The sequence below is a fragment of the Sorex araneus genome, chromosome 1 (genome assembly GCF_027595985.1).
Source record: "Sorex araneus isolate mSorAra2 chromosome 1, mSorAra2.pri, whole genome shotgun sequence".
Classification (NCBI taxonomy): domain Eukaryota; kingdom Metazoa; phylum Chordata; class Mammalia; order Eulipotyphla; family Soricidae; genus Sorex; species Sorex araneus.
In genome coordinates, this window is record NC_073302.1 from 164,577,547 (window position 1) to 164,865,904 (window position 288,358).

A 288,358-nucleotide genomic window follows, 5' to 3' on the forward strand; every position below is an offset into this window, starting at 1 on the left:
TGGCTTAGGCTGCACCTTCCCAAGCATCTGGGAGAGCAGGACTAATGTGCCACCAAGAAGTTCTGATCATGACATATTATATGGGGGGATAGATAAAACTTTGTCTTAAGATTTCACTTGAAGATGTTGGTTTGCTTACAGTTATCTTTTATAAGATTCTTTAAAGATTTTTTTTAAATGTATAGGCAGTTCTGGCTGGGGCTGTACTATAATTAACACAGAGGTTCAAGGTGCACTTGGAAATCATGTGAACGTCAGTGTCAAAACGATCTTTCCCTGGAAAAATAATGGGAGCTGCTGCTGAAGAAACATAATTTTATCGGTGTTGGGTCTACTCAGTTCTTTGTAAGTGTAATTTTTCAGCTGAAATCGTCAATCCGAATGAAGGAGTCCGCCCGCACCAATAAATAACCATTTGAACTCTCTGCCCCTGGCTACTCTTCACAGTTACTGATAAGTCTCACGCTCCTGCTCTTCCTCTTCATAGCATCTTTGATGATGGGAAATGCTCTCTTTAGAGGAAATGCAGAGATTCCAATTTAGATTTGGATGGAGTTCGTGACTTAAAATTTGTTCTCTATTATTCAAAATTAAGCCCACTCCCCCAAATGGAACACTCGACTCCATAAGGCTCCAACTTTTCCTTAGATCTCTGCAGATTCAAACCAGCCCTTAGCCGCTGTTGCATTCCAGAAAAGCAACTATTTATCATCCACAAATACACCAACTGGTTGGAGAGAAGACGCCAGCCACTACCCCCAAACTTGCTTTCCTGCCTGCCTAATAAAATGGAGGCTGACGCCCCTCTGTGCACTCCCTTCTACCGCCTACCAAAATTGCTAATCTCTGCATTTTGAATTGAACGAGAGCAGGGCACATTTGGTATTTCCGAACGGATACAGCAAGGACAATCTTGGGTTGATTTTTAGGCACTTTGCGACCGCCCAAGAGGTTCGAAGTCGAAGCTCCTGGGATGAAGGCGGGGCTCCCCGTCGCCTGCGAAGGTATTTTACCTAGACTCGCCTGCCTTTGCATAGAAATTCACACCCAGTCACAGTCGCGGGGGCAACCGTAGGATAAGAAAAGACAGACACCTAGGGTGGAAACCCACAGTTTCTAACAGATGGGGCTTTGACCAGAAAATAGAGAAGATGTGGCACCCCCCTCGACGCCCCCGACACAGGGCTTTCAGGCCACCTGAACTGCCACAAATCGTCTCCCCAGAGCGGGTGGGTAGGAGTGGCCGCCGCCTGACGCTCGCCCCCAAAGCCTGGGGTCCCGGGCCTGCCTCAGGCCCCTCTGTGGGAGCGCTTTGACCTGGGTAGTTACTCCAACCGGGTCCCGGCCTGCAAAAACACACCTGCTGCCGGGGATCAAATACACCTGACACCAGATGTAGTCAACAGAAAAGGGGGGAGGGGGAAGGGGGGGGAAAAACCCAACCTCCTTAATTCCGTTTGGTAAGAGCCGGGGCTGCCAACTCCATTACATAATGCCCGCTCAAGCTGACACCTGTGCCGGCGCGGCACTTGGATCGGGTTCTGCAGGCGGTGCGGGCCGGGAACGTTGGCTCGGCGCGCCCGGGCCGGAGGCCAAGGGGAAGAGCAACGAAGTTTGCACCGCAGGGCGGCGCCTCTTTCCTGGGGGTCGGGGGAGGTGGGGCTGGAGCTCCGAGGGGACGCTTCAAGGGCGGCCCCCCAGTACTTTAGCACCGCGGGGGGGAAAAATCAAGACCGCGATTTTGAGGTCCTATGCTTTCTCCGGACTTTGGACTCCGACTCCTGGTGTGGGCTCCCTGGGGCGCCCCCTCCTGCCGCCTCTGGGCGGGGTACTCACCAACCTAGGGGCCCCGGGAGCCCAGCTCCCTCCCGGCGCACGCCCCTCGGCACTCCGCGTGCCACTTTGGAGCGTGGTGGCCCGATGGGCTGTCCCTCCCCCACCACTCAGGTCCCCAGGTGAACGGTGGCAGTCACCGGTTAGTAGCAAGTCGACGCCAGAGTAGCTCCAAGCCGCAAAGAGGGCGCGGCTGATAGCTTTTACCTATTTACCGAGCAGTAGGAAAACGGTAGGAAACGCGCTTAGCCCGTTCCTTCCATGACCCCAATGTGCATTTCTTGGGGGTAAGCACCAAGGGCTTCCCAGAGGGGAAAATCCCAGAGTCGGACAAATGCTAGGGTATCCATCCCGTTCCCCAAACGTCAGCTCCCGGCTAACGCGAAAGAAAGACATCAGACGGTGCCAGCGCCCCTGTCAGAACCCGAATTCAAGATTTTGCAAGATTTTTCTCCCGAAGAATTACCGGCTCTTGAGGTGACCTTTCCAACTACTAGGCCACCGAGTCAAAGGCAACTGTCACCGCGGTATACAAATACCATGAACTTGGCAGGGCTACTGGAGTCACCCTGGGCTTCGTTTCATCTGGTTATTGGGGACTTAGTTGAGGCCTTGGGGACATGACTCAGTGCCCCCAGTTCGTAGTGGAAAATGTAATTTTGGAGGGGAAGTGGAGAAACTGGGTTAAAAAAAAAAAGCAACAACTAAACAACCCTAGACTCAAGCTCTGTGTGCGTCTTTAAAAGCAAAAACAAAACAGAAAGCACCGGCACTCCGCGAGAGGCAGGTAGCTTCGGCGGGCGCCCGCAGACTCCCCCTTCCTGCGGGTCAAAAGCAAGGTCGACCTCCCCCCCCCCCCCGCACCCCTCCCCGCTCACTCTTCCACCACCGGTGGCCCGCATCAAAGAGCTCGAGAAGCGCCGTTTCTATTAGTTTCCTCTCCGGATTTCCAAGAGCTTTGGACATTGCTTGTCCTCCCCAAATCCATCTCCCTTTCCATTCGAGTGCGCCTAGGAAGGTGTGGGACCTGGGCTCCCTCCCCTGTGGCGACCGACTGGGACAACTGTGCCCGGAGGACATCGAGAGGGGCTGCAGGGACCGGAACGCGCGCTGCCCGGCCTCTGAAAGCCGCAGTGCCAGGCCCGACCCGCCGAACCTGCGCTCGCCGAGTCGGTTCTCTGCACCGAAACTTCGCCAGCCCCATAGAACAAAAGTTACAGCGCGAAGGCACTTTACCTGGCCCCGGGTTACTCAGGCGCCTGTCTCCCACTTTGGAAATGCTGGAAGTGTTGGGTTTGGGGAGGTTTGCTTTGGCTGGGTTTGGGTTGCCTATATAAACCCTGCTGGAGTACTGTACCGAGGAACGCGCCTTGATGGACTCGGGTGTTAATTAACGCGCGGCTAATTTGAGCTCCCGGAGCCGGAGGCTGCGGGCCGCGCGACGAGCCGCGAGGGGCCAGTGACCTCTAGTGGACGCAGGGGGATATGCAGCGCGGGCGAGCGAGCGGGCCGGACCCCGGAGCCCAGGGAATTTCTGCCTGAACTCGCTCCCTTCCACCCCACGACAGGGCTGGACACGCGCCCCGGTGTCGAGGGGGAAAGAGTTCTCAGCAGGGGAGACCGAGCAAGGACCTGAGCTCTTCTCATGATTATGAAACTTAAAACCCAGGCAGGTTTAAAAATAAAGTCGTTATTTACCATTCTTTTCTGGGAGGCAGGGAGAGCCCGTGGGAAGAGTTTGAGAAGTGAACACGAGTTTCAGAACCTAGAGAAAAGAGGGAGGCTCTCACAACTTTGCAGCCAGACAAGCAGCAGAGTCTGAGTGTACTTCTGTGAACAGAGGCCATCAGTATCCTCAAGACCGACTTTTGCTTTAAAGAATGAAAAAGTAGAGACACTTGGTTGGCTCAAGAGAAAAGTGGAGAGGACAAATGATACGTTCTACAGTCTAGATGCCTTTGAATTTGCACCCCTCGGACAAAGAAGAGGACAATCAGAAAAATACTAATAACAGTAACACAGAAGAGCCATTTCACATGATAAAAATAAAGTAAAAGTCTAGGAAGAAAGAATGACCTTTTGAAAAAAAGCATTCGTTTTAGCAGTCAACTGAACTAGAGATCAAGTGATCAAGTTGTGGAAAATATTGTCCTCCAGGTACCGCGTGCGTCGAAAAGCCACACGTTGATCACGGTAATACTGACTAGATATCCGTGGTCTACATAGAATTCTCCCTGTTCTGTACCCCGCATCAAAGGCAGAAATTGCCGAGGTCCCCATAAAAGCCTACGACCCCAGGACCTGCCGCTCTAGAGCTCTGGATTCAACTGTCTGGTTGGGTCTGAGCTAACGTGGCGTCCCGCAGTCCAGGCCCTGTGCTCGAGGATTTCGAATTCTGTTTCCCTCCCAAGTCTAAACTCCAGTTACAATTTGCCCAGAGCGGGTCCGTGGATGGGGACCCGTCCCGCTGGAGTCCCGTGGGGGGGGGGGGCGGGTAGTCGGCCTGCGCATCGCGGACCCCGCTCCCTTGGTTCTGGGCTGTTCAGAGAGTACTTGGGTCCGTCCTTCGAGGCTTAGGGAAGATCAGGGGAACCCCAGGCAATGCCATTCTTTAAACCGCGAACGACACCTCCAAGGGCTGTGAATCGGCGTGTGAAGCGCGGTGGAGGGTTTGCGCCCGCACGCACCCCTAAAAGTGCAACTGGGACCCGCTGTCGGGACACTCAGCGCCTCGAAGGGACCGTGAGAGCTGAGGTTCAGTCACCCTGGTGGGCCAAAGAAAGTTGGGGCTGGGGGTGGGAAGGAACCAAGAGCCCAACCGGGAGTTGGGTGAGGAAGTAGGACTGTGGGTCTTTTTTTTTCTTCTGCCGATCTCTTCTTCCCTTTGCACCTTTGTGAGTGTTTCTGTAAGTCAGGCTATAAATCAGCAGGCCGCGGAAAGGGCCAGAAGTTGCTCGGCTCGGTGGTGGCCGGGTCAGCGCGTGGGCGCTGAGATCTGGGGCCTCAGTTGGGCCGAGAGAGGGAACTCCTGTTCCCCTTTCTCAGGGTCAGAAACATTGAGGGGCCCACGGTAATCGGTCCCTAGACGTTTGAGCCGCCCAGACTGGGAAGTTAGTCCCTGGGCGCGGTTAGCTGCAGAGCCAGACTCGGATCGCCCGCCGGCGCCACCGGTAGCCCAAAGCCCCGGCAAGGAGCGGTGGCAGTGAACTCATGTCCCCGCGCCCCCGCCCCCCGCCCCTCTCCCGGGAAGATTCCACCCAGCCTTATTCCATTGCACACCAAGGAGGAAGGCTCGAGAACAGCTTAAGTGAAATTCGAGCATTTTAAAGTCTCGACTAGAAAATAGATGTCACCCACAACACAAACAGAAAACAATCCCTTTTAATGGAAAAACGTGCCCTTATTAAAGCGTCGGGGAAAGGATCGCTCAGTCAAGTAAACCAGGAAACAAAAAATACTCGTCAACTTTAAAAAACCCAGACGTGACTGCAAAGCCTCTGGGCACCGATATTGGATGTTTTCCTCTACTTTCCGCCACCACATAGGACGAGTTCCCTAGAAGCCCTGGGCAGAAAGTCCCACCAACTGCGGGATGCGACAAACAAAACCCCCAAACCTAGCAGCGACTAATCAGCTCTGCGTTTCTGTCCTCCCCTCTACAACCCCCCCCCCTCGCCCCCATCCCTTGGTTTAACACGAATGTCCCTAACAAATGGGGCAGATCACTCCTGACACCACTTGGGGCGCACAGAGCGGAGCTATCTAAAGCCCATGGCACACCTGGACCCAGAGGTGGGGGAGACTGCGCAGGTGGCCACTGGCTCCAAAGCGGCGTCCCCGCTGCGTTGGCCCTTTGTAGTCTCAGGGACTTACCTTGGAGTTCCGCGCCCTCTCTTGGTACCCTGTCGTCAGAGGCAAAACGAGAATTGTCATTGTAACTGGCTCTTACCTGAGCCCACCAGGCCCCAGTGACCCGTTCTCAGGCCCAAGGACGCCACTTGTACCCAAGCTGATGGCGCATTTTCTCGCCAACTTCAAGGGAATGCTGCAGAGGCACAAAACCACGCTTTTCTTTTTAGTGTCAAGACACAGGGGTTGGGGGTGCTCCTTTAGGTCCTGGCGCTCCCGACCACAAATCCCAGGCCCCAGCGAGCCTCCACCCGTGTAAGAAGAACAAGGTTTATTTATGTCCTGATTTACAGTACTCAGCTGCCTGCCACTGCTGGTAAAGAACTCTGCCTGTTTTCCAGTGGTTTAGCTTCCCGATTCTTCACCCAGTTAGAGATTTAGGAAAAGCCTGGACTTGACTAGTTGGCCCCAGGAGCCTCTGAGAACCTGGCCAGTGAGTGGTCCCCTCCTGCTCCTTCCCTTTTCTCTTGCTGGTCCAAAGACAGGGCAATCCCTGCCTCCCCAGACCCAGGCTCGTCCAGTTCCTTTGGGAAAACTGCATTAGAACTTAAAACAAAGAATAAAAGAATAAAAGCCTGGAATCCCGAGGGAGAGGTGATGTGTAGCCCTGGAGATGGTTTCACATGCTCAGGGCACCCAGGCCTGGTAAAGGCGGGACCCAGGACCCACCTGGTGCCCGGCGCACACAGACTCAGCAAGAGAGTGTCGAAGGCTCTCGCACCCCACCCGGCTCCCCACCCAGGCTATTACAGTTCTTTGGGAGCCAAAGTGTTGGATATTCTGCCTGGAGGGTTTTAGAAAGTATATTTGGGTTATTAAAGCTACCATATACACAAAAGCTCATGGAGGAAAAAGAAAAAACCTCCCTCTATTCCTTTTATCCCATTTTCTCCAAATTGCAAGATTTTAGCGCCTCGCCCACAAGGTATGGGACCAAAGGTCCGAACGCATTTTTTTTTTCTACTTATTTTATCTTTTAAGCCTCATTTCAGTTGAAATGAGGGTGATGATCCTTTGAGCGACACTAAGGAGAGGATTTTGAGGGTTTTCGGTACAGTTGGAGGAAGTCTTGGAAATCGAGGAGCCCAAATATAGGTTCCTGGTCTGAAACTTTAGAATGAGAAGGGAGCAACCTCCGCAACTCTGCGGAGCCGCCCCAGGAATTTCTGGGAGCATTTCAGCTGTATTCTGGCGCTGACACCGCGAACGGACCCTTCAACGCTACGTTTCTGCTCAGTACTTTAATCCAGCCCATCCCAGGGGAGGGAGGCTCAAGTAGAAGCTCCGGAGCAGAACTCTCTACCTTGAGGTTCCAGTACACCGTTAGCAGGCCTGGGTGGTGTTCGGGCTGAGCCTTTGCAAACAGAAACGGACTTCCGAGCTTGGGCGGGGCACTGAGGACCTGATACTCTTCCCACCAAGGACCCCTAGATGCAGAGAAGGGTGGGGCGGATCTGCAGCCAAGTGCGCGGTCCAAAGGAACGTCCGTGCACCCCGCCGCTAGACTCCCGGGCGAGTGAAAAATCTTGCTTCAGTTTCCCCAGTTTCCTTGGATGAACTTTCAGAAAACTTTCGAGAGAGAGAGAGAGAGAGAGAGAGAGAGAGAGAGAGAGAGAGAGAGAGAGAGAGAGAGAGAGAGAGAGAGAGAGAGAGAGAGAGAGAGAGAGAGAGAGAGAGAGTGTGTGTGTGTGTGTGTGTGTGTGTGTGTGTGTGTGTGTGTGATACACTGCGGTGCGCCTCCGAAGCCGGGCTCCCCCAGGCAAAGGATGCGCTCCTGTTTTCTCAACATCTCACCAGCCCCAAGACATCTTAAATTTTGAAAAGTGGTTCCTGCCACCCCGTTTATCTCTTGTTCGGCTGACCATTCTTTCGCTGTCTTTAAGTCTCCTTCCCTTCAAAGAAACACCAAATTTTTGCGTTACTACTGATGGAATTTCTGCTGATAGAAAAGCATTTAACTGGACTTAGTTTGTACTTGCGTTGATTGAAAAAAAAAACTCAAAGCACCTAGAAGTGTGATCAAAAAGTGTGTTCGCTGTTTATTTAATAAATTTGAGGCATTAGGAATAGAGCAAACGCTTCATATAAAGAATAAAAGAATATTATTCTCGCAGAGTCTCACAGGACTCTGTAAGCTTTAGTCTTCTCTCCCTCCCCCTTTTCTTTCCAGTATGAAAACTGGTGCAGAGACCTTAAAGAACGGTCCCAAAGGTGCAGGTCTAGTTAGTGCCAGAATCAGAACTCATCTACTACTTTCCGGCTTGGAAACTCAGCAGAGATGAGCAGGACTTTTGTGAGATCATATTCTCCCCCCAGTACTCTTCAGGACCCACCAGTCTAGGGTCATGATTGTCCAATATAAGGAAAAGTTTTGGTTTGAGGCAGAAATGGAAGAGGTGGGGAGTCAAGGAGAGGTTCAGTACTCAAAGCTGAATTCAGCTCCCTACCCTATTCAATACTCTTCATAGGGGCTGAGTTCAATCCTCTGTAATGCTCTTTTTGACATTCTCTACCTCTTCCTCATATCCTCATTAATTATCTAAGAAACTTAAATGTTTTGCCACTCTCCTTGGTGTTTTATTCTTAAAATTTGAGGTTAGGATTGTGAAAGAGGTAGTAGAATGATATAAAGAGGGAAATGAAATGCCAGCAATGAAGATTATAAAGGGTGCGCTAGTTTCTCACCAGTCATTGGAAACAATGATATTCAGAGAAAATTAAAAAAATAGTTTAATAAAATTTCATGATTAAAATACTTTAAATTTATTGGTTATATTAGGAGAGTATATTAAAAGATTTTCTATTTTTTTATTTATTGTATTTTATACTTAATTTATCTGGTATAAATTATCTATCTGAGATAAAACTATAAGAGATTCATCCTCTATACATTATGGTATATGATGATAAAGTAAGAGAATTTTTTTTTTTTTGCTTTTTGGGTCCCACCCAGTGATGTACTAGAATTTTTTTTTTTTGCTTTTTGGGTCCCACCCAGCGATGTACTCAGGAATCACCCCTGGCAGTGCTCAGGGGACCATATGGGATGCTGGGAATTGAACCCAGGTTGGCCAGTGCAAGGCATTTGCCCTACCCGCTGTGCTATTGCTCCAGCCCCAGTAAGAGAAAATTTTAAATAAATGTTTTAAAATACGTATGCAAAACATTCTCCTGGGAGGTTATGTACATATTTGAATAGAGTCACTTCCTACAGTATACTTAGATTATTTTTTGTTGTTTTTCTCTCCATGCTCCTTTTACTTCTTCATATTTTTCTTTTTTCTTCCTTTTTCCTTGTTCTCCTTTTATTTTCCATCCTTTTTGTCCATGAACTCTATTTCTAAAACATACCAAAAAATGAATCTTATTAGTTTATTTTGCCTTGCAAATGACATTTTTGAAAAACTAAGTAACAAACTTTTAATGCCATTTCAAACTGTTATAGATATGTGCAACCCTAAAGACAGTCTAGTAAAACTGGTTTTAAGATCTTGCACTACATTTACAACATATTTACTGTTAGGTTACTATTAAATTAAAATAGATAAGTCCATGATACAAAAATTACATCTTAGAGCTACCACTGTGTTTTATTTAGCATTACAACCACTTTTAAAATTAAGAAAAACATAAAGTATGGTAAAACAATGAGGAGTAAAACAACACTACACACACACTGAAATTCAACATAATCCTGGGGAAGGAGGAAATGTTTAATTGGTTTTTGTCTCACAAATTCTAATTGTCCAGTCCCGGTCCCGTGGGACTAAGTTATTCCAGGGTCTGAAGAGGCGCTACCTGAAATAGCAAGGGCGAGAAAGAAGAGGGAGACCAAGCAAGAAACTGTTGTCAAGTTCTCGTTTATTGAAGGCAGAAGCACAAAATATATAGGCTGTATGGCAGGCTGGAACAGGGGTCCAGAGGGGGTCACGAGGGGTATTTGCGTAAGGGGACATGACGGGCCGGAGCATGATTTGTCTGTGCTTTTTTGTCCTCAGTACAGGATGTCTGTCTCTGTAACAGTTCAGCTATTATCTTGTGACGCATATATTTTCATAGCATCCTGGTGGCTAATCTTTGTTTAGGGAACGGCCAAGTTCTCTTTTCCAAGGTTTCGGCCCCCAACATCTCCCCCTGTGTTTTTATATATGAAAAATTGAGGGCTAATGAGAGCCACATGGGTTGGTGAGGCGCCGTGTCTTAGGCTATGTAACGTGCCTCCAGACCCGAGGGGGCAAGGGTTCTGTCTTGGGCTATGTGAGGAGATTCTTACTCTTGCCATCACTGTGCTTCCAAATGTGGCACTTGGTTATTTCTCTGCCAGCTGCCCCTGAGGTGAAGCTAAGGGGAGGTTGCACAGAGTAAACACTTACTGAAAATGTGATGGGGACCCAAGAGGTAAGGCCTCACACTACTATATAGTTTTTATATGTATGTATATATTTACATCACGGCAGAGCCTGGCAAGCTACCCGAGGCATATTTGATATGCCAAAAACAGTAACAAGTCACAAGTCTCACAATGGAGATGTTACTGGTGCCCACTCAAGCAAATCAATGAACAATAGGAACACAGTGCTATATATATATATATGTGTATGTATATATGTGTGTGTGTATATATATATATATACACACACACATATATAGTTTTGGGGACTTCACCCAGCAATGCTCAGGGCTTACTCCTGGTTCTGTGCTGAGGGATCACACTTGGTGGTGCTTAGGGGACTATATGGGGTGCTGGAGATGAAACCCCAGTCAGCCTGGTGCAAGGCACGTGCCCTGCCCACTGTACTTTCTCTCTGGTCCTCCATACTCATGTTTTAAAAAACAAAAGGTGTAATATCCTAAAAGAGTATTACAGTTGTTTATACTTGTGTGTTAGGGGCTTCCATTTTCTTTCACCAGGATTGAACTTTAAGAGACCAGAGACTTTGTTTTTCTTATTTTCCACATGACAGTTGCTCATATTCTATCATTAACCATTCTTCACAAGGGTATGCACAACAAAATGTCTGTTTTAATTTGCTTTTTAAATAGCACAATCGATTTCCTTACCAAACAGCATAAATGGCTTGGGGGAAGACAGAACTTGATTTAGAAATAAATGAAGAGGAGTAACAACTTGAAAGAATACATGCCAGTTTTCTAGAAGTTACCTAGAAGGCAGCAATCGTGTTGCATAAGGAATATACAAATATCAAGTATATATTAACCACTGAGTACTTGCATTCATGTATTCATTTGTCAAGCATTAACATAGTGGACAGTCGATGATTAGTATACTTCACACACATAAACAAATTATATGGTTCCTTCCTTAAGAGATTAGAGCTGCGCTAGATAGATAATCAACATCCTTTTGAGCAAATCCATGGAATCAGGGAACTTAACTGCAATGCATCCTATCCTTTCTCCATTTGCTCTCAGCCCTTCCCTTCTTTAAACATAGAATATACATACACTTAGTATGTACATGTGGTCCCAGATGCAAGGGTGCCTACATTATACAACTGGTTCCTGAGGTTCTTTATCATTGGTAGAAAAGTAACTCATACTGTTTCATAATTACATATAAAAGTGTTCTATCATATTCCTACTAATGATGTTTCTGTTCTCTCTAATTAGAAAGTAAAGAGGGCTGAAGAGATAGCAAAGCAGGTCAGGTCCTTACCTTGCATACAGTCATCCCGGGTTGGTTCCCCAGCCCCTGAGTGTAGAGCTAAGACTAGGCTCTATGCATCAAAGAGTGTGAGCCCAACCACCCCCACCTCAGCCTACGGGGGAAAAAAAGAAAAGGAAGTACAGGAAAAATCTCCTATTGTGGCTTTCCAAACCACAGAGGTGAAAGTAAAATTATTTTAAAGCCAGTATCCTTGAAATCACACAACCTGGAAAACTTGCTTACTCTTATTTGCAAGCTTTGAGAACTTAACATTTGACAACAAATGTTTTTTCTTTAAGATCATGTCAGCGTAATTTCAAGGATATTGCTAAAATCAAGGAGGTTTCCGTGATGCATTTAATGTTGGTTTGGTTTTTGTTTTCTTTTGTGTGCGTGTGTGTGTTGTGGGGTGGTGGTCACATCAAGGGTTTTTCCTGGCTCTGCTCTTAGGAATCACTTCACTCCTGGCAGTGCTCGGAGGACCATATAGGATCCCAGGGTTTGAACACAGGTCAGCCACATGCAAGGCATATGCCCTCCCCGCTGTATTATCATCGCGGCTTGCCTTTAACATTTGGAGGGAGGTTATTTCTTTTTCCCTTTCCCCCATTCTCTTCCTTTCTTCTTTTATTTTTGTATTCCCTTTCCTATCTTATAGTCTTTTTGGTCTTCCTCCTCCCTTTCTTCTTCATTCATTCTCTCACTTTCCTGGAGATTCAGAGAAACAAGAAAGGTTGCAAAGAGTAACTTCACTAAAATAAACAGATCTTACCACAAATCAGACAAATACAAAGGAAAATGCTACCTAGACTTTTCTCTAATTTCTCTGTAGTAAAGACATATCAAAGAATATTGCTATTTTTAAATTTATTTTTATTTTAGGCAGCAACTAAAGAGAAGTAATAACTAATACTTTCCAAGTTGATTTGTGCCCTCTCAATTAAGAATATAATATGTACCATCGTTAAGGTATGAAAACTTCGTGTTCAAGTTATTTTAAAAATAATAACTTTGAATTTTGGCTTAGTTCCCTTAGACTACTAGAACTAAAATAACATGGTAACATTTTTCTAAGTTTGGATTCCAGAAAGTTCAAGACCAAGTCAGATTCCATCCTCAGAACCAGAATCTTCAAACGGGCCCTTGAGCAGCGGTCAGAACTACCTCCAAGAAGCAAGACAGAAGTAGGTGTAAGCACCACAAATTATGGTTCCCCAAAAGCACACACGCGCACACACACACACACACAAACACACACATATTACCCATAATTGCAACAGCATACAACAGCACTTTTTTAAAAATTTCAGAAGTGAGTTAATAGAAAACAGAATGAAATCTTTCTAAGCTTTGTGGTCCATATTTAGAAATGTATTTAGAAATGTATCTAATTTGCCAATCAAAACATTCCTTTGTATATTTTTCAAAACCTCCCATATTATCTATACGAGTCTTTGTAAGTATCTGAAAACTTGGAAGTGAGAGGTCAATTGTTTTACTCGAATGTTGAAAGTATGCAAAATGAGCAAACCCGGGTAGAAGTAGGGTTGGGGAGGAGGAGGAGCAAAGAGAGCTAAAGAGGTTCAAGCTGTTGAACAGGCCAAATGCAGCCGAGAAGGAACGGCTTGAGGGGAAGCATCCTTCAAGCCTGTCTCAGTCAGCTCTCTCCTCTTGGCCTAACGAGGGAACCAGTTAGTGACAACAGCAGGGTCTGGCCTAAGCCTTGCTACTTGAATTATTCATTAGTCAGACATAAATTACCATTTAGAGGCAGGTGACACACATGTTTTCTCGAACAATTATTATCACTAATCATCATTTTCCACAGTAATTTGTATGCTCTCATTATTAGTCCTTGATTTCTATGTAAATTCTTTTCATAAAACTGCCACAAGATGGAAGTTTTTTTCATTGGCTCTCTTTACCTCTTGATGTGTTTCTTGGCATTTCTGCACTCCTCATCTGGCACTTGATGGTTGGGTTTTCAGATTAGGCTGACTGTTGACATGCCCAGATAAAACATTCTTTCAATGAGCATATTGCATTTGTACGGGAGGCCACCTTCTTTCACCTTCTGCCATATTGTACCCATATTTTTTTTATATCCGATTGTCCAAACATTGACTCTCACATTTTCCCCTTTTTGATTTTCATTGTGCACCATATTTGACACTAAAACTACTTTTACTAGTTGTCCATGCCCTGTCACAAAGACCGAAACTGACGCAGGCTTTGCCTAAAACAGTTGCCTTGAATCAGTACATTTGCCATACGGATTTTCCCCTTCAAATCCTGTAGAATATCTTGGATATGTCCCTGATTCTTCTTTATTATAGTTGTATGAGTTCTGGGATCCCACTATTTAAAGACAGTGACCATTCTTTGTAACATTTATTTTACAGCACCAAAACTGAATTTTAAAGGGAACTTCACAAAGAGTTCTTGGTGTTAGCTAGTTCACGGTAGCACGAGTTCCTGTCTGAGAATGATGAAGATTTTCTGGAAGCTGCATTAGCTTGTAAAACTACCCAAATCTAATATAATACCTCACATTCTTACCTTTACAATGTGCCTCGTTACGGTGTTGCTTGAATGGGCAGGCACCTTAGAAAGGGTCAATAATTCAACTCCCAGCTTTTCCAGATTGAAAGTTTGAGACTCAGACCACCACATTCAGTTCTTAGCTTCCTGATTTAACAGACTTGTGGCAAAAATTTTAATTCCCTGTGCCTCAAATTCTTCCAAATGTAAATGAGGTTATTGATTATGCCTACTTTAAAAAGTCATTGCGAAGACAGTCAAGCCTGAGCACCTTGAGCACAGCCTGCTGTGCCCCCCCCCCCCGCCCGAACTAAACAAAACTAAAAAAGGTCATCGTGAGGATTTTAATGAGTTAATATATGTTAAGTACTTAGTGTCTAGAATACAGTAAGCACTTATTTAATGTCAATGATCATTATTATTGCTATTATCATTTTTATGGTGGTATGCATTCATTTTGTTTGAATAATGGAGAGTAAGATGAACACAGGTCCTTAGGTTTCTTCAGCCCCCACTCCACCCCATTCCAGCCTAATCCCAAAGGTCAGATAAGAATGGCCTGAAGTACAAGGATATCTTCTGGAAGGCACATCTCTTTAGTGATCTCCAAGTGGAAATATTGGGTGATCCTAAATTGCTTCCAAGGGCTTGTGTCCAGCTCTTCACAAACATTTTGCACAAGTGTTCTGCCTAAGCTTTGCCATGATTCATTTGCTAATAAAGACTCATAGGAAGTGGAATTCTAGTGAAAAGGTTAATGACATTTCGTGGAGCCTGAGAGATAGTACAGCAGGCAGGGGCACTTGTCTTGCAGGTGGCCAACCTGGTTTGATCCTCAACACCCCCAGTGGGTCCCCCAAGTTGTGCCAGGAGTAGTCCTTGAGTACAAACCCATGAGGAAGCCTTAAGCACTGCCAGGTGTGGTCTCCCAAACCAAAAAAAAAAAAAGAAAAAAAACTGTGGCAAGATTAGTGATCCAAGACTGTGAATGAGGGTTTTAACTTCCAGACTTATCCAAACAGTTCGCTGTATCAACACACACACACACACACACACACACACACACACACACACACACACTTCAGAAACAGGCAGAGAAAAAGACAGGGTAACATTCCACATTGTTATGATGCTTCCAGAAACACGAAGCCCAGGGACTCAATATTACACCAGCACAGAGCCGTGTCACGATATCCAGCCTGCCCCTCCTCCTTTTGACATTTCTGAAGAAGAAAGGAGTCCCTGCTGTTCATCCAGGCGCTGAATGAGAGGAGCAGGCACTAGGTGTGCCCAAAGGGATTCACACTGCAAGCTGGGTTAAAATAACTTCTCTGTCTCCACTTGGCAAATTAATTTTTTCTCTGTAAAATAAACACGGCAGAAAAACATGTCATTCCAGGAATGCAGTGTTTCACAAACCCCTAAATCATTGCCATTGCAATTTAAAATTCAATTCTAGCATGCTGAATTGAAAAGCACGGGAGAAAAAAACTCCAAAAGCATAAAACTCACAAAATTTAAACATAAGGAAGCAATAGCAATGCAGTCATTGCTATGTAGATGGGACTACAGATAATATTTTTCTAGGTATCTTTATTTTGGGGAAAACAAGGTATCTGAGAAAGCCTTCTTATTTGTAGTGATTATGCTTCTTTTATTAACTTTTGTGTCTATTAATTTATCTAGCTTTAGATTCCACCCCCTGATGCCAGTGGCTATTACTGGCATGGAGCTCAGAGGTCATAGCTTGATGGTCGATGACGGGCCATGGTAGTGCTTGATGGACTATTCATGGCAGGGCATTAAACCTGGGGGTCCCATTTGCCAAGCATGTACACTATCCCTTTGAGCCATCTCCCTTGTCCTTCTTGTCTGTTCAATGTTTATATAACTCTACTTACCTATTTTATTAAGGTAATGTTGAGTTATAAAATCATGAGTGTCAAATGTGCATCGTTATCCATCCGTACTACATATCAACATCAACATACAGACTGCATTAAGTTCACCAGTAAAAATCCAAATACTTTACTTGGAGGCTGACTTTGATGCTCTTGCTTATAATACAATTATGTTGTTCTATTAACACCACCATGCAAACCACTTTATTTAGCTGACAGAAGGTGGGAATAAATGAGCCAAGATGTCTGACTGAAATCCTGTCCAGTAGGCACAGGTTGTTTGGCTCTATGCCAGACAACAGATGAAGTTTCTAACTCTGTGACATTCGAGTTTCAGAATGCCTTGACAACAAGAGATACGCATTAGAAAAATTATTTTATTTTCCAAAGCACCTAAAGTATTTACTTCCTGAAGGGATAAACAAAACAAATCATCAGACATCTCTTGTCGTATCCTTACTCCAGACACAAGTCCAGACACAAGAACAGAGCCTTCTCTCTTGCTCCATCATTACCTTCTTCGATTGAGAAAAATATTGGAGAACTTTTATTTCAACATTCTTTTCTATAAGAATTTGCATCTGAGAATTTTGAGAAATTTACACTGAATTTATCCTTAGGTTGGATAAATTCAGTGTAAATCCTATTTACTGGATATATGTGTAATACAGAAATTATTCCCAAACCCTTAACATTTACCATTATAGGATACTGATCTCTAAGTGAAAAATGCAAATAAATAGGTAAGATGTTTAATTTATTCTTCCTCCTGTTATTTATTTTGGGGTGTTATTCAGCACTTCCTCCTGGCTCCACACTCAGTGTTCACTCCTGCTGGGGTTTGGGGACCATCTGGGGTGCTGGGGATTGAGTCTGGGTTGGCAGCACGCAAGACAAGTGTCCAACCTGCTGCACCATCATTCCAGTCCCCAGACCCATCCTATTGTTCTTTAACTTCACATTTCCATGGATGACTGCATAAAAGAAATCATCTAGACAGTATCAGGTCTTACAATTTAAGACTATTAAAGTTTCTTATTTGCTTTAACTACTTTAAAAATATTAAAAACCATCTTAATTCTTGTTTCTTTCTTTTTGTAGATACAAATTCTTGCTTGTATGACAGTCCCATTAATAAATTACTGGAATTCTATAAGAAAAGTTCTCTAAGGGATCTGGGTAAAAGAAGATGTAGCATACTGGTGACTGGATTTGCAAGAAGAGAACACACCCTAATACCTTAATATTTTGGGTTATATGCAAAGTTTCAGTAATTAGCAGCAATGACTATGAAATTGTTCCTTATTACAAGTGGAGGAAACCAAGAAACTCTTAAGTAGCTATGTTTAATAAAGTTTCCTTAGAGATTATGCATAGAGCCAGAGAATGATAGTACAGCAAGTAAGTCCTTGCATCTAACTGACTCAGATTAGATTCCAGGTACAACATAAGAACTCCAAGCCCTACCCAAAGTGATCCCTGAACATAAAGCAAGGAGTAACCCCTGAGCACTGCTGCTTATGGCCAATAAATAAAGAATTATGCATAAACTATGCATAATTTAAATAGGAATTTGCTACTCAAATAAGAGATATGATATAAATCTAATTTAAAAATCTAATGAGTCGGGGCTGGAGCAATAGCACAGCGGGTAAGGTGTTTGTCTTGCAAGCGGCAGACCCAGGTTCGATTCTCAGAATCCCATACCATCCCCCAAGCACCGCCAGAAGTAATTCCTGAGTGCATGAGCCAGGAGTAACCCCTCTGCCTCTCCGGGTGTGACCCAAAAAGTAAAAAAAAAAAAATCTAATGAATCTATAAGATTACAGAACTTCAAAGACAATAGGAAAAAGGAGTTAAATTTCTCCTTTAGAATTCTGATGTTTTGAAGTACTGTCCATATTGTTTTCCAGAAAGGCTTGACCAGTCGGCATTCCCACAAACAGTGAAAGAGTGTCCCTTTACCCCCACATCCACGCCAGCATTGGTTGCTTTTATTCTTTTGAATGTGTGCCAGTCTCTGTGGTGTGAGATGATATTTCATTGTTTTTTTTTTTTTGTTTGTTTGTTTGTTTTTTTGCTTTTTGGGTCAGACCCGGCGATGCACAGGGGTCACTCCTGGCTCTGCACTCAGGAATTACCCCGGTGGTGCTCAGGAGACCATATGGGATGCTGGGAATCGAACCTAGGTTGGTCGCATCCAAGGCAAACGCCCTACCCGCTATGCTATCACTCCAGCCTCCTCATTGTTTTGATTTGCATCTCCCTGATGACTGGCGATGTGGAGCATTTTTTCAAGTGCCTTTTGGCCATTTGCATTTCTTTTTTGAGGAAACATCTGTTCATTTTTTCTCCCCATTTTTTGATGGGGTTGGAGGTTTCTTTCTTGTACAATTCTACTATTGTCTTGTATATCCTAGATATTAATCCCTTATCATATGGTTATTGGGTAAATATTCTTTCCCATTCTGTGGGCTCTTCCTGTATTTTGGTCACTGTTTCTTTTGAAGTGCAGAAGCTTCTTAGTTTGACGTAGTCCCATTTGTTTGTTTGCTTCCAATTGCATGGCCAGTGCTGTTTGATCCTTAAAGATGCTTCAAGATCATGGAGAGTTCTGCCTACATTTCCTCTATGTACCGTATAGATTCATGTCTGATGTTGAGGTCTTTAATCCATTTTGATCTGACTTTTGTGCCAGGCATTAGAGAGAGGTCAGAGTTTATTCTTTTGCAAGTGGCTATCCAGTTTTCCCAGCACCACTCTTTGAAGAAGCTTTCCTTGTTCCACTTCACATTTCTTGCTCCTTTATTAAAGATTAAGTGGCCATTTATTTGGGGGTCTGTGACAGGATATTCAATTCTGTTCCATTGGCATGGTTGTGGGGAAAAAGGGATGCTCTTTCACTGTTGGTGGGAAACAACTGTCCAGCCTTTCTGGAAAACAATATGGACAGTCCTTAAAAAACTAGAAATTGAGCTTCCATATGACCCCACAATACCACTTCTGGGGATATATCCTGAGGATGCAAAAAAGCACAGTAGAAATGACATCTGTACCTATATGTTCATTGCAGCATTGTTCACAATAGCCAAAATCTGGAAACAACCCGAGTGCCCTAGAACACATAACTGGTTAAAGAAACCTTGGTACATCTACACAATGGAATACTATGCAGCTGTTAGAAGAGATGAAGTCATGAAATTTTCTTATAAATGGATAGACATAGAGAGTATCATGCTAAGTGAAATGAGTGAGGAAGAGAGGGACAGACATAGAAGGACTGCACTCATTTGTGGAGTATAGAATAACTCCACATGTCACATGAGGCTGACACCCAAGGACAGTAGATACAAGGGCCAAAAGGATTGCCCCATAGCTGAAGCCTGCTTCATGAGCTGAGGGGAGAAGGCAGATAGAATAGAGAAGGGATCACTAAGAAAATGATGGCTGGAGGAATCAGTCGGGATGGGAGATGCATGCTGAAAGTAGATAATGGACCAAACATGATGACCTCTCAGTGTCTGTGTTGTAAGCCATAATACCCAAAAGTAGAGAGAGAGTATGGGGAATATTGTCTGCCATGGAGGTAGGGGAAGGGTGGGAAAGGGGGGGGTATACCGGGGATATTGGTGGTGGGGAATGTGCACTGGTGGAGGGATGGGTGTTTGATCATTGTGAGATTGTAACCCAAACATGAAAGCTTTTAACTATCTCACAGTGGTTCAATAAAATTTAAATAAATAAATAAATAAATAAATAAATAAAATTCTGATGTAGGACAGGGATGTGGTTGGGGGTGGCAGAGCACTTTCCTTGTACATGCAAAGCCATGGCTGACAGTGGCCCTTGGTGTCCTGAGCATTTCCGGGTGTGCTTGCCGCATCAAGAGCAACAACAACAAAATCAGGTGAAGTTCACTTTCATTTATGTGCACAAAAGTACCTCTTTATTTGAAATCATAAGCTTTAAACATAAAATTAAAATTTGTCATTGTGCTTGTCTTTGGTTGCACTTAAGTTTTCATGTTTCTTATCTTTTCTGAGGGGTGGGGGAGTCACATCTCACATTGTTCAGAACCCCCCACCTTGTTATTCAAACCTGGAGACTCCACAGGCAAAGCATGAAGCAACACCCCAAACCCTTGTCATTCAAGGACTTTGTTCAAATCCAGAAAATAAATAATTTCTTTGAAATGATTAATTTTTAAATGTTAAAAAAAACCCCAAATAACAGATGTCCTTAGAACTACCACCTGTATTGGAAAGATCTTAGTTTTTGCTTAATCTTTATTATTTTAGAAAAAAATTATAAATCAACTCTCTCTCCACCTTTAAATTCTTCCCACCTCTATTTCCAGGGTTAATCTCTAATAGAAGTTAGTGTTTCCTTTATACATCTTGAAACTATTTCACTACATGCTTAAATATGCCTAAAGCCATCATTTCTCCAAAACATATTGTGTTTTTTTCCATGCTGATATATGCAAAGTAATTGTCCATTAGTAGAGACAGCAAAAAAAAAAGTTATTTATTTAAGAAGTAGTATTAGGAATTAAAATAATCTGTAAACATCAGCATAGTAATCTTTTTTTTTTTTTTAATGTGAAGAGGGCCTTAGAGTCACACCCAGGCAGTGCTCAAGGACTTCTCGAAGCCCTTGAGAGTAGCTGTCTCTGTGCTTGGAATTTCCCCTGTTCATGCATGGTGGGCCACACAGTGCTGGGAATTAAACTGTGATTGGGCATAGGTAAAGTAATAGTTTTAAACACTCTACTCTTTCTTTCTGGCTTCTATTAAGCTTGTCATCTGTTTGTTTTAGGACCATACCCAGCTGTGCTCAGGGCTTGCTTCTGAACTAAGGGAGCACTCCTGGAGGGACTCAGGAGACTATGTGTGGTGCTGGAAATTGAAGCAGGTAGGCTGTATGTAAGGCAAGCTACTTACCCTATTAAGCTACTTTTAAACAATATAAAAAGACCCACAGTTATGAGATACTTTTTGTTACTCATATATTCACTTGCTAACATATCTTTATTAAAGGTTGACTCTGTGTTAGATGCCACTCATGAAACTTTGGGGCTAAACAGATAGGACAGGGCCTAAATGCTAGCTTTGCACACAGCCAAACCCCAGTCTCAATTTTGAACCCTACCAGAATGATTCCTAAGCACAGAGCCAAGAGTAAGCCCTGAGCACTGCAGAGTATCCCAGAAATGAACACGTAAACAAGAAATTTAGGATGTTACAGTGAACTAAACTAATGAAGAACTGTTCGTACTAGGCTGCCTCCAGCAGCATGGACTAGCCTTTTCTTTAGCATAAAGAAGTATCATTCCCAGTAAAGATTAGAGGGGCATGATCATCATCATCATCATCATCATCATCATCATCATCATCATCATCATCATCATCATCTTGGCCAACATCCAGAGACTATAAAACCAAGCTCCTGGAAGAGAGCAATGCAGAGTCTCTTGCCCCCTTGCTTGACTGTTTTCACCGGGGTCCCTCGGAGGGGGACAGATTGAGTTTCCCTCCCGATCCCGAGCAGAGCCCTAGCAGTTGAAGACCTCTGGAACCCAGCCACAGCCATGCTCAAGGCCACTCTCCACATGTTCGGATGAGCCTCATGCATGAAAGAACCAGCAGAGGAACCCAGGTGTGTGGGACCCGGGGCCGAGATCTCCAAGGCTGCTTAGATCGGGACTGGGCCTCTTCCACCCAGATTCCCCGTTTTCCAGTAGCTAGGCAGTCACACACGCAGAAACTGCCCCCCGGCACCATGTAATGACATCAATGGCCAACATCCAGAGACTATAAAACCAAGCTCCCGGAACATCTGATAGCTTACTTCTTCTCTTGGAGAACCTGGCAAGCTACTGAGAGTTTACTGCCTGTACAGGGAAGAGCCTGGCAAGCTCCTTGTGGCGTATTCATATGCTAAATACAGTAAAACAATGATGGGTCTCATTACCCTGACCCTGAAGAGCCTCTAACAGCGGCACCATTGGGAAGGAGGAGTAAAGAGAGGCTACTAAAATCTCAGGGCTAGGAAGAATGGAGATGTTACTGGGCCTGCTCGAGCAAATCGATGATCAATGGGATGACAGTGATACCTTATATATAACTTCCCTTTCTTGATCCAGAGTCAGCCAAATGTAATGAATACTTTCTGTGAGCAGTTCCATTCAGTGAATCCTGCCTATGTGTGTGCCGGCAGGAGATAAAGGAGGTGGACACAGAAGTATTTGGTGTTAACTTTTTTCTTTTTCTTTGATTTTTGGGTCACACCCGGCGATGCACAGGGGTCACTCCTTGCTCTGCACTCAGAAATTACCCCGGAGGTGCTCAGGGGACCATATGGGATGCTAGGAATTGAACCTGGGTCAGCTGCATGCAAGGCAAACGCCCTACTTGCTGTGCTATCGTTCCAGCCTCTTGGTGTTAATTTTTGAGGAGGGCTGTTTCAGGACTCTGCAACACCAACACTCTGTGAATTTTGGGTGCACTGAATAACCACTTAATTCCTGATCTTTGTTGCTTTGGAGTGACTTTTGAGAAAAAAAGGCATATATTTTGGTTTATTTTTTTGGGGATTTTGGGCCACATCTGGCAGTTCTCAGGGCTTACTCCTGTCTCTGTGCTCAGGAATCATAACTGGCAGGGTTCTGGAGAATATGTGTGGTGCCAGGGATCAAACCCAGGTTTAATGCATCCAAAGCAAGTGCCTTACCCACAATACTATCCCTCCGGCCTAAAAGGCATTTGTTTTAGACTGTAGATGGTCTAGAAAGCGGGGAAACATGACACAGTTTGGCTTCCAGGGCCACAATAGTGTGACACAGTTAGATGGTCAGCCTGGAATAGCAACACCATAACCTGAAAAAGTGTCAACAGTGGAAAAATATCAGTGATAGTCTCAAAAGCGGGTCCCAGATCTAACGTAGTTAGTTCCCCATGACCAGAAAAGGACATTTCCTTTTGGAGCAAAGTGGTTTCTTTCAGTGAAAGAAACAGACCCATTTTTGCTAGCAGATGCTATTTGATATCTGCACCAAAAATACATTCTTTTATAACTTGTGCATAGTTCATGATGGCTTTTTTTTTTTTGACATATGTTACAGAATGGATTCAGGTGACAATAGCAACTACCTGGAGAGTACAGGCTTGATCAATGAATTGACTCCAGTTAGGCTCAGTAGAAAATGCTTTCTCCTAGAGGTAGCATCTTGTTCTGAATGACACAGACTATTTGATCAGCCCCTACGATTTGTTCCCTTAGTATGCTGCCCCAGAGAGGACCGACTCTACAGTGTGTGGTCTTCCAAATGTCAGATCAATTGTCTAGGCTTTAGACTATGAACCAAGAGTCAGAAAAACAACATAGCATGCCTGGTTCTTAGAAGTATTGCATAAGGCAAGAGTAAAGGCTTTCAGTTTAGCTCATGGTAGTGACTGGTACTTGCTACCCTTCCCTTCTTCTGCCTCTCAGGCTGGACAAAGCTGCCTTCTAGTGGATACTTCCAGCCTTTGCCTTGGCTGGTTCATCTGGAAGGCAGAGGTCTTCCTTGAGGTATAGAATTTGCATTATGTGGCAAATGAAACAGTTAAAGGGGAGAATGAGGAGATCTCCGAAAAGGAGCTGCCAGAAATTTTGCAAAAGCCAAAGTAGGGACTCTTGAATACAACAGTTATAACATTTCTATTTGACTAATGATCACACACACACACACACAAACACACATTCTCTCTTTTTTTTAGCTCATATATCTCTTCTTGATGTCTTTAATTTTTTTTTTATTTTATTGAATCACCGTGAGATAGTTACAAGCTTTCATGTTTGGGTTACAATCTCGCAATGGTCAAACACCCATCTCTCCACCAGTGCATATTCCCCACCACCAATATCCCAGGTATACCTCCCCTTTTCCACCCTCCCCCTACCTCTAAGGCAGACAATATTCCCCATATCTCTCTCTCTACTTTTGGGCATTATAGCTTGCAACACAGACACTGAGAGGTCATCATGTTTGATCCATTATCTACTTTCAGCATGCATCTCCCATCCCGACTGTTTCCTCCAGTCATCATTTTCTTAGTGATCCCTTCTCTATTCCATCTGCCTTCTCCCCTCTACTCATGAAGCAGTCTTCCAGCTATGGGGCAATCCCCCTGGCCCTTGTATCTACTGTCCTTGTCTGTCAGCCCCACACACGTTCTCTTATACCTACTCACATTTAAATATCTGTTGGTCATTCTTAACCATGTTAACCGTCAGATTAGTGTTGATGCACCTCAGAGTTGTGACGGCAGGCCTGACTCAGGCATCCATGGTCAGGCATTCAGTTTCAAAAAGAGTGGATTGAGGAGCTGGAGTGATAGCATAGCGGGTAGGGCGTTTGCCTTGCACGTGGCCAACCCGGGTTCGAATCCCAGCATCCCATATGGTCCCCTGAGTACCACCAGGAGTAATACCTGAGTGCAGAGCCAGGAGTAACCCCTGTGCATCGCCGGGTGTGACCCAAAAAGCAAAAAAAACCAGAGTGGATTGAAAGGTTAATGACTTCCTTTAGATCCCAAGTATAGTGTTTGCTGACTGTGGAGGTGATGGTGTTGTTCAGGCAAACAACCTGTTTGAGTCCTGACAACCATTATGTCTCTATTGAAAACTGTGATTTTTTTCTTCTCTTGGGACTTTATTGTTCTTGACACTCCCGCCCCTCCTCTTCCTCCTCTCTCCCCCAAGTACACACACATACTGTCTCTAATCCATTGGAGAGCAAAACACAGGTGCAGCACATGGGTCCACTATGTATCAGAGGTGTAAGACTAGACCCCCAATACATGGTCATTTTAGCTTCGTGTACCCATTGCAAACCTCATCTGAAGTCTAGTAACTGAACTCAGATACATCTTCCAATATAAATAAATGAACGTGACATACATATATATGTTAGGGTTAGACTTTTGCTCTGCTGTGAGCGCAGTGCGGCCAGTGGGGCTGCCTGTTTTGTTCTCCTTGACTCAGGGTTGCTGAATTGGCACCAGTGTTGCTTTTGTGTCTGTGCACCATTTGCATCTGGAAAATGCCTGTGTCAAGGGCTCTTTTTACCCTGCCCCTGTGCACAGAACTATAGTCTTGCAAATAATGTAACATCCAGGGGCTGGAGTTATAGCACAGCGGGTAGGGCGTTTGCCTTGCATGCAGCTGACCTGGGTTCGAATCCCAGCATCCCATATGGTCCCTTGAGCACCGCCAGGGATAATTCCTGAGTGCATGAGCCAGGAATGACTCCTGTGTGTTGCCAGGTGTGACCCAAAAAGCAAAAATATAATATAATATAATATAATATAATATAATATAATAATAATAATAATAATAATAATAATAATAATGTAACATCTAGTATGGAAAAATCCACAAAGGACTACCTCCCAACAAAATTTTTTCCGAAAAGCTTAATTTTCCAGTATTTCTGAAAATATTTAAAACTAATTTGCTGGTTTTTTTTTGGGGAGGCCACTTTCAGTTGTGCACTGGAGTTACTGCTGGCTCTGTGCTTGGGGTCACTCCTGGGGGTGCTTAGGGGACTTTGCCGGGCTGGACATCAAATCCAAATCTTTGGCATTCTAAGCAAGATCTTTGAGGTATCTCTTGGGTCCCTAAAACTACTTTTTAAATAAATAATGAATTTGTATTTAGGAATGCTTTTAATATTTAGTTCATTGCTTCTACGGGTAAGGGGAATATTTACTACACTCAGAAACTTCTGGCACACTTTTGTTTTTTTGTGTTTTTTTTTGGGTTACACCCGGCGATGCACAGGGTTACTCCTGGCTCTCCACTCAGGAATTACCCCTGGTGGTGCTCAGGGGACCATATGAGATGCTGGGATTAGAACCTGGGTCGGCCACGTTCAAGGCAAATGCCCTACCCGCTGTGCTATCGCTCCAGCCCCCTGGCAAACTTTTATCTCAGCTGGAGATACATTTTTTTTTAAGTTTTATTGAATCACCATGTGGGGGGTTACATAGTTCTCAGGATTATGTCAGTTATACAATACTCAAACACCCTTCCCTTCACCAGTGCCCATATTCCATCACCAACCACCCCAGTATACCTACTGCCCCCTCCCACCGCCCCAGTCCCTGCCCTTGTAAGTGATAAGTTTCACTTCATTTATGCTTTATCTTGATTACATTCCATGTTTCAACACATAACTCACTACTGTTGCTGGGGTTTCCCCCCAAAAAGAAAAAGACAGTCCTATTGCCAAGGAAGTATTTGATAGTTCTCCATTGCTGAGAATGTAGAGATATTAAGTCCCGCTGTTTGTTACATAACTTTTCTTTTTTCCCCCCTTGCCCCGCGCCACCGAGTTCACGCCGGTTTAGTAATCGCCACGCTGCCTGACAAAGGGAAAAAGACCAAAAAAGATGGTTATTTCCCATCATCAGCCGGTGTGGGGCTCTGGCTTAGTTGATAGTCTAGTAGAATGTCTGCAAGCAGTTTCTGGAACCAAAAGTAGTGCGCTGGCATCGGCTCCGGCTCGAGATTCCACCAGCGTCCCACTGTTCCATGTACATAATTTTCCCCTTATATCCCATTCCCACGCCACCAGGTCTGTGTTTGCTTAATGGACATCATACTATGGTTAATGCCATGCCGCGTTTCTTCCCAAGAAAGAAGGATATTTCTTCTCAGCCGGCGTGGGGATATGGCTTAGTTCAGTCTAGAGAGATGGTTACCACTTTGATTGCCTTCAATATTTCAGTGAAAGACTTTCTATTCTTGTTAGGATCTCCCCCCAGAGTCCGACCTGTTAAAAAGGAACCATTACATATTGCTGATGCTTAGATGACATTAGGTCGCGCGGTTTCTGTATAAAGTCCAGGGAAAGTACAACCAGAAATAACATCACTACAAACTTTCACCCTTTTATGGTGCTCATAAGATGGAGAAACCTAGAGAGAGCTGGCTTGGCGTCTCCATTTTGTGCTCAGAAAGCCCCAGAACCTGTGCTGTGCTCAGGAGGAAGGGGTTGAGAGAGAGGTTAAAAAAATTGGGGAATGCCTGGCTTCCACTGTCGCAGCCTGGCGTGGGGTCTCCGTTCCCATGCCGGAATTAGTTCAGTGGGCTGCTTGGAGTCCAAGGGCGCTCTTTTGGGCTCTTCTATCATGCTCGATCAGCAGCGGCGCCAAAAGGGTGGAGATATATTTTTATTTTGTTAAGAGGCTATGAGTTTGAGCCTCTTAGCCTTATATTGCATTAAAGTAGTCAATTAAAGACTGATGACATATGTGATAGAAAATATATAACTATATGTGAATACTTTATAGTTATATGTATAACTATATATAAACATTATATATAGTTATATTTATATGTGTATATATGCAGAATACATATACATTTTCATATCTTTATATCTTTAAATTAGCTATAATTTCTATTTACAGAAACACAAACAAACCTGGAGAAATTAAAATGTTTCCGCATAGATTGTAGTTAGCTAAAGGGGCCATTCAAACACAGATATTTTAGCATCAAAGTTTTTGAGCCAGAGAGACAGTGCAGGGGTTAATGCACTTGCCTGGCCTGCAGCTGACCCAGATTCAGTCCTTAGTACTGTATTTGGTACCGCAAGCACCACCCTTGGTCACTCCTGAGCACAGAGCTAGGAATATTCCCTGAGCACTACAGTGTGAGACTCAAAAAGCAAACAAAGAGCGTTTGTCATCTTTTAACTTATGCTGCTGTCTTACCCTGTCTTATCGTGTTTCTAGCACCTTTAAGGCAATTGTAAAGACTTAAGATATTTAATACACAATAACTTACATAATTTTATATAAATCCTAGAAATTTAAAATATTGTAATATAATACAATAGGACAAGATAAAGACAGGAGACTAATTTAGTCTGTGTAATAGTTTAAAATAAAGTGACTATTGGTGGTTTTTAATTTCTGCAGGAGATTTGCTTGCTCCCCTTTTCACATTTGTGCTTGCTTGCTTCTTTCTCTTTCTTTCTCCTTCTTTCCTCCCTTCCTCCCTCCCTCCCTCCCTCCCTTCCATCCTTCCTTCCTTCCTTCCTTCCTTCCTTCCTTCCTTCCTTCCTTCCTTCCTTCCTTCCTTCCTTCCTTCCTTCCTTCCTTCCTTCCTTCCTTCCTTCCTTCCTTCCTTCCTTCCTTCCTTCCTTCCTCTTTCTTTCTCTCTTTCTCCCTTTATTTCCTTCTCTCTTCTTTCATTCCTTTTATGGATTAGGCAAGAGGATTTCAATAGCGTTTATCATTATATTATCAGTGTCAAGGTTTCTGCACATCACTGCCTTCAAAGTGCCCATGACCATCTAGATCCTCTGGTCCTGTCCACATGTCACCTCTGATGCAATACTCTCTCCCCACAGGCACATGCTATTTGCTGACCGACAGTGTGGTTTCTGTGCACATTGTTAGCTCCCTTAGCCATCATCCACATGTTCCAGACTCTCTACCTATTTGCCCATATTAATTCCATTCAAACTTGCTATTCCCCTCCCCCATCCCAACCAACCAGACATGCAAATATATCATTCCCAGACGTTTCACTATCAAAGAATTGTTGTCAATTGATATTGTCCATAATCTTGATTTGTTTTTCTGTACACTATAGTTAAGTGAAATTATCCAAATTTATCCTTCTACCTCTGGCTTATTTCATCCCACATAATACCATCCAGTTCATCCAAGTTGCTGCAATCTGCATGACTTTATTTTCTCTTGTGGCTGCATAGTAATTTTTTCTCTTTAGGAGTTTCAGTATTGTTTTTCAAAAAGTATGAACCAATCAAAATTCCCATCAACGATGGATGAGGATCCCTTTCCCCTCCACATACACACAAACTCTTGTTTATGTTCTTTGTGATGTGTGCCAACCTCATTGGTGTGAGGTGATAACTTATTGTTGTTTTGATTTACATTTCCATAAGTGATGCAGAATATTTTCCACGTTCTTATTGACAATCTGTATGTCTTCTTCGAAGTTTCTATTAATCCTTTCCCCTACTTTCGATGGGAAAATTGATTTCTTTTTCTTGTCATTATTTATTTCTAAGTATTTTATGCCTTTTAGAAATTAACCCTTTGTCAGAAGAATGGTGGATAAATATTCTCTCCCAGACTGGGATGTATTTTTATTTTCTTTTTGGTTTTTGGTTTCTGGGCCACACCTGGAGACACTCGGGAGTTATTACTGCCTCTGCACTCAGAAATTATGCCTGGGCAGTACTTGGGGAAACTTATGGGAAGTTGGAGATTGAACCCCGTGTGCAAGGCAGGTATCCTACTCACTGTAACATCTATTATGCCCTTTAAGATATCTTTTGATTCTGGTTATTATTTCTGTTGAGATACAGAAGTTTCTTAATTTGATGTAGTCCCATTTGTTTATCTTTGCTTCCTCTTTCCTTGGTCTGTGGCATTGAATCAGGAAGACAACTCTAGATTCAATACCAAAAAAATTCTGCTTATATTTTCCTGCTTATACTTTATGGATGCAGGTATGATTTTAAGTCTTAAATCCATTTTGAAATGACTTTTGTGTATGGTGTTTCATTGTTGTTTTGATTTGTTTCCCTGATACAAAATGAAAATGATCACTCTTTCATATGCATATTGGTTATCTATAGACCCATCTTTATGGAAGTATTTATTCATTTCTTTTGCCCATTTTTTATGAGGCTATTGGTTTTCTAATTACTGAGGTTTGTAATTGTTTTTATAAATTTTAGATGTAAGTCCTTTATCTGATACACCTTATGCAAATATCTTCTCCCAATCTGTAGGGTTACTTTATCTATCTATCTATCTATCTATCTATCTATCTATCTATCTATCTATCTATCCATCTATCTATCTATCTCTGATTCACCGTGAGGGTACAGTTACAGATTTACACATTTTTGTGCTTGTGTTTTCCTCTTACAATGTTCGAGAACCCATCCCTCCACCTGTGTCCATTCTCCAACATAATGAACCAAGTATCCCTCCCACCTCCTAATCCCATCCCTCCCAACCCCACCCTGCCTCTGTGGCAGGGCATTCCCTTTTGTTCTGTCTCTCCTTTTGGGTGTTGTGGTTTGCAATAAGGGTATTAAGTGGCCATAATGTTCAATCTATAGTCTACTTTCAGCATGCATCTCCCTTCCCGAGTGGGTTCTCCAACCACATTTTACTTGGTGTTCCCTTTTCTATCTGAGCTGCCTTTTCTCCCCATATGAGGCTAGCTTCCAAGTCATGGAGCCAAACTCCTGGTACTTATTTCTACTATTCTTGGGTATTAGTCTTCTACTCTATTATTTTATATTCCACAGATGAGCGGAATCTTTCTATGTCTCTCTCTTTGTAGGGTTACTTTTTAATTGAATCCAAGTTACGATGAGGTTTGTTCTCTCCCCTCCTTTCCTCCCTCCCTCCTTTCTCTCTCTCTTTCTTTCTCTCTCTCTTTCTTTCTTTTTCTTTCTTTCTTTCTTTCTTTCTTTCTTTCTTCTTTCTTTCTTTCTTTCTTTCTTTCTTTCTTTCTTTCTTTCTTTCTTTCTTTCTTTCTTTCTTTCTTTCTTTCTTTTTCTTTTTTCTCTTCTTTATTTTCTCCTTCCCTCCTTCCTTCCCTCCTTCCTTCCTTCCTTCCTTCCTTCCTTCCTTCCTTCCTTCCTTCCTTCCTTCCTTCCCTTCCCCATCCCTCCCTTCCCCTCCCTCCCTTCCTCCCTCCCTCCCTCCCTCCCTCCCTTCCTTCCTTCCTTCCTTCCTTCCTTCCTTCCTTCCTTCCTTCCTTCCTTCCTTCCTTCCTTCCTTCCTTCCTTCCTCCCTCCCTCCCTTCCTCCCTCACTTCTTTCTCCCTCTCTCCCTCCCTCCCTCCCTCCCTTCCTTCCTTCCTTCCTTCCTTCCTTCCTTCCTTCCTTCCTTCCTTCCTTCCTTCCTTCCTTCCTTCCTTCCTTCCTTCCTTCCTTCCCTCTTTCCTTCCTCCCTCCCTCCCTCTCTCCCTCCCTCCCTCCCTCCCTCCCTTCCTTCCTTCCTTCCTTCCTTCCTTCCTTCCTTCCTTCCTTCCTTCCTTCCTTCCTTCCTTCCTTCCTTCCTTCCTTCCTTCCTTCCTTCCTCTCTTTCTTATACTCTTTTTCCATTTTTATTGCTTTTCCTTTTCTTTTTCTTTTATCTTCTTACCACTTTCTTTGCCTAGTACTCAGGCGATATATTCATCTCTGTGCTTTGGAATCAGAAGAGAGGTTCAGACCAAATGTGGGTCTTCCTCACCTGGAGCATATGTGATACAGGTCTTTGAACTATCTCCCTGGCCCGCGGTGAAGTTTTCTTTACTCACCCTCCTACCCCATACTGGTTGCTTGGATATGTACAACTTTGGGTGGTAACACACAAAGAAGGCTAAGTTAATGTAGGAAAGACTAGTGTTAATGTAGAAAACTTAAGCAAAAGTTAATATAGAAAATATTTTGCTCTCAAAGAGTATGTTCTAAGATAATCATATGAACAAAATAATGGCTCTTTCCTGATATTTTATTATACCAATATGATTCATTTTCATAAACTATTTATATATTATGTACGTTTTTATATATGTGTTTTTGTGTAGGTGTATGTGTAAATGCTGAATGTTAATCAGTCATATATATATATTGGTTAAATGCATAGAAATGTTACAAATACTGTGTTAGAAGTATTTTATATTTTGAGATCTTATTTTCTTCATAATTAAGAGAATGAGATGTCCCCTTTTTGGTAGTTTCTGAGTACTTAAGTAGATAGGTGTTGCACCTAATTTCACTAAGTGCACCTCAAAATGCACCTGGTCCTTTATTTCATATGAGTTGTCCTTTATTTAACCATCAAAGGTTGGCTAAATGCATGATCAATTTTATAGGAAAGTAGTTTTTGTATTACCAGTTGCATTGACTATTAATCCTGAAATCTACATATTGCAACTCCAAAAGTTTTCCTGGGGCTGGGAGGAGCAACCAAAATCTTTTTATTTTCAAAGATTAGAGGCAAAGTTGAATATTTTAGCTTTCTTTTATATATTTTTTCTCCTTCAAGGTTTAACATTCCATTGAGCTAGTGTTGTAAGAATATGGTTATAAGGCCCAGGGTAGCAAAATAGTCAAGTCATTTTTTATTAGAATAAATAATGTCTTCATTCTTGGAGAAGTCAGTTTATTTGATGGGCATTGCTACCTTACCTCCTCGGCTACAGTGTAATCACATGAATTTACCTTTGCTCCTACTTAGCTTTTGTAAGCATTTGATAAGACAGAAAGATTGGTCCCTTTATGAATATTTAAATTTTGTCACTGACTTTTGTAGAGGGGACAGTGTTCAAATCTGGAGAGTCATTTTGAACAAGTTATTTATTTATTTATTTATTTATTTTGTTTTTTTGGGTCACACCTGGCGATGCACAGGGGTTACTCCTGGCTCTGCACTCAGGAATTACTCCTGGCGGTGCTCAGGGACCATATGGGATGCTGGGATTTGAATTCAGGTCGGCCGTGTGCAAGGCAAATGCCCTACCCGCTATGCTATCACTCCAGCCCCTGAACAAGTTATTTAGACTTGAATCAGGGAGGACAGAAGTCTGAGTATGATCCTTGTCAACTGAAAGCATTTGCAATGAGTCCACTCCACACCATGACTTGACTCTTCCTCTGACCATTGTTTTCATTCTTTTTTTCAAGCTAGGGGCTATATGCAGGGATGCTGGGGTGGGGGGCCCCTCCATCCTACACATAGCAATATGGGCTTGACAGTTCATTGCTTGGACTGCCAAGGATACCTTAGCTGTATTGGGTGGGTGGGGTAGGGCTACATTTTCCTCATTTTTCAAATTGAGCTGGATGCTGCACATTTCATGTACAGATCTCAAATTTGACTTTGTTGAAATTTTGACAAAGTATGCTAATTTAGATAAAGAACATTTTTATCTGCCCAGAAAGGCTCTTTGTGCTCTTCCAGCCAACATCCTCCCTCTGTAGTCAGCCACTGTTGTGATTTCTGTTGCCATAGATCAGTGTTGTCTGTTTGGGGTTGCATTTAAATGGAGTAGCACTGTAGCACTGTCATCCCTCATCTATTTGTTCGAGTGGGCACCAGTAACGTCTCCATTGTGAGACTTGTTGTTACTGTTTTTTGCATATCGAATACACCACGGGTAGCTTGCCAGGCTCTGCCCTGCGCGTGGGATACTCTTGGTAGCTTGCCGGCTCTCTGAGAGGGACAGAGGAATCGAACCTGGGTCGGCCACGTGCAAAGCAAATGCCCTACCCGCTGGGCTACGGCTCCAGCCCGAATTATACAGTGTGCTACCCTTTATGCACAGTTTCTTTCACTCAAAATAATTCTCACATACATTTGATCAGTGAGTTTGTTTGTTGGTTCAGTTTTGGGCTTCACTCTGAATGCTCAAAGGCCATTCTCGGCTTGGTGCTCTGGGGTCATTCCACCCAGACTTGTGATGGAGAATCATGTTTTATCAGGCTCAAACTTAGGATTCCTGCATGAAAAGTATATGCTCCATCTCTTGTGCTCTTTTTCCATCACAAGAGTTATATCTTTATAATTATTGATATAACTGTTGCCACCATTGGTTGTATTTTAGTCTACCTACTAACCAGTTGTGTATAATTTTTTAAAATACAGCTCCATGTATCATGCCTCATATTTCTTGGCTCTATAGTTCATTTAACTTTCTCTTCTGGTTTTAGATTTTACCAAATGTGTTATTAAGGTATTAAGATAACAGCATTGTCAAGGTAGGTGAGCTTTTGAAGGCTGCTATTTTTGTTCTCAAATTGTTGTCAGTCCCTCTATAGAGGATTTGAAATATTGCGTTGTTTAGAAATAAACCATCTTTCTGAGTTCATTCTTAATCACTGAACTCATAGGAAAAAACATCACTAAATGAAGATTTAAGAGTCCAGGTTTTATCTTCAGTAGAACTCTGGAGTTGAAAATATGTTTTTTTGATTTGGGTGAGTAATCTCTTTAACAAGTTTTTAAGGTACAGTTTTATGCATGCAAAGAACATAAACCTGGATAATAAATACAGAAGAAAGGAAGGTAGGGAGTTGTGGAGATTATTTTGAGCTTTACAAATCTTACTTGAACATTTAGCTGATGAATTAGGAAGTACAGAAAGTGACATGCCCTCCACACAACTTCTTATTGTTAGGAACACAGAGGTTAGTATGGATGACATTTTTCTGTGTTCTAGTACTGTCACTGGGTTGTCACATGCAAGAGCTGCTTAAAATGACAATGAGCAAGACAACTATAAATTCAACAGAAATCCAGACTAGATCCCTATCTTTTCATCTTTTTCTGGGACGGGCATCTCCAAAAACTCTCAGGGGCCTTGGAGGTTCCTTCTCACAGACTCTGGGTCTCACTTATTATGCAGACCTGAGGATGTGGAGCTGCCCAAGGTCTTGTGGTGCTGGGAGCATGCACCCTAACCCCTGTACCGTGTTGACTGCCACTAAATATTAATCTTAAAACTAGATGATGCAAAAGAATAGCTTACTGGTGAGCAGAGTAAGAGAAAAATTTTTGTTTATTTTCTTATTTTCTTTTTGATCACATCTGGCTGTGCTCAGGAGCTATTTCTAACTGCACTCAGGAGTGACCCCTGGTGGTGGTCAGTTGTGCATACAGGGGGCTGCAGATTTGGTCTGGGGTTTTCACATTCAAGTCAAGCACCTTAACCTATCACTCTGACCCAAGTAAATGAAAATATTAAAAAAAAATTAGTTTGGGACCACATCTGGAAGTGCTCAAGGGACTATATGGGATGCCACATACCAAACTTAGATGCCAGGCAAGTGCCCTACTTGCTGTACTATTGCTCTGGCCCATTGAAATCTTATAGAATAAATTCCGAACCCAGATTTGAAAAAGGCAGGTAAATAGTAACACAACAAAGAAAACCCAAACTATTTTTAAAGCACAAAATTTGTGATCCAATTATTGAAAACTGTTTAGTTAAACAGTTTTGGATAGCTGGCGTAGTAAATAAAGAAGAAAATTCCCCCTAAGTCTTGTACCTTTCATTCAGCTAAGAGGATGCCTTGGAATCTGGAGAATCCTGAAGTCAATCCCACCAGTCCTGAAGTTTGCTTTGTGTGCTGGCATTTTCCAAAAGTGTCTTTAGTGAGAACTTCTACTAATCCACCCTGTGACATTTGCATTTATTTGAAAGCTTTTTCTACATTGAAATATTGGTCTTTTTGAGTAAGTAGCCATTTAAATAGTTCAAAAATTAAAACATTAAAAGACATGTACTGTCCAGTTTTGCTTCCACTATGTATATATTTTCCCAACACTTTATCACTTTAGTGAGTACCTTATTAGTTTCTCTGTACATTTTTCCAGTATTTCTTTGTGCAAACATGTTTGCTGTTAGTGCATCCTCCATTTTTTACACAAAATATTTCATAGTACAAGTACTGTTTAATGATTGCTATAAATTTTCAAAATATTTTCTGGAAATATTCCATCTCACTGCATAAGTTTTAAAATTTGTTTCCTTTGAGGTGTTGCATAGTATTCCATTGTGTCACTATGCCATAATTTGCTTAAATACTTATGAATGAAACCTCAGTAGTTTAATTATAAAATTTTGTCTATAAACAGATTTGATTTTGCAAGTAAGGTTCTTGTAAAGAGAAACAAGTATACCACGTGGGAAATTTGCATAATTTATTCTAAAAGGAGGTAATTTTCTTCCTTAAATTATCGCTTCTAGAAACGTCGTCTCTTGTGTTGGTAGAGTGAGCACTTTTAGGAGGCAGCTTTGGGATGAATACCTGAAAAGTGCTGCTTTTTCCATAGTGTATGTGTTTTTGACATCAGCAAAGCAGCGTTTACCATCTTGCTTGTTGGGAAAGAATAAGATATTGGTATGAAATAAAAAGCACAGTGCAGTCATCATGGGAAACTCTCAGAATTTTAAAATGTGGGTTTTTTAAAACCATTGTTTCCATTATTGTATAGATTAGGGTTTTGTTGTTGTTGTGTTTTTAATAATTTTTGAGTGAGCAGGGACTAATCTTTTCAATGATTAATGCTTATAAGGAATTGTGTCCTAGAGTAACCCTGTGAATAAGTATTAAGTGAAAAAAAAATCAGTACCTAGAGAGAATAAATAACAAATGATACTTAGCTTGTGAGAATCAAAGCTGTTGTAAATCTGAAGACTGCAGGAGTGCTGGAAAAATGTATATATATATATGTATATATATATATATGTCTTATTTTCAGTTGTACACCAGCTTTGGCTTGTTTGAGCAGGCTGTCTGCACAGTGCAACCAGAGGCATGTCTGCTGTCTTCGGAGAGTTGGGGTGGGCAAGGGAGGTAAGGGTGAGGAGGAGACCCTGATTTCTGGCAGTAGAGCAAATAGATAAAGCACAATCTGAAATTTCTGCCCACTGGGGAATGGCTTACGTTTCCTCCCTTGTATAAGTGACTGGATTCAAGGGACAATCGTTATTTCCATTTGGCCAAGAGCAGAGTTTGGTGTTTCTGGAGAAAGGCTAGTTTTTTCTTCCAGCATGTGCTGGTCAAGACTGGACCATGAAGGAACTGATGACCTGTGCCTGTAAAACTAGACTCTTCTGGAAATGAGTCACAGTTCTCTGTGTGTTTTCCCAACTGTAACCCACAGGTAATAAACTCTCTCATCTTTGGGAGAGAGTGAGCCCAGAAGAGGATGCCTGCAACAAATGACCTCATCTTTAGTGACAGGAGACATTTTTCTTCAGGAAACAGGGGTAGTAGAAAATCAAGGATGACATACATATGGACGTAAATTTGGCTTTCCTTTTATCAGCGGACCACACTGTGGTCAGTCTGTCAAGTTGCTTTTGTAAGGAAAATGGGTCTATCTCCATACACTGAGGGAAAAGTCAGAGGATCTGCTATTGAGAGTTTCTTTGCTCAAGTGTGGTGTCTCTATTTAATCCTGATGCCCAAATGTTGAAATAAAAGAAAAACATCCAAATTGGACTTCAGGGGCCCAAAGAACAATCCTCAAGCCTTGTGTTATGGTGGTCTCTGCTGTGTTCTGCTTCCTTAGTTCTTCCCCAGCCCATCAAGATGCTCAGATAACACCTGGTCTTTTAACCATTTTTGCATATTGCTTTCTCTGCATCTCCTCTGTTTGCACACGTTTCACGGTCCCACTGGACTTCACATACAAGACACAAGCCCAAAGACAACGCGGAACATAAAGATGATGACAGCAGAGCCTAATTCTGAGTGTGGGGCCTGGCCTGCTGGCAGATGCCACCTGCCCATCAATCTTGTTCTCATCCATCTTGACCCTTTCCCATCTGACCCATCCTCCAGAGACAAGTCAAAAGCTGCCTTTGGTGGGCAGATTACAAGTATTCATGCTCTGCCTCTACTTGGCTACAAAGATGCCCAAAGTCTTCCCTTCCAGCACTCCTGCAAATTTCTGAGAACACAGTCTACTTCCTTTTCATATTGTTTGATTTAGTCAGTTGTTTCTTCAGGGCAAGGGCTATATCTTCATTCATCTTGGAATCTGCCAACTAAGCTGGCTATAAGAATTGCTTAGTAACTGTTTGCTGGAAACAAATAAAGAGAACAAAGAGAAAAGAGGTTTGTTGGAAGCCACATGCATTCCATCCCCCAAGCTGCATTTTGTTTTCCAAAGCAGGAATCATTGCTAATGCTAAGGTCTCACATCCCAAAGTTGTGGGGCGAGCAGCTTTTGTTTTCCTTTTCAGCCTCTAAATCAGTGTGTACATGTTGACCTTTCTAAGGAGATTTGCCTTTAGAGGTTATGACTGCATTTCAGTCAGGGAAATATTTTAGAGTTTCTACAAGTATATAAATGTACAAAAATTATCATCTTTAGATACCTCTGCTTTCAACCTTTTTTTGGGTTTGAGAAACTATTTTGATGAAGAAAAAAAAACACATCTGGAAATGCATTCTATGCATTTCAGGTTAAATACAACTCATCACGGGGCTTTGGGAAAATTCTGGATATTTCATAAAGTATTGAAGATCTGAAGATCTTCATGAACTGCTTTAATAAAGGTGAACCATTCTGCTAGAAATGTGAAATTATCATGTTGGCTAGGCACATGTGTCATCCTAAGAACAGGGACCCAATTTACACCCATGCTCCTCTTTCCAATACAAATATCCATCTTTTTTGCATAATGATTTGAGTTGAAAACTGGGAAAGCTCACTTATGCTTATGGGAGAAGCTTCATTAAAAAAACAAAACAAAACGGTAAAGTGGAATAAATTTAAACCGCAAAACAATAATTTAAAAAAAATGCACCACAGACACTGCATCACTAAGAAAGCCAGTAACTTTACTGAATTGTCTGCAAAATACAAATTATACCTTATTTCCAGCAGGAGAAACTTTTGAAAATTTCCCACTTTTATTCACTACAGACAGCTGAATTAAGTCCCTTGAGATACACAGATGTGGTTTAACTTAGTTATAACATCTTGTCATCTAGTGGCGACAAAGTCCAGCTTATGCCGCTGTGAGCCTCTATTTGATTATTTGTTGCAAATGCTTGTATGCCCTCATTTACAAGCTATTTTAGTGACTATCGTTTAATGGAAACAATTCCCCAGAAAAAAGAAAAAGAAGAAAAATGATACAGCAAACCATCTGAAGCAATCCAAGTCCTCTGCCTACAGTGACCCAGGTCTACTTTGCTCCAAGAGAACACTGGAACTGCATTCAAGCCACAACCGAATCTGTCACTGAGCTGATCTCTCTGAATTGAACTGAGGTATGAATAAATTTGAGGTATGATCAGGGAAGGCAAAAATGCAATACCCGATTAGGAAAATAACCAAAAGGGACAAATTTAATGTCTAAGATATGTGGCTTGGATTGCTCCACATCTTTGGTTAAAACATATGAAGAAAAGCCTTTAATTACATCTGTAGTCTGAAGTATTCTAACAGACACCAGTATTCCATCAATCTTCAAAAGATCTGTAGTGGCAGGAAATTAACGCCATAGAAGTGACGACATGACAGCAGATGGCACGAACAGGAACAGATGAAGTATGCCATGCTTAGGCAACAGCCTTTATTGAGGGTTCAAGTGGCTGTGTCTTTTTTTTTTAAAGTTATTTTTTCTTAAAGGAAGAAATACAAAGCATTGACTTTCTGGAAAAAATCAACAAAAGGGTAGAGGGGGCAAAAAATGCTATCTCAAAGTTAAAAGAAGGGTCGAAGAAAAACAGGTGAAAGTGAGAGAGGGCGGACATTCTTTCGAAAGGTGTATTGGCATTATTTCTCTCTCCTTTAATTATCACTTTAGTGAACCTTAAACTGATGAGGATCATAGGTATTTTAATTTTCATCATTACAAAATACGAAGTTCCACCTTTGGGAAAAAATAAGCCATTTTCCTAAAAACAAAACCCCGCAATTTTTAAAAAGGTTGAAATGAACAGCCTTCCACACACCAATGCAGACAATATAGAGACTGTGCAGCTTGAGTATATTGCATCAGTGTTACCAGTATTTTAAGCTTAATATAAGTAAAAATCTTTTAAAAACAGGATTAGCTATAACAACACTTGTGTAGCTGTGTAAAATGCCACTTAGGATTCTTATACTTGCAATGCTGCCTACAATGTTACTCTAGGATGGGTTATGTAAAATAACACTCCTTCAGGGCTCTGCCCTTCACTCCAGAGTACAAAGGATTTACTTCCGATACAAACCCCAAACCAGACCAGCTCTGCAGATACAACAAACGGCAAAAGACAGATAAGATATAAGGGTAAAGAGAGACAGTGATTGTTTACAGAAAGTGACTTCTCACAATCAACATTGTGCTTCTTCTCATTAAATCATCTTAAAAAAATTCTCAGCTTATCCCTTTGCTATCTTGCCACCACTTTAGATGAATTCAGTAGTGGGAACGAGATGACTGGCATCCCTTCTCAAATGATTCTGTTCCTTTCAATGTTCTTAAAAAACTATTGTCAGAACCGCTATAAATAGCCAAGGCTTCTGTGGGCACGTTACCTACTTTATCTTCAGCATTAGAAATTCACGGTTTCTTTGTTGCTGAAGCAAATTGCAGTAAAAAATTAATATGGCTATTTTTTCGTATTTTTACATCATGACCCTTTCCCACCCACAGGTAAATTTCTACCGATATTGATAAAAGTGTTTTGAAATGATGAAGAACATTTGTGACATGTTTGCATATTTTATACACATCATGTTATAAAGATGGGGTGTAAGGATGGGATCAAGTCTATGGTGAGGAAAATGTTTTACTTAGTTATTTTTTTTCTCCCCTGGTTGTGTGTGTATGTGAAAGTGTGTGTATGTGTGTGTGTTCATGTCCACGTGCACAGGCACGCATGTGAGTGTATTTTCTGGGATGATTGCCATTTCTCCTCTGCAAAAATGTTTTGTCTTTCATGTTCCATGGATACTTTAAGTAGTGAGATATATGAAATGGTTGAATTTTGTATGTGTTTTAGTATATAAAATGTTAGTACAAGGCAGGCTAGCATCCTATATGGACACAACCAAAGGTGCATTGTGGTCTAAAGGTGGATTTCAGATCAAGTTAAGAAAAATATAGCCTAGTTAGTAATGTCTCTTGGCTTTTGCCACCCAGCGGCAGCCTTTTTACAATGAGAAACACATAGCACTATGCAAAGAAAAGAAACGAAAAGGATAAGTGTCCTATACTAGATGACATAGCAGTCTTGATCTTCCTGTCTACATCTTCTGTGCTGTGTATGTCAATGCATATGACTGGAGATGAATCGACAGATCTTCACATTCCAAGAGAAAGAAAATCATTTCTAGACTGATATCTCCTTTTAACAATATATATCAACATTTCTTTTTTATGGCACTCACTTTTCAAAGGGTCTGAAATTAATCCCTCAAAGACGAATACTAGACAAGAGTCATATGTCTTGAAAAAATTTAAAAAAAGGGACATGGAGAGGTTCTTTAATGGGATTTCTTGAAATGGCTATTCAATCTCTTTATTGAAGAAAAAAATAGATGACATACATGCTTTATGCAGAAGTGACATTTGGGGGTCCTGACACACCGGGATTGTCCAACAGTCCTATATTGCTGACAAGATTGTTAAGGGTCAGTATAGAAAAGAAATAAAAATGGACGATGAAGCAACTATCCCTTTACCTGCTTCCTCCTTGTCTAGCAACCCATCTTTCACATTTTTCTTCTGTGGGAATTTAAAATTATGCATCGAGTACATTCCATATCACTTGTTTCTAGGGTGATATTTGCAGGACATGGGGCCCCAACACAGCTTCTCTGTTCTGGGCATATTTCTTAGAAGCATATCAAGTTCTAGGCTGAAAACCAACCAGATGATTTAGGATACGGGCAAGTTAGAGTATGCACTTACTGAATTCCAAGATGCATGGTGAAATGGTGAGATCAGAAAGGGGCCCTGCATTTGATAAAAATGCAAAAACAAAAAATAGCATGAAAGAAACTAATTAGTATATACAATGGATGTCAGTTGACCCAATACATTGCGAATGTATTAAATACAATTTAGGGTGTTGCAATGTGATATGTTCTAATCCCACAGGTTATCCTTTTGACAGCTGACCTTAAACTTTAAAAATGTATGCAGAGTAAAAGAAAACAGAAAGAAAATAGTTACTCAAATGTGCAACCGCACAAATATACCCCCCTCCCGCTATTAAGATAACAAAACTTCTGCTATTACCATAATATTATATATATTAGAAAGCTATACACAAGCATGTTAATTTCACAGATTTTTTAAAAGATTCTTAATATTTTATATAATTAGAAATACACATTTCAAAAACAAAACTTCTACAAAGAGAAAACAGTTATCTTGGTTAGCAAAGCATGGAATTCTTCATGGCTTAGGGTAGTGCTTTCTATACAAAAAGTCCTTTTTGGTTTTTTACAGGACTGTTTAAAATATTAGCGAAGCTATCAAGGGGGAAAAACACATTTTGGCTTAAGTAAACTACAAAAAGCCACAAATGCTTTGCAAACTCTGTCTTACCTTTTATATGAAAATAAGCAAAATGTAATGTACATATTTTTATATTTTATTTAATAAGAGATGCAGACCCAGATTTATTTATTGAATTAAATACGTTAGCCCTCAAACTCCACTTTTTTTTTTAAAATAGGTATGGTCCTCTTTGAATGGTGGTTGATCCTTTTGAATGAGTGCCATACGCCAATGATATGCCTGTAGGTTTGTGAGCATTCTCGTTAGGTGGTAGGTGACCTGGCTGTGTTCCTAACATTTACCAATCGGTCACCCTTGGCCGGGTCTGTCCAAAACATCTATACATTTTTTTTTCTATATGTTGCATAACAGCTGCTCTCTCTTTCAGTAAAGATCTGCCGCTTTTGGCAAATGTTTCCTTTTGTCTATTTACATGTAAATAACGTTGAACCTGCAACATGACACTATCTATTGTAACATACATTTTGCAAAGGAGCACAACAGTGAAAAGAAGTTAGCCTTAAAATCTATTTTGTACAAGTGTTCTGTTGTACAACTCAAGTGCTAAGCTTATCTCAGCATTTCTGTTTATCTTTATACTGTATCACTGAGGCAATTGAAAAGTACTTTTACAAAACAGAGTACCTGACTTTTTTTTTTTTCCACACACAGCACATATAATGCATATCGACCCCCCATCCCCATTAAGGTATAGCACACACACACACTGCAAGAAAAAAAAACTATTAAGTAATAATCTGATCATGTTGCCCATCCTTCAGAGAGTCGCATGCGCTTGACTGAGGGACTTTCCCTTTCGTCCGGCGAAGGTCTGGTGAGTCCAATGGGGGAGTGGAATTCGTTCCGGTGATCCTCTCGGTCGCTCCCGTCGTAGGAACTGCTACAGCTGCTCAAGCTGTCAACAGGAGATCTCCCCGCCTCGTGGCGCGTGTGTTGTGGGTATCTCGAAGGGGTGGTGGTACGGTCTCTAGGAGGAGAAACAGGTTCTGACTTGATGTTGAGGCTTTGAGTAGAAGGCAGGGAGAGATTTGAACTCTGAGATAAATGAGTGCTAGTGCAAGCTCTGTAGGAGGAAAGGAAACCCAGTTACAGATGGAGGAGGCCTGGAGCCCCCAGGAACTCACAATTATATCAAACATCAGCTTCAAGACTTGCATCGACACCAGAGCACGCCCAGAGGGAGGACGCGTGCTCGGGAGTATAAGGGGGTGGCCTTGCTATGAGCAGCCGGGACGCCTCTGTGGATCTGGGAGTAATGATAGTGTTTAACTGGTCCAGGTCTCACGAATCAGATCTCCAAGTCTCTGACAAGCTCTCAGCACGGAGAGACCATTTCAGAAAGGTTTAAGAGAAGCCTCGTTGCAAAAAAAAAGCATTTTCTATGTCTACAGAATTTCTCCCTAGACTAGGTCCCAAATTGAATCTTAGCCTTAAAAGATCATGTTTCATTTCTGAATTTGACTTCTTATATTTACAAATGCTGGGTGCTTGACAATTCTCTGACAAAGCCTACTGTGAGATCATTTCTGCTAGGGTTTCAGAGAAAGTGGAGAGAGCTCAAATTTCAAGTGAAGGGAATCTCACTCTGCTACATTTAACTGCATCTCCGAGGATCTGAGAGAGGGGCTGCAGGGGAAGGAGGTGGAAACTGATGGGCAGAAACTTCTGAGCTGACTTGAAAACACTCTGGCTTTCCACCCCATGGAAACAGGTATATAGTTTGATTGACTTTATCCTCTCTCAGTTCCATGGATGAAAATACTCTTTCCCCAATGAGTCCAACTTTAGTTTGTGAGGCACTCCCCGCTGGTCAGTTAGGGTATCACTCCTCATTTATAACTGACATCAGTTGGTGAACCTGCATTTGCCCAAGTAAGAGTTGTTGTTAAGAGAGATCTTGTGTAACTTCGTTGTACATATAGCCTTTAATCCCCATCTAGCTCAGGAAAGAGCATAAATTCCAAAATGAAAGAAGAATTAACATCAAATTCTGGAGGGAAATGCTTTAAACCTTTCACGTATAGACTTGCAATAACAACTTCAATCAGGAAAAATCACAGTGACACTGCTGACATCAACTTTAGGATGGGTGTACTATTCCTCCATCCTGATCCCACTTAAGATCATGGCTAAGATCAGCTTTACTTGACTAGGAGATACAGAAATCTTTCACTGGGAAGGAGACTCAGTGAAAAATGATGAACTCAGACACACCCATTTTAAACAAAAGAAAGCAAGCCTATATGGTCTTGTATGTGATTATGTTGCTTTCCAACTGAGAATCAGGTGACATTAAGAAAACAATGAGCGGTGAGGAAGTGGGTATATATTTCAGGGGAAAATGTGCAGTAACTTGGAGCTGGCTTTTGGGAACATGCTGTTCAACCTCAAAATGTATAGACATATAAAATTAGTCAGAAATGAGTTTATGTTTGAGTGATATTTTATACAAAAGCACCACCTACTGGCAAAGGATCACTTTCTTTTTATTAATGGATGAGCTAATGTTGAGAATAACATAAGGAGAATTATATTTCCCCCATAAGCCTTTTCTCTGGATTTTAAGAGATTATAGAATTAAAGCAATTAGAATTTCTACCAAGACATCATTGAAAGTCTATAATTTCAATCACCTATTTATACTTAGTTCTTTACATATTTGAACATATAGTCTATGATTTGTATGCTCATTTGCTAAGCATTTTAGTTATATAATATACCAACTAGATATTAAAGTGGAAAGGGATGCCTGTATTTCAGAAGAATCCATAATGGTGGACTATTTAATCTAGGTTCAGAGTCACTTAATGATTCTTTCTGATGTTGGAGGAAATCATCTTCTGATTTCTGGAAGAAAAAAATTTTTCTGGCTCTGGGCAAGCAAGACTAATTTGATAAAAATTTAATTAAATGCTTCTATCATGAACTACACAACTGTTTAATAATGAGTATCAATTTTGAGAATGAAAATAAAGTGAGAGATCAATAAATACTTTAGCCTGTCCTTTAATATTGTCCAATTAATATGGCAGTGTGAATGAAAAAGTTTTTACAAAATGTATATTTGGTGACCTGGATAAGTATGTGCAGATGGCTGGATAAATTTAGCAAAAAATAATATGACCAAATGCTGTTTATTTATTACAGATTTTGAAAGCAGCCTAATCGAATTATTTGCTATATTCCCAAAGGTCAACAGGCAAGTATAAACCTTTCGGTATCTCTTCCATAAACAAGATAGCAGTATTGTTTATTCCTTCCTAAAAGTGAGTCAGCTAGTACTTATCTTTTCATGGAATTTCACTGGCACTGAAAGTATATGTGAAGCATATAGCTCAGGGACACTCAATCCAGAGGGATGATATTTAAGGGATTTTACGTTCAGCTTCATTATATTGTCTAGGTTTCCAAACAGAAAGAAATTTAATTGGTCGGTCTGTTATCGGAAATTGTTTTTTTGCAAACAAAAAGGAGCATCAAACACCACTTAGACAAATGGGTGAATTATCACTTATTCAGGGGTTAGTGATTTGTCAATTTGTTCCTGAGAACAGAATTCTAAAAGATGCAGATAATGGGGAAATACAGATAGGTGTGGGAGAGTGAGAGGGAAACAGGACTTGCAGGCTGCCTCTGTAAGTTCCACTGTGGCTTCATTTCCTACAGGTGCTTTCCAATGGGGAAAACACCCACTCTCCCCCTTTCCCCCACGACTGTTCAGAAAGGATCTATGATTGGATAGTTTTATTCAAATTTCTTACTGTCTCTGACTGGAAATTAGACTATTAAACTATATTTAACCTAACCTTCATGCAGTTATCTCTCTTGGTATGTATAGAACACCCACACCAACAGAGATGATGTATAGAAATACTTTCAGAAATGGGCTGCCTTTAATATTTTTATGGTGAGAGGAGAAAAACACCTGAAACTTGGGTATCATAATTCAAATGTTTAGTATTCAAAACTTTTGCAAGGCCTTGATGGCACCTTTCTACTGCCAATTAACTACACACTCTGCAAATCAATCAATTTCTGCTGTTTTACTTAGTTAAATAAAACCAGATTCTAGATAAGGATTAAGGGCATAGCTTTAATGACTTAGCGGTAGTTCCATGGCCAAAATTTGAATAGCTCTATCATATGTTTCTCATTTGAAAAGACAACTCCGGTGACCATTTGGGACTCCTGGAATGTCTACTTTGAGCTGAAATGTATTTGACCTGCTTTGGCACTTTGTATAAATTGAAACAAGTGTAGTAACTACTATGGCTCAGAAAATAAGGATGAAGAAATTGGTGCTACAATGTAGAAAAATGAGTCTGCTCAAATTCTTTTATGTAAATATTAAAAATATAAAATATTTAGGAGGATTTTGGGAACCAGTGGTGTGGCTCGGCAGTAGAGCACATCATTTACTCTTTTGAGATTCAGGGTTTTAAAAAGTCTAACATTTTATTGTGTTAAGTTGGGCTATACTTTTATTTTTTATTTTATTTTATTTTATTTTTTTTTGCTTTTTGGGTCACGCCTGGCAATGCACGGGGGTTATTCCTGGCTCTGCACTCAGGACTCACTCCTGGCGGTGCTCAGGGGACCATATGGGATGCTGGGAATCTAACCCGGGTCGGCCACGTGCAAGGCAAACGCCCTACCTGCTGTGCTATCACTCCTTAAGTTGGGCTATACTTTTAAAGGCCTCTGTTTTTGCAAAGCTATTTTATAAATGTGTGTGTGTGTGTGTGTGTGTGTGTGTGTGTGTGTATGTGTGAGAGAGACAGAGAGAGAGAGAAAGAGAAAGAGAGAGAGAGAAGGAGGGAGGGAAAGAGGGGGAAGAGAGAGCAATTGAGATGTTTCAATGGAGAAAGGAAGGAAGGAAATTTAAAAGGAAGGAAGGTTGTAAGGAAAGGTCAGAAGAGAAGAGGGCCAAAATTAGAAGGATTGAATGAGATCTTATCTATTTGAGGGATAAGGGAAGTGATTAAGTGCAATAAAAACTTGATCCTAAATTCAGAGTTAAATTATGCACTATGAAAGTTGGTGTTGAAAGACACCGGTATTCAACAAAATGCTTCATTCTTGGTTGTTACAATTCATTTCTCCAGTCCAGGTTTTTAACTTTTGTCCATTTCCTGAAGCCTTACTAAGGTATTAAGGGCGCCAGAGAATTAGGTTTTCCCCACATAATAAAAGAGAACTTAAGTAAGAATCATGAAATATGTAAATAAATATTTTATAAAGTGCTAGGTGTTATTGAAAACAAAAGCTACATCCAGTGAAAATAATATGGCACTCGACACTGATGATGATGATGATTTTTTTTTTTTTTATCCACAGTTGGTAGTGCTCAGGGCTGACTCTTGGTTGTGCCTGGGGAAACGTGCTAGCGACCGAACTGGAATTGGAATTGGTCGCATGCAAGGCAAGTCCCTCAACCCACGTACTATTTTCCCAGATTGGCCATTCGAATTTGAAAAGAAATCTATTTCTTTACCAGATAAATTTATGAGAAATGAGAAGTAAATAGTTGTTACTTTTGTTTCTGACAAGGTGCCTATACAGTGTGTCTCTGCTAAGCCCCAGCAAAAATAATAGCATGTGTCTATATTTGAAGATTGTTAGCATAGTATGATATATTAATGCTCATAAATGAAAAGTCACTGCAATTTATCTCTGTTGAAATCGTTAACGTCCATAAGAAAAGGTAAATGTTGTTCTAATGAAAGTGACTCTACTGTGGATCAGTTTTTAGTGTCTTTTCAGTTACTCTTTTTAAGAAGGCAGAGCAATCATGTTAAGTGACTTTACCTGTTATTTACATGAAAGATTAGAGTCTCAACAATTCATGAGTATGATACACATAAGCAAAGACTGCATGGGGCAGACTATAATTGGAATGACTCTATGAGACGTCAGTTCTTGGTGAAACTGATTGGGTGCAGGAGGGGCAGAAAGATACCAAAAAGGTGACTTATTTCAGTTTACTTTTTGAACTCCTTGGAAATACAGAACTAGTTAGCTATTCTAATAAAATTTCTCAGTGGCAATGTGAAAGTGAGGTAGGCACTGAGGATGTTTCTGAAAGATAGAAAAATTTCTTTTAAAATATTTTCTATTTTTTTAAAAAGACTTTTGCAATGTGGGAGTATTAACTAAATTCAAGTTGGGTCTTCAATTCATATTTTAAACATAAAAAAACTCTAAAAGTAATGTTAATTAGTGCAATTTATGTGAATTCAGGGCGCGCTCTCTTTTTAAAAAAAATTAAGATCTGACTATTTCATAATAAATAACAGGAGTAATTTTTGTAATAAAGATGTATATCAAACTGCCACAAGGGGGCAGAAATACACATCTTCTGACCAGAAAACAAAAAATATTTTTATATACAAATTTAGATAATTAGTTTATATATATATATTTACATTGAAAAAATTTATATTACCATACCACTGTACTGAGTACTTCACAAATATATGAAATATAGCCATTGAATAATTGATCTTACAAGTATTAGCTTGACATTTGAACAAAGTGGCTTTATGCTGTGAGGTTTCTCAAATGCCTCAAAAACTCAAGAACTTCTACCTACGAATATCTTTCTGTATCCTACCTGGGTATGCGGAAAAAAGAAGGTAAATAAAATTTTACCATTGGAAGAAGTGGTAACAACTACAGCCTAAGAAATTGGGGGAAATAACTGGCCTCATCCTCAGAACTGCATCCTCTGAATGATTGGGGGGAGTAACATTTACACTACGGGGAAAAATACCGATCAAATAGGTAACTTTGTTCAGCAAAATTTTACATCTACCGTGGGGAAGACATTAGAACATACAATTTGAACATTCCCTTCGAAGCAACATTTTACGCGTGCACTTATTATAAAAGAAGCGAGAGTGCTTACCCCAGCTGACTGAGGGCAGACGGTGCCATGTTATGTAGATGCTGCTGCTGCCAGCCAGTTACAGACCCCAGATGCAGCGCGCTGGCGGTATTAAACCCAGACAGAGATGACAGGTCTGCGCTACTCAGAGAGTACTCTAGATAGAATGGAACAGTGAAGGGAAAGACTTAATTTGGAAATCAGCTAAAGGAGAATAAACACTTCCAGTTTAAAAATTATTACGCCATATAGTGACTTAGGTTTTTGTTTCCTTGGTGAGGAGTAGAGGGAGAATATCACATTTTAATTTAAATGAGCTAGGCTATATGCCAAAAATAAGTGTACAACTCTACTCCATAAAAGTTTCGAATCAGCCCAGCATGCAGTTCTAGTTCATTCGAACTACAATCTTGGATTACAGCAGTAGACATTTGATGATCTAGAAATACTTTTTAAACAATTCAAAGAAAATGAGCTTTCTGTTACAGCCAAGAAATAATAGCTATATTTCCTTGGACTTATTCTTCTATTTTGAATTAAGGTTGTGTTAATAAAACTTTTGTCACTTAAAAAAATCTGGGTGTTAACTATATCCTTGTCATAAAGTAAGTGATGATATTGTGCTACACATACCACAGATATCCAGTAAGTATAGCTTCTCAACAGATAAAAGGTAACTTATTTTCATCTCTCTTTTTAATAAAAAGTATTTATGTACAATTTGAAGATGGTAATATACTCACCGGTACCATATGTTGTTGAAATGGCTGATGGATATCCTCCCATTCCTTGTCCTGGTAAAGTAGGAGTTGCTACGGAAACCACTGGGGTAGCCAATGACTGAGCAGACTGGGAGTTATTTATCCTTTGATTCTTTTAAAGTAAATAAAAAGACATTATTGACGGACTTGAAAAAAAAAGTTAGAAATACTAAATTTCAGCATTAGTTTTGCACATAAAGAAATAACTTGGTACAAATTTCATGAAATTAATCATTTAACATGTGTCTCTATGAACTCTGCCAACCCTATCATTTACAATCCTTCAAGAGACCAGTTGTTGCCATAGTAACACATTACATCAGTATCTCCTAGGCAACTAAACTAGTAACAAGTACCATAGCTTTATTATGGGTAAAAACAGACTACGTTGAAAACTGATGAAATATGTATACTGTACTTCCATTGTTTCAGCTTTTATTCAAATGCAAATTAAAAAAAATTAAAATCAACCACGGTGGTTTTTATGCTTAATTCCACATACAGCAGATGGATACGGTTAATGCTACAGTATCACCAGCAGGTGGTGCTCTGACCACTTTTTTCAGGTTCTTCTGAACTTTTCCCTCAAACTAGATGGCAAAGCAGTTATCGTGTATATTTAACTCCTTGCATCAAGAAGATTAAATATTCATATGAATGCAAAGACCAAGACATTTTATTTTTTTGTAAAAATAAGTATCCTTGTAGTTTTTAAATGAAAAATTTTTTTGAGCTTAGTATTTTACCTAAGCTCTAAAATAAACTGAAAATATAACCTTCCCAAATAGAGGTGGAAACAAAAAGGATCTGGTATTCTTCCCACCAATGAGTGATACTTGAAATTAATGGTATTTAAGTACAATCAATGCTGACACATAGCGGAACACCAGCCATCTTTCATTTCACAAGAGCTACCACTCCACCTAAAAGTTGCCCTGGATTTCTCCTTGGACAACGTGCCGTTCAAGGGAAGCTCGCTTGCCACTTACCAAAAGCAGGTCGACATCCTCAGACTGAGAGCATGGGGAAGGAGTTTTATTAATTAGTGTCTGAAAATACTTATAATTGGGCAAAATCTTTGCAACAAAAGGAAAAGCATCCGCTGAGAGACCCAACAGTTTAAACATTTTAAAACCCAGCCTCTATAAAGATAACTCCTTTAACACAGTCTTTCTTTGTTTTCTTAATGAGCTATTTGTCCCAAATGTGAAGACAATCTATCCTGTTTTCAACACAGGTCAGTGTCTCAGCATTCATTATTTCACTGCCATATTTGGAGGGAGGGAAAAAAAAAAAGAATCAGAACAACAACTGTACTTTGAAACTGCGATCACTGGAGGCGGTGGAGAGCACCTGGCTGGACCAAGACCCATCCCAGGAAAGCAGTGTTTTATGGGACTTGGAATAAATCTGCTTCTAGAGACAGCCTGTCATGCAGGGCCCACACAGTGTGTCTATGGCCCTGTGGGAGGTTTTATTTATTAGATTCAGTCTTTTCCGAAGAGAATTTGCCTATGATGTGATTTTAGGGTGGGGGATTAATATTCAAAATTAATCTGCACGGTGCCATCATAAACTAATCAGTTTGCAGGACAGTTTTACCCTGAAGCCTGCCACAGTGCACAGAAAGAGGGGAAAAAAAAGGAATGTGTTTGTAGAATGATCTAAATTTGTCTACTGAATGTTGGTTTTAAGTGTTCTCGCTCATCAGCAAAGCTAATCTAAAGAACACCGACCTAAGTCTCTTTGTTGTGGAATTTTGGTGCCACAACGTTCTCTTTATCTTAAGACAATGATAGAATTTGGGGATATTGTGTGGATCTAGATTTCATATTTCTTTAGTTCTTATTACAAGGTGCTACAACTTGCTTTTTGGTGTGCAATACAACTGTTGTTGTCAAAAAGCTTGTTCTCAAAATACTGTATGAGAACAATTTGCTTTTGAGAGTAGCTCTCGCATGAAGCTCACCTACAAACGTTTTATCACGGGCATGTGCTACCATAAACATTATCACTGCAATATACTCAAGAAAGGGACTGCCAGCAAACAGGAGAAAGTTCACCTAGAGATCATGGGAAATTTTTCTCGCTGTGAGCATCTTGAGGACCTATGTAGTTCAATAATGTAAAAGACTGTTATGCAATACCTCACTCTGAGCCTGATTCTATCATTGGTCAGATAATGCCCCATAGACATTGTAAGAACTAATGATTTTTCTCTAAGCCTAAATTAGAGACTTGAAAAGGAAATGCTTCCTTTATCTCAGAACACCGTTCTGATAGTGGAATTTATTGGCTATTGGTTCTTTTTCACATGGATAAGGGAAATGCAAACCAGTTACCAGAAGTAAGAGTTAAAAACAAGCAGCAATAGCACTGATGTATTACTTTTCAAGAACACACAAGTAATTCATAAATTTAGACAAATACAGAAACAGCGAAAAACATACAAAGCACTATCAAAATTTATTTAAAACAGAGTTTGGCATTACCACTGATGGCATTGTATTCTTGCTGCCTGGTGGGATAAGAACTCGAAGATCTGGTTTACGATTATTCATCCCTAAATTCATTGGGGGGGGAGATTTTGCTTGCATGTTCTTGTTCAGGTTCCCAGGTGAGACCAGCAGACCTGGTGAGTTTCGGGGATTGCCATACCCATTCCCTGTCAATACAAAACAAGAAAAGCACTCAGAATGAAATTTAGACTGGAGTCTCTGGAGAACACACTGCCTGAGATGAAAAAATAAACACTGCGCAGGATAAGACATACAGTAACAGACAAAGTCCATAGGATGAATGACTTAACCTTCACACGAAGAACCCAAAGACAAATATTTTAGCACTGCAGCAAAATGAAAAGTTTTTCATAAGGAAAGAACCAATCCACGCTATCTGGCTCAGGAATCAGGAGATGCCTTCCTTCACGCCCCACCTCACCCTCAGCCCCTCACCTCCCATTACATATTTTTGAGAAGAAAGTCAGTCTGCTGAGGATCTAAGAAAAGCACAGAAACAGTCCTGCCCAGGAATGAGCAAGCGTGGCAGAGGTCTGGATCGTATGGGTCACTCATCCAGCTCAATAGTTTGGGTTTGATTTTGTGAGTCTGAGTGCCCTTACATGAAGAAAAGCTGTCCCCAAAAGACTGATTTCTAGGACACACAGAAGGAGTAGCTTCTTAGACATTTTGCTGTTCAGTCTCTCTTTTGTTTGAATGGATTATCCTTCTGGTTTTCTCCCACCTGATGTGCCCTCCTCACTGAGTTTAGCGTGTGATCCTCAAGCCTTGCACTCTTGTGCACGTACAACTTCAAAGGCCAACTCCCCCGGAGCTGAAAGGATGGGCCGATGCTTCACTAAAGTGCTGATTCACCCAGGCACAGGAATAACCATTTCATGAGAATCCTGAAAGGGGTTACTTACTCCTCTGATGTTTAGTCCCCTACAACTGAAAAATTGAGACCATATCTCCCAGTTCCAATTATACTGCTCTGCATTTGAAAATAGCCAAGTTATCCTGGAATATCACTCTGCATGGTGATAGACGGTTGACTGACTGTGGTGACCACTTGCCAACATCAACAAATATCGAATCATAATGTATATTTAAACCAATCTAGGGCTATATGTCGATTATTCCTCAAGTTAAAAAAAGAAGTAAACCTTTCTTGTCCGGAGAGCTACAAAGGAAGCTGATACAACCTAAGATGACACAGAACAATCATCTATCGGCTTCCTTCTATGACTCTGAGTACAGAAACCAAAGTACCCAATTCAGTAGTCATTGTTGGAAAACTAGACAGTTGTTTGCTGAGACGGTCAAACTCCATGGGTTGTTACTGTCATCATTATCATTATGGCAAAACACAAGTATCTATTACCCCAGGATGAATGATACTCTGCTGAGCAGTGGAGAGGCAAAACAAGGCCTCAATCCTCCAGGCCCTGCAATTCCTTCGTGCTCTTCCAATATGGACATATGTGGCATAATGTGTACAACAAGACAGTGCAGGCTGGGGCTGGGGAGCCTACAGAACAAACCAGTTTAAGTGTTACTGGGTTCCCAGACAGGACGAGATTTCCAGTCAAGATTTACAGAAGAGGCAGCTATTGATGGGGGCCTCGGGGGAAACAAAAGACACTAGCGACTGAGCCCAGAGGACAGTCAGGGACGCCAAAGAACCTGTTAAATGGGAAGCCCTGAGAGCTTGACTGTGGAGATGACAAAGTCCAGGCTGACACGTCTTGGGTTTTAATGGTGGACACGCAGACCCACAACAATGGCAGAACTGAGCACTAAATGCAGGTTCTATGTGGACAGAACAACTGACTGGTAAATGGTAATGGAGGATTAGGAAGGCTGGGAAGTACAGACGTGGAAGTGAATGCCAGGGCTAGAGGTTATGAGGAATGCAGAAGACACGCACAGGTATATTGCAGGAGACAGTTACAGGAGCCTCTTTTGAACTTGAATATAGTCGACGTACACTGCATAAAACACATTTGTTCTTTATATCCCATTCATTTACCAGTCTCATTTTATGCATGAATAAACAGAGTGAATATATAAAAAATAACCCCAATATTAAATCTGTCAAATGGATTATGCCGAAGATTCTCCAAGCTACTGAAAAATAAATCCCAAACAAAATAAATACCCCATATATGTGTTGAGTACCTGGTCGTTACTTAATTCTGCATAAATATGAATACAAGCTACTCTTTTATAAAAAAAAACTTGGAGAAAATTAAATTCCCCAATTCAGCTAAATGCGTTAAAAATAAAAATTTTATAGTGATTTCAAACAGCTTTCTGTGGCAAAGATGGAATAAAGATCTTTAGCTTTTATCACTAGGAGAATAACAAACAAAGACTATGCTCACTTAAGAATAAAATGCTGGATAAGATGAAATGCTCAGAGGAGTTATAGATTTAATGTGTCTTACTGAATCATTATTGTGCCTATGTTAGGGCTTTAGTTTTAATTAATAGATCCGATTAGCTTAAAAGGGGATAAGAAGACCAAGACCAAATTTGCAGTATATTCCCCTGTCAGCTGAATATCAGACTGACACACTGAATACATATGTCACTTATCTATTAAATCTGCGTGAGATCTGGTTTAAATAAACAATCAAATGGAAAATTAGCTGGGTAATTTCAAAAGAAGGGGAAAAAAAAGTCAGTTAAGCAGTGCAATGAAGCTTGAATAGATCAGAAGAAACTAAACCCGGCTTGGTGGATGCCGATACTGGTTTGCATGGAGGAGTTATTTTGCTAAACGGAAGTAAAACCGCTTCGTGAAATGTGTTGTCCTGTGATATGACAAGAGCTGGGCCAGTGTGCAAAAATGGAAAATGCTTCACAGAGGCGCTGAGAAAAGCTTTTTTTTTTCTTCAAGAAAACCTTTTCTACAGTATAAACTCACAGCAAATCCAACAAAACCTACGTCTTTTTTTTTTTTTGCCTGTATTTTAAACAATAATTTGGGGCAGCAGTAGGAAAGAAAAGTAAACATACATTATAGTTTCTTCATTCAATAAATGCCTCCCAACTAAAAACCTGATTTGAAAAGCATTCAATTTTTCTCCTGGAATATTTTCTGTTATTTGGAAATTATGCCATTTCAGAAGATTAGTCACATATTTTAAGGTGTTTACACATTGAATGTAAAATGTTTTGAACCACAATGACACTTCTTAAATTCATATTTTTAGAGCATAAAGTTATTTTTAAGAACAAATAAATTCTCCCCTTTCCTGGTGAATTTCTGCTGTTTTTAGCATATTGTGCCAGCTAGCATTTTGGAGCCGTATAATAACCATTTCTGTTTCCAGCCACCAAGTTGTTATTCTTTTGGCATAATATAGATTCAAGAAGGCAAGACTGTGGATCCTAAACCAGTGATATAGAAACCTATCATTTGAAAATCAATGATGAATACATGCGTGTGGTTTACTGCTAAGAAGAGCCTGCATTTAAACCGGCTCGGAAACCACGGTCTCCTCCCTCCCTCAGAATGCGGTGGCCTGTGTTTGAGGCTGTTGTCCGACCTTAAGATCAATTCACCAAAGAGAAAGGTCTCATTTCAAGTCAGGAGTTGGGGAGTGGGTGGGAAGTAGCATCTTTCAATAACCTTCTAATACACAGATTGAACCTTTCTTAAGTGACGTTTCAAAATTACCCGCTACCCGGACAATGATCAATTTAGATGTGACTATCTGCAGATGGCACATTCTCCTGACCACTTGAAAGCCCAAAAATTATAAAGCATGAGTGAATGGATTTCCTGATTACAGATTATACAAAAATGAAGACCAGACCAACTTGGAGTTAGTTTATCGTTTCAGTTGATTAAAAATATTGATTCATATACAATGTAAGCATTCAGGACAGAATATGTCTAACGGAGAATAGAAGCCACCTCTCTGGGTTACAAGTTTCCCAACACCCCAAATTAAAACCAGTGTAAATATACAGGACTAGGAAAGCAATGCTAAAAGAAAAAAATCCATTTTTCTCTCCAGTTAGCTTGAACACACTGCTGCTCTTCTTTGTTTGTTTGTTTAATTGACTCCTATTTTAAGAAGTTGTAAATTCAAAGAACATATTTCTGGCTTAAGAATATAACATGGTGAAGGGGACAGTTTGCCATGTCTAACAGAGCTTAACTGCATAGGTAAATGCTTTTTGAACTCCAAGTTCTGAAACATTTTTATACTTGGATGTCCAGACATTTACTAGTACCTTCGCTTTTTGTTTTCCTTTTGTCTCCTGGTAATTTTAACTACAAATATGTAAAAGTAACATGCTAAAAACTGAAACTAGTCCTTCTAATTTTTTCATTAGTGTATTCTGTTTTGGAGTCTCCTAAATTGTTGTCTATGATTATTTCTTCTCTTTTCAACTCCATATACAAATCAGATATCAAATTCTGCTAAACGTCCTTCAAAATTCTATTTTTGGAAGCGGGAATATACCTGGTGGTGTTCAGGACTTAGGCCTAGTTCTGTGTTCAGGGATCATTCCTGGTGGACTTGGGGGACCCTATGGGGTGCCGGGATCAAACCCAGGTCTGCTCTGTGCAAGGCAAATGCCCCATCAGCCCTGCCCGCTCCAGCCCGACGAAATTACCTTTCTGTTCTATCACTACTATCCTAGTAGACTTTTGGTGTCATTTGACCAGGTCTTTCTTTCTTCTTCTTTTTTTTTTGGGGGGGGGGTCACACCCAGCAATGCTTAAGGGTTACTCCCGGCTCTGCCCTTAGGAATTAGCCCTGGCAGTGCTCAGGGGACCATATGGGATGCTGGGAATGGAACCAGGGTTGGCCTTGTGCAAGGCAAACGCCCTACCCGCCGTGCTATCACTCCAGCACCCTGACCAGGTCTTTCTATAACACCCCCGTTTGTGTCTCTCAGGTCTGATTGAAAGGCTCTTCACCAGAAGTTCAGGAGGATTGTGAGCTTTACAATAGCTAATAGCTTTACCCGAACTCCAGTGCATGTGTGTAATAATAAATGTCATACACTTTCTAACTGACCCTGGAAGATATTCTGAAAGGACCACATTCTTCATGCTTTGATGGATGGCTTATCAACTGTTGGGTCACTGTTGGGTCAGACCACCATTGGGTCAGTGGTCTACTTAGTTCTCAGGTCTGTTAAGAGATTGACCCACTCAATCTAGCCTCTAATGGCTGGAGCAAAGTTCATGGTCGTCTGACCATACCTGAGGGTCTTTGCAATTTAGTATCTGGCAGTATTTAATTTAACTTTCTCTTCCAAGGGTCATGTGACAGTCCAATGCATGTGGCCTCTGGACAACTTCAATCTGCTTGAATTCTCCCTCCTCTGAACTGCTCAAATAGAAGTAGAGCTATCATAGGAAGTTCTCGTTCTTTAAGTGTTATATATGTAAACAAAATATACACAGGCTACTCTGGGGAAACTAGTGATCACTTACGAATGACCCTAAAAGTTACATTACTGAGGAAATGTATGCCGACAAAAATGGAGAAAATAACTTTTCAAGAAAAAAGTGTTTCTCCCATCCCCCCTTTTTTTTAACTTGAGAACACTCTATTTTAGATAATTATTATATATAACTGATGACCAAGTACACTATCAGATAAAAATGTGCTCAGCTTCTAAATTTGTTTAGCAAGTCAAGGTAAGTTTCTCTTTCTTTTTTTTTGCCTATGACACCTGTTAATCATTTCACAGCCACATTACCTTTGCTAACGATAAGACATAGAATCAAAGAAAACTTCTTTTTTTTCTTTGGGGGGGTCACACCCAGCGATGCTCAGGGGTTCCTCCTGGCTCTGCACTCAGAAACTACTCCTGGCATGCTTGGGGGACCATATGGGATGCCGGGGATCAAACCCAGGTCTGCCGCGTGCAAGGAAATTCCCCACCCGCTGTGCTATCACTCCGGCCCCAAAGAAAACTTCTTTAATAAAAACGGAAACGCCAAGACATTTGATCTTTTCTTCTAGTGTTTACTGCCATAGGTTGTCTCCATTTCAGGATGAATTCCAACTATAATTTACTCATACAAAACTTCCTAACAAAAATTGCTAAAGACTGCTAAAGACTCCTAAAAAAGACTGCTCAGTGTCTTAGGAAAAAGATGAGTGATAAAATTAGGTTTCATGAGATGGTGCAGAGAGAGAATGAATGACAGAGATCTGGGAACAAAGATAGTCTCTGCAAAGAACAGGATTCCTGTGCAGGCTAAGTACTTTGTGCTTTAGAGATTTAATTTTTCAAGTGCTAGCTAACAAATGCAACTCAAAGCATGTTAACTTTATGCTTCAGAAAATAAGCAACTAAAGTCTATGAGTGGTAGGCAACTGCATGTTACAAAAAATTCCCATTAGTGTTAAGGGGAAGGTGTGGTTAAGGCTTAGATAGTTTCTAGAGAGGCTAGTAAGGTAGCTGTTGACGGAAGATGTAGGTGGAATGGCGTATGAATGAGTGAGCAGATTTGTGAAGATTTACATGGCAGATGGGAACCACGGAAAAAGTTATAAAGTAGATAAATTCAGGATCTATCATTAAAGTTCCTTCAACTATACCGGGTCTTAATTTTCTCGCAGACAACCAGTGATTTCATTAGTGTGGGAGAAGCATAAAGTCTCATATTTGATCTCACATACTCTCCTGAAGTATCCATCATTCTGATGGGACCTTAAAATGACAATAGCACTGTTTATCGTTTTGTTTACAATAATACTAACAACATTAGATACATACGTTAAATAATCAAAACAGTACCAGGTACTCAGTAACTACAATTTTACATGGATGTAAAATATCTTTAGTCTTCACAATGACAATTCTGTGAGGTGCTATCAGTGTCCTTGTGATAGATGACGAGAACAGTCACCATTGAGATTTTAAGAACTATTTTCTGCCAAAACTCATTCTAATACTATAGAAATGGAGAAAACAAATCAAGTACGAGTGGGATAACAGACCCAAAGCACCCCCAAGTCAGAGGTGATGTGGACGCTTGGGTGACACACTGCATGGTCAACCTGGCCATTATAAATAGCCTTTCTAGTTCCTAAGACTCCCAGAATGGAGATGTTCCAAACCACAGTTCTGGTCTCTTTCTGGATAAATAAATATTTACAAATAGGAAATATTGGGTTTAGCTATATTAAATGCCACAGCGGCTGTTTAACTTTCAGTGTGTTATTTTGAGTGGATGATTAAATATGCTTTTAAAGGTAGATTTTGTAATGTTTTAGTCAATAATTCTCTCCTCTGCAGTAGTGGGTAAATATATTTACCTACGTATGGTCAATTTCAAAGACTAGCTTCCATTAGAATCATTCCACTTGACAATGAAAGAGATGCCCAGTATTTTATGAGTTTCTTAAAATTTTCCCACTCACGACCTTTTTTGACTAAGAAACTTTTATATGTTCAGGTATATAGGTATATAAAATTAGTATACAAGCAAATATTTACCGAAAATCATAAAATTTATCTTAAAACCAAAATGTTAAAAGTTACAAAGTAAAAAGGTAGGTTTTATAGTACTTACTGTTAGCTGTTATCTGGGACATAATTTCTAATTTATATAGCTAATTTACAGATTATATCATATAATTATATAACACTAAAATTTACAGCTCAAATTTACATACTGTGCAATAATTAATTAATAGTATCTTATTTTGGGAATCTGAAGTAAACTGCCGCAGGAAACTGTTAAATTTGAATGTATGTAGAACCTCAGATGTATTAATTTTCTATTAATTTTCTGTTTTTACGTAAAAGTAAATAATTTTACTCAATTTAGGTTTTCTCCCTCCCTTTCATTAGGACAACTTTAAAAAAATATATAGAACACTGCCCTGTTCAACCAGATATTACATATACCACTACTGTTAATTAATTTTTATATTTGAATTTTTGGGGACTGTTTGGGCCACCAGGAATTACTTCTAGCACAGTGTTTGGGGGTTGCTCTTGGTATCTGTGGGACCAGGTGGTGCTAAGGATTGGACCAAGGTTCCCACATATAAAGCTTGCATTCAATTCTCCTAGTCATCAATTTGACTCCTACATTTGACTTTTTTAAGATTTCAAGATGTGATTTCCAGTATCAGAACATTTTTTGCATTTTTAATAAACACATATTCTCACAACAATGTACACAATGTACAACAATGTACACAACTACTTGCTTATACAACCCAACATTGTTCTACTGGGTTTGAAATACACTCAAACAGTTTTTAGTGAAAGGTATTGTGATCTTTCAGACACCTTTCCTATATTCACATTACCTTGAGTGCCTCTTGAAACCCTGTTTAAAAAATGCTAAGAACTGTAAGTTATGCAGCTGCTGTGAATCACAATCAGACTTTTTTTTTTTTTGGTAAGGGCAAAAGGAGATCTTTTTTCATGGAACTGCTGTAAGGGAATAAAGGAACCACAAAACATTTGGAGATCAGAATCTGGGAATGATGAAAATTTCAATGTGCCTACTGTAGAATGGGGGCAAATCGGGTTTCTGATTCTTATCCTGCTAAGATGCCTGATTAGATTCTTAAACATGAAACAAGTGATCTGGGGGTTTCCTTAGGGAAATAATAATATAATGCATAACGTTGGATATTAAGAAAGTCCTGTGAAACCTCAATGCCTTTTGTGGTGTGTTCTTAGAAAAATACCCCAAGAACACGCTAAAGCCAAGACTATTCTTAGCTGTACTGGTTAGAGGGCAGCAGACAGTCTAAAAGGAGACTGGTCTTTTCTGCTTGACCATGTCACCCTGACGCTTCACCAGACCTTTCCAGATTTCCCTATCTACCCCACTTGTCCTTGAGGTTTCTGGAGGTTTCTTGTTTTCCTCACTATCTCTGAGGCATGAACAGTCTTATCTGCCAACTTGATAGCAAGCTTGAAATATCCAGCACACCCCAAACTCTGGATTTTGATGGCAGAAGTAAAGACGTCTTACTACTAAGTTTTTGTTTTAGTTTTTGCTTTTTTCCCCTCCCAAACACCGAAACAAAGGCTGTATCTTAAAGCAGGATGCTTGCCTCAGGTTGGCAAAGCACTCTCCCATTTGCCAAGCATTAACTTTTCAACAGAGGAGGAAACTGAGGTTTAGAGAGCTTCTGTAACTTCTGTAGCTTCTGTAACTAAAGGGAGACTTCCACTTGAATCTAAAACAAAAGCTGCTTCTAGTACTGAATTACAAAAGCCAGATGTTTCAGATTGATAATATTGTCCTCACACAAGCTCTCTCTGAACCATCTTCCATTTACAAATAAAAAAAAATGGCAATCTGATGTTTCCACTGCAAAAAATAAAAATAAAATAAAAAAAAGGCACTCACAATATCATTCTGCTTTGAGCACTGATTTACTGGGGGGATAGTTTTTAATTGCATCGTAAAAATCATATTGAACCTTGTTATCTTCAAAAAATTCCACTTAACAATGACTGATAGATTTATGACTCACTTAATTGTTCACTTCTTGCGATTTGGGGGCTGTCTCTTTGCTAAAAATGAGGGGGTGTCTTCATTATTGACACAATCGCTCATTCTTTCAGTCACTTTTATAAACAAAAATATTGAGACAGTCTAAATTAGAGAGAACGTGACAGAAGAGAAAGAATAATTACTTGTGGTTTTAACTTTTAACACAACTGCTGCAAACACATCAGGAGATCATAACGTTCAAAGTGAAGTGTGTTGCACTGTACTGCACTGTCTGCCTTGAATTTATTAATATAGTTTCTTTTCTCTTGCCCTGGAGGGTAGGGGCCATGCAGGCATCTCTAAGAAGCCTAGGAGAGCAATACTCTCTGGGCACATAATATTACTGGAACTGCACTAAACTCAACTATCTTCTTGATAAAGAAGTCAAGAATTAAAACAATGCTACTGACAATAGCTAACATTTATTATCATGTATTTATTCGGAGCTGGTAACCGTACGAGGTGACTTCCATGAATGATCTCATTTAATTTTTCACAGCAATCATGCAAAAATGGGGATTTACAAATTCTCCCTTTTTAAAGTGACTGTGTCTCATGTAATTTTCGTTGGGTCATTTGATTTTTCTGAATATCTGCCTCTGGAATATATTCCTTATTACTGTTCAAACAACATTTTCAGTCCATGTTTTTAATAGTTTTTTTTCTCTGAGTTGTTTAACATTATGCTTGACAGCTGCTTTTCCATGATCAAAATTATAATGTGATCATGTTGATATATGTTCATGAGCCTTAGATTTTGATTTCTTATCCTTGTTACTCTTTTTTTTCTTTTTGGGCCACACTTGGAGATGCACAGGAGTTATTCCGGCTCTGCACTCAGGAATTACTCCTTGTGGTGCTCAGGGGACCATATGGGATTCTGGGAATCGAACCCGGGTCAGCCGTGTTCAAGGCAAATGCCCTACCTGTTGTGCTATCACTCCAGCCCTACCTTGTTACATTTTTATAGCTTATAAGAAGATAGAATATCCAACCCCTCACATACACACACACACACATACACACATGCACACGCGCACGCGCACACACACACACACACACTATAAACTCAATGTAGGGTTCAGGTGAAGAAGCTGAGAAAGGTGGACATACTGCTTGGTAAAATATTTCAGAAAATATCAAGTTCAGTGAAAATGACTGAAATAGATGAACCTAGCAAATACTTAGCACCTTATGGATATAGTTATAGATTATAAAGCTGACATGATTTATGACTAGATATCATGACTAGATAAGGTCTGCCTAAAACAGTAAATTATATTCTTGACAGTTTTGAAGCCCCAAAAAGTCCCTGGTAGGTAAAAAGTTGATTTCCAGAAGGGGGGTTTCTAACCACATCCCTTCTTCAGCATCTGCTGTCTGATGCGCAATTTCACAGCATGAATTATTCTGAAAAGAGCTTTTCTTTCCATTTTGATCTCGAAGGAAAATCATATGGTGAAAGGACACAAGTAGGATAAGAGAAACCACAAGTATATGACAAAAAAAGATTGCTAAAAGAACATTATGAATATGACTAGTATTTTTGGAAGAAATATTAACTGTCTGAATTAATATCATAAAATGACCAAAGTTTTTTAATAAGTTACTTTCTTAGGTTAAATCAATGAGGCATGAGTAAAGAGACCAATTTTCAAACTGTATTTGTGAAGAGAATGGGAAGATAGGAAATTAAAGAGAATATGATTTGTGAAGTCAGGAATTATGTACAAAGGGCTATAAAATCTGCTGACACTCAGAAGTTTTAGCTAAAAATTTTGTTTTCCTCTCTAGAAATCAAACTCCTTAAAAGAATTAAGTTAAATCCAAGGGGTTGAAAGCAGATTTTATGGTATCCTGGCTTAGCCTGTAACATTTTTCATTTGTCTTCTCTTTGACCTGCCTTTCTCACTTTAACACTGGCCCCCCAGAGAATGGTGTCAAGGTACTGCTTTATTTAGAATTTTCTAGGTTCTGTGTATGGGAAGTGGGCACTGATTTTCTTGGCAGTAGCTGTGTATCACATGCTGAGGATCATCCAACTCGAGGACTAAGTATTTTTTTTTCCTTTAATAAATCTAGATAACCTTGGTTTGGGCTAAAAATATCATTGTTATTTAATTTCATGGATAATAATAAAAAACAATGCTGTTGGATCTTTATGTTTTGGGTGAACTCCCAAGGTAAAAGTGCAAAGGAATTCAGAATTTTTATGCAGAATAGTTCAAGCCAATTGTTTACAAATTGTTGCAAACCAATAATACTTCCAAAATAAGAATCCAAATACTTAGATTATATTTACATGTTGATGAATAGTTTTAAAATTTAAAAATATTATGGGCTCAGGGGCTATTTCCAGGTCAGAACTTGCAGGGATTGGGGGTCCACTCAATGTCCACTATATTACAAGGACTCCTGCATGTGAGGTGTATGCTCCATCCTTTAACCCACTTCTTCCTCAAATAATATAAAATTTAAATTTATTTTTGTAGTGCAGGTATAAAACCTAGGAGCCCACACACGTGAGGCATGTGCATTACCAGTGAATCAGAGACTAGGACTGAATAGAATAATTATTTGAACAAAATATTTTTTCTTTTATTTGAATGAGCCTAAATGGTTTCCTTCTCCCTTTCTCTAAAACTGCAATCTACTAGTGTTTGTTTTAGGTAACAAAAACACCAACATAGTAAAGTCAAGTCTTAGACGAAATTCTCAACCACTTTACTGGTATTTTAAGACACTGGATAAGAATAGCAACAATGTCCTTTTGGCTGATAAGAAAGTCAGCCCAGAAATTTTGGTAAGTATTTTCAAAAACAAATACTTGCAAAATAATGATACTGGTGGAGAATCATTAAATGTTGTTTAACCTTTTTTTCTCTCGCTTAATTCTATTTTATAATGGCCTAAATATGTCTTTTCCAATGCCAAATGAATTACCAAAAATCACACAAAAATTTTATGATTACATGACCCTTAAACATGTAGTCAAAGAAATGAACTTTAGGGGCTGGAGCAATAGCACAGCGGGTAGGGCATTTGCCTTGCACGTGGCCAACCCAGGTTTGATTCCCAGCATCCCATATGGTCCCCTGAGCACTGCCAGGGGTAATTCCTGAGTGCAGAGCCAGGAGGAACCCCTGTGCATTGCCAGGTGTGACCCAAAAAGCAAAAAAAAAAAGGACCTTTAATGATATCTATGTTTTTTATCTGCAGTATTAAGTTCAAAGGTCCTAAGCCATGGATTGAGGACTCTCGTTAGGGAGTCTTCTCGGCACGTGGAAGGTAGGTTTTCTGATCACTGCTCTCGTCATCCACAGCAGCACGCTGCCTCCATCAAGACTCCATGTAGTTGGCTGATATAAATTAAGCATTCCAGAAGTGACAATGCTTGACAACCAAATGCATAAAATAGTAAACAATTAACAATCAAAATAAGGAAACAGCTGTTAGTTTCTTTTTATATAAAATTATATCTAATTTACAATAAATGCCAATTAAAATTATTAACCAATATACATAAATCTCTTTTGCCTTATTGGCAAATAGCTATGTGGAGTGTAAAATTCTCTTAAATTTTTGAAGACATTCTTAAATGCTTTCCCCTTCTCTTTGTTTTCTGAATTTCTCTCTCTCTCTCTCTCTCTCTCTCTCTCTCTCTCTCCCTCTCTCTCTATCACCTCAATCATGAATCACTAAATCCTTGAGCATTCTGGTGCCATGTATTGAATAAAAAGTAACCATTATATCAAAGTGAAAACAAAGGGTAATAACAGGTTAGTAACATAGCTATGCTAGTGTTAATTCTTTTAATTCTAATGATTCTGAAACTCTACAGAGCCTGGTCTTACAATTATCAATAACCACTAAGATTAGCATGTTAAAAGTTTTACTGTATAGAGATATGAAAAAATGTAATTTTTAAAGTAGTGACTTTTCATTTTGGTTGTTGAGAGGAAAAGATTAAGTAGTGGATGAATAACTGTCAACTGAAACTTAGAAATGTCACTATTACTAATGTATTATAATGACTTAGAGTATATTTTTCTTCTACCAAAGTACAACTTCATTTTGCTACATCCTTATTACCATGAGCCTTCATTTTTGAACTTATTTTGACTTAAATAAGAAAAGATTCTTTGTTTCAAATGGTAAGGATCTGAGATACCCACCCACATCTAATTTACTGCTCTGTATCAACTCTAGGTCTATTAAGTACCTTAGGGAAGTGTGTGAAACTGCTTTGGTGACCTATGGTACTCATCAATTTTAGCAGATGGTTCATTTATCATTCACCATCCATAGCAGCAGAAGACACAATTGTGATTTACAAATGAAGAGTATATATATATTTTTTAGTAATACTGCTTCTTATCAATGATATAAAATATTTTGTCTAGATGATCCAGTTCTCCTTTATTCACTCACAATTATTAAGTATCCATAGCACTGAGCTGTGGACAACAGACTGAATTAAGATACCAGAGAATTGAGCGTCCAGGCAAAAGTCACATGCCCAGACACTGTAAACATAATGCAATGTTGGAAGTGTTGTAGACACAGGTGAGAAGGGAAGAGAGTGCATAATTCCTTCTGGAAAAGTCAGGAACAGACTTCCTAAGTGGTTGAGTTGTATCTTAGAGGTGAGAAAGAGCAGAAAGCAAGAGTGTTAGGAATGTATAAATATAAAAGTAGGCAGTTTAAACACCGTATGGAAAATAGAAGCATGAGACGGCTGACGGTATAGGGGTCAAGGAAATTGCCTTTCATGAGGCTGGCCAGGTTTGATCTCATGCTACAGCATGTGGTCTCTTGAGCAACACCAGGAGTGATCTCTGAGCACAGTAAAAAAGTCCTGAGAACAGCGGGTGTCGTCCCCAAACCCAATAGTGATGATGATAATGTTAACAACAACAATTCTGAGACAACAATAACAACAACAACAAGAAAGATAAACTAGTAGACTCTAGGGACAGACTGCTTGAGTTCTACCTTGGAGAATGACTTAACCTTGTTGTCTCTCAGTAGCCTTATCTCTAGACAGGACACAATATGAATATCTCTTTAGCACACTGATGCCAGCACTATAATTTGTGTTAATTAAACCACATTCAAGTGTCATTCACTGGTGGTGCCAAGGGCTCAGAACAGACAGCTATGAGAGTAAATGAGTTAATTTTTGTTAAGCTCCTAGTAAGAACAATGTGAAAGTCTCCTATGATTGGAGCTGGAGTACTCGCTGGCAGTGACAGAAATAAGAAAGTTAGACTGGGGTGTAGTGATGGGCCAGAAATAAGAGGCTCATGGTAATTCTGAACACCTTGGGAAGTCATAGCTGGATCTTAGCTGAATGAATGATAGGACTTTGCCTAAGGCTTAGAGAAAGAAGGGTAAGTCACAGGAGATAGAAGTGGGGAGGCCAAGTGCTGCAGGGAAGTGAGTTAGGGGTTTCTGAGACAATCCCAGCCCTGCTATGAGCTTGAAGCAGGAAGTGGGTTAAGAGTAAAGAGCAGGGGCTGGAGCGATAGCACAGCGGGTAGGGCGTTTGCTTTGCACACAGCTAACCCGGGTTCAATTCCCAGCATCCCATATGGTCCTCTGAGCACCGCCAGGGGTGATTCCTTGATTCCTGAGTGCAGAGCCAGGAGTAAACCCTGTGCATTGCCAGGTGTGACCCAAAAAGCAAAAAAAAAAAAAAAAAAAAAAAAAAAGAACAAAGAGCAAAGGGATGGATCAAGAAAACACCATGGATGCAGTTGGTGAATCTTGTTGACTTTCTGGACTATTGAATTAAAAATAAAATTACTGGATGAGGGGTGGCTCAGAGATTAATGATGAAGCTGAACCCCTTAAATGCTTATCCCTTTGCAGTTCAGGTATCTGCAGATCCACAATAAATGTCCAAACACACAATAAATGTTTAATTAACTTCTTTTCTTGTGAGATTATATGCCTTATTCATCCACTACTTTATTTTACAAAATGAGATGATCTGGTTTTAAAAGAAAACTGACAGACTGAAAGGTTCTGTGTTTAACAGTCTTGCCACTAGAGATCTTTAATTTCAATGACAATATTCAAAGTGTGGAAGGCATCACTAGGCCACTTTGCTTTAGTTCTCTTTTCTGAGAACAGAGGCATTTTGGCTGGCCTTGCTTCCCCTGGTGTGTGATTCTCTGACATCAGCACAGATATATTCGGCTTTGACACAGGATACTAATTGGCACGAGAATGGAGGGTATAGGGTTGAGCTGGTGAGAAGGACAAGACAGCTAAGCTCAACACCAAGTGGCATTTGCAACAGGTGTTCTGTGGAACCAGAGCTAGAAAGGGCTTCTTCCTCTATTTTTAATAAGTGAAGGAGGAACTCTTCCACAACTATAACAGGAACTAAAAATTAGATCCTCATGGATATAAAAAAATAGATCCTCATGAATATAAGATATAATCACTAGGATAAAATATTTATTTTTATCAATGTAGAGAAATTGAGTCTTTGTTTCTATTTTTAAAAATACTGTGTCTATATTTGTTTTTGACTTTGGGACCACGCCCAGAAGTGTTCAAGGCTTGTTCCTGGCTGTGTGCTCAGGGGTTCACTCCTGGCAGTGTTTAGGGGACCTAAACACTACTGGGGATCTAACCAAGGTGAACTGTATTTAAGGTAAGTGTCTTACTGTTCTATCTCTCTGATCCTGTTTCCACTTTTAAAAGTAGATTCACAAGCCTATGGATTTGCTAAGCTAGTTATATATATCTTTCTCACTGTATCACTGTCATCCCGGTGATCATCAATTTGCTCAAGCAGGCACCAGTAACGTCTCCATTCGTCCCTATTGCGTTCTAGTGTAACCCGATGGTGTACTGGGGGCTCTTTCAGGATCAGGGGAATGAGGACCGTCATTGTTACTTTTTTGGCATATTGAGTACGCCACAGGTAGCTTGCCAGTCTCTGCCGATATATATATATATATATATATTATTCATATATATGTTGTATATATATATATACAACATATATATAGTTCAATGATGATATACCCTGAATTAAGCTAATTTTTTATGCTGTAAAATGGAGTATTTTTGGTTTTGGGAGGACTACCAAACTTGTCCTGCTGCTCAGAAACTGATAATTCCAGCATCAATGAGCAACCAAACATCCCTTATTTTCCGTAAGAAGAGGCTACTTACATTAAACTTAGAACACTCCCCCTATCAAAGCTCCCCCCTCCCAACATACATTTTAACTACTTATAATAATTTTCATCACCACTGTTGACTGTTCCCACAAAAGCAAGCATTTTGGTGAAGTGAGATACTAGATACTGTATCATCAGCTCTAAACACTTTTTCTTATATTATTTTCATCCTGATCTTTGTGACAACTCAATTCTCAGTCCTCAACATTCTCTCTAATCACAGAGCTTGATAGTGACTTAAATCCAAGAAACATTGGTTTGGCTTTGATCTGGTTCTGTAATTTTCAGTCTACAAACCACAGAGCATTTTTTTTTTAGGGAAAAAAGAACATTTTGTGCCTCGGGAGATAGCTTGAGTGCTCGACTGCATGTCTGGCATGCAGAGGGGCTAGGTTCGAGCCCCAGCACTACATTGTCCCCTGAGCAATGCTAGGGAACAACCCCTGAACAGTGCCAGGTGTGGCCCAAACACAAAAGCAAAGTCTCAAAATAGCAAGAATGAAAAAGAGCATTTCATTTCAATACCAGATGTAATAGTACAATGGGTTTTTTATTAATTTGCCTCTACCTAATTTTAAAAATTCAGGTAAAATAGGAAGTAGTAAGATGAATTCTACTAATTCACCAAGTAATACTTTTTCTTGATTGCTAACTAGATCAGTAAAGAACCAGCATCAGAAGCGAGAAAATTACTCCCAAACAGACATATTTATAAAAATGTTTTTTATACACCAATTTCCTTTATCTTCTTTCTTATAATTAGCAAACTATTACATCTGACCTTGGCAATACATTTTAATTAGGCCATCCATGGATATTTCAATAACCCCCTTTTTTTGACATTTCAATCATACCCTGATGCCACTCATGCTTGCCTCCTACTATTTTAAATGTATAGCATGATCCAGCTGCAGAAATTACCATGGTTACTTTTTATGCCAACAGAGAGCTGCAGTTAGCATTAAAAAGTATTGTGCTCTCAAAGAGAATGCCCTGCCAAAGAGGTGGGGTGGGGTGGCAGGATGGGACGGGGGTAGGAGGGGTACTGGGATCATCAGTGGTGGAGAATGGGTACTGGTGGAGGGATGGGTACTCGAGCATTGTATGATTGAAACACAAGCACAAAAAGTTGTAAGTTCTGTAACTGTACCTCACGGTGATTTACTAATAAAAATTAAAAATAAATAAAAAATAAAAAATTTAAAAAAATGTATTGTGCTCTCTTGCCTTTGCATTGAAAATGACACCAGTATTTCAATAAGTGCAACAATATTAATTAAAATGGAACCTTGGAGAAGTATTACTGAGACAATCGGTCATAACAAAAGAAATTCTTAAGGGTTTATCTATACTTCAGGGTCCTTTTTGAATGGCATGCAATCCTCATATTCTCAAGAGCTCTTTTGAGCTCAAAACAACAAGAGTTGCTTTGGTTTTGGGGGGACTATGCATAATGAAAGGGACCAATTTGGGTCCCCCTCATGCCAAGCATGTACTGTATCTGTTGAGTACAGGCACAAAGAGCTTATTTTAATGCCACAGGTGACTTTATTACATCAGATATATTAATGTATGGTTATAATCTCAGCATACAGTTTTTTTTTTTTTTTGTGACACCTGCCAGTGCTGTGAGGCTACTCTTTGGCTCAATGTTTGGGGGTTACTCCTGGAAGTCCTTGGGGGACGATATGGTGCTGGGTCTTAAATCTAGGCCTCCATCACGTAAAGCATGCACTCAGTCTGTCAAGAGCTCTCTCTCTAGCTTATCACTGCATCCTTTTAAAAATAAAATTCCTCGTTAGAAATATATAGCATTTCCGTACATCTGGAAATATACAGAGTTCAGCACTTGTAATGGAAAGTGATTCCCATTTAGTGTGAAATGATTAATAGAGAACTCAAATGACAGGGCTTCTGAAAGGTACTCTGTCTAGAGATGGTATCTAGGATTCAGTTGATTTGATCTCTGATCAAGTCTTTTATTATGCTGGCTAGGTAAAGTTATAAAAGCAAAGTTCTAGTCCTAGCTCACAACCAGTCTTTATTTAGATTGATATCCAATCACTTCTACATTATAAATTCCAGCCATTTCCCCATGCATGTCACCAGTCTGTCTACTTATTTAAAACACTTAGTTTGCAAATGACCCAGGAGAAGAATCTCGAACAATGACACATTCTGCAGAACAGAAGCCAACACTCACCTGCACTGGTGCCTGCACCGGATGTGAGGTCTCCGCCCATCAGACCACCTGGAATTAGAAAGGAAGGTCAACCAGAGAAGACTCCAGGCCCTCATAATAACACATTTGCCTTTAGTCACCTCAGGGCTTTGTCCTCTCCTAAGATTACTACATTTGTTAAAGCTCTGCCTATGTCAGAGAACTGGCATCAGTTTACTGTGACATGCTGTGCTCCAACACTGAACTTCATTTGATCACTAGCACTCTGCAGAATCATTTTTCTAAGAAAAATTACACTTAAGAAGTTCAGTCTTTGAATGTTTTTTTGAATTTTATTATTTCCAAGTCTATTATTTTTTCCTAAGAGGGTGATTTATAGAAAAGCTAAGAAAAAGTTAAAGGTCTGTGACAAGCTCAAAAAGTCTAACACCTGGTATTTCTTACACAATGAGTTTTGTGCAGGGCTAATTATTGAAAATTTTGTCATTCCGTGAATCTACCTACAGCGAATGACCCCTCTTTGTAACATATTTTAATTATTGACAAGATTTCACTTGCCACAAATTAAGAAAAGCAAACTAATTCACTGTTAGCTTAAAGTGTACTAAGATTTGATAATGTTTAAGGAGACTGGTGTGTTTCAGTATGTTTTTCTGAATACAATAATAAAATTTTATTATTATTATTGTAATTGTTATTATTATTTTGCTTTTTGGGTCACACCTGGTGATGCACAGGGGTTACTCATGCCTCTGCATTCAGGAATGACTCCTGGCGGTGCTCAGGAGACCATATGGGATGCTGGGAATCAAACCCAGGTCGGCCGTGTGCAAGACAAATGTGCTGCCCACTGTGCTATCTCTCCAGCCCCCTAAAATTTAATTTTTAAAGCACAAGATCTCAAAGTGGTCACTAAGGAGTGATCCCTGAGCATAGAGCCAAAAGTAAGTCCTGAGTACTGTTGAGTGTGGCCTCTAAACCAACATAAATAAATAAAAATAATATATAAACACAAGTCTATCAAATAGGAAATTCAATAAGATTTTGAGTATATATATATTCAATAAGATTTTAAATATATATATATATATATATATATTGCTTTTTGGTTCACACCCGGCGATGATGCTCAGGGGTTACTCCTGGCTTTGCATTCAGGAATCACTCCTGTTGGTGGTCAGGGGACCATATGGTATACTGGGAATTGAACCTGGGTCAGCCACATGCAAGGCAAATGGCCTACCCGCTGCACTATTCCAGCCCCTATCAATATTTTTATTTTACTGATTTTGACTGCATTTTCTTTAAGAAGTTTCTGTATTAGCAATAATACACATTTAATTCTATAGCAGACAGTTAAGTCTTCTAAGGTTGCATTTCTCCAAGGTGGCTATATGGTCCCTGTGTGCCTCAAGGTCCCCCAGGATTACATGTGAAAAGCAGCATAAAAGGGGGAACAATGACATGAGACATGAGGGGAACTGGTTGGACATGGATGCCACAGGAAGGAAAGAAAGTAGAAAGGGGACTACAGTCAGAAAAGGGTTGAGCAACCTTAGCCCAAAGCTTATCTGTAAATTGCGTTTAACATGATCATGTGTGCCTAAGACATTATAACATCAATCATCTCCTCTAGCATGCAAAGCCTGTGCTCCACTCTTAGAGCTATTAAACTCTGTGGGTTGTTTTTGTTTTATTTTTTTTTTAATTTATTCCCTGGGTCCAAGAATAAAAAAAAAAAACACCAAAAACAACCCACAAAGTTTGTAAAGATATAATGCATATAACTTACAATGCAATTATTTTTGTGGCTTCTGTTGGAAACAAGGAATTGTTTAATTAAAATCAATACATATTTACTCTGTGCCTGACAAGAAGACATTAGTCCCTTCAAAGTTCTTTTTTCAGTAGGGAAATAGACACATACTCAGTACACGTATCGTAGTATGTTTCTGCCTGATCAGAATACTAAGAATGAATGGATTTGCCCTGTGCAGCCATTTTCTTTCCTCTGGGACTAGGAGCAACAGTAATAATCTCCCCGAGAAAAATCTGTGGCAGGTATCTAGGTCCCAACATGGGCTCTTTGCTTCATTTGCTTGGCTTTTATTTCACACTATATGTTATATCTTATCACAGTTCCCTTCTGCTGTGCATCCTTTGTGGTGTAAGAAAGTAATTGTATAAATTAATAAAATGACAGCAAATGGGGATAAATGCTCTCAGAGACCGTTTCACAGAACAGGTGATGCTTTGTTAGAAGGAAGAAGGAACATGACATTTTAGGCGGAAGGGCAGAGGCAAGCAGACAGGATATTTGAAGTCCTGTTTGAGAAAGTTTGTGGTTAAGATTTAGCCACATGAGGAGATTGAAGACAGATAGGCTGAAGAGCGACTCGGATGATTATGAAGATTTTGGAAAGATGCTGACATGGTTAGGCTTTATCACAGAAGTGAAGGAGAGTGTAGCAAGGAAGGGCGTAACAAAAGGAAAACTGGAAAACTCGGCATCTGGTAGATTAAAGAGCGTTTCTGCCAAGAGCAGATCTTTCCAGCGGCTTAGTAATATTGTATTCTGAGCACATACCTGTGTTACCTGCACTTGGAGGTCGATGTGTTACACCAGGAGACATACTATTCCTCTGCAGAGAAGGGTGGGCCAGTGGCAAAAGGTTGGGGTTTCCCAGTGAGCTGACGGGGTTGCTGTATACCAAACTGTTGTGACTGGACACTGGGATGGAGACTGGCATCTCAAAGTTGGGAGGTGGAACAGCCTTGACAGGAAGAGAAAAACAAAATGAATGCAAGGAAAGATGATAACGAGGCGTCGTCTGCAGCAGGTGGCATTTGCTATTCCAAGAAGAAATCCAAATTTCAAACTGCTTGGGGTCTAGGAGACCATTAAGAAGAAAACTACAAGATGTTCACTTCATAAATGAACTCCTTTAATGTGCTTTGTACTCGTTCTTTGAAACTATTAGAAAATGTTTCACTTTTGTTTTAAACAAAGCCCCATTTCATTAGACTCCATTGTCTTTGAATTCCATTCTATTAAGTAATAATTGTTCATTTGTGCTATCAGAGTCTGGTGCCAGAAATGACTGCAAGATCAAAGGTACATGACTGTGATGACTTCACAGAGAAAAAGGAGGATTAAAATGCGTACGGGAGCCTTTGGTTTAATTGCTTATTGAAGCATATTTATGCAGAAGTTTAATGCTGTGAAATCATTTCTCATCAGGTGAACAGCACATATACTTTATTATTTTTTAAAAGACTGCCTTTTGAAAGTAATTCTTAAAGATAATAGACACTTTAAGATACAGGGTTCAACAGAGCATGCATGATTCCATAACTCAAATTTAAAGTGACAGTTTGGGATTCATATTACACTTCACATTTGGGGTAATACTGCAGAGACAAATGGCAAGATATTTTTTGGCAAGCCCTCTGTCTCAGAGGAGAGAATTGGCAAATATTTAGTGAACTGAAGATATGTACAGGGAGATTTAATTTGAGTAATTCAGATATCCATTATTAATTTTTGGGGAGGATCATACTTTGGTCATTTGGGCAAAATAAAGCCTGCATTTCTACTTGCACTAACCAGATAATCATAGTTGTATTCCTATACTTTTAAAAAGTATTATAAATGCTTTTATATATTATAAATGTAATGCTTTGTGAATATATTACCAGAGGATTACTGATGTGTAGAACACAGTACGTCTAATATAAAATGAGTGTGTGCATTATATTATGTATATATTCTAATGAATATATAATATGTGAAAAATATATATTACAAAGAAAGGATTTATATAGAACTTTACTTCTGGGGTTCTTCAAGAAATTACTGTATTTAAATGCATATTTCACCTTTGAGTCCATATGTACATGTGGACTCAAATTTTTTCTATTGTTTTAATCTAATCTGTACATTAATTTTATTTTACTAGTCAACTAGCCTGCATCATGTCATAATCTGAAATAGTTCTCTGTTTATCCCCGTGATGATTGCAATATTTCGTTTCATGAACATTTGTGCTCCTTTGCTCATTGTTTTTTTTAGTTTTATTTTCTTCCAAGATTGGGAAATATCAATGTTGAGAGGAACAAATGTTTTATAGCTTTTGCTTTTACACATCTTTGACTCTTCATTGTTTTAGAAGGAAGTACAAAGAAATGTCAAGTACTGTGTTAACACCATAATTCTTTATTAGGCCTTGTTATAAACATGGCAACAGAGTAATTTTGGATAATTACCACAATATCAAGGAATGTATGTGTTCAATAAGGCATCAAAGGATAAATGTATCTCTAAAGTTTCCAGAGACTTTTTAAGCCAAATATTTTATTATGTGCTGTAAAATAAATATCTGTAAATTAAATATTGTATTATTTAAGAGGCCAAACAGGAATGAATCCAACATGCCTAAAAATGAAGAACAAAGTAACTGTGCCAGATTTCCTCCCTCTGTCCCTTCCAGATGCATCCTCCTCTTCTCTGTGTTGATGCTCCACCTACACGTAGCAGGTTACCCTTACCCGTTGGCTTCAGCTTGGCCAGGAGAGGCACACAAGAGAAGCATAGAGAATAGTAGAGAAACTAGGTGTTTTTCTACTATAGACTCCTTTGTGCTGGCCAAGGCTACATTTATTCCCCTGGTGAACACCATGCCTGTTATTGGGTCTTTCTCTTCCACTGTGTGACACTGGTATCACTGCTAACCTCCCTCTTTTCTTGCACCTTTGCGACCTAGAGGTTGGAACAGTTTCTCGGTTGCAAGCCCTAATACTTTACCAATTCTTTGCATTTCTATGAACACTGTGAAGAATCCATTTAGTAAGTATTGTTCAGTTACCCACCGGAATTTGCCCCTGTTTTCCCACTTAAGCCATGATGGTAGTTCTACAGATCTAGAATAGTTGCATTCTATAGTCTCTCAGGAAGCATTTTGGAAATTTGGGGACTGCTTTTGGATGTCACCATAATTGAGGTGTGATGTAGACATTTTCTGGGGAACTAAGCTAGAAATGTATATTAGGATTACTGTATGTGGAATAATTCTGAACACCTAATTGTCTCTCCCTGTTCTACTTGTGAAAGTCACACTGGGACACTAATGCATATAAAATAACATGTTTATAATTATTTGAGTCACAACTTTGTTCTGCAAATTCAAGGTATTTTTTTTATTAATGAATTACTGTGAGGGTACAGATACAGATTTACATATTCTCGTGCCTGTGTTTCAGTCATACACAGCTAAACTCAAGGTATTTTTTTAGACAACAAGATATATATTCTTCATACAGACTGGAATTTCCAGAAAGGTAATTACAGTATACATTGAAGGAATGTTCTTTGGTTTGTATAGAACTTTAGAAATTTTTATCATCCTGGAAAATTGTGTTACCCATACTAGTTTGACTGTGACAACTTAGGTTACTATAGAGCACACAGATTTTCCCCCCTTCATCATACTAAACTAAAAAGATTTCCCTCTAGCACTTCACTCAAAATCTTCTTGTCATAATTGTTAATACTCTCTAGGTAGTTAAATCCAATGGCAACTTCTCAGTCTTTAACTTGGACACTAAGATTCATTTTTGTTAAACTTGCTTATCCTCCATGGTCCAAAACTTTCCTTTGTAGCTCATGGCTTTTACTGCTTCTCTGCCTTTGTAGTGTTCTTATTTCTTTGTGAATGAAGATGACCATAACCTTTTTGCTATATCCAGCTTGGTCCTTCCTTCCTTCCTTCCTTCCTTCCTTCCTTCCTTCCTTCCTTCCTTCCTTCCTTCCTTCCTTCCTTCCTTCCTTCCTTCCTTCCTTCCTTCCTTCCTTCCTTCCTTCCTTCCTTCCTTCCTTCCTTCCTTCCTTCCTTCCTTCCTTCCTTCCTTCCTTCCTTCTTTCTTTCTTTCCTTCTCTCTCCCTCTCCCTTTCTCTCTCTCTTTCCACTTTTTGGGTCACACCCAACAATGCACAGGGGTTATTCCTGGCTCTGCACTCAGGAATTATCTACTCCTGGCAGTGCTCAGATGGGATGCTGGGAATAGAACCCGTGTTGGCTGTGTGCAAGGCAAATGCCCTACCTACTATTGCTCCAGCCCCTTGGCTTTCTCTCTTAATTCCAACTTTGCATTCCAGCAACACCATCAAGATTTCAACTTACAGGTGTGTTGGATATTTCAGCACTAATTCTAATCTAGCATCACTCATTTTTTTATCTCTAGCTGATGACAGACAGCTCATTGCTTTAATTTCACAGAATATAATCTCTTCCCGTGCTCAGTTTATTAGGATATCCTACTGAGTTCGTTTTGAAATACAACTGGACTCTGCCTGCTTATCACCTTTGCAGGTCAACCACCCTAGCTTCAGCTCCATCATCTATTGCCTTCATCACTGCAGCTACCTCCTAAGAGTCATTGCTTCTCTGTTTTATTTTCCACCCAACAAACACATTGAGTCTTTTAAAGAATAAAGCAGATGATAGCATTTCTTCACTTAAAACTGTGAGAGTTCCATCTTACTTAGTGTACAAGCTGGAATTTTAGTGGCCACAAGGCCGTATAAATTCTAGTTCTTGCAAGTCTCTGTTATCTAATTTCTATCATCTCTCTCTGATTTTTGTCTCAGTCCCTTGGCTTAGTTTCTCACCTCTTCAGACATACCTAAAATCTGTCTTCTCAAGAAAACCCATTCTGATCACCATGTTTAATCCTGCATCTTATCCTGCCCCACCACCTTTTCCTTTGATTTTTTTCCTCCTTATGTTATAAATTCATCTGTTTCCTTTTAACAAGGCACTGAAGTTCTTTTGCTATAAAGTAATGCAGGGCTTTAGTCTACTTTTTATCATATGAATTGACTATTCTTTAAAGGAGAATTTTTGGAAGATTCTATAGTGACATAAAAATACAAGCTTACAATTTTACTCTTTATTGATCAGGCATGAGAGGGTATACTTTATGCACAAGATATAACTGAACCTTTCATAATTCCTTCTCTCTATATATAATTATATTATTGTTTTTATGTCAGTTGGTTTAGTAAGTGATCTATCATCATCTAACTAGTAATTGAGCCTACTAACTTTCACTTCAAAATCATTCTACAACACAGTAAGTTTTGGGGTGGAAACAGAATATTATAATCAGGAGTCATACTATGAAATGATTAAGGGCAGAATATTAGTGGCTTGTTGTTTGTAATTCACAAAAATAATGAATGGAATGGATTCTCTAGGTGTGGACACACATCCATTGCAGTGTTTGGTCTAGATTCACTAACTTCCAGGAAGTGGCTGAGATCTTGGTGGAAAAATCAGCCTGAAAACTCCCTTCATCCACATTTACTAGGTTTAGGAATTTTCAATTCATCTTTTGCTACAAATATTTGAATTTGAAATTACTACTCAACAACATTCATCTACTACTGGGTACCTAAGAATCTGGACATATCAGATAAAACTAACTTTCCTTTGAGTATTCTTCAGAATACTGGAGAGTGTTTTAGTTGGGAGCACAGTCTCTCCCACTGCCAGCAAGACGATTATTTGAACATTATTATTAAGAATTGTTTAATAAGTTCTGCATTGCCCAAATGACAAAGTCAGTGTATGTTTCTCTATTCTTCCTTTCCTCTATCTTTCCCCAAGTCTGGTTCAGTTTCTAGCGTTTTGAACTGTAAGTAATTTTGATGACGATTATAAAACTTTTGTGATTGGCTTAAAAGCAATCAGATATAATTCTGACATCAGAGTGTATTTCAGAAATTCACAGCTCAGGGCTGGTGAGGTAGCTCAACTGCCCTGGGTTCCATCTCCAGCACCACATGGTTTGCTGAGAACTGCTAAGAGTGACCCCTGAACACCGAGTCTTGGAAGTCACCAGGTATCATTCCCAAACCAAAAAGATTCACAATTCATAAAAACAAAACAAAACAACTCTGCCACCCATTTTGTTTTGTATCCTTCGTAAAGGAATTTTTGTTTTTGGGTCACACCTGGCAGTGCTCAGGGCCTATTCCCAGCTCTGGGATCAGGAGAATCAGCTGATGCTGGGGATTGAAAATGGGCCTCCAGCATGCAAAGCATCACTCAGCCCTTTGTGTATCTCCTGACCCTTTGCTCCGTAGCCCTCTCAGAAACTGAATATTGCAATTCAGGGGACAACTATTATGCTTAAAAATGACCCAATGGGGCTATCTCTCAGAGAAGCAGAAAGGATATCAGTCTTCCTATCAGAAATCTCAGTTTCAGTTGTGTCATAAACTGCCATTTAACCAAGCAAGTTACTTCCTCTCCATCAGCCTTATCTGAGACACCAAGTGGCTGCATGTATAAAGAGGTCAACCTGTTCTAATCATTTTATGGCACACAAAGGCTCTCTAATGTACAAACGTTTCTAGGGAACTGGCATTATTCTCTCTTCTGCTTCTTGACTTTTGAAAATGAGGGACCTTAAAAGCATCTAAGATTTAGAAGATTTGTCTTTTAAAAAATGTATGCTATAGCATTGTTTTTAAAATTCCCAAACTGCAATGATCTTAATGCTAGGCTCCAAATCTCAGAATGCTCATGACAGGAAAAGGGAATTTGGTGTGAATTAATAAAAATCTGCAGGCAGGACTGTATAATTTTCAGTGCCCAGGGAAAAATGAAAATGTAAGGGTCCATACATAAGAACTTGATATGGAATTTCATGACAGTGCTGGCAGCACATTTAAACCAGCATGGTCATGCTAGGGCAGGGTCCAAGTGACTTCACACAGTCAGAAGGCCAGGCAAGACTTTAAGAGAGATAAACATGACAGATAAAGTCTTTTCATTCCTGTCTCTAACTCAACCTGTCATGGTTTCTGAAAACAAACATTGTGGTCAGATAGGTTTCTGAACTGTTATCCCACCCCCCATATACTGCCAAATCTTAGTATAGGAAAAAGTATAAATAGTATTCAAATAAGGTTTTTAATAAAATACTTTTAACGAGGGTCATAAAGAGGGTCAGTGATTAAAGCGCTTGCCTTGCATGTAGCCAACAGTCAAATTCTCTGATCTTAATTCTCGATAGCCCCTTGAGCACCACTAGGAGTGATCCCTGAGCAAAGAGCCAGAAGGAAAGCCTGGCAGAGCTGGGTGTGGTCCCCAAACAAGAATAAATAAATTAAAATTCTTTTAATTAATATACTCTTGCTCCCCCGCTCCTCTCTCATGAATAGAAGCCTTCTTTTTTAGCCATTAATAACACCTTTAATTACCAGACTGCTGCTGAATGTTAGCATAGGAATTAAAAAAAAAAGAGAGAGAGAAAAGAAAAATCACACACCTCCAGTGATTCCTGACTGCCCATACAGCTTATATACAAATTTTCTCAAAGCTGCCTGACAACTCTTCACATGCTCTGGTTCATTCTCTCGCCATTTCCAGTTCTTCACAATGCCTTCAAGGTTTCATCCTTCTCAGACATTTGCTCCCTATCTCAAGTTGGGCGCACTCAGCTTCACTCTACCTCTCCGCCACCTGAAGATTCTCAGGACCCTCTGGAATATTCTCTTCACAAGCAGTGCTCCCTCCTGCCCACAAGAAGCTTCTGTTTTATCCTCACTGCAATTTTAGACATTGACTATTCTGTCCCTTGAGCATTCTTCCTTTCCCTATTAAAAATCTCAAGTGCTCGCCTTTCCGTTGCTACCTTCATCCTAGTTGTAGTATCATTTTGCTTTCTTCACAGTTCATTACTGAAGAAAACAGGTACCTCTACCTTGTTCCTCGCTTCGCAGTCTCATATCTAGCGTGCCTTACATCTCAGCCATTTCCTAGCTCTAACTTCCTCTAACGGAGCTGTTTTTTCTTGCTGTAAAGCCAAGCATGAACCCCGGCCAATCCTACAGGAGGAAATGCCAGTCAACAAGATCCCAAATCATCCATGAATTATTTCATGTAATTGAGGAATATGGGCATAAATTACAGTGTACTAACAGGTGACTGCAATATTAAATTTTCTAGCTTAAAAGGGAAACTCATCGAACTGGGTCTTTGAAATAGAAAAACAGCCTTGTAATGTTTTTAAAAAGGTGGAGACACTCTCTCCATACAAAGGGCAGAGTGTCCTTACCCTGCTGGAAATGTTTTAGCAGCTGTGGAAACTTTCAACAAAATTTACTTCCAGCAACTGGAAGCAATGTGCGAAAAGTGAGCTTTTTCATCATGGAGATGGCAACAGGAGACACAGCTCTGAGCTGCTTAGCGCCGTGTGGCGTTGCAGCCTCGGCCTCACATCACGCAGCACACCTCAAGCAACTCGAGTTATCCTGGGTTTGAACTCTCTGCGACAGTTTGAAGGACAGTGAGGAAACCCAAGTCTGCATCACACCTCTTTAGTCCCAAAGCCTGGGGGAGAGGATTCCATTGTCAATCTGGAAGTTCTCTTAGAACTCCGGGACTAACGGTCCCCACTCAGTTAGGAGCACTGCCCAGGAAACCACCAGTCCACTCTGCCCTCTTCCTGACTAGGCAGGCAAACTCTGAGAGGCTAATGCAGCTACTCAAATCTTACACAGACAAACATCTGTGCACAGCAGTGCAAAACGAGTGTGTTATGTAATATAAGAAACCTGGATCAAAGCAACAAAAAATTGAACTCAAAGTTTCTTTCCTCTTTTGGAAAAGCGAATAATTAAAGTTCCATGGCTATTTTTATTATTTGAGAAGTCTGACCCGAAGAAGTATGTATGCATTGCTGCAAAAAACTATTTGATCAAATGAGGTGCCCACAGTGGATGTGCTATACTTAGTTTAGTACTCAGTTTCAGGACACCTTTAAGAATTTAATACACTGAACTCTCTTTCATGACATGATATATAATGAATTCTGATTAGGGTCCAGAAAGATAGACCAGCAGGTAGAGAGTTTGCCTTTCACAGCCAACTGGGGGTCCAATCCTCAGCACCATATATGGTCCCCTGAGCCTTGCCAGGATTGATCCCCAAGTGCAGAGCCAGGAGAAAGTCCTGAGCACTGTTGGGTAGCACAGAGCAAACAACAACAACAACAACAAAAATTTCTAATCAGACAATAGTTCTACTCCTGACATTATAATGCCTGACAAAAGAATCAAATTATAGGATAGACAGATTAATATGCAGATATTTTACATATGAATTTTTTTCCCTTTTACTTTTTGTGGTGCTGGGGACTGAAACCAGAAACTTACAACATGCCGAACAAATAAGCACTCCACTACTAAACTGCATCCCTTTAAGTGAAGTTTAGAAAGCTGAATTGTGTACCGACTGTGTGGATTTTACATTCAGCCAATACTGGACATTAATTTATCTTGAGAGTTCAATTGTAAATTTGGCCTAGAGTTTGTGTTCCTGAAAATCTGTACTTGAAGCTGCTGAGACATACCAGCACTGGCCCTTCTCTCAGTCTGAGGTTTAGGTTCTTTCACTAATTTAGGCAAAGCACACTTTGGAGAAAGGAATTAATTACCTAAGAAGTTTGTACATGATGAGGATTCAGATACTAACACAGGTTATTCCCAAAGTGTGTGAACTTTGACTTTCGTCAGTTTATGTCACAAAATTAATATCCCTCCATGAGAAAATGTAATAGAAGGTACTCACTTCTCCCTTCTACATGTGGGCAAACAAAATAATACATGCAGCGTTATTTCTCTTAAATATCTGGCAACGCACATCTGATTGGCTGTTAGAATCTTTTTGATTTGGTTAAGACAAAATTTAGCCGACAGTTAAAGCATCGAAAATTGTAGATGTAGGCAAAGCAAATATTCTGATAAGGCTTTAAAATCACCCCGGCACACAGACATGTTGAAATCTTACCGTTAGGTTTGCATGCAGTCTGCTTTCCTGCAGCGAGCATTAGCTTTAACCCTTCAGTGTTGTAGTTGAATATGTTGTGTTTAGGGAGGGGGCGGAAGCTTTACTCAGCAATGAACTTTTATGGAGGAGATGATCATGTGATCTACCTGAGAAAGCTGCCTTTCCACTGGTCTGGTCTCGGTAGAATACAGAAATCTGTGTTTTCGGGTAAATCCTCAGACTTGCTCAAGAGATTGGTAGATTGTCCATGTGTACCACGATTTGTGTGGCTTCACAAGGTTTTTAGCATTTTTTGTTTTTTTTTTTTTTAAAAAAACATTGTAAATTCAGAGGATGCCACATAACCTTTCTTCCTGCAAATTTTCTACTTCAGCATGACTTGGGTGGCGACTCTTATCATCAAGAATTTAGGAAGCAACCTCAAGGGTTGCGCTCTCTATAGGCTGTGCCTGGAGATGAGATGGCTACTTAACTGGTTTGCTTTTCCAGTGCTTCTTAAAAATTTCCTCACTGAAAGGGTTAAGGGGGTGTTACTGCAGCAGCAGCTATCAGCAGACCAGCCATCTACCTTCGGTACTTACAGGAATTTTATGACTCTTGATCATATTATCAAATTCTTCATTAATTTTTTTGTATTTTTCTTCAGTGCGTGGGGTGAGTGCATAAGAGGAGTCGGGATCGGGGCTTTCACAGCCTTTGTTTTCTTTCTTGTTCAAAGCCTGCCAGGTTCAGAGAAATATCAAGAGTAAAAAAAAAAGAAAGGGTGTTCCAAGTACTTACACACAATCTTTGCCTGCTGATCATTAGATCAATATCTTCGTTAATTTTCCTGTACTTGTCCTCAGACTCAGGGCTGTGACCTACTGAATCGTCTGCATCAGGATCTGGGCTGTCACACCCATTAAGGCCCTTCTTTCTCAATGTCTGAAATACATAATTTGGAAAGTTCAAACCTAGACAAAGGCTGTTAAGATACATTCAAGGGTATTAACAGAGGTTCAAGCTGTCCAGAATTTCAGGTTGTACTTTAATACACTGTATTCCATTAGGGCAAAGACACCATAGAGAGAAACCACAAGGCATTTCCATTGTACACTCATTCGTGACTAGTTCAACAACATAAAAGGGAAATCTTTTGATAATGAAATTCAGTCAATGGAACAAAGGTGTGGTGAGGGCTGGGATTTCATGATATGAAATTTATGATGTGCTTCTAATCAAGAGGGAGAGACAAGTGAAGTGGTGGATTACAATACTCAACATCTTCTCAGAGACAAATGGTTAAGATGCACAATGGTTCAGAATTTATGATTATGACAAAAAGCAGATCTTAAGTTTAAATTTAACATAATGGTTGGCACTAGCAGTGTCCTACCATCCCTTTGGATGTATATCTGATGGAAAGAGGAAGCAAGAGAACCCAGCTAAGATTTTCACCAAGTACCCAAATGAGAACATTCAGACCTGTGATCAGAAGAAAACTATTATTGCTTAGTCTGGTAAAAGTTCTATAGATGAGAAAATCAGGACTAAACTAGATAAAACTAAGATATTATTTGCTTAGATATAGGTTGAAAGAAAAAATGCAGCTGAGTTTAGGACTTCATTATCACAGCTGAGTAAGAATGCCAAAGAACACTGGAAAAAGGTAACCAAGTCAATAACAACCAAACGAGCAAGAGCTGTTCATGATTTCAGCAGAATAGGATCACTTCAGATTGTCCCCTGACACAGGAAAGTGAAATCTCAGTGTCTCGTCTTGAACACAGCTGTCTCCGGAGTGGAGATTTGGTCTAGTCTCAGCTGTCACAGAAGGATAAATACTAATACAAGGAAAAATGCGTCATGAGTCCCTAGTTTTACCATTTTTTTTAAAAAAACTGATAGTTGTCAACTTGTTTGTACCTGATCCAATTGACAGAGATAATGTTATGCTTTTAGAGATGATAAAAATTCTGATTAATCACATAGTTTGCCATGTTAATTATTAATAGTCAACATTTCTGAATTTTTCTGGTACTAGCCAAATGGTTTATGAAGAGATGTGTACCTAAGTGTCTCTCATTTAATGGAAAGTTCAGAGAGCTCATCTTTATTAAACACAGAATTCACATACAAATAAAGCAAAAGCTGTGACATCAAGCTAAAGAATTCAAAGCTGAGATAACACCCCATCTTTAATTCATTCAATTGGGGAAAATAAATAAAACAACATGAGTTAAAAAAGGGGTGTCAGTCTTAAAAAATTTTAACTTCTTGGCTCTTGTCAATGCGTAACAAATGGAACACTATTTAAAATTAGTTTTTGAGGCACAGAAGATTTTCACTCACAATCAATCTAAGTGAGCTACCATTGCTAATACATCTATGATACACTGTGACTCTGTAAATATTTATTAATGTTATAGTGGTATAAGATAACAAATAAACATATGGTTACAGCTTATTATGTGGTAAGATGTTTGAATATTAAAATGAATATTTTGACACAAGATGATAAAATATACATTTACAATCGTAGGGAATTTATAATGGTGGGCCACCTGTCCCCCGTCACAGAAATACAGTCATATTTCAAAAAACCCAGAATAAGTACTCTGAGAGGATTCCTATAACAACAATGCAAAGTCTGTCACAATATATTAAAAAGATAATTTTATTTGCTAACTTAATTTCCTATGTTTCAAACTCTTTTGTTAGCATTATCTCAACCACAAGAGCATTCTTCCGGGTGATAACTATTTGTTGGAGTATGATGTGTTTTTGCTTTGATCTTCACATATCCTTGAGCTTTTAAGAACTGTTTCTGCGTGTCTTGCATCAGAATCCACATAGTTCTCATAAAAATTCACTTAAAGAGGCAAAAAAATGCAAGGGCAAAATATCTGATGCTTTTCGAAATGCACCCGATTAGATTCCTATAAGGCACACATACATAGTCTTTCTTATATAAGCCGTGAATATGGAGTCTTATATAATGTTAATTTATAGTCTTTGTTAGTCAGTTATTTTATTAACCATGCACCCAAATCTTTTATCCACTAAGTCTTATTGTGGAAATCATAGTTGTTTTGATGTGCAGATTTTTGACAACAGAACGCAAGGGTTAGCAAGGCCTATCAACTGTCATTACAATCCATCTGGCAGATACATGTGTGCTAAATATTCTTACGAAGCCTTTGGGGGTAGATATTGTGCTTCGTTTCTAAGAATTCAAATATCAATTACATTTTATTGAAAGCTCTTTCCACAAATATTAACTCCTTCTCTCTCGAAAGTCTTCTATGAAACTAGGAAAACCTCCTGCCCAAGTTTCACCTGAGCGTGGCAGAGCTGGTGGCTGAGTTTCTATCACTGAGGGGTCACTTTCTTCCATCTGGGTTTTCCTACACTTGAAAAATAAGGGATGTAGAATAACTCTCTACGGCCCATATGCAATTCCTGTAGTAGTGAGAACACCAAGCTAAATTAGGTCTAGTTTAAAAGAATAGAATGGCTGTGGGGCTGGAGAGATAGTACAAGGGTTAAAATACTTGCTTTGCCAAGCAACCAAAACCAGTGTGGTTCCTGGAACCACCTATGAAACTTGAGTACCGTTAGGAGTGACCCTTGAGCACTGAGCCAGGAATCAAACCCAAGCACTGCTTGGTGTGGCTCAAGGTCCCAAGTCCCCATTCTCAGAAACTACTTAAGGCTGAGGGAAAAATTCAAACATGAAAATAAGGCTGAGATACTAATACTCTCCTAGACATAAAATTTCATAGTGGGTATGATCACTGGTCAATAGAACTTGTTTCTGGATTAAAAAATGAATTAACTCAACAATTCATTTTGTGTCCTAAGAGATATACCAATTAAGAGGCAAACAAAGAGGTTGGCATGAAATCACAAAAGAAAACACAGTGACAGGAGGGGGACAGGGATAGTAGTATTTATTCTCCACACATTATGTATTTGATATTATATAATTTTTCACACATAATTTAATAAAATATCTACATTTTAAAAAGTACTTCAAGTTGTACTGTAGCACTGTCATCCTGTTGTTTATCGATTTGCTCGAGAGGGCACCAGTAACATCTCCTTGGTGAGACTGGTTGTTACTGTTTTTGGCATAGAATATGCCACGGGGAGCTTGCCAGGCTCTGCCGTGTGAGTGGGATACTCTTGGTAGCTTGCCGGGCTCTCCGAGAGGGATGGGGGAATCAAACCCGGGTTGGCCACGTGCAAGGCAAACGCCCTAGCTGCTGTGCTGTTGCTCCAGACCTACTTCAAGTTAAATTGTGTTATCTAAAAATGAACCATTTTGAGAGCTACAAACATGAAATCTAAGCTCAAATTAATAGAGTACCAAATCCCCATAAGCACATAGCCAAAATCACTATCCTTAGCTAAGAGCTTGTCTGCCAAGAAAGATGATTATGGTGGAACTATATAGCTTTGAAAATGAAAGTGAATTCCATAGAGTAATATATGGAATATAAGAGCAGTCTTGTCTTTATTTTATTAAAAGCCTAGAGCTGCTTAAAGATGACAAAGGAATCAGTGTTAGATTCTGTAAGTCTGTCTTCAGTACACTAACAAATAGCCAGTATAAATTAATCTGATTAGTTAATGGATATATAAGCATTATTTCTCGGGTGTTGTCTGATATTATCAGGTATGTCTCTGATTTTTGAGAGCTTGCTGATGTTTTACAAATGTTACTGGCCAGATAATGTAGACATTTACATATTACTTTTTAATAGGGGCTGGAAGTTCTAGAAGGATACATCTCTCAGCTTTGGAAAGATTTATTCTGTGTATCAAGAGAAGGCAGGAGGTCTCCTAAAACCAGGACCATCTCTGTCTCTGAATCTACAGACACTGCTCCGAAGAGACTTCTGTATAGCTGGAGTGAGTCTGCACGGTGAAGGCAGTTTTCCATGTGAGAATGACACTTTTGGGGTAGATCAATTGACTGCAGAGGCTTCTGGGATGAATTCACAAGGCAGCGATTGTCATACAGTGAGCTGAGAACAGCCGTTTCTTAGAGAAGTAATTAGATTGACAGAAGGTGACATACTCCAAACAATAAATGAGAAAAGGAGTCCAGACAGGTAATCCAAAACCACGTGGAGTCCCCCTCCTAGACATGTGGACATATGGACCCTGAGTTAGTACATTTGTTCACGGGGAAAACTTGAAATACGTATAAACTGCTGATGATAGGTGACAGGCGCTTCAAAAATTCTAATGAAATAGAAGTAGGGAACAGATTCCATTTCATTACTGAAAGGAATATAAATGAAAAGAAAAGCCACATGGACCTTTCATTTCTTGTCTTAGGCATTCTGTTATCAACTAGAAAATACCGTCTGTATACAATGGCTAAAATGGTTTCTCCAAATATTTCCTAGTAAATAAAGAAAGAGCTGAACTGCTGATCTTATATGAAGCACATATTTTACATTAAATTCAGCTTATTTCAGAGAACCATAATCAAAGACAGAGCTTTTGCCATCCCATTTCATTCCATGTCTGCAATCTTAGTTCTCTAGGAAGTACATTTCAACATCTTTCTTTTTCTGCAGCAACCCACTGTAGAGGAGAAATTTCAGATCCTTTCTGAAAACCCCCAAAATAACTCATTAATTTTTGTCAAAATTCAAATCACCCCTTTTTTGGACATAGCTATCTTAAACCTGTCTTCAGAGGGTCAGTGTGTCAAGAATACATGTAAGGATTATTACTGCTATCAGCCAAATGTATGTCCTGTTCATACAAAAGTTAAGAGAAAAAATAAAGACACCAGTTTCAAAAAGTGAGTTTCCTTTTCTGACATTCAATCATTTTTGTGTGTGTGCTTGCCTTTCCCAGTTTTATGAAGGCAAATATCTTCCTTAATAAGCCAAATAAGTATTATAAAGTAGTACGGGGTGTCTATTGAGGGACTAAGGTCATATAGACACATGTTGATTTGTTTTAATGATGCAAACCTGAAGCTCACATAATGTTTATAATGCAATATTACTTTATTAGAAACTAATATAAAAGTAGTTAATTTACATAGACACAGCTGGTGAGACTGAAATGGATAGTGCCTGCATATGGAGTTTCTGCAAGTATGGTGTGTAAATTGCCATTGTTTCCTACCGGCGTGCTGATGATATTATGAATGCTGTTGTTTCCAGTTCCTTTAGTACCTGTGGAGTGACTGCTCAAAGTGCTGTGTCCAATGACTAATTTTATTTTAAACATAGTCAACAAACTATCAATAACCTACTACACACCAGATACTGCTTTGTACACTTGCTCTTTAAAGAAGCAAGCAATTCTCATTATGAGTTCTAACCTGACATATAATTTTCCATGGTGTATGTGTGTGTGTGTATGTGTGGGATATAATTTTGCATGGTGTATGTGTGCATGTGTGGGATAGAATTTTGCATGGTGTATGTTTGTGTGATATAATTTTGTATGGTGTGTGTATATGCGTGTGCATATGAGTGTGTGCAGGGAATTCTAATTCAAACTAAGGAGTTCTGAACTGACTATGATTTTTAATGATGTGTGTATGTGTTTCTTGCATAGAATACTTAGGCTAAGGGGAAGATTAGGTGTTAAGAAACATCTCCATAAGTTTTAATTATCAAAACTAAGCATTACATGTGCTATTTTCTTATTCCATAGTTCTTTGTTCTTAATATAGAAATGAAAAGACACATTAAAAAACTGAGAATTGAGTGCAATCAGTAGGTAGATTTTAATTAGACAAGCAAATCATATCTAGCACAGAGTGTGGACAAAATTAATTTTACCAAAAATTATTCATTTGTGGTAACATTTTAATAAAAATCTGATAATATAAACTTGAACAACACTATGTATCTCTAAGTTATTAATGTTCATTCTAACCAGTTATTAACTCCTACTGAGGAAGAGGCAAGGAAGAGATGGCGATCTTCATTGCCTTTTGTGTTTATTTCTCAAAATATAGTCTTAATAGTGCACTTGAATTTTTTTTACAGAATGATATTTTCATCTCCAAACAATGGAAATCAAAGATACTAACAGTTTAATGTAGCACAGATAGAGATACATTCACCTAGTCCCCCTGTGGTAGTGAGTTTCATGTAAATATTCGGAGAGTGAGAGTTCCTGGAATCACTGATACTCGGATACTGATAAGACCAATAGGGAACATCTAGGGCCTTCCAGAGGGGAGGATTAATGCACAAGCAACTGCCCAACCCCACTCTGCATCCTTGCTCCAGCTCTCCTCCTGGAAGGAGCCCACCAGTGTCCTTCCTTGGATGTGGGCTTTCAACTTTTGAGGTGGAGCTGAAACACCAGTTTCTGCAAGAAGACTTTTCTTATCCCAGCTGAATTACTATCTCCCTCACTCATGCATTCACTTTGTTATAAATATACATATATACATATAATGTATATAATAACATAATACATATATACATATACATAATCTTTAATTTCTCTTATATACATATTATATGTATATCAAAGCTTTTATCACACATTATAGATATTTCACTGTTCATCTGATGGTCTGCCTTTATTCACATTTGGAGTTCCAGTGTAGAACAGAGCCTGACATGCTGTAGGTGTTTAATGAATGCTTGTTGTTGAATGTACGGAACATACATTTTCCCTTCAGCATTACTTTATGTAGAGGTCTGTCTTTTGAACTGAGATTGGTTGGCTGTTTAAAGGCAGAGATGTGGTAGAATCTTGCTACACATTTGCTAATTGCTCCTGTGTGTCAGGTGTTATTTGAAGACTTCTGAATAAAAAGATGTTTTTCTGAGTTAAACAATGAAGGTCATTGACTTAATGTTTTTCTTCCCATTACTGTGAGCTACTGGAGATTAGGGATTGTTTACTAGGAATCTAGCATCACTGCGCTCGACACCATACTTAGTACAGAGTAGAAGCTTTATAAATGTTTGCAGTATTAGTGACAGAAGGTATGAATGAATGGTTGGATTAAAATGGAAGAATCTTCAGATCCACAGTGAGAAAACTGCTTTCTCCATAAATCTGTAGTATGTATGAAACTTATGTTAATTCAGGGGAAGCAAATCATTAAATATTTAAAAATCTGGGTATTGGGTTGGAGGATATGGCTCAGTGTTTGAACGATTGTCTCACATATGTAGCAAATCCCTGGCAAAGCCAAAAATCAAAGGTATTGGCTAACATAGGAAAACTGAGCATTTATGAAATGATAATCTCAGTGATCAAACTGGTAACAGAACAGGAAGCTAGGAGTTCAACATAGCGAAGCAGAGAAAAGGAGTGATATCTGAGTGGAATATATAAGGCTTAGAGAGGAAAAAAGGAAACTTTATAGGAAAGAGCATGGGGAAAGTTTTGTGAATGTGAATCAGAGGTTACAAATCTGAAATAAGCATGCTTTAATATTATTGGGCAAAGATCATCTTTTCACCCCATTCTTGGATGCTGCTCTACTGCTCCACTACTCTCTTGGGTTTTGACATTGGTTTTATACTGGGCCAATCTTAGCCTGGAGAATTCATGGGGAAAAAATCTGGGCGGTTCAAGGACCAACTGGATGATGATTCATGCTTCCTCAGTAGAGGTCAGTGACTTTTTTTTTTTTTCTTAAGGATTCATACACCACACATCTCCTCTGGACGAAGGACAAAGCATGTGCCACGAGGCTGGCTTCAACCAGGAATGAGAGAGAGAGAGAAGTCTGGCAGCCCTTGCCACAAAATGCTCCCTGACATTCTGAATCCAGCAGAGATCTGAAGGAAATTACTCAACAAGGAAAATTTTAATATATAATGACTGAAATGCATGCTAATATATGCAGTTAATACTAATAATCTCTAAAAAAGCAAGTGAAGAAAATAAAGGCTGGATATAAAATATAAAGCTGAATACAAAAGATTACAACGTAGGTGGATTTGAAGAATAGGTGATGTTAGTGATTTCTTAAGTAAGGAAGGAAAAGATAAGACGGGACCATAAATTAAACAAAGGCTGAGAAAGAGGAGAGAGCAGTAAATGAACAAAAATCAGGAAGCAAGAGTTTAGAAAGTATAAAATATGAATGTAACTTTGCATTCTGACCTCTTTCAGACAATGGCATTTTACTTGCAAATAGAGACAGGGACAAATAAACAGAATTTTAGGGGGACTGATTATTAAAAAAAAAAAGACACACTGAAATATCTTTTATAAATTATTCCTGATTTTTTAATTATTACTATAATGTTGGTTTTTTAGCCACAGCGGGCAGAGCTGAGGGAAGCTCTTGGCTCTGTATTTGGGCAGTGCTCAGAGACCAGGCATTCAGTGGGGTACGAACCCGGGCCTCCAGCATACAAAGCAAGAATACTGGTCCTTTGAATTGTCTCCCCAGTTGCTACTGGATTATTTTTAACAAAAGAAGATATATACATTATCTTGAGTAATCAGGGTCAGATCAGATCTTTATTTCTGTTATCATGTAGGCTCTTCTCTAGCTGTACATGTTTTATTAATCAAGTTGAGTCAATGCCTGACTTGTCATTTGAAATGGGTGAGGACACCTACACAGCCTTATTTATCAGTCAGCTCAGGACGACTACCAGTATTATTCTCCATGTTTCCTCATTTTTTTAAAAAGATTCCCAGAACCTCTGCTACTTGTATTAAATGGTTGTCATTTATTTCCTTATTTCTAAACTCTCCTTTCATCCTTTCCCTTCTTTCTTTCCTTTCCTGGCAAAACCAGCATCCTATTGTTGCAGTGCTCAGGGTTTACTCCTGGCCTTCTACTCAGGGATCACTCCTGGCAGTGCTTGGGGGGCCATATGTGGTGCTGGGGACTGAACTGGGGTGCAAGGCAAGTGCCTTACTTCATGTACCATCTCTCCTCTTTCTAGTCAACAGTTGTTCTAATGTTTAACAGGGTCGAATTACAATGTGAAACAACCTGTACGTCCATTCTCCTTATAAGCTACAGTGACTCTGACAACCACAGTTGGAGTTTTCACAACAAACTCTCCAGCTGTCTCTTCAGTCTCATTTCCTCTCATCTCCCTCCGAACTTAAGTTTCAGCCAAGGAGGATCTTCTTACCACTTCCCAGGTCAGGTATGTCCTTTAATAACCCTGTTTTGCTACATGGCAATAATTCCTGCCTGACTATCCTTGTTTACTCCCGATCTGCACATAAATCTTAGTCATCTTGGGATCGCCATACCTAAGGCCACACTTGCTGTGAAGTTTTTTCCCTTATGTCTCCTAGTGATTCAGGGATTCCTTTCTCTGAACCTTTACAATGATCCACTTCTTCAGCCTGTGCTTTATGATATGTGGCATATTTTATTGTCATTTATCTTTGACCATGTCTCTGTTACCATCACAGTGCATTCTGTGAAGGCTGGCAATCTCTGGCTGCTCACAGGGGGTCTGATAAATATATGTGGGTCCCATGTAGGTTCACAGAAACTTCACTGATAAATGAGTGAGCAAACAAAGCTGACAGTCATTTTTTTTTTTTAACAGTGACAGACTCATTGGAATGAGTTGGGTGGTCTCGGAAGGTGACAGCATGATTTGTTTGAATCAAATTATTAGGTTAAAATGCAAGGAGTGTAAGTTCTGATAAGTGAAAGCAATTTCTAAAATCACAACTGCGGACAAAATAACTGTGGGATCACAGCACAGGGACCAGTAATGCTAATATGATCATTGGGTTTAAACTGTTGGGTTTCTGGATACTTTTCTTTTTGTTTTTTTGGGGTCACACCTGGGGATGCTCAGGGTTACTCCTGGCTCTGCTCTCAGGAACTACTACTGGTAGAGCTTGGAGGACCATATGGGATGCCAGAGATTGAACCCAGGTTGACTGCAGGCAAGGCAAGTGTCCTACCCACTGTGTTATCTCTCTGGCCCCGGGTTTCTGTTTCTGAACCACTCATCCGGTGAGGATGGCCGTTCTTTGCGAGCCCCAGGGCCTGTTGTGGCTACCGGTGTTAGAGGAGACTACCAGGAGGATCCAACCAGACTCAGAACTGAAAGTAGGGCTAGAGTAACCTTTGGGCATTCTCTTCTCTATTTCTTGGTTTTTCTTCAAAACAAGGCCATTTACTTCTGAGGTAACCTGAAGAATTTTTATCAGTTGGGATCTACAGGAACATTAGCTTCTCATAAAAGAAGAGGGTATGAAGCACATTCAACAAGGCAGCAGAAAATAAAGAAGGCATGGAGAGGGTTAACTACGGACGAAGGCCCTGACCAGAGAGTATCTGAGAATGCCCCTGAGGAAACTCAAAATCCTTACACTGAGAAAGCCACAGGCCTCCTGATGGCAATTAAACAGGCTTCCTTCCCCAATTCCTCTCCCCTACCTGGCTGCGCTGTCAGTCTCTGAAGGAAATAAAGAGTTCAAGGGGTTGACCCTTAGATTCTCCCCTGAACTGGCCTTGGGTTGATAGGGACACCCTCACTTCCTTGTTTGTTCTTGAAACTATTGTTTTCATGTCTACATCTGTAGCCTGGATGTGGCAGTAACAGAATTTAGTCTGGTATATTGCCACAAACTTTTCACTGTTTGTTTCTTTATGGGGGTTGGGGGGGTCTGACAGGAGGGAGTCATACCCAGTGATGCTCAGGGATCACTCTTTTTATTTATTTATTTTTTTGGCTTTTTTGGGTCACACCCAGCGATGCACAGGGGTTACTTCTGGCTCATGCACTCAGGAATTAACTCCTGGCAGTGCTCAGGGGACCACATAGGATGCTGGGAATCAAACCTGGATCTGCTGCGTGCAAGGCAAATGCCCTGTTCTATCGCTCCAGCCCCTCAGGGATCACTCTTGGTGGTACTTACGGGACCATATGTGGTGCTGGAAACTGAAGTCATGTTGCCCCTGTCAGCCAAGGCAAGCACCTTACTCGTACTAGTTCTGCAGCCTAAGTTATTATTTATTGCTCTGGGAGCCAAACCCACTGGTGCTGGATGGAGGATACATGGCACCAGGGATTGAACTTAACTAGATTCTTTCGTCCTCCCCACCACCAAAGTTCTTTACCACAGTTCAATTTCTTAGACGGCAGGGAGATTTTCAAAGACCAATTGTGCTTTGCAAACACAGATTGTACTTCTGCTCTACTCAACCTCTTCCCCCAATTCCTGAATTTGTAATATCCCTTCTTGACAAACTTCCCAGCCTGCTCTCTCGCCTCCGTCTTCCATTCTCAATGAAAGAGTTTGGGGCTGGGGTATTTGAGAGTGGAGGGAACTTCCATACCTCTGCTCCCCTGGTGGAATGCCTGGGAAAGCCTGTTCCTTGCTATGCCTGAGGGTCTTTCCTGAGCTTGTGACATGCCATCTGAGAGGTTGGTGCTGACAAGCGGAACACAAACTGCTCAGTCCGCTTTGGAGGCAGCAGGAGAACAGAGTGTTTCTGGGACTGGTTGAGAGCAACATGGAAATTACAGTGATCAGGGAAGTGAAAAATATTTAGTGACTTAGAGACTCACGGGAGCAAAAACTTGTGTGTGTTTCCACCTAACTGCTCAGTGACTTGAATGTGCCCATCATATGGATGATACTTAACAAATACTATTAATGAAATATAATAACACCCATGGCTGCAGTGATGCAGGTTTGTATTGAAACTGGATTCATGATGGGATCTGAGAAATAGCCATTAGGTTCATCTCTGAGCATGTACAAAGCTGCTTTCACCGCAGTAGATACTTACCCTTAAGCCCCTTAACTCCTAACCCCATCGATGAATGTAAATTGTAAGAGGAAAGAATCAGGTGGATTGAAAATTAATGGAATTAGTACCACTGTCTTCCCCAGAACTTTAAAATTAACATGTATTTCCCCATCCTAGCCTTCTTGTTTTTATCTCACTTTCTGGATGATAAGATTCCTGCAGACAGGAAGTAGCTCTTGAGCATTTTCTATTCTCGGGAACTGGGGAGATATCTGACAGTAGAATGTTGCAACAAATTGGTTGACTCTTCTGGACAGGAGTTGTGAGGGCTAGTACTGTGAAGGAGCGCTTGATAACACAGACCGCCGAAGTCACAGAAAGACTAAGCTAAAGTGAGTGGGGATCCAGACTTGCTCCCTTTTTCTTCTTTTTTTTTTTCTTTTTTGCTTTTTGGGTCACACCTGGCGATGCGATGCTCAGGGGTTCCTCCTGGCTCTGCACTCAGGAATTACTCCTAGCAGTGCTGGGTGACCATATGGGATGCTGGGAATCTAACCTGGGTTGACTGCGTGCAAGGCAAACACCCTACCCGCTGTGCTATCGCTCTAGCCCCTAGACTTGCCCCATTTTTAAATCATAACAATTCCATTCTCTTCCCACACTGGTCATGACTGTTAAGCCTGTCCAAGGTTAGCCACCTTGGTATCTAACCTGACTCTCATTTCATTTCATCGGTGAAAACATTGGGAAAAACATCCTGCTTAGCAGAGTGCCCAAGAACAAGTATGTGGGATGGTCTCAGGTTTGAGGCAAGGTGGTTCAGCAAGGAGAAAGGCCTCACATCACTGGGTCCAAGGGTTGGACAAACCAGGAGGCACGAACTAATAAGCAAACCAGGGGTCAGCTAGAATGGCCAGAGGCAGGGTCTGGGGAAGAAAAGTTTCCTTGTGGAAGGCAGCTGGTGCTGAAGGTGGATATGATTAGACTGGCTTATCTGATGTTCAACTAACTGGTCAGGGAACAAGCCACCTTACCCTCACAGGAGGCATGGACAAAGATCCTCAGATTAAATCTTTCTCTTCTTCACCTGCCTTTCTTTTTCTTTTTTTTTCTTTTTAGGTCACACCCAGCAATGCTCAGGGGTTACTCCTGGCTTTGCACTCAGGAATTACTCCTAGCGGTGCTCGGGGGACCATATGGGATGCTGGGAATCGAACCCAGGTCGACCATGTGCAAGGCAAACGCCCTACCCACTGTGCTATCTCTCCAGCCCCCACCTGCCTTTCTAAGTTCATACTTAGTAGATCTCTTATCACATTAAAACTGCTTAGAGGAATGAACATAATCAACTTATGCTCTATGATTGCCACAAGCAGAACATGTGGAATGGCAAAGTGGTGATCCTTAGGGGGGGCTCCAGGCGGGTTGGGTGGGGCAGGGGGGCATTGGGGTGCCAGGGATCAAACCAAGGCTGTGTGTAAGGAAAATGCCGTGCCCGCTGTACTGTCTCTCTGAACTTGCCTAGTAAGAAAGTTCACTAGACCCCTTCCCTGCCTTGGTTGCCACTGTTACTTAAAATAAAGTACAGGGAAGCAGGGGGTAGAGCTCAGTTGTGGCCTTGCCGCCCACTGGGTAGGAATCTCATTCATTCCTGCATATTCTGGTTATAATGCTCATTGGGGTCACTGTGGGGTTCACACAGGTGCTGGATGGGGGATTGGATGAAGTGGATTGGGGGAGGGGTCGCTGCACTCCTGGTCTCAGTGCTCACATATCTTTCCAGTGGAGGAGCCCGGCAGGGTTCTAGCCTTCAGCAGCTGTGCAGTCACACAGGGTTCTGTGTCTTAGAGCTCTGTCATTCTGGTGAGAGGCCAGGGACAGCACTGGGCCGATTCAGACAGCACCTGGGAGTACCCTCACATTCTTACACTTGCAAGGAAACTGCCTTCTGCCACAAAGCTCTTCCTGGGGCATCAATCCCCCCCACCCCCCAACAAAGGAGATCTTGCAAATAAAAGGTGTTTTTCAAAATCATAGTGCTTCAGAATCCTCAGGCTGTTTGTTGCTCCATCTCTACCTGCCTTTCAAAGCTTTTGCTGCAGTCAGGAAACGTGCCCATGTCATTCTAGCCACTGCCTTGGTTTCCACCGGTGCAGGCTGCAGCCTGGAATTCTGTCCATGCTTAAGTGCCAACTGTGGTACTCCTCAGTCTCCAAAGAAGACTGGTACAAGGGCAGGATTGTCCTTCCCTCTGGGTACCCACAGAACCTAGCAGAGCACCTGGCTTTTAGAATTTCATATATTAACATGAATTTTGAGCTTCTTTATCAAGGGGCCTCGATTTGCTTTTCTAACAACAACAAAGTGATTTTCAGGAGGCTTGAGGAGAATAAACAGAGTATTTGAACAGGATGGCATCAGCAGTGCCACTGGCATTTTAGTTTAGGGACCATCTACAGATCCACAGGGACCTGCTTCTGGCTTCCTGACTTGTTTGTTACTGGGGTTGTTGTGTCTTGAACTCAAATTATAGTCCCTTCTAGTTCACATTATTTATTTTTTTAAAGTAAAACAGATTTTCTTTGGAGGTATTTGAAGGGGAGAAGGAAGAGAGAGTGGGAGAGAGTGGAGAGTAATGCGCTCAAGAGAGAGTGAGGGCTTTTCCAGGGATGGAGAGAACCACTACACACATCCCAGCATCAGAGAGAAAAGCATGAAAGTACACATCGCAGAGGGGAGACGTGGGCGACACATGTACGTGGGCGCCACGTGTGCTCGGCCAAGTGCGTGCAAACAGAACATGGGCTTGGGCAATAAATGTGCCCAATATTGATATTAAGTGTCCTTTCTCATTAGTATTGACAATAATGGGCTGAATGGAATGATTAGAAGTTAAGTAGGACAGACATTTAAAGCAGATTTTGAAAACACCTAATATATTATTCCATTAGGGCAAACTGGGATCTTAACTACTAGACTTAATAAATGTAAATAAAATGCAACTCATAAATGTTTGGAAAAGTCTCATATTATTAACATCAAATGCTAATCAAGGTCTACATAGGCCTAGCAGAACTTGGTCATTTTAAATACAAGTTTCCTTTTTTTCCCCTGAGTTTGTTTCCAAATTAAATAAATAATTGCTATCAAACTCATTGCGATTCATTTCCCTTGTCCTATGAATGTGACCTAATAGGAATTATGATCTTGGACCAATACATAAGTTCACAAAAACACAAAAAAATGATCACAAAAGATCATTTCTCATGATCTCACATATCAGACAGATGCAGACCTCTCTTGGGGTCTGTGTCCTGTCACCCTGGATGTCCTACAATGCCACCTAAGATAGAGAGAATGCTGGGAAATGGAAAATGGAACAGAGCAGAGATTATATGTTTAAGAAAAGAAATGACAAGAATGAGAGGCAAAATAAATGACAACAGATAAAAATGGAATAAAAGAGAGAGGGAAGGAAGGAAGGGAGGGAGTAGGGAGGGAGAGAAGGAGGGGAGAGGAAAGGAGGAAGGGAGGAAGAAAGGAGAAATCCTGAGTGTAATTGTGTTAATGTACTCATATACTTTTACTTCATTGTTCTACCTCTGTCAGTCTGTCCAAATACAAAGAGAACCACAGTTACTCCTGTGTTCTCCAAATCCTTACCCTCAGCTGAAATTGGTGAAAATGTTTGGTGAGCCTAATTTTTTTTCAAAAGGGATATATTTTACAATAAAATTTACTTTCTGGTGAGAAGATAGACTTTTACCGATCTAAAGGATTATTATCCTATTTTATCGTAATATCCGGTGAATTGCAGAAAAGGTCCCTTTAATACACTGGCTGCAGCTACTTGTTAAAATGAGAAATGGGCTGTTGAAAATCTAAGGCAAAGACAGGTTGCCTAGAGTTTTTGACTCTTGCATTTTCAAAAACCAGGAACAAACTCCTTTGCAAAAACACTTAGGCAGTATCTTTCTAAGTAAAAAGAACTGTAAGTTTGCTGCACTGATGAAAAGAACACTAGGAAGAATCTTAATTCTCTGCTACTAAGAAAAGAAATTTGATTTATGGTTTTCAGTGCCTTGATTCTTTGGATACCAGCTACCTGCTTTGCTGTTCACTTAGCTGATTTTTGTAGCTGAGAGACACCACGAGAGATGAATTTTACTGGGGCTGAAAAAGGAGGAATACATATTTCATGGAAAAACTATTGTTTCTCTTGGGGCAACGTTCTGCATGAGGATCATGCAGAAACTTTTCTTTGTCTTTTTTTTTTTCTTTTTGAGTCACACCGGTGATGCACAGGGGTCACTCCTGGTTTTGCACTCAGGAATCACTCCTGGCGGTGCTCAGGGGACCATATGGGATGCTGGGAATCGAACCCAAGTCAGCTGTGTGCAAGGCAAAAGCTGTGCTATCACTCCAGCCCCTCAGGCAGAAACTTTTTATGCATTACAAACAATTCTTCTTTTAAAACACAGATACATAAGTTCCTCCTTTTACCTCGTTTTCAAAATGAAGCTTAGTACTGTATTTCATGAACAGTTTGGATGAGAAAACAAATAAAAGGAATTTCTGTAGAAGTTCCCCAATTCCCCCCAGAAAACATTGAAAGGAGTGATCTTAAGTGACAATTTTCCAATGTCCCAAGGAAAAAAGAGGGGAAACTGCAGGAGAGTTTCAAGAATCACAAGACCAGGATTTTGCATCTTGTCAGAAAATCTGCACTGTTAGTAAAACCTGGGGAAGGGCTGGCACGGCCCTGAGTCAGCAGAGAAATGCCACCCACAGTCACTGACTTGCTTTCCGCAGTGGCTTGGCTGGCCCTGTTTTCTCTGGAGGGCTCCCCAGCTAGGCCCATATGCAGAGTGTTTCAGATGAGAAACTGGATGTTTTGAAAATTAAAATTAAACAAAGTTGCAGAGATTTAAAAGAAGTTTACAATGATGATTCTTGGCTTCTTACCGGGGCTGAAAGTCATTTTTTTTTCTGTTGAATAAATAATATTACCCACATATTAACCACCTAATAGTTTTTAAAGGCCTCAAACAGCCATCACCATCCCTCTGAAAAGAAGCACACTTCTTTTAAAAGACCACGGTTAAAAGATGAGGGGAAAGAGTCCCATTAAAAGAGGAAGCAAAACACAGTTTCAAGGTCTGTTTCCATGAGGTAATGCACACTATCGACTAATGGTCAGAGAACTCCAATCTATACTGAGATGAGGGATGAAGTTAAAGCAGGTGGCCGGGGGAAGTTAGAAACCTCGCCTTACAACTCACTGCATTACTGTGTTGTTGAAGTCAAAGAAACAGCTAGAAATCAATGAAAAGTTTTGTTGATCTGACACAGGAACTTAGGCACAATGAGTTGGAAGTTATGGATCCTCCCATTAGGGGTGTGTGTGTGTGTGTGTGTGTGTGTGTGTGTGTGTGTTAGCTAAGAATCTTTACAGCACTCACAATCATTTCTGGGTAGATGTATTTCTGTTTAGCTATTTTATCTTTTCTGTCCCCCCTCTGAAGAAAATATTTCCAAGTCTCCATTCAGACCCCAAGAAAGTTCATTTGCAGTAATACGTGCAGTATATCTGTTCACTGAATTCTGAATGTCTTCCTTTACTCATAATAACACAAATAATTTTTTATCACATTATTTGCTGCATTTCTTCTAAACACAGTTTCTTATATGTGGAGGAACTCAGTTATGGGGTACACTCAATACAGCCTTTATACGTGGGTGAGCTCAGTTAGGGGAGCACTAACATATTCCCTATTCTCTCCTAAGTTGAAATGCAAGTGCTTTGATTTCAGGAGTTGCTCGTGAGGTCCAGAGGTCAGAACTGCAAATTTGTTGTGCCTCCTGTCAGTAAATGTAGGGCTCTGGGGGTTGTCGGTCCTCAAATCCTAATTCATCACTGCCAAGTCTTCACAGTGCAAACTAGGTGTGGTACGGAACAGAGTGTCAAACAAACACCAGTGGCTCAGAAATGATATCCTTTCCCCGGTAGCTATATACATTGTGGATATGTGACTGGAATATTTAAAACACCTGTTCACTTGGAACAAAGCCAAGTGTGTAATACATTAGAGTGTTGTTGGCTCACTTCCAAGAGAATGTATCATTACTGCCATCAAAATACTGAGGGAACCAGGGCAAAGATACACACTAAAAGCAATGTAAGGTATGCATGTTTTTTTAAAATGTTAACAATATCATCACACTAAATACTGTTGACTGGCTAGTGCTTTAATGAAATCAATTATATGTTTGTTTATTTATTTATTTATTTATTTATTTTTTGCAGCAGAAAAGGAACTGGCAATGTACGGATTCGCAGGCCTCAGCTTTGCTAATTATTTTCAATGCTTTAAAATCTCAACCTATCCCCACCTCCATTCATTTGTCTAAATGCACTCTTCCCTGGATACCTAATCGTTCAAAGGAAACACCAGGGAATAAATTATATCCTAGCTCTATTAGAGTTCACGACAGAATTGGGGGTGGAGGGATGCCCTTCTATTTGACAGCAGTCCCGTTACTTTTCTTTTCTATTGCTTTGGACTTTACTTCAGAGTTGATTCTCGGTTTTGACCTCTCTCTGTACTTTTCCCCAGTTTTCAAATCTGCATAATGAAGATCTTACCTTTGGAAAATTCCCTACCTCACAACAAGAAAGTTAGACATTATAACATTTAAAGACTGTGACTTTTGTATACATGTTGTCACAGAATATAGTCATTTCAATTACTATGTTCTCTTTCACAAAAAGAGTGAAATGTTTATGTTGCCTGCATTTATACATGCAGGAAAAAGTAGCAGAAAACATGTTCCTATCACTTCCCAACATGCACTAAATAGCTATACAATGAGGTTATGTAAATTCATTTTTATGCCAAGACCAATAGTTAGATGATTCGTTATTCCATTGTGCAGTTAGCTGAAAGTGAATGGTTTAGAAATTTGCCTGAAAGCACAAAGTTTATGACAGTGATAAAAATCAGGTTTATATGACTCCAAAACTTATACTGGTCCTTATTTCCACATCACAGTCTTTTAATAAATGGGTTGGGCTTTTGGATTATAAACATGAGAGTGTCAGGATCAAGTTTTTATATCTGGCAGTTTTTCATCCAGAATTTTGAACTTTTTGATATGGCCATTCAAAATTGTGCATTGGTACCTTCTAAATGTATAGATTCTAATTTTTTCTCAATTTGACATAGTGACATCTACATGGTTTAAATATCTCTCCTGAGGTCACTATAATTTGCTCTAAGATGCAACAGTCCTCAGAGAAAAATTTGTCCATATTATTAGTGCAAAGTAAAATTACATGCAAATTTCATAACAACTTGTTATTTATTATAATCATAGATGTTTATAGTGACACAAATGACTGGAAATATGTAAGTCTGAGGAGAGATATCAGGCCTTGTTTAGTATTCACACATATACATATGTCACCTATAAAAAAGGAAATATTTGGTACTTCCACTCTTTACAACTAAATTGCTTCTGTGTAGTTATATTTGCCAGTAGAATAATTTTTGAATTGATTTTTATTATGCTGTTCAATAGCTTAAGACCATAGTGTCCTTCTTGTTTTCACTGTATTACATCTAATTCTACACCAAACATTTGGAATATTTGGTTTAACTGTTCTCTTATTTGCCTTGAAAGCTTCTCCTATTTGTGAACATTTCATGGCAGTAGATTTCATACTCTTGCTCATTTCTTCTTCTAAATCTTTGGAAAGTTGATCTTTGAAAATGTTCATCTACATTCTCTTGGTCAATTCACACACACACACACACACACACATATATATATATACATATATATATATACACATATATATATATATCTTCCTAAACCTGACCTGTTTGAGACCAAGAATAACTGTACTCTGCTTCCTAGCAATTATCATGTGATTACAAGGAAGCCACCAGTACCCTTACCATCGTCGTCATATCACCAGAAACCTTATCATGTTTGTGCCAAACTCTGTTCCATTTTACAAATGCTCAGCATTGAATATACTTACCAATTATGTTCAAAGTATAATTATTTACCCCTATTTACAAATGAGGGCACTGAAGCACAAATGAGATTGAGTAACTTGTATGGAAGCGTAAGGACTGAACCAATGTTCCCAAACACCACTAGGTGACTCCCACAAACATCTCACAGGTACTCAATAAGGTTCTTCTGTCTAGTCCATTGCTCTGTGTATTTTCTACTTTAACTCAACAAAGGTCTAAAGGTCACAGACCTTGTCTTCCGAATGTCTGTCTCTCCTAGCATCATTACAAGCTTCTATTTATTCTAGGAATCTACTAATGTTGCTTGAACAAAAATGTAACAAAATAAAGCTGGAAATAAAATTTTTAAACAGGCATACTTTACAAAGAAGGCCACTTTTAATTAAAATCTTGCTTGTCCTAATAATTCACAAATAAACCAAATGTCATTGATGGTAAGCAATAAAATTTCCATATTAATTTTATTGCTTTCAGATTCAATATTTCTTAACTGCAATAAGCATTTGAGGCACAGAATAAACATATTTTCTCTTGTTTAAAACAACCCTCTTCTGCTATTTTGGCTTCTACTCCCAATAAATAATACTGTAGACATTTCAAATCCCCAATGATTAGGTTGTCAAATCAATATCAGCTACATAATACATAAAGGATGGATGCAAATTTTATAGCAGAGAAATTAATTATTAATTTACATGCTTACTGTAACAAAATTTTGTTGTCAGCTTTTTTTGAAGTTTAACAGTGTTTGAGCCAAGATCAATAAATGATGGATGAAAATATCACTATTTATGGTAAAAGTGCTACTAAAACAAGGACATTATTTGATGTCTGTGAATGTTATACAATCTGTTTAATGCAATAATTCATGTTCTATCTCTATATGATATTCTGGTATAGTGAAAAATTGTCTATTTCTAGAAATAATAAAATGATTTTAGCAACCAAAAAAACTGAATAGTTTTCATATTACAAAGATTTTCTTGGAATCAGGATTCTAACATTAAAGGTGATTTTTTTCTCCCCAATTCAAATTTATCCTGCATAATAGCAGAAATGAATCGACAATAAATTTTTGTTCAAAAGTGTGCATATAAAAGGCTTTGTCTGCACGCAGCTCTCAGTGGCTCACTATCTAGGTTGAAAATGGTTATGCAGGGTTGTATGTCCTATTTTTCCATGCCTGCAGTAAAGATACAATATGGGAATTCAGCTTGGTAATTACTAATACACCACACAGACACAATTACACCCTGTATTCTGCATGAAGGAATCACTTGTGGTCTGCATCCATTACAAAGAGCAGTAGGGGGCCACCAGGCAAGGAGACAAAATGCTTTACAAGACGGAAGGAGACTAGAAGAGTCGATGTACACAGTACAAGGACCTTGATTCTTCTAGCAATGATTTAAGTCTCTTTCCATCAATTATTGCCCTTTGTCTCGAGAGTCTTATCACCAGCAGCATTACAGGAACTGAGCACAACAATGCTCAAACCCGTGCAACCCCGTGAACTGTGCTGATATTTCCACACCCTGTTGCTATGTTTGACCTGGTTATTCAGATTACTTAAGCAAAACAAAATGGGGCCAGGGTGGGGGCAAACCGTTACCATTGCAAAACTGGCCTGTCTTTTTTTTTTTTTTTCTGGCTTACTCACAATTCCATTTCTTTCGACTGAAAACTATCCTCGTCTCGAATCATTACTTTTCAGGGTAATTTTGACTGCATTTTAAAAACTGCAAGTGAAAAAGTGCTGGGTGAAAATTATAATCGTAAGAAAAAGACTAAATATTGGTATATCAAGGGGATATATATGCTTAACAAGAGAATTTTATATCCCAGGGAGCTAAACTAAAATAAGTCAGCTGCTCTCTTTAGCTACAATGAGTCACAGGGATAATTTTCTTTCTGCGAAACTCTTTAAAGTTTTGAATTTAATTGCAAGCAGTAAGCGGCTTTTATTATAGCAGTTTCCTCTTAATTATTACATGATGTACGTTATTTTACAATACTTTCATTTAAGATGCTTTTAAAAAATACATCTTACAATTATGAAATTTTAAGACCTCTAGGAAAGTTTAGTTAGTTATGGCAGTTTGTCAGGTTCTGAGAAACAAAGACTTGTCTTTCAGAAAATGTTTACAACCTATGAAAAAAATGTATCCCGGGGCTAAAATGTTTATTGGCACCTACAAGTCTGAAGAAAGGGACAGGCCTGTGGTTTTTTGAGGGCACTTTATCATCGCTCGCATTCTCAAAGGTTTCTCTCAATGAATAGAACTGGATTACTCAGCCTCCCATTCCACGCCTATTCCTCTCCATTTTCCTTGGCAAGACGGAGAGCCAGGCTATTTTTAGTTAGGCAGCTTTCTATTTTTAGACAACTACCAGTTAGAAGACATTTGTTAGGAAAAAATTTAAACACACACACACACACAGACACACACACAGAGACACACACAGGCACACACACACACACACACGCGAACGCACAAAGGGAGGAGGGAAAGAAGCTTCCCTTCACATATTGTGAAGCAGCCTTCAACCTGTAACTCCAGGCATTTCAGCTGCTTTCAATCTTGGAAAAATAAAGAAAAATTCAGAGTTCAGGGTTTTAAAAATAAACCTACCCTCTGGCAAACAGACCAAAATACAACAAGCTGTTACTATGTGAAACAGTGACTACAAAAACAAAGAACATTCTCCAATGATTAAACTGCGAGAAAAGTTGTAGAGCCATTAGGTTATAAGAATGTTACATAAGCATGTAGCAATTTTCCAGCCTCTCAGCCAGATGTGGGGGGTGGGGGTTAGAATTTGAGTGTGTGTGTGGGGGGAACACTTCTGTAAAATCAAATCAAGGACGGTGAGATGTAACTTTAAAGTTTCCACTCTCAGCAGAAACTTTTATCAAACTTAAAGGCAATCATAGTCCCTGCATTTTTCTAATATTTGTTTTCTGTAGAATTTCTCTAAAAATTATAACCACATGTTTACGTAGAAATCACATATTAAAAACTTCAGTGCCAATGGGAGCCCAGAATAAAGGCAGCTACATTTACACATCACAGGTAAGTCAATTTTCATATATCTATGTTCTTTCTTATGTTTGAGTATCATCACGTTTTGTCACTTTCTTTCTTTAATTAATTATGAATTTTTTTTGGGGGGGTCACACCTGGTTGTGTTTACTCTTGGCTCTACTCAAGGGTCACCCTGGGTGGGGTTCACGAGACCACTCAGGTAGCCAGGAATAAAATCTGGGTCAGATCTGGGCAAGGCAAGTGTGTGTTCCCTGCTGTACTATCTCTCTGGCTCCCAGTTTTAACTATTTACTCTAAGTGGGTAGCAATTTGCAGATCAACTTATTCTACTTATACAAAGTCATTCTTTTGTCTACAAGATGTCGGTAGCTCATCTTTTTAAAAAATAATTAAATAATAAATAATTAAATCACCGTGAGATGTACATTCACCTCATTATCCCACGGCACTCCATTCAGGCCCCTGTTAAGAGTCACAGAGGCGCTAGCGATAATACTGCATGTGTGACGCATGGTCTTCATCATATCTGCTGAAAGAACAACCCCTGTGCATGTGTCGGCCACACGGAGTTACTGGCCAGGGGGAGCAGTGGACGTGCCGTGATCAGTTCTCACATTTCTTACACGCTCAGCACAACGTTCTGCACATAGAGAACATTTCATAAATGCCTTGGAAGAGATAATCAACTCACTGGCCTCTGAGATCTTCTCAATGTGTTTAAAATATTAAGTTACTTAAATAGCAGGGCTATAGCTTTTCATGAATGATAGTTACTAATGTAATATTTTAGATAAGTATTCCTAAACTTAGAATTTGTTGCTTTGACTCTCCTAGGGTCAAACAGTTTTTATGACTTGAACTTTCCCCTTGATCTTGAAAATAAAAACATCTTTGGTAACGTGGCTGCTTACTATGAACTCTAATCAGCGTCTCAGCCCAGGGAAGAAGGCTCAGCGTTGACAACTCAGAGGAATGTGAAGCCCCAGAAGCTTAACTGCCTTGCCCCAGGTCTCCTTGTTCCAGAGAACTAGTGTGCAATGATTTTCTACAACTAAAACTTAATTTACTCAAAATTTATGGGCCTTTCAAAGTTCTGTTTCCAAAAGGCAAAATTTAAAGAGGTGGTCTGAACTTTCTTGATAGTGCCTCGATTATCGTCTTGAGGAAACCCCACCGTTTGGATTTCTTTCCCCACTCCTCTCTCCATCCAAGCAATTATTTCAGAACTCCCACATTTAAGGAGAAGCCAATCATGAAGTTGGAGTGAAGATAAAATTCCTCACATACCTACAGAGCAAAAATCAGAAGAAACCTCCCTTAAGGATGCTCTTTTCAAATGTCCTTTTGGGAAAAAAAAGTCAGCACGGGCCTAATCTTGTTTTCTTTCCCTTCCTCCATTTTCTCTTCTTTCTCAGGGTAACTCCAAGCATCACTGTTCCCTCCATCTTCAATTCCTGCTCTCCAAAATCACCTTTTCTTTCAGAAATGCTCTGTGTCCAGGAAGATATGCTGACTGAGTGACTTGGTTGGGTTTCCGGAATGGGTGACTGTACCTGGCGCTGACCCTGTACAACGGGTACCAGTGAGTGTTTGGGTAGGAATGAAAGGTGCTGGAACCATGCCAGTGTTCTTGCCATTTATGCTGTATCCATCAATCATCAGTTCATCCCTCAGGGAACAAGGACCCTAGATTCACCCGTTTCATTGCTTACATCAAAATAGCTCTACTGAATGATCCCTGGTGATGGGCATTTCTGAACGTGCCTTGACCAATGGGAGGTCCCAGTCATACCTGGCTACTGAGCGCTTCACATGAGACTGAAGAAGGAAACTCCTGAGTTTTAATTGATTTAAGCAACTACATAGCTATTAGCTTCTTTATTGATTAGTGTCTATCTACATCATTTCATCCAACTGGTTACATTTCCAAAGGGAATTCATAGGACAGAAAAGATTAGATTTATCACTGTTAGGACATAGTCTTTAAAGATACTATTTATTTACAAATATGTACAATAATTTGAAGGAGTTTAGTATTTTGAACTAAGAAGAAACAGACGTGAAGTTTGTTATTAGGTTAGTAGTTCATTCCTGGGGGAACGCTAACCTTAGTTTTTCTCCCTGAAATGTTACATTGGAGGTCACAGTGATGGCATTTGGTTATGATGAAGGAGAAACATGTGTACTATTTTGAAAAATAAAGCATTCAATCCAGAAGTTCTGGAATAAGCATTAGCATTATTAATTAATATATGAGGCTTTTGCAGATAATAATATTTTCTTATATGAAAAAATTACCCAGAAGCTCTAAATAGTTACTGAGTTTATTTACTAAAACATAAAGATAAGAGATTTAATTGATATGAAGAGGCTTTCAGAATCTAATTAACCTCCTCGCTAGTCATTAACTCTATGACCTTTAGAAATAATTGACAGGTAATTTCCCCCCTTAGTCAAACTTCCATCAGGCTAAATTTCAGAGTAACAGAATACAGTAAATTATATAGAGACAAGCGTGGATAATATGCCAAACAGTTACTAGCAGAATGAGATATATTTCCAGTAATATAATCTATCTACCTAATCCATTATACAATGCAGCATTTCACCTAATTATAGTCTTTAATGATGGAGTCTTAACTTCTCTCCGAGAATATCCTATGAATTTTTCTAAATTATAATTCTTACTAATTTTCGTTTTTGTGGTAGTGCTCATGGCTTATACTTGGCTTTATGTCAAGGATCATTTCTGGAGGTGCTCAGGGGACCATATGTGGGGCTGGCAATCAAAGTGGGGTCCACTGTGTACAAGGCAAGTATCTTAACCCTTTCACTATTTTTTAGCTCCCTCCCCTCTTATAAATTATCTAGATCATGAAGAAAACAAGGAAAACTGAGATGTTAGGACTGTCCACAGCTGTGGGACACCACTGACTGATCGTTTTACACTGCTCCAGAGTCCAGTGCAAAATTTTCCTCAACATATTCCATGTAGTCACTAATAGTTAATACGGACCTTGGAGATGTGGGATTCACGACAGTCACTTACATCACTAAGTAACGATCTTTTTATAATACATTTCAAAAAATAAAAGAAGGAAAGCATAGTTCTCACTAAATCATTAATCTCACAAATACAATTAAAGATTCTATTTTATGATGTAGTTATATGAAATGGCCATCAAATAGACTTTGAACTGCAGGCACAGGGAAACAGTACTTTGGAAAGCAAAGTCTCCAAGTTTGGTTTCCAAACACAGCATCAGCTTCACCTGGGAACCTGGCAGAAATTCACTCAGAGATCCTGCCTCAGACTGTGTGAATCAAGGAATCCTCAGCAAGGTTCCGCTCATGCACACAGGGCCAGAGGCATTTCATCTGAGACTCACTGATCCTTCACATCAAACCCTCAGGAAGTACCTAAAGGTTACTTTTCTCTTGGTCAGGGCCCACTGGTTATTGGTCTGAAAGTCTTCAACTTTCTACTAGCAATCTAAGTAACACTAAAAGTTGTATTTCCATGTGGTCTCCTGTACCTAGTTGTTTTTTCTTAGCAACAACAAATGTTATTATTTCTGGTTCACTTAGACCACATCTGTCTGCAATGAAGACATCTGGGTAAATTTTATTTAGACTACAATGATCATCAGTAAGTTGCCTTATGTATATACCCATATATATGTAAAGTAGTGATTAAATGTTTCTAGCATGCCATACATTGAGCTGGCAGCTGGCATTAGAGAGATAAATAAAACATCATATCATTCAGGAAAGGAAAACAGATTTATAATAATGATTTATAAAAAACAACAACGCCACAAGTGAAATTATAAACCTCCTTTGATGAAAAGATACCATATTTTATTCTGACTCTAGGCAGAACTCTGAAATTATTTCTAAAACTTCCTGTTTTAATATTACAATTATATCTTCAGTATTCAATCCTGAGAAATAAGAAAGTTCCATACTTGATATTGTACCTATAACTTTGAAACCAAACAATGTTACTTTTATTTAAGGACAACCCATGATAGCTAGAATATAAGTCTTAGTTCAAATACAGTGGCCTTCACTAAGTCCCACATACCATGAAATCTGCAAATATTATTTAACAAATGGACAATTAAAATCCAGTCTAATTATTTATCCCCCTTTATATCCAGATACCGGGGGTTGGGGGGAAGACACATGAGGACCTTGGTTGTTCTAGTTCAAGTAGGTTAGAAAAATAATGATAAAATCAAGGTGATTGATAATGTTAAGGAAGTTACATCACTAACAAAAGTGCTGTATATTTTGAAAACAGCTGTCTTTCCCACTCCTACCATTATTAAGTAATATTCTTTTGATGCTGTGCTAGTACTAATGCTTATAAGCCATTAGAGCTTATTATAACAGATGAGAGAAAATTTAGTTTTATTGCCTTTTGCATATAACTTAAGTAATCTAACAAGCACTTTATTTGTTCAACAATGATTATTTTCTTAATAAACAAGATGTGAAGCAGCTTTTCATGTTTACAAAATATATGCAAATTAAGCAAGAGCATTATTTTAAAAATGAATGGGTCTTCAAATTCAATATATAAAATTCTATTGTTATTTATGAGAAATGTAAATGCATTTTTAGACCCATTACTTTTACACTTTAGGGAACAAATATAAATGTGATTTACAGAGACTAATAGAGGTCCTTGAAAAATATGTAAACAAAAACGAACATTTACAATTTAGAAAAAATTTCACAAAATCACTTTTCCTTCTTTTTTCCTTCGAAGCCTCATCATGGAAGGTGTAGATACTTTGTTCCTTTTTGAATATTATATATTGAGATGTTATTATGCATTTATAGCAGCAGCAGGCAGGAGAGAATTACTAAGATGCTGGTAATAAGAAGTACGCTGTCCAAGTCTTTGGACAGGGATGTCATTCAGGAGTCAGGACACAGATCTTGCATGGAGAGGACCCAATTTCCATCCCTGACACCACATGTCCTCTTCCCCAGCACCATGGTGTGACTATGTTGGTCCCCAACGGTGGGGACCCTGCCAGTGCTACAATGCCAGCCACGCACTACATTATACAGTTTAGTGGCCAAGTGCCACTTAGAAATGTACTTGGAGGAGGGCGTTGGGATAGGGGTCCCCCAAGAAGTGCTTGGGAGCTCCTCTCCACACACACAAAATACAATTTTACTGTCTGCTATATCCCAAGATTCTTATTTCTCAAAATTCTCTCACAAAGAAGAAATTGCTTTTCTACACTTGATCTTAACAAAAAGGCCAAGAAGCCATGAAACTGCTTTTCTGAAGAAAAGAGCTTCTTACTTATAAAGTTAAATACTGGATCATGCTGCTTCAAGTACAAGTAAAGCACAAACAAGAGAAAACTACCATCGTTTTTGGACACAATCTTCAAACTAAACAAACATACAAAATCACCAATACTATTCCCCAGCTTCAGACACAGCACTCCAGTTTAGCCTGGATTGCTTGCAGTTGTTTTCTGACCAGGTAGTAACTTGACCATCTGCCGGAGGTTATGAGTTTAGGGATAAAATATGCTTCTAGTTTGATGTGAATGTGCAGTTACAAATCAGTGTCTCTCAAAATTAACATTATGCTCTTGGTTCTACAATCTCAAGGCTACATTTCACTTCTGACACACCCTCCTCAAATTTCACTTTGAAGAATTCATCTTACGGATCTGAGAAAACAATTATTTATTTTCCTAATTTTTATTTTAGTTCTTGAGACTTGAAAGTTCTACCTATATTGTTGTTTCTTGCCTTGAATTGGCTAACTGCAGCAAACACAAAAACTCCTTATGTCTTTAAATATTCTAACAAGGAATAAACTTCTCCAAGCATACTAAAAAAGAATTTGAAGGGCTGGAGCCATAGCACAGCGGGTAGGGCGTTTGCCTTGCATGTGGCTGACCCGGGTTCGATTCCCAGCATCCCGTATTGTCCCCTAAGCACCACCAGGAGTAATTCCTGAGTGCATGAGCTAAGAGTAACCCCTGTGCAACGCTGGGTGTGACCTAAAAATCGAAAAAAAAAAACAGAATTAGGGAGCCTATAGTCAGTTTAAACACATACTGAGAATAATGATTGTGCCTCATTTTTCACTTTGCACTCTAGACTAGATCTGTTCCATCAAACTTTCTGTGATGATCAAGTTAGTCTCTCTTGTCAGGCTCATTGCTAGCCACTAGCCACTTGTGGCTAATGAACATTTGAAATGTGGTTAGTTCAAACCGGGAACTAAATCGAACATCTTATCTATTTTTAATTCACTTCAATGTGAATAGTCATTTGTAGCTAGTGGCAACTAAATGAGGCAGCACAGATCTAGATTATTTTAGTTTTTTGAAATGTTTTAATAAAATGAATTAAATTTTACTTATTTTATTGGATATCCAAGAACACCTTTTACACTATAAGTAACATGTTATATGATAATCTATACTGTTACAAACTATCTTTCCTGTTTATTTGGTCTACAAATATAATCTGAGGTTGTAAAAATGCCCAAACCTCAAATGGAAAATAAAATACGCCCTGGGGCTGGAGCGATAGCACAGCGGGTAGGGTAGCATTTCCTTGCATGTGGCCGACCCGGGTTCGAGTCCTAGCATCCCATATGGTCCCCTCCGAGCACTGCTAGGAGTAATTTCTGAGTGCACGAGCCAGGAGTAACTCCTGTGCATTGCCGGGTGTGACCCAAAAGGAAAAAAAAAAAGGTGTAAAAAAAATAAAATAAAATACGCCCTGTCCCTGAATTCTAGATGTTTAAAATCTAGTATAGAACAGGCAACAGATAACAGCTTCACTAGTGTCCTGATGAGGAAAATAGAGCACAGTACGACTGTAACATAGAAAAGGCACCTAATTTAAATTATGGGGAGTTTCAGGAAGGCTTTCCGAAAGTCCGAATTAGGAAATGATTTGAGTGACTAATATGTAAAAGCCAAGCAAGACTGCTGAAGATAAAATAAGGAGTGTTTGGAGACCATAAAAGACAGTAAACATGTTTTGGTAGTCGATTATAATGGTAATGGTGGGGGTGATAAGTAGAGGGAAAAATGCAAAAGGTGTGGCTTAAGAGGACGAGAAATATCTGAGCCAGATCATGCACAGCCTTGTGAGCAATCTGAAGGCCAAGAGTCCTTGAAGGGCCTTGTTTTATTTATATCTCCAGGCATTCCATGGCACGCAGCACATGGTAGGAATCCAGCAAATCTGGGTTGAGGGAATGTATGGAAGAAGGAAAATTCAACAAATAACCAAACAAGTGAATTCACTTAAAAACAAAAACAAAAGCAAAAACTGTATACATATAGAGTAATCATAAAAATAATTTATATCTTTATTTTTAGAAGAATAAAATTAGAACCTATTTTATTGGTTTATGTACAATGAAAGCTCAAGTGAAAAAGAAAAAAGTTAAATTGAGATGTTGGTATATAAGATGTTATATGTTTTAGGGGTACAATTTCACCCCTCTTCTAAATATATGTTATCACATCACACTCAGCACCAAAATACCAAAATTCCTGCCCTTTTCCATTCTTCCCTTCTGGTAACATCATCTCTGTTGTCAGAGTCCAAAAGCTTATTTTTTAAATTTTGTTTGTCCCTTATTTTGCTTCTTTGTATCCCATAATGTGGGTGACATGATACAGTAATTATTAAATAGAAATTTTGTTTGTTTGTTTTGCTTTTTGAGTCACACCCAGCGATGCACAGGGGTTACTCCTGACTCATGCACTCAGGAATTACTCCTGGCAGTACTCAGGGGACCATATGGGATGCTGGGAATCAAACCCGGGTTGACCACGTGCAAAGCAAATGCCCTACCTGTTGTCCAATCGCTCCAGCCCCAAATAGAAATATTTTTATATTTTATGTTTTAACTCTATTTCTACATTTTATAATATAGTTTGTAAAGAAGCTTACTCCCACATTTGCTGCAGTTGCTTTTCAACAAAAATTTCATGCATACATTTTCTTCTTCTTTTTTTTGCCTTTTGGGTCACACCCAGCGATGCTCAGGGGTTACTCCTGGCGGTGCTTGGGGGACCATATATGCTGGGAATCGAACCTGGGTTGGCAGCAAGCGGCCACGTGCAAGGCAAACACCTTACCCGCTGTGCTACTGCTCCAGCCCCTCATGCATACATTTTCACTAAATGATGCAAAGTTTTTCTATATCGTCCTGTGGCATTGTGATAAAATAAAATTATTAAGAGATTTATGGTCTTTCCAGACCTAATTCGGGTCTTATTTCTCACAGTGCAAAAAGACTCTGTGATACAACCGTTCTTAGATGTCTAAATCCAAGCAAGATTTGGGTGATAACACTTCCTCACCCCCCCATACATAGTCTACATACTCAATGTTCTTGCACAATTATTGTATCTGAAGAATAAAAGCAAACCGAACAAAACCCACTAATAATCCTCTACAGGGACAATGGTGCATAAAAGGTTTCTTCTGTACCTGTACCGGTCACATCTTTTTTTTTTTTTTTTTTTAATTTCCTAGGGAGCAGCAGAGAGCTCATGCGAGACTCCCTAATGTCCTTCACACATAGTCTGTCAACTACTGACTCACACTGGATAAACAGCTCCAAGGAATTGAGTTGCACCACTGCTTGAAGACACTGAGGGATGAAGGGTTACTTCCTGGCCAGAGGCTAAATGGTATTTCCATACAGGCTTTACAGTTAGAAAATGTCTGATAACAGAGGCCCTTCACTTCAGGAGCTGTGCTCATCGCTCCATGGTCCTCCAACGGTCCCAAGTTGATTTTGATATGTTCTTACATCCTCTACAAGAATGTCTGTCTTCTATTATTTCAGAATCCCATGCACAAGGCTAAGCATAAGTCAGCACTTCCTAAATCATTGCTAAGTGGAGGAATGGCTTGGAAGCAAGTCCTGTGGAATCAGTGATCTCCAGGACACTCTGAAATGCTCAATACTGCATCTTCTTCCCCGATGAGAGACCAACATCAACTGTGAGGGTCAGAAAGCAGCTGAGCAAGACAGCCAGGAGTGCAGCCAGATCATTGGAAAAGTTAAGGGTCCGATTCCTAAGGGCATCAGAATTCCTACTGAATTTCACAACAGTCTCAGCTTTTCACTTTTTGGGTGATTATCTAGTATACTTGTCAGAAAGTTAAATAAAATGGACTTTCTTCAGAGGACTTTTTTAAAAAATAAAATAACTTTAAAAAAAAACAATGGATTAAAAATTTAACACATTTACTAAATCTGGCATATTTATGTATTGTACCTAAACAGATATTCAAGCTGCATTATAATATAATAATAAAAAAAAACTATTTCAGTCTGTCTGTTAAGTCTTTGTAAGTCTTTGTGCTATTGTAACAGTAGTGCTAATTATCAAGCAAAGACATGATAATTACGCAGAGCTTTTTTTGCTAAAAGAAGGAATCTTTTTCAACACCCACACACTGCACAATTTCCTATGACCCTGTAACACTACTCTGGTATGGCCCAGAAATTTTTATTTCAGTCTTAACTGCTAGAATCATATTATTTCTCTCTCCCCACCGATCTTTTTTTCTTGTGAGTAAACTGTTTTCAGAAGGTTAAGGGAGAGGGGGTAATAGTCCAAATGGGAAATATAAAACTAATGACCCTTCATGAAACATATTATGCTCCTCATTAAACTTACTCAGTTAAATGTACTCCATTAAATTAAAATAAATAGGATTTAAAATTTTACCCAGGAGTAGTAAACTACCTAAACTCTCAACTTCATGTTAGATCCATTCTAGAACAAATTTCTGAAGTCCCTTATGTACCACAGGTTCTCAGCCTCCAACACAATTTATGTCTTAACTGCTGCTGAGGTTTTGAAATTTAGTGTGTATAAGAATCATGTGGGGAGCCAGGATGTGGCTTTACTAAAGAGTGCATACCTTAAATGTATGAGGCCCTGAATTTGATCCCTAGCACCGAGGAGGAAAATGATGTAGGAAACTTCTTACAAATGCAGCTTCAGTTTCCCACTTCTTCTCCAAGAATCTCTACTATATTAATTTCAAAGAATTGGTACTGTGAAAACACTTCATGTCTTTTTTGGTGATGCAAATTTCATGAAGCATAGAAATTTTGCCCCTATCCTTTTCCATCATCTCTATTTTTATTAAAGTGAGAAAAAGCTAAATAGGTGGAGAATGTGTGATTCTGGCAGTGGAGTAAGGCAAACTCACTACGTATTATTTTTATCTAAAGGGTTTCTATTTTAGGCTATCAAATCTCTTGATTTGACCTGAGAGTCCCAAAATGTCTTTTCAGAGATGCAGAGCTTTAATTTCGTGATGTTAAGTGCAAGACAATAGAGATGTTGCTTTACCCTCTTTTAAAGTATTGTTTTTTGCTTTTCAAAGAATTAAATTCTAAAAACATTTAAATCAATGCCTTCATTTTTTGAGATGAGAAAAGTAGAAGCAAAAGGAAAACAGCAAGAGAAGCAACTAATATGTCATAGTAAGATAGCTCAAACAAACAGACAAAAAAACAAAAAAAAACATTCAATGCAAGACTGACTTTCTGTCTAGAGCTCGTCTCAAGAGCTGAGAAATCTGTTTCAGATATCCAGCTATCCAAGAACATGAAAGACTCAAGAGTATGTGAAGTCTCATGAAAGTCTTTAGAGTATGCTTTTTGTCATTATTAAATCACATATTATTCTTGAGCAAAGCCTTTAGAAGGGGAATTTTCTGATTTTTTAACTCCCTTCCAATTATGAGACTGGAAGCAACAAACGTTGGAAAGAATGTGAAGTGAAAGAAATCCTGGTACACCACTGATGGTACTATAAGTTGGTGTAGTCTCTATAAAAAATGGTATGGAGGTTCTTTAGCAAGCTAAAAATATAAATGACAATACTGCTATGACCCAGTACATCTTTCCCAGGCCATATATCCGAAAGAAACAAGAACACTTAAAAGAATATTTGTTCATAGTAGCATTACAGCAACTAAACATGGAAGTAACCAATAAAACTAACGAAGTGACAGATGATTGAATAAAGAAGTTGTATAGGGTCTGGAGTGATAGCAAAGTGGGTAGGGAGTTTGCCTTGCATGCAGCAGACCCGGGTTTGAATCCCAGCATCCCATATGGTCCCCTGAGCACCGCCTGGGATGGTTCCTGAGTGCACAGCCAGGAGCAATCTCTGTGCATCGTAGGGTGTGACCCAAAAAAGCAAAAAAAAAAAAAAAAAAGAAGTTGTAGTATATACAAACAATTGAATACTTCCCTGCCCTTACAATGAAACCTTTTGCATAAAATGGACAGGGATGGGGGTGTGTGATGGGATGAGAGGGTGGTTCACACCCTGTATTGTTTAGGGCTATTCTTGGCTCTAAGCTCAGCTCAGGGGTGACCACTGGTGGGGTGGTGTTGAGGTACTGCATTTTGTGCCTGGGAACTGGGTCACCACATGCAAAGGTGACCCAGCCATAATCTCTCAGGCCCAACAGATGGATCTTGGGTGACTGAGCTAAGTAGCAAAGTAGGTAAATTAAAGGCAACTACTAATGTTTTCACCCACGAGGAATATGAAAAGCTAAAGGTTAAACAACAAACAAACCTGGTCATTAATAGAGGAACAAACTCCTAGACTCTGAGAACAATGAGAGTTGCCTGAGGAAAAGTGGAGTGAGGATGGGGGTATATTAGGTGGTGGGATGGTCCTGGGACATTGATGGTGGGTCTGAAAATAATACACATTGGGTGGTTTGAGGCAACTTCCTTGAAATTCCATAATATTATAAGCCAAAGATAGATCAATAAAAAGATTTTAAAATATTTGTTTAATAAAATAAGTAAAAAATCTAGTAACTATTTTTAATTTAATCTTTCAAATTATTTGATGCTCAGGGTTCACTTCTGGCTCTCACTCAGGAATCACTCTAAGTGGTGCTCTGGGGAATATAAGGATGTTGGAAATCCTTATATGTGTAAACATCCGACCTGCTGTACTACTTCTCCAAACTCAACTACTTTTAATTTTAAGCTAATAGGATCCTACTAGATTTCACTCCATGTTAAGGACTTCTTTTGTTACCCTGACAGGTTTGTTATAACAAAGCTTTGGTAAGAAGATGGTTTATGAATATAGAATTGTGTGTGTGTGTGTGTGTGTGTGTGTGTGTGTGTGTTTGGCACTAGGTGTTAGGTTAAATGTGTGTGAGCCTGTGCAGACAAACACAAAAATACAAGATTTGAAAATCAACAAGCTCTTTCATATTGATGCTTGTTTATATATTTAAAAATTTCTATGTATACATGAATAAGATACTATCTGGAATATACAGCAGGTAAGTGTGAAAAATCATTTTAAGCTTTAAGATCAAGGCAAGCAAATAATTAAAAGTCAATAAAAAACTGTAATGGTGAGTAATGCAAATTTGAAATATATCATATTAAGTCCATTTATCATTCAGTTTTGTTTCTCTAAGATTCTTTGCTGGGCTTTGTCAGGAAAAACTTATCAGTTCAATAGTTTTGAAGAGTTATAGGTAAAACAAAGAGATAAGAACTGTTTAAGACAAGTGTTAGGGGTAAAAAGAAGATGGATGTGGAAGGCAGTTACTTTGAAAAGGATTAACACTATTCTATTTTTTTTCCATATAATTTGAGCAAACGCAGAATGGCTTTTACTCTGGAAAACTGATTCTGAGTGAAACTTCTGAAGACACTTGTAATTTTTCCTTAATTCTGGGAAACCATGAGACAACAGGATGGTGAGGAAGAAGACAAATGGGCATAGTTCTCATTATGCATCTTCCTTTTTTGGTCTGGGAAGAGGCATAAAGAAGGGGACAATGAAGCCATAGTATTTAAATAAGATACACGATAGAAACATTTTAAGGGTTTCAACCCAAACTGCGTGACAGAGTTATGCTAGCAAATCTCAAACATATTTGAGTCTTAACATTATGCTTTTTATTTTTGGCACAATAAAACAAGTTTTTAAATCTGATTTAAAAAAACCACACGAAGTTAATGCTTAGAAATTCATTCTCACCAGATTTCAGATGCTGTGTGTATTAACAGTTTTCATTGCTATATTAAATGATATAATTTTATGGGAAAACATTTCCAGGAGAATAATCGCTTTGACTTTCCCAGCAAGAATGCACTGGGAAGAATGAAGTAGAAAGACAAAACATAAATAATAAAAGTGATGTGTAAGTTTGGGGTGAATTTATTTAAAACATTGTGTTTTGCATTGACTATGACCATCATACTAGCCTATATTTGAAAAATAAATCTACATTGGGAGGGCTTGGGGTGGAGGGGCACGTTGGCAGTATTCAATGGTGTTCAGGGGCTACTCACAGCTCAACGCTGAGGGCTCACTCCTGGTGGCATTCAGGGGTCCACATGTGGTGGCACAGTTCAAACCACAATTGCCACATGCAAGGCAATTGCCTTAACTTTTGTGCTCTTTGGCCCCAAACAGATTAACAGAGGGGAAATTGGAGGGGGGCATTATGACTGAATTAGAGGTGATGTAGGGGCAGTGGAGGAGGGTCCTGAGGCTCTTAGTGGTGGAGGTTACAGTAAGTTTGAACATCTACACAGTGAACTTTTACACTATTGTAACCCCTTTACCTTAGACTATACAAAATTTAAAAAATAAAATAAAAAAAATAGGAAACGAACAGAAGTAATTTGAAAGATGGGCAGGCATGCCCAGATTCCAACTCCACAAGACCGGGATGGGGTGTGTGTGTGTGTGTGGGGGGTGTCCTGAAGATTCCTGAAGGTAGAAATTACTGAGTGAGCACACAATGGGGCTGGAGCCAGCCAGGAGCACACGTGGACGGTCTCTGCCACGCTCTCATTCACTTGCGTGACGGGAACGGGAACAAGCGGGAGAATAAACATTTGCCTCTGCAAAGCAAGACTGTGCTTGCACGTGCATGGGGGTAGGTGCGGGGGTAAAGGCGGTGGTGGGGGGGTGGGGGTGCCAAAGCCAGACCGGGGCTCAGCTCGGGAGAGCCTGGCGCTGCACGTGCGCTTACCTCCACGATGTCCGAGTTCGTCCGGCTCTCGTGCGGCTCGTTGTACTCCGTGTACTTGAGCAGCACCTTGTCCATGTCCGTGCTGGCGTACTGGAACAGCTTGTTGGTGCTGTTGAAGATGATGAGCGCGATCTCACAGTCGCACAGCACGCTCAGCTCGTACGCCTTCTTCATCAGCCCGAATTTCCTCTTCGTAAATGTCACCTGAGGGAAAGAAAAGCAAGCAAGAAGTTTTTTTTTTTTTTGTGTGTGTGTGTGTGTGTGTGTGTGTGTGTATGTTTTCTTTTTTTTAAAAAAATACAATTCAAGCTTTTTTTTTTTTTCTGAACAGGACTTTTTCCCCCCTCTGGTAAAACAAATGGTGTCGTCAGAGTTCCCAGGGCACTAACACGTCGGAGTGGGGGTGGGGGTGGGGATACATCTAAAATGAATCTCTGCCTAGAATATAAAAATGTGTGATTTCAGGCTTGTTGCTGAAAGGGACACTGTAAAAGCCAGCTTTAATGGAGGGCATTTTAAAGAAGGGGATCAGTGAATTGTTCCTTCTTCTTCTGAGCAGCTTAAAATGAACAAAAAATTAATTTCAGCATGGTTAACATCTAATGACATTAGATGTTAATATATCTGACCACATTCAGCCGGTGCATAACACTGTGAAAGTCGCATCTTAGGTATGTGTCCAGAATCCTTAAAGCTGTTTAGCTCCATGCCATGTAAGTGAAAAAACACTTGATGGCCTATGACCGCACTTCCAGACAGTGTTGTATTTTGTTGTATTTTGTTTTCTAGAAATCTAGCAGGGAGTAGGGAAGCACTTTAGCCATAATAGTGTTAGGGTTTTGGTTTCATTCTTCTGTGTATCTTTCTTCTCCCAGGCCAGAAACTGTACTGCTATCTTTGGCTTTTTCTTCTTTTAATCTAATCTATTTCCAAGTCCCATAATTCCATCCCTCAAAATGTTTCTCAGGTTCACACTTTCTTGTCTATTTCTCAGGCGGCTCTATCATTCATGTCCCTATCAGCTTCCTGTCCTAGACAATCTCCTTGTCTGGAATCATTCCCTCCTCAATTCATCTCAATCTTCAAAACCTCAGTCTTCCCGCTGTTTTTCTACTGACGAGCTGTCTGTCCACACAGCTCCCTCTTTCCCGGTGTGGAAGACTTTTGGCCAACTTGCCAATCATCACAAATGCAAATATATACTTCACTACCCCCAGTTTCATCCCTCTCGACTAGGCTCCACTCTGCCACCAGACCTGGAGATATTTTTAATTATATGCATTTAGATGGTTCAGTGTTTCCCAGCAGGTCTTCTGAGGAATATCATTTCCATAAAACACTTCTTAAGAGAAAAGCCTCATGGCCCAATAACTTTTGGGAAATGAAGCACACTGGAATGAAAAGCAAAGGCCCCTTTCAAACCCCGTTTCAGCTGCTTCCCAAACCCACGGCAGACCAGACCTTTGCTTCGTTGCTTACTTGCTTATTCAGAGGCACACACGTCTTTTTTTCAGAACTAGATTTTGAGGCAGATACTCGGGGAAATGTTAACTCGATTTAGCTTTTATTTTCAATAGAGACCATTTAAGCTATTTGTTCACGTTCAAATTAAACCTAGTGGACTGAAGTCAGCTGAATTTTATCTGCTATTTGCGTTTAGCGTCTCGCTCTAGATTCCCACTCCTATCTTGCTCATTGTCTCCAAACTCCCCAAGGATGCCCTCTGCACCCTATTATATCTGAACGTCCGGGGAATCCCCACCCCCACATGCTCAAACTCATTATCTTCACCTTCAAATCTACTCCTCTTGCTGGTTCCCCATCTCACCCAAAACTTCTGTCACCCAAATGAGAAACCTCAAGGGTGAACTTTGAATCCACCCTCCTCCTGTCCCACACACCTAAATAGATGTGTTGACAGGAACTGAGGGCTAGCAGATAGAAAACCTGACCGCCCATCTCCTCGTTTCTCTGTGCATTTATTAATACTTACTTGACCGTCACCTTTTTTTCCCCTTAAGAGCACTCTCATAGTTTTTTAATGTATCACTTTTGTGTGTAAAAGTGTAGCGCCTATTTCCTGTGATTCCAGTGTAGACTCTACAAGGATGTGTGCCATATTTGTCTCGTTCACAGCTGTATTCCCAGTCTTGAGGAGGTCTATGAATACACCATGAGGTCTATAGATCAAGAAACAAGGGGGAACTTTTCTGCAGAAGTTTTAGAAATGCTAAATTAATATGATTTATTAAATTACATGATAGCCATTTCTGTACTTGTTTGGCGACTCGAAACAGATTTGTTTTAGAAGAATTCTATACTCAATATGATCAGATTGTCTCTTCCAATTTTGAGGCAGCATGGTTTAAAGGGAAGAACATGGGATGAAGATTCAGAGGAGCTTGTATCTGAAAGCCAATGTTGCTATTTATTAGTTGTGAGAAATTCACCTATCATCTTTGAGTTTAATTTTTCTCTGTTAACATTGACCCTTACACATTGAGGGCTATATAAATACTGTATACATTACCAAGGGCACTGCTACCAAGTGGAAGCTCAATGAATCCTAGTCCCATTACCTTTCAGAAGTGATTTGCAGGGCAAGAAGAACTTACAAAATTTATCTACCTTCACTGTTTGAAGAGTTTCCTATTTGAGGCTACTTAGGAATTTGAATTCCTCTAAAAGTTGATAAAGCAGAACTATGGAATCCTTACTATCATAAGAAGAATGTATTGTTTTAGATACTTAATGGTCCACAACAGATAGTCAATTATATCAGATGTTATTTATGTCACAATTGGGACAATTTTTCTTTGTAATAACTGTCAGTATCTTGCCTTCTGTTTTATATTCATTGATTATCATACTAAAGTGCTTCTGATAAACTGTAGCTAATGTCTTATTTTCATATCTTATTATCACACTTTAGAGACTTTATTTTGATAGTCAGATGAATCATGATTCGTATTAAAGACAAACAAAATGAAGACAAATATTTGGAAGGAATAAAGAAGTGCAACTCTTAATGAAATAAATGTATATAAAATGCCATTTATACAGATACAAATTTAGTTACGCAAATATACCTGCAGATTTAGTACTTTTTCTGTGAAACAGGTTACAGAATAACGGAATAGGTTCCACACAGAAGGTACTGACCCAAAGATCTTTCATATATCAAAACCACTTTTAATGAGACTTTCATGACCACAAACTGTAGGTGGAATGTCTCAATACAGTACTGTTTCTGTAGTATGCAAACCTCAGAATTTTGCACATTACAACATTCACCATTAAAGTATATTTCGAGACAAAAATATCCTTAAAGTTACTATTTATGTTTACTTTTAGGTACTCCTTAACATTTCTGTAACTAAATAGGCTCTGGATAATGCATACTTATTTAATATTACTTGTCAAAAGCATCAGAATATATGGATTTTTATCATTAAAACAGCAAGCTAAAATGATGATGACTATATTAAAGCATTTAAGAAAATACCTTCAAATCTTCTCTTAATTGCTCTAAATTTAATTCTGTATTATTCTCATATCTTCATAGCATACGCAAATGTATTTTATAATGCTTTTCCTCATTGTTCATAGCTAGATAAAATTGTTTTTAAGCATTAATATTTCTAAAGAGACTTGGGATATTACTCTTTGTTTAAAGTATGCCACTCAGTGACAAAGATTGCAATTCAGAGCTTTTATACTTAAATATAATAATGTATTATAATGATTACAATTTTCATAACCTGACAATAATTTGTAATAGGACAAGTCCATACTTCTATTTTAATAATATATTTTGAGCCTCGGTATGATGGAAAAATTTTTATGATAAGCAAAGATGCTCTTCTCGAGTGTTTATGTCCATTAGGATATACTGAGAAGAAATTTAACCTATATTATTAAAGTGGACACTCAACATTTCATTTCTAGCTTCTTAACACATACATGCTCTATGCCCAGGAAGCAAAACTACTCTGTGAACACTACTTTATAATTTTTCTCTACATTGTGAAATAGCCTCAAATGTAATGATAATGTTGTATTAAGATACCTCAGAATTAAGTTTTATAGTAATCTCATATTTTAAACTCAGGATAGATATGACTGAAGTTATGTTGATGATATGATGACTGCAGTTATGTTACATGTAAAACTTAATATATATGAGTTAGAAATTAAAACTGTAATTTGAAAATGAAAACAGGGACATTCATTAAGTATGGTCTCTTATACTTAAGCTATAAAGAAATTAGGTAAATCTAGTTACAGAAGCATAAAATAATTAAAATTATTTTAATTGAGTATCCTGAGTTCCTATTACATACGTATATGACAAAAACTATGCATACGTAATAAACCTATATATAGCCATATATATTCTCTCCTCCCTCTCTATATACAAAAAAATGTACATATATATTACTTATTCATGCTTCTTCTTCGTGGCTGGGAACAAAATAGTCACTTGATTACTTAATACTTAAAAGAAATTTTCTTTATTTGATGTAAAAATGTGTTAGGCAAAAGAGATCTATTTCAACATGCATAAAGATCTTAAATTGTATCTGTCTAGAGTGGTATAAATTTAGTTTGCATTTCTAACCAATTTCTTCTTTAGATTAAACAAAGATAAAAACAAAAAGTAGATGTTAACCTACTCAAGATGAATGTGAAATGAAACCCACCATATTGGTTATTTCTTATCTCTACTCAGTGAACACTGATTGTGGTATTACGTCCCTCCTCCTTCCCATCTGGCCGCTGGCAGGCTCCCATCATTCTGCAAAGCTGAATTTAAATGCCAAGTTCTTCTATGAGGCTTTCATTGTCACATTCTGATAAAAGTTAGTCCTTTTTCCTTGGGGGTCTCTAGAACTTCTTAAAAACCTTTATTATGTGACTTATTCTAATAAGTTCTAATAATTCTGCCTCTCCTATCAGCTTTGGGTTCCTCAAAGACCCTCTCAGACAGTGGACATTCAATGAATATTTGCTGAACAAGGAGATAACGTAATGAAGGAAATTCTCTCCTTTAAAGCCTGACTTTGTCTACTCAATTTTCTGCAAAAAAGAGATATTCTTCTAACGTATATTTTTAAATATAATTAAATCTCTCAAAATTTGAAGTTTTAGACTCATATATATCTGTTTTACTAAAAAGTTTTAAAGACAGGACTTTTGAGAGAAGGTAATTATACTGTTGTCTGGGAGTCTAAAAGGGAAGAGCTAGAGCATGTCTGGAGAGAAATGCTTATGCACTTATGCTCTAGACTTCAAGAAAAGAATTTCCAAAAGTTCAGAGGAAAAGGTGCTTCATTCCTGTCCAGATGACACATCATGATGGATAGAAAACTCTGAATATAAAAATTAAGTTTTACAGTCACAGGATAGAGATCAAGGGGGAGGATCTCAGAGTTTGACATGACTATATTCACTTGGGCAAAAATTTGTTGAACTTTCTATTGAGTTCAGATTTTTTTCAAAGAATATTCATTTGTTTAAGCGTTTGATGAACCTCTTATCCCAGTATTATGGACTTGTTACTGGCTGATTTGATAATTGTTTGCATGTGAACTGATAACATCAGTGTTAGGTGAAAGGACAAGTCTTTAGTTAACTGACACAGAAGTCGGTAACTTTCCTGACTCAGTAACATTCGGTCTTTGGTTTCAGTAAAGATGTGAAAGTAATTTGTATCAGATCTGCTTAGGACATAAATCTAGGCGAGAGCCTTGTAGATGGCAAAGTCTATCCCCAGATCCCTCGAGAGGTAAGAAAACAGTGTTATAAGCAATATAATGAAACAGACATAGTTTTAAAATCTGTACTCATAATTTTACTAACTTACTGACTGATTCTTGGGTCATATATAGCAGTACTTAGGGGCTATCCTCAACTCAGGGCTGGGGGGTGGTGCGGTGATGGTTAGTTATGCCTGTGCTCAGGGGACCAGGCAATGCTGGAGACTGAACCCAGGGCTCCTACAGGCAACACATATGCACTAGCCTTTGTGCTATCTCCCTCACCCTGTGCCCATATTTTTAAAAGACAATTATCATATAGGTTGGCTCAGATTGGAGGAACATTAATGAGGTGTCAGACTTTGGAAGAAGAATCTCAAGTTGCAGTGTTCCATACAGGGGGAATTAATAATCATGTTGATTTTTTTTTTGTAATTTTGGAGAGCTAACTAATCTTTAGTGTTGTATTCCATTCTAAGAATCACATTTTAAGAAGATGCCATTCAAAATAGAATATTGGGGGCTGGAGCAATAGCACAACAGGTAGGGCATTTGCTTTGCATGCAGCCGACATGGATTTGATTCCCAGCATCCTATATGGTTCCCCAAGCACCTCCAGGAGTAATTCCTGAGTGCAGAGCCAGGAGTAACCCCTGAGCATCGCTGGGTGTGACCCAAAAAGCAATAAATAAATAAATAACTTAAAAAATAAAAAAAATAGAATATCTATAGGATGGCAAAGATGTTGATTAAACATTCTGCCTAGAGAATAGTTAGAGAATCTGAAATGTTTAATCCATTAAATGAAGAGTTAAAAGTAAAATACCAGGAGCCAGGTAGATAGCTCAGGTGTTGGTGGTATATACCTTAGACCCCCAAGTTAGAGCTCAGGCACCATGTACCCCAAGCACTGCTGGTATGACCCTAGTGGTCCCAAGCACCGATAGGCCTGGTCAGTGATGCACTGATAAGTTGAACCTTGAACCCTCAGAAGTATTTCTGGGAATGCTCCCAAGTCTTCTGACAATACTTAGAAGCTCAGCCCCTACCCCCGGCAAATTTGAAATGCCAAATGCTTTCTAAGTTTAAAAAAAATGTGACCATATAAAGAGGGAAACAAGTTATTTGTTTGTTCTACAGAGCAGAATTAAAAATTGTTGAAACTCATAAAACTGCCCAAATAAGAAAAAAGAAAAGAACTAGTGATGAGAACTGTTTTAGAGACCAGATTTCTTGAAACAACAAACAACTTATACCTGAGTACGTCAAATAAAGTAGCATATTAAGGGAGGTACAGAAGGTGTCTTAAATTGAGAAGGGAGTTTATTAAAGACCTTTAATTTTTAAATTTCAGATCTCCAAGTGCTGGTTCTCTGTTCAGTTAGCACAGACCTTCGGGTGAAGAGGATGATTAGTAATTAGTAGTATATTTCAAAACAAGATTATTTCTACAGCTTCATTTTATATTTTTAATTCAACAATATCAAAATATTACCTCCTAATTCTCTCATTTCAATGCTTCTAAAAGTAAAATGAGAACACTTTCCTTTTAGAGTTAGAAGAGAAACAAAAGGCAAATGGCTCTGTGCTCAGGAAATATTCCTGGCCGTGCTCAGGGGACCACATGGGTTGTCCGGGATCGAACCTGGGTTGGCCATGTGCTAGGCAAATGCCCTCCCTACTGTACTATCACTCCGACCTGCATACCTCATTCTTATGAGTGTGAAGTATCTGCTGACTGTTGACAAATGATACAAGGCAGACAGTATCTCTTCTATAATGTGTCAGTCACTTTTTACATACTTTAAAAGATTGCTTTTGGTCTTTTAGACTTTCAGTCTTTCAGGTTTTGATTTTTTTTTTAATTTTAAACTTTTAATCTAACCCAAGTTAGACCCAAAATCTTGGGTTCCCATTAGTATGTCTAGACTAGAGTTCTCTCCCAGCTAGACTGGGAAACTTTTCAAAGCATACTTTGAAAGTCTTGAAATACACCTGTCTATTCTTATCACCTCAAGTCTCAGGATCATAGCTGGCTTATTATAAAACTTGTTGAATGAAAGAATAGATAGATGTTTGAAGGAAGTATGCAATCCAAAGCAAATGGCTGAAAGAAATTTCTTTGCAAGCTCAAACTATGTTAATAAGAAGACTACCATGGGGGCTGGAGTGATAGCACAGCGGGTAGGGCATTTACCTTGCAAGCAGTCAACCCGGGTTTGATTCCCAGCATCCCATATGGTCCCCCGAGCACAGCCAGGAGTAATTCCTGAGTGCATAAGCTAGGAGTAAATCTCTGTGCATTGCCGGGTGTGACACCATCCCCACCAAAAAAAGACTACCACAGAGAAGAGAAAATTTCACAGCTACTTTTTGCTGTTGTTTTAATTTAAAGTATAAACATACATTTGCTTAAACTGAATGGGAGAAAAACTGGACTGGGTAAATTTTGTGCACAGATTTGTTGTTGAATTTGGAGTTTATCACATTTCTTACAATTCTGATTTTAAAATGAGGGTTGATATTATTTGGTGACTTTTTCCTAAGAAGCTTGACTTTGTAGTAAGTTCTCTTGCTATATTTGACAGTGATCTCTTGGTCCAGTTTATCATCCCCATTTCTCAGATGACAACATAAAACAAAGATGTGAATTGCCTTATCCAAGGTTATAAATCTCATTGTAAGGTAAACTGGAATTAGAACACTTAAAACTCTGGTTTCTTTCCAGTTGGTGTTCCTTCCCTATTTTTAATTACTTTATTTCAGGGGCTCAAATTTAGTGTGGCATGGACTCCGTCAACCATTCACTGATCAGTGTATAGCCATTGTCCTTTGTTAGATTACCTTAAGAATCATACGAAATCCTGATGAGTATAAGCAGGCTAGTATGTAACAGCCATTAGTGGCAGGAATGACTTTATAGGTTAAAGTAAAAAAGTAATATTAAGAATAATAAAATTGAGAAGTTGGTTTCTAGGTTTGTACAAAAAACCAAAGCTCCTTTTGTGTGGATTCTGAAGCCAATTCTGCCCTGAGACCTCAAGTCATTTGCACTAAAGTCAGTAAGAACCAAATGCATGCACTGGTGGCCATATTCTGTATTTATGGATGTTTGTTTAAATTTTACAAAATGAGACACATTTTTTGCTGGTATCAAAAACAGGTCTGGTTACAGCCAGCATTTTTTTTAAAAGGTGAGTCTCTGATTTACACATAGGCAATGTAAATAACAAGTTCTAAAAACAGAACACAAGTCCTGTATCATTTCCCAGAGGTTAGGGAAAATTAGTTTGACTACCATGCAATGGAAAAGGCATTTCAAAAAGCATCTCCAGCCTCTGTTCACTCTCCTATTCCCAGCTCCAATCTTTAAGTCACCTTAGAAGAACTTCCTGCCACATTTACTGTGAGAGTCCCCATACCTTAGACGAAAGAGCTATGAATAAATAAAAGAAAAGGACCTTAATTGCTCCTCAAATCTATGTGAAGAATTGAGACTTTACTCTAGACAACATCAGATGCACTGGTATGGAAGTAACACTAGTTTTAATTTATGGGTTCCAATACTTCCTCCACACACCAGAACATTTCCTTGCTTCATCTTAATTGAACCTCAGTACGTTCAAGGAATGGAGAATATTTTTATTTATCTAACTCATAATGCATTAATAGAGTTTCATTAATTTTATTTTGTTTTAGAATGTGTTTGGGTTAATATATCCAGCTAATTCTCTTTTCAAAGTTTCGTCCATTTTTTTTCTTAAGAAATATGATTAATAGAACCCGCATCCTATGAAAATTCCTATGAAAATATTTTAGGTTCTCTCCTCAACACCCCCTCCCCATCCCAATGCTCCCCAGCCCAGACAATCTCAGAATTTCCTCCTGGTTACGGAAACTAAGTGACTAGTGAGTGACAAGTTAGACAGCTCAGAGATACAATGCCCTCTCTAATCCAGAGCCACTAGGTCTGCCTATGTGTTTAAAGGGTTGGGGATGGAGTCAAGAGTCTGCCACGACCATCTCTAATTGAAAAAAGGGAAATGCCTCCTAAATGCTCTTTTTCTTCTCCCGGCTTGTTCCTGCAGTAAGTAATGGTACAACTGTTCTAAAGTATTCCTCTTCAATTTTATTTTGTTTAATTCAGTCTGTCATTAGAAAGGCTTGCGAGCTTTAAGCTTGATGATTACTCTCGGTGGGAGGAAGTAATACCGCTGCAGACTTGTGTTCTAGACAAGCGCTCTTTTATACAATGACGGGGCCTGCCATGGTAAATGAAAGGCTCTTTAAAGAGCAGTGAGGGACTCTTTTTAAGCAGACTGCTACCATGTGCTGGAACCCTCGAGCATAACTTGCGAGGATGAGACAGCAGTGTGTTCTGCTGCAAAGAGGACTATTGTCCTTGTTAGCCTCAAGCAAATTGAGCCCCGGTTCACTGCAGTGTAGTAGGATTTCCAAAGGGTTTTTAGCAGTCTTCCTAAAATTCTGAATATGATGAAAGGATTAAAAGAAGGGTCTTAGGAGTGCAGAATTTGGACATCTACCAACCCTGACACTCAAGTCAATATCCCAAATAAAGCTTCAACTCTTGTGCACTGCATACTGCGTTGAGAAAAAATAACAAATAATATATATGAATAAACCACATCTGTTAACAAACTCAATCTAGTTTCAAAACTTCTGGTATCTAATTTCTGAGAAATATCTTGGATATAAGAAAAAAAAGGAAGCAGTAGGATCTATAATTATATTGATACTGATTAAGATTAGAGAGATTTCTATTATGATCTACATTTTTCAAACTAAAAATGTCTGCCATTTAAGTAAAAGAAGGCTGCAGTGAGTGATACAGACTAAGAAAGATATGAAGTTAGAGTCCTGAAACTTTCAGAGCAATGCAAACAAATGTTAACTCAGTAAAAATTTTATTTTAAAACTATATTGGAATGTGCTTTTAAATACATCTGTGTTGTGCTGCTTAGATCTGATTGATTTGTTAAAAGCCTACCTTATATTTTAAATCCAATCTGCAGATGTACACAGAAACTCTGCTGCTCCATACCTCAGGTGTGTAAAATATATAACACACATATATATATAAAATCAAGAAAACTAGATTAACACTTTGGGGGCAAAAACATGTTTACTAGTTTAACAAAGCCCAAATGTACCTAAGGTAAAGGTCAAAGACGGCTTCATTCCCTGCTGAGCAAATGCTCAGGAAGCACATTTTTCTATGTTTCCTGTCATAACAGGAAGAGTGTAACTTCTTCCTTTCCACAATGGCTTCAGTTTTACCTCCCAACTCCAATATTTTCTCCCTGAGGGCCTTCCAAATCAATCCTCGCTAGACAGAAGGCAGGAGGCTGTCTCCGTTGTAGTTTCCAAACAGTTTCATTTGTTGAAATGTTATTTAAATGTTAGTGAATGATTCCTTAAGCTAAACTGTTCCAACTTAAAATTAAAAGCCAAATTTCCAAACATTTAAAGTGATTCTCATATTCCTATTAGAGGTACGAGATATTTGCAAGAAACACAAATGCAAAGTCCGTATTACAGCATTTCATTTCCTTCAATGTAATCCTGTTTTTCTTCTTTTAACCAAAGCTTTGTTGTTAGGAAAATAGTTTCCAAATTGTCTTCAACAAGAACACATCAGGATTTAAACTTTAAAAATATTTTCACCAAACTAAGTTTTTAAAGCACATCTTAGTTGAATAAATTATGGTGTCAAAGGAAGTCTAGACTGCAAAGGATATGGCTTTTCAAACTATTAACGACATGTTCTTTAATCTACAGTTTGGAAGAAGCTTCTGGTTTATGTGGTCTGCTTATAATGCTAATATTTTTAGTGTTGGTTTCTCTGTAATGCAATGTCAAACACAGTTTGTGCATTTGCAAAGCAAGAGGTGACCCAAGGCAACCAGATGAGTTCATAAGCATTCATAAAGGTGAACCAGGCCATTTGCTATCAATTTCTATACAAAGTGATAGAGACAGTAGAGACAAGCACCGAATTTTTCCATATTAAAAATTTCTAATGGAAATTGTGTGAAATACATCAATTAGATTGGAAACAGCTTAAAACCTTGAAACCCTCAAGTTCCAAGAAGAGCTTCTTTCTTTTTCTTTTTTTTTCTTTTTGGGTCACACCCAGTGATGCACAGGGGTTATTCCTGGGTCATGCACTCAGGAATTACTGCTGGCGGTGCTCAGGGGACCACTACGGGATGCTGGGAATCAAACCTGGTTCGGCTGCCTACAAGGCAAATGCCCTACCCGCTGTGCTAGCACTCCAGCCCCCCCACCTCTCTCTTTCTCTCTTTCTTTCCTCCCTCCCTCCCTCTCTCCCTCCCTCCCTCCCTCCCTCCTTCCTTCCTTCCTTCCTTCCTTCCTTCCTTCCTTCCTTCCTTCCTTCCTTCCTTCCTTCCTTCCTTCCTTCCTTCCTTCCTTCCTTCCTTTCTCTTTCTTTCGTTCTTTCTTTTCTGTCTCCCTTTCTTTCTTTTTTTGAAGAACTATTTCAGAGATACAGTTAAAGCGGAAAAGTTAACAAAAGAGTTTGATAGCAGCTAAGACAACACCTGTTACTAAAGAAACAGAACTTGTGGAAACAAACATAAAGTATCCCATCACTGTATCACTGTCAACCCTTGCTCATTGATTTGCTCGCGGGCACCAGTAAGGTCTCCATTGTGAGACTTGTTATTACTGTTTTTGGCATATTGAATATGCCACGGGTAGCTTGCCAGGCTCTGCTGAGCAGGTAAAATAGTCTCGGTAGCTTGTTGGGCCCTCCGAGAGGGATGGAGGAACTGAACCCAGGTTGGCAGCATGCAAGGCGTGCAAGCCCTACAGCTGTGCTATCTCTCCAGTTCAACGTACCCAATACGTTAACACTAGGATTCAACTACATAGAAGGGAGATCTTTTGGGACCTGCTTTCAGATTGCTAGCAAGGGAATAGAACGGATATCATAGCTATTGAACACAAATCCGAGCACTCTGGATACTGTGTTCTCTACTAGGAAACTTGTGAAAGTATACCTTCTATCATCTGACCCTTCCAGTTTTGTTTGTTAGTCTCTTCAGTCATCAGTAATTACAAATCCCTGAAGAACAATTTTCCCTTGGTGATTTTTAAGATTAATAAAGACATAATTTAATTTATATATATGGAGAACCTTTAAGTAGGTGTCCACAGTATGCATCAATATACCCTATAATTCAATTTCAAGATGTACTGTCTTAATATATTACTAATGATATACCCTAACTTCATTTATATGAATGGGGATAATAAAAGTTATATACAAAGTTTAGGAAAGATAGTCAACTGGCATTATGAACTAGCAATGAGAAATAAAAGGCATTCTAATCATCATTATAAGGTTTTTGACATAAGAGAAAAACCAATAGTTTACAGCAATTGAACTTTTATTCCTCTGAATCTCAAATTTTATTTGAATATAGAGGAATAAAATTTGAGATTCAGAAGAATAAAAGTTCAATTTTCCCTTGGTGAAATTGGAGCGATAGCACAGCGGTAGGGCATTTGCCTTTCACGCGGCCGACCCGTGTTCAATTCCTCCGCCCCTCTTGGAGAGCCCCGCAAGCTACTGAGAGTACCCCGTCTGCAGGGCAGAGCCCGGCAAGCTACCCGTGGAGTATTGGATATGCCAAAAACAGTAACAATAAGTCTCACAATGAGAGACGTTACTGGTGCCCGCTCGAACAAATCAATGAGCAACGGGATGAGTGACTGATTGACAGTGATTCTTCTGAAGTGAACCTTTCATATATTCATTGGCTAATATGGATAACTATTCTACAAAATCTAAAACATAAATTCCTATTAAATAATACCTTGATATATGCACACGCAACTACCAAGTTTAAAGGTGTTATTTTGTATAATGACAAAGAGTGAAGAGTTATTGTATTAATGTAATCTTTAGCTTATGGTTGTGAGTTCATCACAAAGCTATTTATTGAAGCAACTGATTTGTGTTTATGAACTATGGTTTCTTAAATTTTCTTTTCTTTTCTTTTTTTCTTTTGCATTTTTGGTCACACCTGGAGATGCTCAGGAGTTACTCTTGGCTCTGAACTCAGGATGCTGGGGAATGAACCCAGGTTGGCCGCATGTGAGGCAAACATCTTACCAGCTATACTGTGTTCTGGCCCAGGTCTCTTAAATTTAAGGAGTGAATCTATCTCAATTGTAACAAATTTTGTTTTAAGATAGTTGTTTGTCTCTCCCAAGCTCTACTCTGCAATTTGTTCACTTACTGATTCCTTTGAAGAAATCAATACATAAATCTTTTTTTATTTCTTGGTTTAATATTTTTTAAATGTAAGATTTTGTTTTTAAAACACAGCATGTAGAAATTGCTAGGAGTTGCATGTATATTGAACATATTTCTGAGCCCATTTAGAATAATTGAAAATTGTACAAACTGAAATAGGAACATGAAAAGGAAAAAATTTATAAATTTTAACAGTTATTAACTCTGAATTCTATTTAGTCCTAAGGGGATTCTTCTGTTCTATAACAGGAGAATGTTGCTAATTGTCTTTTATTTGTGCTCCAGTTATTGCACTGATAATCACAAGAAGTTTTGTTTGCTGGCAAATATAATTAGTATGCCAGATCTTATGGAAAAAAATAGAAGATATTAAAAACCCTTTTCCCCATAACTTACTCTTTCCAATCCTAACTGACAAATATTTTCCATTTTATAGTTATTCAAACTTCTATGTCTTTTGACAGCAAATCAGACAATTTGGTTTTACCTTTCTACTTTTTCAGAGTAAGAAGTTGAAAAATTTAAATACAAGAATATGAGTAAACAAGTTAAGGTTAGGCATACCCAACGTTTTAAAGAAAATCTATTTCTTATGTTAGAAAGAAATACATTTCTATAAAATAAGTCACAGAAGAAAATCATTAAAAAAACCTGGCAAGTTCAGGAGAATAGCAAAAACTGGTAGCAACTGAAGATGGAAATATTACTGCTTGATTGATGATGATATTTAATAAGTAAAAATAAAATAAAAACACAGATGATGAGACTAAAATTCTAGAATCTGAATAAGCTTCTAAGTGATAAAAACAATGAGGGGTAGTCCAAAATAGTTTGGTGCATAGCATACACTTGATAGTAAGTGCCAAAGCATTAAGTCTTCAAAACTCTTTCCATCCTTGTCCTTGCAGAAATCTGCTCTGTAAAATGTGATTTTTTCCTTCCTTTCTATAAGCTATCCTTGGCCACCAGCCAGTCCTTCTCTGATAGGATTTGTTCTTGTTAACATCTGAAGGCTCATTTGTGCTCCGTGCTCTACTCTGTTCCACTTTTCCTTCCATCTCCAGAATAGCCTTTTAAGGTAAAACTTTCTTGAAATAAATCTTCGGGTGTGGTCCACGACATCGGAACTTTGATGGAGGTCATACTAATTGTAACAACGAATGGTTCCAAGAGCCTGAATCTCAATAGGATCAGCTTGTATATAAATGTACAAAATTCACATTATAGAGAGTAGTAGGTACTTTGTATTCATCTCCTTAGTTGATGATCTCAAGGATCTGATGGCATATGTCTGCACTGTAACCCCTGCCTTGTTAGTGAGAACACTGCTCAAGCAAGAGGTTTTCATTAACTTGGTGGGGAGTCACAAAGCGAGGATGTGGGAGAACTAGAACACGAACAATCTCTGTCGGTCTCTAAAAGCCATACTTACTGCCAGTATCTTATGCCGGATGTAGGGTGACATATTCGAGAGAAGTATGTTTTGTTTTGTTTAAGTCTGAGAGATTTAGAGCTCAAGTCTAGCTACCTTGTAGGATTAACTGTCTGGTTTAAAGCGTTGCAGGATCTGGGTCCTGCTTCTAGTCTAATCACATCTCTCATCTCTCTCAAGTCATTACCCACCTTCAGTCCATGGGTTTTCCCAGGCTCCTTGGCAAGCTCTTGCCTTTCTGAAGGAACTTTGCAAATACCTTTCCTTCTGCATGTCTTAACTCTTAACATCTTTAGCTCCTTCTACAATTTCCTTGGAAAAAGGAGGACCTTCAATTTTAAAAAAATACCTACTGTCATTATCTTCCACTAACATTTGAAGGGTTTTATTCGAGCACATGAAAAACAGTTTTGTCCTGTATTTTACTACTTATATGGGCTTTATTCTACCCAGAGATCCATAGGTTGATCCTTTTGCATCCTTCCCTCCCAGGTTTTGATAGTAAAATTTTATTTTTATTTATTTATTTTTGTCTTGGGGTGACATCCAGTGATGCCCAGGGGTTACTCCTTGCTCCGCACTCAGGAATTACTCCTGATGGTGCTCTGGGACCATATGGAATGTCAGGGTTTGAACTGGGTAGGCCGTATGCAAGACAAGTGCCTCACGTGCTATACCATCACTCTGGCTCCTGATAGTAAAATTTTAAACAGACACAGTAATTTTATTCAAAATGTTCTAGAATTCTTTTTTTGTTGACTTGTTTGTGGGCCACACCTGGTGGTTCTCAGGAACTACTCGAGGCTCAGTGCTCAGGGATGACTCTCACAGATGCTACTGGGGCCAAAGGGAGTAAGGGATGAACTTGGGCTTCCCTCATATAAGCTTGGGTACTTGCCACTGAGTGACCTATCTGGCATTGTTCTTAACAATTTTAAAGTTAGGGCTGTAGGCTAGGGAAATATGTTGGGGTCGGAGGTCAGTGACTTCCATGCACTGAGTTCTAAGTTCTAAGTTGGAACTACCCGATCCCCTGAGCATTGTCAGGTGTGGCCCTAGTCCCCATCACTGCTGAGTCTGAGTAATACTACACAATCTCTGAAACCTAGCATCGAATCTTCTGGCCTAGCTGGAGAAATATTGCGGCATGGCTAGTTGGTTGCTAGTTGTTTCACTGCTAGGTGTACCTCACGATGAAGTATTTGGTCTAGTTGACCCTGGGGTGTCCTAAGCACTGCGTGTGGTAGGCGAAGCCCATCCCCCCCACCACAAGACACTAAGTAGACTAGGCAGAGAGGAGAGGCTAAAACAGAGCTTACAAAGCCAAAAATATTTACTCTCTGGTATTGTACTGAAAAATGTTTGCAGTGGCAGACAGTAAGCAATAGTATTAGATCTTTGTTATCTCTGAAAACTTAATGATAGACACGTATGTTATAATCTACTATGTCTGGTGACTTAAGAAATAAATAAGCTATTTATCTGTAAATGAGATTTCCAAGGACTAAATAGAAGAATATCTGTAGATCTTGTTACATGTAGCACTTTTATTAAGTTATCTAAAAATTTCTGTAAAACAAACCCACAATTCATGATTTTATTTATTTTTACATACTAGCTTAAGAAATCCATCTTGTTTGGGTTACAAGTTGAGAAATGAATAGTTTTCATAAACTTGGAACTCTGGAAACTTAAGAAAATAAAACAAGCTATTAATTTTTATATTCCCCTAAACTACTTTCTATGCAGTTGGAGTTTCTGAATTTTAGCTATTCCCTACCATTAGGGATGATTCAGTAAGGGCAAACTTCAATGGAAATAGTTGGCTACTCTGGTAAACAAGGGTCTTATGTCTTAACGATATACAGCTTATCACATTAACTCTGAAATATATTATTTCTCACTTGAAGTCAGTATTTCTTTGGCTGGTAAAAACCCACCCTTTTATCTGTATAAATATCTGCAATGGTAGACCAGTCTTTTACTACTTTTAGGAAAGATGACAGTGAGCCATTGGATGGGATTCTATTTGGAAGTCGACATTCAGTGGTGGGGGGCAAGCTTCAAAAAGGCTAAACAACTAACATAATTCTTTTCCACATGTGAACACAGATTAACAGGGGCTGGAGAGAGAGTACAGGGGTTAAGGTCTTGAAGCAGACCGGGGTTCGATCTGCAGCGCTGCAAATAGTCCCCTGAGCACTGCCAGGAATGATTCCTGAGCACACAGCCTGGAAAAAGTCCTGAGTGCCATCAGGTTTGACACCCTCCAGCCCAAACAAACAAACAAACAAAAATAAATAAATAAAAAAGCCCAGAGCAGTGCTACCTCCGTTCTTTATTCTTGTAGACCTGCAAGTGTTGATTATTAGAAGTCAGCTCCATTTCATAGTTTCTCTCACCAGCGCCCTATGACCATCCTCACAGAAGGTGAGAAGTGCGTATGACCAGCATGTATACCTAAGATGGCTGTTTAAGACTTGTCACTAGCCACTTCAGAGAACCACTGAAATACATTTTAAAACATGACAGTTTTTAATTTTACCCATTCTGTTTAAGGGCAGCAAATTAAAGGGTCTATTGCATCTACGTAAAGATGAGAGAAAGGAATAAAGAGAGGCTAAATTTCTAGAGATTAAAATAAAGGAATTAATTCATCTTCAGAATTAAAGAAAAAAATAAGACAAACCAAATTGAATTTAAATAAGTTTACTTCACCCAAAGTTATTTTGACTTCTAAGATGGGTGTGATTGATAGCAATTGTAGATGGAACTATACTTAAATTATGAAAAGATATTTAATGATTAGTTCAAAAACACGATGTTATAATTTTTCTACCTCTGTGAGTTTTATGTTCTTTTATAAAGTATAATAAAGGACATGAATTGAACCTGCAAAAATTTTCTTCTCTCTTTGTAAGCAAAGGGAAGATACAATGAATTACATGAAGTTAAAAATTATCCAGTAGTACTAATGAGGTACAGGTGCTAATTCATATAATTTTTGCTACATTCAAAATAGATTGTATTTGAAAAAACTAGGATATAAACAGTCAATGGTACACCATGTTCAATATTTCAGAATTAATTTCTAGTTATAAACCAATTCAAAATATACTGTGGATTTATGTTGACAGAGTTACTACCTTTTTTTTTTCATTTTTTGGCATGACCCATTTCAATAAACAACACTTAGGAAAACACTGAAGAAACCCAACAAATCTTAATAATTATTCATCCTTTAGTTCAGTTTTGGCCCTTAAAGCTCAAGTTATACATGACCTTAACAACTTAGTCATACACACAAACCTTAGACATAATAATTTAAAGACTTACAAACCCATTTAAAATAGTAAAATATAAAAAAAATTCTTTACTTCATATTGGCACAATGGTATTTCTTCTTTATATTTTATACACCTAACAACATTAAATTGAAAAAAGCAAGCAAGTTCTGATCTTACTTTCAGGTCTAAGAGGGTACAGAAGGGGATTTTAGGGGAGACAGTTTTTTATTTGGGGGAAATTAGCCTAATGAACATCTCTAAAGCTGTTCCTTCATTGTTCTCCAGTATGCAAGAGATAGACAACTCTTCCTTGCATCCCAAGTCTAAACTATCAATAGTTAGGATCTGGCAGTATTATAAATTTCCCAGAGAGCCAATACTTGGTACAGTACATTAGAATGCATAAAAAGTACCCAAACATCTTTACAAGGGCTGACTAAAGTGTGAAGAAAATAGAGTCAAATCACAGATATTATATTTACTGATGAACGGAGCATTTGGAGGTACAGATTGCATCATTCAGTTGGAATCATTGGTATTCTAAAAAATTATAAAATCATCTGCCTCCATGTTCATAAAATTTAGGAGTTAATTAAATAAAGAGAATTAACTAATACTTCTTGCCTGAAATTTGAAGTCACTAGTAGTGTGTGTGTGTGTGTGTGTGTGTGTGTGTGGTAGGGGGGTCTTTGTTATTCTTGTCAACTCTGTATTTAATATTTGAGTATATTTCAAAATCTCTTCTTCTGTAAATAGACTAAAGATCATTTTTAATACAAGTTATTGGGTTTGTATTACAAACCTTGAAATGGATGTCTGCAAAATGCCTATGGTTTCTATGAATACAAGAATATGTTTGATGATGTGTGCAATGTAGCAATGTCATGCTTATTGACTTTTAATTATTGAGTTATTCAAGTGCTACAAGTACAGTTTTTGTTTAAAATTCATATTAAAGTAAGTAGTGAATAATCATGAATGTGTAAGCTATATCTCTAACAGATCCTTAAGGAGCCTTCTTAGTTTTACATATATGAAACTATTAACACATAAACTGGTCACATTTAATGTCTGGAAGTTTCAAATGTTTTCTGCATCTGTAATATACCTGGGGAAACTGTAAATGTTTATGTAAGTAATGAAAGAAAAAAAGTTTACCCACTTACCTGTCTGTTACGTTCATCCATAATCCTCGTAATCTGAATCTTTTTTCTCCCCATAGTCCCCGTTTTTCTTCTCTCTCTCGTCCCTGAAATTATGTATTTTTTCCTTCCTTTTCTTTCTCTTTCCTGTTTCCTCCAAACAAGTCTCCTTCTTCAGCACTTGCACTGCTCAGTTCTCAAATTCCTGCATTCGTTCCTGCTAAACCAAAAAGAAAAATTAAATCGCATCCAGGTTCCTGAGAGCTATAACATCCTAATTTTAAAAAGAAAATGAACTATAAAGAAGTAAGCCACCAAAATGAATGAGGGTAAGTATTAAAAGTACATCAGGATCAAAATGAGTAGGAATGGTTTGTTTTTATAATTAAAATAATCTCATAAGTAATTTAACAAGTCATTTACATGATAAAAACTATGCTTAGAGCCCAACGTTGGAAATGCATCTTTTGCAGAGTTTCTTAATATTTTTTAATGAAATTAGGTGACTATTTCACCCTTCTGTTATGAAAAATTACCTAAATCAGAGAGTTAATGAACCTTTATGTACCTGTGTATGCTAAGTAGGGCAGCTAATTCATTTCTGAAGGGAAAACAATCTCATGTTTTGACAGCAGAGGTGATAACGTCCCTCGTTATGCAAATAGGATGGACGATTATGAAAGTGCTATTTGATATATGTAAATGTCAACTAATTTAAATCTAAATCCTTTAATCTTATTTTGAAAAAGTCACTGCTATCTGAACACTGTAAAAATAATATGGGGTATTTAATCTTACATAACAAGCCGCTATCCTCACTGAGATCTTTCCCTTTTGAAAGCCCTTAAGCTATATCTTGAATACAAGGAAAAAAGAGATAATCACTCATAGAAAGAAATGGTACCAAAAATTATATCATTTATAACTATACTTTTTGTAATAAATTATAGTCCTCTAAATTTAAATATTTTAAGAAGACAAATATCTCTTTGGGTTGTAGAATTCAAAATTACAGATGCTTACTGTATTATATACTGAAAACCTTTAGGTTATCAATTAAAATTAAAAAAATAATCATCAATAACACGATACACTGAGAAACCCAGAATATTAAAAATACATATTTCGCTTGGCTTTAAGTTATATCTAAATTTTTTGGAATGCAATGAATGATTTTTTTGCTATGAAATGTAGAAGCAGAAAGCAATCTACAAGGGCTTCTTCATTTGCAAGCAAGAGCTTCAATTATTCTAGCCTGTCTGACGTCAAAGAATGCAACTGCTTTACACACTGTTAAGAATTTCCCTGTTTATTTTAGTTGGTGTCTGACAACAGACCTGATAAATTCCCACATGTATTATGTAACGCTAAGCCAATGTCCTGGCTATTTAATAGATTATTTGGCTCCAATTCAAAGTTATTGGAACAGGAAAGCTGTTATACACTTAGTCTGAGCATCAGCTGCCTTTTGATTTCCTTAATTTAATTTCTAAATTCCTTATCACCTTGAGTAAATTTTTTTTTAATTTAAGTTTTCTCTGATTATCTAATTGTAGAACCTATTATGATATAATTAGTTCTGGTGGATTAAGCAGTGCTTAAATACTAAACCCATCCATTCTCTTTTGCCCACTGCCTTTCTACTAATCTGCAGCTCAGTACCGTCTCTGAGAATACATACATTGGGGAACATCAAGACCACACAATACTCATCAAAACTATTTCTCCAGTGGCATTTTTAAACATTGGAAGTAGTTAAAAAGTTTCAGTCATGTACATAACATACATTTGACAATTATACACTAAAAAAATAGCTATAAGATACACTAAAATCACATAAGATATAAAAAAAAATCCACAAAGCACAATTACATCATATAGTTCTGTTGCCAAATATTCTCTATTTTTAGAAATGGTCTTAAATATCACTCAACTGGGCAACATTCCTGTTTCCTATAGTCAGCCTTACCTTAGGAGCATGCGGCATATTAGAATGGTATTTCTCATGCATGTGCAAGACCCCAAAGAGACAAACAGCCTTCCTCTGTCACAGAAAAGCCAACCCATGAATCGACAGCAACTGCATGTGGGACAATTTCCTTTGCTTTCATTTAGCTGAGGCCAGTGGCACTATCGGCTTACAGGACTACGCCTGCCTAAGAGCTTATTCAGTTTAAGGTGGAAGGTCAGGGTGAACAGATTAGAGTGTGGTGACAAGGTGGGACGATGAAAACTCCTACAGAGACCAATTTCAGAAAAGCAAACAACCAAACCAGTAGAGAAGCATTCCCAGAGAAGTCTCCTCAGAAAGGAAGAGAATTCTTGATGACCCAATCTTCAAAGTTTCTCCATGTCACTACCCCGTATTACACAACTTGGAAATGACTATTTGAAAAGAACAGAGCTAGGATTTCTTTTTTTTAACCTCTAAAAATCTGATGGGAAATATTTGCCAGATAAAGTCTTTTAGGAGTAACACACACACACAAATATATTTTTGAAAGATAAAAAGTAAATTTCAATAAAATTCAACTCTTATCTATCTTCTGTAAAAATGAACATTGCTTGCAATGTTGCTTTGAACATTTTAAAAATGCAATGTTTGGTATTATAAAGCACCTCTACAGAATGCTCTGTCAAGACGAGACTGAGGAACTGTTTTTATGAAGTAAAATGTGTCATGAAACATGTGGCAGAGAACACTTGATAATGGGTCACCCCATTTTAAGGTTCTTAGTCAGAATTCAAGAACTTGGAAGGTCAACAATTGTCCACTGGCTGTTGTTTTAGCATAACTATTTCTCTAACTTGATTTTTATGCTAATCCTATATTTTAAGTTCAGTTGCAAACATTAATTCCTCAGAGACCTTGGAAAACTCAAAAAGAGATTATATAACAATTTATAATCTATAAAACAGTGTGGGATGTATATGAAGAAAAAATTTTAACAGCCCAGCGACTTGTAGTAGAATTTCAAATTATACTGAAAACTTTCATTATGTACAATCAACCATAAGCTTAAAATAATTCCAGAAGTCTTGCTGCTACTTCTTTCCACATGAAAGCAGCATTCTTGGAAAATGACAGAGTTATATATAAACAATCGGTAATTAAAAATAAAAGAAAGAAAAAGAAATGTTCTCCCATAGTTACATTCTATAGAATTATAATCTTCTACTCCCCCCTGCCCCTGGCCACCCTCCCCCCCACCCCGCCCTTTCTTTGTCAACTTAAATGTAAGAAAATAAAATCAGGCTGCTTACTAAAAAGGGGAACTTCATTCTGGCAGGCTTCTGTTCATTTTTAGTTGGGCATAAGCAGAGAGATGAAGGGCAAAGTGGTTTGAGACCCAAGCGGAGCAGAATTTCTTGTGGACAGATGCTAAAGATCATTCTTCCCCCCAGCTCTCTGCTCTCTCATTTACAAACAAGTTCCCTTGAGTAACACACCTCCCCCCACCTTCCCTCCCTCACTCTGTCTTGTTCTCTCCCTCCCTCCCTCCTACAAATCCCTCCCAGAAACACAGAAGATCTTGACAGAATGGCAGGAAACACGCACAGACTGGTCAGGGAAGGATATGATGTCAGCAACCACGAACAATAAAAGGTGTAAAGGTGCTTCCTTCCCTAAACTGTTCCAGAAGTGCAAAATGGGAACCAAAACTCTCCACTTCCTTCTCTGAGCAGAACTGTCTGAGTATGCTGCGTTGTGCACCCCACACACAGAGGCCTTGAGAAGTTCAGATAAGGGGCAATGAGCGAAATCCAGACAGGGGCGAAATTTCTGATTTCTGTTTTTTAAACACCTGAGAAAACCCCACGTCAGCCTGAGATAGTTTGCATGGTGGCCTTAAGAAATAAAAATAAGAAAACAAATTGTGCTTACTTGGGTGAGAGATTGTAACATCCAATTACCAGGCCTTACCAAACTCATCTGACACAGTTAATGCAGCCAGAGATCTTTCTGTATCCTTCAGGGCAAGTGAAGAATTGTGTACAGGCAAGAAGCCTACTGGATACTTTATATTTTTTAACAAAAATACTCTCATGAAGACTGTCAAAAATCAATGTTTGTTGGTAAAGTACACTGATTACCTCTTCCTCCTCAGGGATTAAAGACGAACCAACAAAAATGATATAGAGCAGGGGAAACTGGTTTTAGGTTACTGAAGCTTTCCAAGTTCTTTAAGAAATTCAGACCCAAAACTAAAGTTTACAGTGAAACTATTTCTTATAATCGTATCACTATTAGGTTCTTTCTAACATGGAATGGCAGTCTACCATAGTGTTTCTGTAGGAAGAAAACCACATGTCAAGTGGATCTGAGTCATCTTCAGATTTCAATCATCTTCCCACAACACTTTGATTTAGAAATTAAACATAACCTTCAGTTATGTGTTTTGATCTTACAGTGAGACTGCCATGCCACATTAAAAGATGTGGGAAGAAATTAATTCTCTTCTGCTAAACTTATCTTTGAAAGGCATGTATTTTGCTACAAGAAGCACAATGCAGCCACTTAAATAAACACAGCCTATGAATAATGATAAAATATCAAAAGTTGTGATGTCAGGTTTGCAAAAGAAGAGTTCTGGCTTTCTTTGGACTCACTTTAACAAGTGAATTTCTTGTTAATTTACAGTTTCACCAGTTCGAGCATCTTCATAAGTTTTGTAAAAACTCAAGGCTGTACACTATATTGCACAAAAAGAAAATATACTTTCAAATAAATACAAGTCAGATACATAATAAGTTTTTAAAAAGGGGACCCTTAGCTCCATTGCTGTAAGCTTGGTATTATTAATTCAACAAGTAAATGATTCATTATTATTTTAAGGGGAAAACTACTCATCATAGTACATTCAGAGATACATAACTTTCTACTTTTTATGTTTAAAGAGAGAAAAGACATGTAATCATATCTTGCTTAAAAGGACCAAGATGAACTTTGACCTTAAGAACATTCTGAACTTGAAAGAAATAATAAAATAAATAATTATGCTTATAGATACTTGACAATATGATATGTAATACTGAAGAACATATTCTTGGTCCTGAAAGTTGCTCCACTTCAAGTTTACCATGAATTGTAGAGAATGTTACAATATTTATATAAATATAAAGCTATTTATGGCTTTAAATATAAGCAGAGCTGATTTGCAAGCCAAGATTAACCGTAAGAGTAATAAAGAAATAGCCACTCACTCCACTGAAGAGATACTTCATCATGTGAGACACAGAGTTATCTTTTCAAACAGTTCAATTTGATGCCAATAGGTGAATTTTAAGTCATATTTAGGACTCAATAATAAAGCACATTGAAATAGTAAATAACAGCGGGCTTTCAGTTTCTCACACCTGCTTGCTTCTTCCTACCACAGGGCCTTTGCTTGAGATGTCTTGTTCCCCTCTATGTTTCCTTAACTTCTACCCTTCCTTTCTGATCCGACTCCAGTTTCGCCTCCTCAGAGAGCCTTCCGAAGCTCTCCAATCATATTAAATCTACAAGGTCTCACGAGCCAAGGTCCTTATTGGTAATGTTTGTTCCAGTTGCAATCACAGGCTCGACAGCCTCCTTCCAGGAATGCAGTCCAAGACAGATGTGTAAAACTTCTCCTTTGATTCAACCCAGTGCCAGGTCTACAGTGGGATTCAGTATCTATCAGATGATGATCTCAGTTAAGTGAGATTTTGACCTTTCAGAAGAAGTATTTTCTGCAGTCACTATTTTTAATGGTTACCATTAAGAACATCTTCCTAATTTTCTTGTGTAGAAGCAAATAAACAGCCTTCATCCTTTGTCATGTTTACATAACATTTCTTATGTGGAGAAAGAAAAAATATTACATGGAAAAGGGAAACTGAAAGGATTTTAGAATTAGGGAACTTAGGGTCTGAATTCCAGCTTGGTACATCTTAGATGCTAAGTGATGATTTAACCTCCTAGAACTGCCATTTCCTTCTCCTATAAAAGGCTGGGAACATATTTTTCTTTATTTCCAGGGTCGTTATAGTGATGAAATGTAGAACTATGTATGAAGTACAGGATATAGAGTGGTCCTAGAAACCTGACCTATTTAGTCGTAAGGCTGCTTTAGTTATAAGGCATAAATTGAAAATCCAATCGTAGAGTGGAGCTACCAAATGGATCAAGCTTTTACATACATCACGAAGACCTTATTTTGTAAAGCAAATGATGAGCGACTTCTAACAGGTCCTATTTCCTTTACCTCTTAACAATAATCATTACATGAAGGAAAAAAATGTGGAGTGTCAGACAAATTAAGAAAGTTTCTCTTAAGTATCACTCATGGAAGAGCTTCAGGCTGCACAGAGCAGAAATAACTAGGGAAATATATCAATTTTCCCAATGACCACGGCCGCTGAATACTCTACATTAATGCTTCTAGTCCTACTTTAAGATCCTTCCCCAAGGACAAAAGGAGATGAAATGTATGTCAGAAATATAATAAAGCTAAAAACGAGCTCGTTGTAAAAACCCTGGCAATTAATTTAATAAGTGGGCCTAGCCTGCCATTATCACTGATATAAATTGTTTTATTTACACAGTTCCAGAATTGAGGAGCCTCATACCTTTAAACAACTATATTACATTACAAACAATTTAATAAACACGAGGGAAGCCCAGTTTCATTGTCATAGTTACTTATGGTATATTTTGTCTTGGACATTTTTTTTTTCACACTGCAGCTTAAATAGCGTTCTCCCATGCCAAAATAAACTCCAAATGGTCTAAATATGTTAAGAGCCTCATGCTCTTTCAACCACATCATGCTCTTAGTCGTTCCACGTCACTTTCAGTAATTAACTCGGGGCTCTATCATGTCTTTGTTTTCCTAATTTTTCACAACAGAGCAGCCACCACGATTTCTTCCAAAGGCCACTTAGTGACGTGGCAGGGCTTCCCACAAAGGTAAATCCGGCCCTATCCTCAGTACAAAGCAAGAGCCCCGGTTCAGCCTCCCAGACTGTGTTCTGTTCCCCAGCTGCAACCTCTCAATAAGCACATGCAGCTGGATTTTTGTTGCTTTTATTGACTGAACAAAGCAAGTGAAGCACTGTACAATATCAATATCAGTGAAATAAAATTGTCAGCCTTCAAAGCAAGTGAGGCTTGAAGTGGGGGGATGTTGCTATTACACATTTTCATCTTATTATGACAAAAATCTGACTTTCCACACATCTCATGATCCTGTCAGGGAAAAAAAATCTTACCTTCATTACTTTCTTCATCTTAATATATTTCATTGTTAAAATGGAAATAGCCTACATTTTTCTCTCAGATACCTGCATATGTTGGACACATTTTTCCGTTTCACTGATAGGTGTGTATTTTTCCTGCAAAACTGCAACTAATGTAGTTTACTCTTACAGATTATGAACATAAAACATTGAAAGGACATTCTAAGACACATGAGCAGTCCAGAGTATTATGCCCAGGAAATAATCCCAATATTCAGCGAGTGGTTTAAATGGTTAGCAGGACATTTTAAGTAAAGGATCTCTATTTAAATATTATGCTAAATGATTTAAAATAACATCCTTGAAAATAATCTGCTTCTATTGTTACTTCATTTTCAAATTTTGTTAACATTTAAAGATGCCTTGAAATGAGAAGAAATACTATTGTCCTTCTGCCAATGTTTTTCCTATACATTTAGGGAAGTATATTTGCTATATTGTCCGCTATTCGCATTGAATGGCACTTATTTTTATCTCCAGTTAAACCAGAAATTTTACATAAAAGTATTGTATGCTAATAGACGTAATATTCAGAGCACCAGAATATCTTTAAAAATATAGGTATGTGATATTGCTATTTATGCAGTTCAACACAGGACACGGTGATTCATCAATTTTTCTATTTCTCCTCATCTCTTTTACAGCATCCTAATCAACCTAATTAAGGCTTTGTTCATCTGAAACCTCAGATGACAATTTGTTTAACTCTATCCCACTGTGGTCTTCTTATAAGGAGAATTAAATCTGATCTTCTGACAGCAATCATTAAATGATCCCAACTGGCCCCAATTAAGCCACATGGCTTACGGGCTTCCATACAGTCAAGTGCCAAGTTCTCTGTTTCATTAACACATCATTCTTTACCTTGGTTTATTTTCTTAAAGCCAATTAAGCATGTGTCTTATCAAGTGGAACTAAATTTCCTTGTGTACACTAGCTTGAGACACAGAGCATCAACTGGCTTTGCCGGCACACTGAACCATCACGCAATACTCCTAAAGCCATGTTCGCTTGTTGTAAGGATATTCATGAAAAAAGAAAGTCTTTACAAAATAATAGACATGTTTTAGCAGTCTGACTCGCATAAAGCAATAATATATTTCTTTTTTGGCTTATTTACAATGACCCTTTAATAAGGTATATATGAATTTAGTTGGGTATAATATACCTGCCTTAAAAACATATATATATATATATATATATATATACTTATATATTTGAAATAATCTCTTTAAGGACCTTGGAAGGAACAGTACCAATGCAGGCTGCTGATGTTAACCTTTCTTACCCTTAATTTCTGCTCTAATTTCTTCACATATGCTCAATTGTAAGTTCTGTAATGATGTTCGCAGGCCTTCCTATGAGTGCAGGTAGCCTCAGGATTTAGAGCTCATTGATTGTGTGCTACTCCAGGGAAATGACTGATTAAAAACAGCCTCACGAGGAAGAGTAGCTCCTATTCACATCTGGTTCATCTTATTCTCAACTCCAATACCTGTATAGAAATTTGACCCCGAGCTTCGGCATCAGAGAACCACAAGTTAACTATGAGTCCTTTACTGTTAGATGTCAGGACAAAAACACTGTCAAACTAATTCCACTGGCTGGTATTTGACACAGTTTCTGAAGGCCTTAATCAATTACCCCGACTTTCCCTGTGAATATAAACAAATGTATTGTATTTTTGTATCTGTTCTAATTATAGCTATCACTGATCATCTGTTGGTATCTGATGCAGGCTATCCGTCACAGTTCTCAGAGCAGATGGATTAGAACATATCTGTTCATTCTAATCATACATTAAAAAATGACATTAGAAGAGAGAACTGGAATGGATGCTATGCATCTTAGAGGACATTAACCTTGATGGAAAATGTAATTCTTTTTATTACTTGATAAACAGATGTAATTGCAAGGTAAACAGAAAACCCAATGGAATCTTTAACGCACTTGATGTCTGGCAACACCTATTAGAAACAGTACATGCATTTACCTTAAAATAGCTGAATATACGTGACCATCACTCAGTAAGAAAGAGTTCTCAAAGAGGAAAACTCAAGCTATCTTTTACAAAATGTTGACAATCTAGAAAATATTGACCAACCTCACCACTGACTGACTTCTAAAAATTCTGTACTACATAGTTTAAAATTTTAGTAAAGAATAGCATAGGCCGGGTGTTGTATTATGAAATATTTCTCACTGTATTACAGTAATCGCCAATAAGATTTGATGTTAATTTTAGACCATGCTTCTGCTAAAAAGGGCAAACCCTGCAACAGATTTAGTACAAAGAAGCTGAAAATATCCTGTGGAAAAAAAAAATCTGTAGCGAAATCAGCCAGCCCAAATCCTGCCATTACTCAGCACTGCAGTGACGTGCGGATGTTTGTAGTGGTTTGAGGAGCCAGCAGGGGTGGAAACTCTACGTACTCGACTCCAACATGATTGCAATTGAACCTCATCAAAGTAAGAGCTCATAATTTGTCACAGAAAACAGCCAATTAACATATGTTAGAAAAAGGCTTCATAAAGATAATATATGATTAAAAACCCAGTGCAGCTGTTGAAAATCAAAACTATGCATTTAAAAAAGAAATCTCAGCCTGAGCTTCCGTATGGTTAAACTGATAATGGCTACTATGAATTTTTTTTTTCTAAAGCAGAAAAATATAATTACAGTGCTTCTCCTAAGTTTGGGGTTATGGCAAGAGAGAACTGGGTACTGTGGCACTATTTACTATGCCGTACTTAGTTCTATAAATAGTGGAAGTCCTTGCCAAAACTCTGTAGTTACTTTGTTATAGGGCTATTTTAAAACACAGACCTTCATTGTGAGCTAAATGGCCTTCAGGATGCACTTTGTAGTTATAGCATTCCTCTCAAAACTATATCCTCCCTTTATCTGCGCGAAACTCCAGGACAAGAGGACTCTTTAGGACTGCCCAGCTCACTGTAAACCAGGCGAGAGTAGTGAAACACACAATTTTAATACTTTAGAACTCAGGGTAGGAGGTGAGGAAGGGTGAAAGTTCAAAATAGCACGAGAATAAGCATATGCACACAGCATTGAGTTTGCCGTAGGAGGCCATTGCCACAGTGTTGATGCAGTCGAATTACCTGTAACTGCACGTATTTGGTAAGTGCTCATGACAGACTTTATTTTTTTGAATTTTATTTTGGTTTGGGCACCTTGGTTTACAAACCTATTAATGGAGAACTTCACGCATAAAACATTCCAACACCACACCCTCCACCAGATTGTCTGCTTCCTTCCACCATTGTCCTGGGGTACCCCCACCCCCACCCTTCTCCTCAGATTTTAAACTCAACTTTAGCTTGGATTCTGTGGCTATCAAATTCAAGTTAAATCGCCATGGCTGGAGACCACGAGATAAAATCATGGTGCTTAGGATTACAGACATAAATGAAAAGGTCTGCTCATGACTCGATAGACACTTATCTAAACTAATTTGTGAGAATAAAAAAAAAATTATGCTCAAAGAGGATGAGGCAAAAAGCAAACACACTAGTAATAAGACTCCCGATAGAAAAGTGCACTAATGGAATTACATGGTAGAATACTCCGAGGATGACTACGAGGGCAGGGCAAAGAGAACAGAACAGTGAATCAGGAAAGGGTCATCTAAAAGTGGTATCTCAGGGCAGAATAAAGGGTGAATACTCAAGCATGCTGCCTGTCGTTGGTGGTTCACATTTGGCAAATTCATAGTTTTGGAAACCTCATCTATCCATCTAAAGAATGGAATAGTAACACATGTATTTCATAATAAGGCAGTGCAGCTCAAATGAAAAACCACACTCTGCTAAAAATTCACTTTGGTTCTAATTCAATTTCATCCACTCACTGTGGTAACCTGCTTTCTTCTGTTTGATATTTAATTTTATAAAAATGGTAATTTTTTTGAAGCACCAAGACAAATAGTTTAATGCAGACAGTTTCCAAATCGGTGTTTATTGAATTATAAAAAGGTGTGTCTTCCCTTGAAATGTGGCTACTTCACCAAAGCGGTGAACCATGGTTAAATAATTCTCAGCAGTCATTTGATGTGATGCAACACTAAATATGGATAGCACCATGAACAATATGACAAATAAATGCAAAATTCCCATAAATTTAAAATCTGAAATCCTATTTTTTAAGTCCCTTAAAATATTTTAGAAAGAAATAATCTTACAATATCCCTAGCATAACTGAATCATTGGGTTAGGCTGGCTTTTTTTTTTTCTCTCTCTCATTGGGCTCAACTCCCAAGCAATCAGCAGAGTTTTGATTAAGATCTTAGTGATATTTGAAAATCCCACTGTCTCACAGTATGGGAAATTTTCATGTGTCTTTGGACATACCCATCTAATGAGAGTAAGCTCGGTAGCCTCAAGCCAAACAGATTAATTTCCAACTCAGAATGAATAGACAAATTAAATCATCTAGCATTTTAGAAACTGAAGCATTTTAAGAAGAAAAATACAAAGTTTCAGGATTGTGAGTTTTTATACATAAGGAAATTAAAGGACAATAGAAACTTTAATTTAAAAAGCTATATATTAGCAAAGAAAAAACACAAACAAACAAGCACAGTGTTTTAAATAAAAGGTGGCATCAATTTTTTGTTTCAAACTTTAAGAAATAGCAGGTATACATTTTCAATACTCCCTCTTGTGAAATTTTTGGTGGAGGAGAGTGGTAGAGATTTGATTCTCTAATTTCAAGTCTTTTTAAAAAAATTTCTTATATATTTCTTATCAGTTTTAAAACACAATGAGATGTATTATTTACCATAAAGCCTAAATCAACACCTATCTTATTTTTATTTACAATTCGTCAAATGACTGAAAAAATATATATGTGTATATATATAAATTTAATTGAAATTCTCCTCTAAATGAGTCACAGTGTAGATTCTTATTACAATAAAAACCACACCGTGTTTGATGTGCCTCTCAAAGCTAGCCAGAGCACTTTTGCCTCCTTCCCTATCTTGTTGACCTTCTGGGAGATGCTTAGTTCCCTCCAAAATCCAGTCATCACTCTTACAAACCAGGCTGGTAAATACAAGTTTCTTTTCTCTACTTGCAGAATTGCTCACTCTGTTTTTTTTTTTTTTCATTTCATCACCTTGCTTTATCTAGTTTCCCCACATGTTTAGAACTGAGAGGATATGGAAAGCGAAACTGTCAAAAAGCTAGGAATAGAGGTGTGCTCAGACGAGGAGAATGATTCCTCCCGCCTCGCCGGGGAGCAGGCAGGGCAGGCCTCGCGCTTGAGGTGAGCCAAGGCCCTCCAAGGCCTCTGCTCCTGATCTCAGTGTGTCTACACATTCTGTCCAAGGCTATTTTCTAGGACCATCCATGCCATCCTTGGCAGATAATGCTACATAAAAAGCATTATAGTACTACCGTAACTTCTCTAAAAAAGAGACCAGGCGACATTAAGATCGAAGACACTGGCACAGACAGTGGATATTCCCGATTCATATTTTTTATAACCTAGACAATAAAAAAAGGCACTCATGGGTAGAAGCAAGGTCATTGCTTTCCTGAGAATTTCCAAAGTACCTTTGTCACCTTTACAACAATGCCATAGAAAGAGATAGGGATGGGGGGAGCAAGATGAGGCGATCTGGAAGCAGCACAGGGGTGAGGACAGGGGCCGTGGGCCCCCTACAGTATAGAGGTGACGTGTCTGTATATCTAAACCACTGCTACCACAAGTATAGGGCCCAAACTATAGCAAGTAAAGTTAAAAGTAACAGGGTGGAGGAATGAGGTGGGGTGAGAGGGAATCTGGAGTAAGCAGTAGAAGATGGGGACAAGGGGTAATGGGATTGGAGAGGGGGACAAAGTATACCCACACACCCATTGTAAACAACAATGTAAATCTCAGTGTCTAAATAAAAATTGTTTTGTAATAAAAAAAGAATTTACAAAGTGGATTCCAAAGGATAACGGGTTCCTAAAAATGTTGATAAGGTATTCCTCAACCCCGCCTTCAAAAAAAAAAGTAAATTTCATAAAAATTAGGAAAACACGTTTCTTGCTTCAAAATATTTTTATATTAAATACACTGAATGCAGAAAGTATATACTGTGTGCAAGCATATGGAATATTCTCAATATATCTGGCATATTCTGAGGGAAGCACTAAGTTTAAGATAAGGAGTGACCTTCTTCTGATTGCTGAGTCCCCTACCCCACTGAAATTTTCAATAGGTAGTGATTCAAACTCAAAGAATCATAGAATATGGGGCTGGAGAGATGGCACAGCGGGTAGGGCGTTTGCTTTGCACGAGGCCGACCCGGCTTCAAATCCCAGCATCCCATATGGTCCCCTGAGCACGGCCAGGGGTAATTCCTGAGTGCAGAGCCAGGAGTAACCCCTGTGCATCACCAGGTGTGACCCCCCCAAAAAAAAGAATCATGGAATAGATGATGGAACATAGGAGCATGTTCTTTTAGTTTTACAAAGAAGTACAAACATAATCATCAGTTCTGAAAAATTCCTGATCAAGTAACGTAAAAATATTAGTCAATCAGCACATTAGTGTAGCACTGTAGCACTGTCCTCCTGTTGTTCATGATTTGCTCGAGCGGGCACCAGTAACGTCTCCATTGTGAGACTTGTTGTTACTGTTTTTGGTATATCGAACACACCACCGGGAGCTTGCCAGGCTCTGCCTTGTGGGCGGGATACTCTTGATAGCTTGCCAGGCTCTCCGAGAGGGACGGAGGAATCAAACCCGGGTCCGCCGCGTGCAAGGCAAATGCCCTACCCACTGTGCTATCATTCCGATGAACACATTTTGTTTCTAAAGTGCCAAGGAAGATAAGGGCATGGTGGAAAGACAACTCTATAGACTCAAATTCTTGGTTGGGTTCTGATCCCCATATGCTGCTAGTTCAGGGGGCTGGGGGTGAGGGGATGGCATTTTCTCAGACATGTAATGGAAGCTGGATGTAATCTGTAGAAATGCTAAGTTTCTAAGGGCAGAACAGAAGGTCTGAAACAAAAAGGGGTTGGAATGTTTCTCCAGACTGTATACAGCCTGAAGAAACAATAAAATGGCAATGAAACCATACTTATTACCTGAAATGTAACTATTTTTTCCTATCCTTTTTGCATTGGAAAGTAGATTCACCCCAATCTCAAGTGAAAGAATGATATGACATGGTTATATTATGTGCACTGGACCACTGATTACGTTTAGTAATTTATTAAATAACTATGAATTATAAAGTATTATGGTAAGCTACTTGTCATATGTTAACTATAATCCTAACAATGGCCTTTGAGGGAGGCACTGTTATAATTTCCATTTTAGAGGAAAAAAAGGCTAGAGGAGAAAGAGGCAGAGTAATTTGCCCTGGGTCATTCAGCTAGGTTAGAGGTATTATTTGAATTCATTGGAAGTTTCCAGTCCAATAATCAATACTTAAATTATATACTCTGCCAATTCTCCATGCCAGTAGACCAGCTCTTAAATATTCAAATTCTTGAACAGAAGGTGATGTTCACAGGGATTTAGTAGAATCTGGGAATCATTTTTTTGGAAAGATCAGGAGGGAGGGAAACTGGGGATAGTGGTGGTAGGATATGTATACTGTGAAGAGACAAATGTTGGAACATTATATGACTGAAACCCAATCACGAACAACTTTGTAACTGTGTACCTTATTGTGATTCAATTAAAAAAATTTTTTTTTGCTTTTTTGGGTCACACCTGGAAATGTACAGGGGTTACTCCTGGCTCCGCACTCAGGAATTACTCCTGGCTGTGCTCAGGGAACCATATGGGATGCTGGGAATCTAACCTGGTCGGCCGTGTGCAAGATAAATGCCCTACCTGCTGTGCTATCACTTCAGCCCTCAATTAAAAAAATATTTTAAACTCTCCCCTGTCCTCCAAATCAGTGTCCTCTAACTCATCTGTTCTTTATTTCTTAATGACAAAAAGAGTCTATTTCACCTAGCAATCAAGAAAATGATGCGCTTGAGTTAGGAACCTCTCAGGAAAATACCAGTATTTACTGACTGATCAGCAAGTCCTCCACTTCTACAAATGAATATGGTTGGTTAGGAGGAAAATTTGGTGAGTTGGCATTCAACAACACAACTCTTGGAGAAAACAGATGTCTTCCTGAGGATGAGTTGGGAGAGGCAACTTAATTTATGATGAAGATGAGAATTATACAGAATATTACAAACACCTTATCTCTAGATTTGAAGAAGCCATCTTTAAAAGACTAACTTCCTAAGATCTCATCCCTTTCCCAGCTTCCCTTCCCCTTCCTTACTCTTTTCTTTATGTTTCCTCTTCCTTCTTCATCTATTCAAATTATGATCAACTGCAGAATTTGTTAAATGCAGTGGGATTTCCCCTTTGGAATTTTATGTATTTATTTACTTTCTTAGAGTTGTGTTTGAAACTTCTAGGATAGCTGCAATTCAAACTCTTTATTATTCTAGAAATAACTTTAAAAATATTTGGGGGGCATTTGGATCACATTTGGTATGCTCAGGGATTACTCCTAGCTCTGTGCTCAGAGATTACGCCAGATGGTGATGGGGGGACCATATGTATGGTACCAGGATATGAACAGGGGTTGCTACGTGCAAGACAAGTGCTTACCTCCTGTACTGGATTTTCTCTAGCCTGGATTTTAGACGTTATTTTATAGCTATCAGATTTTTTTAAAGTTCTCTATTTAAAATATACTAAGAATATAAATAAAAACTTGACGAAATTGACAATACGTTTGTAACTGTTACATAGGAAACACAATTTTGTGTGTTATAACAGTTCACATCATATCATGATTTTTATAGCCTGATTTGGTCACAATTAAAGTAATATTAGTTTAAATATTTTAGAATATCCCATATTTTCTTTCCTTCAAACTCCCACTGTGGTAAGACATAGGTATATGTATGTACAGTTAATTAACATAGTGTGTTAGAATCAATAAAAACTTCCAGGAGTTTGGGGTTTGGGTTATGTCTCAGTGATACAACATACGTCTTGTTGTGTGAAACCCGGGTATGATTTATAGCACCACAGGGAAATTTCATAAATAACAATAGCATATTACATCCAAACATGAATTCAGTTTAATATGTTGGTACGTCGACTGGCCAAGTAAACCCCAAAATCATGGCTTCTACATTTCATTCTATTTAAGAGAACTTTCAGCAGTCGAAAGCTCTTAAGATTTCTAATTCAATATTAAAGGACTTATTGGAAAGTCTGCCTTTAAAGGTGAATAAATTGTGGAATAATTTTTACACCTGTGAGTAGATCCGGGGTGCCTGGAAACAAGCATTTTGAGAAGTAGAGGAATGCATATCACTTTCAGATGCTATGAAAGTGGACATTACCTTCAGGAATTCATCATAGCAGATCATTGTTTGCCCATATAATTGAAAAGTCTAACAATGCAAAAATATCTAAAAATGTTCACTTTGAGGGCCAGAGAGAGGGAATAGGGGTTAAGGCCCTTTCCTTGCATAAGGCCAACTCTACATTAATCCCTGGTACCACCTATTCTTCCCAAGTACTACCACAAGTGATCCCTGAGCACAGATTGAGGTGTGGCCCTCGAACTGAAAATAAAATAAAATATTCACTTCTTAATATTATGAACTTGAAAACAAAGGAGATAGCACAATTTCTAGCCAGTTTCCTTTTGGGAAAAATATTAACATGTGTGTTTAACAATTGTTTTTCTAAAATTTAGAGAACTTCAGGATAGGCTTAGAAAGTTCATTTTCCTTAAAATGGATTCTTGAGAAAAAAACAGTTTGTCATGTTAGTGAAGAGAAAAAAATTTTTTTTTGGGAGGGGGTAAAAAATGTGCATCTGGCATAGAGTAGAAATGGCTATTAAACCTGGCAGGGAACATGAAAGGTCGTATCATTTCCCCTCCTTCAGATAATATCACACCCAAATTATTTCAACTAAGATTCCACATCTCCTATTTTTAAGGCCTTCCGGAAAAGAAGCAACACAACCTTCCTCAGTAACCTATTTTGATATTTCACAACTCTCACTCTCAGGAAATTCTTACTTATACCTAATCCCTCGCAGAACACTTGATGTTCAGTTCTGCTGTCTAGCCTCCTTTCAGAGAACTGCAATTTGGTGATCGAGTCCTCATTTTGTCCACCTGAAAACTACCTCCTGCATTTTGACTTTTTGTTGACCTCTCTTTTGCTTTAGTTTTTATTTCCCCCAATCTTTATGGCTCCTTTCCCCACCCCAGGCTTTTAACTCCAGAGTCCAAAAATGTACACATGTACAATATGAAATGCAAAGGCTCTTGCTGGGTATGCCTATCCAATACATATTTTTAATTATCTTACACACTGTGTGAATTCTAAGGTCACCGTTTACTCTTTTGTACATCGCAGTTTTGCATTTTATCCCCTTGCCAGACATGCTTCAAGCCCACTCCTGCACATTTTTAATTTTTTTAAATAATTTGTCTTTTACTCTTTGGCTTTGTGGATTTCTGACCACTTCTCCAGTTCATCAAGGTCACCTGATTTACAGGCCTATCTTTCAAGGCCCAGACTCCAAAGTCCTCTGACTTGTTAGCATTTTCAATGAATAGTTTATTTATTTCTCTATATACTTATTTACTCATGCACCATTTCATACAGTCCAGTACAACTCAAATTTATGAGATTTAAACCTGCAGGTTATCTTACTAATTCCTGGTTGAGGATGTCTTACAGTGAGTTGAGATTCTGCTTATTTCTTCTCTTTCATCCTCTGTCTGCGAAGGTTAAAATAGTCTCATAGGACTGGTTCTTGTAAGAATTTGTGTTCTTCTTGGATGCTGTGCTGGTTTATATATCCAGGATGTCACAAGATATATAATCAATATTTACAATAGATAAAAAATCACTGTGATTTTTTTCTTATATATTTAAAAATCTATGGAGAAGCAATAGCACAGCGGGTATGGCGTTTGCCTTCTACGCAGCCTACCCAGGTTCGATTCCTCTGTCCCTCTCGGAGAGCCTGGCAAGCTACAGTGCTTTCTCCTTTAATTTCACTTGATTCCATAGGTCAGATATGCTCTATATTGAATGTGTCGCCAGGCCAGGGAGTTGACTCAGAAGACTAGAATGCACGTCCACATGTCCGGCATTCACAAAGCCCCTAAACAAGACCAAACCCTGGCATTAGGGGGTCTATAGGCACCTCCAAGTGACATTTGGCTTTGGGCACTACTGGAGATCTCCCCATTCCTCCAAACATACAAAATACACTAATTGTCATGCAGCCACAAGCGTGAGCTAATTTTACTGTTTAAATAAAATTTTAGGAGGCTGGAGAGACAGTACAGTGAATAGGGCTCTTGCCTTTCACACGGCTGACCTGGGTTTGATCCCCTGCATCCCATATGGTCCCCCAAGCAGGCGAGGGCTGATTCCTGAGTTCAGACCCAGAAGAAATTCCTGAACACCACTGGGTGTAGGACAAAAAGAGATAAAAAATTTTTAAGTGAAAAAGTTTTTTATTCATTCCTTCAATCAACAGTTAATGTTAGGTTTATTTGTCCCCATGTTCTGGATGAGAGATATTTTAAAAATTTGTTTTTATATTTAGGTGTTAATTTTTTTTGTAGTAACTTATTTCCAAGGACTGTTCTAATATATATATATATATATACATATATATAATGGAATAAGAAACTAATATTCATACATTTGTGGTATTTAGAATATACCTTGTATTATCTATATTTACTTTACTATCTGCATAAAAAATAAGCCATAAACTACTTCAATTGCTGTTGTGGTTGTTGTGTTTAGTTAAAATGAATCAATCTGTGGATGAGAGGGTTAATACACGGGTTAAGGTACTTGCCTTGCACACGGCCTACCTGGGTTTGATCCTGGGTTGACCAAACTCAGCCAGGAGTAATCTTTGAGTACAGAGCAAGGAGTCTCTCCCACCAGTTGGGTCTCCCAAGCCAAAAAGTAAAATAAATTAAACCGAATTTACTTGTAAGCATCATATTTGACTTTTGATTTCCCTTATCAAACTTTTAAGACTTCACTATTTCTTCAAATTCTACAATGTGAGGTAATTGCTAGGCTAAAACTCTAGGCCTCGTACTTGCAACCAAAAACCTACCAGTTAAGTCACACCCCCCAGGCCCGAAAAACCAATGGAAATAATCTACACACAGCTAAACCTCGGTCTCCCTTATCCACACTTAAAACTTTCATTTTCTTACATGCCTTCAGCGAATTAGAAACTTTTTTTCCTTTTCAGTGTTTGTGATGCAAGATGAAGTGCTGGGCCTTGAACCCGGATCCTCACTGATGCAAGGCATATCCTCGACTGACCACTTGAGCCTAATCCCCAAGTCTTACCAAAATTTGTGACAGTTCTGTTTGGATATTTAAATATTTAGGCTGCATTATGATGAGCACCAATAATTATTTAGAATATATAAAAGATAGATTAGAGATCAGTAACAATTATAGGCATCAGTCCTACGAGCAAAAAATAAAAGTAAAAGAAACACAGCAAGATGTCTTCCTTGAGAATTTATGTAGAGTATTTGCCATCAAGACTGTAGCAAAGAAAAACACTGCAATGCCTTCTTTTGTCTCAATTTTAATTTTCATGAGGTGGAAAACATTCTCAGGAGGAGATAACAATAAAATAAAGAATACACTTCTTTTGTGCAGTTAGATGTGTGCCAATATGCCTGCTTCTTAGCTCAATTCTCCATGTATTTATACGAATCTAAATAATTTTTTAAAGATGGGATTAGAAAATAGGATATCAATGATTCTTTGAAAAAAGCAACATTTCTTTTCCAAAAGCCAATTCAAAGGACACCACCCAATTGGTAAAAGTTCTGCACATATGAAGATGTTTATTAAGCTATCTACTCAGAAAGTGCAGCATCCCTCTATCAGAGACAGAGAAGAGCCCGATACAGAAAGAGACGCATCCTTGGCAAATAGTTGAGATACAACAGATTGATTTATTGAGCAGGATGCCAATAAATGGATGGTAATGTTGCACATTCTCTCTCTCTCTCACTCTCTCTCCACTCTCTCTCAGTTTCTTGGGGCTTTTTAAAATTCCTCAAATTTTTTTGCATTTAGTCTAATTTTTAAAAACCATGATTGAAAACATATTTCTGTTTGAGTCTGCATTCACATGTTCTATTATTCAAAAAAATTTTTGTTATTGAAATGTTATTTGGCAAAGAAATGGTATCAAAAATGTAGGGACTTAGTTAAAAAAAAAAAGGCAATTATCAGGGCCATAGTGATATTACAGCAGAAAGGGTTGATCTTGCTTTGCTAGAGGCCAACCCAGGTTCCATCCTTGGCCTCCCACTATGGGTCCTTGAAATCCCATAACTCCCCAGGAGAGATCCCTGAGCATAGAGCCAGGAGGAAGTTCTGAGTACCTCTGAGTGTGACTACACTGCTCCCTCCAAACAAAGATGATTATAATTTTGAGACATGCAAATACAAGACATGCCAATTAATAATAGACAATATAAATCACACATTAACATTTAAACTTAATTTTTAACAATTCCCAAACTCAAGTTTTGTTTTTACTCAATTTTTTCTGACACACATTTTTCCCATTACAAAGTCAGAGGCACAATCTAGATAATCAATATTTTTTTTTCTAGTTTTAATGAAAGATGTTATTTGTGGCCAATTAAACTAGTACCTATAACTTCTCTAATCTAGAAAAGGTTAGGAGATTCTATTTAATATCAGAAACATTTAGGGAAAGATTTAAAGAATAAATCTGTTAGAAATTCGATAGCACAGGGGGTAGGGCATTTGCTTGCACACGTCCCACCTGGGTTCAATTCCTCTGCCCCTCTCAGTAAGCCCAGCAAGCTACTGAGAATATCCTGCCAGCATGGCAGAGCCTAGCAAGCTACCCGTGGTGTATTTGATATGCCAAAAACAGTAACAACAAGTCTCACAATGGAGACGTTACTGGTGCCCGTTCAAGCAAATCAATGAATGACCAGATGACAGTGCTACAGTGCTAGAAATTCATCTACAGTCTTAATTTGTGTTTGATATTATTAGGTAACAATATTTTATCATCTGATTGATAATGGTAAATTGAATGCATATATACCAGTGATATAATTTCTATGAAGTTGGACTTCATACCTGAATAAGCTTATGTTATCATGATAATGATTCATGCTACATTTCCATTAAAAAAACAAAAAAAACCCCGAGTAATTTGCATAACATTTCATTGCAAGTATGCAACAAAACTGACTCCAGATTCCTCTATTATATTGCTGCATGTCCTACGAGGCCTCATGAAATTCTAATATTCAAATTTCAGGTCAAAGTCCTAAATCAACTGGGAATTAACTATCAAATTCAATATTTCTATGATCTGAGCATTTCCACTAAATCTCAAAATTTGATTAGAGAACAGGGTTGCAGTTTGTGTGTTTATTTTTTGCACTTTGATCTTTGAGAACTGGATTCAAATATTTTGTTATTTAATAGCAGATATCTAATATGCCAAAAATTCTAAATAAAATTTTCTGAGTAACCATATTCATTTGGTGGCTGCCACTAAGTTATTTAAAGGACAACAATAAAAAATTGCTGACAGGTTTTTTTTTTCTTTTTGGGTCACACCCAGTGATGCTCATGGGTTACTCCTGGTTCTGTGCTCAGGTATTACTCGTGGCAGTGCCAGGAGACCATATGGGATGCTGGGGATTGAACCTGGATCGACCTCATGTAAGGCAAGTGCACTATCCACTGTACTATTGCTCTACCCCCCATAACAATAAAAAAATTGTAATTTAGTGGTATGGCTACAAACATTTACTTATCACTTATGGTCAGGGATACCTCCAATTTTTTATTTAACATAAGCCTTAGTAGTCATGTAAGTATAATAAGTAAGTCTGATTAGGTCGATTTGACAATTAATTAGAAATAGGTGCTAATAAAGACTAAATTTACAGTTGAATTGATGAGCAGTATAAGAATTCAGTAATTGAACATACCCTGCCTATTTCTATATCATTTTGAGCAGGTGCTGATCATCGATTCCATCCATGAAGAATATATCATATTGTGTGTACAACTTTCCTAATATTGGAAGCAGCTTTTGTAACAATGGAGGGGGTACTGGCACTTGGAAATTACATTTATTATGGTATTTGGATCATATTCAGTGATGCGGGGGCAGTGCTAAGTATGAGTTCAGGGCCTGACACATGCAAGGCACATGTTCCATCCAGTCACAGCCTCTAGCCCTGGAAGCAGCTTTTTAACAATCTCCAAACATGTGATATTAAAAATTTGATTAGACTCTAGAAATTAATTCGAACTGTGAAGATTTAAATGAGAATGTTATAAATAATGAACACTGAACAAAAGAATCTTATCATACAGTGTCAATGATTCTAATGTTATTGTCTACAGCTGGCTTAAATTGCTGAGACCCTAGAAACAATTCAGGAAGGGATGATTTCTAAATGGATCCACATTATGGGAAGAAAAGGTTCTTTCTTTATAGTCATCATTCATTTCCTGCATCAAAATATGACATATAATCTTTTTTTTCTTTTTGGGTCACACCTGGCGATGCACAGGGGTTACCTCTGGCTCTGAACTCAAGAATTACTCCTGGCGGTGCTGAGGTGCTGAGGGGACCATATGAAGTGCTGGGAATCGAACCCAGGTCAGCCATGTGCAAGGAAAATGCCCTACCTGCTGTACTACTGCTCCAGCCCCAAATTTTGACATATAATCTTGATGGATAAATAAGAAATGTAGACCTGCTTAGTGATTTATTTTCATACTAATCTAACATTTGTTATTGCAAACAGTTTTGTTTATAATAATCTCAAAAATATACTACAAATATGAGGTTACTACAACAGTGAATTTTTTTTTAAGATATCAGCTTCAAACTTGTGATATTTTCTACTTATTTGCACAGATCTGTATACCACAATTCTGTCGTGCAAAAACTTATCTGAAGTAGGAAGAAAGAATGGTATGCTGAACTCTTCTGTTCAAAAAAAATCTAAGAAATCATGATCAGATACAGGTTTTAGGTTACATAATCTAAAGGAAGTCCTAAATGGTAATATTAATAATTCTGACTTTGAGTTTTATAAAATATATAATTTTCTTTGACACTGAGTTTTAAACCATATCCTCTCTACATATGTTTTCTGCTTTTTGAACTTCGATTATGAGAAGTGTAATAAAATTTTACTAGAGATTTGACTAAAATTTATACCTATGATAAAATAAAATTAACATCAACCATTCATGAAAGTTCTTCCAAATACACATTAGTCCCTCATAATGATAGAAAAAAAGACAGTCATAACTAAGTCATGGAGAAAACTGCTATTTGAGAGAATAAGGGAAAAAGAAAATCATATTGGGATCATCTAAAATAAATGTTTTACTAGGACAAAAAAAATGAACTGCTGAAATTCTAAGGAAAACTCTCTTCATACTAAATGTGGTAGAAATGTCATTCAAATAGTTTATCCCTGCAAAGAAATTATCTATAAAGTTGCCAAGGTCACTGCCAAGTTTTATTAATGACCAACTTCAGGATATGTCAGTCACATGAGTAGAGCAGCCTCCTCCTTCTTCTACTGCATAATGTTCTACCTCTTAATGCACACTGACAAATCGAGGTGAGTGAGTATGTTCCTCCAAAATACAGATGGAAAAGTTCCATTTTACAATTCTTCTATGTTAATTGTACCAAACATGTGGAATGTACAGTCTGGCAGGAAGAGATTTTAAATAGTCTGCTCTTTAAATTAAACCATTTTTGAAAATGGCACTTTGAGTCTTAAAGGGAATTATTTGTAGCCGCATTGTCAATTTTCTTTCAAATGCACATTTGCTTACGTTGCCGCTAAAGCACAAAATATTTTTTTAAATGTGGGAATGACATTTTCTTTATTTAGAAAATGTCATTGGAACACAGAGTTAGTAACAGAATGATTTAGTATTCAATAGTTTAGCTCTATTTAAGTTTTGTAATTTTCATTTATCAATATTATTCATCATTTACAGAAGAAATGTGAGAGTGTAGGCATATTGGCTTCTGAATACATCTACTGACTAGAATATAGCAGACATATTTATGTACTGGAGTAAAAATAGATTAACACATCTCCTGTACAGGGCTTATATTTAAATAGAGGAAATCACACCCTCAAAGAATAAATGATACTCTAGTATGTTATAATAAGACTTGCTTTCATGAGACCTCTCTATTAAAAATTTACTACTTTATTCCTGAAATACCAATTTAGTCCTGGTCGTCAGATTAGCAATATATTAGAAATAAATGGGGAATATGCAATTTCAATTCTCAACTTGATATTAGAACTTGGCTCTGATTTCTTTGTTTCATTTATGTACTTTAATGCAGCCAAACATTATTGAAATGATTGGGAAAGACAGAAGGCATGAAGAATTGCTCCTCTGCTTTGTCAGCTGACCTGAACAATATTTTACAACTATTTTTAGAAATAAGATAAAAAGCTGAATAGAGCGGCAATTCTCCATGCCAACTTCCCGTGCTACTTTTTTATTTATGTAGTAACTCATCTATAAAAAAATGACATTTTAAAGAAGAATAGCAGTCCTCATGTATTGACTTATAATAGGCTGATTAGAAACATTGGCTAGGCCACACATTAAACTACAGGCCTCTGTGGGATCGCTATTTCTATTTTCTTTTATTTCACTGACATTTTCACAATTGCTATCAATGACTCATATTACAAACACATTAAAAAGGGGGCTTCTGATAATAAAGATATATATATATGGACAACTATTATAAAAGTCACAAAAATTAGAGGAAAACAAATTGCATTAACAAAGTACCAAGTAAAAACTTGAAAAATAGTGCAAATAAGTTCTATCCTGCAAACTTAAAATTATTATTAGCTATTAGACAAAAGGTTACATGAGTATCTAATAATCATATATATTTTAGCTGAAGTTTATCATATATTAAAAATTTTACAAGGATGATACAAAATAATTTTTTACTAAAAATTCCCAGAAGGCAAATAGCAGAATATAAATATACCACCTGGTAAAGAAAATATGTGTAATTGATAGTGGCTAAAATATTTAATTAGAAAATTAAAAAATTCCAGAATTTTGATTGAAGAGGTATAAAACCTCCTACCCCAGAGCCAGTAGTTAGCTATGAGCACTGCAGAGTGTGGCCCAAATAGAAAACAAAAATCCTAATTTTCCCATTTTTTCACATAGTAGAAGGAAATATTCTAACTATTTCATAAATATTACCATTTTTGTTTGTTTTTTTGTTTATTTTTCTGGACTACATTGGCAGTATTCTGGGGCTGCTCCTGGCTTGGTGATCAAATATTGCTCTCAATGTTGGTCAGGCGACCATACATGGCTGGAAGATCGGACCCGGGGATCCCTTTTGCAAAAGATGTATCCAACCCTTTAATAATGTAATTAACATATTATTATTATTATTATTTTAACCAGGATAAGGTAGTCAGATGAACTGAGAAATATTATGAAAATTTTAGTAGTATAATTGTCACTCCATACTCTTAACTAGTGATTTGCAACTTGGGTAAGCACACATTAAAAAAATGTCATGAATTTATTCCCACCTACACGGATGAATGGGACACACTGATGAGACAAAAATAAACTTTTGCCTTGCCTCTTTAGAGTGCATCTGCCTCAGCTGTGTAATTTCTTACTTTCGGCTGCATTTCCCCATCTGGGAAGATGGTCACACACAAGGCTGGCCTGTGCACTTGCACATTCTTCCAGTCTGGAGAAGCCCGGGTTATATCTTGAGTAGGTATCTTGACCTAACTCTCTCCATCACTCCTTTTATTTTCCAAATAAACTTGTTTCACTTAAAAAATTAGATTTGACCAGGCATGACAATATTTGGGGAAAGAAGCCTGCTAATATCACTTTTTGTCTGTGACAGTGTTAAGTTAAAATATTCTGTCAATGGTAGGTTATTCAGGCCATATAGAGGTAATTTTAATGAGATTCACATAAAATTATTCAATGTTACAATTACTTCTTACAAGACTACAATTGTGCCAAGCACCTACAGTACTTTAAATTCACTGTTTTTAACTCAGTTAATTAAAAAAAAAAAGGTACTCATTAATGCACATGCTCCAACCACCATCAAATCTTAAAATTCACATATCTAAGAAACAGTCACCATGATTTTGGTGATATTTTGAATATTATGGAAAACATCTCTTAATTACATGAGATATGTATGCTAAAAATTTTATATAGATATAGTTACACTGAAAATGGCCTGTATTGTGATTAGTATAAAATTTGTTTAAGGCTTATCTCAACAATAAAAGTTTAAACACATTTAGTACATTGATATGTACCTAAATGCTTAATTTTCTATCAATGGAATTGTGATTGACCACTACTAACCTGGGAGATCTGGTGTTGGACACTCTAATGCCTACCTTCTGAGTACAGACTAAAAAGAATTCAGATGCTTTGCATGTGTGAGGCCTAGGTGTGACCATGGTGCAACACAGTCCGCCCAACCTCACTGGGAACAACTTTTGAGTACAGAGTTGTGACTAACCCATAGCACTGCTGGGTGTGGCCCAAAAACAAAAGAACAAAATGAATCCAAATATTCTAGAGAAAACTGATAGTCACTTGGATTTCTTGAAGAACATAGTCTAAAACGGTAACAGCCTAAGCAGAAATGGGCGCTTGAGAGTACAAGGCCGTAGAAGTCACAGCTCTTCAAGGCTGCTGATGGTGTCCGGACCCACTTCACTTTACAGTAGAGTAGCGAGTAAGACCGCCAGGATTCATGTACTCACTCAGCTTGTGACCCTTTATGTAAAGTACACACACAGACACAGACACACATGTGCGTGCACTCAGTGCTCCCACACCATATATACATAATCTAAAAATAAAAACTTACAATAAAAGCTTACATACTTTAATGAAGAACACACTTCAAATTGATAGTTGTGTGAGCAGACTATAAAATTTACCCTAGATACCTGAAAATGTAAAATCTATTTACAGCATCTCAAGTAGCTTAAAGCATTTATATAGTTCTGAAGTCTACTGGAATGATTATATGAAGATTTATAAAGCTACAATGCAAGTAGACTGAGTCCATAAGTGCTTTGATATCTAAAATATAAGCAAATTACCAAAACTATGTTATTTTCACAATGTCCAAGTGGCAAATGAAAATTTAAATAACCACAAGTGACTGTAAGGATCTAATTCATGAAGATTTCCCTATATTACTTAGTACTATAGTGAGGAACAAGTTATTGGTATTCTTAGCTATGGAAACATTAAAACAATTTCAGAATTGCATATTGAAGTGTGTTCAATATTCATTGGCAACAGAATCAATATATGCATTAAAATTATACTATATATTTTAAATCTCATACAACTAATCAATTCATTTTAAAGCTATTTTTATTAGTAAAATTAAGAAAGAACACATATGGAAGGGCCAGTGTTACAAATTAAAACTGGGGCTGGAGTGATAGCACAGTGGGTAGGGTGTTTGCCTTGCACAAGCTGACCCGAGTTCGAATCCCAGCATCCCATCCAAATGTTCCCCTGAGTACTGCCAGGAGTAATTCCTGAGTGCAGAGCCAGGAGTAACCCCTCTCCATTGCCAGGTGTGACCCAAAAAGCAAAAAAAAAAAAAAAAAAAAAGAGAGAGAGAGAGAAATTAAAACTGCCATGAATGTGCAACATAAGGAGAGGTGGTAATCCCAGATTCTAAAGTCAATTCCTATAAGAGGATATTATAAGACAATAGTCAATTTGCCAGCTCCTGATTGTATTAACCATCACTTGAAACAACTATAGTATATAATAAGAAAAAGATTTACGGGAGTTTATTATAATTTCTATCTTTGGTAGGTGTTAATTAAAACACAGTGGTGTTGTTCTTAGTTGAGTTAAAACATAGCTCTGAAGTGGGTACTTCATGGTTAATGAGGTTGCTTAGGTGGAAGAATGTTTTAAGTCCCAGAAATGCCCTGGCTGAAGAAACCTGGGAAAACACAAACACACACATTTATAAGTACATTTTTTGGGGGACTGCAGACCCGAATGTCCTCAGAGCTTAATACTACTTCTGTGCTGAGGGGGCCACTCCTGGCAAGACTTGGAGGACCATATAGGATGCTGGAAATCGAACCTGGGTTGGTTACATGCAAGGCAAGTGTCCTTCCTGCCATACTATCTCTCAGGTCCTATAAGCACCATTGAAATCACCTCAGACTTAGCTGTCTGTAATTATCGTTTATAAACTTGGTAACTTGAAAGAGACTTAACATTATAGAATATTTGAGTAGTATTTAAAGAATTAAGTATACTGTCCCTAGAAATATGAACATATTTTGAATAATTTTGGGGAGGTCATATGGAACAGTGCTTGGGGCTAACTCCAGTCTCTGAGATCAGGAATCACTCCTGGCTTAGAGGTCCTATGTGTGGTACCAAGGATAGAACCAGAGTTGACCATATGCAAGGCATATACCTTAACTCCTATGTTACTTCTCTGGCCTCGAAAATATTTTGATTGCCCCGTCAAATGACTTTACTTTTTGGAGAATCTCCATTATATTTTTCAGGACAGAAATACATAAATAAGATGAAATACATTTCTTTTAAAGAATTTTGAAAATAATTTTCATAACTCTGCACATTCCACTTAAAAAATACACAAAAATAAAGTACCTGCTTGTGTTGATAAGTAGATCAACTTAAAAGGCAGTGAATAAAAAAATACTGGTGTTAGAGTTGTAAAATTATGCATCAGAACAGTTTTCTTATTCACAGAATTTGAACAATTTCAGACATTTCCTGAATATGAACTATTTTGTCAAAGTCAACCTCAAATTAACTCAATGCAGTAGAAGCTCTATCTCCCTATGTGTGCAAACCATCTCATGACCGGGACTTAGAGGAGATACTAAATTCAGACATCACTGTTCCTCTTTCCCTCAATACCTCCCCAATTCGATTCTCATAAAGAATCTACCTCTAATATGTTCCAGGCACTTTCCCAGTCAAATCCAGGCTCTCCACAAATATTAAGACCCTGCAGAGTGCAATAATTTATTTAGTGGGCAACCATGCCAGGCAGTGCTTGTGGGGTTCTGACATGCAAAACCCTCTGGGTCTTTTGGGCTCTTGGCCCCCTGCGCTAGCTCCCTGGCTCGAGATCACTACTTCACAAGGAATAGTGGCAGAATTTGCTCTTACATCTAACAAGTATAGATTAGCCATGTGCTTGGGGGAATTTAGACTTGGGCCATATGACAATAAAATACAGAGCAGTCCCCAGACACAAGTGGTGGAAGCAGCCCAGTACAAGTTTTCTGATAGCTGTGGAAGGCATCACAGTAGCTATGAAAAGAGTAGGGGCATTAAAGTCCAATTCCCTGTCTCCTGAGGCTAGTTTTGTCACATCTAAGTCATCCCCTTTCCCAAACACATCCTCATCTATGTTTAGCTTTTGTTCAGTTATTACAGGTGAGTTCTCTGTATGGTCCCCAAATCAGATTAATGGTAACTACTACATACTTGGAGTATTATTCACAACCCACTAAGGAACAGAAAAAGCAATTTTTTCTATTGGGGTACACTTGAGGGGATGGTCAGAGGCTGCCAGGGCCACACTTGACAGTACCTGGGGTGTGGCGGGGGGTTGGGGCAGGAGAATCTGGTGTCAGGGACCTCATTCACTCAAGGCATTTGCTATATCATGTGAGCTGCATTCCCAGTCCAGTCCGGAAAAGCTATTTAAAAAAGAAATGATGGAGTAATACTATTTGAATCGTTAAGCAGTGATTCTCAAACTCAAATAACTATTCTGGTCATGTAAGCATCACACGAAAGGTCCCTCCAAGAAAGTGGTGGTGGGAAATCTGCCCTTTGAAAAAACATCATATATTATGTTGAATCTTGTCCGCAATAAACTCTAATTTGAAACCTAGAAATTATTATCAATATTTCCACAGATTCTTTGGCTAAGAAAGCACTGTTTTAAGAAAACTTGAGCTTTCTAATTCACTTCCTTGTATGGATTTCTACTAATTTAAGAAATGAGGCTGGAGAGATGGTACAAGGTGTAGAGAGCTGTGGCAGACCCTGGTATGGGTCGGTCACTGCCCATGGTTCCTCCTGTCCCACCAGGAGTGTTGTAGCAGAGTTAGGAGTAAGCCCTGCAGACAGCCGCTGTGGACCAACCCGCCCCCATTGACTTAGGGAAGTATACAAGTTTTTTTGCGGACTCATCTAGCTAACAAATGGTTTCTGTGAAAAAATAAATTCTGAATTTTCCAATTTTAAAACAGGTTGATGCTTCAAATTTTCAGCAGGGGAAGCGACTGTACTATTGTGTAGCTGATGGCAGGAACTCCAAAGACAAGGCATGGATTTAGAGGAGCCATTCAAGCCCCTTCAGCTCAGGCTCAAGCAGTTTTTTGTTTGTTACACTCTCTCCAGAATACTCATGTGGTACTGATTGGGCCTTTTATTTGTTGTATTATCAGAGCAGGTAGAGCCAGCATGCCAGAAAAGTAAAGAATATCCTTTAACATATGAAAGTTTCTAAATTAAGCAACCGAAGAATTCAAAGTTCTATTATAGAAAGCTTTTCAATTTTCTGCATAATGCCCCAGTTCAGTTGACAGCAGATAAAACACTACAGACCCAGGGCTAACTCATCGTTGGAGATGACAATAATGTGGAACCTGATACAATTAAACTGGAGACACTGGAAATTTGCCCTGGATGTGGTGGTGGTGGTGGTGGTGGGGGCGGGCGCAGAAACATCTGTGATTCTAGGACACAGATGTAAAGCTTAAGTCCTCAGCTGCAAATGTGTTTGCTCACTTAGGAATAAGTGCAAAATCCGAGATTTTTGTGTATATTTGTGAAACGATTTCAGTAAACTGAACAAAAGCTATACTGAAGGTTTCTTTTCCCCTTTAAGAATGACAAATACACGGGATACTACAAAAGACACATACCTTCCTTATACAATTTGATAAAGTTCTCCAGTGTATTTTTCACTGCAGGATTTTTTTTTTTAAGAAAACTTACAGTTCTTATCATTGTATTCAATACATTATGCAAGTAGAAACAGTATAAATTTCCTTCACGTAATGGAAATAAGTTACATTTTTATGGCCAGTTCAACATTCAAATAATGAACAGAAATACCAGTGAAACACTGTTCTACAGGTAGGGAAAAAGCAGCAGTTTCTTTTACATAATGGAAATATATTGCATTTTACAATCGATTCTACATTCTAATAATAATAAGTGCCAATGAAATAAATGAAGTGCCTTTATAATTTTCTTTACATTCCTCAAGGCTGAAAAAAAAAAAAAGAACCAACCCGCCACTTGGAAGGTGAACAGGTGACTAAATGAATGAAACTATTACTTGGAAGGTTGTTTTCTTTCTTTTTTTTAATGGTAAGGGAGCTCTTTGGCAACCTCCTCCTAATTACCAGGAAGTATGCCTGCTGGCCACGAAGCTGAATTTATTCAACCCCTGTTTCCTTAGATATTTTTCCCCTCTAGAATTATAAAATGAAATGAAATGTGTTACGTCGAACACAAAGAACTCTATTACGCTGTTTGCTTGATATTCTTTAGCTGTCAATTTTTGTTCACCCTCAGACGTGGCAGATTCCAGAGTGGCATTTTAGACACAACCTGGGGGCATGTCTGGGTGGCAAGGGCAGCAAGACCGGGGTGGTTGGATCAGCAGGTTGCCATGATGGGGACGCCTCGGCCCCCCCACATGCCTGACATTAAAAAGATCTGCAGCAATCTAGCAAGACTACATTTTAAGCAGAGCTTCCAATTTGCCGTGGTTGGCGTGACCTAATTTTGGCTCAAAAGGTACATTCCTGTACCTCACTCTCCACCCCTGAGTTTTACTGAGTACACATTTGAGGGGGGAAAAATCGGTTCTTAAAGGGATTCTAACACTTTCCTTTCTTAAGGAAATGTAGGTAATTTAACAACTGTTGCCCTTTGGCTAATACACAAACTAAAGTCTTTTTTTTTTCCAGTTTCGCCTACAACTTGACCCCTCATGCCAAATATTTCAGGCTGTCTATTTATAAAGTTCATCACTTCCCCTTGTTACTTCATCTTTAGAAATGCCAATAATTTAGAAAGTTGAATGATGCAGCTGCTCTCATAGACTAGGAAAGAAGGGCATTCTATAGACGAGATCATTTTCCTGATATAATTTAAGAAATCAATTTCTTTTTTTCTTCTTTTTGTAGCTGCAAGGGATGAAAAGCTAATGCTGCTGGCTTACTTCACGTCAGTGTTCCAAAGACAATTCAAAGTTCTAGATACGTAATGTTACCAGCAGTTCTTTCTTAAAACCCTGGCTGCTGCACATTTAAAACATTTGGGATACTTTACTTTTAAAAAGCTCTCTTTAGGGCACGATACAGTACAGAGAGGAGGGTGCTTACCTTGCAGGCTGCTCACCTGAATTTGATGCCCTGCACTGCATTTGATTGCCCCCACCCTAGAAGGGCCAGGAATGGTCCCTGAGTGCAGAGCCAGAAGCAAGCTTTGAGCACTGCTGGGTATACCCAGTCTGCCTTCTGCTCCATTCCTGGCCGCAAAAGAGTTCTCTAAAATTTCAGATGTAAAGTCTGATATCCACTGTATTCGACTCTCTTAGAAACCTAACAATACAGGTGTGATAGAAGTGCTATCTTCTATGGCTCTAGTATGTTCTTGAAATCTACTACTCTACCCATTTATGAGTTTACTGATTTCATAGGGTTTCTCAGTCATTGCCAGGAGGGAGAGGAAAAACCAATCTGGGTAATCTTGCCAACTTTCAATAGATGAAGTCGTGATAGGAAGTTCTGCCTTTCTGCGCTAGAACAGCCCTGATAAATATGCAACTTTGCTGCAAAACCAGCATAGTGGGCTTGGATGAACTAAAAATCACTCAGTTACACCTGGATCTTTGGAGGGTTTCCAGTTATACTGAAATAAATAAATTTTACCTTATGATATTTACTGACTTGTAAATCTCTGATAATTTGCTAATTGAATTCAATGCTGTATACTTAATTTACCGAAGGTGATAATTTTCTAATTGCTGTGTGATGTAAATGTATTATCTATTTGAGATGAATCTACTACATTTTTGACTTCCAAAAATCAATCCATTAACTGCAAGTTCTCAGCCTTTTAGATCTAATTTAATTTTTACTCCAAGCAGTGATACGATCCAGCAGTGTACCCCAGGTTGTCCTTCTCCTCAATTTGACACTGGTTTTATTTCAGGAAGAATATGGTTTGGTTTATGGAACTAAAATCTTATAGCTCGAATGGAAAAGCTGCTTAATCATTTGGAATTTATTCCACTAAATAGCTAAGGCCACCACCCAACTCCCCTCACATAAAACTGGATATGGCTCATTTTATAGTTAGACTTCCTAACTATATATTATATTCCTATAAATATATATATTCCTAACTATTCCTAAATAAAGAACACTGTTGTATGTAACCTGTGGAAATTAGAATATTTTCTTCTTATGTCTTGTCTTTTTTCTTTCTTTTGACACACACATAATAACTGGTGTGTGTGTGTATATGTGTGTGTGCGTGCGTGCTAGTGCACACACATATGTGTGTGTGTGTGTGTGTGCAGTAATGTGTACATGTGTTTTATGTGTGGTGGCAGAGAAGAACTAAGTTCATTTTCTTGGATTCTGTGTGTCTTTTAGGCTACAATTTTCTACGTTTTACAGATTTATTCCCTTTCATAAGAGTACTTTTAAAATATTCTCCTAAGGGTGTAACTTCCCTTAAGTACTTTTCCTATTTTGGCTTTTATTTTAAATAGGAAAAAGAAATACCACTTAACATTTTTCAAAATCAATTTTTGTAGGCGAGCGGAGTTGAGTCTTTCAAGCACTCTTGCAGTGGCATGTCACTGTTGGTGCACAGCTCCCTCATTCAGAACTTGTTCCACATCCCTTGTCAAAACAGGGAACTGCAGGGGAGGACCTGGATCAAGCCGTCCTTCCTTTCAGCTGTGTGTAGGAAATAGGGTGTGAGTGGGTGTGGAGGAGGAGCAAGTCCTCCAAGTTACGTCTGATCAAGATCCGAGATCCTTAAGAGTGAGGCTTTCCTATTATAGCCGGGAACAGCAAGCTTAACTAGGCCGTCCCTACTTCTGCAAGCACTCTCCTAACTTCCTTAGCTGTCCCCAGTTCCCACAGAACATATGGTCTCTGATAAGGCCTGAGCAGCTTCTCCAAAAGGGATGGGGGTGGGGGGCAAAATTAAGATGATGGTTGACCAAATAAATGACTCACAGTCTCTTAGGCTTTTAGAAGGGAGACTAAAAAACAAAAACTCAACTTTTCCAGAACGCTGTCAGGATTTGACTCATCCTGGAAGACTCACCTTGGTTGTGCAGAAGACTGACCTGACCAAGAAGCTCCCCCAAATATTGATCGTTCCGTCACTTTAGGTCAGCTTTACCTTTAACATACCTGTTGTAAAGCATTTATCACGGAACATTCATAATTTCATCTGAAGGTTCACCCTCCCCTATCTCACTGAATTCCTGAGAGACACAGACTTTATGTCTCTCTCTTTTGTATTCCTAATGACTACCAAGTGTCTCCCATTAAACCCTTAGTGAATGAATTGACACTTTTCAAATTGCTTCTCCATTTAACTTGCAGTATGCCTACAGCTGAGTGTACAAGATTTACATCTGTCATCTAGAGAGTGGTTCTCCACTCGAGCTTTACCATGAAATTTCCCCAACTGCTTTTTAAAAACTGCAGTGCCCAAGGGAACAGGTCAGTTTACTCAGTATCTGAAGGTGGGATGCAGGCGTCAGTATTTTCAGGCAGCTTCCATTAGAACCAGTACTACAAACAACTTTCTAAAGTCACTGAGTGAAGGCCACCCATTGCTTTATACATACGACCCAGTCATTTAAGTTATAGTCAAGACCAATTAGAGCTTGAAGTTTCTGAATGGTTTCTGTTTGTGGGAAATTTCTAGCTGATTTTAGCATTTGGATCAAATCAAAATTTCTGAAAAGGCTTTTGAAATGCAATTTTAGCATTTCATCACAATTCTCCTCTGGAAATATTACTAATAACTTTATATAAATATCTTTTACACAAATAGTCAATAGCTATGCCGTCCTCCTTAGTTCTTGGATAATCCAGGCCTTTATAGTGAATTCTTGTTTCTTGTATATTTAGAGCTCAAAAGGATACTAAATATAAATCTGGGGTTTTATAAAGACTTAAGAGTGTGTTTTATAGATGGAAGGTTCCAAAAAGGGAACTCTAATGACTCTAGTCAGAATCATATTATGAAGGACACATAACTTGCCTCGGTGGTTTTGGGTTAGAAAAAGAAACGAATGCTGGGCATCACTAGTGGCACTTATGCTGAAGAAAGCACACAGTATTTCCACCACCAATGGCCACAAAGCAACATAGAAGTCATTTATCACTGTAATCAAGTGATTCCAAATTACACATTTAATGCACAAATCCCCAAGATACATTTTAAATAAAAGAGTTTTAAATACATTGAAAGCAGATTATTTCAGTGTTTGCTCAGTAATCCAAATAAGCATTTTGTCACTAGTTAAATAATGCAAATCAACCACAGTTACTAAAATTCACTGTGTAAATTTTGCAAGGAGTCTTTGAGTTTAAAGATATGGTGATTATTAATTATGAAGTCCAAAGCATATACATTTGTTCATTTAGAAGTATCTGAGTTCTGTTTAAACTAAGTCATTTTCACTTCTAATCAAGAAGATGGTAATATTTTTATGGGGAAAAAAATAACCCCCATACACAAGGAAAGAGTTTATTAGAGAGAGTCCATATTTCTCACAATAAAAATTCTAAGTGATCCTTTTTCTTTTTATCAAAATGTCTTGTACAGAACACAGAAACATGCAGTTAAAAAACTGTAAGTCATGTAATTTGATGAATAGTATTGGTTTCTTAGTTTTCAATTAATTCATATTGTTCTAACTTGTCCATGTAGCTTTATTTTGCATCAGTTTTTGGTTTTCAGGTTTGGCTGTTTATTTTTTATTTTAAATTTAAAGAGTAAGGTAGAAACTGTAGTTTATACCTTAATTTAACTGTAGTTAAATTTAAATTCTCTAGAATATCTAGCCCCATTTATTAAATTAGATAACTTTTGAAATTCAGCTAATGTAAGGAGTTGATATCTCCTTACAGACTCTGTCATACAGATTATATTCTTAAATTAAAACTACATAGAATCCTATGATTCCTAAAAGTTAAAATGAAAAGAGCTTTAGAAATGAGAAACAACTAACAGTAATATACAGAGATAACACAAAATGATATATTCAAATTTCAATTAAAGATATATTTAAGGGGCTGGAGACATAATATAGCAGGTGAGGCATTTGCTTTGCATATGGTTGGTCTGGGTTTGATTCTCAGGACCAAAATTGGTGCCCTGACCTCCACCAGGAGTGACTCCTGAGCACAGAGCCAGGAACAAGTCCTGGGCACTGTTAGGCATGCCCCCGAACCACAAAAATTCAAAAATAAATAAAGATATATTTAGAGTTGGAGAAATATTACAGGGATAGAGATGCTCGCTGACCTCAGTTCAATTCCCATAGCTGCAAAAGGTCCCCCGAGCAAGGTCAAGAGTGATCCCTGATTACAGAACCAGGAGTAATCCTTGAGCATTGCCAGGTGTAAGCTAATCCCCCATCCCCACCTCCCTAAAAAAGTTACACTGAAAATGCGCAATGTATTTTCAAAACAGTGATAAGAGATTGACAGGGAAAAGAAGATCTATTAATAGTCAGTAACATATATTTTTTGCTTTCAGGTTACAATAGGTATAACAATAGGTATATCATAGACTGAGAATTAATTCACTTCTCTTAAAACACATTAAATTATCATACAAACAACATATACATATATGTTATAACGGGGTTACTGAACACCTTTTCCAAAGATGCAACATAAAATTCAGTTTCTTTTTCTTTTTATGAGTCATTTTCTTTTTCTTCTCTAGCTGCTAGATAAAGTATATAGATTTGGGTTTAGTGAAGAATAGAAATTTACTATCTGGTTAAGGATTTGCCATGTCATTATAAACAAAGTGAATACATTTAGATGGATGCTTAATTTCTTTTACTTTGCCTCAACTTTTTCATCTGAAAAGCACTTATTTGTACTTATTTGAAGTCAGTAGTTTTTGAGGAATAGAGTAACTGTGGCTGAAAGTTCTTAAATCTTAGAACACTACCCCAATAAACTCTGAGAGAGTAAACTGATAAAATGTAAGCCATGATTATAATCTAAAAGTTATAATTAGCCATGATTATTATCTAAAAGTTATAATTAATTTCAAATTAATGGCACGAGATTTTTACACATATCATTAAAGTTATTAAACTTATTAGAGGTATCTTGAGAGGTGATGCTGGATTAAAGTGAAAGAATTCCTAAGTCATAGCTGAAAGTACCAATTGTATTTACAGAAGATCAGTCTTCCTTCCAACCACCAAGCCAACAAGATGTGAAAACCAACTGGTCAACATATGTCGATGCAGATGGGAGAAAGGATACAACTGTCTTTAAATTCTCCCAAGTAAGCCGAGTGGAGAGCCTTCTGGTCAGCGCAGTCCAAGCTATCATTACGCGTGCAGTAAGACTCTTTGATGGGTTTTTCAGGCTATGAATAATACATATTTTGGGGACAGCTCTACAAAAATGATCTGTTTTTGCTCCAAAAAGGTCTATGACTAAGCAAATGCAAAACAAGAATTACCTCCCAGTAGCACAGAGGAGCGATACTCCCCAAGGATGGAAAGTTAAGGCAATTGGTAAAAATTTTTAAGTATTTTTTGAGATGTAAAAGTTAGTTCATATCACAGTTTATATCACAGAGGGTCAGGGAAACTAAGTTTTAAAATTATTCCATAATTACAAAAAAAGAAATTATTTTCATAGGATATCACTGAATACATATATATATTTAAAAGCCTATCGTTTTAGAATATCTGGTATTTAAAAGTATTTATAGGGTTTTGCAAGTTCTGTGACTCTCACAAAAAGGAGTAAGCTTAACTCCCCCTGTGAACTTAGAATTGTATTTACACTTGGAGTGATAGAGGATTTTAAGGATTAGTCATCGGATTAGTCACTTAGGATAAGTATAAAATAAATTTACTGATGGAGTTTTGCCTTAAAGTCATGGGAACAGAAACAATTCTGTTTGTTCTCTCTTGTGCAACTTTTTGAAACTACCAGCTGCCGGTTAGCAAAGTGAGGTCTATCATTTAGTTACCTACATGGTAATTCTATCTCCAGGCCCACCAGTGATGGCTTTAAGTGAGAGAGTCCCATTGATTTCACTGAATTGTTGAGTGAGAGAATCCCAGTCAATATTCTTTTCACTTCAACTACCTATGGCTCTTGGTGTAATAGTTTTTTTTTTGGGGGGGGGTCATACTAATAGAGCTCAGGGTCCAGGAAAGTACCCAGAGGTTTTGGTAAAGGCACGTGATAAGTGTATGCTCGGCCTCTTGAGTTAGATCCTGGCCAGTGGTATAGATTTTTTTTTAGTTCAAGAAAAAGTAAGATAACAGGATTGAAAAAAATCAAAATTCTTGCATAAAAAGGTGACACAAGGGTCTGCCCTTTATGACCTATCATAAATATATGACCTATGTTCGCTTCGTATAAACACTACAAAAACAACATGACAGGTGTACACTGCCATATTTGAAACATAATGAATGAGGATTCATTTCTTCCCCTCTAGTTATTATGAAAGCTTACTTTACCAACCATGTAATGCAACTTGAGACAGAATTGAGCAATTAATTTTTATGACGTGTCAAGAGTCAATAAATTTTAAGTTAATTTCTTAACTACTATGTTAATACATTTCAAAAAGATCACTTAATTTATAGATGAAGTTGGGTAATCTTATGTTAGAATCTATCAATTTCACAATCAGAAAAATTTATGGTAGAATTTGTGGCTTACACTATATTTCATGAGAACTGGAGAGATGGGGGGTAAGGTGCTTGCTTTGCAAGCAGCTGACCTGGGTTGGATCCCCAGAACTCCATCCGGTTCTGCCTTTCCAGGGTGATCCCTGAGAGAAGAGCCAGGAGTGAGCCTTGAGCACTCTCAGATGTGGTGGCCCAAAAGACAAAACCAAAATGTGTTTCATAAATTTTCTTTTGTAGAAATCTTATACATAGTTTTAATATATATGTATATAATAAATCCTTAATTGAATTTTCTATGAAATAAGACAGTTTTTATTGAAACTTACTTAGAAAGATGTGAGGGGACAGTAAGGGAGAAGTGTGTGTTCACGAGAGAACACAGGTTTCTTCAGAGTGAAATAGATAATCAAAGAAACTTATAGACAAGCAAGACACATTCAAGAGAGAACATGGCTTGAGAGCCAGCCTAAATTCTTAATTTGTAAGTGATAATATATGAATATAGTTTCACAATTAGAATGAATAATACTAATTTCTCACTCATGTGACACAAATTATGTTAAAATGTGCACATTTCCTGTGTTATGAGTTTCTCTTCGCATAAATCCTTTTTGAAAATTTTTAAATTAGCACTTACATACATTTAAACACCTTTTGGAAGATGTTTAAATAAAATTAAGTATACATAAAATGTAAACAGGTCAATTATCCATTTACATAACATATTTATGTGATATATATGTTTACATGATATATGTACCAAAAGTATATGTGGTCTTTACCAACTAACGATACATTGTAAAATTTTAAATCTCTAATTCTGCTAATTATATGCATTAAGTTCACCATTTCAGAAACATAGGGCACCACTGAAGGTGTTAAGATTTATATAGAATCATGTAACTATTTTCTATGAAGATAACCACAAAAATCCTGAATTTTTATTAAGAATAGTGGCTAGGAAATTAACAGGGTAAATTTAAGAAACAGGTAAATTCAGGCCTTTTCTTTTTAACTACACTTTTAAAACACAAACACCTACAAGTAAAATGGTATCATTTTGAGAAAGTATGATTTATTAACTGTCTTTGCAGGAATAGATTGTGTTTGATAGTTTAAACACTTTTGGCTTAACATTCTGATAGTAAAAACCCAAGGAACCAATATTATCTAGTACTTCAAATAAACTATTTTAACTTTAGCCTAAACAGTATATCACATTGTATCATAGTCTTATTTTGAATAGAAGAGGTTTGACTCTATCACATGACAGATACTTATTAACGATATAGTTGATCACCTAACCCCAAAACACATATATGTGTGTGTATACATATGTATACACACACACACACATATATATATATATATATATACATACTTGGTTTACCTGAAACATTCTTGTAAAAAAAACTACTCTTAAATTTAAGTACAATCAATATATTTTGTTCTTCTTAAAATGCTTGTGAACTTTCAGGAAAGAAAAGTATTTTGTCAAAAACATGTTTGGAAGAAACCTTTGGCCTATCAATATTATAAAACTTTCTTAGAAATCTCTTTAGCGCTGAGTACAATAAAACTAGGGCAATGCATATATTCTCAGTTACTCTTAAAAAAAACCTGTAAAAGTGACTATAGTGGCATGTTCTGACACATTCTTTTCATAAACCGAACCCTGTTAGTGACAGCAGAACAGATTGTGTGCATCTGCTGGGAATGAGCCAGATGACAGTGGAAAAATGCACATGGATACCTTGGCACAGCAAATAAAAATGGAGAAAAAAAGACCTGGAAGAGAAAGTGCTCAACTTTAATTGAAACATTCTTTCCAACATGATGAACTTTATCCAACCACCTCTGAAGCCTGTCAATTTTACATCTAAGAATGCTTTAAAAGAGTCTTTTGAAATTTTGAGCTGCTTTGTCTACTTTTAACATCAAATATTGACTTCGGTATTGGATTATTTCTTCAAATTATGGCAAATGTAATAGGCAATAAGTTAGATAAAGAAGCCAAATCTCCCCACCACTGTATGGTAAAAGAATGCTTAACTTTCAAAAACCCTTGAGGTTCAGGTCCAATTTTAAATATCTGGGTTAAGTGTTGAATTGTGCAGATACTATATTGCCAAGTGCTAAAGAAGCTATAATCAAATATTCTGCAAATGTGACTATTGTCAATTGTGCTTGCGCTCAATAGTGCTACAATATTTTATTTTATGCTGATCAACCATAGCATTGTTTAAACAGTTGCCTCAATAGCAGTAAGAAGTCCATACATAAAAGCAAGTGTGCTTCTATAAATCCTATCAGGAAGTTCTCTTGGATTCTGTGATTACAATGAAAATTTATTCTATACAGTATACAATGCAAATTTTAAACTGGAGATGAAGTTGTTTAATAGATTAGTAGTCTGACTGAAGCAGCTGCAGTCAAAAAAAATCTGGTGATTAACAGCCATTTTCCAGTAATCATAACCCTGGAAAGGGCTAGTAAGCAGGGGGAGGGGGTGCAGATGGGAATAATTCTCTAAGCCCATGTGCCTTAGAGGGCTCCATCATCTTCACGCAGACTTATTATTATTATTATTATTTTTAAATTAAAGCTTTTAGAGGCATCCTTGATTGCAGTGTTGGGAGCTGTCCATGCTGTTTTACCATAGGGAAGTCCACTCTGCAAGTATTCCTTGCACTGAGCACTCTTTAGTCAGGCATTAAAACAGGCTAGAAAAGAAAGCTGAAGTGCAAGGTGCACACTAGAGGGGCATTATTCAAGAGAGTGAGAATAATTTCAGGTGGATGGAGCCCCACAGGCTGTCTAAATAGAACAGGTCTCTCTCATCAACTTTACCTGCCACCCAAAATATAAATTTCCCTGTGAAATTAAGCTATAAAAGCTGAACCGTAAAGTGGTAAACAGACTCTAATACCAGAAATATTCCAATTTTCATTCACATCTTACTTAAATTCATTATCTGTGCTATCAAAAGGTGCAATCAACAGGCATAACTGAGCATTTTCTATATTACTTTATCTTTATTCTCAGGAGAAGAGACATGCCCAAATTAATACGTTAACTCACCCATCACCTCAAAGTTGATAAACAATAATTGAAACAATCCCTGAAACCTATAAAGAAAAAGGATGACTGCCATTTCATTAATTTTAACATTTCAAATAAAAAGTGCATTTTACTTTTGTGACTAAATGTGACTCATTACTTTAGTCAAAAATATCTATAATAACAATTAGATATAAGAATGATTATAAAGGAATGTAAAGTTAAGTAAGGTGACACTCATTTTTCATGAACTAATTCTATTTCAACATGCAATCAAAATTGCACTGTGATAAGAGAAATTTTAAAAATACTGATGTAATTTCAAAAGTAAAAAGTATCAATGCTAAGGAAAAAATCTGAGAATTATTGTTGAGGAATTTTCATCATTGTAATCATCCCCAAAAGTCTGTATCTCAAGCACTTCCTACAAATGGATGGTTTAGTAAAAATAAGTATCTATTTGGCAATCAGAACTCTTAATAAATGACTTTTGAAACTCATGGTTGAAATAATTTTGTCTCTTTGTTTCCATTTCTAAAACTAATATATCTTTTAATAACATCATATCTGTGAAAGGTTTTGATTTTCTTAAAGAAAGATTATATTTCATACTTAGAAATCATTAGCCTTGACCTCACATAGCATCAGATGGAATGAGAAACTTGCTCGGAGAATGACCCAATTTTAATGCTGTGAAAGTATTACTGGTAAAATTCAAAATAATTATCCCAGCAAGCATTTTAAATGATCATTACTGGTAGGAAGATAAAACTGCTAAAAGTATAGCATTCTGTATAATTTCTTAATTCCTGATCACTTACATTGAATCTTATATATATATTATCTATCTGGTTTAATAATTACAACACATCTCAGAGATAGGTGGTGTTACTAGCCCCATTTTACAGATATTGAAACTGAGGTTTTCCATCAGTTAAATCACCGATAAATGAAAGGCTGGATTCTGATTCTAGTTTATTATTAAACAATTAACTGTCTAAGGCACATGAACTTGTCTAACAGCACATACACGAAGAATTAGAAAAATGATCTTAAGTATGGCAATGGAATCTCAATTTATGTCTATTCATCAAAAATTTATTTTTTTCTCGCATTCCTCTTCATTCTCTCCTGATTATTTTTTTCACTCTCTCTGCTCTTCCATGCCTATCACCCTCACACCATCACCACACACACAGCCCTTGGAGCTTTGGGCCAGTATCTCACAGAATATCATAAAAATCTTAAGTTTGTGTTTTTAATTAGTAACTATTACGAGTCTATACATTTTTGTCATGAATGTACTTTTACCAACTCTAAAGCTATTAGTGGTTCCTACAAAGACAGGATCCGGAGTTTTCTCTGTTTCAAGATCAGAGTCTCGAGCTCTTTTGTAAAATGACATTGGGTTATGAAAGCAGCACACCAATCTCCAAATGTCAGGAGATAAGTTAACATCTGAGACAATCTATGACATCACATGTGCATTCAAGTTAAAAATGCACTTATTTTCACAATGCCAAATATTTTGAAGCAATAAGAGAACACAGGAGAAAAATCCAAGAATATAAAAAAATGAGGGGAAAATCTTGAAGTAAAAGAATTCATTAAATTTTGAAGCAATAAACAAGGGAGAAGGTGGGGCTGGGCGGGTGGTACGGATCATGGAGAACTCACTGTAACTCAAGAAAGATCAAGCAGTCCTAGAAGGGTCCTGCCATTTCATTTCAACCTGGGGAACACAGGGAAATAAGACATGGAACTGAGAATCTTTCTGGTCCTCAGCTAATCTATTAATGTCATCGTGGAAAGTGACTCTTTCAGTTGCGTAAAAGAAAAACTGAAGCATTTTAGATAACTGTAGTCAGTCTCTAACTCAAAGGAGTCTTTTGATAAAGGTTTACTAGTTTTTGTGTAATAAGAAAAAATTATCCTGATTGAATTAGATCTCGATTTATACCATTTTCAAATCTTAACTATTACAGAAGAAAGGAAGAAAGATCTACTATATCTACAGATCATAAAACCTTTAAAGACCACCCCAGCAACTTAAGAACACTCTTCAAGTATGAATAAAAATTAGTTGCCTTAAAAATGTATTTGTTTTGATTGACAGCCTAAAATAATTTTAATTCTCAGCCCATGAAATCACCACTACAGGACTATTTTAATCAGTAATAGTTTTATAACATTTAGATATCAATTTCTGTATCAATTTATTTTCTATTAAAAAATTCATCCACTATAATACTAAAGAACTGAAAACTCAGATGATGTCTAACATGTTTATCAAGGGCTGATGATACTAATTATCGTATGGACCAGGGGTATTCCGGAAAGATGAAGCAGCTGTACCATATTGTAAATAAGTGCAGTTTCAATTAAATTTGGCTTTTTTGATATAATGTTTAAATTGTAAGAAGTCAACATAAAAAATGTACTGACTCCAATATATACTAATATATGGAATAAAATCAAGTTTAACATTTGTCCCCTTGCTAATGGGCCTTGAAACTGTGCCAGACATGGGGGCGGGGGGGGGGCTTGTTCATAACACCTATGGTAAGAATAAGCCATTGTAACTATACTCTCAAGAGCTACTTTTTACATTCTCAATGTGTTGTGTTTTCTTGACACTTCATTAGGAAACAATGGTACCCACAGAAAAAATAATTGCTGGGTATTTTATACATAATTAAAACTATATTTCTTACTTATATTCTCCTAAAGAGAAATAAAACTACACTGAACAGTTGGTCTGATTTGCTAAATTTTATAGAGACAATAATCGGGTTAGTGGGTTAACGGCTAAATAACATGTATACACTGTTTTTATAGAGCCAAATCAATAATTTAGTTTAAAAATAAGGTTGAATATTTATTATGTACTAACACTTTCTACTTAGGACTTCCACTTCTGCTTTGCAGAAATGCATTGCTATAAGAAAGCCAGTTTTAGAATGGTGTGATGACAATAATTTGACTACACCTTACACAAATAAGAATTCTGCTATTGATTATAGGAGCATGGTACCTAAAATTATATTTGAACCGGTTTTAAAAGCTTGTATTGGTAACCGCTGAAAACGTAACTGGTAAGTAAAGATCATCTGAAACAGTTTTTAAACTTTATTGTATAAGATATTTGAGACTATAGATACAGATACAAAGAATATTGTGTAAATCCTTGGTTGATTTATTTTGCCTCGCAATAAGCACACTACTTACTTTGCAAATGAAGAGCATAAACTAAACCTGAAAACTAAAGTCACATTTTCTTTTTTGTACTCTTGTATTTTGACCTAGTCATCATTAAAAATGTGTTTATCAATAAAAAAATTACTGTAGAGTCACAAATTGTGGTGGAACATTGCTATTTCCCTGAGATAAGTACAAAAACACTCAATGTTAATTTGCAACACAAAATTACCTAACATCTGACCTATAATGTACATTGAATTCATTGAAAAGAAACCATTCTATTTTTTTGCCTCTGCAAAACAAAAAAATACAGAGATTTGATTGGATCTGCCTGTGCAGGAGGAGGGTAGGGGTAGGTACGAGGCCTCATTTTCTATCTTCTACCTATTGTTTTATGCATTTTAAACTGCTTTTGTAGGGGTTAGGAAACACACTGAATCCACTTAGCTGTTAATGTCTCAGTGATTTAAGAGGCAAAATTTTCAAGTTACAGAAGGGAAACATTATGTTTTTCCTTTCCCAAAGCAACTGCTCAGGAAGAAGGCCCTTGCTCCTTAGCCTATGCCAGGGGAAAAAAAGGACATTACTGGGGGCTGAAATCACTCGGAGACAGAAGAGGGGAAGTTTATGATGTGGCACCGTGCACTGTACCTGGTCTGGAGCCAGGAAGTTCTCATTTTGTAGCTTAGCTGCCCTGCACATTCAGAAAGAAAAATACACCAGCATTCTACCTCAGAAGCTGAGGATATTACAAAGAATTAAAAGAGTTTATTTTCCTATCTTTATTCTGTGTAATTACTGTTTTAAAAAAGAAAGAGCCGAAACTATAGGCACTGGAGTTTTTCTTTTTAATTTTATCCTTCCCTTTTTACACTCTTCAAACTACCTTTCCACAAAGTTATTTGAGTTAAATGGTACCTTTACCATTCACCTACATGAGGGATATAACTTAAAATGTCAGCTCCGACACATCTTTCTGTTCAGGTATAAGGAACACAGCAAAAAATTTAAAAGATAGGACCACTAAATTCTTAAAATATGTGTGTATGTGTGTGTGTGTGTGTGTGTGTGTGTGTGTGCATGTGCGTTCATTCATTAAAGAGTTTTGGATTGCAATTAGGTGGTGGGTCCTATAAAGGCTTCCTTGTTGACCATGATTTCTAAAAATAAAATGCTCCAGTGAATATTTCTGCTAAATAATCACATCTTCAAAATTACTTTAAAGAAATCCCAATCCCTCATGTTACATTAAGCAATAATACTTGCTTTCCATAATAAACCTTGGTGGTACACCTTATGCATGGTCAACAATTAATTAAATGGCTTTAATAAAGCCATGTTTACTCTCTTATGTAGTAGACGAATTTCCTGGTCTGTCTCCACTTATTTACATTAGTGAATCTATTTTTTAATTTTGCAAATAAACAAGCATATCTATGTCAAAGCTGCTTATCTTCGGGTTCGGGAAAAGATACATTTTCATGCTATCATTCTAACTTGATGAAAGAAAGAATTACAGACATGAAGTGAGGAGAAAGAGGAAGGGCAATTAGCTGTTTAAAAAAACACCTTGCCCTCTAACTTAAAAAAGTGCATCTCCCACTGTCTGGGTCAATATGCTATATATCCATAGTTTCAAAGAACATTTTTTATGAATTCTTCACGTGCATGTTATAATTGCCACCAAGACAGAGGAAAACCAGACCATGCCCAGGATGATGCTATCTGGAAAAAAGCAGGTTTTCATGGGAACTGTTTCTTAGATCAGTTTTTCCAAACCCTAAAAACAAGTTTAAGCTATTTTATTTAAATCATTACTTGCAGATTTGCACTGTCATTCTACATGAATTGCAACCACTTGCAGGATGAACAACATTGCTCCATTCATTTCAAATTTACAACATTAAGAATTAATAAAGTCTCTATAACATCTGCATTATTAAAGAGTAATGATTCCTGTAGAAATCTGCCCGTAATAGGTTGACTGTTTTTATGGCTTGTAATGTCACCAATTTCCTTTATAATGCAATCAAAAAATGGTTTTCATGTGAATTTTGAACTTTGTTTATACTGACAGTATTTTAAAATCAAATATAAAAATTTAACTTTGGGAAAAGAATGACAATGTACAACAAATGTATTATGGTGATGACAAAAAATACTACTCATATAATCACCTAAAACCCCAAAATACACTTCTGTAAGAAATATAACTACCATACTGAATAGGTATATGGACATTTAAAAATATAGTTAAAGCTAAAAATAACAAAGAAATGGAAGCTAATGCCATATCATATAATTTTAAGCTTATATTCTACAATGTTGTATTTTGTGATAGAATTTTGTTATACACAAATGGAAATAACTAAATAAGAATACCGATGCTATCTACTAAACAGTAAAGAGCCTTTTATTTCTTTATGCCCCAGTATGTCTGTAAAATAAGGTTGTTATTGTTGAATTCTTATTTCAACACGACCAAAATTAATTCTAGCTCACTTTGTGAGAGTAAAATTTTATTAAATATACAAAACTTTCAAAAACTCTTTCAGCATTTAGTGTGAGAAAGGTTATCAATAAGAAGTACTTAAAAAAAAACCCACCGAGTTTCCCTTGCTCACTAACTACAGAAGACCATTAGAAATTCTGCTTTTTTTTCTCATGCTGTTATTCACTTACACACTGCATATTTGCTTCAATTCTCCAAGGGAAGAAATGTGGCTCTTGTGGGAAAGGTCCACCCCTTTCTACATGTTTGCTTCCTTGAACCGAGAACACACCCCCTTACATTCTTTGAAATGGATCCAACATGCAAAGAATTGTAATAGCATAGTATTGACCAAACTTGAAAATCTTAAAAGAAAATCAAATAGTTAAAGGGCTATGTTTGGAATAAAGAGGACTAAAGGACACGTTTATAAGTAATACAGACTAACTATATTCAGTCTAGGGTCTGCATTTGAATACACCTGTTCTGGGCTGGAGAAGTGGCTTATAAATGTCCTATGCTCAGACATGTTGTAAGAACTCAGGCAAAGTTTCATATATGCTCTATTTTTTTGCGCATCGTTTGAACTTGAGACTCCATCTATAAACATCTAAAGAAAAACTATTCAGAAACTAAGTATCCACCCTTGTAAATAGAATCAAAAAGCTTTTTGAAAACACAAAGATGCAAGAATATTGACAATCTTCACTCTACACCCTAAAGAGATAAGTTACACCAAAGTTGATATCCACTAACTGCTACCTCATTAAGACTATCTGTCTGGCATGAAAACTTATGTTCTAACAAGTCTTCCTTCTATTATGGAATATCATATATTCCCAAGACAGGAATTGAGGTATTCTATATGTGCAGGATTTTATGCATGGATCTTTACTTTTATCTCCTTAAATACCTTTATTTCATTCCAATTTTATAATAAGTATGGAAAGGTAAAGGCACATTTGTCAAAATTTTCTTTTAAGACAGTTTAGTATTTAAATGGAATAGTTAGTACCACTGGTATGTTCATCAGGCATTCACTGATAAACTCGGCTCTTTAATTTCCAGGCCTGCAAAATGGAAACTTTGCTATTCTGCCTATGTCTTTCACTTGGCATAGGAGTGACTAATTAACAGTGAATATATAAACTGGAACTGAAGGTAATACAACTTATTAAAACTTGTAAGATATTGTTATGATCAAAGAAAACCTGGAAGTATGTGCCATAAATCCACTCAGATGAAACATCTCATTCACTAGAATTTCATACCTTATAATCATGCACAGAAAATTAAATACATAAATATTAATTTTATGTATCAATAGAAGAAGTAGGCAATGAAAATACAATGTTTACATTTATGAGTGACTCATTAGTGTTTTATTGTGTGAAACACTAGGAGGCATCAGTTGGGTAGAAAAGAACCTCAATTTTTAAAGAAGCAAGAAATTATTGCAAAGTTGGATATGTAAGAAGTTGGGGTTTTCAAAATGTTATTAGATAAACCAAAAGCTTAATTCTCTTTAATAAATGCTCAAAACAGTGTATTTTGCTCTAAAGAATGATCTCCATATAACATACATGAAATATATTTATCTATATAAAATCATCCGACCAATACTGATCTACCAAAATCTACTTCAAATAAAGGTAATATATGAGTCCATCATTACATTTATGTATTTTATGGGGAATATTTTTGGTGAGAGAATAACATAATGGCTCTTGACTACTTTGCATTTTCTGCTCAGTTACTTATACCAGACATATATATATTATTTCTGCATATTGTTTTGTCCTCTCTTAACACCTCTGAAAACACCTAATGGTATTTATTGAGCTTGATCTTAATTGCTTCTCATAAGAATCCAGAAGTTCTGTGACAGAACTTAAAATGCAGGCAATGAAGACATTTACAAAAAAAAAAAAGGCATTTTCTCTTACTTCACTATTGAAAGCCTGTCATTCGAAAACTTGAGATTTCCCTTTTGAATGGCTCTTCATAAAGATGAAGCAACAGGGTTGCGGTACACTTCTCTGACAGTCATTTGTAATTGGAGTATCTTGTCATTCCCAACAATCAGCTTTTATCTCTGACCTATCAAAATAACACGTGAACTGCGTAATTCGCCTTTTGTAAGGTGCAGTGACAATGTTGTCGCTTCTAGTCTTATGAATCACTTCTGCAAACTGGTTTGATTTCCTAAAAATGACAGAGCTCAGTGAACACTCAGGCTTTTCAGTGCACAAGGCAGACCAAGCGCCCACCAGACTAAAGTGCAGTGCTGCGGACGGAGCCCCTAATCACCTCCCCTTCCACATGGAGCACACGGAATGAACATCAGTGATTCAATCTTTCCTTTGTGTCCAGGATATCACAACATTCATAAAAAGAGCATGTACATTCTTATATGCTTTAGGCATTGACTTGTGTGATATTTTCCCAGAGAATGTGCTTGTAGAAAAAAAAACGGAACTTTTTCAATGATCTCTATAAAGTCCACTCTGTGACCTTTAATTGCATAGGAAATTCTACCATGTTTGAATCATACCCCTGATTCTCTGTTGAAGAACTATTTTGTTGTTGCTGGAATGCAAGCCTACATTTCCCCATTTTTGTCACTTTCCGAGATTTCAAAGACTCAAAATATACCGCATGAAGAGTTGGGAAATAAAACCACAAACTATAGTATAATAAACAGAAGAAAGTTTTCAAATAAAATATTAATGTGCTGGAGAGTTATCCAAATCAGGTTTTCAAAAGAAAAAATTTAAATATAATTAATTACTTATTAGAAAGATATGAGTACAATGTTATTCAGTTTATGGATTCGGTCAAATGATGACCAAGGAAGAAATTTATAGAAATCTGAAAAACATAAAACATGACGGTTCATTAGGATTCAATTTTGGAACATCAAATACTGTTTTTCGCTAGTGAAATGACCCATTTCCCCCACATTTTGAAAACTGATATATTTACAAAGAAGAAAAGAGGCAAAATACACTAAGTCCGTGTTGATTCAATTTCATGTATTTAACATTTTTGGGCTTCTACTATGAAAAGTTAATGTAGAGAATGATATACTTTTAAAGTATGAACATCTCAGGAAAGGTAGAAGATTTACTTTATATGATAAATGACATTTGTTATAAAACTTAGGAAATAAATTGCTATTTCATAACATTTTTATCTTTAATATTGTCTTTCAACATATTCCATTTATGTATACAGTATTCATAATGTAAATAGTGTAATTAATGAACCAACTGAAAACTGTCCTTGGTAAGAAGTATGGAAAATATGCCACATATACTCTAAAGCTATAGGAATGACACTGGGAAGAAACAGATTTTTATAAAGTTTAGTAAAACTTCAACAGATTAAACTGCCAACTATAGTCTCTTTTACTTGACTGAAGGGGGAAGGTCCATATTTTAAACAAACACTGAGTTTGAACTATTTTGATGAAACCCTTAGAATTAAGGTATGAGTTGGATATAAAGCCAAATGCACTCTCCTATAACTAGAATGAGAGATTTCAGAAATGCTTTTTCTTCTAGAGATAGGATATTAGACAGGTACATCTTATTTTTAACCTAACAAGTTCAGAGTCCACTTGCTTTAGAACCACTTCTTTTAATTTAATATATAAGTTCATGTGTACACTAGAAGGCAGTGATATGGCTTCTGAACTGCACTATATTTAGCTGAAACCGATGGAGAAACAACACAAAACTGTCAGGTCAGTGCCATACTGGTAAATGATGAGCACTTTTCGGATGCTAGCCTATACTGATATTATTTAAAAATTTAAAATAAATGTAATAATTTTAAGTTGAAGATTTTAATCCATTTAAAGTTGAAAATTACTCTTCAATACAGAGGTTAAATGGGGTTCACAGGTGGTCACATTTCCATGTCCTACCAAGTCTCTAGGGATTGGAGTTATTATACTCTACATAAACATCTTCACTCTATAACCACAATTCCATTGCAAGGTGCCAGTGAAAAAGAGACTGGTCACTTTTTTTGACTGGTATAATGAGGTGGCTGGAGTTCCTTTTATAGCACTTAGAAAATATATGCAGACACTATTTCACAAGACAGTTACTATTAGAGTTAGTATCAGATTTACAATAGTAAAACCACTTTGTGTCAAAGCAATTCTCTACTGAGAACCGGTTAAAGAACTGGCAGAGAGCCTGATTCTACTTATACTGTCAGCATTTACATATAAAGGTATTTTATACAAAAAGACATTACTAAATATAAAGTAAAATGGCTTTCCTCCCAAATGCTACCCACTGGACCTAGAATAGTCAAAAATGTTTCAGATGTAAAATTTCCTTTAGTAGTCACATTCTGGAAAGTAGAGCATTAGTATTAAATTTAAGAACTTGCATAATATATAATAAAGCAATAAATACTAAATCATGTTTTTGATATAATTAATTCCTTTGTGACAAACTTTATCAAGTTTGGTAACTTTCATCCAAAGTCCAAACAGAGGCAATTTAGGGGACTTAATCCTGTTTTTGAAAGGCTATGTATTTGACTTGACCTAAACAGCGCTACATCCTAAGCTGAAAGCCCAATAGGATCTGTGAAAGGTATAAGCTAATTGGCCAGAATATTACTTTATAGTATTTTTTTTTGGTCCAAGTCAATTAAGAAGCTCTCTATCAAGCCATCACTTTGGGGAAGGAAGGAGATGCACAAAGGTATACATATCCAGCCAGCCAGCCATGCTTTAGCTCAAACTAATCTCAAGAATTGGTGGTTCAGAAGCATAATCCAAAGCAAATCGGTGTCTTTGGGGGCACTCATAAGAGCATCTATCCACAGTAAACTGCTAAATCTTATGGCATGTGCTTCAAGGTCACGGAACATTCTGTGAAATATTAGAATTCACCAGGCTCCACAGGATCCACCATATCAAACATGCTAATGACGTGAACTAACTTCATGAAACTTTAAACACATTGGCGTGACAAGAACGAGTCAGGAGCGATCTCAGTAGCTGATGGCAAACGGATAGGACTATCTAAAAAGTTACTTTTATCAACAAGCCAGGAAATCTAACGAAAAGACGGCACAACAAGGCTGAAACTTCAGCTTTCCAAAAGGCAAGGGGTGCCATGGAATATCTTGGTGCAGATTTTCAGAGACAATACCCAGGCTAGTGCTATTTCTTGGAAAAATGTCAGAGGTACTTACATGAAGGAAGACCAGATCAGATTAGTCCTTGGGAAATTTTCCTTTCTTAAGGGAGAGAGAGAAAGAAAAAAAAAATAACAAGATCTTTACTTCGTCCAGCCTGGAAGTGCTTCTCCACCTATTTCAAACATGCAGCCGCGGCGACCCACACAGAACCTTCAAAGTCAATCCAATAGCAGCCCGAAGATGTCTGGGTGTACGCGTGTGCTCAAGTGTCTGTGACTGCGAGCAGAGCGAGCAGAGAGCTGGAGACGATGTGTGTGTGCGCGAGAGCGCGCTGGGGGAGCGCGCGCGGGGCCGCGCATTCGCGCGCGCCGAGACCGCTCGGAGGAGGAGGAGGCGGAGGAGGCGGATGAGGAGGAGGAGGAGGAGGTGGTGGAGAGGAGGAGGAGGAGGTGGAAGAGGTGGAGGAGGAGGAGGAGGTGGTGGTGGTGGAGGAGGAGGTGGAGGAGGAGAAAGTGGCTCTCAGCGGCCGGCCGGATTAAAAGTAACCAGACTCGTCCAGAAAACTGCGTCCAGGAAGGAAGTGACAGAAGACGAATAGGAAAGAGAGAGCCGCTCACAGCCTTTGAAACCTCGCGTAAAAAGGCGGGGGGCGGGGGGCGTGGTGGAAGGATATTGGGAGGGGAGGCGGGGGTGGCTGGGAGAAGGGGGCGCACAGGCTGGGGGTTCCAAGCACGTCCGATGAAGTGCCTCTTGCCTTCTTATTTTCCCTTTATTTGATTTTTGTCCTTGCCTTGGCTCCGCTCTGCCTGTTCCTCCTCGTCTCTCCAGCACAATCCCGAACCGTTGACTCTTCCTTGCGAGCTGGAGAAATCATCAGTTTCACTCTTGCAAAAGGGGGGCGGGACTAGAGCTCGAAGCATTTTAATAAAACAAACATCCAGCAGTTCCCTCCTCACCCCTCCAGTCGCAACTAGATTGATAAATTACTCCAGCACACTACTTTAATTATGTATATGGTATGCAGAATAAATCACTGAACATCAGTACCTCAATCAAGCACTTTTAAATGATAATTGCATCTTGGTGAATCAATCTTTCCATTCCTGACATTTTGCTAATTTTAGTTTTACGGTGGGGTAATGGCACATGCCACACGCAAACCTAATGACAATTCTTTATTGCACGAAAAGAAGACAACACGGCGAGCGGCGGCTCCCCGCTCCCTCTGGGCGCCGCGGCCGAGGACGCTCGGAGAACTGAGTCGCGGCTGCCGCGCTCACTCCCCGGGGATGCTGCGAGCCAGCCAGCAGGAAAGTCCTTCTAAAGTCGGAATCTTCCCTCTGACCAATCGGAGCGCGACCCTAAGAGTTGTGCTTGTGACTTTTCCCCCGTTTGAGCGCGCGTTAACCATTTCGTTCTTCCAGCGGTCGCAGCGCGCATCCGTTATTCACGCGGAAAAACCACGGTGCAGGATGTCTGCGGCGTTGGATTCCAGCGCGCTTTCCCGCACGCCTGGGCTGCGCGGCTCCCGGCCCCGCGAGGCTACAGGGTTGGGGAAAGAAAGCCGAAAGGCTTGTCCTGCTGTTAGCCCTGAACAGATCATTAAAGAATTTCCAGCGTTTGGGATCTCGACTTTGTCGTGGGGCCGTGAACTTTCTAATCAGTTTAGAGATATTTGCCGAGGCGGTGGCTTCCTCGGAGGCTTCCCCCTCCCTCCTCCCACTCTATCTCTTCCACACCTTGCTGGATTTTATCCAGGGTATTAGCTCGTAAACTAAACCAACTTCCCAAATGCATTCCCTATCCAATCTCTCAGGACTTCACTTATCCTGAAGAGTTTCAGCTGCACAGGAAGCAGAAATGGAGACAGATAAGGAAGATACTTATGTTAAGGCTTAAAGCAGAGTAAACATTTTAACTTACCCCCATCCCCCCCCCAAGAATAAAGGTTCATATTCAAGATTTAGGAAAGATTACTAGGGTTTGGGCACCTCCCCTCCCTGGGCAATTCTACCACGCTCAATAAAGACCACACAAAATATACCAACTAGTACACACACCAGGAAAAAAAAAACACACAATGGAATGGCATGCCAGTGGGATTACAAATTATATACAAAATGTTAAAACTAAACAGAAAGAAGTGAATATTGTAAAAGGAAGAAAGGAGAAGACAGGAGATATAAAAACGTTGAATGTGTAAGAGTAGACAATAGGAGCATACTGAAATACCTAGCTAATTAAAGATTTTTCTTCCGCACTTAAAAAATTCCTTTGAGCACTATGTGTTTAACCCAATGACTAGTTGCATTTCCTGTTAAGTTCTACACTGTGCCTCTGGACTATTTTCATGTATGAGGACAGTGTGATTCCAAAAGCCTGAGTGGGCTCAACCTTTAAGGAGTCATTCTCAAGTCATCACTTGAAAGGAGAAGGTTGATTTTTACAGGCAAGTACAAGATGTGAACAATCTTCAGGCTTCTGGCTAATCACTTCTGCGACTATCAGCACTGCTAAGATGAATCTCCTGCTTTCACTATGGGAAAGCATGGCAAACTGTCAGAAAGCTAAACCCATCTGAAAGCGTATTTTTTTGAATATGACTATTTATAATAGTTTCTTTACCTGTGACTTTGCTACTATCATGCATTTATCAAATGGCAGAAATTAGCTATGCCAAGATATCAATCAAGGTACAAAGTTCTTAAAAATTAAAACAACCAAAGACACATAATTACTTGGCATTCCAAAGTTTGTCTATACATGGTGATAAGAATGGAATTAATTTGTTTCCCTGATGCACAAATGTTCTGAGAAAGCAAACTAGTTGGGAAACATGTGAGTTTATTGACATAATGCCGAACATTGATGCAATAATCGTAACAATCTATATTTATTACATGTACAAAAAGATACAGACAACATGTTACTCTCAACTATACTATTTTTGATGGATTGTAGGAATATTTCTGTTTATCAAAATACAGTACGCTTTAGTCTTAGGCTTTCTTCCTTAAAAAAGATACTATTTTATCTTTCAACAATTTAAAAATTATTTGATAATGAAAATTAAACATTCAGAATTATCAATGATATAGCATCAAAAGTATACTTGAAAGTATATAATTTAATCCAACAATGTGAAACATTTGAAAATTATTTGGATCTGGAATGTATCACAATTGGCCTTTTAAATTGTAATATTTTCCTCTTTTGCTTTAGATTCATAATTATGTGTGATTGATAAAGCTCTAAGTTAATTTAGAGTAATTTTCCTTCATATGAGTCTTCATACCTGAAGCAAAAAGAGGAGGTGGTAAAGGAATACACAATTTAAAGTTACCTGAGATTTAAAATTAGTCATTGGTAATCCACAAACTGATTAACCCAAAATTTGCTTTGTGTTCATCTTTAAATATTTATCTCTTTTTTTTAAAAAAAATCCAAGCCATCCCTATCCTTGCTGTCTTGGTACCTGGCTAGTATCAGATTTATTCTGGTAGAGAAAGATAAGGTGTGAGAAGGCCTGATTCAAGATCTGTGCTTAACTAATGACTTTATCCTTTCTGGTCCTCATTTTGCTATGGGTTAAATGAAATTTAGAACTTGTTCCAGTTCTATGATTGCAAAGCAGACATTTCTTTAGCCAACTAGGAGACTACCCTCTTAAAGGGTAACATTTTCTTTCAGAGAAAATGTCCTTGGATTAAGGCACTCTTAAACCAGCTTTTTAACTACCAATCATCAAATATTTCTCACATTAGTGATTATAACTGCTTCCTAGACATATAAACATATACTGACTTGTCTTCCTCCCAAAAGAATTGTTTAGCAATATATTTAATTAAAATGACATAAAGAAGGTATGAGCCTTAGGATTTTAACTCAGTGGAAAATAAATTTCTAATTTTTATTCAGGATTGCATACCATCTTACTCCAACCTCCTCCCTTTACTACTTCCCTACATTAAAGCAGCAGTCTACTAAAGCCCTATGCACTGGGTCTGCCTGCTTTTATGCTTGGCCCACGCTGGGTGTAGCTCTTGAAGTGAGCTTTAAGAAATTATTTTCAAGTAAGCTGGGGTGGTTGCTACAGCAACTCACCCTGAGATGAAGAAAGGCAATAGATTAATCTACCCCTCAAGATTATTCAACTGTATAGTATTTGCTCTTGAACCAGAATATTTCTTAACATAAACATGACAATGGAACATAGAAGTTAAGAAAAATATAACAAAAAGTAATAGATAATTCCAACAGCATAAAAAGATGCTATATCTTTTTATAATGTATAGGTGATATATATAACTTTCCCAGAAATGGATTCATTATAAAAAAGACTTGGAAACTTGAACATTGACATCTGAACTTTAAGCAAAATGGCATGGCGCTACTAGCAATAGGAAGTATATTATACTTATATAACTATTACTTTTGTGTATATTTATGTCTATTTTCAAGATACTTGGTGATGAAGAATTTGCAGTTTTACCTTTGTGAATGACCTTTGTGCTAGATAACATTATAAATGGTAACTACTTACCACATACACTTTACTGTCTCAGTCATTTGCCTTCCATTCTTTACTTCATCTCTTCATAGAAGTTACTTCACAGTTTGCAACTCTACTTTGGCACCCTAAAGTGTGGAAATATATAAAAAAATGTAGTATTTTCTGAAAGATGCTGATAAGTATTAAAGTACATTTAAATAAGTTTCATTATTTAAAAAAGTGACTTTTCACCTGAAGTCACATTAATATTAATTCTAATTAAAAACCAATGTAAAATAATTAAAATTATCATAGCACTTATAACTCATAAATAGTGCCAAAGACCTAATTTCAAAAACTTTAGTTACACTTTTTATAAAAAATATATTATACATACAGAATATATATTAGTAGAGTATTTCTGATTGCCAGTCTGTGTTATACAAGGGGGTTATTATTCTGAGGTTTAATCATATTTCTATCTCATACCTAGAGATCCTATCTATTATTTATCCTTATTTTTATATCTGATGAAAAATTATAATAAGGAATCTCAAGTCCATCATGTCCCTAGCTGACCAAATTCATCAAGTTGGGGTGTTTGGGATGCAAGTGAAGTATGCTGAGAGAGCTTCAAATGTGTTGTCTAAAGGCAACTTAAAATACTTTGGGATAGTCATGTAGTCAGCACTGTTTAAGTCTATTACCAACAATACCATTTAATTGTACTTAACATACACAGATGCTCCTGTGTTCTAATCTGTTTGAAGCTATCTCTCCATGAGTGGAGCACACAAATGAACCTTTCCTTGACTTCAGACTGGGTCTGGTTCTCACAACCCTGAGACCTCTCAGACTCTGATGGTCAGTACTCATTTTCCCATTTGTACAGCAGGAAGACTTCTCAGAGTGAGGAGTCATTACGATTTATATAGCCTCTATATTTGGGTTGACATTCTGAAGATTTATTTTTACGTTTAGCCTGTTTTAAAGTCAAGGAGAAATGAAGAATTTTGGCCACTGTTGTTTTGGGGGTGTTCGCTGAATTTGAATTAGTCTAAACATGTTCACTAGTAATCAGTACCCCGTGACCAAGTGAATTCCCTTTCTCCCAGCTCAACTGGATTTTACAGCCAGTCTACTAAGTGGAAATAATAATCCACATCTCCCAGGGCCTTTTCACCTTACAGAACGCAATCTTCCTGAAATAATGTCTGAAAGATATGCTAAGGGTCTTTTAAATGCCAGTTAAAAGTATGATACAGTTTCTTCTTTTTCTGCTATCAGGACGTCCAAATAAGGCTTGATCAGTAAATTTGCTGGGAAGGCATGGCTAATTAAAAAGTATTCATAGGCATGGGTAAATTTTATGGACTTTACTTCTCTCTCCTTCCTTCCTTCCTTCCTTCCTTCCTTCCTTCCTTCCTTCCTTCCTTCCTTCCTTCCTTCCTTCCTTCCTTCCTTCCTTCCTTCCTTCCTTCCTTCCTTCCTTCCTTCCTTCCTTCCTTCCTTCCTTCCTTCCTTCTTTCTTTCTTTCTTTCTTTCTTTCTTTCTTTCTTTCTTTCTTTCTTTCTTTCTTTCTTTCTTTCTTTCTTTCTTTCTTTCTTTCTTTCTTTCTTTCTTTCTTCCTCTTTTTTTTTTTAAACTGTTCACTTGAACGTTGATTCTATTCCCTTTCTCGAAATATCACAGAAAACCTCAATTCAGAGAATGGATTTCCACAGGACCTCTTTTAGCTACTTCTGGTTACCTCTATGTGGACGCCCTTTAATTTTTAAACATCTTTATTCAAGACTGGGGTGGGGGTTAAAAACTCCTGTGTGTGTGCCGGGAGGGGTATTCTGCGATGATTGGTGCCCCCTCCTTTGTCTGTCCAGAAGAGGGTTGGCATTCAGCCCTGGCTACCCCTTACAGACCCAGACGGGGGACGCCTCTGGTTGCAGCAGCTCCCCGGCCGGGTTATTGATTGCAGGCTGAAACCATCCCTCCAGTTGATTGGTGTGCAGAGAGAATCCGCGCTGGCTGGGCTTTCCGCTGGGGCGCAGCGGACGCAACGCCATCCAATTATTAGTGTCGATCCTCCCTCCACACTGCTCCCACCACCTAGACACTCCTTCCCCCTCCCCCACACACCTACTTTCCACGGTGAGGACCGAGCCGAGGGGCGGGGGCTCCCTCCCGGGAGTTTCTAGAGCTCCGAGGCTGCTAGTGGGGTGAGTGCGCCACGTGCGCGCGCCACGGGAGGAGACGGCGTGCTCGGCGCCCTCGGGGGCTGGGTGCCGGGGGCGGGGGGGCCTGCTTCGGCCAAGGGCAAGGAGGGGGTGTGCCCGCGGGGAACGTGGAGGCTGGGCGGAAAGACCGCGTGGGAGGGCTCCGGGGAACAGACTCAACGGGGGTGGGGGGAGACTCCGCTGGGGGCGGTGAGAGAGGAGTTGCCCTGCTCGGCCGGTTTGGGGATCTTGGCATTTCCCCTAGGTTGTTGAGAGAACCCCGAAGAGCCGGGGGTGAACTTCACGCCCCGCACGTAAGTGACCCTTCCCCGCTCCTCCTCCCCCCGCTGGGGGCACAAAGCGTTGGCACGCGGTCTGCGTCTCGGGCTCAGGCCGTCCCGGGTGCGCCCAGCGTTTGGCGAGCCTGGGCGAGCGGGCGAGGCTGGCGGGGGTCCGGTTGCCGCCTCCCAAACCTGCCAGCCTGCTTCGCTCACCTGATAGATTTATGGAAGAGGACGGTGCCCGGGAACTGCATTTTAAGAGCTCAGGCTCTCAGGGGTTTCCAAATTGTTTAAACTGAAAGCCCAGCCGCGAGTTCAAATAGTTCAAGTGCCTCAGGGGAGAGGACGTGAGCGCCCTTGGCCAGGAGAAGGCCATGCACAACTAGGAGACTCTGGGTACGACAGAGAAGGAGGCAGCAATAAAAATATGCACGCACACAGCCCCACCCCCAAACTTCTTTCTCACTTCCACCCCTCCCCCTTCATTTGTTAGCACGCCAGAGCAGTGGAGATCTCTTGTAAAAATGCATCCATGAAATGCAAATGTTTGTGCTTTCCTTTGACCTGGAGTTTCACTAGAGCATCAAGGGTGGTGGAAAGATGGTTCCTCCTAAGGCATTGTTTGCTGATTGCTGAGAAAGTCCAAGGTGTAAAATGTTTCCATTGTCCTCTTGAAACTTGAAGTCGCCCCAATATGGCAGCTGATAGCCTCAAATGGCTATGTAGTTGAATTTCATATAAAGTAAAGATAAATATACATATTAAACTGAGTACCTTAGTTTAGACTAGCTTCTTGCAAGTGTTCGAGAGAGCTGCAGCAGCCAGTGGTTACCTTATTAATTTGATTGAGAGTTAGAGAAGTTTCCATCAATCACACACAGTTCTATTGGAATGGGCTGCTTAGGAGTTTCAAGTGAATTCTGCTTAGAAAGGAAGGAACCTGCGTTGTGACTGATAATCAGATAAATTTTAGGAAATGCTTGACATTTGCATTTCTTGATACCAGTGTGAAAAGTTTTCTAAGTGAATTTCAGTATCTTCCTGCTGAAAGAGATCTCAGGTATGGCAACATAAGCACCTCCACTTTTTTTTTTTTTTAAACAGGAAAGACAAGACAAGCCCAGAGGAGTTAAGGTAAGAAAGTCAACCCCCTTCCCACCTCCAAAATGAAACTGTGCCATAAAATTTGGAAATAAGAAAAGGCCCACTGATAAGATCTAGTATACTGGAGGAGAACCAGGACACCTTGCTTAGGGTTGACAAGGCAAATTAACTCTACAGTAAGGTGACTTGCCAGAAGATTTTAGACAGCAGTACCCTTTTACAAGAGAAAACATTTCTAAGCATTCCTGAAGGCAGACGTTCCATGTAATAAAGAATAAGATATATGAGGAATAACCCTGACTCCCAAACTAAAAAAGATATTATTGGTAGTGTCATAGTTTTATATGCCGGTTTAAGGAGACTAATTGGTATAACATTGTGCTTGCTTATACTTTAAAAAATCTGAGGAAATGAGATTCTTTTTTTAAAAATAAGGGCTGGAAATCACTCTTAAGGTCAGGGAGGAAAGGTGTTACATAAATGAGGATTGTTAGTAAAGCATAATCTTTGTAAAATTCGATAAAGGTAGTCACAAATACATATCACTAGGATGAAATTGGGTGGAAATAATAATAGATATGATATCATTAGGATGGAATAGGTGGAAATGTTAATAACTTGCCAAATGTAAATTACCCAAGACCTACCTGACAGCAGAAAATCATCAAAACTTTTTAACTTGAATGTTGTTTTTTTGGTTTTGTTTTTGTGTTTAAATGTTTGAACATGATTGGCCCTTATATTTCTTACTGTTATGGAGTCAAGTGGGAGATATATTAATTCTCTCCACTAATAGCAATTAATTTTAGTAAAGGAACCTCAAGTATTCAGGAAAGAGAATGCATGAGTGATAAATTTAAAACAGTGACAATAAAATATCTCATTATTTATATGCGGGGACAGGCATGTGTTGAGCCAGACTTAGCTGTGCTCAGGGATTACACCTCGCTGATCTTGGAGACCATATGGGATGTCAGGGACCAAACCCAGATGAGCTGTTTGTAAAGCAAACGCCTTACCTATGATATTGCTCCAGTGACACCCTAAAATGTTTTTAAAGTTTAAATTTTCCCGAGATGATCCATATTGAATTACAGTCTTTTTTTTTCTATTAATTTACCATTTGCATGTGGCTTCTGCTAGAAAGGTTCTTCCCTTTGCTGCTAAAATATAATATTCTAGGAGGGAAGATTGAAATTTGTCACCTCTCTTTAGCTGACTTCTCCAGGCTAGTCTGAGTTGGAGAAGGCAGTTAGACCAGAAGTCAGCTGATTTTATCATGTGCTAACAATATGATTATCCACATTTTCCCTCCAAACCACTCTATGCTTCAATGTCTTCATATTGATTTATGATTTATTAATTTATTTGGCTTCAGGGCCACACCCAGCAGGGCTTGGGGGCCTCTCTTAACTCTTGCTTTTTGTTTTTAGGCAATGCTCAGGTATTACTCCTGGTTCTGTGCTCAGAAATCACTCCTTGTGGTGCTTGTGGGACCATATGTGATGCCAGAGGTCAATCCAGGGTCAACCATGAGCAAGGCAAGTGCCCTATCCGCTGTACTATCTCTTCAACCGTAGGGATTATTCTTTTTTGTTTTTTTTTCTTTTTTTGAGTCACACCCAGCGATTTTCAGGGGTCACTCCAGGCTCATGCACTCAGGAATTACCCCTGGCGAGTGCTCAGGGGACCATATGGGATGCTGGGATTCGAACCCGGGTTGGCACGTGCAAGGCAAACACCCTACCCATTGTGCTAACACTCCAGTCCCACGGGGATTATTCTTGAAAGGTGCTCTGGGGATCATATGTGGTGCCAGGGGTGGAACCAGCTTGGCAGCATGCAAGACCAAAGCACTTTAACCTTTGTACTAACCTCTTCGACCCTCTTCATCTTTAAAATATAAAACAGGGTGAGCTGCCCTCTCACTTTTGGTTCAAAGATTAAATAAGTGACTCATTGTAAAGCACAGGGCTGAGAAAGAGGCAAACTGCAGTAAAAGTCTGCAATTCGTAACTTGTGCTAAGAATTCCTTTTATTCCACTACTTCATTCTATATTCACCTATGCAGCTTCTGTCACAGCAGGAATAAAGAATCCCCAGACACACAGAACGGAGAAGAGGTAGATTGTCAGGTGGTTCGGGATGGCATTCTCTTCAGTTTTACCTTTAAGAGGCAGGGAACTCAAGATTTCCCTGATTTAGGGCGATAGGTTGCCCCTTATTCCCTATCATCAGTGTGCTGCCACTGTATACTTTCAGTCTCCATCTTTTAAACAGTTTTTCTTGAGGGATGCTTCCCAATACTTGTTAGTGGCTTGGGTGTTGAAATTGCACTGGAAGCTCCAAGTGCATCCTCTTTTCACCCTGGATGAACTTTGGAATGCTGTTGTCAGCCAAGAAGACATGGATATCTTCAGTCTCTTGTTAGTTGGAATTCTTTAGGGCAGAGCCTAGCTTAGATTATCCCCTGATGTCATTCTAAATGTCTGATGCCCATCTAGGGTAGTGGGGTTCGGCAGAGGCCTTCTGGGAAGGGAAAGCTTATGGGATGCCCCAAGGAGCATTCTAGTCTAGAAGGATCTAAAGGTTGTACCTTATATACATGTGATCCATGCTATGACCATGTGTACGGGACAGTATAAATTCTGAGACATAAACATTTTGCATTTTTCTGTTCTAATAAAATCCAACTTGAGAAGTTTGGAATTCCATTTGACTTCATGATTGATATTAAGTATCTTTTACAATATAAAATAGACCCAGAGAACACTATAAAAATTTTATAATTTAGCTGTTCATGCTGGGCTGGAGCGATAGCACAGCGGGTATGGCGGTTGCCTTGCACGTGGCCGACCTGGGTTCAATTCCTCCATCCCTCTCGGAGAGCCCAGCAAGCTACTGAGAGTATCCCGCCCACACGGCAGAGCCTGGCAAGCTACCCGTGACGTATTCAATATGCCAAAAACAGTAACAACGAGTCTCACAATGGAGATGTTACTGGTGCCCGCTCTAGCAAATTGATGAGCAACAGATGACAGTCACAGTGACAGTGACAGATTTTCATGCTGATGATCCTTATTAAAGAATGTCACATTATGGCAAAGGAGTCTAGAGAGGGAAAAGTGACCACATTGCAAAGTGAAAGCACCTTGTTTCTTCCATTTTCCTAGGTAATTTTCTCCCTTTACGTTTTTTATTTAGCTGAGAATTTATAAAATTATATTGGAAACACTTTATTCACAATATCAAATTTTCAGCAAAACAATAATAAATAAATTTCTTATTTTTTCAAGAAGACAGAACCATTCTTGGATGTTTATATAATTGCAGGATGTGCTAGATTTATAATGAACAAGAAGCAATTATATCTATACTCTAGTTTTATAGGAGGAAACTAATTTTCATTGTGATAAAGTGACTAAATTGTGAGGGAGAAGGTTAAGATTAAAAGTAGTCACTTTAATCTTATCCCATTGCTCATCATTGCTCAAGCAGGCACCAGTAACGTCTCCATTGTGAGACTTGTTACTGTTTCTGGCATATCCAATACGCCATGGGTAGCTTGCCAGGCTCTGTCATGCGGGCGGCATACTCTCGTTAGCTTGCCGGGTTCTCCGAGAGGGACAGAGGAATCGAACCTGGGTCGGCTGCATGCAAGGTGAAAGCCCTACCCACTGCGCTATCGCTCCAGCCCATTAAAAGTAAAATGCAATGAAATTTTTAAATTGCAGTCTGTGATGAAAATCAGTTTTTTAAACTAGTATTTATTATTTTCTTGGGATTTCAGTTGAAAGAAATAAGATAAAGGATGAAGCAATATTAAATAGATGATTCCCATGTATCAGTGTTGTCAGTATTGGATTAGCAACTTTAATTAATTGTATTGCCTACTTAAAAAAATTCCTTTCTTAAAAAAAAAGAAATTCCTTTCTATCTGAAAAACTTTTAGACAGGTATTAGTATCCACTCCCTTCCCCTATCATTATATAGATTTTTAAAATTAAAAAGAGGTAACATTGCCGCTCATGCTCGCATTTCTCATACTTGCCAAAGGGCATGAAGGAGGCACATTACTCCAGCTATGTTTCCATTCCCTTGCTTTGCTCACTTGTAGACATTGTGAGAGGAAAATATGATATAATTAATATTATTCCCACCACAAAATATTTTAGAAATATGTCTAAGAGTATGTCATCATTTTCAAGTCATGAAATTTAGTCTACTTCTTTCTATAATGTACAAGTTTTGATAGAAATCTCCTGAGAATTTTTTCTGTAGTCTTTAGAACAATCTGATCAATTGACAGATCATTACTGTGCCGCATAGGACTTGTTGCCCAAAGTAACTGCAAGCCAAATATACGTACAAAGTGATTTGTAAACACTATAATGTGATTTTTAAGCAAAATGGTTTGATTACCTGGCTCATAAATGGCTAGTAATTGCATTTATAAAAGTGAATTTTCAAGAACATTTCTGATGTGAATATGTAGCCTTGGAGAGATTTTAGTGTGTAGTCATCATAAAAGGTTTGGTAATTATTATTATTATTTTTGTGTTGTCTTTAAAAACTTTTTATTTATTTATTTATTTTTTAATTAGTGAATCACCGTGAGGGTACAGTTACAGATTTATACATTTTCGTGCTCATGTTTCCCTCATACAATGTTTGGGAACCCATCCCTTCACCAGTGCCCATTCTCCACCACAAATAAACCCAGCATCCCTCCCCGCCCCCCCCAATACCATCTCCCCCCACCCTAGCAGGATATTCCCTTTTGTTTTTTCTCTCTAATAAGATGTTGTGGTTTGCAATAGGGGTGTTGAGTGGCCATTGTGTTCAGTGTCTAGTCTACATTCAGCACGCATCACCCTTCCCCCACGTGGCCTCCAACCACATTTTACTTGGTGTTCCCTTCTCTATCTGAGCTGCCCTCTCCCCAGAACGTGAGGCCAGCTTGGTTTGGTAATTATTTTTAAGTCAGTTTCATTTACTAATAGTTACACAGTATGTAACTATGCAAACGTTCTTTTTAATAAATGCATAAAACTGGCTGGGGATGTTGTTTAGCATGCTTGCTTTGCACACATGGAGCCCTGGGTTTACTCCCTAGTGCCACACACACAAAAAGGTAGAGAATTAGAAAAATGAAAGCAGCAAAAGCTAGGAAGGCTAAAATAGAGATCTTAAGGGAGAATCCTGATTCATTTACTTAATAACCACTTGACCTTAATTTTTTGTTTGTTTGTTTTTGGGTCATACCTGGCATGCTTAATCCTGGCTCTGTGCTCAGGGATCACTCCTGGCAGGCTCAGGATGTGAGGCATAGAACCCAGATTGGCTGCCTGCAAGGCAAACACCTTACCCACTGTACTATTGCTCCAGCCCCAATTTTCTCCTGTAAAATGAGGTAAGAGGCAAGACCTATACAAGATAATTTTATTGAGAGAAGACTATGAAATTATGCTTTTATAGACACATAGTTCCTGGTATATAGAAAGTGCTCAGTGAATGTTAGCTAGCTTCATTCTATTTCATTTCAAACTCTAGAGCACATCCCTGAAAAAAAATCTTAATGTCTCAGTTACCAAATAATATTTTAGTTTAAAAATGGTTTCATACTTTTGAGGGCTAGAGACTGAGCACAGCGGCCACTCAACACCTTTATTGCAAACCACAACAGCTAATTAGAGAGAGAGAACAGAAGGGAATGCCTTGCCACAGTGGCAGGGTGGGGTGGGGGGGAGATGGGATTGGGGAGGGTGGGAGGGACGCTGGGTTTACGGGTGGTGGAGAATGGGCACTGGTGAAGGGATGGGTTCCCGAACTTTGTATGAGGGAAGTATAAGCACAAAAGTGTATAAATCTGTAACTGTACCCTCACGGTGATTCTCTAATTAAAAATAAATAAAATTAAAAAAAATGGTTTCATACTTCAAAGTTTTTAATTGCATAATAGGGTATTAAATATTTGAAATATAAAAATATTTATTAGACTTTGTTGATTAAACAAATAAGCACTCTACCCAGAACTTTCACATTTGGGGTTTGCCAACTTCTCTTTAGCAGTGTTTGCTGTACAGGCATCCTCTACATTTTTCAAATTCATACTAGAGCAAATCTTTTCAAACAAACCCAATGCATCAGTACATATAGTCACTGACAGAAAGAAATTTAAAGAGTTTTCAATAAAATTTTCAAGTTTTCAATAAAAAAAACTCTCGAATGGTGAAAAGTGAAAGTAGTACTCTACATTTGTCATCTAGCAGCACTGTTTTTTTGGGGGGAAGGCTGGAGGTGACTCACCTGGTGGTACTATTTCTGGTTTTGTGCTCAGGATTGACCCCTGATTGTGCTCAGGAACCACATGCTATCTTGGGGGGATTGAACTGAAGTCAGCAATAGTGTTCTGGAGAGATCTAGGACAGCAAAAGTGATGCCGCCAAACTCCTTCCCTAGGAATTACATTATGCAGACGGTGTATGTTTCACCTCATTCCTGCTATTACTGGATGTTAGTGTGATGTAAAGTTACGTGTTCTTTATTGCAATTGTGGGGTTGTTTATGGTTTAGAAACGTTCCAAAATTATTTCAGTATATATCAATGGTCAATTCTTTTCCATTTTGCATCACTTTAAAGTTACAAACACGAATCTCCCACCTACCTTGGGGATAGTGGGGGAAAACCTTTACTTTTCAGAGAAATTTCTTTTTTTGTGTGTCCATATTTTATTTTTTTCAGACTTAGGGAAATAGTGATAGATCTATTTGCCCATAATATGGCTGCAAGGTTTTACTTTTTAGTTACGTCAGGCATCTTTTTAAATCGCTTATTGATTACATAATCTTACACTTAAAAGTAAGGAACCTCAGCTAAATAGAATTAGTGGCTTCCTCTTAAATCTAAGTTTTTAAGTTATTTCCAATCAATATTCTCTGTGTGGTCTAGGCAAAATTGTAAAGTTGCTGAAGCTCATCTTTGAATCTCCTTGTTTCCTAAACTCACCTTCAACATGTCCTTCTTTCACTCTGCCATGCTCCACTCACCCAGCCACACTTTTTAAAATCAATAATAGCTCTTTATTGAGTGCCTTTGTCTCCCATGGTCTTTCACTGATGTGACCCACAAGGTCCTTTGTTTTCTTAGCAGCCTCTCGATGTTCCAGAATTTTCTTGGACTAAGCTCTGTTAGAGGAACTTAGCCACTCCAACCACATAATTTATGGCACAGTATCAATGTTACTCCAATAAACAAACCTCTTCTCAAAAGTTTTCTGGAAAGAGTTCATCATGCAAAGGGGGACCCATGATTCCACAAATTCCACAGATTCCCTGCTGCGTTGGTCCAGAGGACTTTCAGCTTGTTTGATGTTCCTCCCACTACAGCCCCTTCTTCTGCTGACATATATGGGTAAGCTCTGGGTGTAAGACAAGGTACGTCTGACTCTGACTGAAGAGGGATTTGGATGATTTCTGAAAACATCAGTATCAGTTGATAAGCTTCCTGTCAGCAAAATCTCATGATGTTCTTTGAAAAGTCATGCGCCTGTTGTTAGTTTGCAAGTAATAAGTGCATTCTGGTGCCACTAATTCAGATCTCTTCATTACCTGTTTCCTGTCTCTTGTGCCATAGCTATGAGATTGTGTCTTATCCTGAGTGCATGCCCTCTGTCCTGCAAGAGACAACAGAGGTGCACTTAGTGATTATTTCTCCAGAAGTGTCTTAAAGGGGGCAAGACACTCTGATGAGAGTATAGGTTGCTTCTTAGATGAGCGAAAGATTTGGGAAATACTGAGGGATAAATGTGTCCTGTCTTTGTCTCATCTATGGAATCACTAATAAAGCCTCCCGTTGTAAGAGAGAGATGGACACACACTCAAATTCATAGTGCCATGTTACATTAAATTTGTAAATAGCATCTGTGTCTAGTTGCTTTCATTTCATGTCAAAATTAGTCACTCTGAAGAGATTCAAATATGAAGAAATATGACTCTAAGTAAAAGGTTTAGAACACTACTTGATGGACAAATAAGAAACTTCTACACTTTTCCTGGCCCTTTTTGTCCCTTTAGCATTTTCTAAGTAGCTATTTACTAGATTTTCTGCCATCTTTTCCATTTCCCTTATTTTCCCTTCATCTTTTCTGCCCCAATTTCACTTCAATTAAAAAATTTTAAAAATTTTCTCTTCTAAACTCAAAGCCATGTGAGTTTACATGCACATGCAATTATTAATAATAGTTATTAATAACTTGTTACTAAGGTATGTTATTGCTTTAGAAAGTTTCTTATTTTGAGGACCCAAAGGCATTAACGATCTACATGAATAATCTTCTATTGCTAACCAAGGAGCTTATTTCTATCTTTTTTTTCTTTTTTGGGTCACACCTGGCGATGCACAAGGGTTACTCCTACCTCTGCACTTAGGAATTACTCCTTGTGGTGCCTCAGAGGACCATATAGGATGCTGGGAATCGAACCTGGGTCGGCTGCATGCAAGGCAAACGCCCTATCCACCGTATTCTGTAGGCAGTATGTTCATAAAAGAGTTTCTATGATTATTTTTGTATTAACAATTTAATTAATTTTTGAGTTAGTGAATGGTTTTTGGCTTTTCCAGTAGTATGGATGAAGCTTATCATCTGTAATTCACAAACGAGCAAATTACACAAACTATTTTAAGTATAATTTATCAGGCTATAAGGAAGATATGGACAAATAATATAGTCGTAGTTTGATTCTGCTATCGGTCAGGAGAGGGGATCACTAAATATCTTGTTACTTTAATGTAAAGCTAAATGTCTCAAAGAAGAAAAGAAGGCTGTTGCAAGCACATGAACAATCTAGGGCAGAGAAGAGTTGATTTGAGCATCTCAGAATCACCCAGATTCTTGGGCCCACTGAGCCACATCTCTGCAGTCTGCAGTTTAACTAGATCTTGCAATTTTTGGTTTGTTTGTTTTATGGAGACCTCCCCTACTGTTACCTGGGGGGTACTGTTCATTGTGGAGGATGGAACTCAGACTCTCACAAGCCCGGTATGTGCTCTACCCTTTAAGCTACAGAGCTGATTCAGTTCGTGTGTGTTTTTATTAATGTATATTCTGCAAATCACTACTGTTAAGGAAGGATAAATGAAATCCATGCAAAGTCTTTATAATTCCATAACCTTACCTTTGCTCTCTGATAGGTTACCTGTTTTCTCAACCAATCTTAACAAGTTTTATTGAACCTTTCCATTAGTGAATGCCTTTCAAAGTAGTCAAAATGAAAGTGCAAAAAAAGATAAGACTCATGGCCTGTCTTGGCTCAGATTATAAAAAAGCAAGCGAGACATACCACAATATTCTACCATTGTAGATACAAAGATGATCAAGCTACATGAGGACCTATTTCTCTCAATTCTTCCTATATTTTTTTAAATCTTAACTTATCCTGAAAGGTGACTAATATCTTATTGTGGATGGAATATGCTTTTTGGTTCCTGGCCTCTCAACATTTACATAGGGCTTCAGATCTAAGGATTGCTACTGTCAGTGTTCTTACCCACAGATACAGCTTTACTTCAGGGACTGTTAGGGCTGAGAGCCTCGATTTCAGCAACTCACCCAGCATTGTTCATGACCACTTGAGAAATGTGGCTTCCTCCTACAGAGACTCGCAGACGATACAAATGCTCCTTATGACCTCTGTAATTACTTCTGTCTGCTAAGCAATCATAAGGGGCCTTCACAACATCGCCATTCCAGGCAACACAATAATCCTCATTCCCAGACTTCTAACCTCCATGCCCAGCTGCTGCCATTAACCTCTCTGAAATCCGGATATTTTTAACACTTCAAATTAGGGGTTCTCTGTTGTGCCTGTTTCTTGTTCCAGGGTTTTTTGATGGGCACACACTTATTCTCATGCTGGCTTATGGCAATATGTTGCCATTTTAAAAATCTTTTGTAATCCCTTTAAAAAGTTGCTACCATTTTATAAGACTGACAATATTAAATGGCTGACAAATCTATTGTTGTCTTCTCAGCTTTATAGTGCTTACTGAAAAATTGAAGGCTATGCGTGATAACATAATTTTGAGAGTGGCATCTTTTATGTTTTTTTACTAGGATACCCAAGTGAGAATAGATGATTAGCTGATCAGTAGTAGACTGAAAAGTGATTTTGGTTCCCCCTAAGCTTTCACAGGCTGAATGCTGGTGTTCATTTTAATTATTTGGAATGCCCAAGTGGTAGGTACATATAACAATAGGAAGAGGGCAGGGCATGCCATTATAGCAGGAACACACCAAACGGCCCATGTCCTTTTGGGACTTCCCACAAGGCAGAGGAAACAACTATTAGATAATAAAAACTTCTCTTCCTATGATTTACACATAACCCAACAGAATCTCTTCTATGCAGTAGCCTCCCAAAATGTTACAAGACTTGTTTCCAGTCACAAAATTACAAGACCCTAAACCAGATGCCAGAACTCAGAGCTTCCTGTTTCTGCTCAGATGCTCTTTGGACAGAACTCATCTGCTCTGAAGGGAAAATGTTTCTAATCTTTCAATTGCAAGCTGAATTGCAGTTGCAAGACAAGCCATTTACTACCACCCCTTTGACATGCAGGGAGGTGATTGAATTTATTTCAAAGTCTTGTGATTTTGCATATTTTGCGTTGATACTCTTGTCTTTCACAATGGTTAGAAATGGATATTATTTACTGATTATTTTGCTTGCAATTGATTTGCATACTATTACTGCATATTGTTAAATGGTTTGCTGATTAATGACTAATGTTGATTTGGACTAAATGTAATGGAATGAACAAATACATTTATAAATTTAGATATACAATTTAGTTGCTAAATGGTATCACAGTATTGCTGGAGATGATTTTAAGTCAATTCTTTTTAGGAAAACCCTTGCATTTTCTATATCAATATTTAGAGTTTCACTCTTTTTTCTTATTTATTTACATTTCTTGGTTTGGAAGTAAACTATTCTTCCAACAAACAGTACTTCAAAGTCAAAGGTTATGATAGTTTCCTTTAAATTTACTATATGGTAGATTTCTCCTAAACAGAGGGCATTACATATACAGTTTTACTATATTTTCGTGACCTTGACTGAAAAAATAGGCTGCATAGTATTATCATCAAATTGTATTGTAGCAGTAAAATCTTAATACAATTAATTATTTAATTAAATATCAGATACTAGTATTAATACAGTATTACTGAATACTAGAATTCCTGAGCTTATAGGAAACACTTGTGATTAGGCCTCTTGGATCCAGAGAATTTTAGTTAAATAAGTTAAACACACATATATATACACAAATATGCTAGTTAGTTGGTAAGTCAGTTGTATGTATATTATGTTCAGCATTTGAATGCTATACATATGCTTATGTTTGATATTTTAATTATCACCTGGTATTCAAAAAGTCAACCTGAAGTTTTTCATTCATCTAATAAATTTTAGGTGTATATATAAATGTATATATCATTGATTTTTAAAAAAAGAATTTCTGTCATTTCATATACATTGTTAGTATTTTTCCATTTGAAACTAACTATAATGTAAAAAATATACAGAACTTATACCATACTTTCATGTGTTTATGTTAGTTTGAAACTATATTTTAATATGCTCTTACAAATGTGTATTTCACTATTAAGGAATTAAGTTTTTCAACTGAAACTGATCTCCAAAGGAACGTGGTTCATGTGAATTTGTCATGTGCTTTTTTTAAACTTAAAATTTGATAGTTTGCATATTTAAAACCTAATAAAAAGGAATCATGGAATCTGAAGTTGAAAAAGAGACCAAGTCTGCACCCATGTCCTCATCTTAGTAACCTTGGATAAATTTCATGTTTGGACTTGGGCTTCATTTTCTTCCAATGAATAGTTGAAGCTTCGTGACTCCTTTCATACAACTCAAAGATTCTTATGACCTCAAAAGACTTGATTTAAGGAATGTATGAGCTTTATCGCCAGCTGCCAAATGTTTTCATGGACACACTTGTTGCATACAAGTGTGAAGATCTTTTAAGAAAATTTCCTCTTTTTAGGTATCAGATACAAACATGAAAGAAGGGGAGGGGTAACTAATGAAAGGAAGGGGATGAGAATTAATCAGAAAGAAGGAACAGTAGTTGAAATGATTCCTCTTTACTTTTTATATCCATAGTGTAGTTATTTCTATTTGAAAACCTATTGGCACTGGGCACTATCAACAGGGATGAGTAATATGTAATTTTTAACTTTACTGGGTTGCATTTGGCTTGTAGACAGTTGACAGCTGTCAGTCAGGTGGTGGGTCAATGAGGAGATATGCATAGGGCTGCCAGAATATTTTTGTTTCTTTAAATACAACTGGACCTTTTTAGAAATGAAACATTTCATTCGTTGTAATGAAATGAAATGAGTTGCTATGCCCAATGCAATTTATTGAAGGTTGTTACTGCAAAAATTGAAATTTTCCTCATGAACATATAAGATAGGCAAAACGTTTTTCAAATATCTTTCTGAAACAGAAGCAAGACTTTTTGTTATAAATAATGACATTTTTATTTAGTGACTTTTTGTTATAAATAAGTTGTTCTTTAAATGCAAAGATGATACTGATAATGCTTATAATGCATAAAGTTACTAAAATTGGGGTATGTATATTATTAAAAGTTTAAGCTACAATTTGTTACAAAGACTTATTTAAAGATACTGTTCTCCTATATTGAGGAAACCAGGCGAGGTATTTTCATAACATGAAATTAAAGGTTTGTTCAAAGGACAGACATGTAGCATCATGTTAGACTAGCCATTAGAGCTCATGAGTGAAAGGAAAAAAATCATTGAATCAGCTTGCAAACAAGTCAAGGGATGGTTAAAATGATCAGTTTGTTTATTACAAAATTTTGAACTGAATTTAATGCTGTATTCAATAGTCTCAGTTACTTAAAATAATTCGACATCATCATAAAAAATCATTTGGAGGAAAGTTCTATTGCTTATAATTAGCATTAATGACAAACATGATAATTATGTCAAATAATATACATAAAAGTTTAGCAAATATAACTTTGACGTTGGTCTGTGAGCTTCATCTTTGCAGTAGTCATTAGTCTTAAATGTGAGTGCTTTGAAATTTTAGAAATGTAATATTTAGCAGTTGAGTCAAATAAAATATATGTAGTATACTCTTCCAGGGACTAATAAAGTTATCTAAAAAGTTTAGTAACAATGATTACTTAGGTTCCAGGATCACATGACAAAAAAAATCACTTAAAAATCCCTGTTAGAATTTGTAAAATATTCCTTATAAAATAAATACTATGCATATTCTAATTAATGTGTAAAATCAGGATAATTCCTGATAATTTTTAAAGCCACAGATAGTTTAGACAAGTCGGTCTTAAAGAATAGGATACTTATAAATTTGTGGCATATTGATGTCATCGCTGGTTTGAAAATTGTTTTTAATATAAGTGATCATTAAAAAAAGCCATATCTTATTTTTCTCTCAACAACTATGTATTAAGTATGTAGATTGAAAATTATTTATGAGATCATCAGAGCAAAACAATTGCTTCGCAGTATTAGTAATTTATGATGGGAGGAACCTGACTTTTCTTAAGTACCAATTCCACCCCCCATAGCCCAGAAAATTGATTTTATGCGTAATAATTTATAGCATTCTTGATCAATGTATGCTATGTGTCTTTTACAGTCATTAGTCCATGTTTCTTGTGAATATGGAATATGGTTATTAAAATGGTTTCATATGTTTACTATGTATAGTCTCTAGCTTTGAGCTCCTTACTTGTTTAAATAAATGTTTTCAATTTGCTATAATACAACAATTTGTAGAGAAATGCTGTGAAGCATAGTTAAAAGAATGAGTCCTTGAAATAGAATCACTTTTTTAAAAATATGTCCTAACATGTGGACTCATTTTTCCGTGTTTTGCATTAATTAAAATCCTATTCTGAAAAAAATAGTTTTGCCCAAACTTTTGAATTCACAAATAAAAATACTAAATATATAAATGTACTAATTTTGGAAATCAGTGACGTAAAAAGATGCTTTAGTATTGTCTTGCTCATTTGTTCCAAAATTTTTTCTTTTAAAAAAACTCTTTGTAAAGTAATGAGAACATATTTCCACATCTTATTATTCAATGTTCTGTGCAATTCATGTTTTAAAATGCATTAAACCAGAATTAATTTCATGTTCTCTTCAAATTTTTGGATCATATACATATAAAATGTGCTAGCATATGAAAACTACCATTTGACATTTTGATTAAGGTACTTATCAAAAACAACATTTCATTAAATCTTAGGACAGAATTAACAAAAAACAATAAAATGATTTTGATGAGTTTAAATGGTCTCATCTATGTCATTAATTCTTCATCTTTCAGATACCAAAGAGAGTAATAAAAGAGATAAAAATTATAAATATACAATTTTTATTTATATAACCCTGTTATTTTTAATCTAAAAAAAGCATCAAATTGTCACAACACTCTTCTACCTGGCAACCCTCTGTTGAGTAAGTTGGCTCTGATTCCTATGGGCTCACCAGCTCACTGAGCATAGGTACCTCAGCAGAGCCTCTCCAGAATAACAAAATCAACTCTTAAGCATTCAAAAAAGAATATATTTTGGCGACTTAAACTCACCAGTGCCTTTGTGCTTCTCCAGGAAGTTGTACCCGTCAGCACCTGCTGAGGGCTTGGTTGTCCAAACCGACCAGGTAAAAAAATTCCTGTAGAATAAAGCCAGACCAGCTGGCTTTGAAGAGAAACCCCCCAGTTTGGGCTGCGTTTGCCTCCTCTCCTTTTCTATGAAGACCCAGGCTTTCCCCCCTTGATCGTCAGGCCGTAAGATGCGTGATCCCCATGCACAAGTGTCTGGCAGGCTGAGGTGCACCTGTTCCTGTCACTCCAGAGTAAATTTAGCTGGAAAGGTATCACTGACAACCAGACCTTTGTCAGGGCTGGCAAAAGAACACAGAAGCACTTCCCCTCCCCTCCGCCCCCCCACCCCTGAAGCTGCTAGTTCAAATGGAAAATATCAAATGGGAAGTCTATCCAAAAATTATTCCTAAAAATGAAATTGCTTTCATATGGTTAAAAAGTAAGTTTATTTCACCCAGACTTTGAAATTGCATTTCCAAGAATAATCTTGGAACAAGACACGTTTTTGTTCAATTAATGGTGACTGGAAACTCTTTAATGGAAACATAACACACACACTTCATTTCAGGTTATTAAGTCGTGTGAAGCGTTAATGTTAGTTGCGATTCATCACTGTAGCTTGTTTGTTCTTCTAGGTCCATAGAAATGTTAGAAGGTTAAACCGTATCGCATAGGAAGGATTAATCATGCTACCAAAATTAGAAGGCATGTAGTTCTGAGGGACTGAATGTCAAAATTTTATGCTTTATGGCACCAATCTATTGAGAACTTGGGTCCAGAACAGCCCTTAAAATGGCAGCTAATGCAGTTGGAAATTTTTGCTGTTTAGAAGCTAGCTAAAGTTCCCTCACCCTTTGATTAAAGTAAAGACATTTACTCTTTATGTGAATATTTTAAATTAATTTCTTTACTGATGGCCACAGAAAAATTTCTTTTGAAGAAAAAAAGAGAGGCCGAGAGTGTTCATTGATATATGTGACATAAATATAGTAGTTTAATATCTAAAATAGCTGGAGAAGAAATGTACTTAGAACATTCTGAGCTTCTGCTTTAATAATTATTTTTTAAGAGGTATTAAGAAGAGTTGTGCATAGTCACTGTTCTACCATATTATTGGTGTTTACAAGGGTTGGATGTGTTGAGAAAAGAAATCTGGGTCAAAATACAAAATGCTTTGTAAAATAAACAAAGTTCCTATTTATTTACTATGTATAAACAGCCACTCACCAAGCCTCATTCTCCGCAGGGCACCACTTTAAGATAAAAACATAGACCTGAATGGCATCATCCTGTATCCAAGGAAACCATGTAAGTACCTCTCTCACTGTGTACTTCTCTTATTCAGAATTTAAAAGCTAGCTGAGTACTGAATAAGTGAGTGTTTTTATTTAATAATTATACGGGAAGTATTTTTTAGGAGCGTGCTAAAAAGAAACAGGTTCTTGATTGTTATGTGCGTCATAACAAGTCCCTATGTTTTCATCATATTTCATGAAATTATGTGTTTAGTTCCAACCTTTCCATCCATTCTTATTCATAGGTACAAAACAAGTACTCGAAGTCCTAATGAATTGAGAGTTTCAAACTTTTCCAAGACCCATTAGGGTCTGAGAAACAGTGTTTCATAGGCCTTGTGCCAAGAGTAAGCTTCCAACTTGTAATATAACTTAAAATTTTTTTAAGTTGAGAAAAAATTAGTTGGAAAATAATATTGATTGTTAGACATTTTCCAGAAGTTTATTTGGTTTGAGAATTCCTTGGGGGACCTGGTAAGTGAGCAGTAAGTGAGAGTGCATAGTAAAATATTCTAAAGGACCTAGAAAGCTGGAACAAGTCTAAGATGCTAGACTCTATTTTCAGCAAGGATCAGAAGTATTCTTTTCTTTTTCTTATTTTGATACCCCAAATAATATACACTTCTCTAGCTAATTTCTGGATTCCAGTTAATTTTCTGAGACTTTGTAATCTACTGTGGAAATTTAGCTTCTAAACAATAATGCTATCCTAAAGAAAGGTCCATTTGAAAAAATTTTTGGAATGTTCTATTGTGTATTTCTTTAAACTAAAAATTACAGATTTTTAAATTTTACATTATGAAACTTTAAATTAGAATGATTTTCAGTACTGAATTATTATTATTGCCTACTTTTTGCCTTGCATGCGGCCGACCCGGGTTCAATTCTTCCGTCCCTCTTAGAGAGCCTGGCAAGCTACTGAGAGTATCTCGCCCGCATGGCAGAGCATGACAAGCTACCCGTGGAGTATTCAATATGCCAAAAACAGTAACAACAAGTCTCACAGTGGAGATGTTACTGGTGCCCGCTCGAGCAAATCAATGAGCAACGGGATGACAGTGATACAATGGTACTTTATCTTGAAACTACTTTTATTTTTTTAATTAGTGAATCACTGTGAGGTACAGTTACAGTCTTACAACTATTTGTGCTTGTGTTTCAGTCGTACAATGCTGGAGTATCCATCCCTCCACCAGTGCCCATTCTCCACTACCAATGATCACAGTATCCCTCTCCCTTCCCATCCCTCCCACCCCATCTCTGTGGCAGGGCATTACCTTCTGTTCTCTCTCTCTCTCTCTCTCTCTCTCTCTCTCTCTCTCTCTCTCTCTCTCTCTCCTTTTGGGTGTTGTGGTTTGCAATGAAGGTATTGAGGTATAGTCTACTTTCTATCCTGAAACTACCTAAGCTTTCTATGTGCTTATGTAGTAGTTATAGACATCTATTTTTGCCACCTATGTGGCAAAATTATGTGGCTTATCTTGTCTTTTAAATACATACATATTACTTTTCATCAAGATTTTTGTTGTATTTAAATGCAGCTGATTTAGCCCTACAATTTGGAATTTTTATTTATTTATTGTATTAAAAACTCATTTTCATTAACTTTTATTGCTCTTTTAGTTCTGTCTTTCTTGCTTAAGTTAAATGTTTTTTTCTTGCTCAGCACGTGGCTTCTCACTCACTCACTATAGATGATATCACCATTTTTCTGTTAAATGAAACAAACACATGAATGGTCATTGTCTGAGCATTTCAACTTGTGACATGACTATATTTTTTTGTTCACACTAAAATTTTTTATTGTTTATACATCTTAGTGTCTGTGCTTAACATATTATAAAATGCATCTTTTTAAAATAGGGCGATGAGAAGTAGTGTTAAATTAAGGAATTTGGTGGAATTTTGGAAGAGGCCCTATCTAGTAGGAGGACCTACCTAGAAAATTAGCTTTTATGCTACTTGAAGATTTCAGAAGTGTGAAGTTTGAGTCCTAAAGTGCTTTGCTCCAAACTAGAATTCCTTGGCATGAAAATAAAGTTTGGCCCATTGTTGAGTATTCTTAGAAGAAAAGTTGGGTTAGAATAGTTATTTAAAACAAGTGAATCGGGGCTGGAGCACAGCGGGTAGGGCATTTGCCTTGCACGCAGCCAACCCGGGTTCGATTCCCAACATCCCATATGATCCCCTGAGCACCACCAGGAGTAATTTCTGAGCGCAGAGCCAGGAGTAACCTCTGTGCATCGCCAGGTATGATCCAAAAAGCAAATAAATAAATAAATAAATAAATAAAACAAATGAATCAAAAGGGAGAACTGACTAATATTAAAACTCACTATGTTGTGCAATGGATTCTTTTGTAATTTTTTCTTGTATTAAAATAAAAGGGTTAAAAAACCTGCAAGGCTTTTGACAGTTTATATATTTACATCAAAATTGAAATTTTCCCTTCAAATCACTGAATTGGAAAGTTTTAGTGTAATCTCCCACACATAAGGAAAATAAAAATAGATTGAAACTGATATGGGCATATCCATTTAAGAGTAATATAAATTATCTGTGCTTAATAGAACTTTTAATGGTGATGGTCATAATCAATACCTATATTGTTTAATTTAGTAACCAGTAGCCACATATGACTATTGAACATTTGACATGTAACTATTGAAATAGAAAATGAATTTTGAATTTAATTAATATTTAGTTTATTTAAATTTACAAAAGCTCCATCTGGCTAGGGTCACTAAAATAGGGTGCATTGCTGTAGTCTAGACTTTTTAGAAATGTGAAGAGATGAAAATAATCCATTTATCTATCATTTCTATATGTTTATCAACTACTGATAATTAACTAAAATTCTAATTCTTTAAAATGTGCTACAATTTTTAAATAGAATTTTTTTTATGGCTATATCTGGCAGTGCTCAGACGCTACTCCTGGCTCTATGCTTGGTGGTTCCTTCCAGCAGTGCTTTGGGGATCGTGTATTACTGGGGCTTGAACCTGCATGTTTGTGTTCAGCCCATTGAAATCTCTCTCCAGCCCTCTGTAGTAGAATTAAAGAATGTTGTCATGTGATAGACTAAATTTCACAAAATGTTACCTTTTTATATTTTTACAGAGGTCTCTTTTTATTTTTTAATTAATTAATTTTATTTTTTTGGTAATGAATCCCTGTGAGGTGCAGTTACAGATTTACAAACTTTCGTGGTTACATTTCAGTCATACAGTGCTCAGCACCCATCCCTCTACACCAGTGCTCATTCTCCACCACCAATGATCCCAGTGTGCCTCCTCCCACCCCCACCTCATTCCCCCCACCCTGCCCCACTTCTGTGGCAGGGCATACCCTTTTGCTCTCTCTCTCTCTCTTTCTCTCATTTTGGGTGTTGTGGTTTGCGATAGAGGTATTGAGTGGCCATTGTGTTTGGTCTATAGTCTACTTTCAGCACGCATCTCCCATCCCGAGTGGGCCCTCTAAGCACCCTTTATTTGGCAGTCCCTTATCTATCTGAACTGCTTTTTCCCCCCAGTGTGTGAAGCCGGCTTCCAAGTCGTGGAGCAATCCTCCTGGTGCTTATCTCTACTAGAATGTTACTTTCTGTTTCATCAGAAAGCCCTAATGCAAAGAAGTTTGAATCCTTTGGCATGCTACCATGCAAAATTGATTTTTATATTTACTTTCATATTTGGATTATTATTGCACTGGATTTCTTTATAACATTTTCCCAAAGATGAGTGTTTTTAGAATTGCTGATAGAATACATTATTACATTGCTTTATAGGCCATGGGTGACAGCTTTTAAGATGATCATTTGAAACAATACTATACCAGAAAGATGAATGTATTAATGAAAATTCTGGCAATGATGATAAATATTTTGTAAAGTTCAGTTGTAATTTCTGCAATATATACTTACAAATAGTTCCCCAAATGTAATCAGTGTGCAAAACTGCTCACTAAACTTGACTCTTTCAAGTCTGATTCTGCTTCCAAAGTACACATCTGGTTTTACATCTGCTCCCATGGTCCTTTTAAGCATTTAGTGATAATAAACATAGGATGCAAAATAATTTTCATAATATGTAGTTTTAGTATACAGAATATATACTAAAGTGCATTATACTTTTGTATAGTAACTACATATATATGTTATTTCCTCTTATTGACAACACCTAAAAATTAACTGAGAATTTAAAATAGGCATTGATCTTTCAGTATTTGGGGGCCAGAATGATAGTAAAGTGGGTAGGGCACTTATCTTGTATGTAGATGACCCAGGTTTAATCCCAGCTCCCCATAAAGTTGCCAGGAATGATTCCTGAGCACAGAGCTAGGAGTAAACTCTGAACACCACTACATATGACCCAAGCAAATTTTAAAAAAATATCAACTCTTTTTTTTATGGAAGTAATGAACTACGTTAAGGAAATTGCTTATTTGGGGAGTATTGAGATAGTGCTCATGAAAAAATTTAAATGGTAGATATAATACTCAACTTCCTTGTAATTCCACTTATTGATCTTGGTTGGGTATGTGAGGGTGAGATAAGGAAAGAGGATGAGGCTGGGGGGGTAATCAGTGGGCCAAGCTCATGCTTTGCAAGCAGGAAACCCAATTCAACCTCTAGCACCACATTGTCCTTGAACAGTGCTAGAAGTGACGCTTCAGTACTGAACCAGCAGCAGTCCTAGAGCACTACTTTGGTCCTAAATCCACAAAAGCAGAAGAAAAGAGAAGGTTCAGGAAAATGATTCAAAAGTCTAGAGTGTATGATTTGTGTGTGGGAGTCCTAGGTGATACCATTGGCATTACTTGGCCCTCTGAATGCTGCTGGGAATGACTCTTGCACTCTGCATGAGTAGCTCTTGGACACCAACAATTTTTATGATAAAAGTTTCTTTAAAATTTACCCAAAGTGAAGCTTTGGATAAGGAGAGTGGTCCTCCTGGATCCCAGCACTTCAGCACTAGCATCTTCAACAGTGAAATTTAAAAAGAGAGGGGAGAATGTAATTGGCAGAACCTTTGATCGGCTATTCAGAGTGCTTCCCATATTGCAAAAAACAAATGAACTGGATTCTATGAAATATATGTTCTAATCGATATTTGACTTGAAAGAAACTGCTGAGCATCTTCAAAGACCCTCTTCCTCATTGCAAAATCCCAAACCAGAAAAGTTTGAGTTGAAAGCAGAGTTGAGAGCAAGGAATAAAAAGGAGTCCAGGGAATGGCAGAACTGAATTAGATGAGCTGCATTGTACGGATTCTGTTGGAAGGTTAGCAGCCATATGCTCTGTTAGGCTTCTCGTAAATCTCGCTTTATTACAGGACAGGAAGAAGTAACAACCACATTTGTAGACACAGGTTTTTGGTTTCCTCTGATGTCTTTTGTTGTCTTCATTAGGTAGCTAGTCATTTGCATAATGTTAGGTCTATTTTCAGAAAACAGTCTATCTTTGCTTAGAAGCTGGTGCTCTGAGTTGAGAAAATATGTTCTCTATTAAGGAAATCCTACAAATCATAGTCTTCGGTGTCCTTGTGAAATATCATCTCTGTTAACTCCCTGTCTGAGAAGTTGTTAGCATTCTGAAACATGGACTGTGACCTCTCAAGTACTTACCATCATTTGCATTTACTTTGTTTTTATTCGTTTTATATGACATTTCCAAACATTAAAAAATAAAGTTAAATTATATAATGAACTCCATTTCAATCACTCCTACTTCCTTGAGCAACTCATGGTTAATTTTGTCTTGTCATATTTCCATGTCCAGTTCTTATGTCCACATAAAGTTATTTTGAAGCCAGTTCCAAAGATAACATAATTTTCTTCAGTAATATTTTAGTATCCTTTATTTATTTATTTTTTTGCTTTTTTTTGGGGGGGGGTCACACCTGGCTATGCACAGGGGTCACTCCTGGCTCTGCACTCAGGAATTACCCCTGGTGGTGCTCAGGGGACCATATGGGATGCTGGGAATCGAACCCGGGTAGGCCACATGCAAGGCAAACGCCCTACCCACTGTGCTATCACTCCAGCCCCCTTTATTTAATTTTTTTGTTGGTACACAATATTACGGAATTTCAGTTATTAGCTTCATTGCTCTGTATGTGGATAATACTCATGACCAAGGTTCCAGTACCATCCCGTCACCAAAAAAAAAAAATATTCTCATATCTGCTTCCTCAACTCCCATATTTTACTGGTTTCCATCATAGTAATTATTGAGTCTAAGAGTTTGCTTAGACTAATTTTTTGCGAATTCATTTGTTTTAGTTTTCCATATTCCACCAGGGTGTGAAACTGTGGCAATTGCCTTCCACTTCTTGCTTCATTTAACACAGGCACCATAACTTCCATACATTTTCCTTAAAAAAACACAATTTCATTTTTTTGTTTTTAATTTTTTCATTAGTGAATCACCGTGGGGGTACCATTCACTGTATCACTGTCACTGTCATCCCATTGCTCATCGATTTGCTAGAGCAGGCACCAGTGACGTCTCCATTGTGAGACTTGCTGTTACTGTTTTTGGCATATTGAATACACCACGGTTAGCTTGGTAGGCTCTGCCATGCAGGCGGGATACTCTTGGTAGCTTGCCGGGCTCTATGAGAGGGGCGGGTCGGCTGTGTGCAAAGCAAACACCCTACCCGCTGTGCTATCGCTTCAGCCCAAGTATAATATTAATAAGAGTAAAATAATAATAACATTTTCACATCAATAAGGGGTAACTCCATTATAATCTGTTTAGAAAGTTAAGATTTTAGCACAAAAGACAGCACTTGTGTAAGGGCTACATCCCCGGAACCACATGTACTGCTCAAGCCTCACTCTACCCCTGGGAATAGAGCAATTTTTTTTATGTTTATTTCCTACTGATAGATGGGATATAAATAACCTTACATGTATACTCAGTGTCGGTTATTCTTGCTCTCTGAATCTCCTGTATAAAAACACATTTACTGAAAAAGCCAAAGAACAGAGCACATTCAGGGGCCCAGAGACAGCTCACCAGGCTGACCGCAGGAAGTGGCCCTGAAACAGCGGGGCCCAAGCCCAAGGACTAAGTAGCCAGCACCACCAAGTGTGGCCCCCAAATTAAAATAAAATGGAAAACATATATTCACAGGTTCCATTTCTATAACATAAAATAAAATTGGAATACATCTCAAAACTGTGGGGCAGGGGGCAGGGGGTGGGGATTAAAACACCGATAGAGTGATAGAGTGCCTAGAACATGAAGTAAACCATAGCCAATAAACAGAAAAAAAAAGATTTTGCCTGCGGGCAGGTTGGGGGTGATGGGAGGGAGTGTTTCCTGACAGTGCTCAGGGCTGACTCCTGGCTCTGTTTTCAGGGACCACTCCTGGCGGGGCTTGGGGGACCACATGGGGTGTCAGAGATCAAACCCGGGTCAGCTGCGTGCAAGGTCAGTGCCCTGCCCACTGTATTGTTCCTCGGGTCCCTTTGAGCCCTTTAAAAGCAGCTGCATGCTGGCTGAGCAAGGCCCCTAAAAAGTATTTCTAATCAAAGAAACTTTTTTTTTGGGAAGGAAGGATCACACCCAGCGACACTCAGGTGTTACTCCTGGCTCTGCACTCAGGAATTACTCCTGGTGGTGTTTGGGGGACACTGTTACAGACTTACAGACTTGCGTGCTTGTGTTTCAGTCATACAATGGCTGAGTATCCATCCCTCCACCAGTGCCCGTTTTCCACCACCAATGGTCCCTGCACCCTCCCTCCCATTTCCCCCTCCCCCCCGCCCCCCCGTCTCTGTGGCAGGGCATTCTCTTTTGCTGTATCTCTCCTTTTGGGTGTTGTGGTTTGCAGTAGAGGTATGAAGTGACCATCGTGTTCAGTCTATAGTCTACTTTCAGCCCACTTCTCCCATCCCAAGCAGGCCCTCCTAGCACCCTTTACTTGGTGGTCCCTTCTCTATCTGAGCTGCCTTCCCCCCCAGCATATGTCTGGCTTCTAAACTGTGGAGTAATCCTCCTGGTACTTATCTTTGCTGTTCTTGGGTGTTAGTCTCCCATTCTGTTACTTTACATTCCACAGATGAGTGCAATCTTTTTATGTTTGTCCCTCTTTCTGACTCATTTCACTTAACATGATACTTTCCATGTTGCTACACCCATATGCAAATTTCATGACTTCATTTTTTCTAACAGCTGTGTAGTATTCCATTGTCTAGATGTACCAAAGTTTCTTTAACTAATCATCTGTTCTCAGGCACTCCTATTAAACACAATTTCATAATTTTTTAAAGTCAGAGAAGTATTCCATTGAGGCTATGTATCAGTTGACTTCAGATTTTGGCCATTGTGAATAAGGCTGCATTAACATAGGGTATAAATTTCATTCCAAATTTGTGTTTTCATATTCTTCAGATATACACCTAGGGATGTGGTCTGTTGATGCAAATTTTTATGTTTGCAAACAATCTATACACCTTTTTCTTCTAAGACACTAGACCAAGTTACATTCCCATCAGTTGATATTACTAGGACTTTTGCGGGGAGGGGTTGGGAGAGGGCATACCTTGCAATACTCAGGGATTACTCCTGGCAGTGCTTAAGAGACCAAATGGGATGCTAGGGATTGAACCTGACCTGGCTGTGTGCAGGGCAAACACCCTACCTAATATACTATCTCTCTAGCTTCAATATTAGGACTTTAATTAAACGACAGAAATGGGTAACAGCAAAATATTAATATGGCCTTACTGTGATTAAATATTCATAAAATGATATTCAAAGTGTATCAACTTAAAAAATTTAGTTACCATGACTTACAGTAGCACTGTAGCACTGTAATCCCATTGTTCATCAATTTGCTCGAGCAGGTACTAGTAGCATCTCCAATGTGAGACTATTTTTGGCATATCCAATATGCCACAGGTAGCTTGCCAGGCTCTGCTGTGCGGGTGGAATACTCTCGGTAGCTTTCTGGGCTCTTTGAGAAAGATGGAGGAATTGAACCTAGGTAAGCTGCGTGCAAGGCAACCGCCCTACCTGCTGTGCTATCGCTCCAGTCCATGACTTACAGCACTTTCAATAAAAAAGATTCTATGCACAGAATATTCCAACTCATACTGTTCACCATAGTGCCCATTTCCCTACACCTCTGTCACAGGGTACCACCCCCTAATCCCACCCCTTTGGTATCCTGTTGTAGTAAGCTAAGTCCTGTAGATCAGTTATTTCTTCTTTTTCTTTCTTCCTTTCTTTTTTTGGTATTGCTTTGTTGTTTTGTTTCTGTGACACACTTGGTAGTGCTCAGGGATTATTCCTGGCTCTGGGATTACTCATAGAAGGGCTCAAGGGATTGAACGAAGTAATAGTGATTAAATCCATGAATGTAGACCAGTTCTTAATCAGTTATTCTCTTACTAAGCATTTTTTTACATACCACATATGAGAGATCATACTATATATATATATATATATATATATATATATATATGTCTCCCTCCTTCTGACTAGCTTAACTCAACATGATACTCTCCACTTTCATCTATGTAGTGGCAAATTTCATGATTTTATCTTTTCTTATTGCCAAGTAGTATTCCACTGCGTATATGTATCATAGTTTCTTTATCCAGTCATCTGTTCTTGAATACTTGGGTTGTTTTCAAGTTTCGGCTATTCTGTGAATAGTGCTGCAATGAAGATAGGAATGTAAGTGTATTTTCTGAATAGGGTATTTGGGCCCTTGGCACAGGTGACAAGAGTGGAACTGCCGAGTCAATTCTTAGAGAAATGTCCATATTGTTTTTCAAAAAGGTTGAATGAGTTGACGTTCCCACCAGTAGTGGATTAGGGTGTCTTTCCCCCTAACGAAATTCCTGAAAACACTGATTTGTTCTTTGTGACATGTGCCAATCTCACTGGTGTGAGATGATATTTCATTGTTTTGTTTGCAGTTCCCCAGTAATCAGTGATTCAGAGTAATTGTTTAATTTACTTATTGGCCATCACTGTGTCTTCCCCATAAAATCTTAAAATCACACTTTACTTTTGTTTCATAATATAAATAGGATCTATATAGTACAGTGGGTTACTATTTCTTTTTCTGGTCTAATTCGATGGTTTTCCCTTTGTCAAATAATTTTTTCTTATTTGTTGAGGGAACTTTCAGGGTATAAAATTTTCTGTTGTTTTGATCTGCTGATATATTCCTGCAGCCTTGATTAGCACTCCTCTGTTCTAAGTTTTTCCTATTAGTAATTAAGACAAGAAACTTAACCAAATTCATTTGGAGGAGGGTGGGCAAGACTTTCCTTTTGAGTGTTAGCAGATATTGCTGGTATTGCTTAGAATTTTTCATTCCTTTGTGTTTTCAAAAGTAGTGACACTATTTTATTATTCATCTTTTATTTACTGGCTAAAATGTTTATATGAAGATAAACTTGTTTGTTATGTGCTGTTCAAATCTCACAGTAAAATAAAGATAACTGCTTCCCTCCCTTCATTTAACAATATTAAAAAATGTTCATTTTCATTTCTTTTTTCTTTTTAATTGAATCACTGTAATATACATAGCTACAACTTGTTATGATTGGATTTTAGTCACTCAATGTTTCAATACCCATCTCTTCACCATTGTACATTCTCACCACCAACACTTTCCAGTTTCCCTACGCGACCATCTCAAGCTCCTACCACCCCCTCCCCCCAGACTGCTTCTATCTCTCTTTCTCACTTTCTTTTACCAAGTTTTAATATATGCGGTTCCTGGACACCCTCTAAAGATCATCAATGATTTATAAAAATATTATAATGAACATTGATATTTTTAATTAGTGTGTTTTTGAAAGATTTTTAAGGTTTTTTAAACTTTCATCGTTGGTAGTATGAGAAAATATTTCAGTTTATCTTATGAATTTTCTTTCCCAAACTTAAAGTCACATCATTCTACAAGAAGTCATCATAGTTGCTTTGTCATTGTTGTTATTGTTTTGTTTTGCAGGTATGTGTTGGAAAACACAAACTTGGAATAAAAATCAATGCTGTCTTCATCCTTATTCCTATATATTTTTAGAGGAGAGAACTAGTAATCAGAACATTCTGTTTCCCATTCTTTTATTTTGTAGAAGCTACCCGCAGTGATACTGGAATAAGAGGGACCTGGAGCCACTCCTGACCATGCACACTCCTGGCCAGTAGTGTGCACATGAAAGTTCAGTGCTCATTGCATCAGTGCTCTGTAGCTTCCTGGGCAACACAGTGATGACTGGGGACCAACTGTTATACCTAGTGATGCTGGAGGATGGAGACATCATGGCCTACCAGGAATTGAATTCAGGCCCTGTGCATGCTAGCAGTTGCTCTGCCTCTTGAACTGTCTTCCTGTTTCTGTAATGTAAGGTAGAGCAGATGGGGTCACATTAATATAGATCCAGTTTGTTGTGAGGCCAATAGGCTTTAATTTAATCTCCTCAGTCTCATATCTGAATGTTTTTTCTCCCAAAGCAACTTTCTCAATTTGCAATGATGCTTACATATGTATTTGCTCTGTTTCAAGGCATATACAACTGGTTCAGGATAATAATTTAAAGATTACCACCTCAAGAAAGACTACATTTGTGTGTTCTCTGCAAAGGAATGTGCACATTTCTCTTATCAGCTGGATATACAGCTAAATTAATATTCTTTTTACTTTCCCTTTCTAGGCATTTAAATATTAATTAGATGAGCCTAGAGCAGCACATAGTCTGGGGTGAATTATTTCCCACTATTGACATTCTATCTACCTATTTATTAATTATGTGATTTTCCACTCAGACTGGTGGGAACAGGTCTATTTCCTGTGCCCTATGAGTACACTGCCACCATTTTGTTTCTTACATGTTTGCCTAGACCAGTATTTTGCTAACTGCTTAAAAGTGACGCCATGTAGATTTCAGAAGCTCTATATTTGTATCACATCTCTCCCAAAAGTTGTATCCTGTGAACTTTGCAAATTTTTCTTTGTGGAATATCAGCTACATTTCATCAACTTAGGAAGATTACCATCTTCGAACCCTCAAGATAGAAAGCAAGGAAATTATAAAATTATTCTTCTTGCCTTCTCATTTCTGAGGAATAATGGTGGTCCTTCATTGTCTGCTATCTCATGTTCTTAAAATCATTGTGTTTTTGGTATTTTTAAATGACTTTTGTGATCACTGTTGTGTGGTGGTGGTTTTATTTCATTTTAATTTTTGGTTTGGGGCCACACCAGGAAGTGCTCAGAGCTTACTCCTGGCTCTGTGCTCAGGCATCGCCCCTAGTGGAGCTGGGTGCCCGTGTGGGGTGTCAAACCTGAGCAAGGAGATCGCTCTATCATCTGTGTCAGTTGTACTATTGTTATGGCCTTGTAGAAGTTATTTAAGAAAGAAAATACATCCAACCTCTTTTTTTCAGCTTGGCTATGTAGAAGTTTCCTCGTTGTTTTAAAAATAAGTTCAGCCATAGCTTTCTAACACAAACAATATCTTACTATGAAATTCAACATTCAGATCAACTTAAAGTATTCTAACTGAAGAGTATGTGTGTATTTTTGAGTAGTGTGTATGTGTGTGTGTGTGTGTGTGTTTGTATGTGTAGGAGGTTCCTGTCGAGTACCACTATGATTTTAAAATAGTGAGTACAACGTCCAGAACTTTTGAAATATACTTGTGTTTTATGTTCTTCCTCCAAGATCCTTTGCCTATTAATGTCTTAGGGAATAATACTATCAAAACCAGGAAGTTAACATTTGTGCAATCAATAAGGCTTGTTCATATTTTGCCAGTTATATATGCACTTATTTGTGTATCTATATGTGTGATTTCAGCCCATATAATTTTAGCACTTGTGTTTCTGTGAGTAACCACAACTACTCAGGAAAGCTAAGTGTACTCTCATCAAAAATTGCTTATACTACCCTGTATGTCCACATCTATTTCTTTTTCTCCACTCTACCCCCCCTCCCCGGCAATCCCTATCTGTCCTCTTTTGTGGAGGATATAAAACATAATAAATGGCTAATTGTAAGACAACGTAATAATACTGAGTCAAAGGGAAAGTTCTAAAGAGTGCTTATGAAGAACTATTCCATTACTACTCTAAATCAAAAGACCACATCTCTTGTCTCCTAAAACTTCCCTGCCAGGCTCAGTTTCTCTTTGAGGGGCATGCATTGGCACAAATGGCAGTGTGAAATAGTGGTGATCAGCTCTATGCTGATCCCACCACACACAGTGGTGGTTGTCCTCATTACCACCTCAGCAAATACCTTAGCCATACAAGGCAAACATTTTATAAGAACGAGCATGTCTAAAGTAACAGGAGGCTCATGTTCTCACAACATGTTCAAATGTAAGTTCAAAGACTGATCTCCAATTTAAATATCAATGAGTTTTGGATTACACACAAGAAGAATTCTTCTCCGGCTCTCTCCTGCCATCAGCACCATCAGCTAAAACTTTACTCTGACCTGCTAGAAATAGCCTTTGTATGTGAAGATGAACACAGCTGCACTGGGTTATGTACATACATTGTCACTTTTAACTGAAGCTTATTTTAACTCAGTGACAGATTGTCACACGTTTTGAGTTTTCTTAAGTTATAAGAGTTTTCTTTTCCCTTTGGAACTAAGTAGAAAATATATTATTTCTGATATGTTGGGGACATATTTTGGTTTTGTTGGTATTTAGTAGGGAGCACTAGAAAAGCTACTCAATATGAATTTATGTTCTTGTCACATTATGACAACTCAGTTGTCCTAGAATTTTCATTAGGCTCTGCTTGTTTCACAAATCCATGAGTAGGTGGGTTTCAACATATAAGCTAGAAATATTAAAAAAATTCTATTGAAGTAATGTTGGCTTACAACTAAATATAGATTTCAGGTGTACAGCATTATAATTTGACATCTGTACATAGTACATAATGATCTCCACCAAATGCCTACTTTCCACTCACAGCCATCTAATTCCCTGGATTTGCCCACCTTCCATGCCACGTTCCACTATAATTATAATCAAAACTCTCATTTCTCCTCACTTTGTTTCTGCTATTGTTATTATATTGTTATAGATACGACCCTTTCTTTTTAATTTCAGGAGAGTCTTTTTGGAGTTGCTGTTGGATTAAGGAGTATGTCTGAGTCAGTAGCAAGTGTTAATGCAATATTCACTAAATTCAATATTCTTTTAGCTTTGAATCAAAATTGAAATGTTAGATGTAAGTATAGGCAGCTTTGGTTGGTGTCATTTTCTTTTATCAACATTGTATTCCATTTGAAAGTACCTTCTTGTACTTAGTGAAATTCATTCTGAGGCCTGATTATTCTATTTTAAAAATTTGATTAAATGGGACTGAGTGCTAGCTCACAGGTTAAGGTACTTTCCTTAAATGCAGCTGACCGTGGTTTGCTATCTGGCACAGCTATGGCCCCTCAGACAACACCATAAGTCATTCCTGAACACAGCACCAGGAGTAAGCCCTGGGCATCACTGGGTATGACTCAAAAGCTATAGTAATAATAATAATAATAAATGATGGGGTCATGACTCATGATTTTGAATTTTTATATTAGAGGAATAATATATATTGGATTTAATAAGTCATTTAATATTGATCAGATTTTGAGACATTTCTCATATTTTGGAGGTCTACTGCATATTATTTTTCCTTTCAGATTTTTATTAATTTTAATTTTTTAAAATAACAATGTTTTGTATGCTATATACTTTTAAACCACTTTAAAAACATATAGGATATATTAATGGTATGGATAACAGACTGTCTTTTATGCCATCTGGTAAGTTGTGGTGATTTCTAGTTCTGATTTTCATACGCCCATGGCATTTTCTGTTTCCTGTCTTATCTCTATATTTATGAGAAAAAGATGACTTATTTCTTACTTTTCTTTAAAGTATAGTTATCATAAGAATTATTATCATAAAACTTCCCCTAAAGCTTAAGATTGTTTCTGTCTTAGTCTACATCCATAGTACTATTAAATGCTATTATAAGCATCTTTTATTTTTTTTTTTTAAAAGAGGAATAGGATTATAAGAAAAAAGCATCTTTTTCCTGGTACTGGATAACTATAGAGGCTTTTTTTGTTTAGAGTCTAAATATGCTTAAAACACGAATTGTGGAATAGCAGAATTCCTTCAGTTTATAGAAAGGACTACCTTATCTCATTTTGCCTTGTTTGCCCTGGTGTCATTGAGTTAAATATACTGATGTCCCCATCTTCTATCAAAGCCTATGAGTCACTGAATCAAATTCATATACATATCAAATACATATAAAACGTACGCGGATTTCCTTTTCTTCATGGGCTGCAATTGTGGTCCATTCTCCCCTCGATTCCGTGTAGTTTTTTGGGAGACCATGGCTATGTGCTTAGTCTGAGGGCTTCTATGATCCCATAGTCAGTAGTTACTCCTTGTTCTCTCTTTATGGGACTAAGCCTTTGCTTCATCTTCTTGGAATCTCAGATGCTATGTCTATGTCCTGCCTTTACACTATGATGTGGCAGAATCATATGATGGGATCTGATCATGACCTCCACTGACAGGCTTTGTAGGCCTTCTAGGTAGCAGCTCCATCCACTTCCTGATTTGAAACAATATCACCTACAGCTTCATGCATGCCTTCAGCACTCTCTAGTCTCTTCCTCTGCTTCTTCATCTCACTGGGCGAGAGACTTGGATGAGATCTACTTTATGTTTATGATCCCAAATACATATTGTCCTGGTGTTGCTAAATATCTACCTGCTTCAGAACTGTAACAAGGAGAAGGACCACAGACATAGCAAGTCTCTCCACATTTTTATTGATTGCATCTTAATAAGAAGTTTACTGACATTTTTGTTGTTATTGTTGTTTTGGAACCAACACCAGAGATGCTTAGGAGCTGCTTCTGGCTCTGTGCCTGGGAGAGTTTCACCAGTACTCAAGGGACCACATGGTGCTGGGGATTGAATCTGGGCCTCTCGAATGCAAAGCATGCATTTAGCTAGTTGATCTTGCTCTCTGGTCTGTCCTTGAGTTCATATTTGCTGTTAGTTTTTCTTATTTCTCCACATCTTCTTTTTTCCCTGTAACTTGGTAAAACCCTTAAAGTGGAAACAGAGTGAAGGCAATGAATGATTCACATTAAGTGGGTAAAAAACAAACAAACAAACAAACAAACAGACTCCAGAAAACCCAAGCTCTCTCTAAAAAGTTATTCAACTAGATTCTTAGGTTCAAATGTTCTAATGATAAGAATAAAAGCAAAGCATGAAAATGGTCTTGCATGCTAGCATATCAGAGCAAGAGATTCAGTTAATGTGGATAGTGTTTCTATTTTCCTATCTGTATATTTTTATCTGTATATTGAAAAATAGAAAACTCTTATAAGAGGGTCTCATTTCTCTACATATCAGAGTGCATTTGAGGTGAGATAACATTAAACTATGGAGCGTGCTACTAATATCTTTCTTTTCCAACATGAAATACTTAAAAGTTCTTGAAATGCTTTAGGACTGGTACTGACCAATCCTTTTCTATTGTCTATAGCAAAAAGAGAAAAGATACATGTGAAACATAATTTAATTATATGTATATTATTGCACATGTACACATTGCATTGAGTGGAAACAGAATATGTCCAAAATAGTATTGCAACAGGCAACTGATATAAAACTTAACGTGGTATTTTGTTTTTTTAAAGAAATTAACCACGTCTTTAAAATACAGTATATATTTTATACTCACAAACCATTTTGATTTTTGTTACTTGTATTTCTAATACACAATAACTACAGTGTTCATTTTTTTTCACATGGAAGAACAAATAAAAACACACATATCCACTAATTTAGAATGGACTGTATAAAAAAGGAATGAATAAGTGAAAAAAATGTGTGCTTTAGATAAATACAAATGAAATATATAATTTCTGACAGAATAAAGGGTATGACTCTTGGTGTAGATCTTAAACATAATATGATCTAGTTTATGAATATCTGACTCATTCATTACTTTATTCAACAAGCTCTATGGACCACTTCTATGCTAAGCAGAGATCATTTTTGATCTATTAGTTTCTCATATTTTAGCCAAAAAGTAAGGTCATGCCAAATCCCTCTTATTTTAATTTGTAAGTTTGTAGCAAGCTACTAATTGAAAAAAGATTCAGTAAGGTCTAATTTTCGCTGTTTTTCCTTTCAATGGTGCTGGTTATTAAGTACATTTAGAATAAATGTGCAGATAGTGGTTTGTTTTAAAAGAAGTTATGTTATTTGGCATTTATTACATTTATTTATTTCCTTGATTGATTAATTGCAGTTAAATTACCTTAGCATACTAGAACAGATTTTACAGATTTTGACATATGATTAAACAGCATAAAGCATAACTAATGTGGTTTTAGTGGCATGGTATGTATTAAAGCATAAAATTTAAACACACATTTCATCAGGAATTTTTGAAGGTACAGCGAATTAGAGAGATTCAAAGATTGGAACTCCCCCCACCCTTCATGTTAGGGAGGGGCAGGAATCTTCTAATTGAGATCATTCTAGAAGAGTGTCCTGACAAAACTGATTGACTTTAGTGATGTGCCTTGAAAGTTCAAATTCAAGGTGTGCACTTATTTCAGTCAGCTTATTCTGCATGTTTAAATAAGAAATACTATTTCTGGGTATTCTGAATAACTCGTTGTACATTTATTCCTAATAGTGAGCATTTGGACTAATGATGGATTACTAATGAGCATGTAAATGTACCACCTGATTACATTAATATATGATCTTCCATGACGAGGCCTGAAATGAACATTTCTAATACGTATTTCTTTTTCCCAAATGGCACTGTGGCGTCTCCTGAGCAGGGCCGAGACAAGGGTGTTTTTCTTAAGAGCCACTGATTTAGTCAATTATCAAAAATCACATTATAATAAATGCTGTTCTAAGAATTTTGATTAACCTTTAAATAAATGTTACTTTGGAAAAAAATCTGCCAAATGTGTTAATGATAAATTGTGAAGTGGTAGTAATTGCAAGCATGGCTTTATAGATAATATAGTTAATTGATACCACCCTCTCAAACATATATAGCACATCAGCTGCTACGAGACTGGGTGATAGCAATGGTGTCTATGGCATTTTTGATGCGCTGAAGACGACATGAGTAAAATGGAAACTTAGAGTGCTCACCAGGGTCATACTCTCATGGACATCTGATGCCCATGGTCAAGTAAATTTTTAATGACATGTAGTCACTGCACACCTTTCAGCCTTCTGGAGAGGTAAGTGTACATTGATCTGCCCTAATTAGCCTTGTGGAGTACTTCAGACATCCCTGCATGAACACTATTATTTAATAAAATGGGAGCTGATTTTTTTCACAAGCTCAGCACTTGCTCCTTGGTTGGCTGTATATACTATTTTTTTTTTTAAATCAAGTCTCATGTTCATTCTTGTCTTTGTCTGACAATGGAGTATTAATGCAGCTGCATAAAAAAGTAAGCAAAATTAAGAAATGGGTCTGATTATGAAGGTTCATTGCTATTATAAGAAACCCATAGAGCACACATCCATTCCCTCCCTAATGTATAGGGTGCTGACTGCAGAAAATTGCTTGGAAAGACATTAAGGATATCCAGGCAATTCTGTTGAGGTGTGCAGTGGTGTGCTTTTATGCTTGGCAATAAAGGTGGCTCTGGAATATCTGATTTGCAAAGTAAAAGATAGCCCAAATGGTTATAAACACTGTAACTTAGAGCTTTGTTAAAACCTCTATATTTTCAATCTGAACTGGTGGTCCATAACAAAGAATCCTGAATTTTCTCATCATTGGCATAAGTCCTGCATTCTTTATAATTGTCTTACAGGATTTGGAAGTGGAGAGATTTTAATATAGAAGATTCTTACATGTAGTTTTTTCTTTTCCAGATGGGATGGTAGAAGAGATAATGTTAAATCCTGCCCCAGAGATAAAGTCCATAGACAGAACTTCTCAGAGGTGTGACTATCCTGGCACTGGTTCACTAGTTGAGGATTTATTTCTCTCAAGAGAATGGAACAAGAGTGGATTCATGTTGGGCTGAAAGGCTGGTTATTTATTACAATATCTGGAGTCCTTTTGTGCAAGGAAATCAGTCATCTCATTCAGTTGTTTCTTGGACAGAGGTGGCTAGCATGATCTACCAATGCCTCCTTTGCTGTCTTGCTGATATTTGAAATTATATAGTTAGACCTAAAATTCTTTTAAGTTGCATATATCCCGAGAAATGACGATGCTCTGTTTATGTTAGAACTGTAGTTGAACTTACCAGCTCCTTCTGGGGAGAGCAGGCTTTGAAAACGACTAGAGACTTAGGGAGCAGGAGGAAACTGGCTTGTGGGCATCAAGGTGCAAAAGGCTCTGAGTGAGAAAACTTAGAAAGCAGAAGGCAAGACTTAGTTTACATGATAGGAAGAACTCTAAAAATGGCACGCCTTCTTTTTCTTTCTTTTTTTGCCACACCTGGCAGTGCTCAAGGGCTGACTTCTGGTTCCAGCTCACTCGGGCTTGGGGGACTATAAAGAATGCCGTAGATCGAATACAGGTCAGCTGCATGTCGGGCGAGCACTCTACCCATGGTACTATCACTCCAGACCAGGTTTTATAAATATGGTTTTGAAATAAATTTTAAAATTTTGGATGAAAATAGAGCCTCTTTTATTCAGTATAAAATTAATAATTTTATTGTTAACAGATAATTATGTGTTATTATCTAGTTTATTTACTCGAGTGTTACTTCTCAAGCAAGTACTATGGGCTAAATAGTGTGTTCGTTACTACAGAGAAAAGGCTCAATTTCCACTTATAGTATTTTCTGTCACTATGCTTTTGATTTTAGGTAACAGGAAAACTAGCTCTAAATGGATTCAGTCATAAGGAAATCTGTTGGCTCACACCACTGAGAGTTCAGGAGTACAAAAGGAATTCAGGAACAGTTCACCCAGTCATTTTGATTTAATTTTTTCCCCCCATTCTTTTCCCTCACTCTCTCTGTAAATTAGTGTCATCAGTGGTTGATAGCAAGCTGCCTGTCAAGTGAATGGGCTTTTTTCACAAGAGCCAGAACAGATTTTAAGAAGCCCCAAAGTAACTTCTTGGGTTTCACTAGTTCTTTCACTAGTTCACTACACAAAGAGAATACAGGTAAATCTAGGACTGTTTGATGCAGCTATGTTAGATTTATTGAACGGGCACATTTACTTGAAATTAGGGGTGGCAGAATGAAGGATTCAGAGAAGGAATCCTTGAAGAGGTGCTGCCCAACCTGACTCTGACAGAATGAGAAGGAATGAGGAGGTGGGCAGGGATTGTAGGGACTGAGGGAGAGGAGTGGATGCGAAGATGCAAGGGAAGGAGGTGCTAACGCTGGGACACTGGCTCGTTCTTCTGGTTTCAACTTCCCCTTATCTTCTGCAGGGGTTTGAGCAGAGCCTGAAGGATCTCACAGTTCCCAGTACATTTCCCATCTTAACACTCACCATGTTATCAATTCAGCTGCCTGCACTTGCCGAGAACTCTGTGAGGGAAAGGTTCTTATCTGTCCGATTGCTCCTTCTATTCCCGGTGCCTAGCAGGGTGCCTGACACGATGTAGACAGTTGATGTGTGAATGAATGCATAATTGATCTATTTGTTTTTGCTTTGAGGAAATTGGAATCTTTTCTCATCACATTCTCCAAAAGATTAGCTCTGTATAAAAATCCAGCTAAGATGAACTTCTGATATTTCTTTTTAATTTTAGATTTCTAACACTTCTAAGTAATTAATACTTTTTTGATATTAGTCAGAAATTACATTTCTGTAAGTTACATTAGGTGTAATATGTTAATGATAGGTGATGGGAGTTAGGCAAATATTTTTCTAGATTCCACTACAGTGTATTTTCCACTTGACGTTTTAAATTGTCTCACATGTTGAAATGAATTAAGGAAAAGATGCCTTTGGAGAGAGTTGTATGTAGTACCTGCTGCTCATTAGCATGAGCATTGTAATTTGCAAATATAAAACACACCAAATTTCAAAAGTCTGAAATTTTTAACTTGATGAAGAAAAAGAACATAAGAGTAGAGGAAAATACAATGGTGCCTCATGATGAAGTCAGTCTGATGTTCTATTTATTCTGTTAGGGATCATTGTGGGGCAGCTTTGTTGTCTAATGAATTGATAAAGTTTTAAAATAAATCATTTTATTGTGTGTGTTATGTCATAAGTCTATTCTATGTGGTTTACCAAACACATAAAATTTACTACTCTTTAAATATTTGAAATACCTTATCTTAATGCACTTTAGGATGTCGTCTAGGCAGAATAATTTTATTAAGATACAGTTTTTAGTTTTATTTAGCTTTTCACAAAGCAAAATACAATTGTAAAAAACAGAAATCAGGGGCCCATAAGACTGAGCGCATTTGTTGCATGTGGGGCTCAGATTTATTCGTGGCACTGTGTGGTGCCCACAGAGCCCTCAAGAGTGACCACTGACTGTAGAGCTTGGAGAAGCTGTGTGTGACCCCCAAAAGAAACAAATAAAAAGAATTATTTTATTATAAAAAATGTTACACATTAAAAAATATCTACCTGTTATATATTTGGGAAAACTCCCAGTGGAAGATTTCTAATCAATATATGGAGTAGGACAAAGATTATAATTTAACAGTTCTGCTTCCTGTTAGGGGCTGTGGGGCAATGTAGACATGGAAGTAATAATTATAAAAAAGCAGTACCATTCATCATCAAAAGAACATGTCCTCTATGTCAAGAAAAGTCATATTCAATATTCTTTTATTAGGTTCTTGATTGTCACTAAGAATTAACTTCCTCAAGATTAGTTGTGTTTATGCAGTTATATAAAGGAGACGGAATGATCTTTGTCATTAACCAACAGTGAATTTATATTTCCCAGATACTACCCTTCCACTGTAGGTGGAAGATATCATTCTCTAGTTTAAGGAAATAAAGAGGAAGGACTGAACCATGACAAAGTCTGATTGGCTGGGACATCCCCTCACATAACCTGAGAAAGAAGCTTTATTGGAGCCTGTGGGAGGTACGGGTAGAGGCTAGTGTCTCTTGAGTTTCAGACTTCAAAGTAGTTATGCTTGACACGGTGGTGCATTGCTCTCTGAGACCCCTCAGTCTTGAAGATATTTCACCAGAGTTCCAAAGCCAAGTCCTTTTGCATGGATTCATTAAAAAAATATTGCGCTGGCTTTGCAGTTTTTCAGAGCAGGGATTGATTGACTTGAGAAAGTTAAGGAGTTAAGCTCCTCAAATACTCAATTAAATCTACTCATAATTAACACACACACACACACACACACACACACACACACACACACACACACACCAGAACTTACTTCAGAAACTAGGAAACTTTACTTGTCTTAAGTTCGCCAGAGGCCGGAGGCTCCTCTTGGAAAGAAAGCAGGTCGAGGCTGTTGATTGGGTTGTGCATTGTTTTTCCTCTCTGAGAGCTCGGGAGATTGGCATTACTCCGCAGTAGTGTCACAGCCCGCAGTCATTTAATGCTTCTTCTTGTGAGGCCAGGATTCCACGCCCAAGTGCATTTAGTAGGTCAGTACAGTAATTTTAAATGTCTTTCTTTCAATCTTTTGCCATCTTCAATTATACCTTTCCACCCTACTATTTGTGTAATTTTCTTCTGTCTGAAGTCTCTTTACTGTTGTTCTCTATTGCACAGCATGACAAATTACCCATCAAGCCATATCTTTTCAGCCCAGAAATGCGCAATAACACGGAGTCATGGCATTATCGCATGTTGTGCACTTTATTTCCTCACAGTTCATTCAAGTGTGTCACTTTATTTTCCTGGCTTCCTTTTGTCATCATGGAGATTAACCATTTTATCCTTCCTAAACTTTAGAAACAATTAGAATTTCATTACAGTGGAAGCCGAGAGCGAATGCTTGCTCAGTACTATATGGAGTATACTTTTTGTATTATCAGTGGCAAAATTAAAGCCATGAATCCTGAGTCCTTTTTGAAGGAGAGACTTTAGAGGTTATTATACAGCTGAGTAACTCTGGCTCTGGACAAGAGAATTATTTGAGCCTGTGGCCACCAAACACATTAACCGCAAAAAAACCATTTAGTTTGACATTGAGTACCTGATTCTGCAGTTCTGCTGGGAATTGTGAAACTCTCTGGGGCCCATGTGTTCTGTACACAGAATATTCCTCCACCCCCCCGCCCCACTTAGCCTTGGCTAAATACCAATAGTGTACAATGTGCAATGAGATACAATGGACATTGCAAATGTGTGTTAGAAAATCAATTGGTATTGATGCTCTAATCAGCAGGCCTGCAGCTGGCATGTAGACACATCACTTGAAATGGTGATTAAGATTGTATTCAGAAGCATTCAAGAAAACCCACAATGTTTACTAGATCACTGTTCTGATACATGCCTGTTGTACTGGGACAGTGGATGGATTGGGCTGCCAGTGGTGTTTTTAGATGTTGCTAGATCAATTCCGATGTTTTATAACATATGCTCTGTTGAAAGTCAAATGAAAAGTTATATATTTATAGGTATGAAATAATGATTGTGTAAAACAAGAAGTTTCACGTTCTTTCACCACTTTTAGCTTAGAGTCCACTGGATATTGAAAGTAAACTGTTCAAGAGGAATGGTAGGGAAATGAAAGAGTCAAGGTTACAATTTAGCTTGAGTCTCAAACCAGGTTTGGCGAAGAGGGCGAGGACAGAGCCAAGAAAAACAAAGATGGAGATTGAGAGAGGGAAGGGGAAAAGAAAAAAAGGAGAGAAGAGAGTGACAGTCAACTTGAAATAACCTGGGACAGAAAGTCTGTAAGAATCAGGCATTTCAAAGAGGTGTTCAGAGTTGGAAGAAGTAAAGTAGAATGAATATGGTGCAGGCATTTTCTTCTTCATTTTTTTTTTTTTTAAATTAAGACGCACTTGGTGGGGCTCAGCATCTATTACTGGTTCTGAACTCAGGGATCGTTCCTGGTGGACTCAGGGGACCATACGGAGTGCTGGAGATCAAACACAGGTCAGATGTGTGGAAGGCAAATGCCTTACCAGCTCTACTATTGCTATAGCCCCGATGCAGGCATTTTTAACCCATGGAAGTAATTAGCTAAAAATATTACTAAAAATATTTTTAGGCAATCCAATGGTGTAAAGATATAATCGAACTAGAAAGGGTAATGATTTTTTTTATGAAATGTTATTTTTTCAGATGTTTATTTTTCTCTGAACACCTTTTTTTGGGTTTTACTAAGTAATAGCCATTGACAGTTCAAATAAGATTCAGTTTTAAGTAATTTTTTGTACATGAAGAGTAAGGTAGATGTTTTACGTCGGTTAAATACAGAGGTCTAGCCTTGTTCTCTATACAGTTTTCAACACTTAGCTAAACTCTAGTAATAATACAGTGCACTAAAAGATAGAACAAGCTTATTAAAATTGTGTGAGAGAAGTTTCTTTTAAACCAGGACTTTTAAAGTTTTCCCCACTTGAGATCCTATTTCACCTGAGAAATTTTTATTTGAGCTAGAGATATAAAATGGGTACACAATTGTAAATAATTTTAAAAGATTTTTTTATTACCCCCCCTTCAGATTTGTAACCTCATATGCTGTTTTGACCCATAGTTTAAGAACCTGGTGTTAGCTCTCAGAGAAAGGCAAGTTATTGATATTATTCTCAAATTGGGATTTGATTAAGCCAAACTGCTATTGAAAGGAGAAAAATATTGGTATTTATAAGTATTTGATGGTCCTTTTAAAACCATAAAAATGTATCAAGCCTTTTCAAATATGATTTTAATGAAGTCAACAGCCTATAAGAAGTGGGGAGGAAATTTTGGGGAATGGAAGAAGAACTAAATTAAAGCAAAATGTTTTAAGTTGTGGAGAGTTCCCCAGTTTTCAAACTTGCTTTGATTTATTTTCTTACCACGTATTGTTGAATGGAGGATAAAATAAAGAGAATTTTTAAGCTCATATGGTAGTTGAAAAAATGAGGTTCAGCAGAAGATTTAATTACATGAAGACACAAAAAGAAGTGAAGAAAGAGGTATAGGATTTTCTAGAAGTCTGCTGTTCAGTCATGTGATTGTCAAATTTTAGAAATGTGCCTCATCCTATTTGAGATGTGCTTGAGGTTTAGAATATGCACCAGCTTTCAAAAACTTACTACAAAGAAACAAAGAGTAGTTTCAATACATTACAGATATGTTTATGCATTATTACAATTAGTTTTATGTTTAATTTACTTTTGGATATAACTACTTGATTATTTATTGTGGCTTGTCATTATTGCTTGGCTTATATTTCTGTTGCTACTTCAGGAATCTCGTCCATATTCTTCCTGAAAAGGAGAAAGAGGAGAAATAACAGGGCATCGAATTTTGAAGCAGAGTAATCAATTTTCAGTGATAAAAGTGTTCTCAGATTGAGGTTATAGTCGAAGGATTCTATCCCTGGCACCATATGTTCTTTTGAATGCCACAGGGTTTGTGGCTCAGGTGGTCCCCAGGACTTGGGACCCGAACCACTCCTCACATCCTAGGCGCCAGTACTTGAACTACCAGCACATTTGCTTCAGAATCCTTGAGTGTGACTCCCCCTCCCCCCCATCGCTGGCACTGCTTGGGGGTCTCTCCTCCAAATAATAACAGTTTAATGTCTCTATTTTATCTGCGATTTCAATGAAATTCAATAAAAACCACTGATGACTGATATTTATAAAGGTGGTTCGGGGTCTGGAGGAAAGAGAATCCTACCAGGAGAGAATATTTTCCTGGAATTGTCTAATCATATCAGCACAGGGAAAGCCTACGAAAAATTCTCTCATTGGGCTTTGTCAGATCTGTTCTCAAAGAAACCATAACTAGTGTCGATGTGAAGAACTTGAGATTTTCTTGGCCGTGTTTGTCCCCGAGGCTCACGACCCAAGGGCATGTTGGCAGGAGCTTTGTGGTCTGTCAGAGTCTGTGGAGACTCCACCCACGCGGGGGAGGACCTTGGCTGAGGACGTGCCAGTGAAGCACGTAAGAACTGAGGTATGAAAAACGCAGCTCGGGGAGGAATAAAGGAAACGTTGAAAAACTAATGAACCATAAGATCTCTATAATTGTTTCTTAATAGGGACATTGTTGAGTAACAATGGGGTGCGCTAGGTTAGTTATAACCGGTTGCCTCCGATTTCATGGGCTGTATGGCAATGCACACCTAGGTCTTGAAGAAAGGGCTGAACCTGCTGTTGTCATTGAGAACTCACCCTGGTAATTACCGCGACACATTCCAGCCCCGGAAAATGCTAATATTTTTCCAGTAACAGTTTTCAGAACCTCGAGTGCAACAAAGGAAAATTGAATGACTATGTGTAAGACTTCCAGGTCTCAGTGGAAGTGGGCTTGGGCTACACTGGAAGTGAAACTTCACTTAAAAAAAAAAAAATTGAAGATCTATTTGAAATCTGTCATTTTAAAATTAATAAGTGTTTTCCTTTCACACAGCCTGTGTAAAGAAATCCAATCCACTTCTGAACACTTCTCCTGCCTTCCTCGATCCATGGAAATGCACTACTGTTGCTGACAAACAAAATGCCACAAGATTTGTCATACAAATCACATTATAAGAGGTTCCAAAAACTTGACAACGTTGACAGTTGTTTTCAGCAAATGGCTGCTTTACTCTGTACTGTCAATGTTGATGTCCTTGTGCACATGTAAAAGAGCAATGTGATTAAGGCAAGCTTGTCCACGCTATATCTGAGCCAAGTTTTCCGTCTCCGCGTGGCACTGAAAGATTGCTCAGCTGTTGCAGATAAGGCAGGAATAGCTAGCAGATTTCTGCCATTTAAAAAAAAAAAACATTCTCTGGGCATGCATTTCTGTAGGAATTTACCAACATCTGCTGCTGACCTAAAGTTTTCTATAGAAGTGGCATATTTAATTTATATAAGTAATTCATAATGGCATTGGTTGGGACTGATTTCCTTGGGAAATAATGAGTTGTGTTCACCAAGAAGCAATGGGATGAAGTTTAATCACATTTCTATTATCTAAATTGTCATTGGAGCTCTTAGGCCTCCTGCTTTTTTTTTTTTTTTTGGCCCATCTTACATTTATTTTCTGCATGTTCTCTAAATTATATTTTTGCAGAGAAACTTTTTAGAGAGAAGAATAAAGAGCTAAGAGATTCTGGTGATTCCACAGAAGGCCTACATTTCACACTTATCTTTTTTTTTTTATAGGCTCTCTGAAAATGTTTGATTTTTGGAAGCTAATTTATTCTGGGAGAATTTTGTAGTTGAATTTCAGTGTGATTTAAAGTTGTCATATGTGCTATCTTCAAAAGAACATAGGATTTAGGTATTTTCCATTGTCAAGGTAACTCTGTAATCTCGGATTCATTTGATTTTGACATAGCTTATTTGCCATTTTATTTACCACTGCTCATTTTTGATATCTGTTCTATGTATGTTTATACAATTTTAAAATTCAGTTTATTTTAAAACACAAATGCTCTTCAGGTAAAAACACAAAGCTTAAATTAGACCTGGTAATTTAAACCTGTCTTATAATGCATTTGTTATTTGATTCATCTATTCTTATTCTTGGTCACCTTCTAGTACAGCTGCTTGCTTTAACTGTCTTACTTGTCTTTGAAAATCTTAAGCCACATTCTTTGGAACAGTTGCTTCATGTTGGTTGAAATTCTCTGTGGCACTTTTTTCCATTCACAGGAGCCAACAGCCACCATAGCAGACACATAGTTTCCAAGAACTTAGGCATAGTTCAGGATTCCTGAATTTCAACAATTTCTTGTAGGAGATGGAATGCCATATACAATGCCTGGAACTTGTGCTGAAATTATAATTAAGTTATACATTAATGTTGTGATGTTTAATTAGCATACGTTAATTTAAAAAATATTTTTCTTCTTCTAATGAACAAAGGAATACCATTTGAAAAGCCACTAAAAAATAAAATTTATCCAGTGGTCACAAGTAAGTCATAAGTGAAAATATTAGCAAAAATTTTGATAGGAAAAAATTCTGATAAGATTTGAACTGGATAGTGGCTCTCATAAAACATCACTTTATTCCCTACTCTAGGTCCATGTTTTTCTATGAACACCTTTACACTGTACTAAAAATACAGCAATTGAAAGTTCACATTTTAGGTCCCAAATTACTGCCTTTCAGATCCATTGAGGCACCTAAAAATGGGTCAATGTAACAATGCATAATTCCAAAAGTTAGCAGAAAGTCTCTAATAAAATGAAAATGAAAATCAATATAATTGTGATAACCTTTAACGCCTGTCTTACTTCTGCTGTCAATTAAATATTTTAGGAAGCACAAATCCTTGTGAAAAATGTGCCACAGCAAGCATCTTTATTTTCATATAGCCAAGGGAGAAGAAAGGAAAAATTACCCATAGTATTCAGATCTTCTGATTAAGCAACTGATTAAAAAAACATGAGCAGTTTATATAGAGTTGGAGCAAATACAGAAAAGTAAAATATGTATCAAGATGGAAGAGCATTCAGGCAGGAAAAACATGGACATTCTCTCTTTCTCTTCTAACCCATATTGCTAATTTTTATTTTCACAAATTTTATTTTATTTCTATAATTTTTCACTAGAATTACACTGATAACTATTTTTATTCTTGAACAACTTCTTGTGGACTGAGTATAGATCCCTAGATCTCTTTGATGAGATTTATGAAGTTCTAGTTTTAGCTCTTTTTAATTTTGATTTTGTTTTTAATTCCAGAAATTTACAATCTGTCTGGAACTCACTTTTCACTACCCTTATCTTCCCAAGGAATTGATTCAATTTATTTATAGACATATTGTTGACAGACAAGATTAGTGAGGAAAATAAAGCCTTTATTTTGTATAGTTTTAAAATGAACTTTCTCTGAGTAATTACTTAAGTCACGTTTTTGAATTTGCTTTTTGACTTCACTATAGTTGTCAGGAGAGAAGTGAAGATAAATTGTTCTTCTTGGGTTTCTGTGAGATAACAGAAATATATCATGTAAATAACTCAAACAATTGTATTTCCCATTAGCCTTTAGTTCCTCAGGGTCATAAAACTCTGATTTGGAGGTGACTGTGGATTTTACTGGTGGATGAAGGGAAATGTGGTGGTTTCTCATTTTCTTTGAACTTTCTCGTGACGATGAAAATTTCATGAGACAAAAGTGATGTTATCAGTCATGCTATAAAAACTTGTATGAAGGTTTTATTAGTTTTTTTCTAGGATGTGCAAGATGAAATCCCTTTTACAAAATATTTCTAGTGTTGGGGATATTTTACTAGAGTGTTGAGAACTATCATTTGTGTATCTGAAAAATTTTTGCCCGCATTAGCCATGAAATTAAGTTTGAAGTGAATGACCACTTTAGAACTTGAAAGTCTTTCTCTCTAGGGCCCAGATTATTCATGAAAACCCAGGTCCACTCTGTTCTAAAGGTATTTTGTATATTTAGTAATGAATATTTATGAAGACAATGAGCTTAGAGTAATAAGTATATCACACAATCTAAAAAAAAAGTTTTGTTCTTTTGACAAGATTATCTAATATAAATTTCTACATAGTGACTATGTCTAACCTTAGCTTGGATTATCTTCTGCCAGGAAGACCTTTCGATTCCTCCGCCCCTCTCTGAGAGCCCGGCTAGCTACTGAGAGTATCTCGCCTGCACGGGAGAGCCTGGCAAGCTACCCATGGTGTATTCGATATGCCAAAAACAGTAACAACAAGTCTCACAATGGAGATGTCACTGGTGCCTGCTCCAGCAAATCGATGAGCAAAGGGATAACAGTGACAGTGACATGAAGACCTTTCAGTGTTTCCTACTTTTGGAATGTGTATTCAAAAGAGATGGTCTTGATGAACCATGTCCTAATGACCCAAGAAACTGAAGGAGTTACTTTAGCCTTATCCCTCTCTTTGTATGGTATCTCATGGTATCTCACTATACTTACTTGAGGTTAAGTTTATCTCCTAAACTGTACGATGTTTCTTTGCACATAGCGGTTATATCATATACATTTTTTTTTGTTTCTTGGCTATTGCATAGTATGTGGGCTATCAAAAGTAGTATGTAAATAGTTGTTCAGGTATATAAAACTTGTACAATATCAGTATTTGTGCCTTAGATTTTGCTGTTAAAGTTTATCTATTTTCAGAATTTTTCATACAAGATATATTGGGACATTTATCTACAAACAAAATACCTTTTATGCATGTTAAAATCCAAATGTTTTTACAAAGTTCATCTATCTTAAATTGTGTGTTCATTCTTGCATGAATTTTCTTTTGTTGAAGTCACTTCATTACTTTATCATCATACTTCATAGGGAAGAAGTATATACATGGAAACTCAGAAAGAAGTAACACCTGCCCCCAATTTTTATTTAAATGTACTCATTGCAATTTGGAACTCATGGTGGTAAGACAATTAACTATAAAGCCTGAAATACTAATACCTCACATAACTGGTTGGCAGTTCAAACATTTAAACAATAGCTTAGAATTAAGAAATAGTCAAACATGTATTGAAATGCAGAGGGGGAAAAAAAGTCCAAAATGTCAATAATGATATAAGAATTCTACATTCTATTCATTCAGCCTGCTCATTTTTTAAAAAATGTTCTAACAAACTTGCTTGTTTTCTGCCTTTTTATAAAAAAATAGAAGAACAATTAATTCAAATTTGGTATTCTAAGACTTCTACTTTTGGGCAAATAAAAGAAATAAGAAATGCCAGCTGATAATCTTTATGTTGGAAAGTCAGAGAAAAGAAAATATAAGTAGATGATAAAGATGGGTCATTTTGGTGTAATTAAAGCTAACCTCGTTTCACCTTTAAGCGAAGACCAATCTTATTAGGAATTATTGCTTTCTTTGGTTTCTCACACAACTACCCATATCTATTCTTCCTGTTTTACTGCATCATCTACCTTGTCTTTGTTTTATATATATGTGTGTGTATGTATATGTGTGTGTATTGTGTGTGTGTATAATATGTATTAAGTTTATATATGTGTGTATATATACATATATATGTATATAAAGTTCATTCCTGCAGATGAACTATTCTAAACTACCTGACAATAGACTACCTGACTGTAGAAATTTGAGCTGGCAACTTTTAAGCAATTGTGTATTTTGTAGCTAACTCACTAGAAATCTTCAATGAGATACACAGAACAACAATGACTTTAGAAGCTCAGGGAGGGCTGTAACTATAGTCACAGAAACCATAGAATTTTTCAAGAACATTTTTCTTTAGACTGTGGACTGAAAATGGTGGCAATCTCCCCACCCCAAAATGGCGGTCCTCTGAAAAAACAACCCATGTCGTAAGTTATTTCACTTGTCTTTCTGGCTGTTATAAACCTCCACAGACAGAATTCTTTGGTGTGGAGTGTGTGGTTTAGTACCACCATGCCACCCAAGTGAAGAGTTTGCCTGGGGCTTCAATTTGTATGGCTTTGCTCTGCTGACTATGAATTTTGAGCTACTTATGTTACCACCTTCCATTTAGTGATAATTTACTATTCTATTCCATGCTTGTGTTTTAGATCAAATTCTTATGGTGCAATTTAGCCACTTTTATGTGCATTTCTGTTTTCTTAGATAAAATTACAACATGTGGCTTAATTAGTAAGATGTGTTTGTTCACGAAGGAAGGCACACTTCCCATAAACTCTTGCCCCGTACTCATGTAGTACTCACTACATCATGAAATGTTTGTGGGAAAGAACAATGGAGTTTTGTATATTATTTTTCAGCAGGCTTCGAAGTGGACAATTCTTTGAGTAATTTTAATAAACTCCATCATTCATATTGATTGCAAATTTTATTTTTTTAACTCAGTAACTTTTGCCATCTGTCACATTTGTTACAGGTATGTCACTAGATATAGTGTTTTGTGGATATATTTGAATCCTTTTGGAAGGTAGACACTGATATTATTTGCCAACTACTTGAAATTCTCTTTATCACTTGAGGGTCTTGAGAACTAGTGGACACCAATGGAAATAGCAATTATAGGGATAATATGCTAAGTTTCTATACTTAGAACATTAATTGTAATCATTGGCAAGTGTGATGCAACAGGTCTAAGGAAAAAGTGTACAGAATTGTTGACCTGGAAGAGACAACAGAAGGGGAAAGAACAGTTCTGAAAGTGAGGATGGAAAGCTCTAAATTTGTCTGTGGCCTGTTTCATCTAAGTTATAAATATTGGTAGGCCCAAGTCAGAACACTATATTATGTTGAGATTATCTCCAAGTTTTTATTAAAGACTTATAATTTATGAGTACTTTAATTGAGCTATATATTATTACTCTTTCAGTTATAAAAATGTTAGTGTCTATAAACTCTGTAATAGTGTTTTTCCACCTTACTTGTTGAACCAGCTTACCCAATTTAGTGTCATTAATACTGAATGTGGTAGACAGTATGTACCTCCTGCTTTGATAAACTGAGAATCTTAAACACTTCTTTTGTAGTTTTTCAAAAGTATATGTATATATGTATATATTCAGGTTCTCTTCTCCTTCCTCACCCCCTGCCATATCTAGCAGTACACAGAGGTTATTTCTACCTCTGTGCTCAGGTGTGATGGTGCTTGTAGGGTCGTATGTGAATACTGAGGGTCAAGCCAGGGTTGGCTTCTTGCAAGGCAAATGCCTTCCCACCACACTATCTCTCTGGTACCCAGAAACATGTAATCTAAGTACAATCATAAGGTGATATCAGGCATATCTTGCATTTTTTAAAAAAATGAGATTCATAATAAAGAATTTGTGTTTCATAGCTAATGATCATTCAGGATATTATCAGAAATTTCTCTCCTATGACTTTTGTGATACATTCCAACTTGAAGCTTTTCAGAGGTTGCATTCATCACTTGTTATAGTTCAGAAGCATATGAGATGTTCCAATGTTTAGCTTCATACACTATTTAGTGAAAATCAGTGCTTTTAGTATCAGTGATGCCTAAAATTCCTTTTAACCCTAACTTCTTGTGATGCTTTCTTTTTACTTTTCCCTTTAGGATGTTTTATTCTGGTGTATTTATGGCTGCTGTAATGTTAAGATGGCAGATAATATCTCTATGGTATCATCAATTTAGGTGCAGCCTTGATAATGAGTTCTGATGTCAATGAAATAAACTATTCTCTCTCCATATACATACAAAGTTAAGAATGTATATATATATATATACATATGTCATATGCTGAGTACATCTATATGTATATAAGTATATTCTTAAATTTACTTGGCTCAGCATATGACATTGTTCATTGATTTTATATCTATTTTTTTAATTTTCCTTTGTACAAATAAAGTGAATCACTTTAAAAAAACGTTAACATAATCACTAATGTTTCCTGTTGTAGTTCTTAAAACCAGTGTCAGAAAATGCAATACTTCAAATTCCCGATTGAAGTTTCTTAATCATGAAGAACCTGTGAATATCAATATATTCTTTTTTTTTCTTTTTGGATCACACCTGGTGATGCACAGGGGTTACTCCTGGCTCGGCACTCAGGAATTACTCCTGGTGGTGCTCAGGGGACCACATGGGATCCTGGGAATCAAACCCTGGTCAGCCGCATGCAAGGCAAACGTCTTACCCACTGTGCTATTGCTCTAGCCCCAGAACATCAATAGATTCTTTATATGTTGTAATAACTCAGAATTTTAATAGTGCCAAAGCAACTTCCATTAAGCATCTAAAACAATGATAATTCAATACTTAACATGAATTTCTTAAAAAACAATCCAGAAAAAAAGGATTTACTTTGTAAAGTTATTTTAATGATCTGTGGGAAAGCATGTCATAAATAGTAGATATTTTGTTATATTTTTATTGATTTAAGTGAAAAAAAGATATAGTTTGAGAAATCAATCCATCAGATTTGAGGTACCTCAAAAATAGAAATCATGAAACTTACATTTCTTAAAAATCTAATAATTTGGAGAGTGAAAGATAAAGGTGTTAATGAAATAACATAGCTTACTCATTATGAGATAAATAACAGTTAATTTATACTATGTTCATGTAAAGGTTCATATAATTACTGACAAGACTGTGTTAATGTAAATCATAGGCAAACTGTTTGACTCTGTAGTCTAATCAATACATCATCATAATGGTTTTCCTACGAGTGAGCATAACAATTTATAAAAATTATATAGTCATTCTGACTTCTTAAATATTAAAAGCAAGCTGTCAGAAGTGTAAGATGAAAGAAATTGTAGGAAATTGTGTTTGTTTACCTTTTTAACAATAATTGAAAAAATAATAGTCATCCAGTAATAAGTGCATAGAAGCTGTTCTGTTTTGTAGCTATATTATTGAAAAATTAATAATATATGAAAAATGTCACACAAATGTCCGTTGAGGCAAAAAAATGTTACTCTTAGCTGAAATTCAAAATGTTTTAATATAATCTCCTTTCTGTGATTTTTTTCTGCTTCATTCTATGGGCCAAATCAATAAGAAAACATAATTTTGTTTCAAAGCACTAACTTTAAACAAAACCTTTCAAATTATGTCTGGTGCATAAAGGGAAGTGGAGCCAAAAGCGTTTTCAGTTAGAAGCCAGCAATGCAGGTTCCCTAGAAGGAAGGTGGGGAACGAGTTTTCAAACAAGTGAGCTTTTACTTGCAGTGGCTTAGATGACTCACTCTGTCATAGGGGGTAATTTCCCTGCGACCATTGAGTTTTTTGTTATTTTCTTTCTGGGAGAAAGAATAGATGGGTTTATTTTAGGAAGAGGGCAAAGGGATCGTTAGTGGGAATTCTGTATGAAACTACTGGAGATGTGAGCTGGACAGAAATCACTCAGAGGTTTAAGATAAGTTATTTCAAAATATGAACGTAATTATCTTTGAAATGTTTCCTTTCAGTTTTTTGTTTTTAAATTATAGTTCTCTTTTTTTCCATTCGAGGATGAAGGAAACACACAAAATAATGACTGACGTAAGACTATAGGTGAGAATTGTCTGGAAGTCCTTTTCTTCATTAAATACACAGAAAACCATCTGCAAAAATCACCTTGATGTACACTTGAGTGTTTTAAAGCAGACTTCAAGTGGGATTTAGTAGGTCCTGACATCATGTACTAAAGCAGAGCCGCTATCCCTCAACTTCTACTTTTGCTTGAATATTCAGAAAGACAACTAGGTTTTATCATTTCCCCCAACTTTCCTAACAAGACACCCCCCCCCCAGCCCCAAAAGTACCACAGGAAAAGAAATATCTCTTCAGGCTAATGAATGCAGAGACGTCTGTGTCGTGCCAAGGCTGTCTCACACTGCTCAGGATAGTTTGGTGCTCTGCCGGCAGCTCTCAGAACATTCCTGTGTTTGTAGCCCCTAGAATATCTTGGACACTACTTTTTACTGTACCCCTGACCTGTTGCTACGAGCCAAACCACTATGTTAGAAGTACCTCACATTCAGAGGGTCCTCTCTGCGGAGCTAGTAGCAAGTCCTTGCTTATAACCAAAGTGCCACTTGGGTTTGCTTTTCAGAAAATTGTACCAAAGACATTTATAGCTATTGGGGCATACTAAAGACATTTATAGCTATTGGGGCATACTGCTTTGCTGCTCACTGTAGAATACACACCAAATAAAAACCACCACAATTTGTAAGAGGCAATCTCATATGTTTTCAGGTTACTCAGATGTTCAAACATGCATAATCAACCATCAGTATAAGACATTCTCTAAGCTGTTAGCCCATTCCAGTCTGTGACTTTTCAACTCAGGGAATGATACTCATTTCTCTATCTGTCCCATTCAGAACAACTTCTCCTTTATTGCATTTAGAACAGTGTAACTGAAAGGCAATAAGGAAAGGCAATATCATAGAGTGGTTCACATTACGCTGAATTTTATTGTAGTCTGACATTGTGAGTGAACCTTTGGAATCCTTGAAAGCAGCATAAAGGAAAAAAAATACCCTGCTTCTAATGGACTGAAGAAAAATATTCTGACATAGTGATAAGTGGGGTGACTTCGAGAAATCATGACTGAAAACATTTTTCTGAACTGGTGCTATTTCTCTCATCCTAATTCACAGAATAATTTTAAATTACCCTGCCACTACCTGGTATCGCTAATTTTTTAACCATTTTTTTGGGGGGGGGGTATTTTCCTCACTGGTGCTCAAAGTTTCTTGGGGATATTCCTGGAGTTGTTCAGTCCAGTAGTGCCAGGCTGATGGCTCAGTGCTCAGTCTGGCAATGCCGGGGCCGTGCTCTGCCATAGGGTGCCAGACGTGGAACTCAGGGCCTTGTGCATGGGTAGAAGAAATGCATCTCAGCCCTTTGAACTAGCTCCTTGGCCCTCATTTAACTCTATTTTAAAAGATATGAATTGTTCTTGAATTACTACAAACTTCTACATGCTTGTCTCCATTTTTCTCCAGTTCTCCCCAATGATTATATCCAAGTCAATGGAATTTAGATGTTGTCAGAATATTTACTTTCATCTTTTAAATTTTTTTATTGTTGAGTGGACAAATCCATGGTTTATAGTCATAATTTTTTTATGAAAAACAACAAAAATGAAATCATTTTATTATCTCCATTACTCTCCATTCATGAAATCCACTGAGTAGCGCCTTCTTTAGCTCTGAATTATTATGGAAACCACTGTAGATGTATTTTTTCCAATGACAGCGGGAACTTTGTTAAGATATAATAAAGGGATGTTAAACCTGGGTCCTTTCCCCAGAATCTAGAGAGAATTAGAAATGAACATGTAATACAACTGACAAGTTAAAATGAAAAAGATAGATATTTTTTGAATGTCAGGAGAATAATCTTTCCTTTTATTAATACAAACAAACATTAGTTTTCCTTTTTCCTCTCTCTCTTTCTCCCATTGCATGTCCCCATTCTTTACTTCTCCCCAATTAACCTCTTCTCCTGTTGTGCCTGGCACATAGTAGGTACAGAGTAAATATTTGCGTGTGTGAATGAGTGAATGAAGAATGTTCAGGATACAAGCGCTTCTTGGTTCACTTGAGTCAGCTGGCTGTTAGCGGTGTGCAGTGTATAAACTGGACATGTTGACAACTTTCTTAGCTCTTTGTGTGCATAAGCTAAGAATAAACAGCACTGAAGGGAAGGGAGTGCTTCATTCATCAGAGGATTACACCATCATAAACTCACCAAAGTGCACCACACAGAGCCAGTGATCACAGGAGACAGGCAACCCAGGCCCCATCATTAAATATAGAAGCTTCTCTGCACTGTTTTTATCCAGCCTCTCTGTATTTTGGAAATTTCCACCACACTTCCTTTGGAGTTGCTTCTTCCCTCAAGGTATCTAGACTGAGGCTTTGTGAAAGTAGAGTGTGTTGAGTAAAGTGGTAAGGTGATGGTTGCACATTCCCTCACTCCCCTGAGCCAACTTCGGTGTTGATGCTTTTCAGCTGACTTTTAGGTTCCTGACGGGTTACTGAATTCTGGTGTGATTTGGGAGGGTTCTCTTCAATGAACAGTGGTTTCTCCTATGTGAAAGCACCTAATATAAGAGAGCACTGAGTTTGTATCAAGATAATGTGAAGAGTAGAGACACAGACATTGCAAGAATTGAGTGATTACTTCAAAGAGTAATTGGTTCCTCTTCTTTGGAGAGCCAAGGAAAGTGATAGTGTTTCAAGTCTGTATCTTGCATTGAATACCAACCACAAGTTAAGTCAGATAGAATTGGTAAAGTTAATTGTGGTTTACTAGAAATGTTTTTCACTGAAAGGTCTCTATACTTATATAAATATAAACGTATATATGGCTTTTACTTATGAATCATTTTGCATATGTGGATGTGTTTAGTACCTCATTTTGGACATTTATAGAACATCTTGCTTTGTGTAGAATTAAAAATACTTGTACATATTTTCATGATTTTTAATGATTATCTAATAAAAATTGGAAGAGCCTGGCAAGCTCCAAGTGGTGTATTCGATATGCCAAATACAGTAACAATAACAGGTCTCATTCCCCTGACCCTGAAAGGGCCTCCAATCATTGGGAAAGATGAGTAAGGAGATGCTGCTAAAATCTCAGGGCTGGAACTAATGGAGACCTTACTGGTGCCCGCTTGAGCAAATGAATGAACAATGGGGTGACAGTGATACAGTGATCTAATAAAACATTTTTGAAATTAAAGAAATACAAACACTAGGGCATTTAAAGAATAACCTTATATGTTTAAATATTACTGAGAATTTATTAAAATAAAATAGGCAAGGATAATAGGAAAACCATGGTAAAAGGAAAAATGTAGCCTTGCTGCTAAGAGGATAAAATGAGAATTGTGGATTCCTTAGAATAATCCACTGTCAGTGTGTGAGCATCAGTATCCGTTGGTTTTATTTTAAAGATACCTATATTTTATGCTTCCCTATATTGCTTTAGAACAACATGAGGTAGTTGAACGTATTTCTCTTCTTACCTGAAAAAAAGCAAACTCATATTATGAAGGCAAAATGGAACAGGACAGGGCATTATTTGGAAGCTGTAAACCAAGCTCACATGCAGATATGAGATAGGATTGCAGATTAGTCTCAGATTAGATTGCAGTTAGTCTGAGAACTTTAATGTTTATTAAAGAAAAATTCACTTGGCAGTCATGTTGAATTTTGCTTGTATATATTTCTTAGGCTTTTCAAAGGAGTCTAGGGGTCATCAGTGCTCCTCTGCTGTAGTCACTTCTGTACCTGACAACTGATCTTTTGAGGTCTTAAGTCCTTTGGTGGAAAAATGCATTTGCAAAACTTCTAAGGATTTATATAGTGGGTTTTAATCCCGAGTCAGATTGATTATTATTTAGCATAAATTTGCAAATTTAGATCTCTTTTTCTGTCTGAGAACAGATTGGAAGGAAGAAGGTGAAATGCTACTAGACACAGGCACAGCAGTAGAGAAGCCTTAACTGGGAACCTGGAATTGAAGGAGGAAGGAGCCAACTGTAAGGGCAAACAGGGCACGGCGTTATAAAATACGTGGGGGGAGGTTCACAATGATGGCAGAAGATGAAATAATTTTAATGTGCATTCCAAAACAAACACATTTAGAAGAAGTTTGAGAAACTCATACAAATAGTTAAAATTATAGTGGTTAATTTCTATCATCAACAAACATTTATTTGGAAAGTACACATCATCCATTTAATTAATGAGAGGGTACTGCCGTGAGCATTGAAGGCCACTGTCACCCATTCTTTCAAAAGATGACCTTCTTTGTTTCTCTCATAGCCCCTGAAGTCTTCATTCTGCTTATGATGTAAATTAGAACCACTTTTGGTAGACCATACTAAATTGAAACACCCATCCAATGCACGAGAATAAAGAAATCTTGAGAAATGTATCTTTCCTTCCCTGTCTTTCTTGGATGTTATGAACATGGTGATGCTGACAATATTAAACTGTTTCAGAAAAATTCATGCAGGTGAAATTCTCTTATAGGTAGTGCCACTGCCAAAAAGGATATCTGAGGGTAATGTTGGAAACTTTTGAACATAATTGAACATAACTCCCCCAAATTATTTTTAATAATGAATAGGCTTCAATATGTATTTTATTTTAATTTTACTTGGTTTAGGGGTCACTCCTCATGGTACTTGAGGGCTCTTTCTGACTTAGTGCATAAGGGTCACTTCTGGTGATGCCCAGGGGCCCATACCAGTGCCGGGACCCAAATCTGGACCTGCTGCATGAAAAGCATTCACTCCAATCCAATGAGCTGCCTTCCACGCCCTCGCCACCTGAAATTTGAACTGGTTTGAACTAGATAGGTTCACCTATACCTGAATTTTTTGGTAAACAGATGGCATAAACATCTATTGATATATTACAATATAGTTCTATAAACATTATTTAATATGATGTTTTCCATTATGTGGCTTACTTTATTATAAGATTCAGTATACAATAAATAGAACATAAAAATATATGTGTATATATGGGGCTGGAGCGATAGCACAGCGGGTAGGGCGTTTGCCTTGCACGCGGCTGACCCGGGTTCGATTCCCAGCATCCCATATGGTCCCCTGAGTACCGCCATGAGTAATTCCTGAGTGCAGAGCCAGGAGTAACCCCTGTGCATCGCCAGGTGTGACCCAAAAAGCAATATATATATACATATGTATATATATATATCAATTATCAATTACATTTCCTGTCACAAAAGCCTATTAATAGTTCAGTTTGCAGGAAGTCAAATATTCCAAATGAATTGTGTCTGTGCCCCTAACCCCAGTGTAATTCAAGAGAGGGCAAATGCTCATGTTTTAAGATAAGATTATATTTTACTCCTTTGGTGTAACTATGGTCCTGAGACAGAAGGGAAGTAGGCGTGGTCTCAGGATCCGCCTGGTGTTCTTCCTGCTGTTATTTGAGAACAAATGCTTACTCTGCTCTCTCACCCTGGGCTACCAATCATTTGCACTGGGAAAACTTCCTTCCCTGACTATTGAAAGCAAAAGAATTTTCAGATTGTGGAGCTGGTAGATAGCTAGAAGAGGGTTGAGAACTGTGCACGTGTGGCTTCTTCTGTTGCCTTTGCTTTAGGTTCGGTCACGGGCTATCAGTTGCCAATTAGTTATAAAGAAGCTTGATTAAGATTGTTTTGTCTTCTACAGTCAGAATGGGAGGTGGTTTTCCAGGAAGATCATCATTCTAACAGAATTCATCTGTATTGCAGCGAAACGTTGTCTGCTCCATGAGGATTAATATAAGAAGAATCTCTGGTACTGAGAACAAAAATAAGGGTAGAACACTCCAGGTCCAGTTCTGCAATCCTGTGATCTTAATGGGCTCTTTGGAGTGAGAAATCACCAATGTTACTAAACACACAGGAATTGGCCACCAAGATGCTGACTTCCAAACTGATGGCTCTTGGTCTTTGTTATTGAGCTTGGGTTTAAGACTGGCTAAAAAGCATGTAATTTTTATGGCTAAAAAAAAAAAAAGGTGCATCAGGAGGGCAACAACATACTAGATTACCCTCTCAGTTTGACCCTTGTCCTTAGGTTTTTATTGCCTGAACTGGCACCAAAGAAACTCCTTGAAAATAACAAATTCCTTGTCCATTCAGTGGTTAATGATGCTTAAAAAAAATCACAGTTTGTAACTATGACCTAAATTATGCCAGAAGCTGTAAAACCATGGTTTCTTTAAATTCAAATATGACCCGCCTGCTTTAAAACCACTTACACTGACCCTACAGTGCGGTGGCTGAGTGTGCGTATCCTCACATAAAACACACACACATACACACACACACACACACACACACACACACATACACACTCACATGCACAAAACACTTGGCATTAAATGAGTTGATAAAAGAAATGGTATTTTTCAGACTTCCATGTTAAAGAAAAGACTCATGAAAGAGATGTAAGTGAGCTTTAAGCCAAACATTTGTTTGGCTTTGCTGCGGCAGACTGCAGGAATGTAAACTTTTTTTTTTTTCAATGACTTCAGCTCCTAATTTGAAAGCTAGGATTTTTAGGAGTGAGCAAGAGACTATATTTGGCCAAAAAATTCTGCTGGCTTTACTTAGCCACTCTGCACATTCAAAACAATACTTCTTTATCAAAAAAAACAATAGTCTGTTTTATTCGCAGCACATGTAGAAGTTGGAACATCGACTAAATTCCACTTTCTTCTCTCGCAGTGTGTCTGTGACCAGCTAATGAGCTGCAACAGAGCCTGGCCTTCATTTTCAGCAAATTAAGTTCATCCCTCATAGGAATTGTGGTCTGGCCGTGGCACCGCTCCTAGGTATGGGTGGGATTTGTTTCTTCTACCAGTTGTAGCTTAGCCACATGGGTACGTGCTGTTGTACCACACAACAAAATTTTCTCTATAATAACCAGTCTAAGTAGCCTTTTACCCCACAAAAGTAGATCCCGTTTAATTTACTTTGTGTTTATAGCACTCCCTCTGAAACCGCATCATTGGCACAGGCTGATATTTATACAACTTTTTATTTTAAACTATTTATTTAGAGTTGAGACTTCGGTAGCACTCTCTGTCAGATTCATTGAGGGGGCAGCAATTCAGGAGCCTGGATATGCAAATTGGGAAGCGAGCCTTGGCCCTGGGCTTCTATTCTCCAGTTCAGGTCACCCATACAACTGTCCTGAAGTGAAGGGCCGTTTCCCTGGTGAGTCTAAAATCATGTGCTACCAGTTGCTGGTTGGAAACTTTACCTGGGTGATTAAAGAGCATTGCTCGATGCCAACAGTGCCTTGCTTTCGCATTTAACGACATGGTTAATCAAATCAGTTATGTAACACGCATCTAAACTTTCTAATTCTAAAGCAGCAGTGCCGTTAGCTATCTCTTTTCGTAAACAGTGCAGTGTCCTGTTCCTCAATTATTCTAATGGAAACCTCAAGTAAGCAGGCAGTCATCAAAGCCGGAAATGAAAATAAAGTCCTTCATCCTGTCACTGACCTCTGCTTTAAGATCTAACCCTAATTGGGAGTTCTCTCCCTCCCCCCCACCCCGCACCCCATCTTTAAAATGTTTCAATTGGTATGTATTTTTGTTTGTTTGTTTATTTATTGAGGTATTGGGGATCCAACCCAGGACCACAGTAGTGAGGCATGTGCTCTTCTGCTGAGCTACATTCGGAGGCCCAGATTTTTAAAGTTTGAAGATAAAAGAATTGGGGCTGGGGGGATCATTGCAGTGGCAGAACACTGGGGCCTGGCAACTTCATAACACTGCAGGGCGTGGCCTTTGTCACATTCCAGGAAGTAAATTTCAAAGCCACATTAAAAAAATAAGACAGCATATGCTTCATTTTTCCACTCCTGATGGACATTTGGTATCATAAATGATACTGAACCATAATGTTCTGTGGGACTCTGCATGTTGTTCCATGTAGTAATGGGAATCAGACCCTGTTTTCTGATTCAAATTGCAAGTACAGATTTGTTTGTATTTTCATCCTTTTTCACTTTCTTCTTTTTGATGCTCATCCATCCATTTGCAGTGCTTGACTTCTTAGTGAAAACTTGTCTCATGTTCTCCAAACAGAACTTTGCTTTAGGATATTGGAAGTACTGCTGGAGATTCTTGCTGTTGTTTCTGACCTCCTGGTATCACCTTCCTGTGCTCTCAGGAGGCCAAGCTACTTCAGGAACCAGAGTGAGTAAGGGGTGTCTGAGATGAAATGGGCCTGGACCATGCAGTGTGTTGACCTTGAGAAAATGCATTGAGCTGTAAAATTATGAATTCTGTACTCTGCTGTGCATACCACGCTTCAATAAAATACTACAATGAACAAAGTACAGAAAGCAAAGCACGTACTACCCAAAGTTTTCTGCTTCTTTGTTTGGATGGTCATAGTTAAGGTCCCAGTTTAGAAGACAGTTGAAGGAAGAAAGGGTGAATTTCTCTTGTGCCTACCTCTGTCCTGACTTTGTAATGACTTCCTGGGGCCAGAGAAGAGAAAGGGGGCTTGGACTCAACTCAAGTAACAATGGAACTTTAAAGAAGCGAACGAAGAGAAATAAGCCCTTTAGGCCTCTGGTTAAGGCTTCTGGGAAAGTATCCCAGGGGAAGAGTAGGAACTTCACTCAGCATTGAAGAGATGGGGACATTTCTAGAGTGGGGGGGCGGGGGCGAGGAGGGATAATGGGGATAATGAAGCCTCCCCTCCCCCCTCTCTTCCTGCCCAGCTACTGCCTCTCTGGACTTGAAACCCCTGTAGGTAAGAGGCAGCTCAGGAGGGAAGGGTGCCAGGAGGTCTTCTGCCACTGGAAATGAGAAATTCAAATTATAAAAAGAGCTCACAATTTTATTTGAAATAAAATCAAATAGTTATTTACATTTTATCTGAATAAAAAGAAAAAAGAGTTATGGTAGGGGCTCAAGCAACAGCACAGCAGGTAGGGTGTTTGCCTTGAACAAACCCGGCCGACCTGGGTTCGATTCCCAGCATCCTATTGGTCCCCTGAGCACCACCAGGAGTAATTCCTGAGTGCATGAGCCAGGAGTAACCCCTGTGCATTGCTGGGTGTGACCCTGAAAGCAAAAAAAAAAAAAGAGTTATGGCATATGTACTTTTGGGGTGTGAGTTTCTAGCAGTGGTGCCTGGCCTAGAGGTCTCTCTGGGACCTTGACTCAGAGTTGCTGGTTTCATTATTTCAGTGCTCAGCCCAGGGTTCTCTGGACCTGTGGTGCCTACAGAGCTGAGTTGGATGATACTCCTTAAACTCAGGGCCAGGAACCGAACTCGGAACTTCATACATTTCTGACCAGCACTGCAAACTTTTCCGCTATTTATCTTCCTGGTCCTGCCATACTGTTCTTTCTTGTTTTGTGCATTTGAGTTAGGAAGTTCCAGGTTTGCATGTATCCAGGAAAGGACTTTTGCCTTCTTCCTTGAGTCCTCTGTGTCAGAGTATGTGTGTCACAAAGTAGGCACGCACTCTTCATTCTGTCAGGAACAGAATGAATCAGTTTGCTAGAGCCAGAGCTGCATGCCAACAGCTTCGTATCTTTGATCTGGTTTCTCTGTTGGGCCATAAAAAAAAAAAAAAGGGTGGGTGGGGGGGAGCTGCCTTATTTTTGCCTGCTGCATGCCAGCTTGGCCTGTTTACTCCTGTGGTTACTGGAATTCCCAAACAATGCGGCATTGCCTGAAATTACACTTCAGTTCTTTCTGGAGCATTTCTTCTGCCCACCCTCCGTTGTTCCTTGGACACCACTTTGGTTGCTTGTACACCAGCTGCTCCGAGAGCTTGCTGTCACTACCCCTCTCTGTGCATCCACCCCAGAGGAGTTAAGTGGGACCACATCAATGCCGGGGAACTGGCTGTCTTCCAGAGCTGCACTGTGGGTCATTCTGCCTTGTGCTTTGGTGAGGTCTATTTTTCTCCATGGCTCTTCAGTGGGGAGAGGGGCCTGGGATAGGGCATAGCCCAGAAAATAGAAACAGAATACGCAGTGTGGGTGGAAAACGTCTCCTCCTTTCCCTCTCAAGTAGAGGAGGTCCATTCACAGGACATTCCACTTAGACATTCCCTCTCGGCTCATTTTTCCTCAGTGTTGGTTTTTTTGTTTGTTTGTTTCAGGCACCTGTAAACCAGATGGGCTTTCCGCTGACATGCTGAGATGCGGCTCGGGGTGGGGGGGGGGTGGAGGGTTCTGCTTCCTCCTTCAGCCCTTAGCAAGGCATGTGTTGCTAATGTGCTGTTGAGAACGCAGGATCCAGATCTTATAAGTCACAGTTTGAAACCCGAATGGTTCTCCGTACTTTTTTTTCAGCTTCCATACATGAAGTACCAATAGCTGTTTGAGAACTTCTAACAAAGTCACAATCTGTGAGAGGGCCTTGGGGCAGGAGAGATAGCCCAAAGAGCTGAGTGCATACTTTGCAAGTCAACCCCTGACCACTTGGTTTCCTGAGCACTGCTGTGAGTGACCCCCAAGCACCGACAAGTGTGGCCCGAACACCTCCCCCCCCCCCCCACCGCCAGACACAGACATAAAAGTGAATAGAAATTGTAGGGCCATTGAGAAGGCTCCAAGTGCTGGAGCTCCTTTGCCTCTGGGAAGCTCAGAATTTAATCTCTGTTACCACGTGGGTCCCTGAGCACTGCTGATTGTTCCCGCTGATCTGTACACCAGGATTAGCTTCTGAGCACTGCAGCTTGTGAACCCTTCAAAAAAATGCAAATGGGGCTCTTCCTTCTTCTGTGATGTAGATGTATAACATTGCATATGTTTTTGGTTACAAGTAGCAAAAAACCCCCAATTCAGACAGACTTAGCAGTAATATTAGGGCCTCTTCACTGAAAGATGATATAATATGGTGGCTCTATTTTTCCAGCGTAACTTGATTTTTCTCTTTTCACCTTCTCTTGGTCTCCCAGAGCCTTTCTCATGCTCACAAGATGACTGCCAGCAGCTGACACTGTCGCCCAGTTTTTCCTGTGTTTTGTAGTCTCAGGAGCCACTCAGGAACCTCCTTCCCTAGAGCTCTCAGCAAATACACCCTTAAATGGTATCTTCCCAATGTTGAAACAGACATGATCCACATGCAATATGTCACTCTCTTTCATTTCTCACCTCCACCATCTATTTGATTCAAGTAGATGAAAGGGAGGAAGGACAGTCTAACATCAAAATGGGGCTGACTGAGACTGCAATGAAGAATATACTCTCAGTGACACAGGCTCCAGCTGCTTGCAATTAATCACTCTCACTTAATTAATCAATTAATTGTAGCTGATTTGGGTGATAAAAAGAGTTTAGTGAAGCTGTATTCAAGCTTCAGCTTTGCTGTTCACTGGATATGTAATCCTAGCCAATTTGTTTCACCTTTCAGGAAATCCAGCTTTCCTGGAGGATCAAGTAGGTTTTCATAGTCAGGATGATAACATCTGCATTTTCCAAATGCCAAATATTATTATTACTAGTCCTTTTAAATAAGAGGAAGAGACTAATCATTATCAAAGTCACTTTGGGGTCTATATTGAAAGGTTTGTCCCATACTAGTGTCCTCATTTATTTAAAAATAAAAGCTAATGGACAATTTGAAACGAGCAAGATGCTGTACTAGAAGCTAGCACTATGGCATGTATAAGTAAACATGAACATCATGCTCTTAATAGAAAAAAGTAGTATACAATTATGTAGGGAATTGGATTGCATCTCCTGAGGCATACTTCAAAGTTTCACTGTTTTCCTCTTTGATGAACCACTTTGCACTATGACTATTGAACATAGAGTGAATTTGTTTTAAAACGTTGAGTTCATCACTTCCAAAGATAATGTTGCCCTTTCTGCTTGAGCTAACTTAAAGCTTCGAGTAAAATTTAGTTCTCAATTGAAGAATGGTCTATTTCCGGTTCTCCTCATTTTTCTAATATTTTGCTCCTTTTCTCTTACTTCCATTTTATATTTAATTAATTTGGGTTATTTATTTTAACTTTTAAATCTTTACGAAAGTTTAAAAAAAGATAAAACTATGGGGATTTAAAAAAAGGAGAAGAGGGATTTAAAAAAAAGGAGAAAGTAAAGAAAGAAAAACCAAGAGTCCTAAAGCTTTGCAGAAGTTTGCAAAGGAAAGAGGGAGTGTCAGGTGAGTTCCTATAGGTGTCAGAAAAGGGAAATAAGGTCCGGACTAAAAGCCATGTTGGCAAGAAGGGAAGTGAGGGGTGAGTATGAAGATTGTACTTACTTCTTTATAGCAAGAAGACTTGCCAACCAACTAATCATGATTTTGAAATGATGACAACAATAAGTGGAATATCAGTGTTACTGAAGGTTTGAACCTGGCTGATTTCAGAAAAGCTATGAAAATGGGGTGTGGGACAGATGGTGATAAAATGGTGCCAGCCCCTGTGCCAGCCAGTTTAAAGAGAGCCCCACTTGTACATGAACTCATCTTATTTAATTCCACAAATAACCATGCCAGGTATTAGTATTCCATTTTTACAGAATAGTGAACTAAAAAGAGCATGTACTTTTTACTGCTGCTTTTACAATGGATATTCTGACCATATTCAGAGATCCCAAAGGCAACCCCAATGACTGGTTAATAAGTTTAACATCATCATCCAGTGCAGAATATTTAGGTGCTAAAGGGTCACTCCTTTTTCCTTACCAACTAGCACATTGAGATCTCACTCTTGGGGCATGAGTATAAGAATGTGTGGTTGGAGAGGAAATTACTTTTACTATAGAAACTTTCTTTCTTAGGACGTTTTGTATAACATTGCCTTTACTTACACAGTAACTTGGATGTGTGTGGAAAAATGTAACTTTGTTATTTCATCTATAGTTACTCTGGTTCTCATAAAACTAAAGTCCTATGCAGCTTAAAATTGGGTCCATTCCAAAAAATAAAAACCAGCCCCTTTATTAGTGCTGTCCTTTTAAACAAACATGCTAAGACTCCCAAATTTCCAATCTTCTGTGTGCTTCCCCTGCTAATCTGTTTGGTGTTGGGTATGTATGATTTTCATAGTCCAGTTGTGGGGAAGAGCTGGCATATTTAGGTGAGGAGTCCTCTGACTAGTTTTCAGGGTGATGTCCCTTGCTGGCAATCACAAATGATAGGATCATCTTTTATTCTAACTTGGTTGACTTTGGAGGCAGGGGTGAGGGTGGCTCAGAGCCTGTTTCCTCCTCTTCCTCCTTTTCCTCCTCCTCCTTCTCCTCCTTCACCTCCTCTTCCTTCTCCTCCTCCTCCTCCTCCTCCTCTTCCTTCTCCTCCTCCTCCTCCTCTTCCATCTCCTCATCCTCCTGCTCCTTCTTCTCCTCCTCCTCCTCCTCTTCCATCTCCTCATCCTCCTGCTTCTTCTTCTCCTTCTTTTCCTCCTCTTCCTCCTCCTCCTCCTTCTCCCTGGGTAAAGCCCAGGTTAGTCTATCCTGGATATACCTTTCCTACTGTGTCAACATGGATTGCTTGCTTTCCCTCTCACGAAAGGAAGCAAGGAATACCCTTCCCAAAGTTAATGGATATGCTTATATGGGGCTCATATGTGAGTCTGGGCTCCCGAGTCGGGAGAAGATTTTATTCTAGGAGTACATAAAGAACTTGGAATGCTATTCATTGGAGCTTCCACAATTTATCACTGAGCAGAGTAAAAGCAAGAAAGGGAAATTGAGAAGCAGTCTCAGATCACTTTCTGCAATCTACTGTCTCCAGCTCTCATAAATGGAAGTGGTTGGCTTTGTGCCCCCCACCTGTCTCCCCTTCTCTTTGTTCTAAGCCCTTCTATCCCCAAAAATCTAGTTCTGGGGCCCAGAAAGTGTATAGGTGGAAGACATACTCTCTTCGTAATTGGCATTCTACCATTGAGTCTTCTTAGCTTAGTCCTGGCGCTAATAGAATTTAGCAATCCACTTACTCTCAAGGAAGTCGAGCTCTCAAAGTCAGTGCTGATCCTTTCCAGATCTAGGACATTTTCAGCTCTGCCTGGAAGGTGAGAGTCTTCAAAGAAACATGATTTGGTATTGCCCTGAAATGCATTATGTAGTTCAAATACGTTGGTTCAATATTTGCGGAATGGTCGCTCTGGAAGAGTGACATAGATGCAGTCTGAAGCCTAGAAATCTGTCGAGCTGAACATGCAGCTCGCGTTTGTTTGTCTAGCTTATTGTAAAATTAACATGAGAATCACTTTATAATCCAGTTTGTCTAGCAAGTAGAAAAAGGATCGCTGGTTTTATTGTGAGCTAAAAGTAGATAAAAACTAGTAGATTATATTTAGAACAGTCTAAAAACAAAAAAGAATTACAGCCAATGTGACAAAAAAACGGGCAAACATGTCTTTTATCAGCAAATAGGAATTAAGAAAAAGGTGACTTTTACAGTATAGTTCTCCTGAGCTGTCTTAAAACTGGCATTTTTAAAAGATACTGTTTTCTAAGTGTTTTGTCAGAAAAAATAAGCTTCAGTAAATTTTATTTTATGAATGCTAGAGTCTCGCATTCTATTTTATGTGAGACCAAAATAAATTCACTTATTTTATACTCTCCCCCCGCCATTAGATTTTACTATTCGTACCAGGCTTTTTCAAACAAAGGTGAAAATTAAGTTACAGAAATATGGAACCTATACCTAGAAAAGTGTGTGAATTCTTTAATGAAGGTTCCACATTTGCTTTACTAGAAGGAATATTTCCTTCATAGTGTAAGCTGATAATTGGTAGTATTAAATTAGAGACTTGAAAAAAATAGTGGGAATTACTCTGTGTTGTCCTGCATTGCATTTCTTAATCTTGGTATATTAACTGTGAACCAGAATTTTCCCCAAACTCAAAATTCACCATAAAAAGAAACACATATAATGACCACATTTCCTAAAATAATCTCAGAAATTACAGATACATTTCTTCGTGTTAATGTGAGGTTTGCACTTTAATTTAGTTGATGGAGCTGTGGATTGCTTCTCTGAAAATTTCATTGAAGGATAGTTTGTGAGAACAGAGAAAACCAAAGGCAATTATAATGTGAAATCTTCTCTTTTCCGTTGTGCATGGGATGGCCTAACTCCAGAACTGTTTTTCTTTATTGTTCTTGCCTGGTCTTAGTGTTTAATAATCATTCTATCCAAATATAAATGCATAAATTATATGGAATAATAGAATTAAAAGTGTAGGTTTTTGTGATTGTTTTTGTCTTGTGTTCTTGAGAAAAGACAGTTCCTGTATTTCATTATGAACTTAGAAGTACTGATGTAACATAAAAAATATTCACACACATGAAATATTATTACAGACTTTTTTCTATTGTTTTGGGTAATTTAACCATAAAAATAAAATTTTAAAGGTGATTTGAGAAAAACTCTTCTCCACTTGCAGTAATTTAGGCTAGATCTTTGGAATGCACTTTGGTATGACGAATTACTTACATACTTTAATAGTGGAAGAAAAACATAATTGATTATGATTGATATCACTTTAATGTCAGGATTACCATTAATATTTTAACTTTTGAAAATTATTATTTCTTATTTTTTGAAAAGAGGACCTGATGGCTTTTGTACTGGAGTTACTATGCTTTTGATAGATGTGTCTTATATCTTTGCTATCAAAACTCATTGAGCACCAGTGGTGTTCCTTATGAATGTCCTGTGTGATAATATTCAATTTTTCATCCAAAACTCCACCTATTTCTTACTGTCAACAATTCTTTTTCTAACTGTATGAAAAAGAATTTATTTTCAAAGTGAAGTTATGTTTTTGCTTTTTGAGGCATTATTAATTTCAAATGCAACTGAGTGACTGAAAAGGAAGATCTCCTTTATTTATTTATTTTTAGCATATTATCCTTTCGGGAACATTGAGAGGATTGGTTAACATGATTTTTAATTTGTTGCAAAGCCTGTGGAAAGAAACTAGCTTTCTAGAGTGTACATGGTTGAGCATCATACAGAAATAAATATCTCCTCCTTGGAATTTAAATTGTATCTAGTAGTACTATTTTTATACCTCTTACTAGGAAACGAAATACCTCTAAATTTAGTGCTTAGGAATTTTATTTCCACTAAAAATTTCTTCAGATATGTGAGCACCATAGTAACAGATTTGCAAGCTGATTCTTCATTACATTTCTCCGATAAGAGCTTCACTCAAGACAGTTCCTTTGGGATGACTGAGACCAAAAATCAATTCTGATAACATTACAACAAATTTAAAGATTTTTAAAAAAACAATCAGAAAAGAAAGCATGAATGCAGTGGATAAACAACACCTCCTTTATCATTTCCTTTTTCTCTGTTTTGGATCAAAAGCTAAGACATATTTATTTTCAAAACTTTTTGATTTTCTTCTTGTATTTAACATTTGGGTAGGGTTTTCCCCCATGGAAAAAGTATGTATTTTACCATTGTTGAAAAACGCAGCCAAACTAATTTATGTCACAGGTAAAGTTCTGCTGTATGCTTACAATGAGGCATTTTCTTAGACCCTACAGGTAAATGATATGAGATGTGAAAAGATAAATGCAATGAATATATTTTAATAAAAAGGTAATAATCAATTCATTATTTTCAAGAAAATCATTGCATTTTAAAAACCATGTAGTACACTAGACTGAGCTCTGATCATCTTAGAAACCTGTCAAAATAAATCAGGTTGATAACTGATTAGCAGAACGTGTAGTCTGTCATTTTAAAATATGTGCCCAATTTCTTCACATAAATTCTACCTTTAAAATCTTCAAGGGGAAAATTTATTTTGGGCACATTGGCCATGAATATCAGTTGACATTTATACAGTGCACAGAATTTATACTGCGGGTTAGGGTGTCGGCCATAATTCTAGGCTGATAGTTTGTAAAGGGAAGATTCCATTTTGTACTGTTTATAAAATGTTACTCTGCAGTTCCAAGCTCCAAGACTAACAAAGTCTCTCCAAGTATAGTCAAGCTTTGCAGTTTAACTTATTGCATTCATTAAACTAGGCTTAGATTGTCCTAATTATATGTTATCAACAATTAAGAAATGGATCACATGCCACAGACTGGCTAAAACATTCTGTATTCTTGGCTGGATGCCAGTGGAGGTGCCAAGTTCCATTCTACCTTGTCATCAGCTGCATCTCTGCTTTTGCAGTACAAGCAGCAGCTGTGCTAGACAAAATAATCTAAATTCTCACATGTACTTTTCCTTTAGGAAATAGCTCACACTGAATTGCATTTCTGGTGTGAATAGTGCTTCACCTGAGTGACTTTGTGCTGAAAATGTATTTTATGCAAATATAATTTTTAACTGATATAATCTTTCATGACTTTCAAATGCATTTGTCCTATCAAAATAATGGTCTTACTTTTCATGTTGAAATTATTACCAAATGGATTCTGTGGGCAGTGAAGTACTCTGTAGTTCGACAATGATTTTCCTATACCTCAAATTACATAATTTTATAGGTGCTCTGTTTCAAAGGAAAACAATCTTTATTGATCCAGGCAGTCAGAATTAATCATGGATCTCTGATCTCAAAACTCCTGGCAAAATCCTCTTATTCAGAATACTCATGTGTTCAACACTTCACAAATCCTTGTGGGATGATGGATTTTTCAAATAGTTTGGTTGTTCAATCTAGTGTGGCCTCTGCAAGCGGATATTCAGCAAGGTTTCTCCTGAATGAGGCAGGCCCCGTCAATTTTATGAAGAGCTAAATTTGACTAAGACTTTGCTTCAACTTGCCACTTTTGTGCTTGGTGACAAAAATGGATGTTGGTAGTTGTCTTCCTACCAAGAGACAGAGAAGATCCATTGTAGCAGGAGCAGAGGGCAATGATGTCAAGGTGTCAAGTTAGGTAAATAAATCTCTACAGCCCAAGGTTCTTTGTTCCTCAACTCTTACAGAACAATCTGTCATTGACTCCACAGGGAATCAGGCCTCCCTAAGAAGAAATGACTTTAAAGTTTACCAGAGAGCTTTTATAAGAGTTGACATGTATTAACAGTTACCAAACTGATGTAGCTATTAAATGCTTTACTGTATCATGCAGAAATATAGGTGGTAGGGTCATGCTAGGCTCTTTATTAGAGAAAGAAGATATCAAAGAGATCGCAAGGTCATAGCTAGGCAAGTTCCCTAATTTATATATAACTTGACCTATGCCATTTTGTAATGGTGTCTATTGAGATCAGTTCTTTCTGAGCGTGTTAACTTTTCAAAGTGGATATCACATGAGGAATTCCTTTATAAGGCAAGGAAAAATGCTAAATAATAATTTACCCAAACCAACTTCCTAGGACAATCTGTATTTTTTTTTAATTTCACAAAAGTTTACCTTTTTTAACCACCCTACTAGATGATCTATGTAGGAGAGGGAATCTCTTTGTTTGTTAATATATTAGTCTTCTCTGCTCAGGAATCAAGCTGGCAGATAGTCCTATTAACTTTTTTTTTGTTTTTGAACCACACCTGGTAAGACCAGGGCTTATTCCTGGCTCTGCACTCAGGGATCACTCCCGTTAGTGCTCAGGAGACTATATGGGATGCCAGGGATTGACCCCCCAGGTCAGCTGGGTGCAAGGCAAGCACCCTACCCACGGTTAATGTCTCCAGCTTTCTCCTCAATTAGCTATATTTTGTAGCTTTTTTCGCTCTCATCTCTCTAGGATCTTGGCTTATGTCACATCAGGGTATGATGTAAAATATGCAAACTTAAACACTATTCAGTTTTTTCAAATGGACATTGTGTAAACCAATTTGAATGAGATAGTATATCAATATTGATAAAGAGTTTGCCTGTTTGGGTCATAATAGACCCAAACAGGCAAATAGACTCTTGGAACCCAGAATCTGGGTTCTATAATAGACTCTTGGAACCCAGAGTCTGTTTACCCCAATAGATTTTTCTTTTTTTCAGTGCTGTGGATCAAGGCGAGGCATTCTGCTTGCAAAACAAGCATGCTGCCATTCAGCCATATTGCCATATTTCCAATTTCCTCAATCATCAGTCTCCTCAACTGATTGTTTATTTATTTATTTATTTTTTGTCTGTTTAGGGGTCACATCAGGCAGTACTCAGGAAACTGTATGCCATGCTGCAGATCTAATTGAGGTAGGCTGTAAGCAAAGCAAACATCTAAACCCCTGCAGTATTTCTCTAACCCCAATATACTCTTTTTGTTTTTGTTTGGGGATCACACCTAGCAATCCTCAGGACTTACTACAGGCTCTGCACTCAGGAATCACTGCTGGTGGGCTCGGGGGACCAGATGGCATATGGGATGGAACTAGAGTCTTCAGTGTGTAAGGCAAGGGCACTACCCACTGTATTATCTCTTCAGCAGAACCCCCAATTCTTAAGGACTGTTTCCTGGTTGAGACTCGCCCTACTTACCGTACTTTTTGGTCATACAACCCAGCATCTTGGTGCATCTTTCACTCTGCTGATTTTTTTAATCTTTGGAGTCTTCCCCCAAAGGAGCTCCACTTTGAGCAGTCTCCTCATCACTGTATCTTCCTTCTGGAGTCTTTCAGTAGGTTCTACTTTCTCCCACTCATGTCTTTCCTGATTGTCCATGTTTCTATCCTCACATTGTCTTCTGCAGAAACAAAGTTTGGCTGCCCTTTGCTAAGTTTCTTTTCTCCCTTTGCTCTTGCTCACGTTACCATGAGATGAGGCCACATTGCTGGGACAGCTGCTCTCTTTGACCTCCTCTCAACTCTGCTGACCGCATAACCAACTGGTGGGCAGGGTGTGGTGCTGGAAGGTCTTCCGGAAGACGCGCTTCCAGATGGAAATGATGGAGTAACATTTTTGAGTTATAATTTCATGAGTGATGTGAGATAATTCCAGTAACAAAGGAATTTTAAAACACATCCACTGGATCACTGAAATGATTTTTAAAATTCTGAACCTTAAGGTCAATCTTTCCCTATTAAAATGGCCTGAAAGTAATTCAGATCATGACCATTTGTTAATACAGCCACAAAAATAAGCTGAGTTGTCTCAAAATACCGTCCTTCCAGGAAACTATTGTCATTAGAAAACTGTCTTTTCTTGAAAAACTCAAATAAAAAATATTTCTTTTGTTCCTGTCAGTTGTCTCCTGACTTAAACAGCTACTGAATTATTTGTTCTAAATCCTATTTTTTCACCAGATTACTGTATCTCAAATACACATACACACAGATATATCCTTTCCATATCCTAGTAGAATTTTTGTTGTTGTTCTTGTGTTCCTGTATCATTAGGAGGAAGTCTATTTTTTTCTGTCTTAGTGAGGAGAGTTTGGTTTTGCTTTGAAATACTTAGGACTGAACTCAAGTCGAGTTAGTTCATACTGAGAACCAGTTTTTCCTTTTTGATTCATGAGTCCACGAGGTCATTTTTGCCACTTCCCTTCTCCTCCACTTCCACAGCCTTCTCTTCAGCTACTGTGCAGTGAAAATGTGTAGACGTAGTGCCTGGTACTTCCATCAGGGGAAGTCCCACTGCTTAGGGAAATGCTTGGGACAAAGGGAGACCCTTTACACTGTGTAGCCAGCAGGACAAATCACTACAATCCTCTTAGATATTAGAGGGGGAATATCCTGAGCTGTTCTGAAATCTCGAAAGGACTAACAAAGTTCATTCCATTTGTCATTGAAATGTGACAGTGATATAGAACAAAACCTTTCCGCAGTGGGGGCTGGCTGCACCGAATTCCTTTTGCAACAAGGAAATTAGGTCAGAAGAAATTTAGGTCAACACCTTACTGAAATGCCCCCATGCCTGAAAGCAGCCAGGAGAACTTACACTGTTATAAACAGAAAGGTTATTGTTTTTATATTTAATTTGAAAAATGGTACCTTCCAAAGCTTAGTGTGATAGAAACGCACTTATGATTCAGCAAAGAAAATTACCTCTTGCATCACTAGCAGGGCTTCTGATAAATCCACGGGTGATCCAGAGATACTTCTAACCAAACCCAGCCCTGCCATCCCAGTTTAATCATGCAATTCAAGAAATATTTAATGTGCCTTCATTGCGTGGAAAGAACCTATTAAATAATTTAAAGGTTATACAGATTAATAAGTAACCTCTTCCCACCAACCTGATCTTTGTCACTAAGAAGCACATAAAAACTAAGAAGGAGGAGAAGGTTGTGGGTAAGTGATTGTACAATATAACCTGTGGTTCGTGGATTCGCTAATCATATAGTAAGTAAACTCCTAGGTGCCAAAAACCATAAGAAGAGATGTGCAAAAGTTAAAGCAAACCAATTCTGTATAGAGAAGAGATTGGATCTCTGGGATGGACAGAAAGAAAGAATTCTTTGGAAAAAGTGCAGTGTAACTGAACTTAAAGTGCTTGTTGCAGGCAGAGAGAGAGCGCCCCGCCCCTTGGTAATAAGCATTGGGAAAAATGGTGTCTGGAAACTAAACCAGCCCATAGGCATGAAGACTTTTTTTTTTAATCGAATCACTGTAAGATACAGCTACGAAACTTTCATGTTTGAATTTCAGTCATACACTGATCGAACACCCATCCCTCCACCAATGTACATTTTCCACCACCAATGTCCCCAGTATTCCTCCCTCCACCTCGCCCCTCATCGTCCCACCCTTCCCCTGCCTCTGTGTTAGACAATTTCCCTCTTTCTCTCTACTTATGGGTATTATGGTTTGCAATACAGATCATGAAAGCCATCATGTGTGGTCCTTTATCTACTTTCAGCACACATTTCCCATTCCGAGCAATCCCTCCAACCATCATTGGCTTAGTGATTCCTTCTCTACCCCAGCTTCCCTCTCCCCCAGCTCATAAGGCAGGCTTCCAACCATGGAGCAATCCTCTTGGCCCTTGTCTCTACTGTTCTTGGGTGTTAGTCTCATATTATGATATTTTATATTCCACAAATAAGTGAAGTCAGAAAAAGAGGGACAGACAGATAATGGCATGACGACCTTTGAAATCCAGGAAACTTCTGAGGAACCAACCTCAGAAGGAAAGCCTTGCTGATGCAGATTTCCAGGCTCTGACCTTGCCTGGATCCTTGAGGCACCAGGACTTCCCTTGCTAAGGTACCAAAAGAATTTAAGAATAGGGTAGCCCCCTGCCCTCACATCCTGCCCTGAATGATGCCCCCCAAACAGAACAAGGATCAAATCTTGAGCACCAATGGGTATGTCCCCCCAAACGGAAAAAACAAAATTTTAAAAGAGCTTGAGAATAAACCATGAGAAGTTCACTGTTTTTCTTCTATTAGAAGCCCATTTCACTTCTACTTGCATGAGAACTCCAGACCAAGGCAGTTATGGAAAATATCTATAAATCACCAGTCCCAGGATGACTAAGTGCTCCTCTCCTGGAGACTAGCTCACACCTCAACCTGAGATGTGTACTCGGCTTTCTTCCCCCTAAAGAACTCAGTATTATCTCCTGAATATGATCCGCTCTTTATCTCTGTCTTTCTGTCTCTCTTTCACCAACTACCTTTCTTTCTTTCTTTCTTTCTTTCTTTCTTTCTTTCTTTCTTTCTTTCTTTCTTTCTTTCTTTCTTTCTTTCTTTCTTTCTTTCTTTCTTTCTTTCTTTCTTTCTTTCTTTCTTTCTTTCTTTCTTCCTTCCTTCCTTCCTTCCTTCCTTCCTTCCTTCCTTCCTTCCTTCCTTTCTTTCTCTCTCTCTCTCTTTCTTTCTTTCTTTCTTTCTTTCTTTCTTTCTTTCTTTCTTTCTTTCTTTCTTTCTTTCTTTCTTTCTTTCTTTCTTTCTTTCTTTCTTCCTTTCTTCCTTCCTTCCTTCCTTCCTTCCTTCCTTCCTTCCTTCCTTCCTTCCTTCCTTCCTTCCTTCCTTCCTTCCTTCCTTCCTTCCTTCCTTCCTTCCTTCCTTCCTTTCTTTCTCTCTCTCTCTCTCTCTTTCTTTCTTTCTTTCTTTCTTTCTTTCTTTCTTTCTTTCTTTCTTTCTTTCTTTCTTTCATTCTTTCTGTTTTTGCTTTTTGGGTCACACCTGGCTATGCACTCAGGAATTACTCCTGGCGGTGCTCGCGGGACCATATGGGATGTTGGGAATCGAACCCGGGCCGGCCGAGTGCAAGGCAAATGCCCTACCCGCTGTACTATTGCTCCACCCCAACCATGTTTCTTTATTTTCTTTAAAGAAATTATTTTACTATTTTTATCTAGTGTGTAATTATTTAGTGTAATGTCTATATAGTATCTTATCTCCTGAAATTCTTTACTGCAAGGGATGACAATAATCCTGGAACACCTGGGCAGAAGTTAGGACTGAGTTAGATTTTCTTGCAAAGAGCAATTCCTCACTCCAGCCTGAGCCCATTCTCCAGGTGCCTGAGGTGGGTCCAGCCGAATGGGGAAGTACTTTTTTCCTCTCCCTTTCCATTTCACTGTAGTCACCTGCAAACATTTCAACAGATGGTGTCTGTAAAAGGGAACTGAGTGAATATGCTGGGAAGAAGGGATAAGAAGGGCTGGATTTCTGCAAGAAAGCAAGTGAAGAGGCCAAAAGCTCTGGAACAGAATGGCGTGTGCAGAAGACAGCTAAGGAATGAGTTGCATTTGGGGAACTAATGGTAATCAGTTTTGACTTTATTGAGAATAGAGGACAGAAGTTGAAGTGCTTAGAAAAAGTGAAGTGGAATCTATTTAGAAATACCTTAAATGCCAGAGTGGGGAGTAGTACGCAGAGGCTGAACCATTCCATATCTCTCTGGGTTCTGGTGAATGGGATGGCTTTTCTGGCCAATTAGCTGGATGCATAAAGTTTGGCACTGTTACTCCATAAATCTTCATTCATTGTTCTACATTTTTTTCAGATATAATATTACTTGATCAACATTTGCACTATGAATGAATATTTTCTGAAAGAAAAAATAAAAACCATAGACTTTTACTAAGTCTACTTTTGAAATGATCTTCACTGAAGTGTAATTTGAGGCCTGGCCAGCTTAAACAAGAAAAATGAATGAGAAATATAAAAAATGAGCGTGTTTTTATTTTCTTTGGTCCTGTGACCACCTTCTCACTACATACATCAGTTAGAGCCTGATTTCAGCAGTGGAAATTTCATTATCACATCTAATTCTGGTTTGGTAGCACATTAAACTTTCAAACAGTTAATGACTCTGGTTTCTTTCTATTCAGCTTTACCTTTCATAAAAGTACCGGCAAGAGGAAAGAAATGACAGTAAGACTGAATTATGAACTTTAAAAAGTTGAGAACAAGTAACTACTTGTACAGTGAAAGCTGTTCTCTCCGCTCTTGATTAACTGTCTGCAATAGGTCAGTGGTGGGCACTGTTTGTCAGGCAATGATTGTTGTAGCAGACAGGCACATTGGGGACCTAAGGGAGGATACACACACACACACACACACATATATGCACACATAAATATGTATATATACATATATGTGTATATATACATACACATGTATAATCTGTGATATATGTATATGTATGTACATATACACACACGTGTGTGTATGTGTGTGTGTGTGTGTGTGTGTGTAGTGCAAATTACCCAAACCCCACTTTAGTTTAAATGGCTTCATTCCAAGATTTGCTTCCAATATATTCTGTAGGTCACATCTTTTTAAATTTTGATTTTTTTTTCTGGATTGATCTTTGGTTTACACGATTATGGAATTTTAGAGCTAGAATGTTGCACCTCTATGTTTAATTTGTATCACTCCCCACCACCGAAATTCAGATCCACCACCACTAAGATCCCTTTCCATCTTTCCATCTTTCCATCTTTTCATCCTTTTCATTCTGGGATGCCACCATAGCTTTCACTGAGTCTAGGAGAAAATGTTTTGTAGTCAGATCTTTTCTTTAAGGAGTCCTTACTCTACCTTTTTTTTGTTGGGGGGGATATAAATTATTTAAAAAGATGTAAGGGGAGAGAAAGAGAGGAAGTGCAGGTTCAAGAGAGAACTTGGGCTTTTCCAGAAAGGGAAAAGTAAGCAAGGAGACGTAGAGACAAACAAGTGAGATATGTGTTCAGGGAAGAACATGAGCCTGCAGAGCAAGCCTGCTTTACCATTCTTTCCCCACATTTGAGTGAAATAATACAATAATTGTCTCTCATTTCTTTACTTATCTCATTGGCATAATTACCTTAAGCTCTATCCATTTTGTACCAGTGGACACAATCTCATCTTTTTAAGTGGTGAAGTAGTATTCCATTGAGTGTGTACACCACAGCTTCTCTAGTCATATCTTGATGAACATTTAGGTCCATATTTTGACAATTGTGAAAGATGCTTCTGTGAACATTTAGGTGCAAAGGGATGCAAATGACCTTTCAAATTTTTCAGACTAATGCCAAAGAGTTACTGGACCTGTAGATGTTCCATGATATCTCTGGATATTACTGGACCTGTAGATGTTCCATGATATCTCCATATCATTATCTACAAATACTGCATTAATTTCCATTCCCACCGACAGTAGACATGAGTTTCTTATTCTTTGCATCCTTGCCAATGCTTGTTGTATCCAGTCCTTTGGATACGGGTGCAGAACATTCTTTTGGTGTGGGGCATTTTCACCACTGTGAAGTACTATCTTGTGATTTTCCTTCCTTCCTTCCTTCCTTCCTTCCTTCCTTCCTTCCTTCCTTCCTTCCTTCCTTCCTTCCTTCCTTCCTTCCTTCCTTCCTTCCTTCCTTCCTTCCTTCCTTCCTTCCTCCCTCCCTCCCTCCCTCCCTCCCTCCCTTCCTTCCTTCTCCATTTTTTATTTTTTCACTCTTTTTTTACTTTTATTTTTTGCTCGTTTGTTGAGCCACAAAAAATCAGCAGTGCTCAGGGCTTACCCCTGAGTCTACACTGTGTACTTATTACTGGAAGTGCTATGGAATCATATGGAGTGCTAGAAATTGAACCCAGGGAAAGTGCCTTACCCATTGTACTATCTATCTGAACCCCTTCCTGCCTCTTTATTTTCTTTTCATGTCTTTAGTAAAAAGTGTAAAACTTACTGAGAAATGCCATAATTAGAAAATATGCCAAAAATATGCCATATAGCCAAAGAGAAGACAAAATTGAAAAGAAATGCACCATGAGGCTAGATGGGCATTTAATGATAGGAATAACTGACCTTCTTAATAGCCCAGCTAAAGAAAGACCTGTAGATCAGGCACTGTAGTCACAACCAGTTCTTCAGAAGTAGACAAAGATGCAGTATTATACCACTTGCTCTTTTAGATAGGCTTTGTTTTTAGTATTGATGCAAGTCTCTGAACTTAATTTCCAATGCTATCATGATAATCTCATGGCTAGGTTTTTGTGGCGTCCAGACAGACAGGAACGCCAACTCAAAGTGGACCCTCACTGGAGACAGAAACAGTCACTCTGAGGAACAGCTGATACAAGAGACTATTAAGACCATTGACACATAGTTCTGCCACAGGCTAAGGTGTTTGTGCTCTGTATGAGAGAGAGAGCGTGTGTGAATGTGTGTGGAAGTGTGCCAATGTGTGTGTATGTGAGTGTGTGTATAATTACTCTGTTATCTCTTTTCTGTCTGTCATCATTGGCTTGCTATTACTATTTATTGATTATATATCTTTTTTCTCTCCTCACTGCTCTTTATGAAAAAGCTTTTTTTCCTTACCTGAGGTTATTTCCCAATTCTGTACAATTCACATCTAGGCCTTCACACATTCTGGGATTGGAATGTACATTTGGAAAATTTATAACATGTAACTTTGTGTCTTGAGTGGAAGAGATGTCGTACAGAGTTTAGTGCTTTTGAGAAAAATTTATAGACTAAAGGTCTGCCATCATAGAAAGCAAAAACTAATGTGCTTGATTTAGATGTTGCTTAAGATGTTGGCGCCAATAGTTGTCAGTTTTAGTTTATAAAGAAAAAAGTGAACTTTGGGTAAATTTTGTTTGATTGTTTGCAACAGTGTTCCTAGGGACTATCACTTGTATCACTTGTCATCCCATTGTTCATTGATTTGCTCGAGTGGGCGCCACTAACATCTCCATTCGGCCCTGTCGAGTGCTAGTGTAGCCCAATGTCATCTGCTCCCTTCAGGAACAAGAAGAGCCTCAAAACGTTCATTTAGGGTCTTGACAAAGAAGAAGTCTGACCATCTTGTAGGTGGGCGACCATGTGCTCTTTTGACGTCCCGTGGAATCCAGTCAGTAACAGCTCTAGTCCAGCGATCATCTCTAAATTGCATTACATGTCCAGCCCATTTGATTTTCGATGCCTTGGCAAACAAGACAGTACCCCTGATTCTTGATCGCCGACGGAGGTCGGAACTCTGGATTCCTTCTTTCAACTTGAGTGAAACGTGATATTCCAAGCATAGCCAGGGACTATCATATGATTATTTTCTTCCTTATCTACCTTAATATACATTCACTATAGGGCTTAATAACCATGCAGAATTTGCTTTTCCTCTTTATTAAATTCAATTTAACCAAAATTTGTGGTTTAGAAAAAATAGTAAAAATGAATTTGATTGTCTTAATTTGCTTATGTAGGAATTCTGTCCATTCACTAGAACTGAGAGAGCAAAATAATCTTATATCCTTCTGAATCTAACATTTTCCAGTAACTCAGAGAATAATGCTCCATAAAAACCACTAGCAAACTAGGTCACAGATAACAAGGTGGCAATTAAAATGACTATATCAATTATTTGGTTATTTCCTCATATTTCACTCTGTGGGATATTTTATATAGGACCTCCATTTAATACTCTATTTTTAAGATAAAACTTTTTTAACATCAGAAAACTGTTTATAGAATCATTTAAAACATTATGAATAGAAAAAGAGCATTCATTAAGAAAAAGGTGGGGGCACTTACTCGATAACTCATTTAGAAATCTCTTCAACTAAAACCACTAGATTATAGTTTGATTTGTAAAGAGCAAATTTAATAGGTTATCTACAGAATATCATTAGGAATGTTCTGTTTTTTCTTATCTGTTCTAGGAAATGTGCTTTCCCTAAGGTGTTTGGCATTTTGCGACAGTACATTTTGCATTGTTATATCTTCCTTTTTAAACCTAGATTAACCTTTTACTTTCAGAAGTCATACCTTTTACATCATGCTAGGAAAGCAAGCCTGAGTAACCAGAAGCTTGCATAAATGATTTTATCTGTTGGGCTGTTTATCTGTCTTCATGTACTCCTAATAATTAAATTCTTATCCCTCAGAAAAAAAGTAGTCTGTGTGGTACAGAATAAAATTAATTGGGTTTTTATAATGTTTCAGGTACAGCCAAGCCTCTCTGTCATCTTTTGGACATACTTGCGCTGAGCTTGTAGACCTCTATTTGTCTGTAGGATGGCAGTCAATAGGGGGAAGTTTCAAAACACATTAGAAAGCTAAATAAGACACCACAATTCAGCATTTGTCCATGTTGCAATTAGAGTTTGCTGCTGCATATTTTCTTATATAAAATTATTAGGAAGTGTATGTTCTGCCAGATACCATGGGGCATGCTAGAGGATACAGACTTGCCTTTGAGGAGCAGGCGTGCGCACAGTGTGTGTGTGTGTGTGTGTGTGTGTGTGTGTGTGTGTGTGTAAGGGGGAGGTGGATAAAGCATCCATACATCTGTTTGATATGCCCCTGTGTAGTGAAAATGGTACATATGCAAACTGTAAGGCCAACCAAGAGAAGAGATTCTTTGACTGGCCGGGGCTGCACCTGTTGAGGGCAGACAAAGAAGACAGCTCTTTGAATAAGAGCAACTCTAAAAACCAAATCGCAGTTAGGGAAGTGAAAGGAGGAGTAAATATTACAGGGGGCAAGAAAGAGTATCCAGTTTGAGGGAAAGGTCAAGAAAGTAATAGAAACACTTTACTCTTCTGCTCTTCCTTCAAGTTTCTTTCTTTAAGAAAGATGTCAATGAATAGTGAGAAGTTAAGAACCATCCCTTTAGTGTCCCTGTTTTTTTCTTTGTGGTTGTTGTTTTCATTGAAAAATGAGAGGATGGGTTAGCATATCATCAAAATTTTTTCAGGGCTCTGATATTATGTGATTTATATATTTAATTAAGATAAGGAAATAAACCCTTACAGTGTTTGCTAATAATAAGTAGATATATCTAGGAAAACAATAAGCTGTGTTTCTTTTTAGACACAATTTAGAAGTCAAAAAATTAGACTGTACAGATATTTCTCTTCATGGAATATGACTATAATCATTTTTACTGCACAGAGATTTGTTTTACAGGACTTTCCCAGGAAATCTTTTTTTCATATATCAAGTAAAATCCATGCTCCTTGGATCACATTCAGAATTTGAGATTCTTAAAAAAAATTGAAAGTAGAATAATAGAAGAATTTAACTATAATAAGTGTTGTATTTTAAATTGAAGTTTTACATCCTTAGATTATGCTGCTTTTAAAGTCTGGGGGAAGTGTAATAATTTTTACCAAATATTTGCTTACCAACGTGTAGGGATGCCATTTTCGTATTAATGGGAGGATTTGGATTAATAATAACTAATTGAGAAGGAAGTCCAAGTTTCCAGTGCTGGTAATATAAGTTTTATGTTGTCATTCACACCTCAACATCCTTCTAGTTTTCTACTGCATAACTGAGAAAAGTTCTGACTGAAACAGGACCATTTTAGGCAGAAAGAATGGGAAGAAGAGAGGGGAAAAGGAAGGACAAATGCATGCTGCATGCACTTGTTTCTGCTTGCATTTTGTTGGCAGAAATTAATCACAGGATCACTTGTTACAGGGGAGGCTGCTTAAATAGAGTTTTAAGCTCGTTGGGTTACTCAAACCCCAACTAGATTTGGGTTCTGTTAGTAATGAATAAGATAAAGAGTAAATGAAGAGTATATGTAATCAGTCATTTCAGCTACAGGCCTTAAGACTGAAATAAAAATATAGATGAAGAGTTTCATGCTTAAAGAAGAGTCTAAATGAACTGAAGAACATAGTAAGAGAAAAGTTAGACAAATTGCTTAACTGGACAATATATATTACAGTCTTTTCTACATATTTTTAGCTGGACTAACTTCAGTTACCATGAGGTAGATAAACAGGACCCAGTAGAGTTCTTGGGAGAAGAGGATTCCATTCTCAAATCTGCTCCTTAATGATGTGCACAGAATTTATCTTTCTGATTTCCTGAGTGTATTAGTAATTTTCCCTGTTTCTAAAGCTACAGAGTTCTTTCAAACACAGGGTACCCGTAAATAATTAAAAACAGATCTCGTTGCATTGAAGTACATGTGGTTGTAGATCAGAAATCTCACTTAGTTCTCCCAGAGCTGCCATGGAAAGGGACTTCTGCCTCTTTCTAGCTTGAGAGACCCACATGTCACTTGTCAGTAGGCTCAAGACCTATTTCTCTAAAAGACTAAATGATGCCACTTGAAATACAACAGGCATCATTGTCACCAAACAGAAAATGTGCTTTTCAAAGCATTATCTCTTTTTTGTTTTTAATCAATGAATTACGTTTCCCTGCCTTTTGACTGTTTATTCATGTTTGTTTTGTAAAACTTCTTACTACATTCTTTTCAAAATGTGGAAATGATGTGAAGCTCCTGGGAAATTCTCAGAAGTTTGCAATTTAGATTTGTGCATTTTTCTCCAATTTGTTTGGCCTCCTACTTGGATTTTTAGCCTTTTTTTTAAAGCCTGTCTGCCCAATACTTAGTTCACGTTCATAACATCACATATAGCCCTTGGAGGGAGTTGTAATGTTTTTACTTCAAAGGTCACTGTAACAGGAGGTCAGTGAAAAAATCAAACATGACTCTAAAAACATGAGAACAGAAAGACACCCACAAAACGAGGCATGTGGATGGAGCTCTAGATGGGTGGTCAACCCAAGCCAGACATGCCAGCAATAGTACAACCACATAACAGACGGGGAGACTCCAGAGTTGCTAACTAAGAAGCCAGCTTGATTTTATTTCATTTTACATTTCAAGAATTCTATTTCTGGTCACTACTATCAAGGGGTAAAAAAAGTGCTGATTTCTTCTATTCATATTAGGCTTTTATACAAGGTGATTTTATGAGATATAAAATGTATTTACATTGCTGAGTTTAATGAACAGAAAGCAGTCCAAAGAACTCAGCATTTTTTTAATATTACAGCTGAAATCATCATAAATAACACTTACCTTTTATATGATACCTGTTTAGAAATTAGAATAAAACCTTTAATGAATGAGTGATTGGTATAGTACTGTTTGGTATAGTATAAAATGATTACTATATTATAATGGTATATATATAATGGAATATATATATATACTGGTATATATAATGGTATATAATGGTACTATATAATGGAATAGTATTATTTGGTATAGGGTATAGTATAGTTAGTATAATGTCCTAAATTTTATTCTTACAGTTTTAGACTTAAGTCTAAAAGAAAATATTTCTTTTTGTGGGGGTGAGAAGGGGAAGCATCCCTTTGTGGAGAGTCACAATGTTTTCGAGATGATTATATTTAAATCTAAGTTTTCAGAATTAATATAGTTGGAGTTTGTAAAGGAGTTTGTAAAGATGTTTCAGAGAACGGCTGTACTGTTTATATCCAACCACATAAAAAATGTTTCATAGTGACATTTTGGCTTTTTTTTTATTAAATCACTGTATCACTGTTTCACTGACATCCCGTTGTTCATTGATTTGCTCGAGCAGGTACCAGTAACGTCTCCATTCGTCTCAGTCCTTAGATTTTAACAGCCTCTCTTTACTTGTCTTTCCCAATGATGGAAGGCTCTTTCAGGGTCAGGGGAATGAGACCTGTTATTGTTACTGTATTTGGCATATCGAATACGCCACAGGGACCTTGCCAGGCTCTTCCATGCGGGCCGCAGCTTGCCAGGCTCTAAAAACTCCAACATGTTTATTCAGTTACTAGAGCACATTCTTTGGAATACTTGGTATTCTCACACGTTTATTAATTTTATACATTTACCTTTAAGAAAATGTTAGAAGGAAAGAAGGAGTAAACCGTATAACTCAAGAAACCTAGAAGTGGGCCTAGTCACTTTTCTTGCATTCATCTCATCTTGCTCCAAACAAACTACAACATGCAACATTTCCTTTCTTCCAAGCAGGCTCTTTTCTTGGAATTCTTTATCACACCTGAATTACCACAATAACCTCTAATTAGTGTCTTTTTTTTACACTGGTCAGAATTATTGTTCTAAAATACCTCTCCGATGTGGCAACTCACCAGCTAAACATTTCTGGAATGACTCCTGATCACCCATGTTATAAATTCTCAATCAGACAGTTTAAGAGCCTGTTGACTATCAGAGCCTGTCTACCAGCCCAACTTCGTCTCTCTCTATACCTCTGTGCACATATCAGGCCAGCAGCATCTTAAGCTGAAAGTTTTCTAAAAGCACATCTAGACTCTGCTGTTTTTATTCTCTAGCCTCTCTGATTCCCCTTGCTTTAAATTCTTTTTCCATTATTTTGCCACTCCCTCACCTTTCAAAATGTTTTTAAGTATGACTTTTTCTGTAATGACTCATGGGCATCTTCCTTGGAACCTTCAATTCCTGCAACATTGTGAAATAGAGCACCAATTTCAAGTATTTGTTATTTTCTGTGACAACTGTGCATATCCTAACAGTAATAGGTGTCCAGAATATATTCAGTTTTATATCATGTAGTCTATTTCTTGGGCTGGAGTGATAGCACAGCGGTAGGGCATTCACCTTTCATGCAGCCGACCTGTGTTCGATTCCTCCGCCTCTCTCGGAGAGCCCGGCAAGCTACCGATAGTATCGAGCCCGCAGAGCAGACCCTGGCAAGCTAGCTGTGGCATATTCGATATGCCAAAAACAGTAACAATAAGTCTCACGATGAGAGACATTACTGGTGCCCGCTCGAACAAATCGATGAGCAATGGAATGACAGTGACAGTGACAGTCTATCTCTTGGCTCTCTGTAGAAGCTTAGTAAATGGTAATTAAATATGTGAGTGAATGATTCAGAAACTATGCAGTTAGACCTCAGTAAGCTGGGAATAGACGGTTTAATAGATTGCTTCTTAGGACATATAGAACCAAGATCACAATCTATTCTAAGGTAGATTATCTTGCTTACTGTGGATATGAGATTTTAAAACCAAGTCCAGTGACCATAAATCAACTTCAGACTATCTCTGCAATAATCAAATCTTACAGCTGTCCCATCACTAATAGTATGGAGTGGCGGAGAGGGGGAACCATTCACCACAAGGAGGGATGTTTAAGGGCTGGAGATATAGCACTACAGGTAGAGTGCTTCCCTTGAGTGATACTGAGCCAGGTTTCATCCCTGGAACTACATATGGTTAATGAGTCCTGCTTGGAGTGATCCCTGAGTGTAGAGTCAGGAGTAATTTTGAACACCACTGGACTTGACCCCTAAAACTTAACTAAGTCAAAATGAAGATTTGATTGTTCTGTTGTGTAAGGATGATCAGAATGTTTTAGACCTAGTTAGATTCAGGAATAATACAAATTATGGGAAGATTTTCAAGTCTTTAGTCTTAATTTTAAATTATCAAGTAAGAAAAGGTATCAAGTAAGTGGGCCATGGTAATATTAGGTTATTAATTATTTCTGGAATTCATATATTTATATAAATTGTGTCAGTTTCCAGTATGTAAAAAATAGCCCTGTTATTGTTTATCTATTTTTTAAATTAGGTTCTCTAAACATAAGTATGTCTTTAGAGGAAGATAGAGGGAGCATGAAAGCCATATGAAAAAACAAATGAAATCTAAAATATGAGCAAGGCTCAGAGGAACGTTGTGCCAGACTGCAGGGATTTCATGTTTGAGTTTTTAGTAGTGGTAAGTTATCATTTCTTCTCTTCCTCAAGTTCTGAGGACTTGGTCTTCCTGAACCTTCCAGGACTTGCCAGCTTTCATCACATAAAATCTGAGCCTGATGGGCAGAGGTAACCCAATCAGACTTCCTCTCCTCTGCCTCATTTGTTTTTTCTTCAAGATCGATTAAAGGAGACTTTAACAGTTTTTCCATTTGAGTCTTGGGAAGTCACTTCTAATCACAGCTAATGGATATCATCATTCAGTTGAATCAAATTAATCTTGGTTTAGTTATTTAATTTGTTCATTGCATACGATTTTCAGTCATTCTACTGGATCCTTATTAGGCTTTAGGTAGAGAGGTGCATCTTAATAAGTAGTTTTAGCCCTAACCATATGTGCCATTAAAGAAGTTTAGCTAAGAATACAACTAATATGAATGAGAATGTGTTTAGTTCAGAAAAGAGTGGTGAGTATAATGAACTTCAGAAACAGGTAGTGTATCTTAACAAGAGGAAGCTGTGGTAACAAGGCTTTAGAGAATGAATTGGAGTTTTACAGGCAAATGAAAGAGCGAATTTCTGGAAGAAAGAACAGTATGAACAAAGATTCACAAATGTGACACAAAGTGATAAAGTTTTTTTTTTATTTTTGTTTGTATTTTGGGCTGTGCCACTCTGTACACAGGACTTAACCCTTATTTTGTGCCCAGGAATCACTTCTGGCAGTGCTCAGGGGGCCACATGGACTCAGGGCTTGAATCCAGGTTGGCCGCATGCAAGGCAAGCATTTGAACATTGTACTATCTCTCCAGCCTCAGAGTGGTGCAGTTTAAGACACTGGGTACATAGTTAACAAAGGGAGTATTCAAAAGGGAGAGTGGAGGTGTACTTAGGGATTATGTATCACAAAGATTCTGAGATCAAGGTTCTTGCAATAAATACTAGTGTTTACCAAATAACTAATTAAATATTCAATGTGCTGTACTTCACAGTTGTGATCAATTTTAGAAATCAGTGTAGGTGGGAATCTAGTGACAGGAAACATGCAGTTGTCACAGAAATAGTTTAGGTGGGATTTGACCAAGTCCTTCACTAACACACTGGCCAGCATTATAATGTTATTTTTTTCCTTCTTGGCTATGACTGCTTCCCAGTAACAAGGATATGTTCTTGTTTATCTTTGTTTCCCTGGAGCACTCAACTCATGTAACAGAAAACAAAAGTGATCTCTTAATTATCCTGTTGAACTATGATGATATTATCTTTGTGTATATCTTTAAAACTTTTTTATGAAGATAATACTTTTTGTGTGTATATTAGAATTATTTCAATGATTTGTTTTAATTTCTGAAGCTAGTAATAAGCTAAGAGGATACTTTGAAATTTGTGTTTAAAAAGAAGACTTATGGCTCAGGTTTGAACATATATATGAAATAATTTTTCTTTAGTGGTGGTCTTCAGTGATTCAAAATTTATCTCTGAACCAAGCATGCAAAAACTTAAAAATTTTAT

General features: G+C 38.1%; 1 protein-coding gene and 1 long non-coding RNA gene across 8 annotated transcripts; one reads left to right on the forward strand and one right to left on the reverse strand.

The window, feature by feature from the left end:
* Nucleotides 1–38,224: 38,224 nt before the first annotated feature.
* On the reverse strand, nucleotides 38,225–194,610 carry MEF2C (myocyte enhancer factor 2C). 7 transcript variants are annotated; one of them, XM_055132883.1, is made up of 12 exons: nucleotides 194,004–194,608; nucleotides 140,629–140,824; nucleotides 120,680–120,883; nucleotides 83,610–83,753; nucleotides 83,411–83,548; nucleotides 73,559–73,745; nucleotides 70,993–71,040; nucleotides 52,068–52,240; nucleotides 50,565–50,588; nucleotides 49,558–49,687; nucleotides 48,836–48,971; nucleotides 38,225–42,991 (listed from the first exon to the last, which is right to left on the reverse strand). In XM_055132883.1, the coding sequence occupies exons 2-12, from the start codon at nucleotides 140,680–140,682 to the stop codon at nucleotides 42,670–42,672; spliced, it is 1,560 nt and encodes a 519-aa protein (XP_054988858.1). In that variant the 5' UTR covers nucleotides 140,683–140,824; nucleotides 194,004–194,608; the 3' UTR covers nucleotides 38,225–42,669. The 7 variants fall into 7 exon arrangements, with proteins under 7 accessions (XP_054988858.1, XP_054988846.1, XP_054988866.1 ...); XM_055132871.1 differs by lacking the exon at nucleotides 83,610–83,753 and having other exon boundaries at nucleotides 194,004–194,610; XM_055132891.1 differs by lacking the exon at nucleotides 83,610–83,753 and having other exon boundaries at nucleotides 38,225–42,895; nucleotides 194,004–194,606.
* Nucleotides 194,611–200,587: 5,977 nt separating this feature from the next.
* On the forward strand, nucleotides 200,588–203,578 carry LOC129405771 (uncharacterized). The gene is made up of 3 exons (XR_008630766.1): nucleotides 200,588–200,654; nucleotides 202,037–202,066; nucleotides 203,470–203,578. It is a non-coding gene; the product is annotated as an uncharacterized LOC129405771 (long non-coding RNA).
* The last annotated feature ends 84,780 nt before the right edge of the window (nucleotides 203,579–288,358 follow it).

Excerpts from the sequence above, each read along its gene's own strand:
- MEF2C (XM_055132883.1), bottom strand. The coding sequence starts at position 140,682 with ATGGGGAGAAAAAAGATTCAGATTACGAGGATTATGGATGAACGTAAC. Across the intron at positions 120,884-140,628 it reads TGGATGAACGTAACAGACAG|GTGACATTTACGAAGAGGAA; the intron begins GTAAGTGGGTAA and ends TCTTTCCCTCAG. Across the intron at positions 42,992-48,835 it reads TCTGCCCTCAGTCAGCTGGG|AGCTTGCACTAGCACTCATT; the intron begins GTAAGCACTCTC and ends TTCCTCCTACAG.